This window comes from Cuculus canorus, chromosome 16 (assembly GCF_017976375.1).
Source record: "Cuculus canorus isolate bCucCan1 chromosome 16, bCucCan1.pri, whole genome shotgun sequence".
Taxonomy (NCBI): Eukaryota; Metazoa; Chordata; class Aves; order Cuculiformes; family Cuculidae; genus Cuculus; species Cuculus canorus.
The window spans coordinates 12860417-13138237 of record NC_071416.1 but is presented as its reverse complement, the minus strand read 5'-3'; the positions used below and the strand labels follow the sequence as shown (position 1 = coordinate 13138237).

The window sequence follows — 277821 nt, the reverse complement described above, 5'->3', positions numbered from 1 at the left end:
ATACATATCTTACATTTATCACCCTCCTATATCATAAGATGCTTCTAAATAAACGTATATAATCCAAAGACTAAATCCTTTGACAACTGGCAAATAATGCCCTTATTTTTCTTGATTAGACAAAGCAGAAATATCCCACGGTGTCTTGAAAGGTGGTAAAATACAGTCATACAGTATTGTACCTCAGATGGACTGGTACTGAGAGCCAAGCTGTCTGGGAAGCAGTTTAGAAGTAAAGCAAAATAAGAGAGTAAGACAACTTCCCTACCAAAGGAGGTACAGAAACCAAATGAGAATTATAGGGCAGCCACAAACATGTACACATTTATCTCTGCATAGAATCATTAAATCACTAGGTTGGAAAAGAACTCTAGGATCATTGAACATGTGAAAATATGTCGGAGTGCACATGTGTCTTTCACTTCTCAGGACTTAAACCTACTTAATATTCCTGAGAAAGTTCCCCACAATCGATCCCAACGTAAAGCAACTTGCAAGTGATAACGGGTCTTGGTCTTTTTCTATTTCCCAAGGCTCAAAGCCCATTGTGTGAGTCAGGGGTTGTGTAGCAGCCTCCATGCAGGGTCCAGGTCTGCAAAGCCTTTCTCTTAGGAATAGTTCATAACCGTGCAAGTTTCCTGGGACTGTTTTTGTATATCAGGTTTGCATACCTTAAGCTTGGGCTGTCTACAGAGCTGAGTTACGCTTGCTTCCTCCTCAGCTGACAGGGTGTGCAAGAGCCAAAGCAAAGAGGACCCACTGCTTTGATGTGTCTTACTAGAATCCAAGGAAAGTGTATGGAGAGTATTTTAATAATTAAGAGTTATGGATTTGAAAGCAAAGCTGCTAGCATTGGCAAGCACGCTCCAAGTCCTTGAGAAGAACTCTGTCAAAATGCGTTTCTAAGAAGAAATTATGTTATAAACTACTTTTATGGAATGTTCCAATGTTAAATGAATATTTGGGTAGCAGTTCATGAAAACGTCCCTTCTTTGAAAAAATGTTTTCATTTTTCAGATTTCTCTTTGTCAGCATTTCTAACAGTAAAAATGACAAACTTCCATGGGTAGGTGCCAATGGAGACAGCTGTATTTTATTATTGAATACTTCTGGTGCTTAGTTTGGCACCAGTCCTGTTTATATTGCTAGTAAGATTTCATGCAAGCCTTTGCAAGGTCTTGTGTTTAAACTTAAATGTCTGATATGGTTTGTAATTGATTCCACTCAGTTCCCTCCCTCCTCCTTCTCAGTCCAGTTTGTAAAAGAGAATTTATCACTGCATGGGGAACACAAACCTTCTAGCGTTGCAAATTCAAAGACAAAAATTCCACAGCAAGATCCTAGAAACCTCTGGTTCTATTATGATTCTCTTCAACTGCTAGAAGAATGTATTAATCCCTGCTGTTCCTGCCCTTGGATTCTTAGGTTTTTGTGTGTGTTTTGATTAATTAACTTTTCTCAGGGTTAAATCAAACCAACCCACGTGCTTCCCATCTTAGCACTAAAATCCAGCTATTGGCTGTACCTCCCAGTTCTTTATTTTTCTGCTCGTTTGTGCCATAACCTCTACGCTCTCTACGAATATACCAGGGAGTTTACTGCATGCTCACAGGAGAGTCGGGGAATATCAAAAAGCAACCGCACAATAATATCCCTTAAACAGGAAGATGAATTTGCTTTGGTGCCTTTCTGCAAAACATTGAATGGGTGAACTTCCCTTCTGTCAGGGCTCACATTACATGAACGTGAAGTCACTAAGATCTAAGGATTTGTTTCAAATGTCTGAACTTCTGAAGGCAGCAGAGGAAAAGAGTGTTTTGAAACCAACCCACTAGAGTTCCATAATGATCAACAAGGCTGATTTGTCTGCCTTGGTCTGGTCTATACAAAGCCAAATATAAACCAAGAATAAAACACCCACCGGCCAATTTAGCATGTAATGAGCTACTCCTAATGGGAGTCAGTGAACTGCAGTTGGCCTTGAGAATCACTTGTCATTGCCAAGACCTCTGTGATAGCCAGTCTGATCACACCTCTTTTATGACTGCGATGCCTTCTAGCAGATACTGCTGGGCCTGAGATGTTCTTTTTGGCATTTGCCAGGACAGCAAGTATTACAACATCCATGTCTTTGGCTGGGATCTTTAGGGTTACTGCAGTACAAGAACTGAGTGTGGGCCACATTTTGCAGCATTCTCATCTTTTCCTAATCAGATCATGCACAGTGTCTCACAATATTTAAAACGGGGGTTTGCTTTTGCCTTATATCAAAACAGCTTCCACACTTTCAAAACTCATTCTCTATGTGCTGCTGTTAAATATTATGCAGAGAGGAAAAATGGGTTATTCACAATCCACTCAGGTTTCCATGTTACTCTGTATTCTGTGGTGGGTGCCTGTTAAAACTGTAAACATACTCCCTTACCTCATTACTCTAAGTTTTGTTACAGTGAACCGCATGCGCAGCTTATCTTGCCGTAACAAATTTCTCTATAGCCATAGTTGGAATGACAATTTGTTTCTGTAGAGGAAGAAAAACTATACGGGGTTTTAAAAGTCAATATTTCTCACTCACCCACTGTAAAAAAAAAAGTGTAGAATCTTCCTGTAGCCCTAAAACTATAAAGATAGATGAACAGGGTATGATTGTCTTTCAAGGGAAATGAGAGAATTCTATAGGTTTCAATATGGAAAGAAAACTACAATTGCATGCTATACAGATATCATTCATGACAGAATTACAACAAATATCATATGCCAGTAACTCAGATGAAGAGCTGTCGTGTTTAGCTAATCCCTCTCTCATGGGGTGCACAGAAGATGGTGCCTCAGTGAATTGGCACCAGAGTCTAATTAGTGCTCTCATTCAGCCTACTAAGTAGGAAGAGATGGCAGAAGAAGTAGACCATATTCAACAGGCAGAGGAGCAGGCAGGCAGACCAGGACTGATATAGACTGCAAACCCAAAGATCTCTAGAGAGTGCAAAACACAAGCTAAAATTCTATCCAGCTTAATCACACTAGAACACAAAACAGAAGTCTCATAACTTCTTTTGCCACAATGGATATGAAGCCAAATGAACCCATGTTTCCCCTGTTTATTTGACTTTCTACTATGCAGAAACGGGGAGAAAGTAAGGCTAGGATAATAACTTATCCTGAAACACTTTTTGAACTAAAGGTCAGGTAGAGTTCCAGGAGAAGTGAATTCCAAAGGAATGTAGCTCTGAGTAAAAATCCCATGTCCAGCTCCCACTCCCATCCTGATGGGGATGATTAGCTGAAGTTTCCTGATGAATGTAGGTGTTTGTAACAAGTCAGAGAGAGAGAGAGAGAAGTGATAGATTAGATCATTTAGCCTAGCCTAGAAGTACTACGTGGATAGGTCAACATTTCGGATCTGACACAGGACACTTCGGCAGCGTGAGACACACAACACAAGCATAATGAAGTGCTCTTCCACTTAGAAGGTGGACAGCTTCATCCATTAAAGGTGCTGGGCAATATTCAAGATTCTTCCGTGGTGTAAAAGCTTCACTACAGGTCATGCCAGAAGCAGTAAGTGTTTTTGATTTTAACATCTGAGGATAAGTAAAACATGTCAATTCTTGACTAGGAGCAGATAAAACAACCATTTTGCTGGACTGGGATAGCATTTCAGACTCTTGGACTGAAGGTGCATGTGGTAGGGCCTTGAAATGATAGACATTTTGACAAGAGGCAGGTTTATTGACTGAACACTGGCCAGGTAGATAGAACTTGCTGAGAACTGACCCCAGTAAACAGAGCTAGCTCCAGTGCCAGGCAAGCCCATGCTACAATCAATTTGATTTTATGATAATAATAGTCTGCAGTAGACTTAGCATCCATTTAAGTTGAACTTTAACTATGAATTAGAATTTTCTATTCAAGGGAAAAGTTGCAATAACTGTAAAACCATACTGCAATGAGACAGAGAGCACCAGCTGGAGAAACTCAAGAAGTTGCAGTTTGTTATTTTAAAGTGAGGACAAAATTTTCAAGTTTTGCCTTGCATTTCCATAGGGGAAAGTTTTGCCTCCTGGGACGGAAACTTGTGATGTTTATATGAAAGTGCAAACGACTGTAAAAGAGAGGGCAAAGACAACTGTTGCATTGCCCTGGGCCTGGCTTAACTGCAAGCCCAGACTCATGATCAAACCCTCAGCCAGAGTTCCCACCTCACCTATCAGTCTCCAATCAATGCTACCCAGGCCCTTTCAGTTCCAGAAATTCAATAGCCAAGAGAAACAAGCCACTGATAAATTATTTAAAGAAATGCATTCTCTTTTCTCAACTGTGTTAAAGGAAATAGGTCACAAAGTTCTGGAGTGCACCCAGGGAGCTCTAATGGGCATAATAAAGTCTTAAGATGTGTGAAATACATTTAAACTCATGATTGCCAATGGCAGAGGAATCTTTTAGAAAAGAGATCCTTTCTTCTAGAAGGCATGAGCCCTCATGAAGTGCTGACACTGCTGTTTTATGATGAAGCCATAGTTTATCTGCATACACTGAACAGAATGAGCTTCACGACATCTTTCTAGTCTAGATGGTAACGAGCCACAGTATAATAGGGTGTCTTTGTAAACTCCAGATTAAACAGTTTTCAGGGGCTGCTGATGACAGAGTGGAGCAGTGTGACAATTTAGGGGTCTGAATGGCAGAGGTTTCATAGGCAATCAAACACTTTACATCAAATTATTAGGTCTGGCAGGGGTGTTTTCATTAGGTTTCATCTGAAAACATAAATTTAAAAAAAAACTATACTTCTCATAATAAAGTCAGTATCTGAAGTTCAGATTAGATAAGGAGGCTGAAAAGTCATGGTTAGAAGCAAATAAATAAATATTAGGATTAAAGGCCAGATCTGAATCCCACTGACATGTGCAAGTGGACGCAGATAAGAAAAAGCCCAAATCTGGTTCAGCCCACAAACTGAACCACAGACCGGAGAAGCTGAAGCTACCTCTTCTTCTTGTTTATTTTCTCACTTTCTTACTTTCACCTTCTTAAGCCGTTCTTCATTTGTAGAAGAAAAAGGAGAAAAATAAGGAAAAATATATTCATCTCTAAACTGACCTTCCAGATGCTCAGTTCCAGCCTCGATCCAGCTTTTCTGAGTAAGATTACAGAGCCTTGAAAAATAAGTTTTTTAACAAAAAGGCTTGTGCAACTACACCTTTAAGCCAGTCTCTGGAAAAAAAAAAAATCAGAGCTGTGCATTTCAGCAGAAATGCATCTGTTGTCACACTACAAAATGCGAGAGGTGCCATCCTTCAGCCTGATTGTTTAAGAAAGAGAATGCAAGAAAAAAAGACGCATCGACCTTAATATCTCCCAAAGGGAATAACTCAGTGTCCACTAATGTAATAGGTCCAGCCTTTTTTTAACACCGATGAGGAAAAAGCTAAAGCACTGAAAGTACCTTTCCCTTGGTCTTAAGATAAACACATAATCTTTAACAAGAATTACAGTAACATGTCTTCAGAAGCACAAGGTAAAAACTGTCTTTGACTTGCTTTGGGGCTTTAGCAGGCTGAAAAGACCCCCAAATTGTTCATTTATATTCAATTGTTTGTCACTGATACATACCAAAAACTGGATTCTTATAATTTTCATTGGGGCAAACGTGACAGCAGTCTTCCCTTCTTGTGTTATTTTCCTCACTGCCTCCTGTTGCTTTGGAGAGATTTACTGCTTTACTGACAGAAGTTTTTGAACTCCACGATACACAGCATGAAAGTTGTAAGGGCTCTTAATTCATTTGGTAAAACCCATTAAGATACTGTGAGTGTTGTAGAAGTTTAACAACCTTCCCGAGGGAGGCGTTCAGCAGGAGTGATGACTCAGAGGACAACAAAGTGCCACGCACTGGTTTGTTGTTAAAGATGAATGCTGTTCTCTGCTGCACTGAAGGGAAGCTCTTAAAAGTACGTGTCAGACTGGTTTGATCCTTGACTTTGCCACACGCTTTCTGTGTGACCTTGAGCAAGACGCGCAGCTTGCTTCCCAGATTCAATGAGACTGAGGGCGGGTGGCACTCCACAGACCACAACTATAACTGCCAATGGCCCCATCAGTCACAAATATCTATACTTTACCCACTTAAAAAAAAAAACCAAATGCAAATGCTGGTTCAGCTCTGATGCAGTAAATCTACTCTGAGAGAAAAGCTCAAATCTGAATACAAACTCTAGGCTTAGTTCAGCAACAGCTCTCCATAAAAGAAAAACTCTTGGGTCTAGGTCTAAGAAACAACCAAAAATCACCCCAGCTGCAGTATTCTCCCAACCCTGCTAAGAAGGCACCTTTATTTACATCATAGGACAGGCACAGAACAGTTTGGTTCAGCTGTTACTCAAACCAATTGATTTTGGAAACATGCAGAATTCCTATGAAGTATCCCTAATTCTTCTGTGCACTCATCAGTGGAAATTCCTGATATTTACTTCTGATAGTAAAGAAAAGGTAACTGTTCCTGAGAAATACAGGACTATTGGCTATTTCCCATCAGCTCACTTCCAAGTTTAATTTGCTTAGATGCTCTAAACTTCCTAGAAAATAAGAAACAGCACAAAATTGAACATTAATGCCATGCTTGCTGCAAGATATAAATACACTCCAATTTTCCTAGCATGCTGAAACAGAGCTCTGCATTTTAACTTCTGTTTGATGCCTAAATTAAGCCCAACAAAATATTCCTTGGTTTAGAAAACTGTATTAATTAAAAAAGCCCCTGATTTCATTTCTATGAGTAGGCTCAAAATGACAGATTTGAAGGGAAACTTTCATCAGCTTTTGGTTAACTAGACACTGAAAACTGACAACTGAAATGATATGTAACTCTCACACTGCCAACCCAGACCACGAATGTCCAGAGCACAGATACTAACATAGAAATTAAAGTGTTTTAGAAAAGTGTACTAAATGTTTACAAAAGAATCAGCAACCATCTACGGGAAAGTTCACCAGACAGAAACCTTAGTTAAACATATTATGTGGTTTCTACCTACTAAACAGAAGACCACATCACATCTCATTTTGAATAATCCTACCATTAAAATGGCAATTCTTTTTACAAAGACGGGATGGAGACGGCCAGCGAGGCTCCCTCTACCAGATGGCCTCTCAAAGTCACCTACAGAGCAGAACAGATGAGTGTACTTTGAGGCTTTGTGTCTGAGAAAGGCACTGTCAGCACTGAAAAGGAAAGCCCACGAGTCAACAGAAAAATTGGTTTCTCACCGTTGCCAGTTCTTTGGACTTTGCAAACACAAATATTCACTGCAGGAATGAAGTGCATGAAAGAAAGATACTGTGGGCTGCTTGAAGTTGCTGCTTGCATGCCACCCACTATACCAACTCTTAAAAATAGGACTGCCTTAAAGTAATCCCTACACATTTCCTTTACGTAATGTTGGTTGAACGCTGGTACCCAAAGGTCCATCCCTCATCCATGGCTTTCTGTTTTAAATTACAGTCACTTGATGTTAATTTTCAGAACTAGCAATTACTGAATAATTTCTCTGCTTTATAGAAGGTGCAGGAATATTCCTCTTGGGGTGAATCAATATCAGTTTATGCCAAGAAAGAGACTATTTTACAGTATATACCCTTCTCTTTTTTTCTGCCTCATACAAAGTCATTAATTCTGTGGGTGATTCTAATATTAATTGTACATGCATGTGGTAGGTGGGTGGCAAAGACAGACATTGATTATTATCTGGACGTATCTGCCAGAGCTCATACTAATGTAATTAGAAATCCAGTGCAATGACTATTGAACTATGCACACAGCTTTTTTTTCCCACTGTCTTTGGAATAGTTCTGTATAACAAGTTTAGCAAAAAAGATAACCATGGAGAATGACAATCTCTGCTTATGGAAGGCAGGGCTGTAGAATAACCAGTGGCGGAGCAAATCCAGTGTAGCTTGGTTGCTCTTTATAAAACACATGTACTGCTTGTTTATTTAGACAAAACCGCTACAAAACTTGTAGGGGGTGGATGCATATAATCCAAAATCTTCTCCTTGAGGAATGGTTAAAAAGATAAAGGGGCAATTTAAATGTGCGACAGTTGCTCCCTGCTTTGAATCAACAGGAATGAAGATCTACTGAACTTAGAAGAAATGGCTACAGTGCACTAGATGCTAAAGTCTGGGCCAGAGATAATTTACAGCTGTAGGCAACATCTGTTTCAAAGGTCCTTGTTTCTAAGGACAAGTTTCTAAGCCTGCCCATGTCTTTTGTTATTGGGAATTGTATATAAATTGCATTGCTGCAATAGTGAAATTAGAGAGATACCTCTCTAAAGCTCAGGAAAGAATCGTTTTGCCATTGCTACGCTACGCCAGTGTGTCTTCCCACTTGCACTTAAGGTCCATACATATTTCAGACACTGAGGTGAAAACACACATGCAGAAGAGCATGTACAAAGTCGTATGAATAGAAATATCCTTGGGCAGCAGCTTGGATTGTAGCAGCTTTGCAAATCTCTCTATTGGAGTGCAAAAATGAGTCTAAGCTGTCTGTTTTTAAAGAACCCAGAAATGTTCTGTATAAAACAGACCTTTTCTAAAGAAATTTCTCTTCCACGGAGGTTTTTTTTCTACAGAAATCCTGCAAGTTGCTAAAACCTTCTGAGAACCACTAATCAACTCCAATTCCTACTACTTTTGGCAGATGTTCAGGATGCTCTGCACCTCAAAAAGATTTTACCTTGAATCTCACTAGAAAGAAGGACCTAATTTAAGCAAAATTAATCTCATGAGAGAGCAAACCTCCAGAATAGCTATGAGTGCAGAAATTGAATATCCTCAGGACACATCAGCATGACCAAACAAGGACACAAAAAGCAAGATTCGCAAATTAAAATGCTTAAATTATTAGCAAATATACAGCTACATGCAGTAACCACAAACCTCATATTTGGCGTTCTAATTAACTCGGATCAGGAATCTAAGCAATTGCCTCAATATTGTTGATGAAAAGCTTGACAAAGCATCTAGCTGGCTATAATGAGATTTCTATAGGATAAAAGTCTGGTAAGTATGACACTGACTTCTACAATCCCACCAGGAGACAACCAGGTGAATAAATGTCTGTAGGGAGAAGTTTGAAACGAGGCACCTGCTCTGCTAAATCTGCCTTTTCAAACTTTAGCATTCATACTTTAAAATAATGAATTCTACTCGTCTCTGTCTTTTGTAAAGCAGATACTATTACTTGCCATAAAACATCCCAGTGTAGTTCTAATAGTTGGTCCACCTGTTGGCACCCGTATCTATGGATGGAAAATTGCTTTTTACCATGTTGGGTTTTGGGTAAACTTGTCCATTGGATTTCCATTTTAACGCAAATAGGGAAAGTGGCAAATGTTTCTATTTTTCACAATAGAGAACTGAATCAAAAAGGAAGAACTATAGTTTGATAGTGGAAATATATATTATAGCTTCCCTGAAGGAATATAAGTTGAAATTCTGTAAAGAAAATAAAGGAAGCAGGACTAGCTCATGTGTTTGTAAAATCTTCTGAGATCTATGGAGACAGAGCCAGATCCTGAGAGCCTTCTCCCTACCGTGATGTGTCACACACACGGCCTTGAGCATGAGCAAGGCCAAGAGTATCTTCCAGACAATTACAAATGGCTACATGTGCAATTTTAATGAACTAGTGACCTGACAATGCAGTACGCAGGAACCCAGGTGGTAAAATTCTGTACAACAAAATGAGGCTAAGCAACTGGAAAATCACTAACAACACAGTGGCTTTTTGGCATCCCGGATAAAGAAACCCAGGTACTTTAAAAAGAAACACAAAAGCAAATATTTAGCATTAGTAACAGCGTAAGGAAAATCTTCAAAGCAGTTAAAAAATCAATTAATTAAGTCTGATCAAAGTCTTTATAGAGTAGAAAAGAGAGCCTGAAAAGAGCAGAGTTGGTTCTGAATCAACGCTACCATCAAAACATAGCATTTCCTACTCTTTCATTTTTATACTTAAATACTGTTATTTCTGAATAGATCAATTTTATATGTGAGTGCAATATATTAAACTTAAAAGTGGAGCTTAAATTATTAAAATCACTTCTATTAGCTTCAAGCATCACGGCTCCATTTAAGCAAATGAATTAAGCACATGCTTAAGTACATTTCTACTGAGTTAAGCTGTTTAGCAAATGCTTTCCCTGCAGGCTTGCTGAAGCCAAAAGCATGAGAGCGTATGCAAAATTCGGGGATATACTTAACTGCACAGTTTTAGTAGAGGTGCAACACTGAATTTGAGGTTAAACTTGGACCCAGGATTCGGCTTTGTATGAACAAACAAGTGAGTGCCTGGCTGTGTTGTGGTTTTGCCCTTATCACACAGCAGAAATACAGTTGGTGAGGAAAAAAAATAATTAAAAATACTTTCGAAGTATTTATGGAAAGGTAAATTCCAGGAATGATTAATGAAGTGGTACCAGTGGCAAACAGACTCCAAAGCAGGGGAGAAAAAAAAACCCCACAAGCACTAGATCAATCCATCCTCTGTCAGTGCATAATAAACACTGTGGTCTTCCAGCCTATAATTCATCAGATTCAATATTAGGTCATTTAAGAATCCCTGTGTGACACAAATAGAAAAACAAGTTAGCAGCAGAAATATAATGATTAATTTTACATGTAGCCAAGAGATCTGCATGCCTGTTCAACTCTTCGGAAGCCCCTTGACAGCAAATTTTTTATTTTTATTTTTGTCTTTTTAGTCTACAATTGACACAGTGTTCCTGACAACTTGAAATGAAGCGGTCAGGGGGAATGAATATCACTTATGTGGTGGTTTCACTGCCAAAATTAAGCCAGCAGCAACACTGTCCTGCAAAAATGAGTGAGATTAGTAGCTTCCTTTGTACTGGTTCAGGGCAATATATAAAAATAAACAGAAAAGCTTGAAGCTAAATGATCATTTATAGCAGCACACAGACTGCTCTAGTCCCAGCATCTGCATATTTATTAGTTGTTGTGATACGGCCGAATGCTAGAACCTAAATTACAATCAGACTCAACGCATAACTGAGAGTAGGTAGAATAAACGAAACAAATGTGATGTTGGTTGTTCCCTTTCAGCTGTAAGAATGACGGTGTGGTGCACATATGTCAATCAAGTGATGCAGTGATGACACTATAAGGAATCAGAATGTTCATCGAGTCAAAGGACTGATTGGCGGCTTTATGATGGATAAGTGATAAATAACTTACCAAACTGCTCTATGTAATCACACAATCCCATTGGATATTTGCAGGGAACAGGCCCAACCCTGTACATTATCCACAATGATGGGAAAATCCCCACTGTTTTTAATAGAATTAGGAACATTTTAATACTTCGAAGTAAAAGATCGCCATATGTGTAGAAGCACATAAATATACAGAAGTCCATTTTATCCTAAGAATTACTTGCAAGAGCTGTAGTGTAAAATGACAACAATCAAGTGAGGAAATAGTTCAACATGTCTCCAGAGTCTGGATAATGTAAACTTTTTGTGTGAATCCTATATTTGTAACTTTTCCTGCTGAGTCCCTAATAAATCCTTGAACCAGTATATGTGAAAAATAATTTGAAGCAATGAAAGGCTAAAGGAAATTTCAAAATCTTAACTGTGCAGACAACACCTAGAACAACTAATATCCTGTATGTCACTGCTCAGGACAGTGGGATGGAATAGGCGCAAAGGAAACCTCAAAAAGGATCAGTCCCCAAAACTGGAGTTGTCTGATCTCAAGACATTATCACAAATGTTATGTCTTTTAGCATTGGGTCAATAGGAGTGGGGTGGAGCCTGGAAGACAGACCCTTCTCTGGAGCAGGTGGCCCTGAGTATGAACCATTCATATCTTTATACCTCCTCCTGCAGAGCTTGCTCCAGGCGTGCTGGGCTTAAGGGAGCTTTTCCCACTGATGTTGCAGGGCTTTGAGCTGTGAATTTACTCAGCATCTGCTCTCTGGCAGACAGAACAGTCTTTGGGCGAAAGTTCAGGCAAGCTCCTACGTGACTGAATTAGATCCAGTTCTTAAAAAAAGCTTTTAAAAAGAGAAGAGCAAATGTCCAGATCTAGAGGATCAAAGCTACTAAATAGGTGGATGATATCATATGGCAAACAGACGTTTTCTTTCAAGGAAGTAGTTGCGTGGTTTGGGAGACATGAGCAGCCTTCTCTGCTGAAGACAATGAATAAAGGGTCACCATGATGTGACAGCACAGAGGGCTTCGTGCAGACTTTCAGGTGGGCTACCCTCCAGCGACTGTGCCACACGGCCTTAAACCAAACTGTTAGCTTAGGCACAGAATAATAATACAATAATTTGAATTGCAACAACTGCAACATCATTGCTCAATAGAGGAGGAGTTTCTAATGATGTTCTGTAACTCAAGGGGGTGAACTGTCTGGTTCACGACAGCAGTGTTACTGTGCAGGAAAAACACGTGGAATAACCAAAAGATACACTGCACCAGGGCAAACAATTCTCCGAGTTGCTGTGTAGGCTCACCTCATGTTAAACACCAGTCTTCTTGGCTTGCTTGCTGTCATTCCAACCAGTGACAAGATATTCATTGAGCTGGGTATGTCACAACTTTTTAAAAGGCCACTTATGCTTCCTTTGGTTTGGACTCAAGCATAAGTGGTAGTTTAAAGCAGATTGCGTTTTCTGAGAGATTATCTTCTGTAAGTGGAGCACCTCAATGCCTTCAAAGACAGCTGAGATGTACAGGGCCAAGAAGAAGGAAATAGAAACAGCCACTAACATAAAAGCCAAAGAATGTGGCGGATGTGAGACCATGGAGAAAATAATGACAATAAATGGGAAGAGTTTGTGCTGGGCATCCCCAAACCCTAAATAAAAATACCCCTGGCAAGTGTGGAAGTGAAAGCTATAAAGGATTTTATCAGCAGATCCAACCCCAAATTCTTCTTAGTTAAACTCTCCTGTAGGGAAGAGTTTGTTCTCATGAGAGCATCCAGAAAAGTACTCAGTAAAGAACAGCTGTATTTCAAAGATCCTCAATTGTAAACAGTCTTGACACATTTGTATTACTTATTTCACGGAGGTGGAAGATGCCTTAACTGTTAAACAAATACAGTTTAGAGCTGGACAAAGTAACTGCGATGAACAGGCTTATGAGCAACAGAATTTATGACACTTCGTAGTAATAGATATTTTCTCCAGGACTATGTAGTATTTACAGAATTCTATCCATTTTACACTGGTTCTGTGAAGCTTTTCAGAGCTTTGCAGTGCCACTGTAGGAAGCAAATGAAAAATTTCAGCCCAGGGAAGATGGATGCTACTTGCTGTAGACACTCTACACTGAGCTGTATGGGAAGTTCATAGCAGAATAGTCTGTAAAAAGAAAAAGAAATGGGAATAGTCCCAAACAAAAAGCCTTTGTAGAATTTTGATATATTTTTCTAATAGATATTGAAAGTTTCTTGTCCTCTGCTTTCTCTTCCCTGCCTCAGCTTCCTGGCTTAATTGCAGGTTTGAGGCCAGAACTGGGATGCTGTATGGTCGTTGCGCTCTGTGCTTCCAAACATGAAACCAGCACGCAGGGGTTCAGCGTAACAGTGATTTCCTATGCTTTCTGTGCTAGGGGAGCTATTAGAGATGGATGATACCTGCAGCAGAGAACTTGGCCTTGACCTCCCAAATAAAGATGCAGTACGCCTGCGGGACCTGTACTGAAGGTCAAAAGAAAGGCAAAGCTTTGCAGGCCATGACACTTCCACAGACTCCTACTTGTAAAAACTTCTCAGTATTGAAGAGCTTTACGTTTCAGTGGCTTGATGAAGCAACAAGATACATGCAATTACTAATACTGCAATTACTAATACTACCGTCTATTGTGAGTAGGTATTATGCTTACTCACAGGCAGTGTAAGGAACATGAATGTTCTTTCTGTTTGATTTAACATTCTCCCCTCTTCTGTTCTGAACGCTTTTTCCCTGAGATGGTATCAGGCAGTTGCCCAGTCAATTTTATGGTATTTATGAAGGTGGAGTCCCCAATTCCAACTTAAATTTGAGCTCGCTTTTCCAGGGGAGCCCCACATTCCCAGAATCAGATTTGCTTTAATTTACAATCTTTCCTTGCATTAAAAAATAAATTCCAGGATGATGGAGAGCTGCCTTGCTAGGTCAAACAATTGCAGACAAGTCAGAGAGAGGCAGGAGGGGAAATGCCTCTTCAATCAAGAAAGTTCACTAATGATTTCTAAAATGCCTTAATTGCTTAGGCACAATCTACAGGCATCCCTTTCATGTCTCAGACAGGACAAATAACTCCGTCTAATATTTCAGAATTAGCAACTTGCTGAAGTAACCAGACTATAATCTTCCTAGTCATGGGTTAGAATTTTTGAGGTCTCATCAGCACACCACAGCTTCTTTCTTTAAGTGTTTTGTATAACTGCAGGCTTATCTTCAAAGAGCAGATGTATGAACTATCATTTTTGATTAAAGCCATCCAGTCGGAATTAAAAAAAAAAAAAAATCATCTGTTCACTGCAGTTAGAATCATCTATTTTAAATATATTTACATATTCCCTTAGCTGTCCAACCATTTTTTTCCCCACTTTCCCTTCTTTTTGCAGCTTGGAATCCTGCCACATTTATATTTTGTACTAACTACTCACAGTCCTAATTAGCAGAAATGGGATGTCAGCAGGGTACCAGCCAGCAAGGGAGGCTTTTTGCTTCATTGGGAAGATGTGCAGCATGTGGCATGGATCAAAATCTTTGCATGCCATGCAGAGAACAGCATGACGTGAATTGCAGAGCAAGGTAAATGGGAGAATCTGGGTATCTGGAAATTCATGAATTGGCAAAAGGTGCCCATTTACACATTTTAGGGGATTTTGCCAGCAACAAGACAAATTAATAAAAAGTTTAGTATTTGAGCATGTGAAATACTCAAAAAAAACCTGCAGTTCTGGTTTCTGAGCCCAGAGCTGCTCTGGGCAGCCCAGACCTGCTGATGTCTAGGGCTAGACAAAAATAAGAGCTTTGGATGCGACAGCAGATATCACCAAATCTCCCTTTAGCTGTCTGGCCCCCGTGACAGCTCCAGAGCACCCAGAACATAGAGATTGTCTACAGAGCACAGGAAAGCTGAATGGCTCAAGTAAGATCCAAAAGGAATAAGAATGCACAATCCCCTTCAAAGACTATGTGCCCTGCTCAGTGTTGCCTCCAACACATGGAAATCACAGCTCACAAAAAGGTGGGAGGGAAGATTGGTATCTTCTAATTTGGATGTCTGTGGAAGAGAGTTGGGTGTTAAAGGCAAGAAATAGACACAGAATGCACAACAGACAGAGTCACAGGGCTACGAACATAGTCTTTTTCACTACGACAGGGCTGTGTCCAACAAGAGTCAGAGATGACACTGCTGAAACCCAAAGAAGGGCCAAAGGAGAACTCCTTCTGTTGGTATTTAAGGACAGAAGGGACACAATTAGTGAGCCTGACTGCGTTGCTTAAGTCATAGCGTTTCACCAAGTGCTTTCTGCAGCATGTGCTGCTTAAGCCGTGCTTTCAGAGCAGCATCTGGTCTTGCAGTTGAGAGAGAGGTTATGTCAGTAGTTAATTGCCTTCATAGTGTATGAGTAGATGCTGATTTTCACAGTTGGTCATGGGCAGTAAAGAGGATTTTTTTCAGTAGTCTAAGTGGAAGATATTTGTCAAAACATCCAGACCCAGTAGAAAACTGAGTGGCTTTTACCACTGGGCAGACTGATGGTTTTGCTGCAATTTGCTCATGCGCTGTCAAACGGAAATACGATCCTTGGAATTACAAGTATGGTCCTATAAAGTTACAAATACGCTGCTGTCAATGACTTTCCAAAGGAATGTTGAGCATTGCCCACTAATGAAACATAAGTTAGAATAATGGCTAGTAATTATAAATATTAATACGGTAACTATATCTCCAGTATTAAAATCTTGTCTAAGCACTGGAAGGCACTAAAAGGTGTCAAACTGCAGGGAAGAGGTTATAATCTGTGGTGAAGTCAGTTTTTTACTGTAGAAACAAGAGGAAAAGGAAGAGAAGACAGGATTCTGCTGACAATAAGCAGTTAAAATAGAGATTTTTTTTTTTTGTTGCTTTTTGAACAGTTTTGGGTTTGCTTTAAAGTCTCTCACTTTAACTTTTCTCAAGTGCTATTCCACCTTTCCCAGCTGGACTGTCCTTTGCTTCAGAACGACACCCTGGGAGGTAGGTGTTTACCCTCTGTGCAAGGCTAACAGTGGTACAGAGTGCAGAAGAGTGGAGAATCAGTCATGTGGGTCAGAACTATGAAAGGAACAAATTAATGAACTTTCGGAAGCCACAAGCTTTTAATTAAAAATCCCAAATCACTTTAAAGCCAAGATTTATCTACCTGATACACAGACATTACTCAGTAGAAAAGATTTATTTGACTTAGTTGTACTAGGTTTGCTTCATTCACTTCTCTCTGGTGTTGTTCTAGCAAGACATTGTTATCCCCATACACAAAGCCCCACCTGATGAGCGTGATGATGAAGCAGTGCTCTGTGTCTGCCATACATACATTCAATACACCCAACCACGCTGGGCTGCAAAAATAACGATACAGGTACATAAAAAGAACAGATTCTGTGGTCTCTTTGTTACTTTCTTCATAGTGACACTGGAACACAGTAAAAAAGGGGGGTGTAAAGATTTCTCTAATTAGAGGTATGAATATTCTGATTGATTCAGAGCTCTTAGGCAGTTGTTTTTATCTGCCTAGTGGAACATAGTTCACAATACTGCATAATCTCAGCCAACCTCCCCGTTCTCTGAGCACTTTGTAGGAGGTTAGGTACTATTATGCTGTCATTACTCTGCATTACAGCAAAGCTGAAATCTCTTGTGACTTTCTTCATGGAAAAGTCAGGCTGCGGCAGGGGAAACGCTTTTTGGCACTGTGGGATAATCCTATGGATGACTAAAGAGCTAGATAAAGCAAAGAGAGACAAAGTCATACAAAGAGAGCTTGCAAGTTGTGTTGTCCTCTGAGTTAGGGACCTAAGTATTAAAGCTGACCACTAGAAAAGCAGTGTGGCCAGTGACAATAACGGCAATGCTCCACAGGTTTGGAAAGGCCATCTGTGGGCTAGATGGAGTGGAACTCCCCAGAGGAAGTGAAATATTGGCCTCAGTGCAATAGGTGTGGCTTTGACCAGAAGGCGGGCAAGAAAAATTTGCTATGGATAGCGACTCCAGCATAAACTGTCCCTCTTTGAGCAATTCCCTGGTAATGACAGCTTCTTCCAAGAAAAAAAAATGCATTGAGCTCTGCTCTGGGAAGGCACAAGGAGTCACGAGCACAAGCACTTTATTCTGGAAGACACTGCTTAATGCTCTTCCAGAACAAGTAGGGCTATTTCCATTACTGCCCCTTTGTAGGCAAACTATATAGCTTAAGAAAGAGAAAAAGAACACAATCTCACTTTTTTCCCCTTTTCATTGAAGAAGTAAAGCCCATCAGCCACAATCCTGCAAGGTGCTTTACACCACCAGCCCTGATGGAAACCAGAACAAGTTAAATGAATAACTCACAAGAAGTTTTGGTCTCTGCAGTGCTGCTCTCATCCAAGGACTTTGCCTCCTGCCCCAGGATATGAATTTCTCAGCATCAATGTATTTTTATCTTTCAGCAGGGACACAGGACCCTGCAGCATCCCAAGCACTGTTATTTGCAATTGTATGGCAAGGGCTATGGGACAAGGTGGCAAAGTAAAGGCTGAACCTGGAAGTTGTTTTCCTCCTTATCCACTGCACAAAACTGCTGTACCAATACGTCATATGCAGAATTATCTGCATATTTTAACTCTGTACCTTAACGATCTGTCTAATTAGACCAACACAATGTTAGCACATTAACTACACTGCAGCAGACTGAGAGTATTTATTACTGAGAGAACTCCTACTAGAAAGCCTGGAATTTTTACAATACATTTTTGTCCATACTTTTTGGAGCAATAATAATGTAACACCACACTCCCTCCTCAAATAGCTGCAGGGTCTCTTTTAATGAATAGGAACAAACAAACTATCCAGCTAAGCCCAGAAACATGACCCCTTTCAAAAGCAGAATCAAACAATACCCCGAAACAATCTACATATACAAAGAACAAACTTTTGTTGTTCTTCCAAAGATTAACTCAGCAGGTATTTGGCATTCAAAAAATTCTACAACAACAGAAATTATTTATTGTTTGAAGAGGTTTTCTTTAGCATTAATGTTGCAATTATTTTGTGAGGTGATAAAAAAGGAAAAGTTTCAGAAAACATCTGAAATATTAATCTAGGTAGCATTCTGTACAGCCAGTGCTCCTACGCTCTCATTCAATCACAGTTTTGCAAAGTCTGTTACAATTTTCATGTACAATTTTTTTCAAATCTCCTGGCCATCTACCACCAGCTCCTGTTCAATGTTCATTGCTCAGTCAACAATAGCTGCATTTTCCTTTTCTCCACAGAACAGTGTCTGGTGACTCCAGCACTGTACTGGGCATGCAAGAAACATACCCAGAGCTCACACAGGAAAGGACACAGTCATATATAAATGGTGAGGCCAAGTGCAGACACGGAGATGCTTGTTTGCCCCCTCTGAATAATTTAGGTTTGTGATCCTTCTATCAAGCCCAGACAGGGAATGACTCAGAAAACACCTCCACCTTCTTCAGGTTCAGGCAGGACCTTCCCACTGGACCATCTGTTTCATGGGAGTGAAGACCAGAAAGAAAACAGAGCATCTGGCAACAAGGTATTCAAGTAATGCTCTCCCTCTTCCTCCACCACCCTGGCTGCTCAACCCTGCACCCCTACAGACTGCCAAGGTCCAAGTGGCACAGACCAGCATCGGTACAGCCCTCAGATGCCCAACTTAACCCCCAGCAGCTGCGGAGAGGCAACTCTCCATGCTTTGCGCCTGTAAAACACTTCCAGCAGAAGCTTGTGAAGCAAATAATCCCTCTGGGCTGCACTTCTCAGTAAAACAGAAATTATCTACCTAGACTATCAGTTCCCTTTAGCAGGAACTGTCTGACAGTACTGCATGGCACAGGGCACCCTGATCTTCTTTGGGATATCACTACAAGTCAATAAATGCCACTTGTGCCATGTGTGTGACAGAACTTATAGATCCTACTGTTTTGGTGATTATGACCTTTAGGTTTGCAAGTGCATTGAGCTCTGAGTACTGGCTACCTCTCTGTGAAAAAGTCAGTTCTCTTTCTGGTCACCTATATTTTTAACTTCGTGTTTAAAGCATTAAACCTAGAGGAAGCAGAGGCTGACACTTCACAGCTCTGTGTTAGAAGACTGGAAGAGTACAAAGAAATCAGCACTGAACCTTGAAAGTAATACAGATTGTTTGTGCAGGCTATCTGTGACCCTGCCTCCTAAGTGCTCCTGTTGCAAAATGTAACATTCCTTTAGTCAGTATTATGGGATGAGATGGGAAGGCAATGAAAATATTGAATAACCTGGTCATCCCTGTCACAGCTAGAGTTTCAAAGCAAATATCAGGAATTTTCCAACTTTTTGCTAATGGAAAATGCAGTCTCCGCCTCAGTCATTTCCAACAGAGGGTTTGATCTTGCCCTTTTTTCTAAAAAATTATTTTCACTAGGAAACCTGAAATGATACTGTTCACCTCAGCTCAGATCCAAATGATCCCATCTCTTCCTCTCACTGAACCTTTCTTTGCATGTGGGGAGCGTCACAGCAGTCTGCCATGAAGCAATTGCTCTCATTCCCTTCACCACTTCGATCCATCGGAGCTTGGGTTTTTTAATTGTGTTGTGAAGCCTATATTGCTCATGGGTGCTCCTAAAAGAGAATGAGTAATAGTGCGAGTGTGTCTTGGGCTTCAGTCGGGGGGCTTATTCTATAGAGGGTTTACTGATTTGAATAAGGCCAAATATGAGTCAGTATGCAGAAATGTTACATGGAGATTCTTACTTGCAATCTTGCAAAGCGCTGAAGGCTCTTGAGTGTTGCAAACAAAATTGGAATAAGTTCATTGTGCACAATTTTCATGAGAAATCACTTGGGGTTTTAATAGATGTTGAGGGCCAGTGACCCAGTGACCTCTGGCTCAGCTGTAGAAGAGCGACAGCAGTGACCCAAGGCAGCGGGCAGGCTGCGGGCAGCGTGGGCAAGGGAGCGCTGCCGCCTCCCGACAGCTCTGCTCACTACAGAGGAAGCCTGGGTAAAATCCAGGCTGGCTGCGTGAAGCTGGAAGAGTGTGTGACAGAGCGATGGGAGGAAGGTCTAAGTCAAGGTCATCCTTAAACAATCTACAGCCATAACTGGAAAGTAGTAATAAGAACTAATCACTTAAACTATTTACTGCCTGCATATGTGTTAAGATAAACGCATGGTTACTGGGTTTGCAGCTGCTCTTGGGATTTCCCCAGTACAGGAGTAACATGCATACCTACACACTCCCCTCCCACCTCTACACCACTGCCTGAGGACCAGAGGCATCCTCCGTTCCTAGAGCCAACAAGGCACAGCAAGCTGGTGATGGCCATGTGTTGACAGATGTTTGGATACCGAGGTGAACAGAGCAATACAAGATTCCACATGGGCGAGACTACGTAGCCCTTCAGTCACACAGTAACTGTCCTGCTCTGACCCATAGCCACCAGCCAGGGAAACAGAGGTAGCTTAAAATTGTTTTATGTCAGTTCTGCACCCAGCTTTGCCTTCTCTACATTTTACTAGCCTGGGCAGTGCATTATTTAGTTCTGTGACTTGAGCAGATTGTCCAGACCCTCTGCTTGAATATTGCTGAAGGCAGCAGGGACAGAGCAGTATGCATTTCTCTAGCTTGAGGATGATTACTGAAACACAGGGGCCTTCAATTCCTGAAGAACGAAGATGAGAGAGTAACTAATTGTTCCTGGCTGATTTTCTTTTCCTTACCAGCATCCTAATTATTTCTCTACCTCGGTTACTGTTAGACTCTATGTGATTAGGCTGTCAGAAAGAGCAGCTCTGGCAAAGCTGAGCATGAGGTGAGATCTTGCTTTGAAATCCACAGGTGATGCATTTTCTGATTATTGTTGCAGTATCACATAGACTGATGTTACTTTACAGACAGATACAAAGACTGCTCTGGACGTTGAAAATATTCAGCATCTGCTCCAGTTCTGGAAGGAGAGTCTGGTTTGTTTTTTTTTTCTTAGCTACCAGAGCAGGCTACTAAACATGTCTTTTTTCTTATTAACATGAGGAGCTTTTACGTTAGTTCCAGTGCCCAATTGTCCAGTGTGATTAGAACTGCCAAAAACAATAACCCAGGAAATTTCATTTTCCACAACATTTTAGCACTGGCTGACTTGATGGAATCCTAGCAGTGAGCTGTGAGCAATGATATATGAAGTGAAAAATGCTTGCCTCCCTCCCAAGCCTCTCTGCACACTGCATAGACTTCCTACTCACAACCCATGCTGAGGTCATGGGTTGTGCTGTCACGACTGATCTCCAAAGTAGATGCTGTCTGCATGCTTGCCAGGTGTTTTTGATACCAGATAAATAACAAATTACCATCGCAGAAGAAGTTCTCCCTATTGCCAGTATTACTTTCAGATCAGCACTTTCCATGGGATAGTACAAAAAGCCTGGCTTGAGACCCAGGGCTCAGGATAACTCGCCTTAAGTTCGTGTTTGCTTAGTTGATGTTACAAGGAAATAGTTATGTATCTAGTCACAGCATATTATGTAGCGCAACCCTGAAAACAGTCTCAAATGCCATATTCCAAGGAAATTAGATGGACTATAACAAAGTTTGTCTGGCAGCTGGAAAGCTTGTGAGTAATGTGAAAGTGTGCTTGGAACAGGAAATAATGCAGTTTGGTGTAGGATGGATATGTACTAAGTGATCCTTCTGAAAGCCGTTCATGTGGAAAGAATAAAAAAAAATACAGCAAGGTAGGCAGGTAGAGTTCATAATAAACCATAGCAGGCTTTCATCAATGGCTTTTACAGTTTCACCCTACTCAGATGCCATTTCTGCATTCAGAGGTTGGGACATAATGGGATGTGCAGATGCATAGATATTTTCCCTTCTTTTGACTGACTGATCTGAAGAATAGGAACCCCAGGCTCTGTGCCACAAATAGGAAAGGCAATTCTTGAAATTTTCATGATAAGTTGTTTAAATTATTGGTTTCAGCAGTAAAATGTTGGCTATATTTGTGTTTACAGAAGAAAACGTTGGGTATAAACTTTCCAACAACTAGAAAGGCTCTGAAAAGTTTTTCTGCGTGTGTGTGTGTGTGTCGTCCCCCTCCCCCCCAATGTCTCTGGCACAGCTACAATATTTGCTAAATATGCAGTGGGTTTACTTTTCACTCCTAAAATCACACAAGAAGGTCACCAATTAAACTATTCTTCCCATATGGAATTAAACAGAAGCAGATTAGTAGTTAAAGTTGAGATTCCCAAGGGAGTCTTCTCCAAGTCTTTATGTTTTATTATTTTAATATTTGAAGTCTACTCTGAGTATCCAGTTTAGCTGAAAACAAGCCACAGACCTGACAGCGTTTTCAAATTTGTCTGTGCTTTTTATTTCTCTTCTTTTCGGACACCACAATCCTGTTTATTCAAAGGTCACTGCGCTGAAAGCAATATCTGCAGATAACAAGAAATACTGAAGACAATCACAGAAGGCTGAAAAATATGAGTTCCATAACCCTTCATCTCCATTCCTTTTTGGTCTGTCTATTGGTTTTACAGATGAAAACAAAGGAAATTCTATTGTCTTGAGTTTGCCTGTGTAAAATAAATCAAATTTAATTCTTAGTTCCCTCCCCCCCTCAAAAGAACACATTAGATTCTGCAGCAGCAAGAGGACTTCGGTTTTGTTAACCCTTCCATGGCTTATGCATGCTCAGTGACCTCAGTCTCCACCCTCTCGTCACATAAGAGTTTCCAATAGACGCATCAGAACTAAAAACCAGTTAACACTGTGGGTAGGAGGAAATCTCTCCCAACAGTACAGTAAAGCAGTACATTTATACCCACTCATAAGTTTTGATTAGACCATAATTAAAAATGAAATTTGAGTCTAAGAAAAACACTAACTTGTTCTAAAACTCTTCCAAGATATGTTCTTCCATGGCAAACACTGGACACTTGTATGCATGGCTGGAATGAGAAACCGGAGTCTCCAGAGTCACAGCTTCTGCTGCTTGAGGCTATTCCAGGTAGCACCTACTGTCAAATTGACAATCCTATACAAGGTTACAGGAATCAGCTGATGTGGTCAATCTGTACCAATCACTTCTTCTTCAGAGAAGTATTATCTACAGCATGATAATGACCTGATGGCTGCTAGCAGCTTACACATTGCTGTGTAAAGAGGTATCACTGAAATCAAATAGGTCAATAGTACTCAAACGACTGTCAACATCAAACTAATTTGTTCATGATTTGTCCCTTTGACTCTCAGGAGATGTTTCAGGAATAGGGTAAATACAGTGGTCCTACAAACCAAGCATGGGCTTGCTGTGAAGCTTCTTCGATCTCAGGTTCATACACCTCTCCACAGCTGTGCGTAGATAGTTATATACATGTTGTATACATATATGTGTATATATATATATTTATATTTGCAACATCTTTTCTGGGCTTGTTCTCTTTTTACAGTCTGTAAATGTTATGTAATGGTCTTGGATCAGAATCGTACTGAAAATAAACGTCCCCTGTAAAGAAAATTGTCTATCCTTTCAGAAAAACTAGAGTAGATTTACAGACTGAGCACACTGGTAAACTTTTTCCATTCATTACACCAACGAAAATGTTTCAAGAGAAGTAAAATTAGGCAAGCACTTAACTTGGAAAGCAGAACACAGGAAGCTGACATGTGCAGCCAATTCAGCATGCGGAAACTAGACATTAATATTTTAAGACTGGAATCTGGGGCCCACGGCTGATAGTGTAGAATTCAATACTCTTGGTACCCTGTAAATTTCCAATGGAAGCCAAAATCTCATGTATGGAATTTAAGCAGAACATAAGCCATTCTACTGACAAGAAACACATGCATATCGGCCATAACCAGCATCAGCCTCTTGAGTCAGCTTTTTCTTTTTGGTGTATCTGTCCCATAGCCACATCCAAGGCCTTTAGAGAAGTCAGAATTTGCTTTGAGCCACTTGATGTCAGAAACAGAACTTCAGAAAGAGTCACCCTGCTCACAAGAGTGATGGCTGCAGAGGAATGTGGCATATTTGCTCTCTAACCAAGGACCCATCTTAATCAATTCTGTTCCGAATACACTCACCAATAAATTCCTAGCACAAACTGCCTTTCTGGCATTTCAGATGAATGACAAAGGCACACACTGATTGTCAATACTGACATCAGCCTACAGGTTCATTACTACTATCTCTTGCCTCTATACCTGCAAACAGTAAAAGGCTTCCTAATCCAGCTAGCACAGGGAAGAGGAAGATCCCCGAGAAGGAACTTGCCTTCAAAAGAGGCTGATGTCTATCCCCTTGAGTGCAGGAGCAGCAGGTTGGAAATAACTGATGGCTTAGAAGTGAGTGGGCTTGAATCCTGGAATGAGAAGACCCAAGATCTTGCCAGGACTAAAGACGGACAGCAATAGCTACACAAGAACATAGGGCTGAGCCTCTCAAAAGACACTACCTTGCCTTTCAAATCCTGGGATCAGCGTAGAGGATGTAATTCTTGTTGGGGCTGCAGCTGCTGAAGGCATCACACATAACATGTTGCTGCCTTTTATTCTTAGGAAAGGAATCATTCTTCACAGAGGGATCCAGCATTGTTTTAGAAAAGAGTGAGAGCGGTACTCTCCACCTGGGCAGCACAGGCAGGTTCCTCACTGCCACTTCACAGACCACCACAGACCAAAACTCCCCGCAATGCCTCAGGGTCAAGGACCTGCTTAACAGCTCACAAGGTATACTCTCACTCGCTCTGGACCAAACTCTGAGGCCACAAGAAGTGAATTGCAAAGAAATGTGCAAATACAGTTTGGGGTGGGCTAAGCACAGAGCTGCAAAGCCAAACAGATGCTAACACTTGCCTCAGTGCTCCCCCGAGCACCCAGGCCTGCCGCTCCCGGGGATCCCCTCCTACGCCGCCTTGGGAAGGGAGGCTTGTAACAGAAGAGTTACAACAGTGCTTCAGCATTAACAGTTATTAAAAATGAAAAAAGCCTGTCTACCTAATCGCTAAAAATGCCAATTTGCAAGACCTATTAAAGTTCTTTCTTTTAATGCAAACCTCTCTCATTTTTAGCTTGAGACTTACAAGAAGCTCTCTGTAGTTCTGTAACCCTGCCAAAACCCTGCCTCTTTCTTTCATTTGCTCCCTCCCTCCCCCTTTTCTTCCCTTTCCCACCCACGTATTATTTACTCAGAATATGACCTAATTACAGTTTGTGCTTATCTGAAGGACCCGCACTCCACCGCTTCAGTGAAGAGGGTGGTTTGAATTAGGATGGACAAAGGATCTTGCTAGAGAGAGGGGGAAAGAGTGACTTGTTGGAGTAATGACTAAAATCCACTGGAAAAGTAACAGAGAAAAGGCAGTATCTCCTTGAGTCTTGGATCTGAGCAGTTGTCATTGCAGGTCTGGAGTACAGCTTATTGTTTTAGCCAAAGTCAGATTCTCCTCTTTTAAACTCAGTTGGTTTTTTTTCCTGGCCTAATGTTACTCACACTGAAGCAAGCGGTGATTTCTTTGGAAGGGATGCTGTGTCCTTTGTTGCTAACCACAATGATGGTGTTTGCTCTGCATCTAGCCAAGATCCTAAAGAGACTCCAGAGAATTTTTTTTTTCTCCTTGTAGTCTCACAGAACTAGTTTTACTTTTCTTTAAGACAAAGTGAAAGAAACAAGCAAAGTACAACAAGGAAAGTGGATGAAGAAAAAAAACCCAAACCTCTGCCTTTGAAAGAAATCTCTGTGAATCTCTGGCACGTGTGAACAAAAGAGAGGAAATGGGACGTTAAGAAGGACAGAGCATCTGCTCACATTGTGATTGCTGTCTCCTTCCAAACATGAAGCTCTAGAACGCTAGAGCTCTAGTTCTGACCGTGAATACCTTGGCTTGTGTGAGGTGCTTCCTGCACCCACTGACTTCGGCTGGATTTTTGCCATTGAGTTCTTGAAAGTGGTATCATGCATGAAACCAATGCAGATTTGGGTCTAAATATTTAAGGATTCATAAAAATGATACCTACTGGAGCAAATGAACTGAGTAAAACATGCGAGCAATGTTCTAGCTAACATCTTTTCCAGCAGTTGGCCCACAGCAAGCCAGTAAAAGTCTTACCCCTTCACTTAGAAGTCAAGGCTTCCCTTGTAGTGAGGTGTCCTGGTTATCACCTAAACCTATAGCAGTTTGGTCATCTGTCCTGTGGCATTCATGCCTTTGCACAAAAGCTTATTTGTCACATAGATCTACCAGATACACACATGAATAACAGAGGAAGGGTGTCTGTGCTGCCTTCATCTTGTTGATTGCTCCCCTCAACAGATCTCTGCACATCTGGAACAGGGTTATTGTTACGTTTGAAATATTCCTCAGTGCAAAGATCCCAAATGCTTTTCACCTTATGGAAATTTAAGGAAATTTGAACTGCCCAGAGGAATTTCAATCTGGAGTCCTACGGTGCACCAGAAAGCTGCACTGAGCTGGAAAAAGTTAAAGAACAATTGGAGAGGATACAACTGAAACCCATCCCAAGGGGAAAAAGGGCAACAGAGGCCAATGGGAATAAGTGAGGATGTGAAGATTAGCACCAGCAAGATGTAGATCTTCCAAACACAAACAATCTGGGAGGGAGGCAGACTGGGGAGAGCACAGCCCAAGACTGGAGAAAGTTAAAAGAACAGTTCGAAGAGGAAAAGAAACACAGAACAGCTAATAACAGCCCTATATTGTTCAAATGTTCTATTTTTTCGCTAGCAAAAGGGGAAAAAAGAATGGTTTGTGTGAAAAGTATAGGGGGGGAGGAATATTAGGGAAAAAAAACATTAAATATTTCCTTCGGAAACAGAGAAGATCCTTCACAGCCTAAGGGAGAGTCACATAGGGAGACTTCCAAAGACAGAAGCAGCCTCACTTTGTTTCTGTCTTTACAAAGGAGGATGACAGACAGCACTAAGGTATTTCCCCTTGGAAGGGCAGCAACACAATTATGAAACACACAGAAACATTTGCAGAAAGAAGAGATGCGGTGCACCATTAGCCCACCATGTCTCTGTGAGTTCCAAAGTGGATAAGAGCAGGCAGCTCCTCATCTGACCATCAAAAATGTTCCTAAAGAGATGGGAAACATCTGCATACTAGAGACAGTAGTTTACAGGGATATATGCTGGGATGCAATTTGAGACACATTAAATGTTGTTTGTCAGGTTTACTGCTACAGTCCAATCTATCATGTGAGTCAGTATAGCTTTACTGGTGAGGAAGAACTTGGCTGCAGAAATCTTGAGAGTTTCCATCTACACAGCTGCCATGACGAAATGAGAGAAATGCAGTAGACAGGAAATAATAAGGACTCAATTCTGCCTTCCCTTATATTTATGCAGTTGAGCTGGAATCAGCAGGCTTACTTTTGTCTCTCATAAAATGTTTTTTTTTTTGCCCAGAGTAGCCCATCACTAGGCTTAAATGGAGTTACCTCTCTTGTACCAATGGAAGTGAAAGGAGAATTTTGTTCACTGATCTGTTATGAACATATAAACAAGAGAAGAATTTGGCTGGAGGCCGTTTTGAAGGCATTTCATATTACACTTTATTGGGAGGAGTCACAAGCTAAAGAGAACAATTACACTTCAGGGAGTTAAGTATTTCAGCACACAAGTGTACTCTAAGAAACTGAAATTAGCTGCACCAGGAAGTCCTAATGGCCAAAAGAGGGTATCTCCCAGCTATCTTCTGTTCATCAGCCACAGCATTTCGCTGGTGCTTTGCAGGCTCTTGAAGTCTGTGGGAAGATCCCCACTGACTCACTGAGCTTCAGATAACTTCCAACAGATATCTTGTCTTTTACCCTTCCGGGTAGGTAAAATCATGAAAAGGTTTGAATTCCATAAATTCCCACAGATTTCATAAAGTAATATCACAAATCCTTAGATAACCTCATCTGTTACCAAAGATTATCGAGGAGAGTGCAAAGATATCCACTCCGAATGGTTTAAATAAGAATGTCAAATGTAAGATGTTTGTCTCTGCTGACAACACTAAAACTGCAAATACGGTTAAGAATGAAGACAGAGCAGAAGCAAAGCGCTAGGGAGATAGTCTGATGTTCTAAGAGAATGAGACAGAAAACAAAGTGTTGCTTTCTTGGGTCAATGACCTAAACCCTAACAAAGGGTTTATTAAATGAATTGGCTATACAATATAATGGCCAATATATGGAAGATTTAGAGGGCTAGAATATGAAACTGTCTGCCCAGTATATGGCAGTTATGAAATCAAGAAATAAGAAGGATGTGAAAAGAATGAGACAGAAAACGAATCAAGAGAATTATACTGTTGCCATATACAAGGCTCTGAATCACTTTTCTGGAGAACGCTGAGCCCAATACAGTTCCAAGTCCCACTGGCACCACTCCTTGGTTCCCAAAAGCTCTCACTATTATCACGCCACATGAAGCTAACAAGAAGACAATTTCAGGAATATTTCTTATAAGAAAACTAGTCATCAGATCTTGCAGGTAAGAATTTTTCCAATGGATCAGAGGCAGAACTAATTCTAAAGTGATTTCCTGAGACAAAAAAAATATGCTGAGGAAATAAAAATAACATACTAACATAACATACTAAACTGCAAATGCTCACAAAGCTCTTGCTTCTGTTTGTGTGAACTGCTGCAGCAAAGAAAGCCAACCAGATGATGGGCTGCATCAGCAAGGGCATCACCAGCAGAGATAAAGGATTCATTATCCCAATCTACTCAGCACTTGTCAGGCCTCACCTGGAATGCTGTTCTCAGTTTTGGCTCCTGGTATGCAAAAAAGATGTGGATAGGCTGGAAAGGATGTAGAAAAGGGCCACAAAGCTGATCAAAGGACTGGGAAGCCTGCCGTATGAGGAAAGGCTGAGAGAACTGGGTTTGTTCTGCCTTGAGAGAGAAGACCTTATCACCATGTTCCAGTATTTAAAGGGTGGATACAAAGTAAATGGAGACTCCCTTTTCACAGGAATTACATGTAATGGAAAAGGGTAAAAGGTACAAGTTATTCCTGGGAAGATTCTTATTGGACACAAGGGGACAATTTTTCACAATGAGAAAAATTAGCCATCGGAAGAATCTCCCGAGGGCAGCAGTGGATTCCCCAACATTGGACACTTATGAGAATCAGCTGGGCAGGGTGTTGGGCCAGCTCATCTAGTCTGCGCTGTTGCCAAGAAAGGTTGGGGCAGATGATCCCTGAGGTCCCTTCCAATCTGGTAATCTCTGGTTCTGTTGGCTTGTCTTAAACTGCATCCGAGAAGAGTGAAGAAATTTGCAGTAAAGTAGAAATGTGAAAATCACAGTAAGGTTTGATAAAGTTTCCAATAAGTCTGTTAGCTTATAGCACAGCAGGAATAAATATAACAACACTATGAGGAAAACTTGCAGCGCCAGGTGGCACACAGCAGCGTAAATCACAGCTGGCGCTGCCCTAGACGACGCACTCATGACCGTGTCAGCTCCATACTGCAAAAACTCTTCAGTTTCTGTCTGGCTTCTGCAAAGGCATAACAAGCTGATATATATATAGCTTTTTCAGTTCGTAATGAATAACCTGCATTGCCTATTCATTATTTATAGGCATTCAAATTGCAACAAATGATTCTGATGACAATTACAACCCTTCTTATTTACAGAAAAATGGGTACATACAGCACGTCGTTAAAAGCTCAGCTCTGCATTGATGGTTAGATATATATATAAATCTAGTAATTATCTCTAGATTTGTTAAAAAAAACACAAGCTGATCGGGAACAATAGCACTTCATTGTTTATTAAAGTAAAAGAACATCTTTCATCTTTTTGTCATAAGGCATCCATTTAGAGTCAGGGTTTCGGATCTGCTGCTCAGTATGTAAAGCCATCCTTTGTGGAGGGAAGGTATACAAAGCCACAGAGCTTTAGAGAAACCAGATGCATGAGTAAAGTAAGAAGCAGAGAAGATATGCACAAAGCCAAAAATTTGTTAAGGAATTTGCAAGGAAGGAAAAAGCACACTGTGCCAGCCACACAGAAAAAAAAAAAAAAGATAGGAGGAATAAAAGGGTGGGAATAAATCCAAACTCTTGCTGAGACTACTGGAATACAGACTTCAGTGGCAAGAGTTTCAGTCAGAACATGGATGACTCTTGACGCTATAGCATCTAGTGAGTTATATGCTGGCCTGTAAAGCCATTTCTCCATTCTTGCTCGGGTTCCACCAAAGGAAAGATGTCTTCTGACAGAGAATGCCATTTCCCTCTCTTTGCATCTCTTGTGCCCTCACATCAGCACTAAAGAGACACATAGGTTTTAGGCAGACTCTCTGCAGCCAGTCTGACTCTGCATAGTAGTCAGTGCTGACTACAAGACAAACACTCTCTTGAGTAGTAACAAGTTCTCCATAGCGGCATTATTCAAGCACCCAGCTGGATCAGAGCGTGAGTTCAGTTCAAGTTGGGATCTTCATGCTTTTTCAAAAAAAGAGGATTTGTTCTCTACATGAAAATATTCAATGGCTGGACACAGCCTCTTTGCGCAGTGAGACAATCCAGTTAGATGCTTTCCGTGCTTTGTTATGTGCCGTTTATAGAATACAGGAGATGGTGGTTAAAGTCCTAGAAATGTTAGCACATGGAATCACTTTTCATGAGCTGAATAAACAATTTTCAAAGCGACCATTGTCTTTTCTCTTTTCTGCACCTTGGCTGGCAGCGAGGAGGTGTTGTAAACAGAAAAGAAAATACAGTGAACAGTATGACTTTCCTCAGTCTCGGGAAGGAAGTAGAAGGTGTTGAATTAAATAAACATCTGCCCTGGCAAATAGCAAACAATGTGTTTGTCTAGTAAACTGAGCAAACAGGACTTGGAAGCCAGAGAGATGGGAGGAGGAGGCAGAGGAAGCCAAGATGGCCATTTTGCCAAATGACTTTTTTTCATGCTCCGGCAGTCATTGTTGTAATTATGAGGATGTCTGGGGAACTGAGGAGTCTGAATCTGTACTGCTTTAGAATACTGCCAATAAGATATAAAACTTGCTAACACAGTGAAAACTTTCATATACAATGGGGTTGTTGTTCGTTTGTTTTTTTTAACCAACAAAATGTCTATTATGAATAAATAAACTCCACTATAGGTTCTTTTATCACACAGATTCCACGCTCATCAAAAGGGCCAAACTAGCAATGGCAGGAACTGACGATTGGTGTTTATCCAAAGGTGAGGCACAGGCATTAACAGGGCACACTTCCTGCTAACTTATCTCAAGCCTGTTGTGAAACATAACTTTGAGATCAGAAGGTTAGTGCCTCTTCATGGGCCCGCAGACACTTGCAGCCAAGGTGCCAACAAGGGTAAGTGAGTGCGTGAATTAGCATGAGACCGTGAGGAGTGCGAGGACGCCTCATCGTTGCTGCAATGGGTTATGTATCATTTTTAGATTTACTGCAAGAAGCCTCCAGATCAGGAACACCTAATCACACATTTTACGCTCATGTGGGACACCCAGTTTACGAAATCATACAGACACACACACAAAAATGGAAAGGTCTACCAAGGGGTTCCTTCTCCCTTGGCCTTTGATACATAGAGCGTGAGCACATAGTTCATAATAAACCTCCATGTCCTTACACTCATCAGCCTTGTTAGACCTTTACACTGCAGCTCTTAGTAAGGGATCATGTATTCAGCAGGGCAGGCTCTTCAGCACTGCCAGAAAGAGACCTTCACAACCTTCCCCCCACCCCCCAAACCATTTATTTGCTGTGTCACAGCATTCTCCCTTCTATCATCACCTTTGTGAGATTTTTTTTTACCTTATTTTGTACTTAAAAACTCTAAATATGGATGTTTAAATTGGTTTTCAGCCCTGAAACTCAGCTCTCAATAAAAGATGGCAAGCACTGAACATATGGCTCCCACGTGCAATGTTTTCTGATCCCTGAAGAGCTCCACATAAGGTGCAGTTTGAGACAGTACATTCATTCAGGAGCAGCTAGAAGCAGCCACTGACCCCACAGACACTGAATGAAAGAAACTAAACTTGGAATTTCCTGCCTTTATTAAATTTTTTCCCACCCTCCCCCTTCTTTTTTTGCCTCAGAATTATTTTTCCATCACTTTTCTATAAAATCATTTTTCTCTATGTTAAAGGCAAGGCTGAGTCCTCAACCATTGCTCTTGTTCTTGTCCCTCTTCAACAGACAAGAATATGTGTATTTTATTGAGACAATCAAATTAGTTAACTATCAAAATGCACATAAGTCTTTTCCAAATACTGTAAATGCTAATCACCGTTGTAACCTTCAGTGGTAATTGACAATAACTCAACAACTACTTCCTTTGACTTTAATGACTACAATAGCTTTTGTAATCATTTTGTTGGTATGCTTCAATGATTTAAATTTATTACACGCAGGGTTATATATCTCAGCTCCCCTGTTTCAGGAAACCTCTGCAGGCACTTGGAGGAGAACAGGATTTGCAAATCGAGGGAAAGAGACAGCACTATATGCCGGTGGCAGATTTAAGCTATTCCAGTCACATCGCCTTTGGTGGAGCGTACCCAGTGCATTGCAACAAAAGGAGAATTTCACTTTGTTTTTGAAATGTTGTTATTACATTCAGGAAATTTGCAAAGGCACCTTGACAGAAAATGATCAAATATCTGAACTTCCAGTGCAACAACATTTACTTAGTAAATGACATTTTAATGCAGACAGTCAAATTTGCATACTAATTAAAATTTTCCTTTAAAACATTTAGACTTTTTGGCCTTCCCATCTACCCACAGTGACAGAGATTAAAAGATTTTTTTATTAAGTCCTGTCAAACAAAACACACTCTTGTAAAGTGCTACAGTACAAAGTAGCACTTTTAACCTATTTTCTAGTCATTCAGACTTTAGGCAGCAGAAGTATTTCCATGTGCTTCTTGATCTCAGAAAGGCAGTTGATGGCAGAGAGACGGGAAAGACTGGGTTTTCTCCCTCACTAAATTTGTACATAGTGGGAAAATAGCTTCCTGTACTGCGTGCTGGGTAATAAAATGAAAAGACATCACACTTGTAAAACTACTCTGGCTCTTTACTAAGAGATTTATAGAGGTGCTGCAAGTCAGAGGAACACTTCAGCTGTCTTCACCTTGTTTGACTCGCAGGCAGGGCATGAGGGTGATCTGGGTAGAGGAGGCTAAGATGGCAGAACGAGGTTGTTAACATCAGACTGGAGGGGGAAAATAGCTGAGCAGCTCCCTCAGCCTCTGTTCTTCCCAAGCAGCCGGGGGCTTCCAGACCAAGGCAGCTCTTCAGCTCTCGCTATGAGTAGACTGTGGACTGGGCAGGTTACCGCTTTGCCAGCTGCCACCTCCACACGTCTCCAGCACACACACAGCTCTATCAACACGACAGGGTGCCGCGACTAAAGGAGGAGGAGGAGGAGGAATGCAGCCACCCTGCAGCCTTGGTTTGAGGTTGCGTTTCTTTTAAAAATCAACAAGTGAGGCAAAATTCCTCATATAATAATTTCCTGGCCAAGCAGTTTCTTACTGTGAAATAACCATTTCTGTATCTTTTAACGGAAACAAAAATATTTCATGAGGATCAAGACAAACTTGTTACACCATTTTTTCCAATCTCCTCTTTGTATGTGCCCGTTACCAGCAACAACTTCCTAAGATGTGGCCTCCCCCAAAACCACTAGGATCACTACAAACAGGCGAGCAATTCTGCTAAGCTTCAGCTGTTTTTTGCTCTTTTATTAAGCCAAGAACTGAAAGCTTTGCTTCTGTTTTGCTTGACAGGACAACTTGAACACTCTTCAAAGGCTATTTTCATTGAGAGAATTTATTCATTTTACGTATGATCAGACTTGTCTGTTCTTTGCTGTACCGTGTGACTGAAAGTATGTTTACATCCAGTACTGGTATAGGAAAGGGAGAGGCTCTGAGTTAGCTGGTACCGTGTGCCAGACATGACAAGGAGAGGGTCATGCTCTGAATCTGTATTGGTTCCCTCTCTGGTATCTTCTCCACTCTGAGGACTGGATGTGTCTTAAAATGTCTCAGTCTTAAAATGCACAAAGAAGTTTTTTCTCCTCTAACCAGCAAACATCTCGGGATCACGCTTTCAGTGCTTGTGCAGTCTCACAGACTACAGCAGACACACCTACTGCCCTCATGTTTCACTCAAGTAAGAGAAAGTTTACCATCTCACAGGTTCCCTTGGTGGTAAAAAACATGCTGGTAACATTTTCCTGTACCAGTCTGGGATTTTTACAAGCTCTGCTAGAACCCTGATAGCACAATTTCAAAGGCACCTGAGAGGTCGACCCTACAAACACAGAAAGGCTGCAAACATTGAAGGCATTGAAAGTTGTCACAAATGGATTTTCACGAGGCTTTGATTTAGCAGCAATTTAGGATTTATCAACAGTTTGAGGAAGATCACAACATTAAAATATGTGACTTTAATACCACTAAACCACGAGACAATTTATCAAACTGATTCAATAGAATTTGTTACAATCAAAACAGTGACAATTAAAGATTCCCAGTCCTGTACCCAATACTCCAGTATTGTCACACTGGGAACATTCTGAGGATTGTCCATGTAACCTTGCTAGCCAGCCAGAGTAAACTACTCTGAAAAAGGCAAAACAATTTGGTCTAAACGCTGACACAATGTGCAGTGCTAGTTCCACCCTTTTTAAGGACCAGTTGGGGTTAAAGAAAACTCACAGCTGTCCTGTATTTTTAAGGGCCGGTGTCATAAATGTGAGGAGACAACTTAATAGGAGCCTGAGTTGGTGAGGGCAGTTGCTCAATATCAATTTTAAATCGAAGACTAAGCTGGAATGAAATCTGGGGTCTGGCCAAAGACACACTATAAGTGCTGAAGCAAGGTATAGTAAAATTATACCAACATTTCTATCCAAAAGGACAGATGTGTCTTATTAGGACCATCTCCATAGTCTAATCGTGAACTTGGGAATTGTTCATATTGTGAACCCTAGCGTAGTTCACAATAATGCATAATGCTATTGCACACTGTGATTTTCAGTTTGGCATCCTATCAAACTGATGTCTCCTTTTGTTCACTTTCAAGATGGAATTTGTCAATCCCCATCTTCATTCTTCATAATCCACCCTTGTCTATGAAAGGTAATGTTATTACGTAGTGCTACCACAGATAAATTTAGAGATTTGGCAGGATAAATGTCAGGTGCAAATGCATTAAAACCTATACAAGCATTAACCCATGGCCACCCCATCGTACACACATTCCATATTTTGTGTACATCAATCTTAAAATCAAACAACATCTCTACATTACAGCAACCCCAGAGGCTATATACACAAACAGGTTATGTTAAGGTCACCTTCCCTTATAATTGCAGTTACAGTAGATTGCACTTACAACTGAGAAACATGTATGGTGTGGGATGTATTATAGTTACTGCGCTGATTAGCATAAATGAAATAAATGGGGGTCTCCACCCTGTGGGTCAGGCTTGTTGATGTGTGAACTGGCAATGAGTACTCCTGCAAGAAGGATAAGCGATCCTTCAATGGTTAACCTGATTTTCAGGGGAGGCGTGCTGGTATCATTCCTGGAATGGGAAAACAAATCAAGTCTCGGCAGGGTTTTTCGATGGGTTACCCTTGGCGGCTTAACTTGTTTAACTGCTTGGACTAAATACTACAGTCCCTTTTCCCACTCATAGTATCTCTGTCCTGTCTTTTTAGATGCAGTTAGGCTGAATAATAAAGGTCTCTTTGGTCCATCAGGGATGGTTTGGAATAGATTACAGTAGGTACCACGTTCTCCAAAGGACCATTGTGGTATAATAGGCTCACAGGGTGTACTGGTCCCAGTGACTCACATGGTTTTAATGCCTTCATTAGGTGAGCAAAGATAGAAAATCCAGGTGCATGTTTTCTCCGATATCCCAAAGTTCACATTAACTGTTGTAACTCTTTCTTGGATTCGGGCATCCTACACTTGTTCTATTTTACTTAAAGTGTCTGATGGAATTGCTACACTATCTGCAATCCATCAAATAATTAAAAATTTTACTTCTTTTCTTGGTCCCTGTAATTCCTTGGGTGGTATCTCAATCTCTGCTTTGTGCAGTGCCTCCACCACAGAAATTTTACCCTAACATCAACCAGGACCCACTTAGATCAGTGTGGACTCTGGAACTGCTAGACCAGGCTTACTTTCCCTGACCTTAAGGACAAATTTATATTCCTGGTCTTTTTTCATGGACACTTTTAATCTCTGACAAATGTCTTTAAGTGAAGCTAAAATGCATTTAGCTTAAGTGCCAACCTAGAGTTTCCCCACACAAACACTATCTTGCAGTGGTACGAACAGGGCAGCTCCCATCATCTGGAAATAATTTTAACATTGAGAAGAACGGAACTACCTAGACATACCTCCATCTGTCCCAGGCAGACAGGGCCAAGTTCTGTCAGCACTTAAACTTCTTTCTCCCATGTCTCATACCTGGGCTATATGGAGAAACGAGGGCCATTCTGCCAATGAATGGACTTGGAATAGGAGTAATATCTGATACCCACTCCTAACAAAGCAGCCTGCCCTTGATGTCACCGTCCTCTGAGTGCAAAAATACCACAAACGGTTGTTCTAAGAGAAAGGAAAATTTTACACAATGTAAGGCACTTTGTATCTTGTGTAAGGACTTCCACAGAAGGAGTTTCCAGTGATGCAAATGCTTCGCTGAAAATTGTAACTATAAAGGCCAATTATACCCACAGAACGTATTCTCACAGTCTGGTCCTTAGTTCAAAACACGAACCAATTCTCCGTTGATGCTACCTTCTTCTCTGAAGTGATACCTCTTAAATAACAGACGCGGGGGCGGGGGGGGAGAGTTGCCCATAATGATGAGTACTCAATTGCTTTCTTTAAAGTCTGTTTCTGCAAAGCTCTGTATATTCAGTTTAAAGGTACCAATAATCTCCACATCCTGAAAAACTATTAAATAATTTCACTTGAAACCCCGATCGTAGTTGGTTTTCTGTATTAATATTTAGAGCTCTGAAAGGATATTTCAAACACAAGCACCTACTTTGTTTTCTTCTCATCTCACAGTGCAGTTATCTTATCCCTTTCCTACTCTCCACTCTCATCTTTATTTCCCCCTTACAAATTTAATAAAGCAATATCTTCTACTCTTTTGGGACAGATTTCTATCTGCAGGGTACTGTAACAACTTGTTTAATTTAACCCTTTGAAAACTAATGTTTTAACATGACGTTCTGACACATCTTCAGCTGAAAAGTGAGCAGACACGACAATGGAATCACACAGAAGAAAACCAAACCCTCTTATTTTCATCTTTTAGAAAGAGCCCTGTTTGTCTTTAAAATAGAGAGACAGAGGAACTTTGCAAATGCTCATAATATGTTGACACTTTATTTCCATGTAGGGTAATGTTTGTAATTTTGCTGTCTCTGAGGGGACTTGAACATCAAGATCTCAGTGTCTGATGATGTCAGTCGCAGCTCGGTATATACAACCCTCGGGCCTCAAATCTTAATTATATCTGCCACTGTTTACAGCTTATAATTATTGATGTTAATTTACTGAGTGATGTTACACTTCTAGCCTCAAGTTATGTTTTTGGTATGTTAATCCATTTGCACACAGACTATTGCATCTGATTGTACAGGCTGAAATTAAAGGGTATTTTTCACTCTAATTTCATTTGATTTTGCCATGTTCTACATGATTTTAAAAAAAAAGTAATTTGCCAATTTCTACTAATGTTATAAATATTGTTTAAATTAGACACAATACTTTAACACAAAAGCAAAAGAAAATTACTTTGCTCATCTGCACAACACAAAGCCAGTTTTATGTCACATATCAGCAGGTTGATAAAACCACCGGAGGGCAGAGAGTGGAAAGCCCAGCAGGTCCCTCTCTGCATGAAACACCTTCCCACCTAAGGCATGGAGCTGTGCGAGTGAGTTTCAGGTGGGAGATGGAGGGATGGGAAGGTTCATAAATAACCCAGGAATGTACACTTGACCAGGTTATGTTTCATTTCAGCAGACTGGGTAATGAATCCTGATCTTGCTTCATTACTCACAGCCCACAAAAAACATCACCTCACCCTTCGTCATTCCTACAGCAGACAGCGATGGCTGGAGCGGACTGTGCACATGGCATCTTAATGCCACGCGTGTGACTGGTCTGGGCAGTCATGTGTTTTAAGGACAGAACTTGCTTAAACAAATGCCAAGTGAGGATTTGCGCTGACATAGTTAAATGAGGCTTCCTAAGGAGTGCAGCCAATTGTTTCAAGCATTTTTTACATAGGGCTTTTAAAAAATCGCTTCTGAATTAAACAAAGATCATTGCTGTTACCGACTTACTCCTTCCTAATTGCTTTGAGTTCAGTGAAATCTAGATAATTATGCCTTCTTTAAGAAAAGCAATTTATTTTAGTGTTGGAGGGCCCATTTAAATGTTGGAAGACCCTGATTCTACAACATCTTTAGGTATAGGAGTATGTGTAAAGTTCAGCTCCTCATGAGCCTCACGCTGCCCCAGCGCAGCAGAATGTCAGAGACTGCAAAGAACAGCAGAGCAACCTCGAGGTTAGGACAACGTGCAGAAGAAGAGGCATCTCCAGGCTAATTTAGGGGGCCAGGTAAACATATCATGGGATGTAAGAGTGCCCGACATTGCAGCTAATTAGTTGGAGCAAGAAGGTGGTACAAACCCTCCCTTAGCCTTCCTGCTTTTGGGAAAAAAATCCTGACATCCTACACTTCTAGAAATCACCTTAAGAGGAATAAGAAGTGCGTGTTACAGCAGAAGACCTAGCTAGTTCTGAGCCTTGGCAGTGCTGTGCCAGGTGCTATCATCACTGGCAACAGTTGCTCCCACCTCTGTGTCAGGACATAAATCACTCTAAAGTGGCTCACATACCTGGTGCACAAACTCCTACGTTATAGCAGTATTTTGTGCAGGCAGTGAGCAGTCTCAGCTCTGGTGCAATTTGACTGACATTTTGGTGAAGTTACAGACACTTTCCATGGGAATTAGGTGTTACCTGCCATTATGCCTTTCAAAATCTCCAAGTGCCAAGAGATAACGTTGAATGTGAAATTACCTCCCTTTTAAAGTCAAAATAAAGGAGTAGATTTTTCACAGAAACTGACCCTGGAAAGAGAAAGTTATTCTATAGTATACAGACCAAAATCTTGATCTACCGCTTCTCCTCTCTAGGTGCCATCCACGAGCAGGTGAGAAACACAGAGCAGAGCCATCTGGACTCTCAGTTTCTTTACTGCCAATGTTTCATGGTCTTAACAGAGAAATATGAAAATATGAAACACAAATAAATACAAAATAACAAAAGAAAAAATGATAAAATCAATGGCCCACTGACATACAAATTAAATGTATTATCTAAGACATGGTAAACACTCAGCTCATTTCTGCAAACTTTATCATCGCCAAATGGCTGAAGGGCCACTGTGGTTACAGCACCCCAGATCAGAAAGCTTCTCCGGCTTGCCGGAGTCTCAGCACTGCAGGTCCTGACAGTAACTTCTACCTGTTGTCATTATTATAGATGCACCAAACTACCTTAATTTCTATTAAGATATGAATTTACTCAAGAAATAATTTCTGCATTGGTGAGTTTCATCAAAATGTGTGCTTAATTCTCTCACTTGACATACAAGCCCTGACAACATAGTTAATAATTATATGGAAAAGTCATTCAAAACAAAATTTTAGCAACAAAGTAAGCGTATTAAATTCAATCTTATTAAGGAGGACCTAAATTAAGATCATTTTTTGATTTCTATTTGGTCCCCTGTCTTAGGCAGTGATATTTAGGAGGTCAGCTCAAAGGAGATGGGGGAATCAGGCTGTCATTTCTTTCTCCCAAATGTGTTTGGCTGGAGGCTGCATGAATGTGTGCTTTGAATTCCTTCAGAAAGGAAAGTTACCAGACAGTCTAGAAAAGTTTATATCTATCAAGCTAGAAGAAGAAATATTTTCAAATTCATACACTCTTCTGCCAGGCTATAATGTAATAAAAAGAGCGCACTACACTTCTCTGAGATTTCGGTAATCCCGAATTCGGTAGCATTATGGCCATCTGACAGCAGTTAGTATCGCTGAGTTTTATTGCTCAAGAGCAGCATCCTACAAAACCACTCACTGCCACACATGGTCCTGAGCACAAGGCTTGTTTCTCTCAATGTAAACTGGAGCACTTACAGGAGTTTTAATGGGATCAATCTTTAGTGTTTGTAGGCAATAGCTTTCCAATATTATGACACATTTTTACCGCTAAGGACTCAGAAGAGGAGTGGCCACAGATATTTCTTTTCTCTCTAATTAAACCACAGTCTTAGATTTAATCTCGTACAATGAAACAAGCTCCTTGCCTCCTCTGACTCCCTGTGTTCTCCAGTCAATAATTTGCATTAATATCAATCGCTATTATTACTTTCAGAAGTAATGAACTAAAACTTAAGGTTCTCTATACATGGTTCTAATTCATGCCTTTTCTTAGACCACAACCCTAAAGAAGGCCAAAGAAGGTACAATTCAAGTACTTATTTTTTTTAAAAATAAGAAAACGGGAAGACATTCAGTAACTTAGAGAAGTATCCCTGCTCTCATTTGAATTCTGAGACTCTGAACAAGCAATCCTACCTTCTTCCACAACTGGATACGACAATTTGAGATGCACTGAAAAACTACCCTCTCTGAAATCAGTGCACTTATTTGATGATGATGCTTCATCATCCTGGGACCAAAACCTTTTCCTGTTCCTGCTTCCAGCCAGCATGACAAAGGAATTTGTGGAAGTTTCACAGCAAGATGAAATATTATTCTTCTAGAAGGAGTTCTAATTCATCAGTTTCTCTGAGAGCCCAGCAGGTGTGCGAGTTGCTCCAGCCAGTGATGCGCGTCTACCCAGGGCAAAGAATCATATTCCTAACGGCACTATGCTACCAAACACTCACCATGATAAACCCCTACATATGGATCATACCCGTATATCACAACAATTCTTCTCTGCAGTAGAACAGGCTATTAGGAAGAATGATAATGTTCATAAAGCAAGGTATTGAATACAAGTCAAAGGAAATATTCTTGCCATATAGAAGTAGTAGAGACAACACATATATTGTACACTTATCAGCTTTTTCTAAGCTAATGTGATAATAATGCAAGGTACAGGAGAAAACAGACAACGGTAGTGGACTGTTAGATTTTTTATTATCTTCCCTAAAGGATTAGAGAATCTGAGTGCTAATAGTTTTTTTTAATCTGGCAATACTTACAACCAAAGACATAAGGTATCTCTACAGTCAGCAAAAAAAACACTGTTCTTAAGGATAGGGCACCGATTATGTTCTCATAGCAGACAGATGTGTTTCACTAGGGTGCTGACTGGGAGACAAATTATGGGAAAACTCCTAACTTTGAATCATAGTTATTAGAACAGCAAACTTATTTATTCTATGCCCACTTTTTTGTCCTCATCACAAAAAAGCTAATGGCAAAGCCACATGCAAGGGTATCTCAACAATAGATTCTCATTATCAAATTTTTTTAAAGCCTGATCTTCCTTGCTAGGGAAATTCTTGGTTTTTGCAGCCAGTATCATCGAGAATAACTCTCTAACATGGAAGCACAGACAGAGATATGTGTCTAGATTTCACCAGCTTCATCGATATTACTCCTTGTAACACTACAGGAATGGTTTATTCTATAACATAGATTGGCACATGCTTAAGAAGCAATTTTGCCATTCCCAGGTGTTGGTGAACTGTCAAGCTCTCTGAGACGGGGATCTTGTGTGTCACTTAGGTGTAAACTGAGGCATAAAACAGTCCTATGATTTAACCTATAGTCATTAGGAAGGATAGGAAGTGAATCCAGGACTCAAAACTGTCATGCTTTTATCTTTCATGCTAGAAATTATTCCATCTATGGCTAAACTGTGGAAGAGGAGAAGGAAGGGGAATACGGGAAGTGCATTCTAACTGCAAAAGTGGCAACAAAGGTGGATTTCCATAACATTCAGTACCGCCGCAAGCCTGCTAAGGCGAATAGGGCTATTACCATTGATTCCAACAGAAAAGCATTTGGCTGAATGACTTTGAAAATGCTGCTTTGACATTTTAGGCCTGAAACCAGACATTTTCCTGACATTATGAAACTCAGTGAGGTAATATTACAAATAAGTGTTAAAAATAAATCCAACTTGGAAAACATAAATGACCTTTCAAAGCCTGAAATCATGTAATAATAAGTGGCCTGACCCATTGCTGAAGTTTTATTGTTTGAACTTCATCTATGTTTTTGCCTTTCTCCCTTGGAGAGAGTGAACAGCTAGGGTCTAGAATCCCAGAACAAGTGCACACCTGTTTACCAACAAAATGAAAAATGTCTTGAATAGTTCAAAATGTCTAATCTGCTGGAGAGCAATCACACAAAGGAAAAAATCCAAACCCTCTCCCCCTGCTTTCTTCAAGTTTTCCCTGTATTGTTTGCTTCAGAAAGCCCATTTCTAATGAATCCAATAATCAGCTGGAACTTGAACCTGCTCTGCCATCTCTCACTGCTCTTTCAGTTCCAGGAAAACCGAAGCAAATTATATTTTTCTTGCTCAGCATTAAAAAAGCCATAATAATACTAATGTTTACATCTGGTTCCAAAACCAGTTTTGAGCTTCAGTCAAAACAGAGACAAAATTTAATGCACACAAGGTTCAACTTTTTTGGAACCCATAATGTTTTTCTGATTGGATTTTCAAAACTTTTTTTTTTCCTTAGAGCTTTTCCACCAACCTCGTACTGCTTTACCCAAGTAGAGATTATTAGAGCGGCACCTACCCCTAATACAGTTATTTGGGTATGAAGTCAGCATAGCATTTTTATAGCACTCTAACTGCACTCAGGTGAGTAGTTGTGCTACAGAAGCCTATTGGTAGAACGACTCATGCACCACGATTTTGTTACAGCTCTGCTAAAAGCATGTGGATCAGAGCTCAGCTCTTCATGAGGAGGCAACAGCAATGTTCTTCACTGAAAGTAGCATCAATGTTATTTGTTTTGCCAGCTTCTTCCTTTTACAGGGGTTCCACTGCCAAGGGTACGCTACCACAGTAGCTGGTATCCTTTGGTGACAGGTTCCCAAGCAATATTTTTGTTCAATTATAATTTAGCCCAGAAATTGGTATTTTAGCAAGATTTTCTGTGAATAACACCCATTACTGATTTGGGTCCTGTGTTTCCTATTTTCTCCCCATCCCTCCCCATACATGTCTTCCTATATCTCCAACTTTTTATCCTCGACAGAGAGTTCCCCTAGTCTGCTCCCACATTCCCCAGCTGTTTGGATGGGCAAATGGGGTAGGTACTATCCTGGTTCAGACTGGTAAGACATTATATTCCTGCTGAGGCTAACGGGTCTGATCTGCATTCCAGTGTGGGAATGGCTGGATATTGTTCCATCTGCTTTTCCCTCCATGGCTGCACTTTAGGCTTCCTTCTGTCTCAGTTATCAAGTTTTATTAACTTGGTCAGAATTTTCTGTGTTTGAAAACTCTCTCCTCTTCAGCCATTTTTCCTTGATAATGGCAAACAGATTCATAAATTAATCGGAGAGGATAGATGCTGACAGACAGAAAGGTAGACTGGCAGACAGCCTCATTTCCTTAGGAAACAAGGATAAAAAATGAACACAGTCCCTAGAGGTTTTGACAGCAATGACTTTGGTACAGTTGCAGAGAGTTACCTTTAATTGGATACTGTTGGATTATGTTCCATTTTTCCTCTAGTCCTGACCTGCTCATTGAGTAAATACAGCCATTTGCCAAAGCAATGGCTCCCGAATTAGAGAAGCGCACCTTCCCCGGGGAGAGTAAAGTAGGCCAGCAATCCACCAGGGCTTTCTGCAGCTGAAATTATTATTCAGCTTTCCACACTGTAGGAGCAAGGGATCCATATCTGGCTGAATAATCTGGCAGGAAATGTAGCTAAGTCACAAAACCGTCCTGGCTGAGAACCATGTGTATGTTATAGAGAGAGTTTAAAGTGACATTTTCTGATAATAGTTTGTCATTCCCTTTCCCAGCCCCAAACTGCTTTTTATTCAACGAATGCACTTCTCACCTCAGAGAACAGCAAACCCTTTGCAGTGGATTCTTAGCCAAAGTCGGGATACTGAAAGTCCTTATCCACAAGGAGCAAAACTGTACACTAACTGTTGTTTGAACTGTAGATGATCAGGAAGGCAGGCTTTTATCATGTGAAAACATGAAGTGTTTTCTTTTCCCCCCTTCATTTTTGACAATAAGCCCCACAAACAGGAGAGTTCAGAGTTCTCCAACTCCGGTCTCTAATGAAGAGGGTTTGTATTTACAATGACGAGATTTCTTTTTTTTTTTCCAAAATAGGAAGCATTTTCCAAAAAAAAAAAAATAAATCTTTTTGTGGATAGAAGTTTCTTGTTAAAAAATGTTTTTTGTATAATCTCTGCTGGTAGCTGTTGTTTGGCATTTTGACAAATCTGTAGGAGGACTGAAGTCTGTGCAAAGCCTCCAGTCATTCCTCTGGCCATCTAAAGGGCTCTTAGCAAGAGGCAAAACCAGGCTTAATCCAACTGGGAGAAAAGGGGATGTTGCAAAAGCAGCCGTGTCTCATACAGGTTAGTGCCAACAAAACTTAGGAGACACAAGGCTAATGCCTCACTGCTCCATAAATCCACAACTCTTAGGAAGCACACTAGCTAGAGTGAGAGAACCAACCTCCCAATTCCATTTTTCCTCTGAGAAGAACCAACTGAAAATAATGGATTAATCAGAGATTCAGTTTTAAATAAAGATTCAGTCTCTCAACCCCTCTTGCCTTCCTTTTTTTCACTTAAATAAGTAATTCCTCAGTTAATTATGTAAAAAAAATCAAGTAAATTTTTTGCTCCGAGGAAATATTCCTTTGCCATAATGAGCACCTGGTATTCTCCTACAATTGGGTAAGACTGTGGAAAGCACTGGCAAAGGCCTGGCAGAGGAGAGCAAAGAGGAACCACCGAGCAAAAGGGTCTTTGCAAAACTCCCTGGCTTAGATGCTACCCACAGACTGGCCCATGCATGCTCAAGTCTGCCTTTCGGAACAGCGTGTCCTTGACGGATGTTATTGATGGTACCGCAGGGACTGTCTGGGCACCTTCTCCCTTCACAGTGATCTTTCCATATTATTATAGGATGCTGCGGGAGCATCTGGGAAATCATCCCAGCTCCCTTCTTGGATGGACTCTCTGCCCACATGCATGGGAGGTTCATACCCAGAACACTCAGCCAGAACTGGAGGTGCTTGCATCATTTATTATCTCTGGCTTGCACGGCGTTCTTTGAGCAGCTGGGTAAATTCACCAGCATGGACGCCTTCAGGTGGTGCAGCCTTACGGTAATGCTTGGAAAAGCTTAGTTACCCCTTTTTGGAATTCAGGATTCATAAAGACTTAAATGAAGCGTTACTACAAATCACTTCTGTTAAACCAGTACAAAGGGCTGTGAGACACCATTAAATCAATTTAAACTTAGATTATATAAATTTAAATGTAATTCGTTGGGAACAAAAAAAGTCACAGTCTTAAATAAGCCTTTGCTAAGTAAGAGTGACCTTCTCTAAACCCCTTTAATTAAATCTTTAATTAAAACTAATTTTAGGTATGGTTTTGACACTCGTAAAAAAAAAGCGTACTGTGAACATCACAAACAGCTGATGAGGACTCACACCACGACTCTAAGGACAGATACTTTCAAAAATTACATGTACGCAGACAGGCTTTACATTCTGCATTTTCTTTTCAACCCAGATGCAAACAGGACCACTTGAAGATTTCCCAGACTAACTCCACCAGTTTCCCACTGTTTCCAAGAGGTTTCTGAAAATTTTGTTCAGTGTTTTATTCCAAGACTCCAAGGGCATTTTGATTGAATTGAAACAAAACAAAAACCCCACAAAATTCACTTAGAGTGTAAAGCATCTCTTTGCAATTAGGGAGCAAAGCAATGGTAGGCCATGAAGAAATATGTCTCTAAAGAAGAGCAAGAAATAAGTCACCAAGTCACTATTTCAAATGTGAGGGAATTGCCCACCTCCACGCTCCCACCTGCCCTCAGGATGCCCGGAGAAGCATATGGAAAACTATGGCAGGAACATCAGAAAACAAACAATTTAGGCAACTAAGTCAGAAACGGTAACAAAAATAAATATTAACAGTTTCTTGAACACGAGGAGCTTTTTGTCTTTCTTGTTTGAGTTGGCTAAGTACCTAATGGTGTGTGATAAAAGCAAAGTTAGGCAATTATTTTCCTCTGTTCTGCAATCTGTGCAAAAGCATGTGGGGAAACGTCATGTCTGGTTGCAAGTATCATGCTGTAAGGTCTGGAAATCCACATCCTTAGAGCCCAGACAGACATGAACTGACAAGCGCTAGCCATTCCTAGAGCAAACGTCACATTCAGAGAGCCCTTCTCTTCAGATAAGTGCCTCAGTTTTCCATGCACATGCACAAACCGGGTCTTAATCCTTAACAAGACAATAAGCAAGCATGTATGGAATCTTAAAAGACTGATTTTTCCTCTTTTTGGCTGCCAGACTGGAAAGCCAGTTAAAAAAACACTTAAAAAACACTTCAGGAACTGGGTTCTTCGACTCACGTATCAGGATCTTAGGTTTCACGACAAGTAAACCAAAAAAAAACCAGTCTATCATAAAATTAGCCTACAATAATATTGCTAAGTCCTACAAGAACAGCATGCTAAGAGTGGCAAGAGTGACTTACGCAAGAGTGTCTATAGTTGCTCTGGATAATGTTTACTTGTTCAATTTGGTTTTAGTTTGAGCTAAATGGTCAGGTTTTGTTTCTCATCAATCTAGAATTATAGTCCAGTCCTCTAAGGTAGAAGAGACAGAAACAAAAAAGGCATTCCCCATTATACAATGAGGATTAGAAAAATACGGATTTTTCTTATTTCTATAAATTCCCTTAACCCATTCTGGTTAGGTAAGGAAGTCTAAAATATTAATTACAAAAAGGTATAATTCTAGTATTTTGAAGCGTTAGGAAAGCTGAATTTAGATGCTAGGACTTTGGAACAATAATTCTCAAATTAACTTTCCTCTCTCCTCAGGATCTCTTTCGTTGTACCCAGGGAAACCTTCTCTCTCTAACCATATTCAGTGTATATTATTTTCAACTTACCTCATACTAACCAGGTAATTGTCTTACACATTCTTGTTTCTGAGAAATAATAAAATAAAGGTTTGCTTCCTACTTCTCCACCCACTCAGAAGTAGTGACTTCTCATGTTTTGCTTGATAAAGCACATGTGGTCCTTTCAAACAGTCTGATTTGACATCTCGGATAGATTAAAAGTCATATCAGAAAGCTATCTGTTGAGTGACAACATGAGTACTTATTTAATAAGCATATTAAATACACATGCATGGCTATATACTGTACATGCAAGTTTTTAAACATATACCCTAGTTAACTGCCATATGGATATGTTGTTCTGGAAAAAAATATTTATAAAATGTTTTTTCCAAATGTTTAATCTACAGCAGATGCGCCTTGCATTCATCTGTTTGGCTTGGCATTCACTACAGGGAGATCTTATTAATCATACAGACCTCCTGTAGTAGAGGAAACAGAGGCTATTATAGGATTCATCTGTTTATGACTAAACAGAAAAAAGGATCTTCATCAAATGAGAGATCCCTTTCTGAAAGCCCTCTGAAATGTAGAAGGTTGTGAGTAAGCCACATGCTGCTTTTCATCTCCCAGCATTGTACCCTTACTCCCCTGTATATTGAAATAACAAAGCAAGATGGGCTGTGTGTATCTGGGGAAGGAGAGGGGAACAGAGGAGGAGGAATAACTACAGGCACAGACCTGGATAAATCCAGATTTCATTTGCCCTTTGTATGCTAAGATTGTGGAAGTTTTTTCTCCTGACCCATTTGTTATTCCATTATGTTTGGAAAAATACAGTGAAGGATTTATGGAAACTGCTTCAAAGTCTAATCTACTCTCAACATCTCAGTACACATTTCTCTGAGTGCTGCTTCACATGGGAAATCAGTGCCAATGTTAACAACAAAACTCTTATGACTTTATTGCTTCCCCTAATTTTATTATTCTTCAGTTTCGCTAGTCTTGTCCCGACAAGGACGAGCTGTTGCTGACCTACTGACCAGGCAGGGAAGAAGCAAGAAAGCCAGTGAAGAAAAGTTTCTACTGCACAGAGGTTCACCATCCTGAGCACATCAGCTGAGTAGAAACCAAACAGGAGGCAGCAGAACCCAGGCATTCAAAGGAGCTACTCTGAAACAACGGAAAACTTCTTAAGCCCCATTTCTACTTGTGGTACTTCATAAGCAAATTCTAGGTCCTAATTATGAAGGACACGTTCACATTTCCTTTTCCTTTCTTTGAAGCTTTACTGTTTCACAGACACGTTATTAGAATTTAATATCCAATTTGTAACAAATCGGGTATCTCACAAATTGCCCTTTGTGTTACTGTCAAAATGCACACTGATAGATCACCACTTCTGGTTGTCTGCTGGGCCACTGACGGCAAATTTATCCAGGTTCACAACCGTGTGTGTATCTGGGACAGGGAATTTCATCACAAAGACGGAATTAAAATGTATTCAGAGGAAAAACACTTAGATATTCGATTTCTAGCAACAGCCTCCATTTCACCAGATGAACTGTGGTAGTCTTTGTCTTTCCTTTTTGAGTGTGATGAACGTTATCCATTCTTAAACAAAATAACATGTTGGTTCAACATGTTCATTCAGCATGGGATTTGTAAGAATCTGACTGCAATAGAATTATTTTGAAAATTCTGTTTACTCTCTAATTTTTAATGCAAGATTTCTTGTCTTGTTTTGACAATTAACCATGAAAGTCACGTATTATGAATTTTGTTTCCTGGCTGGGTAAAAAATGTGGGAGATTGAGGATGACAGATGCTCACATTGGTTCTGCAGAGTGAAAAAGGGAAGCGGCTGCTAATGAGCTTTGTTGAACAGGAAAAGAATTAGGCTTGATTTCAAAATTAAGCACACCCTTATCTGTTCTGTTGATTTAGAAGTGAAAAGGTCAAGCTTGCAAGACCTGGGGGAGCTCTCTATGCTCCTACAGGTCATTACAGCCGAACTGCTTTATTTTTTTGCTTAAAAAGGAAAGGCTTGTACACGTGACTGAAGTAAATGTAAAATGTGACTTCTGTTTTACACAACACCTCTGCTGTCCAGTTGTCCTTAATACCTGCAGGTGGGTGTGATTAGAAGCTGCATTTGGGCTATAGCCAAATGATAACTATTCCATGTTTTTATCCCCTTGAATTAACAACACACACCAGAATCTGGACCATTTTCTTTATCACCACCTTATTAGCCCTTTAAAGATTAGTCTTTCTATACCAATAAAATGACTGTTCTCACTGTTCAGCCTAGCTATATATCCACCATCTGTTTTCTGACTTACAGTGCCTGTCTTTTGTTGCTGACTGGCTCTCATGTTTTGCCCCAGATGTTCATACAGTCTGTGACATCCACATGAACAAACTTTTCTGTCCTCAGTGTAAAATTTGGTTTTAACTTTGGCAGTTTACAAGTTTGCACTACAGCATGTCTCTAAAAAGGCCAGTCAGCAGCTGCAGCCAACCAGAATACTCTGCATCAACGTCCACTACTAAAACCCTTTTAATACAAAATAGCAGAGATATTTTTTTAATAACAACCCTTGCAACAGTAAAGAAGCACTTCAAGTAACATGCCAAGAGCAGGTAATTAGCTTTATACAGACAGTGACAGGTCAAAGTCAGTTGTACTATTTCAATGTGCACATCTCTAAGCTCTTTGTCAGAACAATTCTTTCCCAGAATCCTTGTGGATGTGAGTGAAAACTCTAATGAGGCTCTCAGAAGACGGACTCATCAACAGAAACTGTCAGGACATGCCAGCTGTCATTCCTAAGATACTCAACCTGTCAAAGATGGAAACAAGAGCTTCCATAGTACATTGGCTTTTCCAGATACTTACCTTTGCCTCAGTTTGAACTGATGTTAGAATATTTTGACAGGGACCACAAGAAGAAAGAGCCCCAGTAACTAAACACTTGGGTACTCAGGTCAGCCACAAGTCATCCCCTCTCAATCTCAGACTCACACAGTACTCACACAGGTAACAAATGTTTATATCTATTTTATAGAAAACCAACATAAATAGGCAAGTTCTTAAAAATGCTGTAGGTTCCTACAAATGCCAAGATCAGAAACAGGATTAAAACAAGGTTCTGATGCTACCTTGCACCTCCACACTTTTCTTGTGGATAGGTTTTCTTCTACATGCATCAAACACCATGAAGGCACAATAAGAAAGGTTATAAGTAGCCCTAAAACGCAGCTTTTATTTTGGACAGTTGATTATTCTTAGTAGGGAAAAAAAAAGGTTGAGGGAAATTGAGGGAGTGAAAAAGTTGTTTTTTCACTCACATTGCAGGGAGCTGGGAAGAGAATTTAATTGGCATTCTCATGATACTTTGTAATCATTGGATGCTCCACAATTTCAGTGACCAAGAGCTTAGTCCAATCTCCTGATTCCAGCCCAAGGCTCTACTCAGTTAACATTCTGCTTGCAAAGTTTTACAAAAGACCTTCTATCAATATGGATCAAAGTGCATCGGCAAAATAATGGGTGAAAAGTAGTGGTTGGATCTTATCTCAAACCATGACCGTTTTTAAGCCTGAGTGTTGTACATAAAGTCCCATAATATATAGCCATGTGTTGTGAAAATCAGAAGTGATAAAAACCATTGACTTGCAAAACATTACATTACAAAGAAATACATTTAAAACCTTTGTCATGTCCTTTGAGCAGTGAATTTCCACAGGAAGCTGACAGTATTCACTGATAGCCAGAAAGTTTTAAGCAGTACCAAACATGCAGCACCAGAGGCAAAGCATGTCCACGCTGATTTGGATATCTAATTCCAGCTGAGGATCTGTATCATTCACAAAGCTAAACTGGAAGGACCCACTAAAGCAGTCATGTGAAGGGAATGGGCATTGTACCCCCAACACCTTTACTCCTTATTTTCTGCTTAATGCACTATTGTCTAAATTCTACTTCTAGCTGTCATCTTCATTTCTGATTTATTAGGGCTTGTTTTCAGATGTATCAGATATGAGCATCTCATCAATGCAACCCAGCGCTTCAAACCGAGCTCAGTGAACTTCCAGCAATTTATATTATCTGAGCATCTGTCCCAGTGAATCCAGATTTCCTTACACAATTTTCCTGCTTTAAGCCCTAATCTGCCTCTCTCTAAATTTACATTTTATATACCCAATAGTAACTGGATTGTCAGCTTAATTAGCTGGTTAATGTTAATTCAAGTTCATGCGGCATCCTCTGTTTAAAATGGGTACAATGTTTTACAGTACCCGAAAAACGGCTTGGTTTAATTAACTGATGGAAAAAAAAAATCTTTAAAAAGAATCAAGGGACAACCCTTGAATCTAGACTGCAGCATTACCCAAAGAACATCTGCACACAAATCCTTCTTCAAGGCAAGTGCTGCAAAACAAGCAATATCTATCAAAAGTATTCCAACAGTATTTGAAAGCCTTTTCTAGCTTCTACAGTGTAAATCTATGTTCTCATCTACAAGCAAGAGAGCTGAAAAACCATATAGTTACGTTCCGCTGCGGGAGCACCAATCCTGTGGCTGTGACAGCTCTGTACTGCATACGTTGTCGCTGCTTTGCATCTCTCTTTCTACCTGCGTCTCTTTGCCTCTCTGGTACAGGCAAATGCTGTTCCCATCCACAGCACCACAGAAGGAGCCTGAAGACATTTGGAAGCATGCTACACTTTCAGGTTCATTCCTTGAAACATGTTCGTTTCTTATAGCTAATAGCTTTTCCAAAACATTTGATATCCACCTTGCACTAACGATGGCTAAATCCAACACCCATAGTTAGACCAAATGTGATTTATAATTATCATTTTCTAATTTGTCCACATTTGTGTGTTGCAACCCTATATATCATATACAGCATTTAATGCCACATTTTGAACTGTAGGAAGCAGATCAGCGTGCTTCAGCTCTGTTTTTCATGGTTCAGACATGTCTGAAATATAATGAGAGCAGGGATTTGTCTGCCCTGATTTAATTACTACAATCCAGATAACTCTGTCAATCAATTTTTCTCCTTGCGACTTCTGGCAGGGTGAAAAATGCCTTCATTATGAGGACTGATCATTAGTGGATGTGAAGTTGAGAAGATGATGAAGATGAGTTGTTGGCTCTGGCAGAGAATTGACCCATCAGTGTCATTAAGTGAACTCTGGCAAGCCCAGCAATTCCCATGGGGCAAATCATTGAATTCCTCAGGAGCAAAGGTCTGCATCTGTCTACACCAAAGCACTTTGAAAACTAGACACATGCAGTTTGCAGTAATCTGATGGATAACTAAACAATTACACAGGCAATAACTGATTTGTCCTTCCCTTCTCACAAAAGAAACCACCTTTAAGTCACCATATTTTAGATTCCTTTTTATGCAACAGTTTAAATAACACTTAGTAACATCCATTGCCCTTTCAACTCATTATTACAAAGCTCAGCTCAGAGTTGCATCCATCTCCCAAAACCCAAACGCTCTTTATTAACAATGTAAATTGCAAATCTAAGTTATTTTCCTTCTAAACACTGAAGGACAAGACTGAATCACTGCAAGCACTATATTAGGGTGGCATTCTTAATCAATGTTGTTCATCCAGCAGTAAAAACAGAAACTAAAACCAGCTTGCCATACAAGAGCCTGAGTTACAAGCAGTTTAATGACAAATGAGCATTATCTGCTCAATGTTCTTTTCTAAGTTACGCTTTAATTGCAAAAGATAATTTCATCTAATTGACTAATTAATCATAAAAAATGAAAAAGAAAATAGATGCAATGATTACAATGGCAAACAATTTCTATCAGAACTATTCAGAAGAGAAAATTCTGCTGGAATCAAAGACATACTTGAGACAGTCTGACAGTTCTGGTGACCACACTGAGAGCCAGTGTGGGTCTGAAGGCTACAGGCATAATGCTACTTTTAGAATAAGTTGTGGAGTACATTCTGTGAGGCTGCAGGGCTGACTGTGTGTTACAGACCCCCTGTGCTCCTTAGTCCTGCCTCTTCATTTGCAGCTGCAGCTTTGAGACTGCAGAGTCAGGCAGTTCTTCCAGTCCCAGTTCAGCTCCTCTGGCTGCTTTAAACAAACCAATCTCCTCCCCAGCAGCATCTGTCTGATCCTGAGAATTACCATTAACAAACTTCCCTGGATTATATTTTCTCGGGAGGACTACAACTATTAGCTGAGTTGTTATGACTGTGAGGACTTAAATTTCTAGTGGAGACTCCAAACTCTGGTTTGAAGGGAACTGAAGCATGCAAGAGGGCAAGCAGGGCAAGGTGAAACACACAACCAACCTTTGGCAGGAGTGGGTATAGAAGGGAATACACCTTTATGTATTTTTGTTATTGAAGTTATTGCATTAGGTCTTAAAACTGAGCAAGAAAGAAAGATGTTCGTTTGATGGGAAGGGTGCTGGCTGAGCTAATGGATTTAGCATTGAGACTGGAGCAGCTCTTTAGTGCTCTGAGTCAGAAGGACTCAGCATTAACTTTGCTAAATAGCTGGAACTTTTCCTACAGCTTACAAAATCTCTGAAGTATTTTTCCATCTTGATGCCTCAGATATGCTAACCACCGAGAAGGCTCTCTCAGTCACTGTTGTGACACTAGCATCAATTAAGTTCTCTTTCCTTCTTTCCTAGCTCATAGCTCTTTTTAAAAGCTGGGTACTCTTCTCAGCATTAGCTCCTTGATGGGCACTATTTAGAAGAAAGTCTCTTCTCATTACAGTGGTTCATAGGTAGAATCAGAGAGGCTGTTCATGGTCAAAGCTTATAGAAAAAGGTACCGAGGATATGCCAGCCAGCCAAATTATCAAGAGCGTTCACTGAAATAGTACTGAGGGAGCACCTGGGGCCTTAGTATCAAATCACATTTCAAGAAAGAAGCCCTTTCCTAAATATTGTCAAAGCATAAGAAAAATAAAGGAAGGCAGAGAAAAAGTATGGATGAGGAAAAATGGCAGTTAAATCTTCATTTTGACATTTCACATAAATATTTAGCGTGACTAGAACTGGGCTTTCCAGAGCAGCTCTGAATAAACAGTGTGCTCTGTAGCTTTGCTGTTGTAAACACTTCTAATGGGGAACTCTCTTTTACTCCTAACCGATCCTTCCATATAATAGGGCAGGGTGGAAAATTACATTAAAAAGTCAAATTTCTTTTTTCTTCCAGCCTCCCTTCGCTGACGTGGGTTCTTAACCAATTTTTCTTCAAAATTCCAAAGCAAGTGACATTTTGGCTGAAGATGGGCATGAAAGGCTTCAACCCAAAATATTCTTTTTTTCCAGAAAGCTAAAAAAGCATGAAAAAGCTCCTTCCTAAACTGAACCTGCTATTTGGCCTCATGGCCTATGTCATTTCCAGCTCTCTACTCCTCACCTTTCTGTAAATAAAACATTAGAGAAAAAATAACCTGACAGTGAAATGAAACACAATCTTCCCACATGGAACTGACTCTTACACCTGAACATGGATTGTTATTCTTGAGCCTACACTTAAAGAGACCGGAGTCTGCAAGCTCTTGTCAATCCCATCCTCCATAAGCAGTTCCAATGGAAAGCACTGAGCCCATCTGGTGAGGCAAGGTGCTTCAGGATTAAGGGCACCATTTAGGACCTGCACCCCAAGGGACTTACACATAAATTGGGAGAATGTTGAGAAAATTAGGAAATTAGGAGTGTACAGTAACAATACGGCAGAGGTGTTATACTTTGTGGAATATATAAAAGAAAGAAAACTGGCCAAACTGACCACTCCTTTGCTTCAGCCAAGACAGTAGGTGCCTTCCCAATTTCTGCCTTCTTAAATAGCTTGTATACGCAAATCTGTGGCTGCAATTAGAGATGGCTTGTTTGAAAGCTGTTCCCTAAATCACTCATGGACCGGAAAAATCAGAACCAAGAGGTTCTTAAAGCAAACCAGCAATCTTCAGTAATCATGAAGACTACATAGATTTCAATATATTTACATTAAAGAAGTGAACTAAGACCCAGCCGTTGCTCCCAGAGCGCATGATGATACTTGAGGAAGTGCTTGCGATGATGGGTCAGATTTACCCATGGTGTCATTCCACCAATCTCAGTGAAGTTATAGTGGCGATGAACACAGCCCGTTTCTGAAGGCACAAAGCCAGTAAGTAGTCTGCAGTGGGATTCTGATAAATGCTGCCATCTGCAAAATGTTATATCCAATGCCTGGCAGAAACAGATGGAAAAGCTTTTCAATCCAGAGTACCAACTTAAAATAAACATCCTTAAATGTATCTGTTCCTTCAACGGGTATTGAAGAACAGGCAAAAATAAATGAATGGAATGACAGAGGCTTATAAATTCTTTTTATCACAGTGACCAAAGTAAAACCTCTCGAGCTCACAGAAATCTTCCTCAAGCAGGGATCAAAAGCTTCTTGTTTTCTGGACAAAATGAGTATGTAAGTCACAATATTCCTGAAGATAAAAAACATGTGTACATCCAATCTGTATTTTTCTGATGAGAACCCCAATTTACCACCTACTTATTTTCACTGCAGCTCATTCCAAAACCCCAAGTTGTTGCAATCCTCTTTATAGCAGCCACAAAATTTCCCTCCTGAGCCCATCACTAAGATCTCAGTAGATGGCTGAGGTTGGCCATTAAACACTACAAAGGGTTTCATTCTTTCCATCAGGATGCCCTAAACATGCTGCCTCTATGAACCAGGAGTCTAGATTTTAACAGTAGAGTTTCTATTGGCTACTGCAGATATTGGCTCCTAAGCATGGGAAGTAGACAAGATATAAACCTCAGTCCAACACGCTCTTTGAAGAAGAATAGAGATGAAAAATGCTGCCAAATGGGAAATGGTTCTGCTTTTGTCCTTTACGTCAAATACTAAGGGAAGACTTTGCATGCTTGTTATACATAGATATGAGTTAGCTTTGAGACCAAGAGAGCAAGCAAGCAAGATAATACTATCCCTGGTTTCCAAAACAAACATCAAGTTTGGTTGCCCTTCACTATAAGATACCATTTTCCCATAAAGTCAGGATCACTTTGTTTAAGAGAGCTGCATGTCTCAGAATGCAAAATAAACGCTACAGTCACAATGCTGAAAGGATTGACTTGGAAAATTGCAAATTCAATGAGGAGAATTACTCTGGCTAGACACACATCATTAAGAATCATTGGCATAGGGTTTTCAACAACACTGGATGCCTGAATGAGAGAATTTCAAGCTTAGAGGAGACAGATTTAAAAGGCTTTAAGATAAAGTAAATAGGCTGCATATCGCTTTATCTGGCAAGCCAGTGTGCCATGGGAACGTGCAATACACTACGAAACATATGTGACTAAAACCTAATTATCAGAAGACATTTAGGTAGGTAGCTCAGACCTGGTTTCAAAGAGGTGAAACTGAAATGAAGAACAGAGGTGATTTTTTTTTATCCAGCAAATTGTATCCCCAGGATTCACAAGATAACAAACTGATGTTTGACATTTAAGCCAGCAAGTCCTAAACTCTCCCAAAAGAAAATGGGATGTTTTTCTCTTCAGCCCTCTCCAGCAACTTTCTCCTCGTGCCATTTGCAAAAAGAAATATCAGGGACAAATCTTCAGCCAGTGTAAAACTGGTGTCTCTCCAGTGCAGTGAACTGATCAATGCTGATTTGAACCAGCTGAGGGTTTGGCTCCTGGACTTCTGAAATAACCTTCAGGCTTTTGTTATTACAGCTGTATTTTGTAGCTATCTTTGTGTTGGTTGGTGTGCAGGCAAGGCAGTGAGACAACACAGAGAAACTGGGGTGTAATGGAGCTGCACTGAGATAAACTGGAAACTGCTTTCAAATTATGACCCACGGGCATCCAGACGTGATCCCTGAGTCAATAGACTCACACTTCCAACTCAAGAAATCAAGCAGTAACAGCCTCAGTGAGTATCTCTAGGGGTTTACACTTATACGCTGTCTCTCCATACGATCAGAGACTTTCCCTTCTCTGCCAGTTCTCAGGCCTGATTTCATTCTGGCATAAATATGAGTGACTTCACAGAAACCAATGGCAACATCTGCAACTACATGAAATCTGAATCCAAAAGGCCAGGACAAAGGAAAAGGAAGTGTGAGGTGAGAGCTAAGGGAGACAACACGTTTAGGTAAGTAGCATTCTTGGAAGCTTCTCCTTCAATTTCACTACAGACTCACATCTCAACAAGTCAGTTGATGCAGAACATCAGCCTCTCTTTTTGCAGTCACGATGGCACCAATAACAGGCTGTAACTTTCTGAGCTCTCTCAGCTCCTCTTCCTAAAATACTCAGAGCCATTCGTTTTGTTTCCTGCTTTCCTTCCCAACACATAATATACCTCTCCATGACTCTATGCCTTTTTCTGTAGGGCTAAAATTTTGATATACAGTCCTACGTTAGAGACACTCTTTAGCGCTAGCAACACTAATGGAAAAAACAGCCCCACCGGAGGAAACCAATGTGGGCCAAATTTTGCTTTCTATTACACCACCATTGCTCAATGTTTTCCATCCTGAAACTGTTCCCTTCATCATGGCATTTAATATGCCTCTTCCTTTTAAAAAATGTTAGAGGAAGGTGAGAATGGCCCCTTGGACACGTGTTCGTGAAAATCCATAGCAGCCAAGCATCTGCTCAGACTGAGAACTGTTGTGTATCTGCAATGCAAATGCAGAATAACACATTTATTCTGCTGTAACTGAAAACCGGAAGCTGGCTCTGCAGATTCCTCCCACTCCTCCTGGTACTTGTTTCCATCCATAACATTTTTTTCCAGTAAGCACCTGCCTGACTCCTATTTAATACAGCCACAGCTGCAGTTTCCATAGCTGCCTTTTGACAGCACAGTCCAAAATGAATCATTCTCTCTGTGAGGAAATTTCTCCAAAATACTTTTTCTTTCTCATCTCTTCCTTAAGCATCTCTGGATTCCCATTATTTCTAGAAGGTACATGATTAAATTCCCATTAGAAGACCACCCATCCCCTACCTCTTTCCAACCACCCACTCAGAGTCAAATAGACTGCTGCAGCACTAAGTTGTCTGGTCCTTTTTTTAATAGGCTCTTAAAATTTTTCATATTGTCATCTATCATGAGACATCACTGACAATTCTGCTAAAGCCTCTATATATTCTGTCAAAAAATGCTTAGGACAAACTGTATTTTGTCAAGTACCTTCATCTATTTAGTATAGAATATTAATCCTGCCAAGTATCTTAAAGCATTCTGCTGAAAAACCTCAATCTTTTCAACACAGGAAAGCAGTTCACAGCAAGATTTCTTGTGTTGGAATTTATTTATCTATGCCTAATCATCAGCTCATGCTCTGCACTGGTATCTCTTCCCCTGCCTATGTTTCTGAGATACTAAAAAATAAACACTGATCAGACACTCAGGTGTAGGAATTCCTCCCCGTTCACTTCAATCTTGCATTACACTGTTCCATTCTTAGCTGCTCAAATTCTCATCCAATCAGTCATGGGTCTGGAACAGACGTTGTTGTGGATTCACAGGGGCATAGAGAAGGAGAATTCAGAATTAATCCCATCCATCCGTTTATCCCAAGGCGAGAAATAACGTCCACATCATCATTGGCAAATATTCACCGAACCTCTTTAGCAAGTAGCTACCTGGTTTCGGTTTGCCAAGTGAGCAACCAGGCCTACTCACACTGCAGGAATTCCCTCAATTAACTCCAGTCTGCACTACAACACCTCTCTTAAAAACACTTCCCATCCGAAATTCAAGGCTAGATGACTGAGAATCCAAAGGTCAATCACCCTCCCGGCTAGTACTCAGCTTCCTCTGAGACTACATAGCATGGCCAGGTGCTCACAACAACCCTGCAAGCTATTTTCTAGAGGCTAGTTCCACCCAAACCCCAACAATTTGTCTCATTTGCAGGCAACTGATTCATTTTATTTAACAGCAACTACTGCCAATGCTCTGAATAATCAACACAAGCTCCCAGGTGCAAGCACAAAAGCTCTCAGAACATGGCTCAACTTGGTTCTCTCTTCCTCGTGTTAGTGGACAGTCTATGTCAAAACATGCAAGGGGCTGTGCATGACCCCAAAGGGAGAGCTTGGTAAAAATGAAGCAGTTCAAAACAAAGTGTTTAGCACAAGTGCTTCATTTTCCGAGCTGAAAAGCATTGACATAAGCTACAGAAAAGATGTTACAGTATTAATCTTGGTTTCTAAGTGCTATCACAAGTACAAATAAAGATTAAATTCTCTATCTTCCAGCTACAGTGGGTTTGATCCTGAAACCTGGAATTGAAAGGTCTCCAACCAGGGGATTAGGTTTTTTAAAAAATATTAGATAAAAAATCAGAGATCCTGGTGCAATCACCTGGAACTGAGATCACATAAAAGCAAAGAACAAGGGCCAATAGCAGGAAAACAGGAAGATGATATTTGAAATCTCAGTCACAATGCAGATTAAACAGTGCTCTTCTATTGAAACATCTGAAGCGTGGAATACAAACAAAACCATTCTAGCAAAAATATTTCACATACTTTAAATGATTGCCATGTGACTTTACAGAACTATACTTTCCAAATCATTATATTAGGTACTTTCTTCCTCCAGCTGAAATAACACCAATGAGCTATTCTCACTACTCCTTTCCTGCAGTCTTCCCATAATCAAAGCAAACCAGCAGAAGAAAAATAATAAGGAAAGGACAAGGCCACAACCATTGAGACACTCTGAGTCTTCCTCTTGCTGAGATTAAGACCTCATCTTGTTGAGAAGAGTCACGGCCCAGCTGTGCTCTGTCTCTGCTTTCTACAGTAGGAATAGCAAAAATGAGTGGGGCAGGGCAGGGAAGTGAAACACAATATTGTGAACTTTTGTTCAAACGCACAATCTGTTATCCTGCACTCAAATATGTTCCAAACTTCCCTTCTACCAGATCTTCAACACAACACAAGCCACCAGGACAGACTGCCTCCCATTGTGCTCTGTATTCTAAAAGCAAACATTGTTCATAACGTGCATGTTTTTAAAAGGGTGTGCTCTCTTAAGAGGAATGCTTTGGCACGTGGATTTGGGCCAGCATCAACAGAGCTTATTTTCCTATGAATCTTCTGCCTTGGGAATTGTCATATACATGGCAAGTACTCTGGTCAATCTGCTTTTGTGAAGATTGCCCCTTGCACTGCCCTGGAACCATGGGCTCCTACTTAATGCTGCAATTATATCTGGCACATAAAGGTGGAATCATAGAATATCTCAAGCTGGAAGGACCCTATAATGATCATTAAGTCCAACTCCCTGCTCCTTGAAGGACTTCCTAAAAGTAAACTACATGGCTAAGAGTGTCATCCAGATGCTCTTTGAACTCTGACCAGTCAATACCTGGTCACTTGGTGCTGTGACCACTTCCCTGTGGATCCCGCTGCAGTGAGCAACCACCCTTTTCCTAATGCCCAGTCTGAACTTCCCCTGATGCAGCTTCATTCCATTCCTACGTGTCCATGATTTAGGCTTCAGCATCACGCCCTATTCTAGATTTGCCCAAAGCCTGAAGGAAAGGAGTGTGTTCCATAACTGAATAGCGTATCATCGAAGAGAACCATGAAACTGAGGGCAGAAAATGAAAGCCTATTTGGAATGGACTGGAGCTACAGGAAGCTGGTTTGACAATAGCATTTTCCTATTTGATACCTTTGGGCCTAATATGAGATTAGTGCTCCCAGAACTGTAGACCTTTTGCAGTGGCTGAGGAGAGACTTCCCTACATCACACGTGGGCACACATATATACACATAGAAGTACCGTTGCGATGGGAAATCAGAAATGCAAGAATCAAATCAGGATAACAAAGAACATCTCCTCAGAAGAGAGCTTCTGGCCTGAAGAGCACATTTGCCTGCCAAAATTTAAGCACTTGTCAACGCCGACTCATTTTCCAGGTGGGACAGGCCAGGGTAAACTTGCTGACAGCTTAGTTATTTGCTCTTTTTGGAAGCAAACTGTGCCTTGCATCTTCATCAAATGAAGCCAGTGGTTACTGCAAACAGCAAGCTCTACTACAAATTGAAGCCTGTAATATTTCTTCCTTACTATAATATCAGGTGCCAGTACAGCTCCATAACAGTAACTCTGGAGATGATTAAGGCTTTTGCAGCTATGGTGAGTAAATGGTGGCAGACCAACAGCCTGTGGTATTGATTTTGAGGATAAATCTACCCTCATGCTCTTTGCTTTAGCCTGATAAAGAAGAGAGCTGTTGGCTCTTGCCAGCTCTGGATACCTATTCTTCTGGAAGCAGCCATCTCAGATGAACATCACTTTGCCAAACCACACTTAGCTAGAGGCATTGTCAGAACCCTCAGCAGATTTCTCTTAAAAGGGAGAATGTAAAAGGGAAACTGGCCAAAGAGCTGACCTCTACAATGGAAAAAATACTCCCAGGAAGAAAAGTTCCCTGTTCTCCTCTGCAAGCACATTGCTGAAATAGAATGGCTTAAGTAGCACCATGCTCTGATTCCACTCACGATAAACCCCAGTGGACCATTCTTCTAGGAAAGGCAGTACCTTATTCTGCTTTGCTGACTGCCTTACTGATGGCTGTCAAAGAAACCGAAGCAGCAAACGCTGCTTTCAAACAACTTTCCTGTAGCTGCAACCTGTTCCCAGAACTCTGTTGGGAAGCTCCTGGGATAAAATACTAGCCCTTGTCCTCTACATATTCCAGTCACTTTAAGCATTCCACACCTGCATGATGAAAATTAACTCTGCCTGTTATCAACTTCTGTGGGCTTGTGGATTATTATTTCCCTTTCCTGTTCTTGGGTTCCATAGGCGAACATTAGGCGCTGTGGAGGGGAGAAGGGAAAGCAAATGCAAATAAAGGAAGAGCTTTGTATACATCCCCAAAAGAGAAGATAGAAAAGGTCAGATAAAAGATTAAAAACAAATAGCTGGAAAAATAAACAGGATGCCTTGAAAATGAACTCGATGAGTCAATAGGGACAAGAGGAATCTATAAAAAAAAAATAAAAAGATTAAAAGTGAACATAGGAAAACATGGTTAAAGCAAGAGAATTCTTCCAGAGAACTCAGCTGCAGCAAAAAGCAGCTACATGCCTCTACAGAAGAAAAAATAGTTGCACAGAAATAATACAGGGGAAAAAATATGGCCATAAATTCACTCAGGGATCCAGGGTTCCCTCAAAGGAGAGGTGGAGAAGCATTCTAAAAACCAGAGATGCTGTTAAGAGTTTTCAAAAATCCCTGATCCAGCATGGGGTGATTTGTGTTTCTCACCATTTATATTAGTCTCTTCCATGTCCCAAGCCATCTGCATTGCTGTATTGATTTGAGAAGGTGCGTATATACAGCAACTTCTCTGGGTCACTGCATACAGGGAGAGCTGGTTTCTCATGAAACCTTTTACAAAAACCCAGAAGTTTTTGAAGAAAATATGTCAGTTTGAACAAGAAAGTTTCTTCATGTAAGATATGGAGATAGCTGAAGAAGTTGCCATTCCAAGGCTAAAATAAAAATACGTAGGGGCTAAAACTCACATTGCGCCGTGCTTGGTAAAATACGCAGACTGTTGTCTACTCGGGGGCCTATAGCTCTCTGTCTGCTCTGAGAATTTTAAAAGGCCTTGCTGTCATTTCCTATTGGAAAATAAATACACTTCAAAACCTCAAAATCTTTTGCTAAACAGAGTGGTTGTTTTTCTAGTCCAAGAGCAATACTCTTCTCTCTGGTAAATTCTGTACTGCACTGGAACCCCACGGCTTGTTCTCTGAATGTTGATTTTAAACCAACTTTCATGGGCAGCTGCGGTAAACAAACCCCTCAGATGGTTTTTCATGCAGCAGGGGGTGAGGAGGGACAGGGTCAGATCCCACACGGCAGTAATCCTGCTCCAGCAGGGTGAGACAGTCAGAAGAACTGCACGTGAACGTCTCAGATCTCAGTTTAACAGCACGCTACTGGATCAGGTCCTGAAAACTCGCATATGTCCGAACTGGATTCTTTTCCTAAATTCATGGTATGCGTTAGCCAAGGCAGACGATGAGTGTGTAATGAGGTGAAGAGGCATCGGGACAAGGGCAAGGCATCCCACACTGCCATTGAGCCATACACGACACGTAGGTATTGCAGTGAAATCAAGGGGAGAGAAGAGAGTCTGCAGATCCTATATTATTAACATAACGCTAGAGTTTAAACAGTTAAACCTGGGAGACCATAAGCATTATATGGCTATGTCAGTAATCATGCTGAGGTGTATTTTAATGTTAACATCTGTATTGTTTGCATACTATTAACATAAAACTATAGTTCAGCTAAGGTTTTATGGCAATATTGTTACTTACTGATAGTTTTATTTAGTTTCAGACTTTATTTGCAAGTTGCAAAACAATAAAACCATGAAGAAAAATATATATAGGGTAAAAAAAAAATAATGAGAATTAGCAGAAATGGCTTTGAAAACATAGTTAAAGGACTAAAAAGGCAAAACACCAAAATGCAACATACCCAAGTGGAAAGAGAAGGTTAATGCTGGATGAAAGGCAGCAGTTTTGTTCCATTTTGTGTGGCAAAACGTAACACGAAGGTCCAGTTGTGAGAATTTCTGATCTACCAATCCCACATCAAGAGGCTGAGCAGGGGAATCATCAAACTGAGGTAACAATTTTTAAGTGACCTAAAATAGATATTGTCCATACTTGATGCATGTTATAGTGGTACATGACAGAAGGAGAAACGTATTAAAGCTGAAAATCTAATCAAAATTATATGTTGGTTTTGGTAAAGAAGTGGCCTTAAGGGGACACAGAATGATCAAGGAAATAGAAAAACAGAAATACTCAGTGCTTTTCCTTTCCTATAAACTTTCACTTAACAAATTAAAAATAGCCATATTATACCATGAATCAATGGTCTGAATCATGCTCTGAAATAATTCTTTAACGCACCCTAGTGCAGAGTGGTTAGCCTGAAAGGAGAAAATCTCTACTGACTTCAAATATGTTCTCAAATAAGTTACTTGAATTAGTTGAGATATCAGTTATAAAGTGTCTGTCCTCATGCTATGCGTGCATCATATTTAAAAATTCAGATGAGAATTGGAGATGTGAGCTCCACAACTTCCTTTCTAATCTGCTTTGCTTATGGTCTTGGGGACTAACCCATATAAATATGAATATAATTAGATATTTAGAAATAGCAGAGAGAGTTCATTTGTTACAGAAATCTACAAAGAATAAGAAAGAGTTTTTATAATCCAGTTTTGGATTTTAAATTGGATTCTTCATTGTCTGAAGCCTGTTAGTCATTATTCCCTGGATACAGCACTTGAATTGACGTCTGCAAGGGCTTGTGTATGTATATGCCTCTAAGAAAACATTCTGAATAGTGAGATTTCCCAGGGAGTGCTGACACAAATAATGGACACAACATATTTTATCTATTAAAAATACTTCAAGCTTTTAAGTAATGCCAAAACCCACAATTAAATCAACAGTAGACACATAGGAAGAGATGATTCAGAAGTTCTTCACAGTAACACACAGGTGGATATTTGCATTGTGGGAACAAACCAAACTGAAATGATATTAACTCCGCACATGCAAAAAGGTTTCTGGGAGTGACAACGGTCAAGAATCAGAATTCAGAGCCCAGGTGCAGAAACTCTGAGGTTAAAGTAATTCTTTCCCAAACGAAAGTGCTTATAGTAGGGCCAAGTGCAGTGAAATCATGGTTTTGTTTTGATCACGAATGTTTTAGGTGTTACCCAGAAGAAAGGCAAATAAGCAGCTGAGCTCCTGGGAAATCTGCAATCTCGTTAGTTTTTGAAAAATCCTCTTTCTTTTACCAAAGATGTTCCTTCTTAATCACTTTTTTTGCCTTTTTTTTTCCTAACCTCCCCATTTCACCGCTCAGTTTTCCACTTTGACTTGCCTTTTGATCAGTTTTGCCAAAAATTTTCTTCATTCTGGCCATAACGGTGCCATAAGACCCCGAGTTATTTTTCAAGCTGGCGGTATCCTGCTGTGGTTAGTCTGCAGCCAGGTTTGTTAGGTACAAATCAACACACAACCCTTTACTTTTTAGCTGGTTATTTGAACACTGAAGTCAAACATGCTCAAATGTTTGCACACTGAAAGATTTGGAAATACTGGTCACTTCTAAAGCATGTATCCCTTCATCTAAATCAGGGATTCCTTCCCAAACTGTCATTTTAGTCTCTGTTCCATATGTATTTAGTAACCCTTCTTCACTTTTATTTAATTAGAGGTATTTATAATAGAAATAGGAATTCACAAGAGTCAGACACTGGAAACAGTTATTTATACAAATGTTTGACAACTGCTCTGCTCTGAAGACACCTGAAAGAAAGAGAAGGCCAAGTCCAAGATACTGCAAAAGTCATGGCAGTTGTGTGTGGATTGGTCTATCATATGTGAAAGGGTAGTTTATGTTCCATTAAAAAGAGGTGGGGATAAGTAAAAGCAAAGTAACAGAAGAACAAACGGTGGAGACAGATGGTTTCCAGACAAAAATTTTTCTTGACAAATCAGTGAAATAGTTAAACCCCTATATTGTGCTTCTCTCCACATCTCTGGATATATTTTCCCCTTATTTATATCACACATCAAAACAATGCAAATATTTCAAAAAGGCCATGTTTCCCGGCATCTTGGGAAAACCAGGCTCTATAAATACAAAAGTGCTATTAGAGAAGGTGAAATAGCTACAGCTAACATGTGGGTAGCCCCAAGGAGACTCAGAGAAGGCAAAACCACCTACCAAATGCAAACAAAGAACGGAGAAAAAAAAAATCCTATACTGCATTTACTTTTCATCCTGTCCCAACATTCCTTATGGATGAAACTCCAAAATTAAATGGACATTATAGGCACACAAACATTTTACCAATTTAAAAATAAATTTGAAAGCAATCCTTTCATTTCTATATCCCTCAAATATAAAACAGCTTCTTGTTTCTCGGCATCTGATGTTTTTTAATACGATAAAGGGTTAGACTCCATGGGTTTCATTAATTAAGTCAACTTTAAATATACATATACAAATAATACCATCTTGTCATCAGTTTGGCATTCTCAAAGGACAGACAGACAAGATTGCCTTAGAAAATTTAACTACTCCCTTGCTTTAATTTACAGAAATCCTTTGTATGGCACATTGAGATTACAGTGGAAGAGAAGTTTAGAGGCTGCAGGTGTAAGTCTGAAGTGCCAGCTTTAGCTGAACAAGTTTATTATAACATTCTTCTCCCTGTTGTTTATTTTCAGCTGGGTATGCTGGAAAATCTCATGCTTAGATTCCACTGGCATCCAGATCCCATTTTGAGTCAGTCATGATCTTAACCATTCCCTCCTGTCTTTCCTGCAGACATTCCTGAATCATTTGTCCACACAAACGCTGGAGAGGTGCTTTCATTTGGGGAAATAGCAGGCTTCACCTGTTTAGCGTGAGCGGGGAGCATATGGAGCAATGGACTGGAGAGACTACGATGGGGAAATCCATGAAATACAAACACAGAGCAAATGCTGACACAAGTCCACAAATTCCCAGTGCAAGTTTATGTTTCACATCCAGTATTATACCTCCCCCTCTTAACACTGTATGTAGGGCAGTAAAGAAGATACTGCAGAAATCTTCGTCTCCTGCTGCTGCTGCCTGTAGCCCTCTTTATTCCTTTATGCCTTCCATTCTTCAGCTGCACTTACCGTTTGTTCTAGTCTGGTTCTAACATACTCTTATGGCCAACACAGCAGTCCCTAAGGGTCCAGCAGTAGGGATGGAAATATTTCACAGGAAGAAACAATCTTTGCACAACTTCCAAAATATTATATTCACTCAAGATATACAGCTGTTCTTGATGTCGAGACAGCTTTGGTTCAAGTCTACGCTATTAGGTTTATGGAGAAACATCTCAGCCCAGTTCTGTGAGTCGCTTGGGAAGATCAATTCAATTTTTATGGTTTTAGAACCTATACGATCTCCAAACTCACAAGCTTTTGCTCTCATCTGCAGTTTACACAGATATATAAATATAAATACCATAAATGTAAGTGTATATACACCCACAAGACTGTATGTCAAAGCAATGACACTCAGTTGAGTCTGAGGGTAACTACATTAGTGTGGTCTGTGCATTTTTAATTCTCACACTTTCCAGGGACTAGAAAAAAGAAAGGAGGGTACTAAGAGCAGCAGACAGATTATAGAACTAAAGGTCTGCAACGGATACACACACAGAAGAGAGCGTAAAAGAGAAAAGTTCAGAGTGAAAGAGATGTCACCGTTTTCTAAAATATCTCAAACAAAAACTCCTGCCCTCAGTCTCTCTAACATCTTCCATTGATTTTATTGGAGATCCAAAAGTGTACCATGAAAATACAGCTTTGGGCATCATTCCCAGTCTTGGAACACAATGCAAAGCACAAAGATAGCAGTTTAAAATTAAGGCACCAAATTAGGAAAATATTCTTAATAGAAAAGAAAGAAAGGGCAGTAACATTCCCCAAGAGACAAGGAATCATCACTGCACAGACCAGAGAAAGACAGGACTTCATAAACAGAAATAATGTCAATAATCCACAAATAACAAGGTTTCAGATAAGCCTGATGTAGCACATCTTTCCACAGTGCTCCAGCTCTATCAGCTACCTTTTACACTTTGATACTAAATTCTAACATATATGTACATATAAATGCCAGAAAACAAACCATCCAAAATAGTTCTTGGTTTGCTGTGTTAAGCAAAGTAGCAAAATAACAAGAGATCTTTGAAAACCAAGCCCAACCATATGGATGTGTAAGGCTAAGTAGCAAGTAAAGGCAGGCTGGGTGCCTCAAAAGAATCATAGCTAATTGTGGTCTGTGAAATACGATGAGATGGTGAAAGGCAGGACGAACAATTAAGCCTGATACATAACATATGACAACCATAAATGGCTCTGCGTTGCGGCTAATCTAAAGCAGCAAGAAAAAGAGATGACACAAAAGACAGACAGGAAATATGAGCAATCCATGAAAACCCATGGAACCCAGCAGACCCGGTCTAGGACTCATTTTTTCAAAATGTACAAAGAAAGAATCAAGGAGGAAATAGGATACACAAACTAGAAATACAGTTGTGTTTTGTTCGGTGGTCTTGTTTATTTGTCCATTTGTTTTGCATTTGAGAGCAAATCGTGTAGCAAAAAGAGATATTTGCCTGTGGTTTGGGCAGCGGTCCAAATACAAACCAGGCACAACACAGGCATAAACAAAACCTGCAAGTTCATGAGGGTTACAGGAATCACATTCTACAATGCTGCTCTGCCAAACACATCAGGAGGAGCTTGTACTTAATTGACATCCTCCTTCTCTTCCTCAGCTTCTTGAGGCAACTTTTCTATTCAACACTGCCAAAAACCAGAGAATCTTGCATCGCTATATGGTAATCCTAGAATGCGTGTAGGGAATCTTGCAATGGGTGTGTTACATTTTAGATTTTTAGGGCTTGCTACCTCACAGCCCTACAAGATTTGCCAGCTCAAGTTCACCCATTATTCTGTCAACTGAAAATCTAAGCCATATCATCAATTTATCACACAAGTATTTCTTTAGGAATGTGCTGCCACAAATCACTAAGAGTATCAAGTTATTGCATATAACATTTTCCATAACTACTAATTTTAGAGTGTGAAGCAGTCTATATATACCCCTGTATGTGTGTGAGCGAGTGTGCACGTATGTGTAGATGAAGTTTATTAACAAACAGATTTCTGTCCGAGAGCAATGCATTTTTTCTGCATGTCTTCCATGCCTGGAACTGCCAGCAATGTCACTAGGAATTCTAGACAAAGACCAGACTCTGGTGCCAGCATTTAGTGTTACTAGAAAAGAATTAATCCTTTGATTGAGCGGCAGAGAAATTTTGCTTCATTCTTTGTTAGACTTCTTCTCCTTGTGGAAGTGATCTGGAAAAGTACAGTGGATATAGACAAGGGAGTGCCTACGCTTATATTTGTAGCTGTTCTTGGGTACATATAGCAATAAATTACTCTAATTTAAAGAGAGGCCTTCTGACAGCTTTAAAAATTACAATTTAGCTCTACAAAGGAAACATGTAAACACAATGCTGCCTATGTTAAATCAGCCAAAACTCCATCTCTTTTAGCATGAAGATCTTGCCTTACATAGCTATGTATAGGTCCTTATATGGCTCAGAAATGAAGAGGAATTTCAAACTCTATTTTTAGCTGTGCTATAGTTCTACCTCTTTTTTTTTTTTTTGTTTTAATTTTGCAGTCATGTCACTAGAGCTCAGCTACTTGCAGTGACAACCTTTCCTCCAGGATCTCAAACACTTTTCAAACATTATCTGACTAAATCTTCCAGGGAAGTACTACTCTGGTAGAGAAGAGAAATATTAGACAAAGTCTACAGAAGAGTAAAGGAAAGGCACAGAGATTTTAGCAAATGAAAGGAAAGTCAGAGAGAATCGGAGAGAATCAGTGCTCATGAACACACCCAGGCCTTAGGTTTGTTTCGAGCCAGGCTGCATTTGTTTTGAAACTCCGCATCAGCACGGATTGAAAGCCAGGATCTATATGTTCTCAGACATGCAGCTCATTGGCTCATACAAATCATTTAATAACTCTTCTCCATGTTATTATGAAGTACACACTAAATATGCAGATAAAGTGTCGCAAGCAAAGGTGAAGAAGCAGAACATGCAGAGGAAAGAGATTTTTCCTTATTGTTTTCTTTTTTCAACTGCCTTTAATAGTTGTAACAATAGCCCAAAGAGGCTACAAGCTATTGCAGCACCTCGTTGCACCACCTTAGAAATCAACCTTAGAAATACATTTCCAGAACTAAATCTGCCTTGAAAGTATTTTTGTGTTTTGCCATCAAAAGAAGGAGAAGACCTGTTAGATAGTCAACCTCCAGGCATGGAGTGCCTCAAGAGGAAACATTCAGAGAACCCTGTATTGCACCTCACCATGGATGTTTAATTCTTAATGGTGAATAGTCTCACTTGGATGCTTTCTCACAGCTTTCTCACCACAATGAAAACAGATGCTCATTAATTTACAGTGACACCCAAGATGTCTCTATACTACTCAGTGAGAAATACTTCCAAAAACACATTTGGTATAAATTTAATAATACAAATATTGTTAGATTTCAAAAACTTTCCTATAAAAATACTGAATTAAATTTTCAAGTGAGTCACAGTTTATTTCTGAGTATACAGCCTGGGGTGACTCGAGAGTCCCTTCTTTTCACAAAATGCATAGCTTCTATTTTTTTTTGAAAATCAGGCCTAGATGCAGTGTGAGAAAATGAGCATTCACAAATGGAAGGATCGCAGACCAACAGTAACTTCTGAACACGTGGGCCACTGTGAGCTCAATAGCACAGCAAACTTGAGTAGACTGATCACTGGAACATGGGTACCAAGTGTGAAGGGAAGATCTAATACTGCTCATGTACTATTCAGGCCAGGATCTTTTGGACTGCATAGGTATGTGAGCAACACGTTTGTTCGCAAGCACTGAGAACGCACAAGCAAAAGTCTTGGTGCGCAAATTAGTCTCTGGGCAAGCTATTTTGTTCCTTTTATTTTCCCACACTCTTGGCTCATCAGTTCTCCCTAGTGTCTGCCAAAATATTCTGAGCATTTCACTAGATATTTCCTTCAAACCACCTCGAAAAAACTCAAGTAGCTCAATTAGTCTCTGAGGTCTTTGGCTTAAAACAAGATTGGTTATTTAGCATCCAGGTGGTCAATACCCCCATGACAGAAAAGAAAATAATGTTACTTTACTACTGATTGTATTGTCCTCTCTGAGGGGAAATTCTCACTGAAGTATTCAAAGTGTATATTCTCACCTTGATTCCCCCTCTCCCCCCAATCTCTCTGTTTATTTACTGCTCATGCATCACTGAGTCCGGGTATGTCTACACTCAGAAGGTGAGGAAAGGATTAATACAAGTGTGGCCTTACCATTAGCACTAGGGGACAAACATGCCTCACAACGACCTTGAGTCAGAAGCTCCAGCTGTCTCTGCTAAGAAGGCTAAGAGAAGATGGAAATGACATACTTTTAAAACGGTAATTTCCTCCAGCTTTCAGAGCACATTCAGCAGTCTCATTCCTGACTTATGACAAAGGAACATCGCAGTGGAAATGATGAAGAATTCCATCTGGACATCTCATTCTGACAAGAAGAGATCTCTCACAGAAGCCAGTGCTTAAGAGTCTACTTCTCCTCTCCTAGTTCTTCTCTTGGATAACTTTGGGAGTGTCTGAGGAGTCAAGATGCAAAGAGGCCACAACCAACATCCTCTAAAACAGTGGCACATCAGCACACGGTTCTACCAGTGCTACTATGTTCTGCCCTGAACTGACTGACAGTGGCCTGTCCTAAATGTGTAAAGACAACCAGTTCTTGGATAGTACCTGATTCTTAGGACCATTCCATTGACCTTCTTCTGTTTCTCAGAATGACTGTGGATCCTGTGTCTGGAACCAGTCCTTAGTAAGACACTAGGTTCCAGATCTGACCTCCATTTCCTAATCAACATCTTTCTATACCCAGGTATTAGATTTCTTTTCTTCATTTCTTGCCCAGGCCCAATGTCATAGACCACCAATGAAGCACGCCCATTATTTGAAATCCAGTGTTCCATCAGACTAAGTGGAAGTTATCCAGCAAACAACAGCAAGTGTCTCTCAACCACAGCAAAAGCACGGCTTGCTGCACTATTCCTCCTTACCCCTGTTCCTCCTAATGTGGGATTAGTACCTTATAGCTTATTAAAACTTTTATGGAAGAAAACATTCTGTTTCTGCGTAGCCCTCAGTTTTGTCTGCATGCAGCACAGCTCGTTCTTCATAATTTTCTCACTGGAGATTAGGATGCTGGAAAAGACATGGCAATCAAATGACCTACATTTTTTAAGAAAGACACTCCTAAGGGTGAAGTGCAAAACTCCAGTTTAATTAGCAGACTTACATAGCTCTGTGATGAGGCTCCAAGGGGACAAGGGGAAAGGGAACCCTTGTTTCTTGCCTCTGTCTAGACAGTGGCATTGAATCTTTTCCAAAAACGTTATCCATAGCAGCATTTTCACCGACATTTAGTTGAACGAACTCTTTGCCTGTCGGTGTTTCCCCTGCGATATAAGAATTATAAAAAAAAGGTGTTTGCTCAACATGCTGCACAAGGCATATGCTTAGATGCAATTTAAGCTAAAACAAACACTGAAAGTTGCTCCACAGATCAGAAATCCTTGTTTCACAGTTCTACTTGCATATTAACTGTACTTAGACACACACGCAGAGCCCCAAAACATGTTCTAAATCTTAAAATTAAACACTAGTCTACTGCTCCAGGTAACATCAGCAATACAGTCTTCCACCCTTAATATTCATAAGGCCATTGGGAAATGTCAATTTCTTTCCGTATGCTTGTATGAAAGACTCAGGCATCCACCAGTGCTTGTATCTGAGCAATGCAGACAGCCATATGACACTCACAAGCACGCATTCCTACTGTGGAGTTAAGCTGAAGAATGCACTGCTGTTCTCAGCTATAATTATCACAGTTGCAGTTCTTGTTGTCACCCACATAGGTGTACAATCGGCTAATATGGAGCTATAAAGAACTTTACTAAATAATAGGAGCAGTGGGGTATAGAAGACCTAAAGCTGTTATTTCTGATAGCAGTGAATCTAGAATCCCAGATTTAAATTCTCCCTGGCGGCTGTGCTTCAAGTCTGTCCCAGGCTTTTATTCGTATAACACAGTCCCTCCTTGCTTTGGTATTTTCCTCATCTGCAAAATTCTCAATTCACATAACTCGTGCATGCAAAATATTTATCAATATTAGCTGAAGCTTCACTTGCACACAAAGAATGAGACTGAGTTTGAAAAATATTGCTCTAACACCAGTGTCAGTGAATGCTTTAATGTAAGCCAATCACATCAATTTATACATATATTAGTTACTGTTACCCTCCTGGCCATTGGATAAGATCAAACAGAGAAACTGAGATTGGATTGAAGAATTTTTCGTGTTGCGTTTTTATGCACTTTCCTCGTGTTAGCTAAACTGAAGGTTTTAGCAAAGAGACTTCAGTGTCATATTCAAAATATGCATCAAAGACTATAAAGGAGGAAAAGAAATTACATATTATTATTGCCATCTTTGTATTGCACTGGCATCCAGGGATGGGGGCCTCACTTTGGGCACAAAGCCCTAAAATGCTTGGCCAGATTTACTGCATGAAATACAATCAGGATGCTACATGAAAGAAAATTATCAGTGTTTTTCATGGATATAAGCATAAAACATTTAAATTGTGTATTTCAGTGGTTATTGTGTCTCCCAGGGTGGGCATCAGGTCTAACATTCTAGTGACAAAATTAGCCTTTGTAAGTCCATGTAGGCCTGACCTTTGAAAGAAAACATTTATGAGCCAAATCAGTTATTGCAGTGGCATTAGAAAATAGTTTTCCATGTTACTAATTACAAAAAAAGTATTGTATCCATACCAGAGCAAACAAAAAAACTCATCTGAACAGGCTGAGAATACTTATACCAATGCCTGCTCAGTTCCAATGCTCTGTAGCAGATGTAAAGCAGCTGTGCTTTTCTGCTTGTGCGCCAAGAACGTGACTAGAATGGTTTAACTAGAGAAACCCAGCTTCTCCCCTCTTCCATATTTTCTCTTCCTCTTGGCACTGCCTTTTCATTCTTTTGCTCAATTGTTCCTTTAATCCATGAAAGGAGTGCAATGAGGAAGGCTCTTTCATGTAGATTTCATCCACATTGGCAATGCCCTTGATCTCCCCTACTCCCTTCCTGAAGCACATTATAGTTTGTGGCTTTTGCTCTTTCGCTATTGATCTTAAGTGTGGTACAGGCTGTTGGGAAGTGTTTTGTGGCCTGTGGTGTGGTACGTACAAAAAAGGCAGTCTGGGGACTTTTCCAGGCTGCTTGAGACGGAGAGGGCAGATGCCTTTCTGTAACGATACCTGCAGTAAAATCTGCTTGGGAGGGGGATTTACTGAGTAGAGCCAGGAGCAGCTAAAAAGACACGAACATAGATGAGCTAGGAACTATAGTCCTTTATCCCTCTGATCCATACCAGACCTCCTCCTTGCACATTGATTCAAACTAAACTGCCCACAGACCAGCTTACACAAGATCTCTTCTGAGCCTGGTATGATGTTCTACATCAATTTCCCTCCTCTCTGTAACAAGATTCCTCTCAAGGTCAGGGATCAGGACAGGAAAGGAGGGAAGCAAGCAGAGAAGTTTGCCTGCAGGCTCTGTTACAAAAGGTAAAAGAAGACCCTGACCCACAAGATACATCTTAATGGAAAGACATGTGGAGCTCAACTTCTGTCTTGGGCAGACTTCCGGCACGATTAGGCACATCTGTGTGCACCATGGTGCTCTACTCTAAGAGCCCATTTCGTAACTATCATCCATCTCTGATGCTTCATGTCTTGTGTTGCCACTGCCTGCTTAAAACACAGCAAGCAGGTTAGGTTCATTCAGTAGATCAAAGCCTCTGGTACAAAGGCATTCTATCTATAATACGTGTACGCTTTTAATAGAGTTTAGGGAAGCGTTTCCTGTGGTGTGGGGTAACTCACATCAGCGCTGATGTCCACAGGTCCTACTATCCCTCTGCTTTTCTCCTTCACTCTTTCCTGTTCTCATTAATACAATAGCTTGCTTTGATTTTAACAAATGCAAAATAATTAATTCTTTGCATCAGCATAATCAGCAGGGCTGTTCCAAAGACTTTGATGCCCAGCCAGCATGTCAGTTCACAGTGTCAGTACTCTCTACTCCCAAATAAAACTTTGTGAGGGATGGAATGGGCTCGGCGTCCAGTGTTCTTCAGTGGCACAGTGTGTAAGGATTTTATGGCTGACCCCACTGACAATAGATATTTAAAATGACATTCTTTATTTCATCAGACTATTTGCCATAATTACCCGGTTGTTCTTATCTTCGCTAGCTACTGCTTTGATTCTGTAGTGGTTCTTTAGACTGTGGGTAGTGTACCTTGAGTCTTGTTTTGAAAGCACAAGACACTTAAATGTGCTATTTGCAAATGCAAATGTTATGTTTCCATGTACAAATGACAACAAATCCAAGAAATATTAGCATAAATGATAGTGTAAGTCAAATGATTCTCTTGTTAATCAGAGGCAAGATTTGATTCTTCATTGAAAACAAAGCTCTATGATCTTTGCCAGAAACTTGCCATTTAATATCCAGTACCACAGTTGAAAACTTTTGGCAGCTTGAAGAAAGTAATATGAGAATCAGAGGCAAATATAAATACAAATTGAAATGGGGGGGAGAAAAATAGTTAAACAAAAAACCCAAACATAATCACTTCTCTGTGCTTTGAAGTTTTCCAAGTGCCATGCTGTAAAGAGTTGTAAAAATCCCAGTATTAACTTTCTTTTTCTTGGTGGGGGCATTAGAAAAGGAACTGTGTGGAATTTAAACCTAAGAACGTCAACTTTGAAAAATATAAAGGATTTTGAAGAAAAAGTCAAGATCTCAGCGAGAAATCCATACGATTCTGTGAAAGATTAAGTCAATCACAACGGAGCTTGACAAGCTCTGAATTCCAGAATTGTTGAATTCAAATCCACATTGAGGAAACAACTGTGACTATAGCTCTTATATCTAGAGTGAAGTGAAGCAACTGTCAAACCACTGTTTTGGTAAATCTGAAATCAAAAGAGAAATCTTGTTCTGTTACGAGTCAAATTCAGTTTTGTAACTGTTTTTCAGTTATGTGGGAATCTCTGAATAAAGAGGCCACACCTTCAGTAGCTATAAATTAACTCAGCTCCACTGCCTTTCAATGGAGGAACATCAGTTAAGAATCTTGTCCATTGTATTTATACTAAACCTCTCTGCAAGGGAACTTCAAAATATCATTTATCCTTCATAATTAATATTCATATAATTTTAATAAACGCTGTTGTGTCTACCTCATTGTTTTTCCAGCTTTAGGTACACTTTTTACTCAAGCCGTTGGCCTATGAGGATTTTAAAATGACCTCAGTTTACATTTAAATGTTCGATAAACTTCCCTTCTCTGCCACCAGCCATTTCAGATGTCACAGTTGTGGCTGCTTGCTTTGGGCTCTGAACAGGAAGGACACTTAGCTGAAAATCTGCCTTCTAATATGAGGGGTTTTTCCAGCTGCCGTGAAAAGGACTAAAAGAAAGCCCAATTCAAGGCAGCAAGCAAGGCACTAAATAAACTGCTTTTGTGCTTTATGTTTTGGACACATTCAAACAATGAACCCATTTGCTGCAATTTTGCCTCTCTTTGATAATGAATGGGTATCATCATGCAAATAGAAAGATACCTGCCTAGAAATGTAGAATGGATTTCCATGACAGCACTGCTAGAAGTTGGGAAGGGAATCACTGAACACTTATTCTGGCATTTTGATACTGTTTTAGAGACAGCACCACCTGTAAAATGCTAATATAAAATACACTTTTGCAAAGCTATCAAAGGCACAAAAGTAACTACATTTGCAGAACATTCTCAGTTGCAAAGTATATTTTGCCGTGTTCATTTGCACCTAACCTCAGGAGGCACAGGGACTTCAAAACTAAAGGTGCTCAAGCTGTCATCAGATGCCAGCAGAATAAACCAAAGGTTCCAGAAACAGATATTTAAAGACCATGATAGTCAAATATGTGTATGTCCATGACTCTTCACTCCTGTTCAGACTACAGAACTAACACAGACAGTCAAATTACATGCTGCATGATGGCAGCTGATGGCTAGTGCACACAGGTCATTCCTGCATGACTTGCTAGATGCGTTAGGAGATGGTTTTGCCTCTTTCTAAAGAGTTGGGTATTGGCAGTCAGCATTGATTGCATGTTAGCTGATCTAATAGCTTAAGGCTGAATTTAAGCTGAAGTAATAGCTCAAATGCTGTAAGGAATCAGAGGTTCTTTCTGGCTGTGCTAGAGATATCCCAAAATATCTGCACAAACTCTAAATTCTGTGCCTCAGTTTGCTCCTCTGTAGTGTTCGATCAAAAGCATCAAGCTCAGAAGGAGAAAAGGAGCGCTCTTTTGTTCTATTTCTAAAACTTAGCTATTCTGTCATAAACAGTAGTGAATCTCACATTTCTCAGTATCACAGGTTTGCTGTGAGGTTTAATTCACTGTTCTTTTGCAAAGAATTTTGAGATTCTGGATAAAAGACATTACGGAAATGGAAAGCTTTAGGAGGGAGGAACACAGAAGATCTGGTTCTGAATACAATCTCGAAGCTGTTCACGCTGCTGCCTTTTTTAAAAGCTGAGCCAAAAGATAGCAAAAGACAGAACTCGGCAGGTCCAGCCAAGCGTCCTGGCTCGGTGGAACTGTAACTTCACCTCTTGTTTATGGTTCCAAACCTGTCTAGGTTATCACAACAGGAAAAGTCATAGAACCATGAGTGACTTGATTAAAACTGACTGCACCACTACAGCTTGAGAGTTGTAAGGAGAGGAATAAAAACACCTATGCAGGGAATGCCCTCTCTGAGTATCTGTGTCAGTGCAAAAGACAGACAAGCGAGGGGAAAGCCTGACAGAAACAGAACACTTCTGTAAACCTCCTTAGTACTACCTGGAAAGAGGCAATAATCAAATGCAGTACGCGGCATAAATGAGATGCAGGTTGGTCGGTGACTCGAACAATAGTTCCAGAAGAGGCCAAAATTAGGCTGCTGTGGAATTTGGATATTTTGTCTGCTAGTTTGTCACAGTTAGGGTTTTGGTTTTTTTTTTAAGTGCCGCTGTAATACAAGTGAGGTTTTCTGGATCAGCCTCTCTTTTTTTATTTTTACTCATTTAGAGCTAAAATACTTGAAAACATTTCTCTGAGGCCTCAGCTGCCTTTCTCACCAGTATCTTTACATTCACATCTGCTCAATGAATGCTATGGCTGCTCAACAGATCTAAACCCTGAAGATTGTTAAGACACTTAAGCACAGACATAAAAACCTGCAGCTACAGACATTAAATAGGTGCTTAGCTGCTTAAATAGTAATAATAATTGTGTTGATTTGGTGCTCTGGAACACCGTATAAAAGAAGAGAGGTATAAAACCAGATCTGTAGCATTCTATGAATCCTTTTTTGAGGATCTTTCACGCAGATTATGGTGTATAACTACATTGCATATCTGGAACAAAAATACTCATCAGGTGCTGGGATATTCATTTTAAACTTCACAATTGCAGAAGCCAAGTGTGAGTAGGTTCTTCATAGTATGCAACAGCACTGGCTTTCCTTAAAACTGAAGTTTTGTGCTTGAGTTTGTTCCTATATGCTTAAAAAGTGGCTCCATGGAAACACAGGCAGGGGAGTTTAAAAAGAAAGCTGTTTGAGAGTATTGATTTTACAAGTAAGTACTGTGAAAAAGAAGGTGGAAAATGCACTGGGGAAAAAAATGTGGAATTTAAATGAATCCTATAAATAACTTTTACAGCATACACATCTGTACAAAGGCAGAAGGAACAGAGAGAAATAGATCTCTCAAATTTGCTCTAGTTATCATAGTGTTGGTAGGTATGGTCGTCATTCAACTACAATGTATAGGCTTGGATTCCCTATCCTTATTTCCCAATCGTTGTGTACTTCCTAGACGATTACATGGAAGACCAGTGTAACCAAACCTCTGCAAACTTAAAAGAGCACAAAACCTAAATCTAAGTGCATTCTCTTCAGCTCCGTATTTCATGTAGTTCAGAAAACCTGAAGAAATATCTTTTAAGATACTCATAGCAAGGGAATATGTAACCAAACAAGTTCTCTGCAACTGGATAAAAAGGAACCCTCAACAGACAATACCAGCTACGCTGAGGGAAGATCAAAACAACTAGGAAAAGCTTCCTAAACAGGAAATAAACTATAACAGACCACTACTGACCCATAACATCTAACACCTAAGACTGCAAAACAGCTATCAATGGAAAAGATAAGATATGGGGATCTAAATAAAGCAAAAGGCAAAACAGTCAAAGAAAGCAAAGAGGAGATTCCAGTTTGGGATTACTCTGCACCTTTTTATCACATTCACTGTAGTTAGTAGCTATTGAGCAATACTCAACCACAGTCTGTACTGGGGTTTGACCTGACATAGAGTTTCTCCACATGGAAGTTGATGTGGGCTTTGCAAAACAAAGTATTCAGAGAAGGAATATGTTGATTTCCAACTGAAGCATTCAAATCTTTGTACACAGGAGATGACGACTGCAGTGTTTGGGGCTATTTGTGGGTTGTGTGCTCACCTTGCAATGCAGAGAACCTAGCAGCAGCAGAGTATCCCAAAACAGCAAGAACATAAAACAGGCTGGATGTCATTTCCCAGCTTACTACTCTCCTTTGAATAACATTCCTCCTTTTTTGCATGTTTCATTTTGTTTCCATCACTTTTCATCTTCTTACATCTTTCATTGTGACACAAATGCAGAAACCAACAACCACTGCACATAAACAGTGTCCATCTGATGCAGCCACATGGGTGCAGTTGTTTACAAACTGGAATGGCAAGCTCCGTACTTCTCAGCAGAATTTCTCATCAGCAAATCTGCTTCTTGCTCAGGGATTTTATTTTTCCATGCTCATTTGTTGTCATGTTGATGACAACAGTTTCAGAAGTACAGTATGTTTATCAGAAAGATGCATATTCAATTAATATTGCTTTAGGCATTTTTCACTAAAAATTAAGGCTTACACATCTCTCCACAATTCTCACAGATTATCAGCCCCCTCAGAAGGATGTTTCAGTAGTATTTCAAAGATAATGCTACCCTCCTCTACAAGACCCTCCCTTGCTCATTTGGAACTTGACTATACTTTATTCACAGTCAGTCTAAACTAGATACATCGGGAATGGAAACCTAAAATGCTGATCCTTTCATCTGTCATCACAGTTTTCTAGACATTCATTATCAAGCAGTTTGGTACCAATAAATGTTTGAGCTACCTTAAAATAGTCTGTACCAATTTATAATTGGTACATACACACAAGTGCGCACGCACAGCTCCTGCAATAGCAATACAAACCCCAAGCATTTTAAAGTTCAGCCTCTCTCCATTAAACCTTTCTACAATTTTTATTAGGAGGACAGATGAGGTTTTATTCATTAAGTTCTGCAATTATCTACATTTTTAATTTTAGTCCTAAGGAACAACATGATGGGTCATGCCAGGAGAGCAAATATAAGCAGATGTGTATCCATCTCTTCCCAGATCTTCACTAATATCTCATTTTTTGTATTATTATGTAGCAGAACAGCTTTGCTGGAACTAAATGCCATTGGGTTAATTAAGTGAGAGCACAAATATCTTTCAAATGAAGCCTACTTTCTGAAGGCTTCCTATCTATGACTGGCGTGTCCAGCTTACCACAAACGCCCTTTCAGAGGGGTGAATACTTCCAAACGTTTGTTTAATTAAGAATAATCTTTTTTGCTTCTGACTTTAAGGGTGCTCATCCTCCAGTCTCAAATATTCACAGCATCTGAAATCTTTTCATTCTTTTTCACAGCCTTAACAGCATTTCCTAAACTCAAATGGAATAACAGTGCAAATAATTTGATGATAAAGCAGAAAGAATTGCACTTTCACTGCATCACTGCTAGTTAAGAATTTCTAACGAGAAACTTGTAACATTTGCAAAACTTTCAGTAGAATGCACCACTTTCCAAAGCCAGTCAATGCTCAAAGCCTTTCACAATTAACAGATCTATTAGGCAATGCTTAACCTAAAACTTCATCAAACAAAATAAGTCTTCTGTTTGGAAACCATGGAGAACAGGAGGAGTGCTTCTTAATACAAATTGTGTTTCTCACAGGAGATTTAGTTTTACTTTGGTACTGACAGCTGAAGACAAACATCTCTACTATATATAAATATGGGTTTGGGCTAGATCAAATATGTGAAAATAGCATGTGTAAACCAAGCTGTATGACTGTTGCACTGAAATCAACAGAGTAAAACTAGATTTAGCCAGATATATAAGGTCATTCTCTCTCAGGTTTTAATGTTTGGAAGTATCACGTTGGCAGCAGAGAAACACTGCAGATCAGAATGTTCTATGTGCATGAAACACGTTGCTGCCACTGGAGACTACAAACATTTTAGCTGCAGAAGCAGCATAGAACATCCCAATCCATCCTGTAAGTGCAATGGAAAACTGAAATACAAGCTGTCTTGCCTGGGATTCCCAGAGCTTTGCAGTAAGCCCATGAATACGTAGCAAGTGAAAATTACATAACATAGCCTCTATGTTTATTAAGTGATTGACTGATGCATGAGGAAAATCTCATCTTCTCTAAAATCAGCTGGGAGTTTTGCCACTGAATTCCATGGAATGCAGTTTCAATCCCTGTGTCCCAATTCTCAGGCTAGAAAAAGATTTTAATAAAATATTATGATGCATTTGAATACCAAACCTTTGCCCTGTAATGAATCAAGGGGCCTTTCTGAGTTAAGATAAACTTCTATGTGCTATGGTTAAGCAAGCTGGCTTGCAAAGATCCTCTTGGGCCAGCAAGTCTCATCCTGTGGCAGTTAAAACTCAAGCTATCAGGTGTATCCATGCATAACAGCCCTTACATTCACACAATCCCATTTGAAAATCAGCAGGGGTTTATTAAGGCCTGATGAGTACAGAAGGCAAAACTCATGACAACTCACAAGCGCTCTTATAGCACACTGGATTACAGACTTGAGCCGAAATCACACCTGCCACTACCACAGCGGAAATGCCTTAAAATCAAGTCAGTGGATTCAAACGCAGTGAACAGGGACATATGCTCATTTTTAAATTCTGCCCCAGGTTCCCTGTGACCTGTTTTAAGTCACGCCTTTATACCTACCCCCAATTTCTTAGTCTATAAAACGGAGACTGTATAAAATTATTATAAAGACTGTTCTTGTACAATAGGTTAAATGTCAGTTTTGAACTGATGATCTGCTGGGTTTGCCAAACACGATTAGAGTCCAGAACCCCAAGGTGTTAGGTAGGGAACCAATCCTTCAGACAAACAGTCAAGCTAGTTTCATCAGTGCAGACATATCCTGATAAGGATTCTTAATTTAATGGAGCTCCTGCAAATAAACAAGCTTAATGAAGATTACTCGCTTCCTGGAATTCATTGTGCTGCTCCAATTTAATGCTATCACTTGCACAAGAGGCTATGACAAAGTCTGTGGAAAAAAATAAAATATGCAAATTCAGACACTTCAAAGGCTTTTATTTTAATTGCGTAAAATGCAGAACAGAACAAGAGCAACTCCACTAAAAATGGAAGACGCATAAGAGAGAAAACTGGTCCATTTCCATCATTTCTTTCAGGTCTATAAGATTTACTAAGAAGCACACAAGATCTCTGAATCAGTACAGTTCTAACAACGGGTTTGCAGAACTGTATGAAATGTCCACAGAAAAATATTAAGACCTCACATACATTCTCTCTCCATTTCAGTTCTGTGGCAAATGCAGAATCCTGCATAGATTTGCTGGAGTTTCTAAACATTATGATCCAACTTTGGATCTCATTCAACAGAGTCTGTGACCAGTTTTAAGCCATTTTCAAACAAACCTGGGCTGAACTGTGGCTTGGCACTCCAATCAGTGAAGCTTAGTGGTTTTAACAGAATTTCACCTATAATTTAGGGGCTCTTTTCAATCAGAGATGAGCTTAAAATGAGAAATTCTGATCTGGGCCAGGAGCTGTGGGTAGTTAGATCCACAGCTGTGGTTCTGGCCCAATTCTAAATGGAGTCAAAAGCTCAACTCAATACAAAACTGAATAAAAGTACATATATAACCAGCCAACTAGGAAAACCAAAATGTTCACAACTCCCTTACTTTAACGGTCTTACTGATTATAGTGGATGTTTTCAGCCATTTCGCATGCACTAATTTCTCTTAGTCTTTCCCAGGAACATACATTTCCCAGGAAAATTGTGCAAAGACTGTGTATGAGATGAAAATTTCTTTAATGAGTGCAAAATAAATTTTTAGGATTTTACTTTCTTTTCCTTTTACTATATCTGAATTAGTTGTGGAGAGGACTACTTCTAAGTTTACCTTATTTAGCAAGCCATTCTATCTCTGCAAATAAGTTCAACTCTAGGAATAAGATTACGAGTAAGTTATTCAATAATGCTGGAAAAACTAGGTGAGGAACTGTGATGTTAGAGATTATGGGTCTTTATAATACAATAGCAACACAGTACAATATATAGTACATAATACAACTATAGTACAATAGCAACAAAGTCTTTAACTTGGTTAAAACTTATAGAATCAACTGTGGTCAACCTGCTTAAGGATTGACAAGAACAGTCTTCAAGTTACAGGAGTGAATTAATTTTCTTAGTGCTCTCCTGGAACGTAGTTGTTATTATGTGAAAGTATAAAAGACTGCAGAACAGAATTCATAAAAAAGCAGCACAGACTAGAACATAATCCCCAGCTTTACCAAAATCTGGCTTTTTGCCCATTAGTAACAGAAAATTTAAAAATTAATTCAGGCAAAAAAGACAGCAAGTGCTTAATTAACATTACAGGTTACCCTGTCATTTAAATTCTACTGCATAAGATTTTTCCTCAACCAGCTACCAATAAACCACACAAAGTTTACTGCAGTCTGACAAGCCCTCATGTTCATTTATTCTACATTCCACAGACATGTTCTAATTTCAGGATAATTAATAGTTTTGTAATGTTGACAACATAATTCTCTCAAATAGCTAACAGCTACAGATATATTTTATAGACACAAGATTATAACCGGCACTTAATTGCTGTACAAAATATAAAACTTACTAAAATGGGGACTCTGTGCCTGCAGCAAAGGCAATACACAGCTCATAAGCTTTTTCTCTAACGCCAGCCCTATCTTAAGCACAGGCTCTGGGACTCTCAGGGTTTTCAAATGAGTTATCCCAACAGTCTGTCCACAAAGAAATTTATGTCCCAGAATATGGACGTGGACCACAAGGACGGTAAATTCTCTGATCATATGTGCATGTGGCTCATAAGACCACCTAGAATGTGCTGCCTACGAGTGCTGCTACACAGAACTTCAAATGCCACAGCATACAGCACTCTGGAAAACCATAATATTATATAGGAAGATTACAGGGGATGGGGAAGTTAAGGCGGCACTTGCATTCAAATGAAACAAGATACTCGCATCAGCAGGGCTGCCAAAAACGATTTTGTCTTCAACCAGTCATGGTCCCCAACATTATGGAAGAGGTTTTACTTCTAGAAAAGATTAGGTATAAAGTCTCTTGGGTATTTCTACAGTCATCCACCCTCCTCTACGGGTCTCCTGCCACCTGAAGCAGACAGCACTGCTGTTCTGCCATTTTTTAAAAAACACGAAATTGAAATTGGACATTAACTGGGCACTCAGGATTTTTCCTTTATTTTCCTGCATGAAAACAAAGATGTGAACTTCCACACCACAGACTAGCATTTTCATCCCTCTGGGTAAGATCTGCATAATGGTTATCCACTTGTGTTTGTTTCTCAGTAAACCAATATTGAAAAATAATGTGATTCATTTTCAATGGAAGCATCTTCTTTTGACTGTTTTCAAACTACCACTCTTTGTCCTGAAATATCTGGCCCCTGGATCCAACTGTTGACATAATAAATGTTGACAAAAGCAGGTACTGAAGGCACACAAATTGTTTGGGAAAAGGTGGATTGCAATATGGCAATAATCACAGCTATGAAAATCAAATTGGTGTTTTATTGATATGCCTGATAACGGAGTCTCATCATCAAAAAGTTATAAAACCAAAACAGACACAATGATTTGTCCTGACATGGGCCATTTTCCAGGGCAGTAGACTTCCCAGGTCACCTCCAGATCCATTCTTTAAATTTAAGAGGTACTTAAGAATTTAAGGGAGACTGGAGTGAGTGTTTGTGTAAAACTAATACCTTGCTGGCATTCAATCGTTAAGTGTAATTTTTCTAATATCTTTATAGGACCAGTATGCCAGAAACTTCTGAGACACCTGAAGGTAGTTGGAGTTTAGAGGTGAAATTCATCCTGACTATAAGCATTTCAGAAACGCAGCTGTTCTGCAGTATATTTGTCAATGCACACTTTGTTTTTACTTAAAGCTTAATTTACCTCTACATTCTAGAGGTCTAGAGTCTACTCTTAGATGCTCGGTGCAGTTTGCACTGAGTAAGATCACATCTACAAAAAGGAAACTGATATTCTTTCAGTATGCAAACACATTTCTTAGCTTTTTAACTACCTCAGTGGTTAATATTTATAAAACAACTTAGAAAAAAAAATTATCATAGGAAATGAGAGAGACTTCCCTGAAGAGCCTAAGACCCTAGGTTATCTTGATTTACAGTGCATGTTTGATTAAATATTTATTTAAAAGAAATGAAGTGGTGCTATTATTGAATAAAGAAATTATCCTGAAACCTATGTTTCCCCAAACATTATTTCATAAGATGATGATCTTGTTCTGTTTGGTATGTAAATTCAGCCACTGGCCCTAGGATGATGAAAAGCAGCTCAAAATCCCTTGCTTTTAATTTATAGATGCTTTCAGGAGGAAGAGGCCCCAATTCTTCAAGCTATTCTGCACAGTTTGTCAGGCTGAATTAGAAATAAGAAGATGAAAGGTAGTAACAGGATCCCTTAATTCTGTGCAGTTAGTTCTTACATAGTGTTTTAGCAACTCATTTGAACAGAACCATTGCAGAGTGGAAGAGATTTCAAGAAAAATCTTAAGAGCAGGTATGAAAAGGATTCTTGAGTATCTATAATTAAAGCCATATGCAAGAGAAATAGAGCACAGTGTTCTTGTGCTTCCTTTCAATAATACTTCATAACCCTAAGGATATTATCTCAGTCAGGGGTCTGTTGAGCAGCACAAAAGAACATCCATATCCCTAACCTCTTTAAAACTTGTGTTTGGCAGGATAAGACAAGGGAGTGATCTCCAACACTGTTTTGTGCTCAGGGTGTGGGCTTATAAAGACATATGGAACTAAGAGCCAAGCCTTGTGTGTTCATGAAAGAAGAATTCAGATCTGCAAAGAAGGTCACTGGAAAAAAAAAAAAAGGTAAAAAACAACAGACTACATCATAACATGAAGAATGTGGAACTCTTTTTAACAAAGACAAATTTCTGGAAAGCTTTGCTATATTTATAGTTGCTAGCTTGCCTGAGCAGTATACCTGCAAACCACACAAGATCCAACTTATACCTGTTAGCTTTCCCTGCCCTTTTGTTTTTAACTCTGTGTTAAATAGTTCAACAAATACAGTGACACTACCTATACTTCCAAGAAGTCCTCCAGTACAGGCACTCAGAATAACAAAGCAGCTCTTTCTGCAGCCTTAGTCTACAAATGCATTTGAGGAGAGAAGCTATTTCTGCTCAGGTTTCATCTTTGAACTGTAACCGGGAAGCCTTCATCTCCCTGAAAGCCAGGGAATTTTGGAGTGCAGTTTCAGAAGGTGCTGAGCACGAACCTCTGAGAAACGAGTCTTTTCAGGGTCTCTTTAATTTGGCATTTACTAATGGAAAACATGAAAACTATTCACCTTTTTTTAAAGTCTTGACCAATAGAACAAAAATACTGTTCACCATTATAGTCAACTTTCATGTTAAACGTCCCACCAGTTAAAGAATGGATTATTCTGAACATTTGGAACAAATGATATTTACATGGCCCAGTTCCAGACTACTACTTGCCTTCGACAGTTTCCCTTTATTGTTATTTCACTGTTACTGCTGCCCAAGAGAGTTTTGTTATTCAACTCAATGGGACTACCCACTAGAAAGTAGGCAAACCAGGCACTGACATCAGATAGACCACATTCTCTGCTAGCAATAACGTAAGCTCTGTTCAGAAGAGTGTTGTCCTGAATTTGCATTCTTCCCCCCCTTACTTCCCCTCTGCTTCTTTCCACACAGTTTCCTTACTGCTTTGGTGAAGCCACAGCCTCAGTAAATACAATGGCAAATGTAGCATTGACATCAGTGAAACAGAGAGAGACTCCCGTCAGAGATGATGGTACCACATGAAAAGAGCACACAGGAAGAAGCATGGGAGAGATAAATCTTTCTGAATAGTTGTTTTTGCGAATAGACACCTCTCTGTGGTGCAAAGCAGACACAAACACTGTGATTTTGCTGGAAGGTGTATGTTGAGCAAATAAAGGATACACAAAAAGGAAACAAAGACAACCCTACAGATGAGATTTCAGGTTACTTGGATATCAGAGATTAAGAGTAAAATGTCCCTTTCTTTGCGATTTACAAAGTATTTTTCAAACTGCCGGTTCACGGAGAGAGAAAAATACAGTTGAGTTAAAGACCTCATAAGCCTGATGCAGCTGTAGCAGCTCCGATACGACAAGGAAGGTTACATCCAGACAAAATGTCATTCCTCCAGATGGACCTTAGCACATTCTCAAGCTCCCTCATAAACCCCAGGATTTTGGAAGAAGCCAAGTGGAGACACTTTCTTGCAAGGGCTGGCAGTGTCAGCATTGGACTCAAGCACCTGCCAAGGGTGCCACCACGTGGACAGTGAGTAATTACTCCCCTGATTAGCCCAGGTTGTGCTTTCAGATAGAGCATTGCTCAGTCCAACTGGTAACAGACAAAAGGTTTAACAGCTGTATCTTACTATTTAGGTGTTGGAAATTATTTTAGTATAAAGCAGATTTGACGTACAATAACCACACTGAACGTTTTTCCTGTCTTTCTCAGATAATAACTCCAGGGCAGAAGCGTTGACCTGCTTGAGAGTAGGAGGGCTCTACAGAGGGATCTGGATAGGCTTGATTGATGGGTTAAAACCAACAGATTGGGTTTCAACAAGGCTCAGCGCCAGGTCCTGCACTTGGGCAACAACAATCCCATGCTACAAGTTTGGAGAAGAGTGGCTGGAAAGCTGCCTGGTGGAAGAGGACCTAAGGGTGCTGGTCAGTTGTGGTTGAATATCAGCCAGCAGTGTGACGAGGTGGCCAAGAAAGCCAACAGCATCCTGGCTTCTATCAGCCACGGTGTGGCCAGCAGGAGCAGGGAAGTAGTCGTGCCCCTGTACTTGGCACTGGTAAGGAAATTACTGGTTTGTGAGTGCAAAAAGGAAAATATACTAATGACAAAGCAAGAATTTCTTAGCCTAGGCTTCAGATTTGAGGAACAGGTGCCATATGCAGTTTCCATGCAGTGTATATACAGTCATTGCTATTTTTTCCACCAGCTCTTTGAAGAAGCTTATTCCTTCAGGCACCTCTTTAGGACAGAAAGTGCCATGGAGAAAGAGGTCAAGGTCTTAACTCAGGACAGATAGAATTAGTGCAGTGAAATTTAGCAGCTATAAAACTTCTATAAGGAAATGGTATCCCATGGTTTGCAGGTGACTTCTCAATGCTTTATATTCTGAGGATTCTATGTGCTAAGTATGGTCTTAAACTAGCATAAAACAAACCTTGGTGTTAGTCTGAAAAACATGTATCTTACCAGGCATATATGATAAAGGCTTTTTACAATGAGTGATTTGTACAGATCTTTCAAAAGAGTTTATCTCGTTTCAAACATCTACAGGGGAGCCAAATTACAAAAAAAATGGCATTTACTGACATGTACTATTTTAGAAAGCTGGACATTTATGTGAGTTCCTTAATGGAATACGAGTTCTCTATCTAATTTCTGGATCTGGAAGTCCCATATTTCTGCGGTTCAGAGATAGTGCAAACAGCACAGGTAACCACTACTTCTGCATCCTTATTCTTGCCTAAAAGCAGCATATCCTCGGTATTTTAGATGTATGTTTAAATAGATACCACAAGCCCCTTTTGAATTTCGTTTTCAAAGTGGATCATGTCGCCAAAACTCCTAACGTCATGTCTTTGAGTTAACGCAGCCCTTCTTCCATTATCAATAGAAGGGCCCAGTGAATATTTAGCTACACCAGTTTTCCATTTCTGCTCTTTCTACATATTATGGAGATATTTACTGGACAAGGACAAAGGTTCCTATTCACAAATCCGTCAAGCTCAAGAATTTGAACTAAAAACAAAGAGAAATAAACCTCTGTACATTCAAAAAAAATGAACAGGAAAAATGCCCTGGCTTTCCTTCCATTTCTTTTTGTTACATTATCTCTGCACATTTAGTGTCGGAAGTTTATGACCTATCAATCAACAAAGTATTAGGAGCAACTATTAAGGACATGTTTATGTGAGAACCATGTGCAGTTCTTGTCATCAAGTATAGCCTTAGTCTCCCTTTGAGCCCCTTCTTTTATCTCTGAGAGTTTTATTCTTGAAAGAATAGCCTACTGTCAAATAAGTCATTTAACTATTGACAGAATGCCTGCTTCTCTGATTTTAATTTTGTAATCTGTGTAGGAATAATTGTTTGATTCAGGCATTTATGTGGGCAGATGGCTTTATCCAATGAATCATTAATCAAGAGTGAAATTTAAGCACAAAAATCAGCAGAGACACACCAGAGTTTGGTCTGGTATTTATTCCTAAAAGGAGGGATATAGCTTTGGCTCTACAGCTGGTCTTGCCCACAGCATGAGGAGTTCTTGCACCCCATGGTTTCATTTAGCAACATTTTTTTCTTCTAACCAGATCCTAAGGCTACTGCTCTTCCTATAAGACAAGCAGAGTTAATTCCTGGACCTAATACAAGTTTAGCCATAAACTTCAAGAAGGGTACATTTTCAAGACTAGCATATGTTTGTAGAATCACAGAATCAGACAATGATTAAGGTTGGAAAAGACCTCTAAGATCATCAAGTCCAACCACCAGTGCAATCCCACCATGCCTACTAACCCATGTCCCGAAGTGCCACATCTACACATGTTTTTAACAAGTCCAGAGATGGTGACTCTACCACTTCCCTGGGTAGCCTGTTCCTACGCTTCACCACCCTTTCAGTAAACAAATTCTTAATTTTGCCTCTACTAAAAAGTCATGAGTATTTGGTTTTAACAAGAAACAGTAATTTTTTTTGCATTTGAATCAAACCCCAAAGCACAGAAGAGGACTTGCCAACATTTTCAGTATTTTGCTATTTTCCTCTACAAATTGAGATATAACAGGAAAAGACACAGCCAGGCATGGAACCTCTTATCTCAAGCATCTCTATGACCCCCAACCTCCAAACCAGAAATTCTGAATCTCTACTGCTGAGCTAAGAGGCTGCAAGCCAGAGCTGCAGAAATACACCCGTATGCGTAACGGGACCTGATTCATACTGACTTCAAAGCAAATTTCAAAATTCAGCTAGTTTCTTTACCTGTGTCTTTATGGACTCAGATGTGACCCTAAAGCTCTGTTTTAAAAGAACAGATATGTTTCCTGTGATAGTCAGGTGCTGATAGGGTCGCACAAGTCACACCAAGTAGTAGTTTACTAATAACGCCGCAAACTGCACCTTGGTACACAGTTCCCACCTTGGTTTCATTTAAACCTGTTCTCTTGAGAGTAGCAGATAAAAGGTTTCTGTCCATTTGATTCTTAGTGTTCCATTCCTTGTCATTCCAAAACTATCCTCCATTCCCTCTGAACCACACACAAGGCAACTTTACCCTCCTCAGGCAATTGTTGACAGCTTAGCACCCAGCAGAGTAGGTGAGTGCAGCACTCGTAACTTGCACAATCAATGTGTTAGCAGACTTTACAGATTTTACACGTTTTAAATCTGTCTTTTCAAGAATACAAACACTTCTATTCTGTGAGTAGTGCATTAAGTAATATTTAGCTTTGTTTTCTTGGTTTTTTTTCTCCCTTTGTTTTACCTGCATGACACTACCCCCCAGCTTTGTACTCTGCAGCACTGCAATTCACTCAGGCTGTAAGGTGTGGAATGCATTGGGGGGTGGAGGTGTGTGGGGGGAATTGGGAAGATGAAAGCAGCAGGAAAGGCACGTTGCCTCCTGTGATTACAAGAGGCAGAAGATGAAATATGAACTTTAATAGTAGCATACTCAGGACCAGGCTTAATAGTTGCAAATTGTGCCAAGAGCTCAGCACACCAACGTGCAGCAACACTCAGAAATTAATCTAAGCGAAAGCTGCTAAAGGTGGGGGGGAAATCCACCAGAGTGATAATGCATCATGGAGAGCTGTCACAATAAATGAAAGTACTGCAGCAATTAGCAGACACAGTACTAAGCACTGTGCCACTTTCCCCATTTTAATTGCACTTCATCTTAGTCAGAAGCTAAACTCAAACTGAACTCTGTTGGATATGGCAGAATCAACTCATTTTGAAGAACACAATGGCCTAACAGTTAATGTCTACTTCATAACAAAATAAGGAGTAGGATTTGAGAAAAGGAACGTGGGAAGGAAGAACTAGGAGCAGTAATGGCTCTGAAAAATTTGCTCAGAACAGTGTTCGTTTTCCAAGGGAAATCCCTAGAAATAGCTACAAAATATTTCTCTCTGTTGAATGTTTTATTTACATTTACCTCACCTAAGACAGTGTCGAGAACTCAGCTGTTTCTATGGACTGGGTCCAGGACCACCAGTACTTTTTATTGTTATCCTCTCCATGTTGGCTGAAAAAGCCTATATCCTTCCTGGAGAGCGAACTCTTTGGAGAGGAAGAAGGGACCTGCAATTCCACCAGCACTGGAGCCAGAGGGGAAGTCTTTGGGAGGTCCATGAGTTGACAAGGGTACCTTTCTGGTAGAAAGGTAGCAGCACAAATATATCCGTTGGAGGTCAATAGATAAGCAACTGAAGGCACTCATCTTGCATTACAGCAGGTATGTGCCTAAACCTTCCCCCATTTCTGTCCTCATCATTGTTCTTCCCAATAGGTATAATTTTGATGCAGAGATATTTTTTACTTTTGCCGTGTGACACTGATTTGTGGCTATTTTTAAATCCAAGATTAATAATTCTTCCTGACACCACATTCTACTTTTTTGGGTTTTCAGTGAGCTTTAATAACAGAGGAGCAAAGGGAAAAGAAGGGGTTTTTTGGCACACACTGATTTCTCACACTAAACAATAACCATTTTGGCATAAAGAGATGTCAGCTCCATGCTCAAAGATAATTTCATTTATTTTTGCACAAAGCTGGTGGAATTACCATTAGTTCTAGCAAGTAAAAAAAAAAAGAGTACTGACACCAGACCTTTCACCGAATAGCTATTAGATCTGTAGGTAGCATTAAATGTTTATAAACACATAATAATGTTTCTCAGGAATACATCAAATGAGAGAGTGACCAAGAATGAAGAAACAGAAATTGGCATGTCTTCTGTGAAGACCACGAGCTTACATCTTCCGAATATTAAACCCTTCTTGTGATCTTTTTATTCATATTTATTTGCCATTAACAGAGCTTATTGTGTAACTGGCCCAATGATCCCATCATACTCATCCAGCTGAGGAAATTTAAGTTGCAATATCACAGTTAACAGTATACTATATATGTTATCCAGCTCAGTATATAAAATATTCTGCTGCTACTTAGGATCAGAGATTGCCTTCCTCCTGTAAGGAGAAACTATTATAGTTTTGGAGATGTTTTTCCCACGACTCCGCATGCTTATTCTAGTAAGTCTAGAGTCTGGTATTTGTGCACCTAGACTAAGAGCAGACATCTTTAGTCTTAGTGACAACTACTCAGTTCAGCAGAAATAAAAAGTGCAACGAACACAGGAGTAGGAAAGTCGAAAGCATCTTGTGCAACACACATCTCTACAAATCATCAATAAATAGGCATGATAAGTACAATATTCCTTTCTTTCCTTTAATAGGTTGCTATTAAGCATAAGAAATGGTCTCCACTTAATTTAGATTTGGAATTTAGACTTGATGCTGCAAATTCTATTTCTTGCAAATACAAGTAATGGTTCCAGAAAAACTCCACGTGAGTTAGTCATCCAAAATTGATGCTGTACAAATGGGAGTCTCATAAACCTTAGCCTGTTACCTCTTTGTAAGGGAGGAAGCATCCTGTACAAACAGAACAGTATGCCAAAGATTTTTTTTTGTAGGGGGGATGGGGGCTGGAAATTAAAGCTAGGACTGAATAGATAGGACAGAATCTGAAATAAAATCAGTTTAAGTACCATATCACAAGAAATATAGTAATTTTTTTTTCTTGCCTTATGCCTGCTCTGTGTTGTTTGGTGTACATTTAGAAAACGATGAACAATAATGTGATTGTTATTTTGATCCTTTTAAACCTTAGTTAATATCAAGTATTACCTGTAAGGATATCAACTCCTTGTCTTGGATGAGATCAGGACAGCCACAAAGTCCTAGAATCCCTGACTAAAATAGCACCTATCAATACAGTATGAAGTATGAGCCAGGATAAACAGGAAGAATGAAGGTTAACCTTGCTCAGTAGAAAACAGAGAGACACCACCATTTATTTTAATAGGGCGCCCTTCCTTATCTCAAGTATTAAACAATGTTTCAGAGGTACAGCATTTAAATGATATTAGCGGAAAAAAAAGTGTTTCCCAGGGACTGTCAGGGAGAGGAATTGGCAGAGTTCAAAAAGAGTACAACAATAATAGGAGAAAGATCTTCCATGAAGCTCACATGGATAGACCTCTAAATGAAGGAAAGAAGTGAGGAAGCAAAGGAAATAATGGAGGAATTCAGAGACCTTGGGAGAGGGAGGTCACCTATCTGAAGCTTCGAAAGCAAGGAATGGAATTCCAAGCTTAAGATATTTTAAGGTAGAGGAATATGGGCCCACTATGACTGTTTTCTGGAGCGAGAAAGCAAGCTACCAATCATGTTTGGGGCAGATGATGCTAAGAATGTCAAAGGAACACTGCTGTTAGAAGAGGCCGAACCATATTTCTGTCGCCATGTGACAGACTGTAAAAGACAAACATGTTAAAGGAAGCAGCTTTGAGGAAAATAAATTTCTGCATCTAGGCTGTAATATACCTTCCGAAGACGTCTAAATGACAAAATTCATACAGGAAAAGGAAATCTACTATCCACAGATCAGAAGCAGTATCCTCTTTCAAGTGGGAACTACCTCAGCTTGATCTTGGCTTCATTTATATTCCCAGTAATTTAATGCGCAAGTATAGTTGTAGAGACATAGAAAAATGAGCAGAATATTACTTATTTTGATTACTTAAGGGCTAGAAGTGTTGATATTCTTTTAACTGCCTCGATCCAATAGATTGCACAAGTGGCACATGAAATAAAGCTAGCTCAATCGGATCTTATAGATACACATAATGGTACGTATGTGAATAATCCCCCTAAAGTCAATACAGTTATTCGTGTGTGTAAATTTAAGTGTAGGACTTGCCAGGATTAGAGTCAGGGCTGCAAGCAAAGAGAATTGATCAAAGCCATTTTTAGAAGTTCTGTATTTTAATCTTTTAATATAAAGATATGCTACCAGGATGTATATAATTGATGTTTGATCAAATAGTGGTCTTTACGTAGTGTCCAGTGTATTTCAAGTCTAACACCTTATCACTCCTAAAAATCACAACGGGATCATAGTTAGTGAGTTCCTAAATACAAATACTAGGCACATAAGCAACAGTATTCACTATTGCTGTCAATGCCTATTTATTTAAAACAAGTTTTGAAAATTGAACAACTTCTCTGATTTCTGTTGCCCAGAGAATGCAGAATAAGACAATACAGATCAGCCATTTGAAGTCCAGCATTCCCTCACTATCTAATTGCCCAGGACCTCACCACAAAGAAGTACTAATTCTTCCTACCAATCACTCAGAACCTAATTTGACTGACACAATGTTTTACCCTGAATCATATAATTTTGATCATCATTATTTTCATGCCAGCACAAAATACCAGATATCAACAGAGAAGCAAAGAAGGAACACTTCCAAGAAGAGAATAAAGAATGATTCAAACGGGGTAGACTGGCCGTGTTCAGAGCCTTGTGAGCAATCATTTTATGTTAGTAACACGGAAAACCGTTAAAGGTCAGATTGACTGTCAAACGTCAGTTACACTTATTCTGTTGGACCCTTTCCTGAGGTTCCCGACTCACCTGTTATTCTGGCAAAATCGAAGTCCCACAAGGGAGGAAAAACTGTGTTTGAAGCATAAATGTCAGACTGAGACTGAAGAATTGGTTTCAACTCATTCCTTCAAGAACAGAATCCCTATCTTGTTTCAGGAGAATCACTTCATCTCCCTTACCACTGACCTCCATCTAGAATCAGCAAAAATTGCAGCTCTTCTCCTGTCTGAGTTCATGCTAGGCACCTGTGAAGCTCAAGCATAGCCATGCCTGTCAATATAAAGCAATACAGAAAATATTGATGTCCATGGTGAAGTTATCCATACGGGAGGTGTACCAACAAAGCTCCATTGCCTTGGCATCTGCTACTGCCATTTGCAGAGAGCAGATACTGGGACTGATGGGCATTTGAGCTGACACAGTACAGCTGTTCGTATCTTACAGTGATTCTACAAGGTCTTAAAAACATCTCTTTCATTTGGGGGTTTAAATTCTCATCTTTGACCTGACAATGCTACAGTGAGATGAGTCACCTCCAAGCATGTTCAGAAAGACCTGAAGACTTCCACGTCCTTTACAGGTTACTTCCAAATTAACCTCTTGATTAATTAAAAACACACTAAAAAACCAGAAATGGACAAACTCTCAGGTCTTTTAAAGGTCATGGTAACTTATGGGAAATACAACATCACACGTTCAATCAGGAAAACATCTAGAAACACTGATTTTGATTCTCCTGATTTCATTAAGGCCATATTAAGTGAGACTGAAACTAGAATCAGGTCCTAATCATTAACGGAAAACCATCCAATGCATACCTTTATTGCCCCAAACTGAAGGCCACAAGTGGCCCAAATGAAATTTAGAACACTCACAGAATTTTAAATTCCACAGTAGAATTCTTCATTCAAGTTCTTTCATCCTGTCCAGTGAGCCTGGACAAGATAAGAAACGTACAGCAAAATCTGAGACACCACTACCTGAAGAAGAAAAGCATTCATTCTACAGTTCAATAGATCCAAAATAGTCCCATCATCACTAACTGGTAGATAGCCTTCTTCAGTGAAATTATTGCTATTGTGTTTCCCATGGAGAACTCAAAGTAGGCACCAGATGTCTCTTTTCTGCAAATTCAAACCTAACTGAAGTGACAGCTGAATAACAGTAAAGGAGCTATTCTGAGAACTCTGATGTACAATGTATGGAAACCAGTTCCTTTGTTCGCAGGTGTTTGGATAGCTTTCTCACATGGACTGTGACCAATAATTATGCCACTGTGAAAAAGAAAAAGACAAGCAAAAGCAGACAACCCTTACCCACCCCAAAGTACGATTTTAAAGCTAAGAAAAACTTTTTATTACAGATGTCTCTAATGAAATCACTGGAATTTTGTCTCCATTGAACAATAAAGTTAGCACAGAACTACCACCAACCCCTCTTCAACAATAAACTTTTAGCAGTTGCCAACTGTAAGAAGATTAAATATGACCACTGTATATGTCAGTACCAAGTCTCCAAATTTCATTCGACAGTGCTTTGTTTTGGCTTTTTCTTGTACTTGAGCTATAACCATAAAGCATAAACATTTCACATGGCAGTCAGGAGGGACACTGATCAATGATGTCATGGATAAATTGCTAAGCCCGAAGTGAATTTGTCATCCAAGGAAAAGATGTGTAAGGCTGGCTACCTTACTCATAAACCCCTCAACAAAATGTGCAACGGAAATAAGAATTGAGGAAGCAAAGACATTATATACCCTGTTATAACTGTCTGCCTCCTCAAAGAGTAAGCCTTTTGAAGAGAAAGAAATATGTATCCTGGGGAGCAAACATTGTGGGTTTATTCTGGGGTTTGAGATAAACTAAGCACATATGATTAAGTTTGTTGCCCCCAAAATCCTTTTCTGTGATAAAAAGCATCCAGATGTCACCAAAAATATCTGCCCTGTTCCATAGACTGTACAGTACATCACTTTCTCATATGCTGCTGAGTTTAACATTGATTCATCAACCCATCAACAGATGGTTGAGTTCTATGCTTCCAGTGTGCTAGTTTAATGCTTTTTTTAGGACTTATTGGGGCAATTCTTCTCTGTCTTTTATTTAGGCTAGAAATTAAATTAATTCATTGTAAAATGTATAAAATACAGAGGATGGAAGAGATTGGTTATGAGATTTTATTTTTTTTTAAATTCACAGAATTGTATTACAGTTTTTCTCTGTATTTAAACCTAGCAGCCAAAATTCATTGTGGCAGTATCTTTCTAGGGACTAGAATTCATTTTTGGAGTGTAAAGCAACCTGCAAATTTATGGGTGCTATATAAATAAATAATCCAGTACCTATTTTCGTAACTCCGAAGTATGTTGGCTTTTTCAAGTCTACATGATGAATCTGGAGTTGGGCCCAGGGTTTTGGAACAACAACTTACATATTGTTGCATTAGTACAAGATAATTCTATGGGTACAAAGACTTTGAAAACTCAAAGAATCCTTGAGTACGGTGGTGACTGAGGCATTTAGTATGGATGGAAATACCTCTTCCATGAACAATGTGTCCTGGGGCTAGGGTTTTAGTTTTTTTAGTTTGGGTTTTGTTTTGGTTTCTATTTCCTAGCACTTGCCAAAGGGGTGTCTTTTTAAGGGAAGTCATCCCTCCCTGCAGAAGACTGGAGCAACATAGATACCTCAGTTTTATTCTTTTGTTAAGATTTCTATGAGGCAGCAGGCTGATGGCTTTTCAAAGCCCTTCAAAAGTTCAGCATTAAGGTTCTTAACTGCAAATACTGCCAAAATCATGATCTTTTTTTTTCCTCAACTTGAAGGGAGAAACAAATTTGTTGTTTCTTTCTTAATCAGATCTTCATCCCACAGAATCTTTTTCATGCTGTTCGCACAGTGTAGCCTTTAGACAACTTAAGGTTTCTTCTGACTGAAGGCCAAATTTTCATCTAGTCTTACTTCAACAGAGTTCAGTAGATTTACTCTAGGAAACAGTTTGGGCCATGAACTTTTAATTAGCCTTCTACCAAGACTCCCCCCTTTCCCTATGCATATGTTTATCTCCAAGAGAACCCAATGAGGAATTATCTTAACATAACAGGTATTTTTCACTATGAGACACTATTTACAGTAGATTAACCACTATTAGAGAAGAATTGAGATAGAGAATGTAGTTCATGCACATCAGACATGATTAGGTGCCAAATAAAAGGCTTTTGAACAAAATAGATACAATTCAGGCAAAGCCAGGAAGAAGTGCTACCATTGCAGAAAAGAGGATGAACACTAACAGAGGAAGAATACAAGATTCCATGAGAAGTTTGAATCTCTCCAGAACCCCAAAAGAGCTTATAAGCATTTAAAATAAGAAAGGGCTAACAAAAAAAATCAGGATTTTGGAAGCCTTAGGTCTTGCAATGCCAGCTGTGACTTGTGCATCTCCATTGGTTATTCTCATTAACAACATTGCACAGAAGCCATCACATCCCTTTCTTCGTAGTGCAACTTCAGGGATTTTTCTAAGAATTGCTTAAAAACAATTTAATCATTTAAGAACAATTCTGCTGGAATGATCCATTTTGGCATCAATGGATATATACATAGGTCTGAATTTAGATTTCTTGTCTCCATTAATTTCACCATCACAATGGAAAACCTTACTTCACAGAGATGTTGAGGGGCTAAATTAATTGACACTGGTGCTACCTTTGCCAAGCAAATGCTGAGAGACCGATTCTTTCACAACTTAGGACAGCGTAAAGCAGAGATAAAGACAATAGCTTCAGTGATATAAAAGTCTCCTTGGTGTTCTTACAAGAACTAATACCTAAGCAATGAGATGTGAAGATGTAAATAAGAGATAATTACTAGCACTGTAAGAGACCTTCTGAGTACCTTTCCTCTTGTTGTAAACACCAAATGCTTTTATTTGTTTAATTATTTCCCTTCCAGAATACACAGCTGAAGGACTAAGAGTGCTTTCTGCTGAGATGTGAATTTCTCACAAATTAATTTTCTCCTTAGCAATGTTCACTGACCAAATTAGAAGACTTGCCAAGTTTTCTCTGGCAGGTAATTTTGTTAAGTACTCTAAGTCAGTATTTCTGTACAAGGTTACTGTCATAATACGCTTTTCTAAAATGTTTGCCAGTGCCTTGCTACAATTCTGTCCAGTTCTTGTAAGGAAAAAGACATATCAACATTTTTGTAACAGTAAGAATGCAGACTCAACAGAAATTCAGGGCTAAATCTTACCAATTTTACTGACATTATATTCTCATTGGCTTTAAAAAGAATGTCCATCTAAGTCCCAGTGAGCTGAGAATTAGTACGCTTTATATTTTGTCAGTTTGAGTGTTTTGGAAGACCTAGGATTCAAATCCCAATTTTGCCACAGGCTTCCTCTGTGACAGAAATACCTCCATTCAGGCCAGCTACACAAGGTATGATGGTATTTAAAAAGAGAAGAAAGGAGGGAAGCATTTTTCTTAACTAGTCCCATATAAAAGTCAGTGCCCACTGTGCAGATACCCTCTATATAAGACTAACATACATTATAATTTAGACTTAACAAAGGGCTTTGTTTCCATGAAGATTTTCAAGCAGGTTTTCAAGCAGGCTTTGTCATAAGTTCACATAGGAGCCTATCTATATTGTCTAATTTGGGGCATTACATTAAGAAGCAAAGTCAGGACTCCAGGTTTCCTAACTCGCTTTCTTCACGCTCCACTTGTTTGGTTAGAAACCCAAAAATACAAGGCTACTCTTCCCAAGTGATTGTCATCTGTGTTCATCTCTTTCCACGTCAGATACCAGAAATGAGATGGAGTGGTAGCCCAACATGCTAATAAGCCAAAAATCACCAAGGGCAACTCAACTGAATTAATTCTCTTTGCAAAAATATCTTCTCAAAGTACTACATATCCCCTGGAACTCTGGTCAAAGACTGGACATCTCCTTTACAGCTCAGTCTGTTTCTTTTCAACGTTTAAAAAGTAAATGTTGCCATTAGGTGTGTCAAAACATTATATGGCCCAAAAATCAGAGAATAATTCTGAATTGGCCGATACTAGAAATAAAATCATTCTCTACCTCCTTATCACATAAAATGGACCTACAATATTTTAAGGAAGCAAAAACAACATAACACATAGCCTGGAGACATGCAGGTAAACCACGTTTTCTAAATAATTTCAATTTCTAAATAACACTTTTCAATATATACAGTTACTCTCAAGCTGCATTCATCTGTTTTAGAAATTCTTGTAATCACTTCCAGTTTAAAGCTCAAACTCCTGTTTTTTCTATAGTCAGCGTTGCTTCTGGCTTAATGTCATACTACCTTACTCAAAAGCTGAATCAGATGTGAAAAACAACTCAGTAATTAACCAGCAATTTGTATAAGAGGAAAAATATCTTCGTAGTACGAGTATAATGGAATCATTATTGAAAGCTGTCTAAAAGCACTACATGAAAATAGAGAGAAAGATATTTGACCTCAACTATACCAATTTCGCAAATAAAGCCTTAATAATAGCTTGCAATCACACTTGGCTGGGCATTATTTCCCAGACACGCAAGGTCTGCATTACAGGGCCAGAAGCAATGACTCACTCTGCCAGCTGCCGTGATGGCACAGGGCAGCTTGTTATTCTGTCATAAGTTGTTTCGTGCATGTTGTAAAAGCTTCCACACATCTGATCGCTCAAGAAAACATTCACTGTATATAAGAAGGTAAGGCGTTTACCCCATTTCTGAAACATCATTTAAAGTTAATTTTTGAAGGTGGAAAAGAGAAATAAAATTATCTTTTGCTCAAAGAAAAAGAAGACTCAAAGGGTACTTTTTAAAAGACATGACTGAAAAGAAAGAGGGTTGAATGCTTTCCACCCAGAGGCAACATAAATGTATGCGTTCAGTGTTATGTGTGCGTCTGCATCCATCAGCACTGCAGGCTGTGTATCACTGTGCAGTTCTGAATTGTAAAACAAGCAGACAATGCTTAAAGGCAGTGCATTTTTTTTTCTACACCAGCCCTTGTCTAGATCCTCAGCCGTCCAAATTTTTACAAGCTGAAAGAAGAAACTGAAAAGCTAGCCTACCAGTTCTATAATCGAAGGCTGGCTAAGACAACCTATCATTTGTGCCAGTAAATGACTTAAAGTCAACATTACTGCTCAAAGCCCTTGATTAGTCCAACCATATGATTACTGTTGTGGTTTTGAGACCAATTTTCTTTTGTTTATGCCTTTTTGCCCTCATGTAGTATCTATATTGTACGTAGTATGCTATTTTCTCTTGTCTAACAGGTATGATATTGGTCATACTTTTAGCAAAAGGCACAACTTTATTTGCAATGACTTTCCAAAGGTTTGGAAATGAATATTCATAATTTAGCAGTTGACTACAGCTTTTCTGACCCCCCTCATTTTTGACAGTTTACTGAGTTTCTCATAGATTAGTTACCTAATAAGATTTCTAAGGTTCCTCATTCCTGAGCTTCTTGGAGATAAGCCTGTCTTTCAGCACACTGACATTGCTGAGTCTCATCCTGGATAGCACCCAGACTTTTAGAGGAGCAGTCTATATCGGACATATTTTGCAATAGCTTCCTAAACATTCAAAGGGAAATCAGCAATATTTCTTGTAGCAAAGTGATGAGGGTCTTAGTTTTTCTGATCTGGTTCTTAAGTCTGCTCCTTGCAATAAGCAAGTAAGGCAGTAGGCAAACTTCTGGAAAATGCTGCTGTTTTTACGATTTCCAGTTTCCCACTGACACTCTCTTCAGATCAAATATGGTGTTCACACTTCTTCAATACCTTCGAAAAACTGAGTGAGTGAGATCTAGTACAGTTGAAAAGCTTGTACCTTAATCTTTTTATAGAAGAGAAAATCACAGATGAAAAACTTCCTGCTCTAGGGTATAAGCTAGCGTCTACATGCCTGAGGTTAGGACAGATAGTCCCTTTTGAACATATAATTCAAGGATTGTCTGTTGTAGGGTTTCCTTGCAACTTTGTCATGTGGGAATGGCCACTGGCAGAGGTATGTATTGGACTAGGTGGCCATAGCCACAGCCATATAATAGAACACTTTTATTCTTAGCATTATAATTAATTTGCAGTTTCATCTGATATGCTGTCCTTCCACAGCATAATAAACTTCAAAACTTTTAGCTGCTACAGGAAAAGTAAGTTTGTTCTCTGGACTTAGCAACAGTATTTGTACAGTAACTGAGGCTGGGGCATCATTTAACACCAGTTTCTCCACTGCCACAGAAAACAACACATGATGGGTGAGTCATATCTGGTCTTTGAAGCTTAAGTTTCTGTTTAAATTCTTCAGAAGAAGTGAACTTGAAGCAATAGTTTTATGATTTTGGCAAAAGTAGTATGAATGTTCCACCCTGAAATCTGTAGGTAAAGAAGGAAATTCTGCCTTACATTTTTCTATTTATAGTTTTCAGACTGAAGATGCAGAGGAAGCAAGTTGAGGAGGAATGGTTCTCACATAAAAGGACTATTGAACCACTGAAAAATTGCATGTGACCCAATTCAGAGCACAAAGCATCAGGAAAGAGCAAAGACAGCTGAGATGGCAAATTCACAATCTGAACACTTCAGAGATTTTCCTGAAGGTGAAAGAAAGAATAAGACAGAAGGAATTAGAGAAAAAAACAACAAATAAATTACCCAAAATCATTTGATTGAATCCTAGTAATGAAGAATTGAGATACATCTTCAGTTAAACTAAGAATACACGTCTTAGTTGCTCACAGGAGCTGACTGCACAAACCCATAAGCACAACAAAGTTTATGTAATAATCATTCTTGTTATTTAGTCAACAGTCAGATTTGACAGCCGTATTCTGGGATGATACAGAATAGTACAAATCACTTCATTACAAATGCTGCTAGAACATGGAAATCCAGTACGAATTATGCAAGTATAAATAAATACTATGAATGGAACAATTAGAAGAGCTACATATCCCTAAGCTCCTCCACATCAAAAATATTGTAGACATCTGTTCGTATTTGAACACATACTGAAAGCAGATCCTTAAAGATACAAAGACTTTGCGAGTATTCCATTTGCAGCTATATAAACTTTCAGATTGTAATGCTCATTGTGTGTTTAAACCTGACAGAGGTTATCCTAGAAACAAAAATGAGACAAAACTGAGGCACACACTCACTGCTCACCTGTTTCTGACCTCTGTGGGTGCTTTGCTGGAGTAAAAGTGAAGTATTTCAGGATACAGGCCAGTTTGCGTCTGAAGATGACTGCATGTCACATGTGCATGGCTTTCACATGATGTTCTCTCAAATTTTAAAAGGCTTTAAAATGTTGGCCCATTGCATACCTGACAGACATGATAGATGATTGCATACCATCCTAGCATTTACTGTCTTTGAAGTGATCTGCAGAGCCTACGATAATTAAGTGAGTGGCGTAAGAAGACAATTCTAAAATTAGATTTAATTTTTTTGTGTGTCAGAGTCCTTTAGTTATAATGTAACATACGTGTACTTCTCTAACCATACTTAGTTTACACCTCCCTTTGTAGCACAATATTATTCTGCTATTTATCAAAGACATCAGGAAGGCCACACAAAGCTGAGTCATGAACACTCCTCCAAACAACACCGTAAAGGATCTTATGGTATTGGAATTACAATGTAGTGGGCAGTACTCTGTGGTCTCTGTGGCATCTGCAAAGAAAACCACAAAATTTGTAACATTCTTAGTCTCTCATTCTGAATGGATGTCAACTCCTTCATCCACAGGCTTGGTCCTTCAGCTCTCCCTCACTCAGTCATCGCTCTGATCAGCCACCAAGCAGCTATTGCCATCTGCTGAGATAGGGCCTCATAGACTGGGCAGGTTCCTGTTAAAACCCCGATGAGGACATGGGCCATTTGCACCAACACTGGCAACAGCACAAGTACAAATATATCAGGGATGCAGTTATTCATGTAAATTATAAACATAAGGACAAACCTTTGGTTAAACCTCATTCCTTCTCTTATTTTTTTGCCCTGTTTTATTGTTGTCTGCTATATCTCCTGCCAGTTTGACCCTGTAAGTGAAGTAAAATCTCCCCACTACTTATCTAACCACACACTAGCATGAAAGTAGAGGTCCTGCACTTACTCTTGGCTCTCCCCATGAGGTTGGCCCAATATCACAGTAGATTCCCAAGTTTTACAAAATGCGCAATCAAAAATCGGTTTTTATTCCAAAGCTTTAAAGAATCATCTGGATGTGGCAAAATATGCACCGCATGGCACACTGCAAGTTGCAGACCCATTCTAATACTTAGTTGCACCTACAGACCAAGACCCTCAACCAACCATAGAGTGATAAACTCTGGCTGCGCTTCAAAGTAGTCACTTTCAGCTCATAAATTCCTGCTTAATTCACACTAACACTTGTCTGAATTTCACACTGGCAACTAAAATACCAGTGCACAAAGTGGAAACACGAACTAGTATACGAGAAGTGGAAACATTTACATCTACATAAAGATCCATACATAACGCCTTTCATGAGATAAGAAGTGCTTTATTCCTCAGCCTCTGTGCTTCATTTCTAAGATTTATTGCTGCACGGGTAAAGCTTAAGTTATTGGCTTTAGCCTTTTTAAGGTCTATGGAAAGAAGGGCAGTTAGGAGCAGCTATTAACTGTCCACTTCATTTGACTAAGTCACAGTGAAATATTTCAATTTTATATATTTAAAACAGTGGAAAATATATATGATATATATGATCACAGCTTTTTGTTAGAGTTGTGCTAATTCTTCAATGAATATGTTAAAGGAATGATCATGATTTATTCTGCCTTTTAAAAGAAAAAGAACTTCAGTCAACCATTACAGTTATACTGCTCTCAGAGCTGGAAAAAACCCACTGAAATGCAAAACATGTTTGATTAGAAACATTTTAATTTTGAGAAGAATTAACAGTTGTTTCAGCTTTAGAAGAAAGGCCTGTAGCCCACGCTGAATGTAAAATACTCTAGAAGACATGGATTAGCAATGGCAGAGACATACCACTTTTACCATGATCTGAACTTTTTCTTTTCATCCCTATGTCCTATTAATCTTTCACATTCTCTGTGCATCTGTTGTTAGTGTACAGCACAAAGGATGATATCCTTCCTCAAAAGGCCACAGTCCTCTTCGGTTTCTCCAAACTGTCCGAAGAAAACATGAAATTCCTCCAGGCAGGAGCACAAACCCCTGAGAATTTTGTGTCCAGACATCTCACAGTTCTTGTTTCAGACAGACGCAGTCTCTCACTGCTAAAATTCACTAGCCTCAACATTTGCAATCTAAGATAATTCTGTTGTGCCTTAGACTAGTGGGTTTTACCATGAGAAAAATACACTCCAAACTACCTTGTACACATTTACCTACGCAGAACAGCACAGAAGGAGTAGCAGAATACATAGTTCAAATTCAGCAATCATTACATAGGACTGATTTTCTACATCACTTGTGATCAAATAAATTTAGAATAAGTAGTAAAAATTATTCTCAACTACATTGAGAAGAGTTAGTGTTGGAGGAGGAGGGGAAGTAGAGGAGAGAAGAAGAATTTAAAACTCAAAAATAAAAATGAATTCTAATCCAATCCACACTGAAGCTAAAACCCATCAATGGTTAAGGGCGGTATAATGTAGAGAAGCATCTTTATTCTAGAGATAATCCTTCTCTTCTAGATAGATCTCTTTAAGGAACTTTTTTGCTAGACAGAAATGCCTTGTATTGATAACAAAATTCAGTGACAAACCTGTGGGTTCTTCAAAGACAGATTGCACCTTTTGGTGAATTATTGTATCTCCCAAAATGCAAACACCGACTGTTTTGCTCAACAATTCAAACACATGTCAGGAACATGGTAGGCTTATGCATACCATTTCTTTTGCATAACACAGAGTTCTATAACATACAGGAGCATCTCTTTTTTATAAATGGTTTCTTTAATTAATTTTTCCACAATTCAACACCATAACTCAAGTAATATAAAAGACACAAAGCACTGAAATCCCACAAAGGACTCCAATAACATGCTATTATGCCTAGAAATTTATGAGGTTTATATAACAGTCTCTGCATTATGGAAACAGTTTTACCAAGACTGCATACAAAGTTTGAGACCTGGGTATGACTGTGCTCTATTATTCTTTGCCAGGAAGCAACATTCAGGTATTTTTCCTCAGCATTAAAATAAAATTGACAGAATTCAGTGATACATAGAATCAAACTATCATCCTTTTTCCTGCAAAGAATCTTTAATCTGACCCCTAAAGACTACATTTCTGACAAGGCAAGTGAAATGGTAGAACATATCCTAGTGGTGACAATGAAAGGAAATTGATTGTTAATATGAAATAGGTCACCTTTATGACTACATGTCAGCTGCAAGTGAGTGATAGATGTCTGGGAGAGCCGTTTTGCCCTACAGATGTACGAGTGATACGTGAAAATTACCAAGAAGAATCTGCTTGCATAAAAACCAAAGAATACAATGAAAAGGAAGTGGTATCTGACCTTTACAGGAGAGAAAAACAGAGAGAGGTTGTGTAGCTGACCATTACTTCTGCAAAAGAAGAACTAAGAGTTCAAGCTGTACCACAGTTATGCTGGGGTTTGGTTTTTTTCTTATAGAAATTACTATTTTACCTGTGCTCTCTGAGATAAGATTAGTTGAAATAAGAAGTACAGAAAGGGCAGAAAGAGTTACAGTATTACCCCTAGGACTCTAAGTACAGACATTTTGTTATTCTTCCACTTTTTTAATGAGTGGATGCATCCTATGCTGTCCGTATAAGTAATAATTCTAGTTCCTTCTTCTCACACATTGATTATCTTACCTAATTACATCCTGTGCTTTTTATGATATAAATATCTCCTACAGTCTGCATACAGTGCAACCACAATAGTTTCCTCCCCACAGGCTGTTGAAGGGAGGTGGAGTGTGTTTCTGAAGCCAGGAGATGCTCAAGGAACAAAAGGCGTGAAAGACGGTGAAGCAAATTCCTGCTTGACCAGGCTCTCTACTGGCTTCATATTTAAAAGCCTTCCAAGGACTTTATTTATGTTATTTGTCCAGAACAAAAGGATGTACAGATTTGCAGCTTATTAATACTGAGCTACTATCAGCCTCCTGTCATTCTACTCCCAGAATATTGAAAGTCCTTCCAAAGAATCGGTGCCTTGGAGTGCCTGAATAATCATTATTTAATACTTGAAACCACCACTCAGGAGGCACTTATCTATCAATATGTCACTTTACATGTAAATAAAACATTTCTTCTTCTATTCTACCCCAGCTTAAGAATCTCAAGGTGTTTCAGAAACTTAAAGCCTTAAAATTCTTATGGGATTCTTGTGATTTCCTTAGTGATTGCCTGATTTCTGGAAAGAACTAAGTTCTGACGAGTGCAAATTAGATGTCTTTAAGAGTATGTTTAGCTTAATGCTTAGAACTTGAAACACTAAAACTGATCATTCATCTTAACATTAAAGCCATAGTCTGTTAGTAGTTACTAAAGCTGTCTGCTGAATCACCTATTGGACACAGAGCCTTCAGAGAACACAAAATACATCACATGCAAACAGAATTTGTAGAAATGTTTTATGCTACTTGATCATAACCTCAAAACAAGTAATGATTAAATCTAAGATATAAAGAAAAAATGCTAATGACAGATAGCAAGGCTGCTGAGACATCAGCATTTAAAAGCACTTTGCTGAGTTGAGTATTTCTTTTTTATCTATCCAGAATGACTTTTGCGCTTTTTTATATCCTAAAAATACAGGATTAACTGCATCTGTTAGATCAATAGCATAAAGTAGCAATGCTGTCTTCCATAAACACCCAGTCAGTTTTATGAACCAGATTATTATTAGTTAAATATTTAAAGATGCTTGCCCTTTGGATCTCACTTTGATTCCTGCAGCCAGAAAATACTATCTTCCAACACCACATCCAGGCTGCACAGTGTGGGAGGAAGATTTTAAACCAGTTCAAGAGCAAAATTAATTTTCCATCCTTCTAGACATAGAAAGAGACCCAAGAAAGTATTCAAAAAACAATACTGAACATTTTGGCTCATTAGACTTTATCTTCAAGGAATGATGCAAAACGAACCACATGAAAACAGGCACAACAGATTTAGGAGGGCAGAGAGTTAGGCATAAGGTCTGGTTATCGCATATGAGAGTCCTAACAAAGTAACAGCACAGCAAAAGAGTGAATCAACCAGTCACGCTCCCTTTCTTTGTGTCATTTTCTGTTTCATGACTCTCTCCTTCCTCCGCAGGGTTTTGGTACATTCAGTCCTTCTCTGTGTTTTAAATGCATCATACCTCAAATCTTCCTCGTGATTTGTTCCCTCCTCTCTCTGTTCATTTTTGAAAGTTCAAAAATAAATTTGTGTCAGGGACCATCTACTGTAAGTAACTCCTTGAAATAATATTTCAATTAAAATAAAATGACTGGATGCCCACAAACCGGGGGACATTGGCAACAGCAGAACTAGAGCTGTTTATCAAGAGGATTCCAGGAGCTGATTCAAGAATCCCAGGTATGTCTACAGGAGAGGGGTGGTGAAGGGCAGGCAAGGGAAACGGTCAGTAAAAAAAATAAAATTAGTCAGTATTACTATTTAAATCAAGCCAGTTAAAGTAAGTTAAGATGCCTAAATAGTGCTTTGTTTCCCTGAAACTTCTCTATCAATTTATTCCAATTAAATACAGCATGTGAGTTTTCCCTAAAAAAGAGGAAAGAAAAAGAATTGATCTTTTTGTCACTCAGAATCACATTATCTCATAACTACAATTCACGTAAAACAAATTAAGAGGCTGATCAAATGCTCTGTTAACATAATTCTTTAATAATAATATCACTTAGAGCTTAAACTGCTTAATTAGATTTCAGTCATTGCAATCAACAGCCTCATTGAAACTGCTCATTTATAATTTATAGTTTTTGCATTTTACTGTTCATTTTAAAAACAGCATTAAAAATAAAAGCCAACAGTAAGGAATAAAAAAACCCCACAATAGTAACAATTAAAACCAAGGTGATTTATAGAGATGCTGCACCCTTTAGGTTTTGAAATGAACCTATTTCCTGGTTCACAAAACATCAACAGAAATATTTCAATTGGCTTGAATGGATTCATGATTTCCCCTTAGGAAAAATACATTTGGACTTTAAATACAAATCTAGATCCAGCGTTTTGCATTTGACCACAAATCTGAATGGAATAAAATAAAATAAAATAAGCTGTGCTTTTATTGAAAAGTTGACAAATTAAATAGATCTTTCAGACACACTTAAAGCCTAAACACATTCAATTCAACTTCCACTCACTAATGAGATTTTTCTAGATAACGAAGAGGTAAAGAACAGACCCAGGCTGTCCAACATTCGCTGCTGTAAAGCAGAATTCCTTATTTTAAAGAACACCTTCGCTTAGAACAATGTAGATGCATTCTGTAAAGAAGGCATTTGTGCCTCTATGCATATTTGAACACAACTATATTCACAAGTAAGATTTTTTTTCTGTCTGCAGACACAAATGTCATCCAGGGTCAGATGACTTACCGTCTCAGGATCAATTACAATTATATCTACAATTGGAAAAGTACAAACTTTGGGCCTATCCTGCAGGAAACAGAACCCGTATGTGACACTATTCACCTCACAGAGAAAACGGAATATTACAGCTGCAGGACTTTAGATAAGATTTGAGAATTGCGGTTTCTCTTTGAACAGAGAATATCTTAATGTTAGCAAGGTAGCGGTTTTGCATTTATTCCTATTATTTTAATAGCCACATCTTTCTCTTCCTATTGTTATTGCAATATTATATACTTATATTTTTATATTTATAATTATGCTCCCTTTAAATAAGCAGTGATTGGTTAATAGAGCAGTGTTTCTGCAGTAACTACTTGAGCTACTTAAACTGATCACATTTCACCAACTTCTTCCTAGCAGTGCCCACAACAGACCCCAGAAGAATTTTAACACCCATCCCTCTAAAGCATTCTGCTGATATGCTCAAAATATATGTGTAAACTAGTAGGCATCTGCTAAGCTACTAGTGAAGTATCCAGTAAGTAAATAAATGCATCTGGGTTGCAGCCACTGAGATTTACAGCACTTTTCCCCGACTTCCTTTTTCACACTACAGTAAATACAGTAATGGTGCTGGCTAATAAACAGCCATAAATCTCCCTCCCTGTTTTATGATGTTTGTTGATTGAAAAGTAATGCTGTGAAACTGCTGAAGTCAGTAACTATGAACGCAAGAAGGCTTCTTGTGCTTGGGGGGATATGTTTTTAGTATATTTAAAAGTTTATTTTGTAGGACTTTTCTACTCCCACATCAATAAGTTGGGGTTTGCTCATAACCTTCACCCCCTCTATTTTCCACATGCTGCAAGCAAGATTTTTATTCCTAATAAATTCAACAGAACCAGTGCAGATGTAGAACAGAAGAAGAGGTCTGGAGTTTTTTTTGGATGTGGCTTCTCACCAACAACTTAATTCAGCTCCTGTGAAGTCGTTGGAAAAATTCCTGTAGACTTTCACGAGAGTTGAATTGGGCTTCTGTTTCTTCCTTCCTTCCACAGTATTTCTTTTATACCTCCTCTTCCATCTTTGAAGAAGCAGGACAGTTTGGGAGCAGCGGTTTACAACACACATCTGTTCTTACAACACAGTTAATAGAGCAGTGCACGGAACTTCTAAAAGTGCAGGAAATGTTGCCTGCAGACATCCTGCAGGCAAAGCATGGCAGACACAGGCCAGAGATCACCCTTATAAGAATACCCATTCTGTTTCTGTCAACATTGCAAATTTTACTGTGCCTGATGGAACTGTCTATAAAAGTCAGACATTTATTTTCAAGTGATGACACTTTTGAGAAAGTGTGGAAAAGCGATAGTGGGTTTTTTTCTCAGACATTTCTTGGTGACAATATGAGAACTAAATCAGAAACAAACAGAAAACGTGGATTAATTGGAAGATTTTATCTTTAGCAACTCTGGAAACAATTTGTTTTATCAACTGAAGGCTTGCCACTTCAGTTAGCTGGAAGTGCTATACACTTGTGAGAGGTAGCCTAAATATTAATTAAAGCAGTTTGCAGATATCAAATCTGCAAGACATCAAGTGATAGCTACAGGGAATTAGCTGCGTTTGTATTTCAAAAGAGGTGAAATATTTTTTGCTTTCTACCAATGAGAAGACAGAGACTGTTGGCATGAGCCAACAGAAGTGAGTACTTTCTTAGCAGCTCATCTAGTCTTTACTGCGTGCATCATTACCTCCTTCCCTCCTGCCAGATCCACTAATTTCAGGAAATTTTAAAGTGAGTTCCTTCAAATAAAACAGTTAAGACAACCCTAGCTATGCTGATCTATAAAAGCTCTCCCAAGAGGAAGCTTAATTTCAATTTGACAACCCTTATTCCCTCCAGCAGTTACCAACTTTGCAGACTGATATAAAATCACTGGGGCTACAGGAACCTCAATACAAAGGAAGAGGTGAGACCTCATGACTGACTAAACAAGAAATCCCATTACTTTCCTTCCACAAGAGCGCATGCTACAGCCTTATTCATCCCCTCACAGTAGAGTCTATACTAATGCTAAAGGGGGGAAACCTCAAATCAATCACAGAAATATACAGTGAGAATGCCCTCAGGAATTGCAAAGAACTCTCTCCTTCCCAGCTATTATTATCTCCTCCGAGTTGCACAAGCCCAGCGACTGCTACAACCAAAAGACAGGTGAACTGACATGAACTCTATTGAGTTCATAGAATCAGGGGAACATTCATTTCTATATTTTTTTTAATAATTGAGGATAGCAAAATAAGCAGTTGTAAGAATGATACAAGGAGGAAAGGCCTTCCTTTTTGAACCAGAGACTATTTCACTTTCTGTAACCAAATTATATTTTGCTCAATATTATTTGAAACAGGATTTAAACTGTACACCAAGACCACCATTGGTCTGATCCATATTTGGCAGGAGGAGAAACTAAAACCATAAATATCAAGTGCAAAAGAAAAAAAAAAAACTCTGTGTAGCTCTGTAACACTGAAAGGTCACTGCTTGTCTTGCTTTATCTCTGGCATTCCCAGTTTATAATTTCTCTGCCATACATGGATCTCAAGTCCCATTTTTATTAGTGTTAGAATAGACTGTTCTCCCACTGTCACACCATCTGTCTCTTTTGCTCCTGCCTGCCAGTATACAGAACATCTAGAAGTTGTTCTAAAAAGAGAAAAAAAAGGAAAGAAAGAAAGAATGAAAGAAAACTGTATTGTTTTGGTCACACACTCTGCCGGTAGCAGCCTGTTTCCAGCAGCAACTGTCTTCACAGAGGGACACATTCAGCCTTCGCCAGCCCACAATACACTTTTAGTTAAAAAAGAACTAAACACAACTCTCACTGATTTGGAATGAGGAGGAACATGATTTCCTTTCTCCTCTCCTACTGTGTGATTTCAGAGAAGGGCAACTCCTCCCAATATCAGTGGTGCCTTGTTGACATTTCAGGTTCTGTATCAGAAATTTCTCCTGACAGATTTCTGATTCAGCCTGAGCCTGAATCAGCAACAACAAGACCTGTTCATAGCACACACCAAGAATGGGATTTTCAGAAAGTGACAGAAAACACAGTATGGGCTGTTGCTGCCTTTTTAAAATTTACTTTGACTTTTAAAATTTACTTTAAGTGTACAAACGCTTTTTGGGGGCTTTTTAATACAGGCATCAAATTCTCCCCCCCCCCCCCATATAACGGCCCTCCTCCTTATCAGTAGCAATCTAGGAGATTGCAAATTCAACTAAAGACAAGATATAAAGTACTGAGTGGCCTAACTGGGGCAACAGGCTGTTATTACAAGGAGTGTCCTCACGTATAACTTTATACCTGCCTAACACAGAAACCAGCAGTTACAGTCTCATGAAATGAGTTGGATCACTTTGCATTATGTGTTAGGAATAGCTGTAGACATTCATCTAAGGGGAACAGACTAAATGGGAGATCTGCAAGCAGGTAAAGGTGGTAAGAATGCATCATTCAGAAAGAATTATTAGGCTGAACATTACCCATGTCCTGTGAGTAATTACTAGAATAGTGAAAAGGACTGTCAGTAAAGATGGTCTCCACCTACTATATTTAATACATAAAAGTTGTATCTCCAGAGAATACTAACATTCATTTAGTTCCTGAGTTGGTGAATGAACACTGAAGATGAATCCAGTAACTCCTCCTGCTTTGACTACGGGATGTTGCAAAAGCAATAAAAGCATGACATGTGACAAAAAAGGATGGGTAAACATAGACTATCTGGATAGATCCAGAAACATACACAGACTTGGAGTGTTGTGGAAGACATATTTTCCACTTCTTGCATGTGTGAACCCTTAATAAAACAACTTACTTTCATAGAAATAAATCTCAGCACTACATGAAACATGACAGCGTTGCATGGCCCAGATTGAGAGGATTGGGCAAAACTCAGCAGGACAGATTTGAGGAGCATCCATTTGATTTTCATCTACTCCCAGAGAAATATGGCCTCATATTCTGTTTAATAGTCATTGCAACACCCTGGGGTTTTCTTTTCTTTTTTTTTAATTTGAGTTAAAAATTAATTTGCATTGAAGTCATTTGACTTTTCAAACTTCTAAGATTTTTTATGGGAAAACAGCACCATCTGTAGGAGAAAATGGACCAAATTTCATTAAAGTGTGTTTCTATTTTCAAGTCTTTAAGCAAAAGTCCCTACTTTAGAAAGAGTGTAAATACACTCATTTTCATAGTAGGCTCACATTTTATCCACAGAGTAAGATAAATGGACTTTCATTGATCTCAAGAAGGAAGATCAATGTCTTCCCCATCCCACAATAAGAGAGAAGGTACCAAGACAAAAAGCTTGCTACTCTAATCACCTCTAACACAGTTCAGAGGGGCAGTAGTTTGTGGCCTACAAACCCCAAGTTCTCCCTTGGCAGCAGCAACTGAGTCTTTACATAGCTCAGAGTGCATCCTGACCGTTTTCGTCCCAACAGTCATCCTCTAATGACAACTGCCTGTATATCTGTGTCCAGAACTAGGTGTACAGACATTCTGGCCTCCGTAAATTACAGTCTTTGTTCTCCAAAGAACTTTGTGTGACGTTATGTGATAGATGCTATAGTGCCAGATTCTCTGCTGGGAACATTCTCGTGTTCCTAAGGAACTATATAGACTGGCAGCAGCCAGGCTTAATACTTATTTGAATAAGCATGTGTACGAAAAAGGCGGGGGTAAAAAAGCACAGAGACAAAAGAAATCGATTCAAAGACGATCCAATGTTCACTGAAACAGTGAGTTGAGCCTTTCAGATCCTGTACTACCATGAGAGCAAACTTATATCAGGCTGTTGTTAGAAATATTTTTCAGTTATTGCTAGGAAAAAAAGACTCATTGCCTTCAGTGAAGTTCCTCAACTGTTGGCCAAATTTATTTCCAACATACGCATCCACTATCCTCCAGTAAAGCATACATATGCACTTGAGAATTTAGCTGTGTGGTGAGAACGAGTAAAAAGTTCAACAAGAAAAGAAGCTGCATAAAGACCTGAAATATTATTAGTTCCATGTTCTTATTCAATCAGATGATGAAACATTATCTCAACTGACAAAAATACACTAGCAATGATAGTCATTATTCTGTGAGCCATTTGCTCTCTAAAGAGAAGAAAAGAATTTCCATTGCTAAATACTGCCTAGAAAAGAAGTCACTACTCTAGGACAAGTCCTACTTCTACCCTTGTCTTGCTGGGCAACGTTGTAAAATCATTAAAGTATTCTGTTTACAATATAAAAATACTCTGTTGGCTTTGGAAACATTTATAGTTTATTTCATACTGACTGAAATGTTTATATATACTGTACCTTATTTCCTAGCAAGAATGTTATGCAATTGTTTGAAAGGCTTTAAGGATGTATCATGGTATTTGTTGCTTTTAAAAGTACAAGCAGCATTTCAATTAGCCTAATAATGGTTTCCTAGGAGGATTGAAGATTCAATTAGAAACACTGCACAGATCAGAAAAGCAAGTCTTCAAGCAAATGTGTGCGTGTAGGCATGCTTCAATCTTCCTTCATCAGATAATCAAAACAGAGTTGTTACTTGCCCATGGACCTTTCTCAATTTAGCCTTTACATTTCACTCCAGTTTCTACACTGACCTTTATTCCTTAGTGGCAGTTGGACTACGCCTGAAGGGAAAAAAAAAAAAGTAAGACCCACCTTTGTTCACATTGCTTGCATAAAATATTTTTGGTTTTTTCATACTAGCTGCAACACAGCTGCACAAATTGGTAATTCAAGAGATATTCTGCTTGGTATTCAACTGTTATGTTGCATCAGATAACATTACTAATGCCATTTTATTTGTCCATCCTTCAGGTGAGATGTGGAAGAATAAGGCTATTATCAAAACATCATCAGCCAGTGGCATAGCTGTTAGACATGATAATGTGAAAAAGATGACCGAGATGAACAAGTTAGCTTGGGTCCCCAGCAAAGGAAGCAGTCATACAGTAAAAGCACTCACAGGAAAAATCATCTGAGACAACAAAAAGACAAAATAGCACAATTTGAAGAACTATGTGCAATGTTTTCCCACTAGTCCTAGCTGCTACCTTGGGGAAAGATAAATTTTATAGAATAAGCCAATCTTGTAATTCAAAAGTAACCACAATTCTCTTCAGAAATGCACCAACTCCTTCCTGGGAAGTCAGAGGGGCAGGTAAAATCATTCTCTCCCAAATGATGGGTTTGAAACTTCAGAACAAGGTGTGATGAGTCAAAGAGAAACCTATAGGTTCGGCTCCTTCCAAGATCCTACTGAGGGCTAATCTCACATGAAATTCCATCGTATTCCTTTTGGAAGCATTGCTTTCTGCAGCTCATAACAGAAGTTTACAGCATCAGTTTGCAGACAGGGAAGAGGGTGGGCACTTAAAGCAGCAGCAGCTGCAAAGTCAAGTCTTAAATGAACTGAAGAAGAAAAGTTTCAAGATTGCATCTAAAGACTGCTTCTATGCCAGGTGGCATTAGCTTTCAGTGAGATCTGGACACAGAAGATACAGATGATCAATGAAGCACAGGGAGTTTGTTTAGCAAAAATTGTAAAATTGTTTGAACATCGCAGCAGATATAAATCAAAGATGGATTTGTAGCAATCTAATTCCCTCATCTGGCTTATACAACTGGCTTTGAAGATAGAGTGACTTTCACGCTCTGAACTTACTTTCCATTTTATGACATATCACCAGCAGCTGTTGCTGCCGCCTGGGACAACACAGAGACTAGGTAAAATCCCCCCGTGTGGAGACAGCCAGGGAAACGGAGCCTCCACTCCATTTACATGCTCGTTCAAATACACATACTGGTACATATACATTCAACATCCGCTCCAGGGTGAATTTCATTCAACAAGCTCTTTCTGAATCTGAAGACCTTCTTATACAAAAGAGTGATATTTTCTTAAGCTCCTTCACGGATTCAGTAGTCATGATGCTTAGGAATCATTAGCCTGAATTTCCAACTTCTCAACAGCAATAAAAGGTTAGAGAAGTAGTTTAAGAGGCAAACTAAAACTACCACCACAGGAATTCAAGAAGCCAAGATCTGAGCAAAACATCAAGTTTACAAAAAAATAATGACATCAACACAGGATGTTAATTTCATCTCTATATCAAAGTAGAAAATACATAGTTGAAACTTTCCCATACCACAACTTCTACCAAGTTTGAATCCAGAAACTGGCACAGTCAGTTACACTTCATCTGCTGAAATGGTTCCACAGAATACAGCCAAATATAACCAGTTTTGCGTGCCTATGGCCAACGTAAATTATTTAGAACAAGAGCTGGAACTTTTATTCACAAGGCATCTAGAACAACACAATCCTGATCCACTGGCTAGGGATTCCCAGACTTTACTACAATATAAGAAAAAGTTAATTTTAAAAATGCCCATGAAATATGAGGGTGCAGACAATACACTTGTTTAAATAAAGAGCTTATGTTTATTCATTAAGATTGCACATATAGAACAGTTCAGATTTAACAACTAAATAGAAAGCAGCACCAACAAGACGAGGGGGAACTGAAAGAGTTTGAAAACTCAAGAAGATTTTAGGACCTGATTTTAATTTGTATTAAAACCTTTCTGCTTTACTCCAGCAACCCAGGGCAGATTTTCTAAGAGTGAGATTTTTTTGTTCACAGTTTTCTCTCACATTTTTCTCATTCTTACCATTTGTAGTACCCTCAGATTTGAACAAACTGTGCTCTATCATAAAGATTTCCCGTTTGCAGGGCAGCTTTTCCGCTCAGTGAAAATTCATGAAAGTTGTGTTTTCCTCTAGCTTTTTCCTGTGCAGACTACAGTTAGATGTGAACCTAGCCTCCTCATCAAAATGTGATGAGTAGGAGTGGAATAAATGGGTCAGGTTTCAAGAGATGTCTAGCTTGGAGAGATATTTGAAGCTCACGAATGTAAACCGGCAGACAAGCTGTCATGGGAGGAATGCAGGAAGATCTTTTAGTGTATTAAGAAGTCACCTCCCTACCACAATTCCTTTTTGCCATCTTCCCATGTCTCACCTCCAGCTAAGGAAACATGGTGAATTATAATAAACTCAGCAGTTTCATCAGTGTAATTAAATTTCCAAATTAGGTGACAACCTTAAGAGTAAAAAGACCTCATTAAATTCTACAGAGCTTTGCATAAATATGTGACTTGGGCCTACTTAAGTAAATGTCAAGGCCCTAAGTGCTGAGTCTGTAAAACTCATGTGTACACACATCTTTCAAGCAGAATCAGACTGAGACTTTTCCCATTGCAGTTTACTTTCTATGTGGGTCCACTGGAAATTACAAATGATAGTAAAAATTTGGTGGAAAAGAAGTGACACAAAAGGAATAAATTTACATAACAGAAACTGAAGGTAACGTTTCACAAGCTTCTCTGAAGCCCAAATCCCAAGCATCACAGAGCAATCGTCAGCACGTGCCGAGAAACACAAAATATTAACGACACTATGACAAAGCTTATATATTTCATCTTAGGAATGGGATTCCCGCTGTTTATATTGGATTTGTAAAAAGTAAGAGCACACATCACAGATGTTGGGAGTTCTGCTGCTCTGATTTGACTTGGAAAGGCACAATATAAACCGATAGATGAATATCCTGAGAGTAATTGTCCCACAGAGACATTTCATCTTTCAAGACCTATCGCACTTCATGGTATTGCATTGCGTATCATAAAATTGTGATGTGTCTGCATAACAAATCACTGGCTTCCTGCTCAATACGTAAAGAAATAACAAACACACTTTGCCTTCCTTTTTCTTTGGTACACATTCTTCAGAGTGAAAATTATATGACAGTGTCTGAAGTCAGAGGACTGACAAACAAGGCTGCTTTGCCAGCATCCAAATTATTAGGGATGCAAATGGTTCATTTGTCTCTCTGTTCGAACAAGGTGGGCTGTTTTTAGTTTTTAATGCCAACATAAACCTATTTCCCTGCAACTCTCTTGCATGGCTCATCAGATGCATGCTCTGCGCAGAAAACTGTCTTCTGAGGTTTAATAGCGATATCTCTGCAGACTGCTTGCATTGCAGCAATTAGAAAAGGAAAAACAAAGGAACTCTCCAAATACAGCATAAGGAGCGTTAAAGTACATGTTAAGGTAGTCTGTGAAATAAGCTAGTGTAAACGTAAATGGAGTACTCAGAATATCTGAAAATAGTAGACTGTAAGGACAGTACAGACAAATATGTGCCATAGAATTGGACAAATCCAGAAATTACCAACCATGACCCATGCCAGTATGCCCAGAGAAAGCAGAACCGGAAGGGTGTCCCAGCAGACAATGTAGTCTCAGCACTGCAATCCCAAGTATTTCTTGTTGCAGTTGCACAAAAACTACCTTAACCATCTCTGAAAACTGAACGTCATCTTGCCTTAGAACTGTTACTCTTGAATATTTAGCCTGTGATTTAACTTTTACTGTTCGTTATCATCTTCTTGACAGTAGTGGGCAATTCTCTGCTCTTTTTTTTTTAAAAAAAAAAAAAGAAAAAAACCACTATGTCAGTTGAAAACACATACTTTCAACTTTTACAGAGGAGAGGGCAAAGGTCTACACCTCCAACTAATCTTGCAAACTAAAAATTTTAACATAATTTTGATATATTGTATTTTCTTCAGTCCAGAATACTCTTGTAAGCAATCACTCCCTACAGGATTTAGTTATACCAGTGAATTATTTCATACAGTGGGAACAGGATTAAAGACATTTGAACAAAAGTCTAAAAACAATCAATTTTTTTTTTTTTTACACCAGCTACTGCCTTAAAGAACCATCAGCCTTCACCATCTGACACCACATAGTAACAGAATCCTAATGTACTATTACTGTGCTAAAGTATTATCTTGCAAAGAAAAAGATACTGGTTGCAAAGAATATTTTTGGAAAAGACCCTAATCAGTAGGAACATCTAAGAGGCAAGAATGTGCCACTTGCACTAGCATCTATGCTATTTTTCCAGTCGTACGACCTTCATTAAAAATTTTTCTGCCCAGTCAAGTGACTAAAGTGATGAAAGGTCATTTAGCACTTTCTGTTCCTTAAAGGCATTCAGTCACACTTTGTGCTGCAGAGAGTATTTGTCTTCTCTGAGTGTTTAGCACTACAGAGATGGCAACCACCACTGTCATGATGAAAGAGCTGTTCATTTCTCTTACATCAATTACACTTTATTACTAAAAGCTTCTATTAGCTGGCTTTCTTCTTTTGCTTGCTGATTATAGTGAAAGACACATCTTATTCAAATTACTGATGAAAGCTGTCTTCATAGATTGGGTCAGTTTAGCCCTTTTACATTCTTCCTCTAGCATCTTACGTAAGCTGCATTTCCAGTCAGAGCCTGTGATTTAACATACTTTAACAGATATTGATGCAAATTTGTACCTTGCATTGGTGTCGATGCTCAAAGCTATCACTAACAATAGTTTTTTTACTGTAACTACCAAGCTATTTAAAAGAAAATATCATTTCCTATGACAGAAGAACATTGAAAACACAGAGGATTAGCAAGCATTTTCCTTATTACCTGGTCCACTCTGCCAAATCATCCAACAAAAATCTCTGAACCAGAGTAAGATGCTGTGGCTCACTATAACCTGGCTATTAAAACAAGAAACTACGAACACACCAGCTATAGGGACTTTGAGCACTGGGAAACCGAGTGCCTGGTTTATTTGTTACTGATTATCAGTGCTGTATGGTGACACCCAAATGTCTCCTCTGAAATGAAATTCCTTCAAACATAGACTGAGACAAAGCTCCTGTCCTGAATACCTAGGAAGGTACCAGATCAACAACGTGGAAGTAAGGAAGTATTGTAACACCTCCTCCCTTCAAGAGAGAGAACAAAAACTTAAATAATCATGATTTCCAACATAAAAATATTCTCATTATTTTTGGTTCATGATGCAGTCAATATTAGTCATTTATTTTCTAGGAATTAATGGCATTTAGCATAACAGCTTGCAGGCATTTACATGTCATACTTGTCAGTTCCAAGTATGAACATTTAGAGTTTAGAGAAGCAGCCACCAGCATTCTATGCAGATTTTTTATTCCATCTTTCTCAGACTGGACATTAAATGCATACATTCTATATTTTGCTTGCACAATGTGATTAATATTTTTAAACGAGAACATCCCTCAATAAAGGAGAAATTCTTTTCTCTGAAGGATGGAGTCCACCTCAGTTACAGTAGCAGAAAGCTACAGTTGATCTACTACATAAGATGCAGAAGATACTTATGGATTTATTGATCAAAAGTCTCATTGACTTCTATGGATGATGAAATTAGTTAACAGACAAATTCCAAGCTCTGTATTATATTCACTGTGTCATTTGTTTGGAAGTTTGGAAGTTCATCAAAAAATTCTCACATTTCTGTCCGTTCTTTCATTCTGCTCTATAAATTCAGCGTTTCTGGTATACTGAGCCTTCCAAATGGAGTCTTGACAATAAGAAAAACAGAATGCTCAGCAAGTCAGTTATATTCACGTGCATTTTATTTCCTTAATACCATAATGGAGGCAGTACTAGAGCAGATCAAAATGCCTATGAAGATGCCCTGCTCAGTAACCAGCACTGCAGCTGTTACTGTAACAGAGTTTGAGTGCTCACAGCTAGCTTGGTAGGGAACAGACATTTAAGTGAGCATTATCTTAAGAAGAAGCCACATTTTTTCCTCTTTCTACTGCTAATGTAAATGAATAAAGTAAGCTACCTATCAGCGTCCAGAAAAAAAAATAAATGGAAGAAGGAATTGAAAGCTTATAAAAACTACTGAACTTGCAACACACTTGCAGCTTGGAATTTGTTGGAGAGGTAAAATGTAAGTCATTAGCACAGATTTTAGCATAGAGTGTTTCACAGCACTAACTTATCAAAAAAAAAACAAACCACTTTTTTTTTTTTATAAATGAAAAATACCTACTAGAAAACTTGAAATGAAAACACAAACGAAGAAGAGAGCTCATTGCATTTAGGGTATTTTCATATTTGCAGGTATTTCCATCCTTTTTTAAATTTGTTGGCTTACTTGAACTGCAACATTAAAAACTTTGGCAGCACAAGAGAAATGTCACCTTTGTCATTATTGCTAGTACCCCATGGACTGCACCTCACAAGCACGAAGAATCTCATCCAGATGAAATACTGTCACCATAGTCAATGACAAAAAAGCCACATCACTCTTCCAAATGAAATTTGACTGGAATAGTAGCAAAGAAGAACAGAGTGCTAAACATATTTTTGTTTTGCTGAATTAAAGGACGTTCTATCATTTCAGCTAGAACCCATATGTCACTCATACCAAGCGATATGAAGTAGCACATTTTCCTCTGAAGAAAGAACACAATGAACCGATTAATCAAACTTTAGGACTGTGAAGAAAATTATTACAGCCATTTGTTAAAATACAAAAGGGCATTAAGAAAACAAACAGTCCTAGAGATATATGCTACGGTTAATGCAATGATATTTTCAGTGTCCTAGGTTAACTGAAAATTGGCACCTCTTTTCCATGATTCAAGCGCTTCTGAAGAAAGAATTTTCTTAGCACTCTTCTCTGATTCACTAAAAATGAAGAGACTCATTCTGTTTCTGTTTACAACTACGTGAATCAGGATAAGACCACTGAAATAAGGGTTTGATTCTGCATTAGCTCGAGTCTTTTTCATAACTGTGTGAAGGCATTTTGAAACTCTCCTATTTATGTATTTACTTTCCACAACAGATAGCAAAAGTAGTGTTAAGCACACCTAATTTCAAACAGAAGCTATGAATTTATAAGACTGGTGAATCCTATGATGTTTGATGGCTTGGAGCAAGTGGAATGTACTGACAGTTCATTTCATCTACATTTCACTTTTAGACATGTAAAACGAGGCAATGTAAACCATACAAAATACCTGGAAATGGGAAAGCAGTCTCAAGTTTACTTAAATATGTCTCAAAAATTTAACAGTCTCAAACAGGTCTGTGGCATCAAGACTGGAATACCAGAGATAGAAGAAAGCAGACAATACAGCTGTAGAACCATAAGGTTCTATTTTAACTTTTTCTTTCAGTATGTCAGACAAAAAATCTGTGCTAATTTCTCTTGCTGTCTTCCAGCTCAGCAGTAGCAAGGTAAAGCTGGAGAGAACTGACACGTATAGTGCTGTTAAATCAAGTACTGGGCAGTTTACAGCCCACTACAGATTTATTTCATTTTATCACAACATTTTTGCTTAGAAACACAATGAGGAGCCTCCATATCTTAGCAAGCTCCTATCTATAGTGTTAGCACAACCAGCTGGATAGCTTATGTGAACAAGTGCCAAACTCACCCTTGGATGATGCTTCCTTTAGACAGGGACTTTCCTATACAGGTATGCGCAAAAGCAGATAGAAATACCGTGAGCCTGTAACTTAGTCCACTCCTATGCACTGCTGAGGCATTTAACCAGTAACCTTTAGGATCACTGCACAGGTAGTCATTTCATTGGTTTCAACAGAAAGTCCAGGTGAGAGCTAAGGATTCCACTCTAAAATAAACAGACTGAAATTAGGGCACTAATTCCAAACAGTTAAGCATCTGCATACCTGCTTGAATGAACCGTACAAGTGACTAAATAAGACTCCTAAATCTGAAGTTATATACGAGCAGAACCTTTGCAAGAACTAATAAAAAAAAAGTAGAATTATCAAATCGGAAATGCAACACTCAGTCATTTAAATTACAAAGGACAAAACATGAATGGTTATTGGTCTCCTTATGTAAGTGGCGTTTATTTAGAGCAAGTAATTAACAGAACCCTGAAATCAGAGATAACACTGCCTGGATAGAATTTCCATTTCCACACCATACACACATGAAATTCAAAGTGAAAGGCTTAAAAGCCTAATGCAGGGAAGACAGAAAACATTAAACTTTTCAAATCCTCATTTCTCTGGCCTTTTCCTCACCCCAGTCTCCTATCACTTTTTTTTTTTCCTTAAAAGACATTATGTGTTAGGAGAGCAAAGCAGCCTGGGGAGGTGATATTTTACCATCGTCTGTGCCATTAATGCAGTTAAAAAATCCTCAGACTGGAAAAATCAGACAGATGCATCTTCCAGGTTCACATGTGCCAACTCCATCTGTTCAATCATTAAAACACAGGCTTGGCAGATTCTAGAGAAAAACACATTTGTTTTCACTATAAAGAGGAAGAGTAAACTTTCTTTCTGTTCTTATAATTCCCTCCTCACCCATATTACTTTAATGTGAAAGCCTGCATCAGTGGGTACTATTTCACATGCTACCAAAACAGGTTTTCATTGCATTGGTATACATATGTGTTAAATTATATGTCATAACCTAGGTTAGTCAAAGATATATTAAACCAAAGTTTATAGCTACATTAAGATGCTTCATAATTTGCCTTTTTATTGCATATATCTTGTTACAGCACCTAGTTAAATACTCATTTTCCTTACAGGAAAGGACCTATTCAGTTTATGTTTAAAGCTGTATTTTAAATTAGGAGCAGCAAATCTGAACAAAGAAAGCTGCTAAATCTTAAGTAATTGATAAGAATAAACCTTTTCCCAAATTTGTAAAGAAAAAAATACTTTTTACTTTCAAGATAAACAAAAGCAGTAAAATCCTAACCTAAATTCAATACAAACATCCTATATTTTCCAATATTAATACTAAACCAATTTACACATTATGTTTTCTACTACAGTCACTGTACAACCATTCTTCACTATAGCAAATATCACCTATAGAGTATATGTCTAAATATTGAGCCTTTTGAATGCATCTAAGTATGTCTGGGTTCATCGTGTTTCTTAAGTATGACAATGTAAATATTTTAAATCCCATGACCCCTCACAGCTACTATTAAAAAAACCTCATTGCTGCTGAATGCATTTCTTTCTCTTTGTATTCTACAGAGGAACCGAATTTCATTCTCCAGGCAGAGGCTTATCCTAAGAACCTTCCAGACATTAATATTGAGACTATTTTTTGAAGAGAAGCATCTTTCACAACGTATCATTCCACAGATGATCACAGACGAGTCTATCGTTTTTATCAGCAGAAAGGTACAGAGATAATAATTGCTAAAACCACCTTACATTCGCTCAATGCAGAAACACAGCAGCATTTTTTCAAGCAGAGTACAGTCAAGTCCTCCTCCTGTATTACACATCCGCTGATTCATTTGGTTCCATGGTCTCTTTTTACTAGTTCAGAGGCTCTCTGTAGGTTACAGTTAAAATTTAGCCAACAGATTACAATATATTAATTCCATAAAATGAATTATCTATCACAGGTGGTTCCACAGACAGCAATCTACAGTGTTAAAATTTGTCTTAGGTCCTTAATTTGCTGTGTTAAAAGGTTAGCTCAAGGCCAAAAGGCTGCTTAGTCATACATAAATCAAGCTCTACTCTGGCAGTATGGGGGTCCCAGGATAAATATTCCCTTGTTACTGACTAGAGTGGTTTACATGCTGCAGGTGTTTATGTTTGATCTTTCTGTATCAGACTGAACCTATATGAGGCTTTTTATGTGCGTAACGTAAAAATGCAGCAGAAGACTATCTACACAAATTCTGTTAAAACAATTAGATGGTCACTTTAAAAAAATGCTCTACAGATTTAAAGACTAGAACAAAAGTGGTTTAAGTTCATAAAATAGGTTGAATGACATCTTGGTAGAGGAATTACTCTCAATTAGTCTTTAAAATCAATAGGATTTTTAGCTCCCATCGTAAGTTGGGGTGCATTTTTTAAAGGAAAAGTCAGTGTATGGAGCTATGACATTCCCAAAAGTTTAAACAGGATAGATTGAGAAGTGGCTTTTTTGTGGCAGATGAGCACGGATCAACATAAGAAAGGGACTGAGCCCAAGTCTATAGCCTAATCCCATTACAATGCTAAAATGAGACCTTTCCTGTTTAGGGCCCACCTTTCAGCGGGGGAACGATTTTATAATTTGCCCCAGAAATCAAGATGTTTCAGCATAGTTCTGTAGGTACCAAAACCTCTGTCCTTCAGACAGCTTTCTGAGCTGCTGAGAGTGCAAATGAATCTTGCAGACATGACGCAAATATAAAGGTTATGAGGGCAGCAAAATATGTTTCAGCATCACTAGAGTTCCAGGAAGCAGGGAAAACATCAGACCTGTTCACTGATTATGAACGCCAGCAGAAAAAAAAGAAGATGAGAGGTCCATATCCTAAATATGACCTTGTGTTCTGGTAGCACCAGTGGTATTTGCAAAAATAAACTGTGCTGTTGCTCTTCCACTACAGTCAAAAAGCCAGAAAACCCATTTTCATTGTTTAAATCCAGTCAGTAACTAAGCACCACCCAGCAGCTCGCTCACTTCAACCCCCAGTGGGATGGAGGAGAGATTTGGAAGAGTAAAGGTGAGAAAACTCACAGGTTGCGATAAAGACAGTTTAATTGGCAAAGCACATTTAAAACACATGGAGAACGACACGCATGATCAGGAGGCCTCAAGAGCTTGAGCTCTTCTCAAAGTCACAAAGTTTATGTAAGATTATGATCTGACTACAGAAATAAAGACATAAAGCAAACTTTGCATGTTAAAATTATTTCAGTGCTTACTGATATAATTTTGTCACTTACAAAGTAACTGAAAGTTTTAAGTTAACACTATCAAAAGTCACTCTAATCACGCATGAAGACCTGTTGAAGTCATTCTGGAACACCATTTGAATGGAACTGGTAATTCTCCTTCTGCTTTGGGTAACAGATGACCTGCAGCAGCATCTTTCACCCCGCTCCTCCTCTAAAAGACTTCTAAAAAAAATCTGATGGGATTCACAGCAACCAGCTATCTTAGCACAGAACTGATGATGCACTGCGTACTTCACTATCAACAACTGTGTATTATTCTTGTATTTATGCCATTCTAAAAGACTTCTTAGAACCTGGGAACACTGCAGAACCATTGCTTTAAATCATCTAACACTTTCCTAAATATGCTCTTTCACATTACCTATGCACCACTTACATGTGGCTGGGGTCTCTCCAGGGCACTAGTTACAGCTTCTCCACAGCAGATCACCCTTGGTTAAGGTTAAGTGGAACAAAGGGTCCCTCCAATACTGAGCAACATGATATTTACAATGTATTTACAACCTTTTGCACTTTCATAGCATCCACATAACTTCACTGTCAGAGCCGTACTCTGTTACGATTAAGCAAGCAGCCCATAACATGACTACACCAAGCAGAAAAAACAAAACACAGGCATACCACAGAACACAAAACAAAGAGTACTTTAAGTATTTTTCCAACAAAAACCCGTTACTGTAAGCATGTATTTTCTTTCTAGCAAGTATTTTAATGGGTTGCTAAGAGAATGCACAGGGAAATGTATCTGCAAGAGACAATAACTACATCACGTTACAGCTGCAAAAAGAGATATCTGAACTAATAACAAATACTCCCTTAAATTAGAATACAATTAGACGCTGATATCCATCATTGCCCACAATCACCCTCAAGGGAAGCAAAATTGCATGGGACTAATGAAATGTTCACTTGTTTTAAAATTTACAGGAGGCTGAAAAGTTTCACATGCATTTTACCTCAAAAACAATGTGCTACTTATTCTTCCTAGCAATGATATCTTACATAGCATTCTGGGATCAAAATGCAATTTCAACAATAACATATTTTCTGATGTTCTCCAAGGAAAAATTACTAGTTTCTTCCCTCTAAAAGGATTTAGATGGAATAACATCTGTGTTGAGATTATTGTGAATATGTTAAACTGACAGCAAGTCTCTGAGGGGCACTGCTCATTAATGTTCTGTGCATAAAATTAAAACTTGAAATATATTTTTCAATCCATTTTGAATCATTTAAGCAATTCTCACGCAAAGAAACTATTGTGCTGCAATAACATATTTGCAGAGTAGGATATGAAAGCTATTAAAATGTCCTAGACCCCCTGCCTTTCATGCAAAAGGAAAAAAACTGACTCTCTCTGATTTGAAACATGCACTGTATTGAAACAAAAAAATATTTTCGAAGACCATGAAGAGTTTGATTTCAGTTTATATGATGTAACAAAATTCAAAATTAGATCTTTTTCTTTCCTTTTTAATTCATGTTGTGCCTAGGTACGCCAGCATCTTTCTGCAGGAGAACTCTGCAAGTTCTCTGCAACCAAACCTGTGGAGTCACACTCGGAGATCATGCCTATTAACGAAGAATTTTAATGCCAACGTCTCCTCCAGTCTGAAAGTGACAAAGTCCTCCACGTCATTAGCAGAAATTTTATTTGGAGGGCGTGTATACTTATTCCACCAGGTACAACACAAAAGTGTATCCATAGAGTGTAACATAAAGAAGTAACTCATGTAAATCTTAATTTGATGAAAAAGCAACGAATCTGTTGAAACACAAATAAAACTCCAGAAATTATTGAATAGTATCTAAATTCAATTAAGATTGTTTATGCCTTTCGAGCGTAGAAATCTGCATAAAACTGTAGCTGTAAGTGCCATTTTGTGGAGAGAAAACAAAACATATTATTGTTGGGAAAACAGACACACCACTTACTGTTCAAAAGTCACTGGATAATTACAGCCACAATAAGATGACAGTTCTAATTTTTGCTACAGCTTCTAATAGTGCTAACCAGGCCACTGGGTCCCTCTCATAAATGGAAATTCAGGAACTCCAATTAACATATTCTTGATAGGCTTTAGCAGGTTTTTTTTGGAATGAAGCCAGTCTATAGTGTCAATAGACTTTTGTTTACTTAAATCACCGTAATCATAACAAAGCAGTCTACCACTCAGTCTGCTTACACCCAAAATATTATCTAGAAACATCAGCAAAAGATACCGAAGTTATGCTTACAGTCTCCTCTATTAGACTTCCATATCTAATACTGCAAATGAGGGAGAAGGAAGAACAAAGCTGCCAGTACTAATTAATATTTTTTGTTAAACATTTTCAATGCAAGAGCCTAAGCACAGGTACATCTTCATTTTCAGAGGTTCTGATATTGCTGACAGCGGAGGGGAAGACTTATAAGCAGAATAGTTGATTTAAAGTACTGTAAAACAAAGTACTTTATATGTGTATCTTGACCATCTGAGCACAAGTATCATCTAGAATCAAACCTCAGTATATTCAGTGGGAGCAGAGATGCTCATAAACAACGCTTGCAAATACCTACATACAGCCCAAGACAGAACAGGTTTATTCTTTCAAATAATTTCAAAGATTACCGTACAGAAAGCTATCGTGTGCTAATTTAGACACTTTTCTCCATGAACAAGCAATAGGAAAAGTATTATAAATTTCATATCAGGGCAGAGGCGCAAGATTTCCAGAAACCAAAAATTAACTCAAATCGTGAAGACTGTGAATTACATTAACAAAGCCATCATTGCATTATATAAAGTCTTTTGCAGCAGTAGAGGTTTAAGATATCCACCTACCCTGAGTTGTTCATTTCAGCTCACGCATCACCTTTTCCTGTCTCCAGTCTGTCTGCTGCCTTGATTGCAGAAGCACAACTGCTTGCGGAGCTGTTCTGTGAAACAGATTAAAACTGATTTTACTTTCTTTCTGCAGAGTCTATTTAAGTCAGTTTGGTTCCCTGACCTATTTTGCAGAGCAGAAACACCTGTATTTACGTCAACACAACATCCTAAGACCATAGCTTTGTAAATACTCAGACCAAGTGCCATCTTCCAGCCCTGCTTCCACCAACCCTTGTGCATTGTCCCATCACATGCTGGTGGAAGCGTTTGTACAGCTATACAGAAAACTGTATTTCAGTTAAAGAATGTTGTTTCCCCCTTGGTTAATTTTAATAAATATCAGCACCCCAGCCTGTATCAGAACATAGCACCACAATCACTTTTATTATCTGCTGGGAGAAAGGACGATAGGGTCTCTAAAAACAAGATTGAAACTACTTCCGCGGTGGTAGGGTAACACCTTACACAAGTGAAAGGATATCTGAAACTCAAGATACTATTCTGAAACTCTCAAGTTATATGTTATGGTTGGATCCGATGATCCAGTGGGTCCTTTCCAACCTAGTGATTCTATGATATATACAGGTTGTAAATTCTTGAAGAACAGTTGTGAGTTCTCCGAGAATGGCTACTTGAGCAACAGCAGCACTACTGAGCACCTGAATCGGAAGAGGATGGGAAGCATTAGGATTTCAGCATTTATGGCCATATCCAGCTTAGAATTTACCCATCTTAGAAGAGCTGAACGTTGCTTGGAAGCATCAAGTATTCAGACATGATTCTATCTAGGCACGGATCTTCAGTGATGTAGTACCTGCTTCAACATCTGTCATGTGATGACAAATGCTTCTGCATAGAGCTACAAGATCCAGATTTTTACTAAATGACTTTTGAATCTCAGTGGACCTGTATGCCTGTCATTCAGTATAGTTATTAGCTCATTAAAATCCTGTTTCCCTTCTCTCACAGTCCAACTGCAATTCTAATACTGTCCTGTACTCATAAGAACCTATTAAGACCCAAAACTAACTACACATTTACCGCATTCCCTCATCTGAAAAATAATTCAGTTAAGCACAAAAAAGAGAAATACTTAAAGTTATAAAGTCCTATTTTAACCACGTTAGTCTAACATTCTCTCCTGACAAATGCTACTGCTTTTTAAATCCTGATACAGTGAACTATGAATTTGATTGTGTTCATTAACTTTTTTCACATAAAGCATCAAGGCTGTAATAAGAGGGCTCCCGAGATGAATGTGACTAAGCAGCAGGAGTTAATTAAGTAGGACAATGAGTAAGCATTTATGGGTGATTATAGGAGACCCAGCTGACTTAATTGCCATTCTAATTATCAATTAGAGAATCAAGAAATGGCATGTAAGTGAAATATTCTATGTTGATAGTTTAATGACTGTTAGACACCCAGAAGAACAGTATTAATTGCTATTTTAAGACTACAGGAGGAGTTTTTTCTTCCTCTTACTCAAATAGAGGTTCTTAGTACTTTTAAAATGACTAATAAACGTATATACAGTCTTGTCAGACTCAAATATTTAAGGCTTTTAGATCCTTTGCTCTATAAAAAAAACCAAACAAATAAAAAGCTAGCAATTAAGCATTCAAACACACTACCTATAAACCACTCAGCTTAGGTCAAAACCTTTCTGTATTTATTTTATAATAAGCATAATAACTGTGCAATGGTGTGAAAAAGTCACATTAACTATTTACAGTGTGTTTGCACAAGCCAGTTTCCAGACAAAAAGAAAGGGGTCAGGAACTACTTAAACCCATAAGGGCAAAGAGCCAATTGGCTACATTTGTTGTTGAAATGTTTTATAAAGCAATTGCAAGAAAATAAAATTACCAAAAAAAATCGATGGGGAGCCAAAAATAGTAATATATTGGAACACTGTGAACTTTTTACAAGCTGTAAATATTTTTTGGGCTTTTACATATAACCCATGAAGTATGTTGAGGTCTTTCTCAGAACTTCTAACATTAGCATGCAGTTTGCAAAGAACAGCATCTACCAGAAAAAGTGTATCAGAAAGACTATGGATGTTACAAGACCAATGTTATTTCCCATAAGCTAATCTTGGGGCATACGGAGAGCACCTGGGAACTGGAGCAAACGCCCATCACAGCGCACACAGGCTGAGCTCTGGCTGTGTTCATAGGCTCATACTTATCAGAATAAAAAAAACTCACATCCTTCAATCATTTTTCATGCCCATCACAAACAGCTGAAATCCTGCATGGTATCTCCCTTGTCCAGGCTTAAAACTGACTCATAGCAGCTCTGTATCCAGAAAGGTGTCCACCTATTTCTTTCCTGCTAATGGGATTCTTGTTGATCTAAACTCTTAGAAGTTTAGACAAACGCCTCTTCCTCTGAAATATGGCTAATTCCTCAAGCGAGGCCACAGCTTTTGATTAGCTTAATCCAAACATTCTTTTCTACTGTGATACTGAAAATACCAGCAGATGAACTCTCTAAGACTCATTCTGGAGTTTTAAAAAACAAGCATCCTTTATCAGGCCTGGGCAACGTGAGGGAGTGATCCCCATCAACTGTGTCCAGTGAGACAAGAGCTGGTTGCAGAATATATTTCCCACATACATGTATATGTATAAATTTTCCCAAAATTCTTATGCATATTCTATTACTTTCCAAGGTCTAATTTTAATGTTATTATGAAATTTCACTACAGTCAAAACTCTTGCTAATTTGGAGCTGGCTCCAGCTCTTTGCCTGACCTTGCCTTTAAGACAGGAAATACTGCAAACAGAGGCGATTACAGAAGAAGATACATCTGTTCAGCACAGAAAATACAGTACACAAAACGTTATCAACTTCAAAGAGTAAACGGTGTCTGGAAAAACACTATCTAAAAGAAAACACGCTATCAGAGAAACAAAACACAAGACCAGAAGGATGTTCTATCTAACTTTCAAAAACCACGATCACTTAGATAAAACTTCGCTTTAGCCTAAATCAAAATATTCCACTTTTTGTAACCATAACTCCTTTTTGTATCAACTAAATAATATTTTAAAGAAACCTAAAACCACTCAAAGACACCCCCCCCAAAAAAAAAATAAATCACTGATAGCATCAGGTGTGCATCCCTTGGTTTCCCGAGGGACCTAAAGAAAGCACAGAATCATAGAATAGTTTGAGTTGGAAGGGACTTTAAAGATCATCCAGTTCCACCCCCTGCCATGGGCAGGGACATCCCACTGGATCAGGGTGATCCAAGCCCCATCCAACCTGGCCTGGAACCCCTCCAGGGATGGGGCAGCCACAGCTTCCCTGGGCAACCTGGGCCAGTGTCTCACCACCCTCATGGTGAAGAAATTCCTCCTTAAATCTACTCTAAATCTGCCCCTCTCCAGTTTACACCCGTTGGCCTTTGTCCTATCACTACAAGTCTTTGTAAACAGCCCCTCCTCAGCTTTCCTGTAGCCCCTTCAGACACTGGAAGGTCGCTCTAAGGTCTCCTCGGAGCCTTCTTTTCTTCAGGCTGAACAACCCCAACTCTCTCAGCCTGTCCTCGTGCGGGAGAGATGCTCCAGCCCTCTGATCATCCTCAGAGCCCTCTTTGGACCCATTCCAACAGCTCCATCTCCTTCTCATGTTGAGGATTCCCGAACTGGACACAACCCTCCAGGCGGGGTCTCACAGGAGAGGAGCAGAGGGGCAGAATCCCCTCCCTCCCTGCTGCCGCTCCGCTTTCGCTGCAGCCCAGGACGCCTCTGGGCTCACTGCGGGCTCGTGTCGAGCTCCTCCCCAGCGCCCCGAGCCCTCCTCCATCACCCCAACCCCAGCCCGGGGGTGACCCCGCAGCAAGAGGCGACGCGCGCACCGAGCGCCCCCCGGCGGTGGGGCCATGGCGCTGCAGCGCACCTACCCGCCCAAGCCCCGCAACTTCGTGGCGCTCGACAACTGCTGGTAACGACCCCTCCTTGGGACCCCTCAGCTCTTCCCGGGCAGCTCCGCTTCCGCGGGGGCGGGAATTTGGCCCCTAAATTGATTGCAGCTCTGCCCATTAATTGAGTGCAGCTGTGCCCGTGGAGGGCGGGGCTCGGGCTCCACCTGCACCGCGGCTCAGGTGCCCTCGAGGGGGAGGTGAGGCCGGCAGTGACACAGCCCCCCTGTTTCGCACCCGCCGTGAGAGGTGGCAGCAGCAGGAGGAGGTGATTCTGCCCCTCTGCTCAGCACTGGTGGCACCTTGAAAGCTGGGTTCAGGTTTGGGGCACTCGTTGCAAGGACATTGAGGTCTTGTGGCGCGTCCAGAGAAGGGCAAGAAGATGGGAAAGGGGCTGGAGAACAACGGGGAGCAGCTGAGGGAACTGGGGTTGTTCAGCCTGGAGAAAAGGAGGCTGAGGGGAGACCTTATCACTGTCTGCAACTGCCTGAAAGGAGGTTGTAGAGAGGTGGGTGTTGGTCTCCTCACCCAAGTGATGGGACGAGAGGGAATGGCCTCAAGCTGCACCAGGGCAGGTTCACATTGGACATTAGGAAACATTTCTTCCCCAAAAGGGTTCTCAGGCACTGGAACAGCTGCCCAGGGAGGTGTGGAGTCCCCATCCCTGGAGGGGTTTAACAGACGGGCAGATGAGGTGCTCAGGGATCTGGTTTAGTAGTGGACAGAGACAGTTGGACTCGATGATCTCAAAGGTCTTTTCCAACCAAGTGATTCTATGATTCTATGTTCAATAGCAAAGAAAAGTATATATTAAAAGTCAGTGTGCACTTTTCAAGTGTTTCAAAAGCTGTATCATAACAAATTTGACCTCCAGTTCCTGACACAACTGAATTTGCAGGGAAGTCCATTCACTTGTACATTCACAAGGAAGTGTTTCCTTTCCAACCTATGGAAAATATTTCCCTGTTACCTCTGAGTCAGATCATTGTTAACTCATACATAAACTTGCTGTTTCGAGGCAAAGATCTAAAGATTCATGCTGAAGCACTGTGCTTTGCGACACAGTAGTTGGGTTTGCAGGGGTTGTTCTTTTTCAATGACAGCTTTCAAAGTAAGCTGAAACATTTCTCTGTTTGTTTCAGGAGAGAATACATTGAAAAGGAACTAGAAGCTGCACGTAGTGTGTCTCACAAGTGGGGATTCTTGAAAAAACCTCTGGAGGAGGAGGTAAAATTGAATGGCGTATAAGCAATGTTTGAAATTTACTTGTACAGAAATGTATCTGGACACAAAATTATGAGAGCACAGAAGACTGGAAAAGTATTGAATATTCTTACTAAGCTAGGTTGCAGGGTAGCAAGGGCACTACTTTTAGAATGGGTTCAAAGTTTCAGTTTTCCTTTGAATAGAACACAGCAAGTGGCAATTTACATGCTATGCATATTCTGATATATTTCTCTTGAGAAACATGACTCCTAGTAGTGTGAACAAGTACTAGATGCACACTGACAGGAAAATATTTCCCCTTTGTCTACCCATATGGTAGTTTAAAAATCTAGGGGAAAAGGTTCTAACTAATTACATTTTCATGGGAGGAATTTGCAACAAATGAAAATATTTGGAGAGATATCTATTCTCAGTTAGATATTAGAATATAGTAGCACATACTGTTACATTTGGAATCACCACAGTTCATTGCTTAAGAATAGGATTGATGCAAGATTGCGCATCACTTGTTTTGTATAGTCCTATTGTTGTTATTATTTGTCTCTCTCCCTTTTGCTGTCCTATTAAACTGCCCTTATCACAACCCGTAAGTTTTACCGCTTTTTTCATTGTCCTCCCTATCCCACTGGCGGCGGTGGGAGGTGAGTGAGTGGCTGCGTGGTGCTCAGTTACCAGCTGGGGTTAAACCACAACAGCTCTACAATAAATGGTCTTGGTTTAGACGCAGGTTTAGGTGGATTAAGGAGTGCAGATGCAACAATGAAGGGAATGGTGTAGATATCATATATTACAGCATATTTTAAAAGATTGAGAGTCCAGCTTTTAATGTTGATGTTTTGGTTTTAGTTGATTGAAGACAAAAAGAAAGAAAATGCAAAGCCCAAGATACAACTTCCAGAACATCTGCAGGTTCGACCTGTGACACCTATAGAAAAATACATTAAGGTTAGAAAATTAGATTTTAAAAATGCAGTAGAGCAATATCTGTCTTAAGAAACCACACAAGCTCTAAAAATCAGTTGTCTTTTAGAGGTGGGCCTTTAACTAAAGGTCAAAGTAAATTGTATTTTCAACCCGAGCAATGCTTTAAAAGCATTCGAGACAAGGAATTGCCCTTTGGATGTGGTTGTTAGTTCACAGAGCTTTCACTGTACACAATCATCCTTCTGTAAAGCACCTCCCCCATGTGCTCCTCTGCAGCATCGAGTAACGGAGCAGTCAACCGTACAGCTCAGTACAGCAGGGTGCTTATGGAGCTATTGGTGATTGCTGACCATTCTTTGCTCAAATATACATACACACATCTTACTTCAAGGCTTATCAATAGCCTTAACTCTCAGTTCCAACTGGTGGTTAAGATACAGTCATTTTGCTAGCTTTATTTAAGACAGTCTTCTTTTTGGCAGAGACAACACCACTGATCTCTTTAGTGGCACCAACTAGTAAGAAGCCAGTTCTAATGAGCAGATTCATAACTATCTGATGTTAGATTATATTATTTATAATCATATATTCAGTCTAAAAGTTGTCAAACTGCTGGAAATAGGAGTGAAATGTGACTTGATTTATAAATATACAGTGTCAGAATCACCAATTGATAGGATAACTATATGGGCAGCTAAATCAGTGACATTGGGACAGGAACATTCATAAAAGGGAAAGCAAAATGTGCTAACAAAAAGGAATGCTAGTCCACTTAGAGAAGATTAAGGAAACAAAAGAGATTGGAAATTCCTACTTGCTGAACTAGCTTTTTTTCAAAGGATTCCAAGGGCAGAGAGATAAGGTGAGGAAGTGGTAAAAGCTTTTATTGAGATTAAATTGAAACAAAAATTAAGAGCTTGTGCTGAGTGTGGTGGAGAAATTAAGTGGCAGCATTTCTGCCATTAGTGCCACTTGTGCTTCAGTTTTGTCTCAAGCCTCCAATTTCAGCCAAGTTTACCTCTTCTTCAGCACAGTGAGGGTGTTCGTTTGTTAACAAATCGTGCAGACAGTCATTAGCATACGTAGCCTGGCACACACCGAAACAGAGATCCTAGTTTCAATTTCACCTCAGTATATTTGCTAAGGAAGATACGGGTTAGCTATGATTTAGCCTACCCTTTGCATATTCAGAGTGAAATTTCTTAAGTCCTTATTCAGAACTGTGTCTTTCTGCACATTTCCCTTCATGATAATTTGTTCTATCAATCTACCAACTGATATGATTCTATCAATCATATCTGTTCTTCTCTCTAGGTTAGATCAATAATTGCTTCTTCATAGTCCTTTCCCCCAGATCAAGTGGGACATTATTTCCCTCATTATCCTGCTCAGTGGGTGGCACTTTTGGCCATAAAAATTATCTTTTCAGAGGAACAGCTCCACCTAAATATCATAAACATTTTCTAATCTTGGCCAAAGAACAAAGTGAAGCAACTCTGGCACGAGAACTGAAACATTGTTCTCTTGCTGTGTATTTCTCTACTAAGTCCCCAGATGCTAAAATGATATAACGTGCCCAAGTGAGATGATTCAGCCAAAGTAAGCACAGCAGTCAGTGAACAATGACTGTTGGCTTTTGTTTTGTTTCCTTTTTACCTAGATTAGTTGCAGACTAACTTGATGCTTACCCATCTTTTAAGAAAGAAGGTGGAACAAATAAGTAGTTCTTGATGCAAAAGCCAGCTTGGTCAGTAATGTTTTGAGCATTTGGCCACAAAACTATTACCATATACGTTACAGCAAGTATAAAATGTTATTTCTCCTGTTTAGAGAAGTTAACTAGTTTTAGAGATTATGATGATGATGATGTAAGGAAGAAGGCTAAAATTGAAGATAAAATTCTTCTAATTATGTAAAGCCAGTAAAGCCCCTAGAAAGGGAGCAAAACTTAGTTTTACTAACATACTAACATATGCTACTAAACAATAATTTTGCTTTTTTTTGTTTCCTGTTATACATACCAATTCAGACACTGAAAGGGTTTTGTTTATTTGTTTGATTGATTAGAAGGCTGGCAAATTAAGTTAGTTACATCATTGGAATGTGACCGTTTTACTTCTCTCTTTCCCTGTGCCTTGGGACCTAAATTATTATAATGACTTTTTAAAGTATAAACTACCCTGCATTATAAATCAAACTTGTATGCAACTAGGTTATCTCTTGAAGTTCTTATTTCCTTCCATTAATGTCAGTGTGTGTTCTGGATATTAATTCAGCAGATTGCATTTAAACCCACTATTTTTTAAGTTCTCGTTTCAACTCCCATTGCAGCACAGAGGAGGATGTTGCATGACAGAAATTACCATCAAAAACCTTTCAGTCATTGAATTCTACATGTTACTTTTATTCTAGGTTATGCCATCTCCTCCAGTACCCAAGACTACCCAGGGATTTATTGGCTGGAGATCAGGTGTTCCAGGGTTGGAACTTGAACGTGGTTTTCAAATCCAAAGCTGCAAAGGTACCTTTTTTAGGGATCTGAAGTGGCCATGTGAGCCCTCTGACTGATGTTAAGAAATAGCAGGTTGGCACGTAGATCTGTTTGCACCCCTAAATAAACATTCCATAGTGGACCATCGGATTGTTAAACAGTTATGCTTTAAAAATTATTTATGCAAACATCCACAATTGTTTTGGTAAGGTGTGAACATTTTAATATAACATTTTTTTTGTTACTGATTTTTTTGAGATCTACGACACCCATGCTGTTAGCAATGCTTCAGGTTTACGTAGATGTAACCATGAATAAACTTTCTAATTGTTTCTCCATTAAAGCCTCCATTCAGACTCAGTCTCACAGCAGCTTTTGCAAACATAAATACACACTGCCCTGTTCCTGACAATCCTACCCTGCTGCTCATTCCCAATTCATCACTTACCTGTGCTACCACAAAAACATCTCCGGTACAGAAAGAGAATGAAAAGAGGCAGAGAAGAGTAGCAGGTGTGACTTAAACTGGCTGAAGCTGCCAAGGAACTGCATCCTGGCATTTTGGAAAAAGCTTTCCTCATTAAAAAGTGCAACAAAGAAACAAATGAAAAACACCTGCAAAAAAGATAATTATCGGGCTTCATCATAGTGTGTCCACTGCAGCTTGAAAAAAAAGCAGGCAAATCGTAAGTACAGTTAAGTCATAATTATTAAATGCATTGTCTTTTGTGTTGTGCATGCTCTACAGGTAGTTTGTGTAGTTACGCACCTAAGTAAATGAGTAGTTCCCTGTGTAGCTGCTTGATTGGTATAAATAAAGCATACACGGGCCACAGTGACACAAAGTCACTCTCAAAAATTAGTTTTGATGTCAAACTAGGTTTTTATCAATTAATTGAACAGAATTCAAATGTATTACAAAGTATGTATGTTGCTTCAGTTTTGTTTATAATAATATTTATACCACCAGGACTGATGAAAGTAGGGGATTGCACTGGGAGTCGCTGGTGTAGCTGCTTCAGTGCTACGGAGTTACCTTCCTGAAGATTTGCCAGGGCTTTTGCAAACTCAGGAGATTCTTTTAGTCAAAGCAACTATTTGCAGGATATATTTTTAATTGGCTGATGTTTTTAAACCAAAAGATTGTTTAAACAAATAACAGCCTCCAAGAAATAAACACAGGCAGCTCCTTATAACTCCTTATTCCTTAAAGAGGAAACACTTTTCTCTTTAATCCAGCTGCAAGATCTCCTTTGTATTCTGTATCTTCTTATTTAGTCAGCAGTAAATCCTTGGCTTTCATAGCAGTAGGTCAGCAGCTAGTGTTTGTTCTTTCCTTCTTCCCAAGAAATGACTCACAATGATCAACATCCCACCTTTTTTTTTTTTTTCACATCGAGTTCCAAATGCCCACAAAATAATAATATTTTACTTTTTCCATATTCGTTGCAAAAAATGGAGAAGTGACTCATATCCTTTGGAAAGATCACCAAGAACGAGAATACATAGCAGAAGTAACTTCAGACACATTACTTAAAAACCAGAATAAAGAATAACTTGGAATCAGACTCTGGAAATTTAGGCTAAATTGCAGTTTAGCTACTAACTGTAACGTGTGTGAGCTGTTCTTTGAACAAGCAAGATAATTGTAAGAACAATATTTTAAATCAGTGGGCATTCTTGTCATTGCTGGGTTTGTATCTCTATTTTAATCACATGGTTCTTCAGTTTATTTTAAGGTCACGTAAAGATCCTCATATTCTTGTATGGTTTAAATAAACAGGTATAGTAAAGATTTTGTTGCGATTTAATAGCAACAAAATTACATGAATTCAGGCCAAAAGAAAGGGGAGCTTCAAGACCACTGTTTGTTTTTTAAAAAACAATGTTTTATGAAAGAACAAAAGCTGGCACCTAGTATCCAGTAGATGTTTGTATGATATGAAATCCAAATCCATGAGTCATAGTTTCTGAAAACCAAAATAAATTATTTGTCCAGCATCTCCAGTTTGACATTTCTGAATCTTAATCCCAGTGGCTGGCTGTTAATTCTGTACTAACAGTAAAGGGGGGTATGTGTTATTATACTTCTCACCATTTAAGGCACCTTTGCTTCAGGAGATACTTAGATATAGCCTAATTTGGGAAGTGTAGGGGGTATTGTCTAAAATTCGAACTCATTCCTCTAGCATAAATCTGTCAGTTGTTAATTGATCCATGTATATGGAATTTTGGTGTTCAAGAATATGTGAAACTATAAACCTGGGTATTTCTTTTCCCAACACTTTCAGTTGGACCCTTTATACCTGAAAAAAAAAAGTGTAGAAGTTGTGGATTTGCAGCTGACAAAGGACTGCCCACTCAGCTGCCCCAACCGTGATTCCAAAAGGCTGATACAGAATTATTAAATTGCCTTGTAATGTTTCAAACTTGGCATTTAATTTGCAGAAATTAACCTATTTATTGGAGCCAAGTTGGGCACATAAATGTCACTGCACACCATAAAATGTCACACCATCTCCAAGGTCAAGACAGTGTGAGTAAACTCAGTGCACACACTGTGGAAATGCTTCAAAACAAAAGTAAATCACTTTAAAAACGCAGCAAAAGTCAAGACAATTTTAACCCTATATAAAGGCCTTAGACCTGTGCTTCTGTGCAAGTCAGAGCAGAATGGGATGTTTCTAAACATATATTAAAAGTTATGCAGTTCATTTTTAACCAAAATTTGAAAATGAAATGCAAGTATATTTAGATGTCTTCTATGCTTCAATCTAAATTTCATTGGGTGTAATCTTTTGTAAAGCTGTTGGTGGTCTAAGGTTCACATCAGCAAACTTGTACGCATATCAAGTCTTCCCTAGCTGGGTACAATTTTTCAGAAAACTGAAGCCTTCTTGTCTTCTGACTGTTGCTTTCAGAAAAAAACAGATCTTTGATAATAGATTCATTTTAAACAAGAACTATGGATGATGCTTTCAGAATTGCCTGTGCAAAAAAAATACTGTATTTGATACACAGTCACCACAGCAAGACATGAAAATAGGTCAGCCATACAGCTTTTGCCACCATGGATGTGTGCTTGCATATACTTTCCTGGGTGTGTGATGAAATCATAGTAGAGGCTGAAACAACAATTGTATATAAGTTGAAGAACTAGGAAATCAGAATTTTCTTTCTCAAAAGCACTTGCTTTATAAACAACAAAATTGGGTGACAAAAACCTGATGCATTGTCCTTTACAATGTGTTATCCGTGCTATTAGAACTGGCATAGACTGGCACTTATCATTTCGTTAATATAAAATGTCTTACCAGGAGCTCAGAGTTGAAAGATTATTATTGATTTTAAATACATTTTGCATCACAGAGTAAAGATTTTTGATTAGATGATAGTGCAATGATGATTCTGTATAAGTAGCACTACTCAAATCGCAGTCACCATACAAGTGTGGCTGCACATTTTGAAAGAAGCAAAATGGAAAGCAGCCACAGCGTGTGCCGAGCCGATCGATCCAGCTGCTGTAAAAGGCAGCCGCTTAGAGAATAAATCTAATCAGTGTTCTGCATGAGACATTTCTACAAACTTACATGCTGTGACTATTCCAATGGATACCAACTGCAGCCCCAAGTCTGGGCAAAACCAGCTGTCTCCAGTTCCTGCTGTTGGCTACTCTGTCAGCCTAAAGTAACTTTAATTCTGAGATCGTCTGCCTGACAAAACAGAGGAGGTAGATTTTTTTTTCTTTTCAGAGACCTGAGGTTCCCCATTCACACACATCATTTCCCTTTTTTTAGTGAAGGATTCTTTGTGGTTTCTGCCACATTTCTACAAAGTACCAAAGCGACAGACAGTAGTCTAACATCGTCATTGGCAACCAGACCAGAAATCTCTGCTCCCATGTGAAGCCCAACCCACGTCACTTCTTGCATTGAGTTCCTAAATGCGTCCTATTTAGTTCCCCTTAAAACCTTTGTCAGCTTAGCAAGACAGATAAGGCCCACTCACAGACTACTACTTTCTTCCTGACTCCTGTGGTTTTCACATCCCATCAAATTATTATTTAACTAGTTGAAAGCATGTCAAACCATTTCAAAGGACCATAGCGTAATAAATTTAACTGTACTGGAAAACGATATTGATGTGCTGTGAAACTGATAAGAGTTGCCAGTGAACAAAACATTGTCCCTTCAGTCTGCTCTACCATAGGTGCAAAAGACAGGCAGTACTGAGAAATAAATCCAAAACAAAACCAGAGACTTTGTGAAAACAACAAATCTGATTCATGCTGCACCAGTGAAACAAAACATTGGAAAGGGTTGTTATTTTTGTCAGATTAATTGGAGATAATTTTGACCTTAGGGTTTCAGGCTGCTTACACACATCTCAAGACTTGCTCTATTTCATGGAGAACAGTTCAAAGAGATTAAAAGAATGCTCTTTCCTGTATGCCTCAGTGGTGGATTTATTTCCATAATGGTTCTCAACTGGAAGTTCTCTGATACAACCTGAAGAGCACTGCTTGGCAGCTTTTCATCCCAGTGTAGGAAGATGTAGGGTTGCCACCTCTGAAGTAAGACACACCAATCTAAGCACTGGATTTATAGCCCAGGCACTGAAATGTCCAAACTATTCCAGCTTGGTGGGAAGCCACTGAACATCCTGCACAAGGCTTGCGTTCATGAAGAGTGTTCTGAAAAATCTGCATTTTCCTCTGCAGTATCCCCAAACTGCCACGGCTTCCTCTGGCCATGGGGCAGCGCTGGAGCTTATGCACCGCATCTCAGCATTCAGGGAGGCAGTTCAGTAGATGTTAAAAGAAGAAGGATGAGATGGAGTCAGACCATCTGATAAGAGTAAAAGTAAACATAGCAGGTTAATTTAATTCGTTATCGCTTAAGCAAATGCAGCTGGATTTACTATACATGCAAAGTTCTAGCTGGACATCATTATGTCTGATCGCCAGCGTAAGATTTTTCCAGCCTTTAATGTTTTAATTTTTCATAAAACAATACATTGATCTCAGAAGTGACATTGCACTGCCGTAGAAAACCTAAAAGTACAAAAAATTCAATGTGTTTAGCAACAGCCCAGGAAATCACAGATCAAAGGCTGGTTGTTACTGCTTGGTCCTTTTTTTTTCCCTTTTCTTTAAAGACAAGAGCATAGGAGAAATCTGAGCTTAGAATAAGCACACTTCCTACTCTTTGGAAATGCATAATAGAGGTTACATTTTATGTGCTAGGTACATTATAGTACAATACATTAAAGTATTCTTTTAGAGAGTATCTTGGAGGATAATTGCCTGTCATATCTTTTATATCAGTTAAGTTTATTACTCCTGACTTGTGTCAGTAACAAAAAGCTTAGGATTTTAATGATAGCTAAGAAAAGGGCAATCATATTTCATGCAAGAGTGGTATATATATTTTTTTTTAATTTCAGTAAATATTAAGTTCTTAATAGCCTGGTAGCAAACCAAGAAAACTCTGACCAAGTTTTTGCTTCATTTCTCAATAGTTTGAAATGATCCATAATAAATTATAATTCATAATAAATAAATAATCATAAATAATAAAGAAATTAATGGCTTCAAGTTGCACCAGTGGGGGGTTTAGATTGGATATTAGAAAAAAATTTCTTTACCAATAGAGTGGTCAAACAGGTTGCCCAGGGAAGCGGTGGAGTTTCCTTTCCTGGAGGTGTCCAAAAAACGTGTAGAAGTGGCACTTTGAGGCATGGTTTAGTTGACACCTGGTTTAGGTGAGGTGCACACTGCAGTATAGTACATAGCTATATAGAAATCTGGCTGAAATATTGAAGCGATTAGTCAGTACAATGTGTTTTTATCACTGTAAATTACACCTTGCAGTCCCAGGTTCCATACTGCCCAAATCTGACTCACCTTTGAATTTGGCCTTTTCTCTCATATTTCCCCCCTCCACGCTTTATCTGCTTCACTAAAGAAGCGAAATAAAGAGTCGCGAAAGTTTGAAATAAACCTCAGAACGTCACAGCACAAACCCAAATGCAACTATGAAGACATAAACAGAACAGAAAGAATCTTCACTCCTCCCTCTGCCCTTTTCCGTGATGTGGCTGTGCTGACAGCAGCTGCACTGGGGGCAGTTTGACTGCAGAATCAGCCCTCGCAGCTCCAGGTGGGCATCACCGGCTGGGCAGGACTCTTGCTAAGCAATGTTTTTATAAGCTCCTCTAACAGCATTATTTTGAGTTCTAATATAGGGAGCGTAGAAATGGCCGTTTTCTCTTTCTGCATCTTTGATAAAGGCTTTTTATTCTATTTTTCTGAGTCTGCTTTCCAGAAAGATCATTGTTGTAAAGCACAGCCTTGCACCAAAACAAGACGTGGCAGCCTTTGCCCCCCCCACCCGACACCCTGCAGACACACACACATACACACACTTCTGTCTGTTGCTTTTTTTCCCAGAGATGCCTGCAGGCTGCCGTGTGACACCCACTAATCCATCCTGCTGAGAGCCCCACGCAGCCCCCTGCTCCAGCCTGACCTAAACCTGGCAATGCCTTCTCACTTCTCGCAGGCTGAAAACAGGGCCCCCCCTTCTCCTCCTGAAGTGAGAGACGGGTAATGCTTTTATTCCTCACTGGGGAGCAAAATGAACCCAGCAATGCTAGTGAATCTCCTTTGCTTGCTGACATGCGTCAGACACAACAGTCTCATCCTTAAAAGCTGGAGCGAAAACAAAAACAAAGCAAGAGCCCAAAAAAACCCCCAGTGAGCTACAGACCCTGTCTGGAAAAAATTAAGCAGCCATGATGCTCTCATTGCCAGAGCGCAGTTGTGTCCTTTGTTTAAACAAAAGCTGTAGTAATTTCTTGTGCTCCCCATCATGTGCATTACAGCCTCCATCTATAGCATTATATTTGCTCAATGAACAAACCTCACGTATTTACAATCTCTTAGTGCAAGCCAAAATACAGCTCAGAGACTGGAGAAGAAGCAGGAAGGGACACTGTGTATTGGTTGACTTGGGCAAAGAGATGTTGTCCCCTACGCCATTTCTTTCCCAGCTGCAGTCACAGGCAAAGTTGGGAGCAATCTGCGGCAACACAGGGGCAAGAAAATTGCCCTTCTGGCTGAAGCCCGTGCCCTGAGAAGTCGGGCTGGCTGGGCTGCTTCTGTCACAGGAAAAAAGAGGGTGTATGAGCAGTGGTGCTGCTGGGTCAGGGACTGGGAGGAGACAGACCTCTGACAGCCCCTGCTCCTTCCCTGCAGCACAGAGCAGCAGGAGATGAGCCAAGAATCCGTAGGGCAGGAAAATTCCCTCCTCGCTTCTGGGGAGTCTTGATCCAGCTCTGAAAAGGACACAGTGCCAGGAGAAAGGGAGCACATTGCAGTGCTAACTAGACAATAACTTGGCTCTCAAGGAGCACTGCTGATGTTTTTGTTCTCGTAGAAGCTGTGTGCTTAATAATTTGAGTTACTTGTATGTGAGTGAGATAAGTTTCACCAGCTCTCAACATAGTTCTGACCAAAACAGACCATGTTTATTTGTCCTTCTATTTGTTTGATGTAGAAGAGCTGAGGGGAAAAAAAAGCATTTTAATGGGATAGCCACTAGCAACGGACAGCTCGAGGCTCTTTCACCTTGGGTCAGTGCCATTTAACTTGAGAGGGAACAATCTTCTTAATACTCAGCAAATCACAGCTGAAATTTTCCTCATGTGCTTGTGCAGTGCTTTACACTTATAGGACTCAAGAAGGAGAAAAGATTGCCTAAATCTGCTTTTAATCCTCCCTTCATTTACAAGTTCGGAGTCATTGGTAATCAGTCATTAACTGACAATAGTGACAGGCCCTCCCAGGCTAGTTCTCTAGTTCTGCTCATGCTGTTTCCTGCTGGGTAGCCGGGCTCCATACTGCTGTGCGCACCTATTGGCTTACTGCCTCTGCTGGGGTTAACAATCCGTTGAGGTTTTGTGGAACACAGAAGACACCAAATTACATAAAATACTACAATTATTTGGAATTTATTTTAGATTCATTTCATGCGTGTGTTTTGCAGTGCTGCTAGAGTTGTTTTGGAGCTGAGCAGTGCTCATGCAGAGAGCACTGAGGAACGTGATAAAAGCACCTGAATATGAGAAAGGGGCCTCAAACCTAGAGAGCCAAATCTCTTTCGGTTTTGAGGAAGGGCTCTCCTACTGGTGATTTTCACATTTTTTTTAATCTAAAGAAGAAGATAAGTACGCACTGTTGCCTCATAAGCCTGTGCCTACTGAATGGACCACATAAGTGCACGTAACAGCCAGTTTACACAGTTTGTCCCTTACCTCAGGTTTCAAAAGGTTGTTTTGCTCACCTAGTCTCACCTGAACCCAATGGGCTTTGGACACCTGATGTAAAATACATCAGACCTAGTATCTAGCAGTGCTGGACTAGATCATGAACCTTCCAGGGTCTGTGCTTCTAAGAAACAGTTCTGAATTTAGACTTTATATTCCAGATCCTCTAACCAAGTTACCACTGAAGGCAGGCTAGTATCTGTCCAAAACATAGGGAGTATATTTACAGTCATATTTAATCACAAATGCTCCTTAAGTTAATCCTAGACAATAGTTGACCCACGGCCTGCAGAACTGGGATGGCATAAAGGGATAGGAAGCAAGTAAGATATGAGTGCAAGTAAGATATGAGTGCAAGTAAGATATGAGTGCAAGTAAGATATGAGTGCAGGGCAGGACATGCAGCTTTAGGAAAGACCCACAAATAGTCGACATAAAGAGTTAGAAAATAAGTTCTTTGTAATACAATAAGACATCATAAAATATTAAAGCTTATAAGACTGTAGTTCCAGCTCAGGTCTCTCACAGCACTAATAAAACAAGCCAAGTTCACTTTCTCTCCTGATGACTACAGACTTCTCTATAAAATTACAGCTTTATTATGCATGATTCAATTTTATCAACTGCTTTTCTTTATTGTCCTTTCTAATTACACATACATATACTTGTCATTTATTAAAATGTATAAATCATGCCCAAAGAACTGCACAAAAGTCCCTACACATTTCCTATGTAAGGAGAATGGAAAAAGTCAGGCCAGTCTCTCTATTTACTCCCGTCCCATTCTGAATTTGGAACTGTTCATCCCGATTTAGAAACAACTTCTGAATTCTGTCTGAGTCTGTCGTCGATTACTACAAGGAAAGTAATTACCTGTATTCCATAATGTATGATAGCACCTTTAAAGGATTTTTATTTCTGAAAAGCAAGGGGCCAGATGCACAAAAGTTTTCTTACTTCTAACAGTCTATTGATGACCATACAGTAACTCAATTTGTTGCTTGGTTCTGGCTTAGAGAGACTGATAATTCACATGGATTCATTTTAGACTTCTTTGATAATGATGCAGGAATGGGCTCCAAATTCAGACCTTTAAATGATACACGACGCAATCCTTGCTTTCTCCACAAAGCTACAAGGGGGAGCTTGGGCAAGAAGGTCTTACCTTAACCTTAAATGTAGTTGTCTGAAATTAATCCATGTGGATAACCCTTTCAATGCAAGATGCCAGGCCTGTGCAGGAAAACAGAGTATTGAACTTGTTCCTCCTGTGCCCACGGTTACTGTGCTGACCGCTGACCACTCGCCCTTCCCTTCAAGAACATCTATGTAGAACAAAACAAAGCAAAAAATTTCAGATGTTTTCTTCAGCACAAAGACTTGACAGATGCTCTAATGGGTGGTTTATTCATTTGTGCTATTAATTTGTGGTTTATTAATTTGTTACATGCTAATCAATCAGTATCGGGTGTGCAGACAATATAAGAGGTCATACAATCAGCCATGCACGGTTACCCACTGGCCTGCTGTCTCTTCTCTAGAACTCATGGAGAAGCTCAGATTTGTCCAAACACCAGATGGGCAGATGAATTGAACTTCAGTCCTGGGACGGGGATGTTTCATAAAATAAATGCCAGGACTAGTTTGCGCTCCTTTGGTAGAGCCCAGCCATGAAAGCACTCCTAACTAGATCAGGGAGAGCTTGCTTCGTGTCCCTAAGGTCAGAATTTGGCTAAACATATGCAGAACATGTTTGGCTCATTATACACATGCATATTAAATCTACAAGGAGTAGCAAAGGAATAGAAAGACAATAAATGGTAAAGATACTGGAATTGGACTTCAAAGATCAGGATGCAATTCCACAGACTCCCAGGGTGGCTTTGGCCACAACAGTCACTCTGCCCTGCTTCAGTTCCCATCTGTAAAAAGCAAAATAGCCATCCCTCATTTTTACTTCATCCTTCTTTGCAGTTTAGACTCGGAGTGCTTTGTAGTGGTGTCTCTTTCTCAAAATACATCCAGCTCCCAGCACACAACATCCTCCTCAGAAAAACCTTATGGAAATATTTTATTTAAAAGAAAAGAATCTTATAAAATATCCACTGATGAGATAAGACCACCAGCACAACAATGCAGGGAACAGCTGTAATCCGTGGGAGGATTATTTCTCTTTGCCACAAATGCCATCTATTTTTCCAGACACAAGTAATTCCCTTTCATAGAACAGGGAACTCAATGTCTGCAGACAACTTGCCTCCCAACCAGTACATTTTTGAAAAGCTCCCAGTAGTTTTTGACATTAAGTAGAAGGTGTCACATCTTAATGACAAATATTAGTACTAGGCTGCTTGATTAACATAATTTGTTTCTTCATTGGATATTTTATTCCAGATGAGCTGCTTTTCATCTCTGTTTTCTAGTGGGGAAAAAATGCATTCTGACATGCAATGCTAATGAGCCCTCTGCAATAACCTCTTATCTCTAACTTTTCATTCTCACCTCTTTTTCTCTTCAGTGCATGAAATGAGCTCTAGCAGCAGCTATTGGTCAAGAGTCTCATACGTTGGATATCCGCCAAGGCTTTGGAGGTGTTTAGCACAGACCAAAGGTCTATTCCTATGACACGCACATTTAAATTTAGCACTAAACTGGTGGAAAAAAAAGAGAAAAATATGTAAAATGTCACTTTCTGACAAGCAGAAAATTAGAATTCATTCCCCTGAGAATTAAATGGACTTTTCTGCTTCGAGTCACCAACAATGACAAGGTTAACATTTTTCAGTCTAATGACTAAGGACGTTAAGTGTGCATGTAAGTAAGAAATAAAATTACTAGAGGGTATTAGCTAAGTATGTGACAACAGCCCAAACTGATAACAGAACCGACAGGATGCAGATCCTAACTAACACTGACCATTTGCCAGAATGGCAAACCAATGGAAAACGGGAACATGGGGTACACGAACACAGATGTCATTTCTCTTTCATTATTATTACTACAACAACGTAAGCAATCACAGGAAGATAAAAGTCTCTGAATGGGGGTAGAACGCATCTCAGAGTGCATCCAGCACGCTCCCAGTATCCCAGGCAGGGACACGGAACTGTTTATTAGAGGCCAAAAAAGCCTGAAGAGACTCAGAAAAGGCATAATTCCAAGTGCATCTCTTATTTCCCCAAGGATTCTTTCATCTCTCCCCACTCATAGCTCAGTTCTGATACGACATAAGGATTAGGGTATGAGATCAAGTTATTGTTTGTGACTTGCCTTAGCTTCTGTCATTCCCATTTTAGTTTTCCCTGTAGTTCAACTATGGGATAAATAACACACGTAGCTATGGCTTCTAGACTATAATGCAGCACCGAGAAAGGAGGAGTCAAAGAAAAAGAGAAGTCTAAGTGTTATTGATGTGCTTTAGATATTAAGATAGTGGAAATTGAGAATCTTTCTGGATATAAATTAAATGAGGGCACTAAAATATAAGACAGGAGGATTATATTTTCAAATATATAATTTGTTCTGTGAAAAATAAGTATAAAAATTATGTTTAGAGATGGGTCAGGCTTGAGAAAGTGCTTCGAAACAGAGTGGATAATACGTTATCTGACAATGCAAAAAGCTGGGAAGACATCAACAGACTTCAATGCTGAAAGCGCTCCTCTTATTATTTCTGCCTTTGATTGGGTTTCAAAAGCTACTTGGCCACAACTGAGGAAAATCTAAAGCTTACAATTTAGGGGATAAATCAAACATTTTAAAAATGAAAATAGATGTTAGAACTAAAAAGAAGGAAAGAAAACCAGAAGAAAACAAGTACTGTCAAACCCATGGAATCTCCAGATTAGCCAGCTGGAAAGATTCACCAGTTTCTCTTTGCTTTACTGCAGCCCAGGAGGGTGCTCATTAGTCCAAAACGACACATTTTTTATATTTTTCTAGTCTAAAGTCAGTATGATGGGCTATTAGGCAGCTCAGTTACAGTTCTTGTTTCCTGTAACATCAAAAGCTGGATTCTCCTCTACTCACTGCAACTAACAGATATGCATCTTGTAGCCCCTGAAGGATTTTTGCCTCACCAAACCAGCATGAAAGGGTTCCTGCATGTTTTTATACCAATAGACAAAGCATGACTCTGTCCCTCTAATTCACGCTGGCATGGCTGTATTCCCTCCATCTTCCTCTTTGCTTTGCTTGGTTTGGTCCCAGAAAGTGGTACAACTGTATTTGGAGATCTTCAATGAGAAAGATCATTCTAAACCCAGCTCTTATTTACAAGCCAATCCACAGAATGACAGGCTGAACAGGAACCTCGTTAGCAGGACCGGCCACTTCTCAGCCACGCAGTGGCTCAGCTGTAGAGCTGAGCTCTGTAAGAAGAGGAGCATCTAGACATTCCCCTGTGCTGCATGTGCCCTTTTCACCATGCTCTGATCTGTATTCCACGCTGCTCTCACTCTGACTGGAGTCTGATTACTTTTGGTCCCTGGCCTCATTACCTCACAGTTCCCTACAATAAACTGCATAAGCCACTTATCTGCCTGTAATCCTGATAAATCCAAATCATTTTGAATGAGTTTGTTTTGTTCCTCTGTCCCCAACCCTCCTGCCCCTCTAACTTCCTCAGCCTTATTTTATGTTATCAGCATATTTAAGGCACTTTTGAAATTACATTCTGCTCAAGGTCACTGCACTGAATTTAATTCCCCTTCCCCATCAAGCACATCAGTGCTTTAACTCCCATCTGATTTATTTATACTGTTTATTATCAGAGGCAAATTCAATCAATACAAGCTGAAATTCACACACACATTTGAATTATGCATACAACTACTCACCGAGAGATACAAGACAACAGCTATAGTGCAGACCATTCCTCTAACATGTGGCCGGCTTATAGGTAAGGAGCCTCATAGTGATGAATTTTTATACCTTGACTTCTGGTTGACCTCAGTGGTTATTTGGTTACTGAAAACCAAAGGAATTGAAATAGCATCGCAAATTCCACAGAGGAGGCTTGGACAAGGAATCTCTGTGTTTCTTATCCCAAGCCAGTAGGACCATATTTTAAGACGGGCTTTCTGAGTTGATAGTTCCTTTATTAGCTCCTGTACACACAGGAATCCTAGCAAAATGCCATCAAACCATACTAGACAGTCATGTCAAGCAAATATTGCAAATAGAACAGCATACGAAGAACTGGAACTTGAAGGAAAAACCAAAGCACTAACCTCAATTGCAGCCTAGGTTAGGCATTAAACCAACCTAAACGGGATGCTGGAAGCATACTAGAAAGTTAATAGCTTTTGGCTTCCCTCTGCAAACCGCTATCCTTTCTAAATGCTAATGGTCAGCATGATCCTCAAACACAGTTCCCAACCGACTTCTGGTTGTCTTTGAACGCAATTATTGGGTACAACTTAAGGACCACTGAAAATTCAAAAAAGGAAGGCAGAGAAAGCATTCCCACACAGGTACTGCTATAGGCAGGGATAGACTGGAGCCTTCAGGGAGTCAAGGCACAAAGACTGATTAGTCAGAAAGTGAGGTGCACAAAGTCTGGGAAAGAAAAGCGCAAATTCTTCCATGCAAAAATATTTCATGTCTGCTTAGTTAACTTTAATGCTAACAGGAGCCTGTCATGCCAAGTAAGATACAAATCAGGACATCAATGCCCACCATCATCAGCTGGGGGACTAGAAAGCAGACCTCTGCATAGCTGGCACCATCATAATTACATTCCCCAGCTGATCTGCATTACTTTCTTTTTCTCTCTGTCCTTCGGTACACTCCTTATTGCTCACCCTTCTCCATCCTTTCCCCAGCGTAGACCCTTTGCAACCATCTTCTATAAGCAATCACCTTTTCTTCTAACCACTTATTGTAAAAAGAAAGTTGTTTCTGTTTTTCTTTACTGATACAAGGTCTTCTATCACCCCACAGCTGCACTGGCTTGTACCGTATAAACATGGCTAAGATGCCAGGGATTCAATCCTGCCTCTCAAAGCTCGTCTTAACTCTAGTAGTGCCAAACATTGCCTTTGCTTCTCCTCTGGCCTATAGCTACATAAGTCTCGGGAGCCTCAGAGATTGTTTTATTATTTCACCGTTTAAGCACAGAGAATATTTTGGCTTCTCTATCAATACATTTCTGCCTGGTAACTCCCAGTTTGAATGCTGATTGTGTTTTACATAAAATTAACTAAATTGCAGCCCTTCTGTTTCATTGGTTCTTTTTGTTTGCTTCCTTCATGAACAATGTCAGGGAGATTGCAAGCTGACTACAATTCTCTTTCCTAAAGCAAGAGGAAAACAACATCTAAGAGCCCAATCAGTACAAGTTTCCTGATGTCTGTTGGGTTTTATAAGCTATATTGTATATTCTGGCATTTAACAGTTTCTGTTCCTTTGATTTGTTTCAAGAAATGAATGTAACGATTGCTACAGTGTTCTGCACTACTATTTATAAATATGGAACAGGTATAACAACAAGCTTGCTCTTTTTTCTATTTAAAAATTCACTGAGCTAACAAGTTATTTGTGCACTGCCAAAGTAATCACAAGTCTTTGCTCTCGAGTTCCAATATTTAGTTTCCAGAGGGGTGTCTGCTGCAAGCTGTGTTTCACAGGTAAGACAAGATCAGTGCTGTCAGGCTTCCAAAAGTGTGGATAAAACACAGAAGCACAAAACTCTGCTCAGACGTTGCCCAAGTCTGGAGGGACCCCTATCCACACAGGTACACAAGTTCCATCAGCAAGCAGCACATGTTAAAATTACCTCTCTATCTTCATTGAAAAGGACTTCAATACCAAAGAAGTTTCAGGGCTATAAACTGGGAGCAGAGGGAAAGGCGTGTCTGCTGCCTAAAGCGAAGCACAGCTCCTGGTCCAGTGGGTGGGAGCCACACATCGTACAGGGGAGTTGTTGTTCACCTGCGAGCCTTGACACGAAGCAGCAGGATACCTGAACAGGAATGCTGCAGCCTGGGCACTGCCGTACTTCTACTCCTTTATAGACAGATCCGTTCACCATGAGGCATATCCTCATAGCATCTCACTTTTGGCAACAGCACCAAACTTCTCTCTTCTGCAGCATCCATAGGGGACGAGCTCGGAGGGACAAAGTAAACATAAGCAAGTTTGAGGTGTAACTCAGGTGAAACGAGAAATATTTCCAGAGAAAGGGGAAATGTTTGGCAAACATTTCAGTAATGTTTGAAAGTATCAAAGGTGACAGTTCTGAGACATCCAAGGCACTCCCTGGCTACAGTGACTGTTTCAGGCTTGCTGAGCCTCGGCTTTCTCAAGGCTCTAGGGGAACAGCAGTCAGCGTGATGGCTGTGAGCAATACTGGGACTCTGCCCAGGCAAGGAAAGGGGGCGAGCTGATAATGATAAGAAAGCGTGATGAATTATTCCTGCACTTGTCATCATTATTTAAGTTACTGCCTTTTGCATCCAGGGGAACCACAGTCCTTCCAAAAGAGTTGCTTTGGATTTCTTAATAATAGGAGACAGTTGGGATGCTTATTGTGCCCTGAGAATAATTAAACTCAAGGCATTTTTAGTGCATTTTCTTCTCCATAATGATCTCCTCAGTTCTTTATCTGAGGATCCCAAAGTTCATTAACAAGCCTTCATCAAAGTCTGCTGGAGACTGGTCCTTTCCCTGTGCTGCAGCACAGACAAAAGTAATGGTTGCAATGCAAAATGCAAAAATCTTTTACTTGCTGAGTTTCCTTTCTTTAAAAGGGTTATTACAGTTTCCCTTCTAGAAAGAGGCTTTTGCACACCATTGTGGTAGAGCAAAAACACTCAGAGACTCATGATCCTATAAATGACAGAAATCAAGCTCTCAAGATCACATATGAAGCCTGGCAGAGCTGAGCGTGGATTTCAGTAATCCAGAGCCTCAGCCTCTGTCTCAGCTCTGTGTTTCATTGTGCTGTCTCCCCTGATGTTTATTCCTGGTACACATTACAATAGAGCTGGTTACCTTAAGACAGGTAATAGTGTCTGCTTTGTCTACATCTAATGTTTATTCATAGGAATAGAAACTTTAAGCAACGAATATAATATTGCAACAAATAAAACCAGCATCCAGCAATGCTGCCATCCAATCCAGTTTTCCAGACTGTTATACTCTTAAAAGGCACACATTTTTGGTTAGGTCTCTGCGCTGCTGCTCCTCCCCAGCAAGACCTGCAAAACATATTCTGATTTCTAGTCATCTTATCCCAGCAGTTTCCTTCAGTGTAAACAGTTTATTTGCTTCCCTGCCATCTATCATCTTAGATAAATAGCAATACTATCCTTGCATGGTCCTTCCTATCAGCTATGCCCTTCTCTCCTTTCCTCTGGTTAATTTAGGGGTCTCTTCTAGCTTGAATTCACCTTTCTTACCTAACCAGGACACAGGGCTCGTCTCACCCAGACCTTAGTTCTCCTCAAATTTGTCCCGATACAATTTTGGATCGATGCACAACGATCCATTTCCTAGTTACAACACATTGGTGACTTCTGCTCTGTTCTATCCAACGGATAAGTCTCCAGCTGCCAACAAAAAATAATTGGTATTTGTCTCTAACTACATAATCACGTAGGACATAATTTTCTGCCATTCTGGCATCCTTGTCCTGAGGTCACCCATTTCTCTCCATGACATTTGCTGTTCTTTCCCAGAGCTACGCAGCGTGCTGTCTAAAAGCAACTACAAATCCTCTCCTCATTTCCAGAAGCCTGCGTACAGATTAGACAGTCTAGACAGATAATAGGAAGAAAGAATAAAGGGTTTCTGTAAAGGACTTTTCTGTATAATCCTACTTGCAATATTCAACTGCTCAGCAAAATGCCAGGAGCACCATCCTTTATATCTTGTCTACTGATCACTTTGATAAAATTTGTGATCTTATCGTCCTAAGTTATTTAACAACTATATATTTAATTCACACAGAACTAATAATCAGCCTAAAACCTGTTTGAGAAAACTTTCTTTAGATGACAGCATGAATGCATCCCCTCAAACAAAAAGAATTCTGTGCTCATTTGTTCAGACCGAGGTTGGCATGCGTAATCATTGCTACTTGTCCAACAGAATCACAGTCACTGGCTTCAGAAGTGGTACCTCCCGTAGTTCTGGACCTTGCTTTATTACTTGATTAAAATAAGGAATTGAATGATAAGGAGTACTTATAGTCTCAGATGTGAAAGACTTTAAGTACAAGTATCAATTCCAAAGGAATCCGGGGCTGCTGCCTTTGAAAGGCTGGGTAGATTATCTTCACAACCGGCTGCAGCTGGGAAGATGTGGCTCAGGAAAAGCAAGGAGGGATTTTTCATACCAGAATGGTGAACATGTGTCCCACAGGGCGCCCCGCCGGGTGCAGGCTGGGTAACTTCAGGCAATTCCAAACAGCAACGAAGGAATTTCCTTTCAGGTTGTGACCTCTTAAACTCAAGGAAAGGAAAGGAGCAGCAAGAAAGGATTAGAACAATCATCCCAAAGACCTTTCCATTTACAAAGAAGCTAAAGTAAGGGGATATTTTTTAGATCTCTCTAGAGTTTGTGTTTTTATTTCTTAGTGTCCATTCCCGGTTCACTCATGCTGCTCTCAGAACAGAGCATCATCCAGTGGCAGGGAGCATCCAAGGAAGGCACAAAGCCCTGCTTTATGACTGAGGCATCCATCCAACCCACCATCCACCCTGAACAAGGCAGGCAAGTTTAGGGGATACAGCAGCATTTTTCAAGCATTCCATGTTAGTATTTTAACTTTACTAACATGGAAGCTAGGCTTAGGGACTTACATGCAGGAAGTTGCGGATTGTGAGCACACGGAAACAATTCCCTGAACAGACTAAACTATCTGTCTCGGAGCTATGCAGCCACATGCCTGGATCCCTGCCATGTCACGCTTACTCTGCTTACCCTGAGCAACACTCCACATTTCTGTCTGGGACTATCTGACAAGAAACATACATGGAAACATTATTCAGATCCCCCCCCCTTTTTTTTTTTCCCCTGGAATATAGGGCGCCTTTGGTTAGGAATGTGCTGTCCTGCTTTGCAGCCTCTCCTACAGGACCAGGTCTTTATAACTTGCCTTCGTTCACCCCGTGTGCACAAAGGAAAGCTGGGAGCAGAGCATGCAAGTCAATTCTTAGTCCACATCATTAGCTGCAATCTCTCCCCTAAGGGATGTAAACTGAAATGCATCCAAGTTCAAAGCCAACACCTTTCTGATCTGCATTTCACCTATACAGAAAAGACAATGCTGCACCACAGGACGCCGATTTTGATCACATTCTGGATTTGGCTACTCCAGGCACTGGTGTGGAACACAAACTGAAGTATTGAGGGCAAAGTTCACTAATTACCTGGATATGCTCTGATACGAGACAAGAACAACTCCTGTTAGTTATTTGTAGTCTTCTGACTATGCATGGGTCTTCACAAGAAAAAAGGCAGTGGGCCAAGTTCTCAGGAGCATTCAGTTCCCACTGAGAACCACCACTTCTGAGTTTAATTGGAAGTGTTGAGCTCTTTGGAAAAAATTCTCTAATCAAAGCAAAGGAAACTGGTCAAGATTGAGCACCGAGTCCTTAATAAACCTTCAGGAAACAGACCAGAAGCTCAGCTTCCTTCTCCTGATCATAGAGGCATAACGAAACCATAAGTTGTATTCTCAGTTTTAAAGCTTCTGAGGAATCTGGGAATGCTAAGAAACTTTGGAAACAGATGGGCAAGTCCCTTCATCCCATCGCTGGCTTCAGGAACCCTGAACTTTCAAAGCTTAAAATGTTGGATACGCTAAGCAAGCACTGGGCAATCATAATTAGCCACTTAGATGCACATCAACTTTGCCCGCACCCTCCCACGGCAGAGAAGCTGTCCTACATGTAAAATAACCCTTAACTGATCTGCCAGAGGCAATAAAGCCAGTCAGGGCCAGAACTGGATTAAAGATCTAGGGATTTCCAGTCCCCTGAAATACCCATTAAACTATATCACCCTGGTCTGTTGCCAACTATTAGGAAATTACCCTAGCAAGGAGCACTCCAAAGAGAACTTGCAGACAGGCTCGAGTTCTCCTACAAGTCATATTAACCAAATGGCCAGTTTGGCAAGGGAACAACGCTATAAATACTTAAGCTATAAATTAAAGAGTGTGTTTGAGAGCTGTGCTGTCAAGTTAGTTGTCATCTTAGCTGCAGCATCACCAGTACATGAACTTATTTCATAGCTAAAACCTGCAAATCCCACCCAGTGACCTATATTTGAAGTGTGGGTCTCTGGGAAAGTTTCTTGCTGTCCCTTGAAATTTGCCAGAACCAAATTAGTCCATGTGTATTTTAGGCCACGGGAGCAGACGTCTGCCGCAAGGCCCAGTTCATAGCACCGGAGGGTGGCCCAGTGCCAGGGGACCTCTTCCTCCTCTGGAAGCAAGCTTTGCTTCTGGCCCTACAGGCAGGCGAGTCCCTCACTGGCTGTGCCCCATAGCTCCAGAGCAGCTCCACGCAACAGCAGCAGCCGAAGAGCAGTCCACGGTTTCAGGAAGCAAATCTGCAACTGCAAAAAAAAAAAATCATAGTCTGAGGGTGACAAGGCACAGGAAAGGAGGCAATGACACCTGCGGGCCACAAGGCACCGTGCTCTCCGAAAGCAGACGCAGTGTGTTTTAGCGTGGTCACTTCTACTCAGCGGAATAAACAAACTTGCCCAGTGAACAACTGCTCCTGCCCTCAGCTCACACATGTGCAACTGGGTATTCTCTGCTCCATTCAGGGGAACATCGCCAGCTTTGCTGCAGCCAGGCACTGTGCTGCTGCTGTACCGGGAGCTCTCATTACCGGGAAAGGACAATGTCCTTTAACGGTAACAAGCTTTAAGGAGGCCAGGCTGAAGACAAGGTAGGATTTCCTCATCATCACCCATTTTCAATGATAAAAAAAGTGATTCATAAACATTCTTTCATTCAGGACAATTGAGCGACCTCAGCCACCCAGAGGCCTGTCCATTGTGCAAACAAGATTTCTGCGGAAAGAAGGCTTATTTAGCTTCAAAACAACAAAAAGGCCCAAATGTCAGAGCCACAGAACCAGTGGTTACAACTGGCTGATAGCACAGGACTGAAACACTACGCATTTCTAGATAATAAAGTAGGAATAAATAATTGAGACTCAAAGAGGGAAGGAAAACATCAGAAACCCTGTCTTGCAACATGAATGCCTCTAACACAGAAAGTCCTTACACTCAGGAGGAACAGCAAGTCTACCTTAGAACTTAAGCGCTGAATACATTACATTCTCCACCTCAGACAAAATACGCAAGGCTATTTGGGCAAAATCCTACTGCCTAGGTGAGCAGGAGGGAGGGATGGTGTGCACTCACAGTAGAGAAGAACTGTCTGTCTGTGACTATCACCATCTCTCAGGAGAAACTTGGAAATTTCAACATGACCCCTGTGGCTGCCAACGAACAGTGCCACAAAAGCTGAGGGTGCTGCCCACTCCTTTGCTTTGGTCCAAGTAACCGCACGGGGCCTGGTGCCCGCAGTCTTCTGTAACACAAACCTTCCAGTCTCTTTCAAAAGAGCAGCCTGATGCTTTTTAGTATCAACAAAGTCTCTTATCCATACTTAGGATGACTGTATGCTGCATAAATCACTCCAAGACCAGCTAAATAAATCTGCTTGCTTATTCTTCTACCTCCACCTTGATTCTCTGCTAATGATGTTTACTCATAGCCATCCCTCAGTGGGAACATTAGTTTTCCTTTCATATGTATTTATTAAGCACCACGTAATCTTATGGAAATCATTTCTCTTTGCAGTCCTTGTCCCTCTCTTAAACATGTTGGGAACCGGCCAATGGTTGGAGTTTTTGAGGGAAGGGGACAAATGGCGTTGGGCCACATAAGCCCAAGTTCCACAGGAGGCAGGCGAGACTTCAGGCCTTAATTCCAGCAGACAACTCATAAACCTAAGCTGCTGCAGGAAACCGTCCTGTATCCCATTCTTTTCCAGAAGAAGCTTTTCTTTTGGTAATAAAGCCAAACACATTAGTTCTAAAGTGTTGCCAAGAGGCCTCTGAGGAACAATTTTAAGTTGCCTCATGCTGCTGTTCTTCCTGAGAAACCATTTCTGTGTCAGGCTAAGTCTTCCACAGTGCTCCATGGTTTTCTCATCTTGTAAGTGGAAGCACATTATTAGAATTGCTGTGCAGTTATGTCCTGAAAAGAAGTTCTTTTTCATTTGGAAATTGGTGCCAACAATATTTCTGTAGGGCTGTTATGCCAATGCACCTTTCATTTGTCTTCGTGGCACATCCTTCTGGTTCCTGCTCTACACTGAGTAAGAAGAATCCTTAACACACAAAGAACAAAACATGAAGGAAAACAAAAAAAAATCCTAGTTTGCCCAATAGTCAAATGCAAGACATTTGTGGCATGAGACAGAACAGCTGTTTGCCAGTGAAATGCAACACGACACAACGGTTAACAAAAGGAAGTGAAGAACCCTGTGGTATTCTCTTGCAGTGGCTGGGGAAATGCAGAGGAACAGAATGCGATTAGCCAGCCTGGAATTTGGCCAGGGCGATGGAGATGATGGGTCTTTATAAAAGGTGCCAAAGGATATTTCATGACCACATCTGTTCAGGCCTGGAGATTTACAGTACAAATCAGCTAGAGCACCTTGTGCTTCTGCTGAGACATTCCAGTCCTAAATCAAGCAAGCTGCATGCCCTCTATCAACGCATCACAGGAACGATTTGTTCTAATCAAATCGAAGCTTTCTTAATAATCAGACACAACACGATCACAAGCTCAAAATAATCTGTGAGATAGAATCAGATAAAGTGAACGAACCAGGGAATATCTTCCAATTCTTGATTTCAGTACCATGTATCAAGTCTCATTCTTACTCATCATAAGCCAAGTCACTCAGCCTCACCAGAACACCCAAGAACTGATATCAATCTTCCAGTTATGTTTTAAGATAACTAAGAAAAAGGCCTTGTTTACATCCTGTGTATTGCTTCTCCTACCTGCGTGAAAAACACAAACACTGGGATTACGTATCTTTTCTTAAGAGCACATCAAAAGGCTAAAATGGTAACCAGGTGAACAAAATACGCAAACGTTTTTCAGACATCAGGAGAGGCAGGGACAAGAAAACTCACCTGAAGGTATACTCACATAAGGGCTACACAGTTATAAACCAGTAAAAACAATTTGCACTTCAAGTGTACGGGCTGTTTAATAATAACAGTAAAAAAAAAAAAGTCTTACTTCTAAACTAAACAGACCAGATTAGGACTGACTCCTCAGTTTTGGATTACCAGCCTCCTTGAAATTATCACTGTGAACTGCTGCAAGTACAGCTCACCCACTCAATCCCTATGGCCAGTCTCCTCTGTTAAAGACTTCCTAATGTCCCAATCACTCCAGAATGGCCTTCCAGGATGAAGTTTGGAGACTGAAAGGTTTAAGATCTACATGCCAGTCTCACCCAGCACACAGGAGTTCTCTTCATTTAACATACACCTTGTTAAGAGTTTCAGTTCTGACAGAACGATTTTAGTTGCACACTCACTTCAGGGAACAAGTGCAGGAAGAGCTACTTCAAACCTGCAGATGTGATGGATTTTGTACTACACAATACAACGAATTCCACACTCACGCTGGTTTGGAGGATGACCAGTGATGCTGGGGAGGTGTCTCATTAGCCAAAGGATGCACTCATATCCCACACGACAAAAGTCAGTTACCACAAGTTGGTTTATAAAACAGTCACAGGATTTATTGAGATAAATACAAACTTACATAGATTCTCTATATTCTGACAAACAAGTGACACTTCCAGAGTGTCCCCACTTAGTCTGGTTCTGAATACCACTGCATACTGCACAACCTCCACTAGAGCAGCATCCTGACCCATGCCAAGTGTGCATCATACACAAGATTCCAACAAGTCCCGTTCTAAGCAACATGACAAACACTCCTTGGATTACAAGTGCTTGTCCATTTCCTACTGCATCCCCGCAATATTGCACCCACTAAGGTCATTTTCCTGTTCCTTATCTAGAAATATTTATAAGTGATATTCTCAATGCTTCTGTGAAAGTGGATCAACTACTTAACCTGTCTCTGCCTGCCTTTTAAAATATGAATTTGTGCATTATTTAAACAACCCAGAGAACTGTACATGAGCACACTGCTTCACTTCACATTGCATACATGTCTAGTACAAGATGTGAAGTGCGGTCTTTAGTCATGCTGGAGTCACTTCTAGTTTAAAACTAAAACAAAGACAAACATTGTTGAGGGTAAATCTGTTGAAGCGACCTGCACATTGTCTACAAAAAAAAACAACCCAGTACTACAATGTCCCCCATTACTACATGCAACTGGAGAATTTTAACAGGAGTTTTAAATGCTCAATTGAAATCGTATCATCTAAACAGACGTGATTTCTGGACCCAGAGAGGTACCAAAATATTGTTAAAACCAAAAAACTTGGTTTAGCCTTTTAGTGGCCTTCTGTAGCTGGTGGCTTACTGCTTACATGTATCCTAATCAAAAACTCTTAGTGAACACTAATCAAACATGCTAAAACATACAGAAGCTCATGTTTTCCAGTGGATTATTGCAATAAAGGTAACTATTTAAGATTATCTAACAAACAGAAACCTGGATTAATGTTCAAAGTATTTAATTTATATACAGTACATTTCAAACATACTTACATATACACATACAGAATTTGTTCAGTGCTGAGAGATTTAATGAACTGCTAATAAAAAAACAGAAGTAAAACCTTGTCAGAAAGGCCTTAGAAAACCTGAACCATTAGAAAATACCAGTATAATGCCAGCATTAGAAAAAGATATTAGAACTAGAAAAAAATTAACTTGAGAGGTCTCTTTGTTAAGAAATTGCAATCATAAAAAGTCTGTACTGAAGAAGTATTTGTTTTAAATTATAGAAAAAAATTTGTACAAAATTAATGTAGAATGTTGCAGAGGTTACAGAGTTCATGCTGTGACAGCAGTGCTATATGTCTGCCCGCAACTTCCAAGACACATTTTGTGATCTCACAAGAAAGCAAACTGCTACAAATACTGTACATATAATACAAGACTCGTTAAACTTATAGAAAACAAAGCCCTCCAAAAATATAGAACCCAGGTGAGGAACCTACTCGCTTTACTGCGGAGAGGCCAGATTTAAAACGAAACAAAAAAGAAACAAGTAATTTCTATAAAGACCTTCACTCATGTGAGCTACTTACTAGTAGAGCAGTGAAATAGCAGGAAATATTTACACAGGTCTATTTACGACAAATTGTTGTGTACAGAGAAAGTAACTTATTGCATGAAACCATTTCTGTAGTATTTAAGCATTAGTTTTTGAACAGGGGAAGGTTCCAATCCACATTCCAAAACAGAGACTGCTTATTTCCAAGGCCCCACAGTATCTGCCGATTTATGACACACAGAACAGGATGCACCAAAACACATTTACCTTCCATTTTTCAAACTTATCAGAAGCTCTCCAATTTTATTAACAGAACCATGTTTGACCTGTATATTCTTCTTTCTTTCTTCCAAAAGACCCTTTTAAATACACAGAAAATGCGCTACTTAAGCTTCAGGATCTCTGTAACTTTCGTTTGTTGTTTGCCCTAAACCTTACCACACAATCAATACAAGTTGTAGAGCCAACTGTGTCTCTGCCTTTCCTCAAAACATCTGTTATTTGGTGTTTTTCAGAATTTAGAGGACCTTCATTTCTCAGCAGCAAATTAGCAGGCTGTTTGGGATAAGGTTAAAAAGTGTTTTTGAAGGACGTGTAGGTAAAACAAACTTAAGCTTGTAAGTTTACATAATGCCCTTCTACAGATAGAGGCCTGTTGCAGGAACTCAATCCCTAAAATGAAGGGAACTTTGCTAGGGCAGAACATGTCATTTTCCATTTGGGAAATTTACTGTCTACACCTACCATTACCCAAGCCAGCAGTAAAAAGCAGAGGCATTAACACCTGTTAAGAGTTTAGCTCAGAAATAACAAATTAATAGAAAAGCAACAATACACAAAGAGTCTTAAGGTCTCTGTGCTGTGAAAAATATTACATTACAGTAAGTAAAAATGAACCATGCCTCAACTCTAGCAGAGGAACAAGTTTATAAAACGAAGTAATTTTTGAGTATTTTTCCGCTGATGCACAATTAAGTTCTTAATTGTCTTTTGTTAGAGCTATTCACATATATACACTGTTTTCAGTTAAAATGTAATACTGGAAACAATACAAAAACTCCAATAAAAGATAGGAAAGAATATCTTCATGTAAGTTTGCTATAATAAAGTTCTAAGGTTTAGAAACCATTTTAAACTTATAGCAGACTGCTTTACTACTGAAAATGTTGTTACAAACTGAAACATCAATTCCAATTAGACTGAAACACTGAGTAACTCTGTAAGACTTTACATACAATACTTGAATGCAGGTGAGAGCAGAGTTACCACCCACATTTACAAAGAAAAAACCAGAAGGAATTACTCATCTGTATCAGATAAACACAGCTGCAGATGAATGGACATCATGAAATGAGGACCATAACATTTCGCAATAGACCCTTTCCAGCTCATATAGGTAACAAAACCCTTATTTATCCACATTATTCATACTAACCATGAACCATTCTGATATTCAGTGTTTACTGCAGAAAAACATTAGCTTTGTTTTTCAATGGCTGTACTGTCCATGTTACCCTGTTTTAGTTTTATGGTGGCAAAGAAAGAGACGTCTTGATCTCTGTCAGACTGCAGGGCTAGAATGGTCTGTTCTGCAGCTTCAAGATGAGGATTGCCAACACTTTTAAAGTAAGCTAGAAAAAGGGGAAAAAAGGCAATTTTAATCAAAGCTCGAAGAATAAACCCTAGGGCACAAGTAGTGCAAAGTCAAAACATCTGGGCCAGCTCATCCAGCTGATAGCCTCCTCAGAAAAACTACAGCAAGATAAGGAAGCCAACAAAGAAAGAAATACACAGTTTCTAACTCATCTTATTAGGTAATTTAGTATTTCTAAAATAAACTCTTTTCGCTGAGCCCTAAACAAACATATCAACAAGTAAATGAAAGCTCAGGAAGCTGCCACTGTACGATGCTTTACAAAATGTTCTCGATACTTTCTCCTGAAAAACATAGGAGAGGAGATTCCTGCACACCTTCCTTAAAATATTCAGAGATCGGCCGATTGTTTTATTTTTAAGGAAATGCAACACAGCAAACTGTAGCAGCACACAGAATTACATTATTTCCCAGTACAACTGTCAGCCTAAGACACAAATGACAAAGCAAACCATCCTATGAAAGGGTGTAACACTTCACCTGAAGGAACCCAAAGACAATTACTTCATTAACATAGAGGTTTAAAATACAAAGTAATGTAACGTGTTGTTCAAACAAAGCTGTTGTGCCATACAGAGCAGAAATGCCAAACCCACAGGCGGCAGAACATCTCACTGCTGAGAGCTTGCTGCCCTCAAGCGGCAGCTCCTGGCAGCGCCCCAGTGCCGGGCCCTTCCGGGAGGAGGATCAAACCCTCACAGACAGGAAAACCACTGCAATACCCATTTGTAAATCTGAACTTAAATGCAGTATCCCAGACTACAGTGTATAGCTCTGTTTTCAGTATAAAAAGAATCAAAGAGCCTTGTACAAGTTGAGTCAATTTAGAAAGACCTGCACTGGCAAAGACAGCAGTCATGAGACCTTCATTCTTTCAAAGGAAAGTAAGGACCAGACCTTTCTCCAGCAATGTCTGCCTCAGGGCCTTGGCAAGTAGAACCCTCACATTTGGCACAGGATCTGAAGCAAGACTTAAAAGACTGGGGAGCAAGTGTTCAACAAACTGGTCGACAGGCATACATTCTTCTTCTACTACAGCCTATAAGATAAACACAGAACACGAGTAAGTTTTATGTTAAAAATACACTATTTGCCATTCCTTTCCATGCTGCCTTGAATTTGGCCTATTAAAAAAAAGTTACTTTTTAACTCTGAAAAACACCCTATGTTGGTGAAATAAGTACAACCTTTGATATACTGCTATGAAAACATGTCTTACCATTCTGATGTTCACCTGAAGATGACCCAACAAAAGTAGAGTTTCAACTGTATTTTAAGAAATACATCTCTCTTGCCTGTCATCACTCTTTTGTCTCTAAACATTTAACCCTTGTTCCTCATCACCAGTGAGGCAAGCATTTTTGCTTTGGAGGGGGTAGGTAAATGGAAATAAAGATGGAAATAGATAGTGGCATCTGACTTCTACGGGGATACTGGGAAGCAGAAGTATCACCTACTGCAGCGGGAGCCACAGAACAAAACAAGGACCACAGCTTCAAGACTGGATAGCCACATGCTGCTACTGAAATCAGACCAACTCAGCCACCGTCTTTTGTCAACTCACAGAATCACGGAACTCAAAGAATGACACAAAAATTCTGGAGTCCAAATTTCACTTTTGTCCACACTGCTGAGAAGCATCAAGCTGGCTCCAAATTAAATGTACACAGAAACATAGAGAGAACACATTCCAACCTGACAAATGAAGGCAAAAGCTTGTCTTCCAACCCATTTGGAGCAGTGACGAAATCGCACTATGAGTTCATTAATGAAATTTAATCCCAGCGTACTTGCATTGTTCGCATAGAACTTCTGTAGTATTGCTACAACCTGTAAAGCAAAGGAAGAGGGAAGGGGAAACAGAAGAGAAAAGAGAAGAGATAAGACTTCACTTCCAGCCCTTAGACGGTCAAGAACATCATTCCATTTGAACCCTACAGAGTAACTTTTTTTTCCTCTCCCAGAACTGGAGGAAGGTCTCCCAAGTCTTCTGTATCCTGGTTTTCATCCAGTTGAAAACACACTTATTCACATAGAACCAACAGAGGAAGATTCTAATATCTGTGCAAGTCTGACAACTCAAAATATTTTATAAAGTTCATTACATTTTTTTTCTCCTATATTTATCAAAACACATCTGTATGTACTCTACTTGTCTGACAGAACGCACGGTAATTTCAGGTATCCTTCCCTAGGCTTTTTTTTCCTCCTTTCCTACCAGGAAGCGAACTAAATCCCTACCAGTTTGAAGGAGATCCACCGAACTTCTGAAACTTTATCGGAGCAGAGAGTCAGTGCAATATGTCTTAAGTAGTCATAGACATCATTGGGGTTGTAGAGTTCCAGTATCAGGATCAACTGCCTGAAACACAAAGAAAGAGATTAATTCTAGAAAGTGCAGCACTAACATGCTCCAATTATACCATCTGTCAAATAGAGGGAAGGATCATTTGCAGCCTCAAATACACAAGGTTATTACAAAAAACCAGAACAGTTTGTTCTTCTCTAAAGATGCATGCATTTTAGAGAGGTACATAACAATCCATCAAGGAGTCCAAAAGGAACTTTTATCCAAACTAGATTTACTAATGAACCAAAATTACCCTAAACAATAACAAAAGCTACAAACAGAAGTAATACATAGAGAAGTTTCTTTGCAATTTCAGACTAATATCCTGTACATTTTTGCAAAGTAAAAAAGAAAGATTTACTTCAGTGTAGAAATCTACACTGCAGAAAATAGTTGGTATCTCAGAACTGCACCAAACTCCTTCCAGCCACACCACTGCCTATGTGTGACCGGCTGCCAAACACAAGCCAACCACTAACACGACAGCTCTCCACTAGGTGTCAGGGAGCTCCTGCATAGCCTGTGCTAGAGAGAGATCCAGCTTGTGGCAAACTACAACGAGAGAGTAAACCCTCAATAGCCCAAACAATGTGATGAGATAAACATGAAGGTCAAATCTTAGTTGCTGTTAACTCTGCCTGCAAACATTCTTTGCATGCTTCAAATATCAACAAGACTTGTTGAATAACATCCCACAATTCTTTTTCTATCTCCATTACACGCCCAGTCATAAGGAAATACCAAACGAAAAAACTAATTTAAGAACTGTTTTTATTTTTTAACTCATTAGAAAAATGACTGGGCACATCCATTTCACCAATTTTTACAAGGCAGCCTGGAAGTGAATAAAATCTGAAACATCTCTAAGCAATATCTATCAGACTGTCAGATTGCATGAACTGCAAGCAAACCAGGTTTTGGTCTAATCAGTCATTTAAGTACAGAACTTGCCAAAAACCCCACCCCAAACCTCCTAAGAAACCTCAACAGCCAATGGCTATTAAGTTCAGTTCCTTAATAAAGAATCTTTTAGTTCCCAGTTAGGGTGTGCTAACTTCTGAAAGTAATTATCTATTTCCAAGTTAATGTAGATTAAGATCAGAAGTTAACAAAAATTACATACTCTGCCAGCTCGTAACGAAACCTCCAGTTCCTGCTGTTATCAGTCACCACAAATTCTTGAAGTTGGTAAAGATACTCCCGCCTTTTGTCTGCATGAAGTAACTAAAGGAAAAACATTACCAGTACAAAGCTGATAAAATTCAGCACTCGCAGTTCTCTGCTGTATTACTCTATTCTCGTCTGTGCGGGTTTTCCAGCTCAAAAGCAAGGGATTATTCACCAGATGCTCACTAAGTATTGTACACAGTCAGCTGAGTGCCTAGACACACAAAAATGACATCTCTGGGCATAAGACCAAGCAACCCAAACCTGAAGATATGTGTTCATCACACAGCAGCCCACCAGGATCTGTTCTTTCTCTCCCAGCCCCACACACAAATTGCTAATGGTCAAACTTCCTAACTAGACTGCACAAAATACTAACTCTTTTACAACAGCTAGGAGCATTTACAACCACATTTACAAAGGGTATCCGTTTTAGTACTTTGTTGGGAAATCAGGCAGAGGCAAGGGACCTTACAAAAGGAGCAACAGACATACGAGATGGCAGTAACAGACAAAACTCAACGTGTCATTAGATCTTGATACCTGCACTTCCCTAAAAAGCTCTTACTATAATGGAGTTAAAAAAACCCTTATCTTGAGAAATTAAATTACACTTTCCTACCTTCAGGAAGTCATACAGATGTTTAAGGACACCAATACGCACTTCATCTAGATCTTTCAAGAATCCATTGAAAATTGGCACCAGATCAGCAGCTGTTAGCTGATCCCCCAGAATAACCGCTAGTTCGTGTATGGAGAAAGCCAGCGTCCGACGTACCTTCCACTGCAAACAGTTTAAGAAATGATCCAAGTTAGGCATCATAACTGAAACAGAGAAGCTTTTGAACTACACCTGTGTGAGGACCAAGAGCAATAGAAACAGGGCTCATTACACAACAGAAAATCTCAATTATATTTATGAAGTCTGATGATTTAAATCCTGACTTTTGTAATTTAGTGCATGTGTTTACAAAAGAACTATTCAAAATTCTGATTCATTATTAAAAAAAACATTTTTTTTCCCTTACCTGTACATCTGAGGCCAGCGTCTCATACGTATCTTTCAGGCAGTGCCAGTTCTGCCTGCCTAGCGTTAAGGCCACCCCAGGAAGACTATAGGCACAGTGTTTGGCTATTTCTGTATCAACAGTCTGGGCTCGTGCTGGGTCAGTCATTGACAAGTACTGGTCTAACAAAGGCTGCGGTATAATATCCTACAGAGACAGACAGTACATCAGCCACACACACTTTAGTATCAGAAAGAAAACATATTTGCTGTGCTACAGTATTCTCTGGCTACCAAACAGCTGGCAGCAAAACACGAACAGTGGCACGATGCCCCTTTTGTGGGACAGCTTTAAAGTGTAAACAACCCCTACAGTTATTTGTCCTTTCAGTAGGACAGAGCAGTCAGCAATGAATAGTATTTAACACTTTATCAACAAAAGCCAAATCAAGAAGTTATTCTTTGCTTAAGACAAACAGTATATCCAGTGACAAAACTCTCTAGTCAGTGTCTACCTTGGTTGTACAGATCACCTCTAAGGTGCCAAAAAGGCAACAGAACTTTCTAGCTCTCCAATTTAAGATAGGGTTTTCCTCAAATGCCCAGAGCATTTCTTCACATTCTGCAACTGACCAATTGCAGAAGCTGTCATTGTGCTAAAGATAAGATGAACTGTATCCAGTACTCCGCTACAGCAGTTGGACGCTATTTTAAATCACCTGTAATTTTGATTTGTCATCTTCAAACGGTGGATTATTTTCTTGCTCTTTCTTTAAGAATACACTCGTTTCTCTGTGTTGTTCCTCTGAGGCCTGCAAAAGGATGTACTAGATAGTGAAGTGAATTAGACTTGCTGCTGTTTGAGGTATTTCAAAGCATCACACTCCAGAACACATTTCAGATACACAATAGCCTTACACAGACAAAGCCTTATTCAGTGTGTTTATGCAAGTACAAAAAGGCAGAGTTATACACTAAGGCAAATACTATTAAAACTGAAGCAGCAAAGGGAATGATAGTTAGGTTTACTACTAAAAAAGGCAATCTAATTTAGCGCAATAAACGCAGCATTCAGATTCCAGGAGGTTACTTCTTGCTATAGTCTTAAGTTTTTATTCTTGGCATGAATTAAAATTATATTAAACAAGACAGCTTAGCAGTTGCTCCAAGTCAGTCAATACCATGATAAAAGCTTTCCTTATTTTAGAACAGATTGCTTGAAGCTCCCAAGCCTACCACGTTATGAAGCATACACCAATTCACAAACAATAAGAAGAATAGAAAGGTTTAAGAGACCATAGAAAGTTCAAAAGCTCACATAGTATTTTCCATTTTTCTTCATACAGCTTTTATGTCCAACTTTCGTTGATAGAGAAGAGTTTTACTTTAGATTTCACAGTTAGTACCAGCACCATTAACTACTGTGCAAACAATTCTTTTTACTCCTATTTGTACATTATAATCAAGAAATAGTAATGAGGAACTGTGTATGTGTCACCATCAGATTCAGCCTCCTGTCTAGAGATAAAAGACTAATTTTAGATTCATTACAGGAAGAGGTGAAACCGTAATTGGTACATTTCATCAGAAAATAACCCTACAATATTACTGCAAAACTTTAACTCTTAGCTAATTTGTGTACAAACAAAAATAATAGCCCTCAGCAGCTTCTCTTTTTCTTGTTTAATTAAAATATGTAGCGTACAATAGTTACAGTGTAGTAATGTTCATAGGCTTTAGATCAGAAGTGGGTCAATTATACCAAGGACTGCAAGAACACACAAAGTACTTCAGCTGGTAAGATTTCATTTCAGGCATGGAACATCACGCATACCTACCGTGCTTTTCAGTTCACTGGTGGTGGACTGGTCATTGATGTTATCCTGGCAGGCAGGGGATAAAAGAGCGTCTTCCTCCATCTGACTACAGGTAGCACACGAAACAGTTGTTTCATCGGAAATAGTTTTGCTCTTAAGTTTGCTCCTGCCTTCTTCCATTTTTTTGGTCTCACAGTCACCCACAGAATCAAACTGAGCAGCTCTAAGAGCCGCAGACAACACTTGGACCTGAGCTGTATAAAGTAAAAGACAACTATTTAGTCTCCCTTCTACACTTAGTAGCATTAAACTTGTACTTAACCTGAAAAAAAGATGCCCAGTCTTGCACACAGAAATGCTATATTAGCAAAACATCTACTCTTCAAAAACAAAAGCCCATTACTCTTCAACAAAACCATCACTAATCAAGAGCAATGATTTGGACGCATTAACACTTCCAGCAGAAGCCTTACACCAGTTTCTACTACTGAAAGGTGTTTTTAATAATGCCCAGCACACTGGCTCACATCCCGTTCTTCATACTCTCATACTTATCAATACAAATCTTGTTGTTATATTCTTTAATTGATTTAACTGCTTGGAAAAGGCACCTGGGTGCATTTAAAACGTTTCTGAGAACAACTTTATTCAGAGGATGGAATCAGCCCAACCACCTCTGAGCCATTTTGCAGAAGTGGATAGAAAACAAACAGAAAAGCAAATTTGAGAGGCGAAGAACACTAAAATACTTTGAAAATAAGGGGGACAACTGAAATGTTATCTGTGTTACGCAGATATGTTATCCTTATTCTGTGCCAGCTAAAGTAATAATAAAAAAGGTGGGGAGTATGGAAGTAGTCTTCCTTGTCTTCTCCCATGTCTCTATACACCATTCATTTCACACTGTACAGCTGTTAAGCTAATGCCTCTCCATCTGTTGTAGTCCTATATAACTTCTTTCTCTTTTCGACTGGACTCTGCCTTTTCTTTCTGAAAACCATTCACGCTTTTCCCTTCATTTGTTCCATTTCCACTTTTCCTTTACTGCTTAAATTTTTATCTTTTCAACCTCTTCTTCTTTTAAATCTTTCCCTTTCTTTCTGATCCTTTGCCTGGCACATGTAAATTTTTTTTTATTTTCCTGGTACCTTTCCAAATGGCCATGGGAAGCCACCTTACCATGCCACACTGCCAGCTGGCTTCCTACTCGCTATTACTACAGCAAGGAATCCACATAATACTGCAGCTCCTGCAGATATGACTTGGCATGCACAGAAGGGATAAACAAACAGACAGATAAAAGCTCTAGAGTTCTCAAGAGTCTTAGTGCAACAACAAACTGAATTGACTACGGATGACAGGCTTGTCATGAGGGATTTGGCCCAGGGGAAATGTTCATCTCACTATCAGGCTATCCTCACTTCAGTAGTTCATCAATCGGATGGTACATGGAGGCTAAGGAAAGAAGACTTCAAACTAGGGCCATTCTCACTCAACCAAATATTAGATGAATTCAGCTTATAAAAGAGAGCTCCGTCCCTAGAACCACAGTGCTTCGTTACAGTATTTAAGACAGTTCTAACAAATTCAAACAAGTCCTTCTCTCTCTTGTAGTTAGATCAAATTCATTTCTCCAGCAAATATGAGCTAGGAACACTTCCCCACCTGTTCTAGAAATAACTAATGTCTTGTGAAAAAGGCTGTCGTGTAGCCTTCTACAATTCACTGCTCAAGGAAGTCTCACTACCTTATGAATAACTAAGCCAATTAAACGCAGTCAATGAGTTTGTAAAGGCTAGGAGAAAATCTGCTCAGAGAAAACATGACATTACTCCTAAGAGTCTCACCTTGAACATCTGGATCATCCATGTGCTCCTGTAAGCTTTCTAGAACCTTTTTTATTTCACTACTAGCAACACAGTTATTACATGGCACAGAGCAGCTGTCTTTGTGCTTTTCAGTCTTGAACTGAAGCAACTCCAGCTCCTGACTTATATCAGGCAGAGGAGGGCGCCAGTATAGAAAAGTATTAAATACATCTTCAGACTGTAGTCTTGAGTTCATTCCAGGAAAACCACGGTCCTTCGTGACTTCTGCGACACCAGCAGCAATTCTGTCACCCTGAGGTAATCGAGACATATCATCTTCAGGGCTGGTGCAACAACCTAAACTTTCTTGTCGTGCATCTTTGCTTAGGTTCTCAACAGAGAGCTTTCTATTGACTTCAGCTGAAGTCTCTTCAATTGACGATTCCAGTTTGATTTCCATTGGCTGTTCTGAACTGGTAACAGATACACACACAGAGTTATCCAAATAAAAACATTTTTACAGAGTACTTCAGAGTTTTCAGTGAAATACTTCATAAAAGGTGATATCAACTCCAAAAGTTTATTTTCACTGCAGAAAGACAGAATTTGTTACCACTATGCTTTACTTCACCAGTTTTGCTTTTACTCTCCTGTGAAGCCATCAAAATGATTTTTTCAACAACATGGCTACACTCAAATAGACACAAATGACCTCACTCTTCAGACCTTTTCTGGAACTATACTCCAAGTTGACATATTTAGCCCTGAAGAGCAAGTAGGAAGATTCAACTTCTTTCCTCCCCCTTCAACTGCCCCACATCGTTCCCATATTCTTACCTGTATGATATAGTATTTATATTGGAGGACATTAAAGTTACATTGTTGCTTGGCTGACAGGGGTTGGAATTCACATCTTGTGTTAATGGTCGGATGCTCAGTGTCCCATCTTCTCGAATGTAGAGACCAGCGCTTGAAGGGTTTGCAAAGGTAGAAATAAACGGGCCAAGAGACTGAAAAGCAGCCTGGCGAACCTGTGATAGTATGTGAAGACAGTATTCATGCAACTTCCACAGAGTTAATGCTGAATAATAACAATTTGGTTCCATTTTTTACTAAGAACCAACTGATTCTTGCTGCAACATCTTCATTTAATACCAAATATAACCAATTATCAATTACCAAGTAAGTGACACCTAAGCAAAGGATTTTAGGTTAGTAAACGTGTCTGCAATCACAATATGGAATATTTTTAGGAGTTAAACATCTGAAGGATGTCACTGTCTACTTCAAGGAACACTCTCAACACAAGCAACCTATTCTCAGAAGAGCGTTTACAGTTAAAACTGTCGACAGAAATTTTAAGTAGTAAAAAAAGGAAAAATAAGATACTACCTTATCAGAGAAGATTAACTTTTAGTAGAGTAGACTAATCTCAGCAAATTCAGTCTAGAGAACTGTGACTATGCATTAATTACTGAGTTACTTACCCATCTGCAAGTGTCACTAATAAGACTGATAAACAGCGGGGAGAGTTTGCTTCTGCGAACTTCTGGAGACGTGGTGTAAGACACTGCCATAAAGCATTCAGCACAAGCTTTTCTCATTCCCCAAACACTATCAGAACAGAGTTCAAAGAACTTGGGAATCTGCCAAAAATAAGCAAAACCAAGACTCAGAGACCAAAAGACTGCAGCAACTCATTATCGAGGTATTTGTTTGGAAACTGGAGACAATAATAACTCAAGAGAATAAAGTAAGAGAAGAATAGTGGAACAGGGACAGGTCATAAAAACATGTATTAGTTAAGAAACTGGAAAAACTGTCTCCCATTGACTTCACTAGAATTTTATGTATAACTATATGCATTAGGAAAGAATAGGAAGAATTTTTAATGGCCTATTTTTCCTGAAATTGTAATTTGACTGATCATCGAGTTCAAGGAAAAGAAGCCAGTAATCCTAAAACATGTGTATATATTTTTATATATATGCTGTCAACTACATTTTTACAAGTGATTAATTTACAGAGAAAATAAAAAAGTACTCATTATTAAACCTTCTGAAATGAGAAATACAGGTCTTGTAAACTGATTTTGCTTTTTACATACCAGCAGTCTTTCTGTGGCTTCTTGCCCAACTGCATTACAAATGTCACCAAAATTAGCTGCACAAATCTAAGAAATAAAAAAAAGTCAAGAAAAACAGAATTCTGGCTCTTTCAAGTGCTTTAGTTTTATTAGCAGCTTCACTATGCATTATTTATCCCACATAACAACTGCACATTTGACTATTCAAGTTTCAGCCATGTAACTGCATCCTGTAATATTAACCCATCCCTAAAAGGGAGTCATCAGAGCAGGCCTCCATAAGCCACATGCCTTTGTAATCAATAGCTTAAATAATACGGGTTTCTACATGAGGAGCATCATCTACTTCATTAATCACTAAAAGGGACAATAAGCCTACTTGAAAGTTTAACCTACTTTGAACAGCAGCTGTCAAAACTGAAGTAGACCAAAACATGATCCTGAGGGTCAGGATTTAGCTGTCCTGACAGAACTATCTTTGCTATGGCTGAGACTGGCTTAAGGACTTTGCTGAAGCTAAGTTTAATCAGGGTCTCGGGTTAATGCCATTTACAGTACATTAAAGTAAAAGAGACACTCCCTCACATTGGAAAAAGAAGTTGAAAAAAGCTGAAATCAATGAAGACAGAATTGTATTAACATACAATTTATTAATTTATTCATTCTATATGCTTAAGTAGAAGGCAATAATGCAACTCAAATTCCAACGAGTGCACCTTACATATGAAGGACCAAGCTGAAGCTCTGCATCACCCTTAAGTCTACTCAAATATTTTGAGGCTTCTTATGCTCAACCTTACTTTTGTACTTGACTCTGAATTAAAACAAACCTTACATTTTGGGGATTTCTCCTTTAAAGAATACCATATTTTTAAATTTACTTTTCTAAAAGGAAGGATGTCTCAAATATCTTTTGAATTTCTCATTTTGAAATAAGATGGTGGAGATCAGGTAAATTGTTTGCATCCTATAACCAAGCACAGTGGCTCAAAAAATACCTGTTGTGCAAAACTACTAAGTGCACAAGATCAAGTTTAATTGCTACAAAGCTATTTACCACTGTTACCCATTTTTTTACTGAACTACAGAAATTATAACAATGTCAGTAAATCAATACTGTGCTTACTGAGTCTTTCAAAGTCCATCAGTCAAAGCTATGACAAATTATTCAGGAAGACATATGAACAGCAACATAGAAATTCATTTTTAAGTGGTTTAGATTTGAAAACACACCAACCTTTCGGACTTGAAACAACTTCCCATCACTGCACAGCTCACAGAAACGAGGAAGCAGCATGTGCTCAACTGTTGTTCTGCTCAACATAGAGGCCATTTTACAGATTATCTAAAACTCAAGAAGAGAATATGTGTAAGAAAAAGGAAATTATAAAGCTCTTAAGCACAACCAAATACTCCTACAAATTACTCCAAGAGCAAATACCAAATAGATTTAACTGCTACATATTATTCCTATTTACAAACACTTGTTTCACATGAAGCACAAGTATAGTTTTTATTTAAAAATCATTCTACACCACTGTGCCTGAACGTTAATATTTCTGCACATAATTCATTACCTTTTTTATTCAATTAAATAGACTTCAATAAAAACATTATCAAGGTTTTACAATTAGGCCTACACTCATACTTTGTACAGAGAAAAAAAAAGTTTCACTGCAGTACCCAGCACGCAACATCACAATCTCTAAGCCCGTTAGAAATATCTCGGGCTTAAGCATGCAAACACACCCCCTGGGCTTTAACAGGACTGCTCAAATATTTCAAAATAAGCACAGCCCCAGCTCTCTATAGGCTCAGACAAAATGATAAAATGTTTGCCAAATGACAGGAGAGAAGAGGGAGTAAGACAAGCCAGCTATTTATGGGAGCTAATGTGCACTTCACAGCTATCGTTGTCCAAATGTCAGAAGTTCGCACTGAGTATAAAGAAGTTACTAACATACTCATTTACCTTTCTGAGGAACTGCGGATTTCAACTACCACTACAAACCATATCTCTATTGTGAAAATCAGGTGCTTTGAGTTGGGCAGTTCCTTCCAGGTCCCGCTTTCCGGGATGACTTGCCATAATTCTTATATTCGCATCAGGAAAAAGGAAGGGGTTCCCATGCACCTTTCTATACAGCTGTTTGGCCCACAGCAGCAGGATTTGAACACTTGTCTAAGCATTGTCAGATTAACAGTACTGCTATTTCTATTTTTGTGTTTCCAAAATTATTGAAGCTTTCTACCTCCGCAAAAACTAGCTTCATTCCTAGAAATGTTTGCCTTTGCAACAGAATACTAAGTAAGAACTAAGGAAGACACCATTCCAAGACTTTCCTACAAATTTTTGAACTCCTAAAGGCATCTGATGCTCAGATGTCACCTTGGAAAACTGCTTAAGCAACACCTAACTCCCAAATAAGGAAGATGAAAATCTAGCTGGTAAAACTATTTTGGAGCTCAAGCATCATGTAATCACACACCAGTGCTTTTCTGTGGAGTCAACTAATTTCTTGAAAGCGAACAGGGAATGTTTTTTTCCCCAAGATGCTTAAGAATTAAGATCAGGTCATCCTTCATAGTTTCACAGCATTACTGTAAAAACTTGGTAGAGCAAATTAAAAGAAGCTGTTGAGGAACATAATCTTAACAAGAATTCAAACAAGATTGCCAAGAACTAGCTGCATTTTGAAGTTATTTGGCTACCATTTTGACAAACATTTAGCATCCCAAAGTACAAAAACGGTCTCTTTAACCCCATCTTTAAAAAATTCAGAATAAAAATTAAAGATCTGTTGTGTTAAACTGAAAAAATAATCTAATAAGTTAATGAATAAACACAAAAGGTTTGATTGCTAATTTTTATGTCAGCACTCTTCCTGGATCTCATCTTAATTACAATTAAGAGCTTAACTTCAACTACTTCAAAACAGTGGTTTCTTGATCCACAACAGAGAGACTCGCAAACAGAGAAGGAACAAAACAAACTGAAATAGTAATGGTATAAAAAGTTTAAGTTCAGTGATTAACATAAAGCTCTCGGGACACTGAGAACGCAAGTATAAATTTTATTTTCTGAGGTTTATGCTCACGAAAATCTCACCCAAAGTTGTTATATTTTACAAGAGCTTTAGAGTAGCACTGCTAAATGATAAAGAACAAAATCAACTGAAAATGAAAAAAAGATAAGATTTATTCCAAATTCACTTACATTGACAGCTTCCACCTTGTACTCATCATCACTGTCAGGAGCAGAGAGGTCCAACAGAATTGGACACACCTTATTCTCAATGTCACTCTGAGTAACAAGATCTTGTTCCAGCAGTATAAGCAGTGCTTCTTGACCTGCCTTTCTAACCTATTAATATGAACAAACAAAAGGTACATCACTAAAACCAAAATTTACTGATACAAGAACCCCAAAAGCATTATTTTCAATGAATACCCAGGTACCAGTTGAAAAAAAAAACAAAACTCACAAAACAGGAAAAATCTCTCAGTGTAACAACATAAAAAATTAATAACAAACACTTAAGTTTAATGTAATCATTAGATGCCTTTTCATCAAATTATGATAAGAAGCCAAAAGATGAAGCAGAAGACAGGACTTGTTAATTCATGTCTCCTGTAGTAAGACCCTGCCAATATACTGCTAGGCAAATCCTGCAAGTTTCTCATTACCTGCTAAGGAGAGTATTTAAACACACATATATATATTTTCAGACCTCCCTAGAAAAGTGTGTTGAAACCAATAAACACAAAGCACTACATAAAAGCCAGGTAACAATCAATATGGAGCTTCCTATTATGTGTTCTTCATGCCTTAAATTTACTGAGCCACGCAGAATTTCCCAATGATTCAATTAACGTGGTCTGTTTTTCCTACCTGATTGTTAACATCTGTGAGGTATCTCACTACTATGGGCATAAGGTATTCAACAAATGCTGTTGGGAATTTTGGTCGACTTTCTTGCAGAAAAATGGCAATGGGAGGTATTTGTTCCATCAGCTCTGTACGTACAGTTGGCTCTAGTAATAAAGTCAAAACTACATCAGTAAATATGAAATTAAGCTCAAGTACCTTAAAAAAGTAGCTTTTTCATTTAATGTTTGACAACAGAAGAAAATGAAAGGACTCAAAACATAAGAAATATTTTCACTGAGATTGCCTGTTCTTAAAGCAACGCTGAATAAAATAGAACAGTCCAGAGACCTGGAGTCAGTTCCCAAATAAATCAGATAAAATGAGAGCGCTAGCTAGAAAATCCAACCACCATCAATACATGCACATGAAATAAAGTGTGCAACTGTTCCGTGCCACATACGCCAGACATTCATATGTAATTAACTTCTTGAAAGAATTACTTCGGGCCTCATGCTAAGGAACGTGTTTCATTCAAACACCTACCACACACAATAGTCCAGAAATGGAGAAAAGTTGACAGATATTGCTCACAGATCACTGACAGATATTGCTTTTCAGCAATTTTGTTTCTTTAGCTCACTCATTACCTTCTCAAAATCAAAATTTATTGCCTTCTACATTGAGGCTTATGTAAAATAAGCTACAAACATTTTTATAAAAAAACAAACCCCAACAACACAAAACCCCCAAAAACCTTCAAACCTGCATCTTCAGAGAGCCTGACCACCATTTCCATCACTGTCAGGAAGTCTTCTTCATTATTACTGAAATCTCGAAATACATCCAGAAGACCTCTGGCAATAATTTGCCTGTGGAGTGAAAAACATTAACTGCCTTACCAGCCTGCCAAGGATATGCAGATGGAATGCAAGAGGAACTCATCTTGCATAAACAGGCGCCTTAAAACATATCAAGCTCTTCTCTGAACATTTAGATCCAAATATTACTCAGCTTCTCCACATCCCAACGCAACAAAGATGGAGCTCAGAAATCTTATTCAGATGACCAAGAATGAAAACCTCTTTTTATGGAAATGTTATATATAAGTTACTCAAATAGAAATAACATTAGGCATGCACTTAGGAGAATGACAAAAGAAGTTATAACACTTTAACATCTACAATGATAAAGTGAGTGATAGCATCGAGTGTAGCTGTTGTACCCTTACCTGTTAAATATGTTATCACTGAAGGCATATTTTTCTAGACGAGCTAGTGGAGCTAAATTATCCTGTCCAGGAATATCCAAGAATGCCGTTATCCTCATGCTATCACAGTCTGGTCCGTAATCTTCAAACCCAACTTGAAAGACAAGAAGAGTAGCCAAAAAAAAAATAATAATCCAAGGGTCAACAAGATATATTACACTATAAAATACTCTGTACCAATAACTCTCAATTATTTTTACAGTTGTTCTTCATAGGAAAACTATCTGTACATCATTGGACATGGCTTACAAAAACATCTTAAGTTGCCCCTAATGAAGTGAAGAGCAGCACTTGCATAGAGATCTGTAAAGCCAAGTTTTGAAATTTAATTATTTCAACTGCTATAAAACCCTTGGCCTCCTTCACAATACGAGTAGACAAATCCCATGCTCTATGAGTTAAGAGGGCTCAGCTGACAAAGTTACGTCACAAACTGACAAATTCAAAACGAAAATCAGTCCCATTAAAAACTGAATTTAACAATGACAGAAACCTGTATTGCTTTGAAACAGCAAACTCGCTGCCAAATTCTTTTTAGTCCTTCATCCTTAAAAATAAAAGCAGTGAAATAACCTGCCTGCAAGATAAATTCTCTCATTTCAGCAACAGATATAGGAACACATACAGCAACCAAATCCAAAGAAAGAGCTGCACTAGAGTAGCTGATATACCTGCTCTTTAAATATTTTTAAGTCCTGTCAGGTTCAAAACATCTATGTACACAAGCACACATGATATACATTGCACAAATCTGTCTGGGATTGATCTGCCCACATGCTTTAAAGCTGGCTTTCTCACCAAGCACAGTACATGAAGATGCAGCACCCAGTATTTGCAGCTCAAAATTAAAAAAAACCACAGTATCACTGAAAGCTCACAGGAAGTTATACAGCATATGTGGGATTGCAGGTTGAATTTCTGAGGTTGCAACAAACTCCATATTCAAACCCACCTCTGACCATCCCTCTACCTATGCAATTATTATAAATATAACTATTAAAATCCACACAGATCAGACACACTTTCATTGGCTAAGTTTCGAGGCAAGCCACACAAACAAAGGTTTATTAGGGCTAAAAAAAGTTCTGTTATTCATTTCAATTAGCTAAGCACAGAGCAGTGCTTCTAGGACCAGAGGCAAAACAGAGCAAACTACTTATGCTCAGGATCAAGAGAGCTAAATACCTGAGATTTTTTCCACATACTCATAAGGAATAGTCATGGCAAATAATTTCCTCCTCTCTCAGGAATTTTAGTTTTCTTTTTCCATAAAATAAGAAGCCATAAGTACTTACAAATTTCAGAAAACAGCGGAGTACTAGAAAGTAAATTACATAAAAATAATGAACTATTATTTCTTAACTTATCTAAGGCTCTTTCCTGGATGAATCAAACATTCAGTGGTATTCCATCTAAGGATGTTGAACAAGCAAGCTTGAGATCCGTCCACCTACAAACCTGAATAAATGTTACAGTATACACAGCTGAGCTGGAGTTCACCATGCTTTAGTTTGACCCAGACTCCAAAGCTGCTTAGAGCCTACAAGGAACACCTACAGGGTCACAGGATTTAATTATGGAATTCAACATCATTAGCTAGTATCACTACCGACTATTGCCAATACAAACCAGGAAATACTAGTGCAGAGTGCAATGATTACATGAGCTGAAAGTCATTCTCTCCTGCTGTTTTTAAAAAAGAAAAGCCACTCTTAAAACACGTTTTCTTTACTGTACAGAGGACATAACTAAGCTAATTATTTTTCCAGATGATCCAATATCTCACCCTACAAAACTCAAGTTTTAAATTGTACTCAAATTCAAGTTTACCATAGCTTTTCCCAAAATTCACAGTCTCTCCATTTGTTTCAATGGAATTGGTCTTCCATGTACATAGCACTATTTTATGGATTTAGCCAAGAAAATAGGACTTCAGTGCCAGTGATTTATTTCAGCGAGATTTTCCTGAAAAACCTCCTGAACTCCTAGACTGGATTAGCACAACAGTAGCTTAGTCTAGATGGGACATCTGAACTCTGCTGTAACAGAGGACAGCCTTCAATGCCGTAATTCTAACTGCACTGCCAAATTAATGAACTTAATCAAAGTATTTTTATATCATAAAGTAAGATTTCTATAATGCACCAAAATGCACAGCCCTTTGACAGTTATCCCTGGTTCAAGACCAAGACCCAGAACAGAACAGTACAGGAAGTTCAGTTATTTCCACTGCTTGCACTTTACACACTCAGCAAACAGAACTCAAATGACACCCAGTTTTGTTTGGGGTTTTTTTCTTACTACAGAGAGAAAAAAATTGGAAAGGGAACTGGGAGCAATTAAAAGAGACCCAATCAATTCAAACAGCTAAGCATTCATTAGCACTATCAAGGCTTTCCTTTGTTTTCTTCTTAAATAGGGCAGAGAGAAAAAGATATTTTCAACTCTTAAATAAGGTACTAAAATAACAACTATTAAAGCTTTTCTTCTCCAGGAAGACTAACTGTAAAATGGTCTTTAAATCGGCATAAGCACATTAAAGGCATCAGCAAGTGTCCTTCTCACTGGAATGCTGTTCAATACGTGCAAGCTTTTTGCCATTTAAGGTGATGGCTTCTTACCTTTACTTACTACAGCAAGCAATCACCTTTAGTACCTCTTTTTAAGCAACTTCTTACAGTGTCAAAGTTTTAAATCCCTCCTTATTAAAAACATGCATTTCAAGTAATATATTCCAAACATGACTTTTTTTAATATTTCTAGGTTTTCAAATAGATAACTGTACTGAAGAGGGATGCTTTTTAACTACAGTTTGAAATTCATTAAGACTGAGTTACAATTTATCTCTATGAGAAGGGTTAAAAATATTTTCAAGAACATAGAAATACAAACACCAACTATTCCAAGTACTCATCCATGCACATTCTCATCATTTATACCTCACTTTTGTCACAAAAGATCACAAACTTTTCTTTCTAAAACTTATTCAAAACACAAGCAACACATTTTTTTCTGCTACATACTAGTAAAATGTGGGACCTCCAAAAACTGAAAGCAACACAACTTAGGAGCAGCAACTACCAAAATCTCACAGAAGGACCTGCTTCTCACTAAGGCTGTGTCCCTCCACATCTTCCCAATGTATTAGATCTCACTTGTGTTCTAACATTTCCCCTGACGTTCCCAAAGACCACCTTCTCCCTCTATTAGCTCATTCATGCCAATTGAGAGGGAATCCCTCTGTTACACATTTCCAAGTAGTAGTAAACAGTAACGGTCTTGTGGTAAACAAATAGAGTCTTCTCAGCAGAGACAAATTCAAGTCCCGGTTTTCATTTTTTTAATAGACAGGTCAACCCAGCATCCAGCGTCACTGAAACCACCCTGCATACAAAGCTGCTTCCTACAGCAACACAAGTTCACCTCACCATCAAAGATATTCGCACCAGCCAAGCCGGTTGACAGCCCTTCATCTCCGGGCTGCTCGCTCCGGTACCTCCCCCAATCTCACCCCACCTGCGAGCCACCCACAGGACACGGCACCGGTTCATTCATTCCGGGATGCAGGAACAGCGAACCGACGGTGGCCGCAGCACCGGTCTCGCTGCCTCAACAACCCCGGGGCTCCTCCAGTTTGTGTCCACCGGCCCCGGCAGCGGGCTGACCCCGCGCCAGCCGCCTTCCTCTCCTAAGAGCTCACCTCGGGGTGCCGTTTGAGATGCTGTTTACACAGCAACCAGCGCTTCAGCGGCCACGGAGACAGCGAGTGGAGGGTCTCCCATCCACCGCTCCGGCATTCTCCAGCCCCGCTGCTAAAGCCAGCCCAGGACCCTCCTTAGAATCATGGAATGGTTTGGCTTGGAAGGGACCTTAAAGATCACTCAGTTCCAATCCCCTGCCATGGGCAGGAGGTACTCCCACCGGACCAGGCTACTCAAACCACCATCCAACCCGGCCTTGAACACCTCCAGGGACGGGGCAGCCACGACTTCTCAGGGCAACCTCCGCCAGTGCTTCACAACCCTCATCTTGAATAATTTTTTCCTAATACTTAATCTAAATCTTCCCCCTCACAGTTTAAAACCATTCCCCCTCATCCTATCACTCCATACCCTCGTAAAACCACCTCCTCATCTTTCCTACCGCTCCTTTCAGTACTGGAAGCTGCTCTAAGGTCCCCCCAGAGCCTTCTCTTCTCGAGGCTGAACAGCCCAAACTCTCTCAGCCTATCCTTGTACAGAAGGTGCTCCAGCCCTCGCATCATCTCCGTGGCCTCCTCTGGACCCACTCCAACAGTTCCACATCCTTCCTACGTTGGGGATTCCAGAAACAGACACAGGGCTCCAAGCGGGGTCTGACAAGAGCAGAGGGGTAGAGCCCCCCCGTCGCCCCGCTGCTCTCGGTGCAGCTGCCACGGCGCCGGGCTCGGTCCCCAGCCTCAAGGGGCCCGTGAGGCTCACAAATACGCTCTGAACTGCTGAGCCCAAACGCCCCACAGGCCGCCTTAAACTCCTCCCTTCGCCCCAAGCGGGGCAGCAGCGCAGAGAGAGAAGGGGCGGCAAAGGGCCCGGGGACAGCGAGCGCGGAGGGCCCGGGCAGGGAGCGGAAAAACAAAAAACAGTTACTCACAATCATCTAAGTCATCCTGCAAATCCACAAAATACAAAGGGATCCCTATAAACAAAAACAGAAGAGAGACACCGGGGCGTTGGTTTCGGAGCAGCCGCGGGGGGTGAAGAAGGAGGAGGAGGCGCCCCCCGCCCGCCCCACTCACCGGCCATCTTGGAATAAAGGCGGAGGGAGCGCCCAGGAAGGAGCCGCCGCTGCTTCCTACGCGCGGCTCAGCCCGGACGCCGCCGTTTTAACGCGAAGCGGCGGCCGGGGGGGGTGGGGACAAGTCCCCCGCTCAGCCGGAGGAAGCACCGGCGGGCGGTGGGGGGGCGGTCATGTGACCCCGCCCAAGATGGCGGCGTGAGGGGTGCGGCCACCTGGTGACCGCGGGCGGGGCGGGAGGGCGCGCGCGCGAGTCTGTGGTGGCAACCGCGGCACGCGCGGGGCGCGAGGCTGTGGGAGTAACTGAGGCGCAGGGATACGGGGCGGGAGAGGGGGGCGGTCACGTGGCTCCGCCCAAGATGGCGGCACGTTGAGTTCAGGGGGCGAGGTGGGGGTGGTAACTGCGGCGCTAGCTGGTAACCGCGGGGGGTGCGAGGCTTGTAGCTGGTCACTACGGGGCGGGAAGCCGTCCAGTAACCGTGAGGCGTGCAAGATTGTAGCTGGCAACCGCGGGCAGCGAGGCTGCAGCCAGGAACAGCGGCGCGGGGGACGGAGCCGGCAGTGAGGGGGAGAGTGGGGGGGCGGTCACGTGACTCCGCCCAAGATGGCGGCGCGTCCGCGGCGCGCTGGGGGCGAGGCCGGCTGGTAACGGCGGGGCGGGTGCCCCGCAGGCCCCGGCGCTGTGCGCTCCCCGGCGCGGGCTATGAGCCTTCCGCGCTGCGTCTCAGGCGCTCGTTAAAAGCCGCAGCCTTGCCCGGCGATGGCGCTGAGGGAGCTGAAAGTTTGCCTGTTGGGGGTGAGTGTTGTGCGGCCGAGGCGCGGCGGAGGGTGGTGGAGGGACGCTCCGAGGCCCGCGCGGGGCTCCGAGCGCTTAGGCCCTGGCCCCGGGGGTAGCGGGGGCCTCTCCCCGTCGGGGCTGCCGGCTGCAGCAGAGCGAGGCTGAGGGATCTTCCCTCCCTACGGGGGGCGGCTTCCCGAGGCAGATCTCGCCCCTTTTTCCCTTTAAAAACGAAAAAAAAACGAAAAAAAAAAATCTAGTGGGTGTTGCCTTCTCTGGCGTAGGCTGTTCGGGTTTGGAGTTCGCAAAATAAATAAATAAAAGTACCCTAAAGCAACTTGTGGGAAAGGAGGAGGGACCTGAGCTTTATTTCAACAACACATGTGGGCTCTGGAAGTGCCCCAAGTGTTGGAGGTGCGGGCAGGAGACACCGAGCAGACCGCAGAGCAGGCATGTCAAAAAATCAAGGTTATAAAGCTGTGTGTTGGCGTGGATTGGTCTGAGGGCTTCGCTGGAGGACCTCAGGTGGAACAGGTGGAGTTGTCTCCGTCTGCTTCCTGTGCTGTGCAGTGGATGACAGGCAGAGCAGCCTGAACGCTGAATGCCCACGCTGTCCTTCAGAGGAGAGTTTATGTGTTTCTGTGCTCTTCGTGTTATGGAGGTATTTGGGGTAACTGCTAGGTACTCTTTGTGTTCACCCAACCTGAGAAACCTTGTGGTCTAAGAACAGGAAACTTAGCACCCAGGAAAACTGGTCCTTGAACTCCCAGAGCCAGGAACTGTGTTTCTGTTTTTAATATTTGCTCTGTGTATTGAGACTCCAAACATAAAATACAGAACTGAGATAATACATTTTTCTTTAAGAGGAATCCAGCTTGAAGTGCTAAACACAAGTATACGTACTGTACCCACATTTACAACAATATTCATATGATTCAGGAAAATGCATGAATAGCATAAAGCTTCATTTTCAATGCTGTGATTCCTTAGAATTTTTTTTTCTTTATAATTTTAATGACTCTTGAGATGTAAAGCAAAACATGTCTTCACCTGGCTTAATTAAATGACTGTTTAGAATGTTCAGCTGCTGTGGAGGACGTTTTTACTGTTGATAGTTAAAGTTATTTCACTCCTAAATATGCCTCGTTTATATCTTTTAACTGTGGAGACAGTAGTGCAAATGCACACGACCCCGAATTTTACTGTCATGTTTCCTCTTTTACCATTTATAGCTTTGTAAAGTTGCATTAGAAACATGTTTCAGGTGTGTCACAGAAGAAGTTTCAAGTCTTTCATTAAGCAGGGTGGGACGCATTAGTCAGAGGTTGAAATGCATGTGTCACACTTGTATAATTCAACGTGCTCCATTGTCTTCCAGTGATGGAGTAGTATACTCAATTGCTGTCTACTTTACTAAAAGCAGTAGACATCTTTCCCTACTCCAGTTCAAATGCAATTTGTTCATAGCTTTGACAAGAAAAAAGTTTGAGTAACTGATAGCAAACATGAATGCAGATTTTTACGGTCCTTCATAAAAGCATTTGACAATTTTGTTTAGAAAATTGTAACCTATCTCAAAGACTTTTTATTTTCTACTAACTGATTATAATACCTGAAGTATTTAAAAATCTAATTTCTCTGAGATTCTCTGCAGGAACATTTTATTCGTGCACAGTGTATTGCAAGATTTGAGGACAAAGAATCATTTGTTTATAGTAACTAACATCTTTCAACCATTTCTGGGTTTTTTTTAGGACACTGGTGTGGGCAAATCAAGTATCGTGTGGAGATTTGTAGAAGATAGCTTTGATCCCAACATCAACCCAACAATAGGGTAAGAAACTAAATAAAGTAAATGTGATTTATTTAAGAATAAAACCAAATTGTATGGATATAAATCTGTACCTCCTGAATGGATCCCTTGAGGATTTTCCATGCGTGGCAGCTAAATGTGGTAATAATGTGACTGCAGCATTAATTAGCTCATGAACCTTAGAAAATGTAGGAATGTGTTCGGCACTCCTGCAGCTTCCATTGTAAGATCTCGGCCCGTTTTGTGTTCTTAAGCTGAGATAACAAAATTCTGCTAGAGTCCTGGGTTATGAATAAATTACAGCGTAGATGCTTCTGTTGAAGGAACAACTTTTTTTTCTTATGCATTACTCTGTAAGAGTCAAGTATAATAAGAGGTCTATGTTTTTGAAGGTACATAACACGTGAATTCAGGTTGTAGTTCTCTTCATTAATTAGTTCTAGTGTTACACAGCCATGTGCAATACAACTAACTTCTGAAATTGTTCATGCAGTTGATCTCACAGGTTGGAATATTAGAAAGTTGAGCCTCAGTAGCAATGTTACAGAGTTCAGATCTTAAAACACATAGAAGGAAGAGCGAGCATCAGGAATTCTTGGAGTTACTGGATCTTTTGATTTCTTTTGCTGCAATTTCTTGTGGGCTGTTTTGCTCAGAAGCAGTTCTTTATTGACAGGAGGACGAGGCTTTACTTGATGCTCAGAAGTGTGGGGGGTTGTCAGTGCAACTTCCTGTCTCAGGTGTCACACTGTCTCTGCTACAGCTTTGACCAGAAAAGATCCTGCTGATAAAAATTAGCTGTGTCTCATCCTGTCCTTTTGAAAAAATGTGCTTTCCATGCGATAGCTCTCTCTACCCCCTCCATGTCCCACTGCTTTTTTTGAGTGTAAATACTGATATCAAATTGCAAGATATTCTGTAGGAAGTACGCTTTTGTTTAAATTTCTCTGTTAACAAATGTAGCCTTTGAGAGATTGAAGATCTGCGAAAACTACTTAGCAAGGGTTGGACTTTCTTAGTTACTGTTAAATTAGCTATGTTAGAGGTTCTTTTTTGGAGGATCACGAAACTGATGTGTGGATAGTGGTCATAGTGCTCTTGGCTTAAGTAGGGGAGCAGACTGTCTGAAACTCTTACATCCGAGTTGTATAGAAAGTTCAGATCTTTCACCCATAGTGATATCGACTGCAAGCAAAAATCCTTCCTCAGGTAGACGCTATTGAACGATCCAGTTATTGGTTATCCATCTTCATTACTATTCATCCAGATACTTTTAAAAACATAAATAATAATGATAAATAGTTGTCTGATATGGCTAGTATCCACAGCGGCCCAAAGTGTTCATGAACACAATGACAAGAGCCATTGTGCCTATGCATGCACTTCGGGGAGGGGGAGAGGTTAGAGTCTGTTAACTAGTAGATGAGGAGGTATGGTAGCACAGACTTAGGTTTTGCAAACATGAGAGGAGTGTATTTGTTCCGTCGAGATACTTTGTTTTATAACATGCCACAACTCATTTGGACTAGACAAATTAAACATTCCAGTAACCCAGTATGAAACTTGCATTCTGTCTCCAGTCACACGTGAACTCTGCTTTCAGATTCTAAATTCTGAAGTACTGCAGTTGCTGGCTGTAGGCTCTGCAAGGCTATCAAAAGCTGCAGAGCAAAGATAGTGATCTGTGATGTTTCTGTCCTGATGAAGTAGTATTTTGTATAATCTGGGTTTTGTGGTGTGTTTTTTTTTCTTTTTCTCTTCTGTCCTGTGGAAGGGCTAATACTGGAATGAATTTCATAAAATCTTGTCTTCCCTCCTAAATCAGTTTATTTTAATCTGATAGTTTTCTGACTTTGTGGTGTGTGAGTTGATTTTTCTTTTTCTTTTTGTCCCCCCTCCAATGTAGCACTGGTCTATTTGAAGGCAGGAACCCAAAGAGATCACACGTGTGTGTCTTCCCTGGGGGAATGTCTGTAACAGATACAGTGTCATCACTTAAGGTGTTGTTAAAAGATGTTAGACATGGTGGTACTGAGGCTTATGTGTAGGACAGAATTTGTCTTCATGAATTTAATGACAGTACTGTGATTAGTATACTTTCTTGAAGTAACAGACTAAAAATCTCTATCTTTCATCAGTCTTAACAAAATCATTCATTGGTCTGAGGACTCGGTCATTTGCAGTAGTGGTGTAAATAGATCAGAACTTGCCCAAGTGCAGAGGTTGTGTGAAGCTCCAGTAAGATAGTGTCCCCAAATTTTAAGCAAATTAATTTTGAAACTTTTTCTAGACCTTGTTTTTATTTTTCTGTTGAGACTAGGAGGTAGAAAGAATGAAGTAAGGATTAGAGAGGAATTTTGTGCATCTTACAGAACTAAAGCTGAGAACATTTATACACCTGGGTTCTTGAGTTCATGAGATACAATCTTGTGTTTCCTGTCCTGTTTCTATTCCTCGTAGGATTATCTGAGCAATTGCACTTTGTCATCCGTGTTCCTCATTCAGGTTCAAATAGGGGCAGCTGTAGAAACCCTGTCAGAACTCTGCAACTCCTGTCCTTATGATGACGGGGATACGTTCTGCTTTGCCTGCCCAACATACGTCTCTAGGTACCACGGAATATCTAGGCTTTCCTTATAGCATCAAAAAGAAACTATCAATGAATATAAAACTACATTCAGGTGCATCTTGTTGATGTAGTTCTAGCAGTTACTTGGCTGGGAGAAGCAGCTAGGAAACTTCATAGGGATAATTGCCTGTTTTCTTACTAGAGTCCTCAAGGATAGCTCTCCTTGTTTTGTTGACCCAAAAGTGGTTTGACTTTGTTGTTTGTTCCCTTTCAGGTTTGTTTTTATTTTTTTATTGACATCTGTCACAATGAAAGCTTCCACTTGTCAAAGAATTTCAAGTAGCATTTAACCTCTATTGTCAGCTGCTGTCTGGTATGTTTACTCTTGAAGTGAATTAGAGCAACACAGCTGTTCCATTGAAATTGGCTGTAGGGGAATGTTTTTGTTTGTAGAACCAAGTAAGGTAAATTTTCAGTGAGAATCTATGGTTTAGGGAGTTGTTTCCATAGTGGCCAGAGAATTCAAAATTTATGTTAGTTTGCAGAAGGCTCAAAAAATTGGAAGTTTTTGTTGTGCTATAAAACTGATACTCCTATTGCTTTTTTTTTTTTTTTTTTCTGTTACTTTTTGCTAAAATACATCGTCTGGTTTACTGTTTTGAAATGCATTGCAGTTAGACTCTTTCTGTTTAAGGATGCTGCAATCTTGTGTTTGGCTTCTTAAAAGAGTAATCAACTTTGGAGATGAATGTATTATTTGGCAAACCATCTGAGCTTAAGGAATGGAGAGAAGCTTATCTTTTACCAGTGGAAAATGTTGTGTAATTGCTCTGTTTCTTTATTTTAAGTGTAGATAGCTGTTTTATCTTTTGCACAGGAAAGCGTGCAAAGACACCAGTTGTATTAGCTACAGAAGTGTCATGGACATCATTAAAATCTATGCTCTGGTGGTACTTATGATCTGAGAAAAACTGACGTTCAGAGGCTTGGACTCTGGTATTTAATGCTGTTGAAAATACTGAATTTTGTTCTCTGACTTGGAATCTACTGCAAGCTTAGTGTACTGTGACCAGTGGCAGTGCAGGCCACCTCCAGGATCCTATCCTGCATCCTGTCCAAAACTGACAGTAGAACAAGTTCGGAAGTCTGCAGTATGTTCAAGTGACAGGAGTTAAGCATACAAAAGGTGTTTGAGATCATAATGTAGGATCTCATATGTTTAAAGTAGTTATGGCATCTATAGTTCCTTTCTACAAGGATTTCAATTCAGTATGTGGCTTTTCTGGTAAAAACTGTACCTACAGGTAATAGATGTAGCAAAGAACTCCCTCTTGTAAAAGATTAGATCTCTGAATTCCTGTTCTTGTGGGAAATAAACTGATTCATGTAAAGCAGAACAAGTAAATCTCAAAAATACTTATTATATTTTGCAGTATCTTCCTCTAAAGGATTCAGGATTTGGAGGGGTGGGAGCAGCTGGAGCACAGGAAGAGATGTTGTTTTGTTTTGTTTCATTTGTCTTCTGGAAGTGCAAGAGCCGCTGCAGACTGAACTGTGTAATGGATTTGGGAGCTGTACAGAGTGTAGACAATAAGCAAGTTACTTGTTATTGATTTCTCTGTCCTCTTAACACCTACCAATAGTGATACGAATCTCCCATATTTTATTCTTGAGTATGGACTTACCAGTGTTTACCTGAATGTTAGTACACAGATAGAAAAAGCTGATACAAAGGGGAGGAATTTGATGTCTTTCCCTCCAGAAGTTTCCACTATGGACTTGAGTGATTTGCTGTGATAATTCCTCCATTTATTAGGAAGAACATTGTTAAAAAGACTGACCTTCCTGATTTTTTTCTTTGAACATACATCCTTTATTTTTATTAAAAGCTTATGAACAATAAAAGCTTATCTGCATTTGGCGTCTTCTGTTTTGTTAGCTGAATGTCATCCACTGAAATGTTATTCTCTGAGGCCCTTTGCCTCATTAATTTCAGCCTTTATGTATTAAAATCTTCATCAGTTTTATGTGTGTGAAGGAAAGGAAAGCACTTTTATTGGAATGTAAACCTTTTTAAAATTTCATGGTGCTAATGTTCTAAGAATCTATTTATATTCTGAGAAGCATAAGCTGTAACTTTCTTCCAGAGCCTCATTTATGACCAAGACTGTACAGTATCAAAATGAGCTGCATAAATTCCTAATTTGGGATACAGCCGGACAGGAGCGGGTAAGTAGAATCAATATCTTCAGTGATAATTCTGGCTAGGGTTTGTGTTGCTTTTCAGCCCTGCCCCTGAAAGTCACAATGCAATCTCGTTTTATGCACATCTTGTTTCTGTGCAGGTTTCTATCAAGCTGTAAGTGCTGTAAATATGTTTTTGTTTTTCTTTGTTATCATGATTCAAGTACAAAGTTAATCTTGCAAAGACTCAGTCATCTCTATCAGGGAGTGCAGGGATAGAACAAGGGCTAATGGTTTTAAGCTGAAAGGGGAAATTTTGTTTAGATATTGTGAAGAAATTTTCTACTTTGAGGGTGGTGAGGCACTGGCACAGCTTGTCCAGTGAAGTCATGGATGTCCTATCTCTGGAGGTGTTCAAGGCCAGGATGGATGAGGCTTTGGGCAGCCTGATCCAGTGGAACTGGATGATCTCTAAGGTCCCTTTCCAACCCAAACCATTCTGTGATTCTGTGATGTGATCCTTGTTCAGAGATGCTTGACCTTTTGAAATCCTAGTGGAGCTGACTTGCTGGCTTTTTAGCTTTATTTCAGCCTTGATGGCTAGAGAGTAACTCAAGTAGATTTATATTGCATTTCAGTGCTCTAGATTTTGAATGACAATTTATTTCCTTCCAGCAGTACCATATAAACCAAGCTTGTGTTGTCAGGGATGTGTCCCAGGGATATGTCCAAATGTATCCATGCTATCAGAAATACCCAGGTCTTTCCATTGCTTGTAGTCAGTCAGCATTTACTGTAAATAGTTTGTCTTAAGTGAACATCCAGCCCATTCTGAAATGTTAATGCTGGAATGTGAGTCTTCTGAGAGGTAGAGTATAAATTTAGAGAGGCTGGTACTCTTAAATAGAAAGCTTTATAAACATGCCTGCCACAACTTGGCAGAAAACATCCATTACATATTAGCACTTTAACTGTGATTGCAAGCAATAGGAGAACAATGTAATTTGGATTCAGCACACTACAATTTGAGGAGGCATGTCTGTGCCCGACTGGCATTTTCCTTGTCTGAGTGGTACCTCTTTAATTTTCTTCCATACAAGTTGGAGGATATCTTTATTGAAATCAGAAAAGGAAGGATATCTTACCTGGGCTTTGACCCAAGAGCAGTGGTATCTGTGAAGCTTGTGTTCTAAACCTGAGAGAAGTTGCTATGAGGCCCCAGTACATCCAAGCAAACCAGTGAAATGGAGGCAAGGATATTTACTTTGAAATAATGCCACTATCTTCATAGATGTTTTTTTATCCAAAACAGAACAGCACTATCACTTACTGCTGGTCACAAATGGTCTGTATACCTGCCTCGCCTTGAAATTCATAGCACAGATTTCTGGTTGTGCAACACAGCGGACAATGAATTATGGAAGGAATCCCTTCCACGGTGATCTGGAATACCAAAAATGTCCACACCGTTCTTGGAACCATAACGTCTTTGCTGAGCTCTGATGCATAATGCACAGAAGCTGTAGTCCCGGCCTCTTGAGAAGCATGTGCTATTTTCTACTTCAAAGGCCCAGCAGTGAATTGTTCTACGTTACACTGGGCAAGCCCTCCTTCTGAGTGGCTTCAGATGGTGGCTCCTAACTTCACTCCAAAGGTGGAAGTGCACACAAATTCACCTCACACAACTCATTTCCCTATGCACACACTCCTTATTTCTTCTCTCATTTCTTCTACACTGAGTAAAGTTGATAGGAGATTACTTACAGCAATTAGAATTTTTGCATTCTTACCTAACAATTTAAAATTAACAGTTTCTCTGGATAATTACATTATATCTCCTTTATAATTCTGTCAAAACACAAAGTGGAGGCTGAAGGGCAAGCTGAAGTCTTTGAAAAAATAGCAAAAGGAAAATTCAGTGTTCCTGGTAACATCTGTTTTGTTAATGTATTTTGTCTGCTGACTGCTCTTAGGTGGAAAAAAGTATCTAAGTGTTAGCAGGCAGGAAATGAGAGTAATACAAAATCAGCAAGTGAAAGTTGGTTTATTCCCAATGTAAATAGTCAAATATCAAAAAGCCAGGTTGCAACCAGTCCAAGTGGTGGTTTACCAAATTGTGTTTCCCTTTACATTTTAGTACTTAGGAGGAAGAGAGGGATTATGTCCCAACATGAACTGAATGCCTGCCCATTTCAAAATCCTGTTTTCAAAACAGAATTTGAGAGCCAAGTGTAAATGGTCTGGAATTCTGCTTTATAGCAAGATTTTTATGATTTATAACATTGCTCTCAGTAGAACTGTACTAAGCAAAAGGAGATTAGTATTTTATTAGAACTAAATAAGCCGCTATGAAAAACTATATTCGTTATTTTTGCCCTGACTAATAAGATGCACAAAAGCTCTAAATCACATATGCTTTCATTGGAGCAGTACATGCAGTGTGACTGAGAGTTTTGGTTGCTAGGTTGGTTGTCTGATTCTTTTTAAATTGGCAGAGCATCACACTTTTAAACAATGCTTGATGTATATTTTTGATGCAACTTAATTGTGTGCTCTATCACTTTTTTCAGTCCTGGATTCGTAATGCTCCCCATGCTGAGGGACAGGCCTGGTTTATACCCTGTGAATGCACTACTAACCAAATGTGCCTGCTGTTGATTTAAAACTGTAAATTACAATAAACTTACTGTAGCCTTTACTATCTAGCATGTTCTTTAAAGCTGCGTTTGCAATGAGTCATGTAGTTCTTGGCTTTTGCAGTTTTTAGTTCTAAATATGCTCCGAATTTTTGAATTCTGAAGAAAAACTTAAGCAAAATCCATAAAGCCATAAGTTAGATTGTGACGAAAACAACATTTCTAGCATTTAAGAGAACCATGACTGATCCATGGGGCCAGAGGTTGGCACCAACTTCTGAACATTTCAGATCAGCAGTAATATATGCAAGTTTTCTTGAAATTGCTTTTGTCCAAAAGGATGAGTATCTTAAAGAGAAAGAAGTGATTTCCAGTTTTAGTGCTTTTCCCCTTGCTCCATGTTTGAAGTTGAGCATGTATTCTGTGGGTTTGTGTATAAGCTACAGTCCTTTAAATGAGAGATTCTAATCTAGTCAAAATAAGGTCAAGTTTGGCTTCCTGCTTTTTGCAGTAGGTGAGCTGCTGATGGCTAAACTATTTATAGCTTGGCCTTTGTAAAACAGTACTTTCATGGAAATGTATGTACTCTATTGCACAGACTCTGTAATTGTAAAGCAAAATTTTCCACAAATGTGAACTCTAAAGCTAGTTTTCACTTTCTTTAATAATAATGAAATCAGTCAATGGAAGATCAGATTCATAATGCATGGTGTCTTTCCTTCAGTTCCGTGCTTTAGCTCCGATGTATTACCGAGGGTCAGCAGCAGCCATTATAGTATATGACATCACAAAAGAGGTAAGAAATTTGATCCTGACCCAACATTAGAATTTAAGTTTTTTGTCATGGGTCAGTTCTGACTATTTTTTTGCCCTTTTTTTTCCACATCAGGAGACTTTCTCAACATTAAAGAACTGGGTTAAAGAGCTTCGACAGCATGGACCACCAAACATTGTTGTAGCTATTGCAGGAAATAAATGTGATCTTAATGATGTAAGGTAAATATCCATTGACAATTTGTAGCTTTTCTCTTAAAATATGCAGCACTATAAGATTAAGATTTCAGAGCAGGTGAGAGGTACAGAGCAATGTAAGCTGGCTTGCACTAGCACTGTAGTTTCACAAGGGGTCTAAGCTGCTTTCTACTGTCAGAAGATTTGGTTAGCCTGCCCTTGGACAGTCTTGCTCGCTTCCTCCCCTGTGTTGGTGTGAGTACATGTGTGATTGGGCAATAAATCAGGCTGTAAAATGGATCCAGATAAAAACTAACCATTTAAAAAAGGAAAACTGATCCAAGTGTATTTATCTTTCTCACATCATGAACGCTTGCTGGCATAACAGTTTGGATAGCAGGGTTAAGAATGAGCAGTTTACAGGGAGACAGGATTACCTTTTCTAGTGGTGATGCCAAGTTACACAAGCCTAAACTGCCTGTGAAACTGCAGCGTAATACAAGCTGTTTACCTCACTTTATAAGAAATACCCCTGTCAGTCTGTAGCACCTCATTTTGTTAGGAAAAACATCAAGCGTGTTGGAAAGCATTGTGTAGGTTTTTCTGACTTGCTTGTTCAGGTGCCCTTCTTGCCTCCTTAAATATTGGGGTGGAATTGGTTGTGACTGAAATAGTTGCAGAGAGTGGGAAGAGTTCTTGAGAAGCTTTATGAACAGCCAGACTTCCAAGAAGGCATGTACTAAAAACAAAAGAAGCCCTTTTTTACTGAACTCCTAGTTAAATAAGCCAAAATTCAGAAAGAATGTGTCTGCAAACTTCTTGTTTTTCAGATTTCATTGGAAAAGCTACCACAGCTGGTGTCTCAAAGGAGACAGATGGTTATGTCTTTAAAGAACCGCTGCAAAGTTGCTTCTTAGTACGGTTTTGCAAATTGTTAATGTATATATGTAACTAGCAGTTTTCTAGTGATCTGTAATAGCTTTTGTTAGAAGTGATGTCTCTTGAAGGAAATATGGCATAAAATTACTTAGGAGACAAATAGAAGGCATGCCGTGTTAAGTCTCACGCTTATTTCTTGGTGCTTAGGTGGCATCATAAATTATGTAAATATTGCTTTTCAGGCTAGTGAGCAAGATGCCTTGTTAATCAGAAGTAATATTTGAGTTGCTGATACAAAGTCTGTGCTTTTGATATTCTGAGTCCCTTGTTACTGAAAGGGGCCTACATTTTCTGGAAAAAACGATGTAAAGTGGTAGAATGTATAGGCCAGTCCTGTCTTCACTTACTGGGGTTTGTTTATTTCATGTTTGAGGAAATATATGTCATTATCAACTTGCCTGCTTAGAGGCAGAATATCTTTTTCAGTTTTTGGTTCTGTTATTATGTGCTCTGTCTAAATATGTTTCACTTTATAGCTACATCTTTGTGTTTCATGTGAAGTAAATGCTATACTAATGATATTTTCAGTTTTGTGAGCTACCTGGGTTGGTAAACAGCTGTAGGAAATCCACTGGACTAGTGACCTAATGCTTTAGGACCTCTTCAGTGCATCTAAAACTGATCAGTATGTGAAGAGTAAAGCACCCTTAATTGATTGCAGACCTCCATGTAGAGCACTCAAGAAACAAACTCCACTGTAATGTTATCAGATGGATTCAGGCCTTGTTTAGTTTATGATTGTGCTTCAGTGATGCTTGTACTTAAGGCAGGGAGGCAGCATAAAGAATGAGCATCAGCTTCAGGATGAGGGTGCACTGTGATGCCAAAAAGGTAAATGCAAAATACTCATAATGACACTTAAAAGCTTAATGTGTCCCTTAAGATTTTTGAATAGTGTGGGGGTTTTTTGCATTCACAATTTTTCTTTGCTTTGTTTTTCCAGAGAAGTCATGGAAAAAGATGCTAAAGACTATGCAGATTCCATTCATGCAATATTTGTAGAAACAAGTGCGAAAAATGCAATAAACATTAATGAACTCTTTATAGAAATTAGTAAGTATTTAAACAATTAAAGTGCTTTCTTCTGAAAGAAGTTGAAGTAAAAATTTGATTACTGTATTAGAGTTTGTGCTGTTTAGGTGAGAGTATACTGACTTAAATTTGTTACAAACAGACATGAATATAAACTGCAAAATGAGCCGTATGAATTTCTGGTCATCTAATGAGCTCTAACTATTCCTGCTACGGATTTTAAGCCTACTGTGATGCTGCTGGATAAATAGCAAGCAGGGCACTCATGTCAATCAGTGTCATCTTACTATATCTGTTATTGAATGTTTTAATTAGTACTTCCAAGGTTATGGAAGGGAAAGGAAAAGGCATGAGCAAGATCAGCCTGTTTGTGAAAAGAAGACCAACAGAGATCCATTTTTGTGTGTGTGCAGTGCAGTTTAGCTTTGAATAACTGCAGAAACACTAGGCTGAAGGAAAGAAAATAGGGTCCTTATAAGCAGTTGAGTATATTGAAGTTAATGTAAAAAGTGCATGCTGTAGATTAGCTTCTTGATTTACTGTCTTAATAGTTGCTCTCTAAAATTGATCTTGAATAATCTATGGGAAAAAAAATCATAAATCTTCCTCAGAAAAGAATACTCAATCCAGAAGAGTTGATTTTAAAGACTGAGTAGAGGACTAAAGCAGCTATCTTTACGAGCACTTCTGTGCTAAGCCTAATGGAGGTGATCAGCTGTTGAAATACAGGTCAAGATGGCAGTTCTCATTTAAGATACTCAAGATGGTATTGGGTCCTGAAGAAATATATTTTCTGTCTGCTTTTGTAGCTTAGCTCTCCAAGTCTAGATAAGCCTGAAATGTAAACACTGCAAAATTAGGTTAAAAATGCCTCTACACTTTTATGGACCCATACCTATTGCAGATGTAGTATAGACTGCTAGCTGCTATCCTTCTGTTATGCAGGAATGTTGTCATTAATGATGTATAACTAGTTTAAGACACGTTTTTAGATATGAAACATACACTGAATGCTTAGAATTAGTTTCAAGTACAATGTTTGCTATAAATTTCTTTTTTCTGCCTCCTTGTAGGTCGCAGAATTCCATCAACTGACACCAACCCCCCATCTAGTGGTAAGGGCTTCAAACTTAGAAGACAGCCCTCGGTGACAAAGCGCAGCTGCTGTTGACTGATCCCTTAGAAAATAAGACTTGTTATACAGTAGGTGGTCTTGGAAGTTAATAGTTCACGTTGGGTTTATATTATAAGTCTTAGATCATTATCTGCTGGTGTTCATACACCCGAGGTCCCACAAAAATGGACCAGTTGATCTGACATCTGTACACTCGCAGAGAAGACTGCAATCGTAATGTCAGCCTGTTTACTTACAAAAAGTGTAGTATGTCTTGCGTTCAAAGGGAATCCATCATCACTTTTTTGGCCTTGCTTGAAAGGGAGGTGACTATATGGATGGTAGAACTGAAATGTCTAATAGTTTTGTAATCAAGATTTTGGGAGAGGTTTTTTTGTATAAAGGGAAATGAGCACTTTTGTGGGACTTAGGGTTGGGAGGAATCTGGAAGTTGGATGTCATTTCTTCCTTTTCTTCAGTGAGCCTTATTTTAAATGTAATTGTAGCTAATCCAAAGTACAATGAGACAGTTGATATGAGGTGGCTACAGAATAAGCCACTGAAGACAAATAATAGGCAAATCAGTCCATCCAGTCCCCAAATCCCACTTGCACTTTTTATTTAAAGATGATATGCGCCAGGGGTGGGGACACACACAACGTATCTTAAACAACAGACAATCTCTTATTCATGCTGACTTTAATCACTTTAAGGCAAACTGATACATTTAGAGGCATCTTCTTGTTCCTACAAGTTTTTAAATTTTAAGTTGTTGGTTGAAGAAAACCTAGTTGTAGTTCTGACTAAAGTGGTTACTGACTAAAAACAGATGCTGTAAACAGATGCTGCCAATATTTCTGATAAGACTTTAAAGGTTTTGGGGAAAGCTTTTAATTGCTTGGCATGTGTAAAGTGTTCATATTATATTTATGAGACCAGTGTTTAAAGTATTATAAATTACGTAAAAATGGTAAAAAATAATACAATCTTTTACGCTCCTTCCATTCCACACCTACGGATAAACTCCTGGGGAATCGCCATCAGGGTTTTTTTTCCCTGTATTTTAGGTATTGTCACTGTGAGTTCATTCAGAGGCAGACTGAAATTCTTTCTCTTTCAATCACATTTGAAAGAACCAACAGAGAATGCTGTTGGTGCAGCTTGAGGTCTGCCTGTTGAACAACTTTTCATCTGTGGTGCACCCAGTCTTTCCTGTTTTGGGCACAAAAATACAACTAGGAAGTAACATTAAGACGTGGTAATGTAGATCGTTACCTCTTGGTTCCTGGGCTTTTTCATCTGTGAGGGTTTTTAGCACATCAGTGTTTAGCTTATACTGTGTTGGTTTTAGTATGCTTTTAATTAAACTATAGGTTGACCATACCCATTTGTGCTATTTTATTTATTTTTACTTTGTTTCTTACCAGCACTAGTGAGAAACTATACTTTTGAAGAAAAAGAGCTTAATAGACTTGAGTATATACTGAAATACGCTGTTTAGCTTTAGTATCAAAATGAGGTCATGTTGATGATGCTTATTCTTTGCTCGTTATCTGGTTTTCCATCATCTCAACTATTGTCTCTGAAGGAAATGTGGAAAAGTTTGTAAGAAATGAGAATTCTCGTATTTCAGATTAGTTTGTAGAGCTATTTAGAGCAGAACAGGTGATCTCTTACAGTGAGATTTTGAATGGGTTAGTATGTGTTAATGAAATTTTGGTGACTACATTTTTATCATGCCCCTTACTTACCCCGGTTGTCAGTTAGGCTGTCTTAGCCACAGCTGTACAGGCTACATGCTTCTAGAGAGCCCAAGAAATTTATCTTCATCAAACAGGCTGTTTGAAGCCCCTTTGAAACATTGGTCCTTAACAAAGCACCTCTGTAGAGACAGATCTGTGTTTGCTGTTTAGCCTCATGTATGATACATTTTTCTGTCACTCAAAGCACATTATGAACAGAAAACTTCAGTACACCTGCAAATTCGTGATGGAATTTTAATGAAGAAAGAAACAACAGATTAAGCTTGTTCTTAGACATAGTTTTAATTGTAAAAAGCAGGTTAGAAATTAAATGTAGAACTTTCACACTGGCAGTCATGGAAATCCCGAATTTCTGTGAAATATCTCAGTTCTTACTCCTGGCTTATTTTCTGGTTGTCTAATTCAGCTAGGTTTCTAAAACATTTTGTGTTCACAGTGCTTCAGAAGTCTCTTCTATACCAAGTTATCAGGTGCTTTAGTATCTTAACCGTGATACAGAAAATACTGCTTTTATTAAAGTTGCTTAGTAATAAGTCTGGAAATTTTTGAACTTGGCAAGATCATAGTAGGAGAAGGAAAGTCTCAGATATTGGGAGTATCTTTCATATGCATGAGTAGAAAAGGAATATCAGACCTAAATTACTGTTATTTCCTGTTAGCACGTAGTAAAAATGGGATTTAAATCCATTTTTCAGTGAGAAAAGAAAAATTATTTAATAGTATTTATCCAAGATTTACTGGCTTGAGAAGAAAATACTGGACTTCAGGCAAGATGGAAAGGGAGGCTAGCATTGAGATTATTGTAGTTCTTTCTCTCCAGTGAGAGGAGAGATCCGTATATTTTATCAACTCTTTATGAACTACTTTCTCATCTGTCCTCAATTATTTGCTATACACCAAAATTAGACTTTAAAAACACAAAAAAAGTCCACCTCAAAACACTAAAGAAGCAGCAACAACAACAATCTGACCCTTCTCAAATATCACCACGTCTTAATGTCTTGAGACTCCTGTTTTGTTACCAGAGTAGAATGCCAGTGTACTTCATATCCTTTTCACGGTTCTGATCTTAAATGCTGCAGTTAATGAAAACATGTGAATAGAGAGTGCTTCAGATTGTCCAAACTACAAACAGTGAAGTGAGGCTGCTTTTTAACACATGGCTATTTCAAATGACAGACTGTTGATGCAGGTTCTTTTGAGCCAAGATAACTGTTTATTGATCAGTTGGCTCTAGCTGAAAGCCAGAATGCAATCTTCCCTGGATGAGATGCACATGTTCATTGTTTCATTCTTGTTTGAGAAAAATGTCTTCTTCTGTATTAATGATTTGCTAGGCCATCTGCTTTGATCTCATACTAGGCTTGCTGGAATTGATTATACTTTGTCCTAACATAGCTTGGAGATGCAGTAGCCTCTGAGTGTTTGGAGTCATCATATCAACCATCCCAGCTAAATTTTTAATAACTTTTTTTCCCATTAAGAAGTTCTTAAAAAAGCTCAGGACTGGTTTTATTCCCCTTTGCCTTTCTGTTTAATGATGGAGCTTGTCATAGAGACTAGACATGCAGATTCTCACCCAGGGAATTAATTGCTGCAGAGCAAGTTTGGAAGTATCATATATGTAAAGATGTAATAATTATGTCGTATCAGTGATCGAGAGCATTTTTTAGCTGACAAAATATGACTGTTTCAACTTCTTCTGTTGCTTCTTTTCCATGAAAGTTATAGATTTGTACAAAAATATGATTTGATAAATGTTTAGTTCTTAAGCTTTAGAGCAATTTGAATGTCCTCCCACAAGTTTTGGAGGTTGGTGGCTTTATCCAACCCTCTGAATTACAGCAGTCTCGTAGCTGACTTCCCAGGCTCTTGATCTACGCTGTAGGTGGTTTTGTAGTATATTTTATATACTGGAAGCTGGCATTCTAAATGTCTAAAGAGTTGAAGTCTGGAAGGTTATGTTTAATGACAGAAGCATCTGGTGGTCAAACTACTGCAAGGTATAAAAGGTGATTTGAAAAGTTCTAAGACAATTCTGACAACTTTTGCTGTTGCCAAGAAGGTAAAGATTTCCTTTATATTACTGGGTCCATGTTGAAACAAAACAAATCATTGCACTTCGAATCCTTACTGACATCAGTAAGTCCCTTCCTCTAAGTGCTACAGGATCAGACAGTTAATAGTGTAGAGAGGTGTTTTATGCAGACTTGGGTCTATGTGTTGATGTACTTAACATTAATTTAATGCTACCAGCCTGCTTCAGAAAGATTATTTATGTGCTTAGGAAGAGAGTAAGAGAAGAGGAGACAATGCCTACATACTGATTGAGAAGTCTAATCCTTTAAACTGGTCGAGAGATGTGGGATTGATGGGGAGCAGTCTATGTTTGTGGTTAAAGCTTCATTTTAATTATCAAAAAATAATTCAGGCTGAATATCTTGAATGGTTTAAAAACTGGCCTCAAGATTTTTGTTACAATGTTAATCCTCAATTATTCCTTAATGTTAGTGTTAATTTCCAGTGTAACATATCAAATATTAGTTGGAAAAGGAGGCTTTATTGGTGATATTTGAATGACTTTCTTGTGAAACAGACTTCAGTGTTCATTCAGGATGGTGTAGTCTATTTGTGGTGTGCTATGTCAGCGATCTGCAAAGACTATCTTGGGAATTGATGATTTACAGGACAGAAGCTGGCTGAGCTGTGTAGCTCGTCACCCTGTAGCAAACCTTGCTTGTAAGCAGCAATAGCTACACAGAAGTAGTAAAAATAATTTCAAACATGATGAGAATCTGAATAATTCACTGACTTAAACTTCTATGCTGCCTATTAATTTACTTAAAAGCTTCATCTATCTCTCTCAAACACTTAAATCTTTAAAATAAAGAGGCTCTTCTGTTCATGGAAAAAAGGAGGACAAACTTAATTTTTTTTATTAGGAAGTTCTACAGTGACCTGAGAGTGTTTGTATGCCAGGAGTCATTTACTTGAAGCAGGAGAATCGTGTGCTTGGAACTAAGCTTCTAAAAAATCTGCACAAAATTCTCTAAAGAAAGCTGTTAAAATTTTATGTTCAGATCACATTCCTAGTAATAGATCACAGCCTTAGCGTTGGTAGCTGATAGAAGATATATAGAAATAAGATGTTGATGTGAATTACTGAACTAAGATAGAAATATAGGTTTTAGAATAAAAAAAGTCATGTCAGCTGTCCTTTTCAGGGTCAGTGGCTCCAGCTTGCCAAAAGAAATATGCTTCACATAATATCTTTGTTTCTGATACAAGAATTCATGTGCCAAAACGTATTTCCCTAAAATTACTTAGGTCTTCTGACACTAATGCTTGTTTCTGAAAAATCCCTTCCCATATTTTGGAGATCGCAAAAGCTTGGAAGCAAACCTCTTCTTGGTCAGCTAGGATCAAAAATGCATGACTTGGAAAAATCAAACAAGCGTTACCAAACTTGATCCATAAAGTGTCACAGACAACAAATCTTTTGAGGGATATAAAACTATCCTGAAACACAAGAGTACTGATGGGCTTAGTCTCTGACATGTCCAAATGATTCTAGGGTCAGCTTTTTCCTCCTCCTCGCTCCCACTTCCCCCCCCAACTCTGAATTTTTAACATAGTGTCATCAGAGTGTACATGCTAGAAACTGCAATTTAAAAGTACTCAGAAAAGTTCTGGTGGCTTACAGTTATTTGGTGCTTCTTATTTTACATGGAAAATCAAGGTAGTAGGATGACTTGCTTCCCTAAAATCTGGGACAGCATTTGCTGAAACTTCATTCTAGAATAAAGACTTCTTAGAAGAAACAATTTTACTTTCCCCATCGCATCATCCTGTAAGTTAGGGTTCTTAAGTTGTTTCTTAAACACTAACAGTGAATTCTATTCAAGGAGCTAAGGTACTGTTCTTTTAAGAAGGCTGGGGTTTTCTTTGCTTCTTTCCTGTTAATGTTTTCACGTGTGTATTACTGAACAAACCACCTGCTACTACTTTTTCCAATGTTGAAGGATACGGACCACTCTTTGCCAGTATCCCACTCTTTGTGAGTGTGATACTCCATCCAGTTGTTGCCCTTGGATATGCTGTAACTCTGACACCTAGGAAGATTCACTGCTACTTCCTTGTCTCACTTCTACTCATGTTACAGAATGTATTTCCTATTAAATCCATTATGTTTTCTTGACAATTTTGTTCTTTGTTTCCTTAGGGGACTTAACCAAGAATAGGTGGCGAGTATCTTTTTTTTTTTTTCTTCTCAAAGATTCCAGAAGTATCTGTCACAGCAGCAAATATTTGTAAACAAAAAGGCAATTCCTTAGTACTGCCTTATGAAACTCTTATGAAAACATAGCAGCTGAGGCAAGTATCACTTCTGTATTATACTAGATGATGAAGGCTAAAAGCACACTCGCCTCGGGGAGCAGTTTGATGTAAGGCACTAGTAACGTGACTTAAATTCTGTATTTTAACTTCCTTTTTGTACTTCCTATTTACGAACATTATGTATCCAACATTGCAATTGTGACACAGTGAATTGATTTAAGACACAGAAACGGATCACACTTCTGTAGCTGTAAAACACCTAAGACTTCCAGGCAATCTCCCCTGTTGTATCCCCCACCCCCAGTGCAATGACAAAAAAAATTCATTCTGAAGGTTTTTTCTAAAGAAGAAACTTTGCATTTGCATTTGTGTATTCAGGACACAAAAATAACCTGATATACATATAGCTCTTGCAGTGTAATAAATGTTTGCCTGTAAAATTAAGCGTGAAGGTTAACCTTTGTATCAGCAATTTTTGTCCCTCTTAGGAACGTTCTGCCTTTTCATTGTAGGATTGGATTAACCTGTTACAAAGGTTGAAAGGTCTGTGCCTTCTTATTACAGTATCTCTTATTAAAACAAACTTAAGCCGCTCAAAGTTACAGAGCATTTGCAGCACTGTAAACTGCACAAATTCACAACCATTGCTTCACTGCATGAAATGTAGTCAGATTGCTAGTGATGAAATATTGTAGTGATGAGTTCCCAAGCTTATGAATGTTTTGAGACTTTTTTTAGTCTTCTCTTGGGCTGGTCCCGAGAGCGTGTACAGGTTTGTCTGTATTGTTGGTTTGTAGATGCTAATGAGGAAAACCAGGCTTTTGTTCTCTTCTTTTTGTTTGAGTTGTTACAGTCCCATATAGTGCATAGAATGAACAAAAAAAACCAACAAATGTTGATTTGGCATAATGTAAACAGCCTTTTCAGCTTAAGCATTCATAATAAACTTTTATAGTGTAATAACAAGCTAAATCACTACCAGTTGGATGTATTGTGCAAAAAAAAAAAAAAAAAAGGTGTAAACATTTTATTAATAAAAAGCTTTGTTTATAAATGTGCTGGCCTCATTTATAAATGCTTCCAAAATTCTCAACATCTTAAAAAGTAGTTTCTATAGCAATAGAATTATAGAAGAAGAATGTAAGCAATACCATGGCAGAAGTGAATCTAAGTGATGATTCGAATATCTGTTTTCCAAAAGTGCTGACAGTTGGTCATTGAGAAACTGAAGCTTTTCCCTGGTTGATGTATACACAGACAAAGGCAGAAGACAAACTTGTATAAAGAAGGGATGGGGAGAAACAGCAGAGAGAATGCAGCTTTTGTGTAATGCTTCCTTTCTTTGCAGCGTGATGTCTGACAAATTGCAGGCCACACACAGTCCTGTCAACCGGTGCAAGGCCTGACAAATTTTACCAGGGTCAGGTTATTTAATACATTGCTTTTAGCTTAAACTGCATGAAATGTAAAATTCTTGACTGCTTAGGCCAGGTTTCTGTCAATCAGAACTGTAAAGTTTTGCATAGTGTTGCATATCCTGCATAGTGTTGTGAGGGTCTGTCATGCTGGGAAGGGATCCTTTCTTGTTTGTTAACACAGCCAGCTGGTTGGTAGCTTGCTTTTTTTAAACCGCTGCTGTGGTGGTGAGGTAGAGCACAAAAATATGGAGTTGGCTGCAGTCACCTTACTTGTCTTATGTGACCCTTGAAAAATGCAGTTTTCTCGTTTCAACGTGTGATACAAGTCTAAGATGCTCAGTTAATAGCAGCCTTAAAGAGTGCAAATAAGCAAAAAGTCATGTTTCTGATACTGCTATTTCACCTAAAAATGTTGGATACAAGTTTCTACTGAGCAACTGGCTGCAGTTCGTATGCAGGAAATGCATACTGGCATTTTTTTTTTAGCTTACATTTATTGTTCAGTACCTGCTATTTTTAAGTTATCCTCTCAGATGTATGTGAACTGCTTTTGAAAAGTTTATGTTTACATAACGGAGTATGAATGTGCAGCAAAGAGGGCATAAGAAGGATAAATACATGGAATGTGCTAGAACACAGAGAAAAACATTTACAGTTGTTTGCCTTGGGAATCTAGCTAACTAAATGCAAACCAGCTAATCTGCACACAAAGTATAAGACAATGTTTTACTTGGATCAATTCTTTTGTAGCTTTTAAGGTAAAAGTTTTATAACAGCTGAAACTCTTCTTCAGAATTGTTCTGGTAAAAAGCTTCCACATGCTTTTCAGATATTCCCTGCAGTGTTGATCCCTGTTTCTCCTCTTAATCAAAAACCCACCTTGGCCACAAGTTGCCTTCTGGTCTTGTCATGGCTGAATCATTAATAAAGTGAGGGTTATTTTGTGTAATTGATGAGGATTAAGTATTGCAGGTGCCCTTCATGCCCATTTCAATGAATTGGATCTGCACAATATTATAAGTGCACACATTATTTATGCGTAACAAAACCCTGATACAACCTACATTCATTAGCCTTCATAATTTTTCAACTTGGAGTAAAACAATGCCGTGTGTTATAAAGACTTCAGCCTGGGTGAAGTTGTGGGCAAGTCCTTGAAATATAAGCAGGTAAGTTCAGAGTCGACAGTTGCTGTAAGATGACACAACTTGGCAAACCCTTTAAGATGTGGATTGTCAAATGCTTTGTACTTCTTTCAAGAAAAGCACACCTTGGAAATGTCTGGGCAGCAACACTGAGCAGTTTAGGGTCTTGCTTAGGTATCACTGTTGTATGAAGTTTCCTCTGTCTTATTCGTCACTGTTAGTTTCCAGTTTACTTGCAGGCAACTATAAAGTTTGTCTCTTCTACTAATTACTGGACTGAGAATGCCTAGCTCAGTGAGAGAATCTGTTTATAAAAATGCAACCAAAGAGATTACATGCAAGAAGATGACCTTTCGGGAGTATCAGCCAAAGAAAGCTCTGCTCCAGTGCATGAGGGAACTCAGTTCTCTCCTAATTTGAGATCTAGAAAAATGTTAAAATGTAATCCATAGTTTATGCTATAAATTAGAATCCCCCGAAGTAGCAAAAATAATATGCAAAGAACATTCTACGTTCCAAATCTAATTAACTGAGCAAAGTGGAATAGCAGGATCCTAGGAAAAAAAAAACCAAAACACACCCTTTTATGACATTCCATGACCAACTTTTCTCCAACAGAGGAGGAATTTAAGGAAGAACATTGTTGTCATACATTGCTGAAGCCTCTAAACATCAGTCCTAAGGTATTGGCTAGAAGGAGTTGGCAGATTTCACTCAATTATGCAAAACTAAGTGTTACATTAAACATGGTTGGGTTGGGTTGGGTTGGGTTTGGTTTGGCATTAAATGAAAGAGAACCAAAACAAAAGACAAAACAGGATTGTAGGTGGTTAAGCAGATGAACTGAAAAATGCAGATTACCATGGATGAGAGCAGCTTGAGAAGTGTTGAGATGTGGTATAAATACTGCAGATGTGCTTACAACACAGAATGTCATCATCCATTTAGCGGGGTTAATTTTAACATTGACATCAGTCATTTGCCATTGCCTTTATTGCCAGAAATGGCTACAACCCTGTTGATAAAAATCCCAGATCTTTTTAGCTACTTTACACATTTTGACAATGACTGAGTAAAAACATTCATTGTACAAAGAACCTGCGTTGAGGGCAAGGTGCGCTGCACCACTCGCATTGTATTGGTGTGACAAAATGAATTTTCATAATGTTTTACTATCGTCATGTTTTCATTCACCTCTTACATGTTTGCTAATCAGCCCCAGTGAGGACTTAGGATACTTGTAATCTGAGAGCTGCTATTCTTTGAGAGTTAATTGATGCCAGTCCACTTGCTTTTTACCTCTGCAAACAGTATCTCCTCCTGAACTCCCACATGGCTGCATTAATAAATAAGTTTTTATGTATATAAATTGAATTATAGAATGCCAGGTTGGAAGGGACCTCAAGAATTATGTGGTGGTGATATATATTTTAAATGAGATGGCCCGGTACCCTGTCCAGCTGAGTCTTGCAAGTGTCTATTGTAGAGGAATCCACCGCTTCCCTGGGCAGATTATTGCAATGTTTAACTGTTCTCATGGTGAAAAATTGCCAGTTTTTAAGACCGGCATCTTTCTACTGGTAAGGTGGGTGTCTCAAATTCGTGCTTCATTGTTAAACCCGACTGAACTTTGACAGTTACAACCGTGCTTTATAAATTCTTATGAACTTTCAGAATGTTTAAAATAAGCTGAGGGGAGGGGAAGGGAAAAAAAATGCAGTGCTATTGTAACTACATTGGCCTAAGGCCATCAATAAAGCAGTGCTTTGTGTTAGGCTAACTGTATGTTATAAAAATATTTTAAATCATGCTACTTGGAGTTTACAAAACCCCAAACCATCCCAAAACAAAAACCCAACCACACAGTGCAAAACTTCGGTTAGTTTACTTAAGGAAAGGGAGGGACATCTTGCAATCACCAAAACGACCTGAAAGTGGTTTTATTTTTTAAAGTTTGTTATTCCTGCAGCTTGCTGGCACTCACTGGGATTTTCTGGCCCAGCAGCACCCCGTCCCTTGCCCTGCTGCTGCTTCTGGATCCCCATGCCCAGCTGGGCAGGCCTCTGTGTGCGGAACTTGGGTCTGATATAACAGGCTGCTGGGCATACAAAGAATCGGAGTGCTTTGGGTTGGAAGGGACCTTAAAGCCCATCCAGTCCCACCCCCTGCCATGGGCAGGGACACCTCCCACTGGATCAGGGGCTCCAAGACCCATTCAACCTGGCCTTGAACACCTCCCGGGATGGGGCAGCCTGGGCCAGGGCCTCCCCACTCTCACGGTAAAAGATTTCTTCCCAGTATCTCATCTAAATCTCCCCTCTTTTGGCTTAAAGCCGTTACCCCCTTGACCTACCCCTTCAATCCCTGATAAAGAATCCCTCCCAGCTTTCCAGAAGCCCCTTTCAGCTCTGGAAGCTGCTTTAAGGTCTCCTCAGAGCCTTCTCTTCTCCAGGCTGAACAACCCCAACTCTCTCAGCCTGTCCTCATGCAGGAGGTGCTCCAGCCCTCGGATCATCTCCATGGCCTTGTCTGGACTCCTCCAAGAGCTCTATGTCCCTCCTGTTCTGAGGACTCCAGAACTGAACGCAGGGCTCCAGGTGGGGCCTCACCAGAGGGGCAGAATCCTGTCCCTGTCCTCCTGTCCACGCTTCTTTGGATGCAGCCCACGACACGGTTGGTTTCTGGGCTGCGAGCGCACATCGTTGGCTAGTGTCCAGCTTCTCCTCTCCCAGGACCCCAGAATCCTCCCCAGGGCCTCTCCCACTCCATTCTCCCCGAGCCCGTGTTGGCGCTCGCCACTCTCCACGGGCAGGCCCTTGTCCTTGGCCCCGCTGAACTCCACGAGGTTCGCACAGGCCCTCCTGGAACTCGCACACGGTGACTTCCCGTGACAATCGACCGTCACTCCCCCACCCGCAGCTGTTCCCCGCACGGGAGCGCGCGCCCCGCCCCGGTTCCCGCGCGCGCGCCGCCCCGCCCCATTTCCCGCGTCCCCGCGCGCGCGCCGCCCGCCCCGCCCCTTCCCCGCACGGGCCGCGCGCGCCGCCCCGCGCCCTCCGCCCCAGTCGCCCGCAGTGCCGCCGCCTCCCGCCGCTCCGGGGCCGCTCAGCGGGACCGCCCGAACCGGCCGCGACCCCCGCAACCCCCCCAGCCCCGCCTGCCTCCCCTCCCGCCTCCCCCTCCCTCCCCTCCCTCCCCCTCTCCGCCCGCTGCCGCCGAGGAGGAGGAGGAACATGGCGAAAGCGGAGCAGGTCCTCAGCCTCGAACCGCAGCACGAGCTCAAATTCAAAGGTAACGGGGCCGCCGCCGCCTCCCCGCGCCGCCATTTTCCGCGGGCACCACCCGCTAAAATGTCCTTCAGCGCCGCCGCGGGGCCGGACCCCCCCCGCTGCAGCCCCGGGGCCGCGGGGGCCTGCACGCACCCCCCCCCCCCCCAACCCGCCCCGCACCGCCACCGCTGCAGGGACCGGGGCGGAGGGGAGAGAGAGGAGGTGATGCGGGTGGTGCGGGCGGTGAGACCCCCGGCTCCGAGACCCCCGAGGTGGGGGCAGCCGGGGAGGGGGGTGCAGGTAAGGCAGGCACCGAGACCCCCAAGGAGGGGTTGTTCGGATGATGCAGGCACCAAAATCCCGGGCTCCGAGACCCCCGAGATGGGGGCAGCCGGGAAGGGGGGGATTGAAGTGATGGGAGCACCGAGAGCCCAAAGGAGGAGGGATTGTTCGAGTGATGCAGGCACTGAGACTCCCGGCTCCGAGACCCCCCGGGGTGTCAGGCAGCCGGGGAGGGGGGGGGGGTTTCAGGTGATGCGGGGTCCAAGACCCCCACGGAGGGGGTTGTTCAAGTGATGCGGGCATCAAAATCCCCAGCTCCGAGACCCCCGGGGTGTCAGGCAGCCGGGGAGGGGGTGCAAGTGCTGCAGGCACTGAGACCTTCGGCCTGTCAGGAGCTGAAGGGCTGAGAGGTTTCAGGTGATGCAGGCGTCAAAACCCCCAGGTGTCAAGGCAGCCAGGAGGGGGGGAACTGAGGTGATGCAGACGCTGAGACCCCCAAGCTGGGGTTGTTCAGGTGATGCAGGCACTAGAATCCCCGGCTCCGAGCCCCCCGGGGTGGGGGCAGTTGGGGCAGGGCGGTGCAAGTGGTGCAGGCATCGAGACCCCCAAGCAGGGGTTATTCGCGTGATGGAGGCACCAAAGGTGTCAGGCAGCCAGGGAGGGTGGGGGGTTCAGCTGATGCAAGCACTGAGACCCCCGGCCCCGAGGTGTTGGGCGGCCGAATGGGTGAGAGGTTTCAGGTGACGCAGGCATGGAACCCCGCGGGGTGTCAAGGCAGCTGGGAAGGGGGAGTTCCAGGAGATGCAGGTGCCAATACCCCCTGCCTTGACGGCTCCGATGTGTCAGGCAGCCGGGGTAGGGGAGGGTCAGGTTGGGCAGGGCCCAGGACCCCCAAGGAGGGGTTGTTCAAGTGGTGCGGGCGCCAGAATCCCCGGCTCCGAAACTCTCGAGGTGTCAGGCAGCCGGGGAGGGTGCAGGGGTTCGGCTGATGCAGGCTCTGAGCCCCCCAAGGTGTTCTGCAGGTGAGGGAGGGTGGAGGTGTTCGTTTGATCCAGGCTCTGAGCCCCCCCCAAGGAGGGGTTGTTTGGGTGATGCAGGCACCAAAGCCCCCGAGGTGTCAGGCAGCCGGGAAGGGGGTTCAGCTGGTGCAGCACTGACAGTTGACACCCCCTTGACACCCCTGGTCCTGAGGTGTTTGCAGCTGGGGCAGGGGCTCAGCCCGGGGCCTCTGGGCAGCCCTTCCTGGCTCTTCCCTTTTATTGTTCTAATATGACAAGCCGTTTGGATAAATTAATTGTCAGTGCTTGCCTGCATGAAAATCCATCCTTTAAAGAACAGTCTTGAATGGCTTTGGATTTTTCCTCGTGTTGAAATTCCCGTCTTGTAGCCTGACAGATAGCACTGCTGTAATACAATATTCTGGGATTACAAATAAGCATTCAGCAAGTTTATTTATGCTACTGGAGTCAGAGGTGCTTTATAGCTTCGTTTAACTATCTGGCAAATAGGCTTTTTTAAAATACAGTGATTTATTGGCTTCTGGTAATAATGATACTCCTTCAAAAAGCTTACATGTACATTTTCAAAGGTAGGGGAAGTCTTTACCTGTTTTTATTAGGGAATATATTAGAAGTAATAATAAAAAGTGGGTTTATCAAAAAGCGTGGTAAAAAACACTGGCTGGAATGAATGTATCTTTGTTGCAAGCTGAAGTATTTGCATGTTGTTATGGCAGCAGTATCAAATGTGCTTAAGAGGGAAACTACTGTTGTTTTAACATTCTTTATATTAAGTATGATTAGATGAAAATCAGCTCTTGTTTTGAATAATACTGCTTTCACCAAGGAAGCCAGTCTAAACTCTGGTGGACAAAAAGTGGGGCCTTAATTGGTGCTGAAGAGACAGAATTGTCATTGGGGGTTGGTTTTTTTCCCTACTTCATTGCAGGTGGGTACAGACCCAGCCAAACTCTGTTTTTTGTTGAAATAAATATACCTTGTCAGGCTGCCTGTCCTTCAGTTGAAGTTCTCAGCTAGATAACGAGTAACCGTTGAAGTTAAATCAACTAACCGTATAGATTTTGGTTGCCAGACCTTTAGCCAATAACGTTTGCTCCTTACAACACAAAATGCTGCTTGACTAACTGCAGCTAACAAATGGCTTAGTTTAAACGTATGCTTAAATATTAATGTTCAAACAGTCTTAATGCTATGGCTGGCATACATGTGCCTTGGCAATAAATCCTGTCTTACAGTCCTTCCTAACACGCAGTGCTGACTGCTGTCCTTCATTCAGGAAGGGCCAATTTGAAGCATTCATGAATTCTGCTCTCAGCATTTCTTGTCCTGCTGGTTTTGTGATGGCATGTTGCCTGGTAATACGACAGTAATGATTTTCTCACCTTTGCAAATAAGTTTCATTTATTTCCAGAGCGTTGCTCTGCAGCGTAAGAGTAGATGTGAACTGGCAGAGGTCAGTGGTGCTGCTGACTGGTACCGTTGTTCTTCCTCGCTGGTGTGCACTGAAAGATCTGATGCTTAACGTAGGGCAGCAGTGTCAGTGAGGTAGGACTGTAAACCAAGTTCCACAAAGGCTGGAAATGGGTAAAGGTCTTGGTCAAAACGCAGGCGGGTAGAAAAAGAAAATAGCTCTGGTGCTGTGAAAGTGCTCTCTATAGCTCTTAATTATAAAATCTAGAAGGATGTATGATGTTTTAAAAAAGATGTGGGGAGTAAGATACTGAAGTGAGGATTTCTATAATGTGTTCCAGTCGCTGCGGGGTTGCAGGCATCTCTCTGTTAGGCAGCACTTTCACTTGTAATGGGAACACCTCTTTTAAAAAGCTTCTGCAGCCTCTTGGTTTGCAGTGCATCTTAGAAATTCATTTGGCTCTCTGTTTCAAAATACCGTGTTTGTGACTTGTTTGCAAAAATATCAAAGGAGTTTTTCGTGCTAGAATTTTTTTTCACAGCATGTGAACATGAGCAAGGGTTGTCTTTCCTCCTTGCTGCACATCTCCTACACCATAGCACACACGCTCCAAAATAGCATCAGCGTGTGCTGGGCTGAAATGCAGCTGTGAATAGTGGGAGGCACGACGCGCTCCTCTGCCCACCCCTACGGGGTTGGAGGTGCCTGTTTCTGTGCCCTGGTCTTTGATGCTGTCTGAAATAAGAGCTTTACTGTCTTGCCAGTGACTTCTTTTTCTTCTTGGTTGGTGTTAGACTACGTGAGAAAGCATTGAACCAATGCTGTATTGTTCAGACTTCATCTGTAATAAATGGTGAAAAGACAGTTGTTATACATGACAACCTTTATGTTTGTTTCCTTTTTCCTGGTAGGAGATAACATCCAACAGTCTGCCAAGGATTAGTTAGATTGAAATGTTCAAGAGCCCAACATTAGGAAGTATGAAACTTAAATTTACATGCGGATATGGAATTCTGGCCCCTTTTGGTGTGTTTTGATCCTGTTGTAGATTGTGCCACAGTGGTGCTACAGGGCTCTGCCTCGTGCCCCACACGGGGTGGCTCCCCAGGGGGATGAATGTGCCTATCTGGAATAGAGATCATTTGCTTGGGTTTAGTTCGAATAGAAGTTATTTCAGAGCTTGGCTGGGTTTGAGGATGTTTGAAGCACTAGTGCGTTCCTTGCAATGCAGGGTGTCAGGGGAGTGGTGTTTCGTAGGGGGGGACACAGCCAGAGGTGGCATAGGCTGGGGTACATTTCAGCAGAGGGTTTGGAGGTTTGCTACAGGTTAGGCTGGACTTATGACTCAGCACTCTGGCAGTGCTCCCCAAGTGGCAAACAACCGTACTGCCCAGCACAGGAGGAATTCCTCCCCAAACCCTGCAAGTTCCTGCCAGTGGGAAATGCTGTTTCCTGTTCCCGCTGTGTGATTTTGCACCTGCACGTATGCAATGTCAACGTGGAGCTTTGCTTTCTGCAAAACGTACGGTGCTAAAACAGCAAAGCCAACACTCTCCAGCCCTGATAGTTCTGATTCAGCCCTGAGGCTGAGACCTGAGGTCTCACAGTGTTGTTCCCAAGCTGTCGCCTGCCTCTGGCTCTAGCGAGTCCCCTGGGTGCATCAGAGCTGCGGTCCAAGGCGTGGCTCTGCTCCTATGTATGTGTTTAGTCCAACAATATCTGCAGCGCTGCAAGAGAAGTGTTTCGTTATTTAGCCACGGTCCCGTGCAGCTTGTATAACCTGCGTTACTGTGGTTAAGTGGCTGCCGCTCCCAAATAAGATGGTTTGAGCTCCGCCAGGTCAGTCTGTTTAAACTATGGTCAGATCTGTGCATTGCAGTGTAGATGTGCAAAAAAATGCCTCTATCGAGGTGAACATCTCGTTCTGATCAGACATCAGGCTGAGCCTCTTCAGTCCAACAGTTCGGTAATGTCAGGGACATGGGATCAGTCTCTACTGAACCTGCAGTTGTCGAGTCTCGGAAGAAAGGTTAAAGGACTTAGTTGGACATTGGCACTAAACTATGTAATTCCATCTCCATCCCTGTCGTGATCTGTCTGTAATGACTGAAGCACTCTTGCAGTGAGAGTATTCGGAGGGATTTGACTCTGCTTATTCTGTTCTGTATTGAATAAATAGGGATTTCTAGTCATTGCCACTGGAAAAGGCTGTGTTTAGGAATGTAAAATACTGACAGTGTTGTGAGAAGTTGCCGATTTAGTATAATTAATCTGCATCTTTTAAGCTGAAAATTTACATGCTGTTTTCTTCACACTATTAGAGTCCTCCTGGTATTCACAGCATAATGGCAGTCAGTACTAGGATTTCTTTACTGTTTGAAGTATCTACTTTTCTGCAGGAAAATGTACCAGTCCATGCCTCCCTTTGTCTAGCGTGTTTCCTAGTAAAATTGCTGCATTAGATACAAGTAAACCTTCACAACTCTCTACATGTTTGAATTAGATTATCAAGTTATACACTTAAAAGGAGGACATAGTATTTAAATAACAGGCTTCCTAAATCTGCACAAACCTAAGCATGTAGCCCAACTATCCAACAAAATTACTTATTTTTTGGTGACACTTAAATATTTGCAGTTCATGTTGTTCTCTCTGTTGTTGCAACTTGTCTAAAGTCAAAGCTTATTCTAATTATTAAGTGTTCATTATAGACTTGCTGCATCTTACTGAATTATTGTAATTTCACGTGCACCATTAGTTTTATAATTCATCCCTTTCTGTAGACTTTTAAATTCACTTTAGAAGAACGGGATTTGGAGGAGGAGAACTGGAGACAAAAGCAAGATGCATTGTGTGTGTCTTGTGACACATCTCATTTTTTGAAAGGTGGAATAAATTGAAGATAGTGCTTCTGTGACGTGATGCGAATGGCTCCGCTGGGAGAGGAGAGAGGAATTGCATGTGTAGAGGCTAACAGAAATTTGTAACTCTGACTAGGATGGTTACAAAGCCAAATAACAATTAGTTGAGATGTATAAAGCAGTCGAGGAGGTCTAGCTGCATTTTCTGTTAAATTTAATCAATGTATTTATGTCTCCCAAGACTATTCCCAAAAATCTTACAGTCTGCTTCAAGGCATTGGTCAGTGGGATTTATGGGTTAAGTGCTTTTGAGTAATTTTGTACTGCCTAGATTTTAAGAATTGCAGTTGAAGTAATAAGCATTAATGGGATCAAAGTGTTACTATTTCAAGGGAGGTCCTGATGCAGTGATGAAATCAGCATGAACAACTGCTGTTTGCAGTTACTTCTCTTCTGTGGAGTCTTACGGCTTTAATGTGATCAACAGCTTGCTTTTATTGCGAGGGATAGGACACATACATTCGTTTCTTTATGTTCCTTGAGAATCTCTTGTTTGTGCACCGTTTTCAGCGCACTTCAAGCTATGAACCATTGCAAAGAGAGGTGAAAAACTAAGTTTGTTACTTAAGACTCATGAGAGTGGTGGACTGGCACCTGTCTGATTTGGTTGAAGGGATGTCTCTGCTATTCATCACTTCAGAAAAAGTCTGATAAATTATATTGAAAATACACTCGTAAACATAAGGTAAGGGGGGATATCCTCAGTCCTAGGAGCACGGCTGTCACGCCAAAATGAAGACAGATAGTGTATCATAGTGGGTGCAGGTTCACACAGGTGCTTAACAGTAAATTGTATTTACCAGCTGCTGCCCTGCCTGCCATGTGCTGGATCTTACCACCCGTGAAAGAGGGATATGGAGTAGAAATTTGCACAGGAGTTTTGGATAGTCTCTTCTTAGAAATGGAATTACTGCCTTTTTTCCCTCACCTCACAGGTTTTATAAATTAAAAACTTATCAGTAGTCATGCAGTGTTCTGTTTTACAATAGATTAGCTACCTTTGAATACAAGGCTGTATTTTGTTTAATTGGTCTCTAATTTGGAATGAAGATTGTAAAACTTAGAGTACAAACCTTTAAATAGATTACCTGATCTGTTTTGAAACTCGACTGGAAAAAAGGCATCACCACCATAGTGGATGATCAAACTTTATGAGCTAAGGTCAGCTTACATCTATGAACCAACAGTTTTAAAAGAAGCTTAATTTGTTGTATGCACCCAGCTCTGGAAGCTATCCATCACATCAAAGGAGTTTTGAATCAAATAAGAAACTTCTACATGTGCTGTAATGCTATTTTTTTTTAAGTTTTTTTTTTTTTTTAGGAAACTGAGTGACTGAGGGTTTGTCTTGTTTCTTGCTTTTTGAGTGCCTCTAAACATAGCATTCTGCCGAGCTAGAGACAATGCAGGAGTCAAATGACCCTTGCTAATTCTGCCCACATCTTGCAGTCACACTCATTTTCTACTATCTTGTTACCATATTGGACTTATGTTTGTTCCCTGCAGGGAACAACTAATAACTACTGAATGCATTTCATAGTTGGTACAACAACAGCCTTTTCACTTCTTCTGTCAGTGTAGTTGGTTGGCTTTGAAAGCTTTGTTCATGATATTTGCAACAGTTTTGTTTATGGTAACAGCTGTTGTTTCAGACTTAAATTTAATATTTGTATTTGTAGTGATTGTGATCTTTAACATTTCCACTGTGCTCCTGCAAGCCGTTTTTTTTTCCTCCAATTAAATGCCTGCTAATTTCAGTGAGAATCTGGTTAGGTGAGGAACTGTTTCCCAGTTAGACCCCTTTCCTGTCAGAATTGAGGACTGACACTGGTGTGACAGTTCTGCCACAAGTAACATGGAAGCTTCCTTTCATTGTCTTCCCATCTGATGACCCTAGGCAGAAAGAAAGCCTATTTTACATATGTGTATCAATATTTAAATACCAGTTTATGTAAATGAGGGGCCACTCCTGCCAAGTCTCCTCCTCTGGTGTTTGACCCAGTATTTATTTAATACATAAATCTGTTCATAACATGCTTTGTAGACTGATGTGGCTGTAGAGACGTATAGGATGTTTCTCAATGTGTCTGGGATGTTGTTGACTGTAAAACTTGGCCTGCTAGGCAACCTTTCCTGCAGAGGGATTTGTGTCCTCAGCCTGGAACAGCTGTTACAATCTTGCTGTCATTGAAGATGTACGCAAAGTGAATCACCATTGCCATGTTTAATTCAGTGTGGGACTAAAATGCACACGGATTGAAGTGATTGAGCGTTTACACTAGCAAGACAATCCAGACTGAGAGTTGGCTAAGTCTGTCCTTTCTGAAATGTGGCTGTTCTGAAAATTGCTCACTTCAACTGTAATTCTTCTGGCCCCAAAAACATCTGTACACACTGGGTACTGCTGCTGCTTGCAGTGCTTTATCCCACCTTATTAAAAATACTTTATGAAAATAATCTCTTTACTAAACTACTTTAGCGTCTGGTTCTCTGAGCTGAAAACGAAGTCACTCATACCGTGGTGTTATGGATTAAAGATTTTATCGTTCTAAATTTAATCCTGTTTTCTTGGTTGGTTACCATGAGAGGTGGAAAAAATAGAGAAGGGGGAGGTTTGCCTGGTGATCCAGTTACAATGCAAATTATAAAATCCTGTAGGTGTGCTGCTGACTATGGAGCCAAATCTTATGTTTTCACGAACAGTTTTAAAGACCTAATTCAAGTTAGTTGTGCTTGTAGAAGGCATGGCAAATGACTGTAATTCTTCAATAAAAAAAAAAATTGCACTGCTTTGTTTTTCCCATGACTGCTCCTTTTCATCTAACCAGTTATTTCATCCTCACTAGTGCTTCTAATGTTTCTCACAAGCGGGAGTCCAGCCCTCCTGGTGCAGGTTCACATTTGGCTGCTGTTGCCTGTTTACGTTTGCAACTGCTGCTTCTTGTGATATGTGAATTAACGATATATTTTGCATCTTCGCAAAATATTTGTGTGCATAATTTCCTCTGGTTTACAGTGTCTTCTTTTGTCACATTCCTACATTTATGCCTAACTAGGAGAAAGGGAGTAATGGCAGTAGGATTTTTTTATTCATTTTTTTTTAATGGCTGGTTTTACCCTGTGCTTACTGCATCATACGGTGTTGCAGATAATGCTTAGAGGAGCTTAAGTTTGGAGAATGCAACTTCACATTTCTACCTGATTCTATACCTGATGGTATAAGCTGTCAGGTTTTTATTTCCTTATTAAATCGTCTCACTGCCTCTGACTAAATTTCTGATTTGGTTTTGGATTGGTGGGTTGGGTTTGTTTTTTTTCTTTGATTCCGAAAGCATAGTTAAAAGGCTAGTTTTCAAGTGGTTCCAAGGATTGTATCTTGCTAAATTCAGTATTCCTTCCTTATTTGTAGCTATAATTAGCTTCTTACTGCCGATTTAACTTTTTTTTTTAACGTACTGGAAAAGCAGCTACTGATTGTGCATCGCAGAATCTCTAATTTTGCTCATTTCTTCTGGTATTTGCATTTTATGCATAGTTTTGTACTTAAAATGTTTGCTCAGTTGCTATTTAAGTTACACATCAAATTTGTCTATTTGAGGGATATATATATGAGCATAAAATTAGAGTAGTTAGGTTGCTCCTTCCCTACTATTTTAGTGTGTTTCTGAAATGGAAATTAGTGGTGAAATTAGACCATGAAAAATTACTTTACAAGACTACAAGAAAAAGCATAGTTTGGGGTGATGATTAAAATCACAGTGCTTCTTTTAGGGAGATGCTTTACACTGGCTTCAGTCTTTAGCCCTGTTTTTGCCAGGGAAGCTTGCCCATCAGGCCATCATCACGCTGCGCTCTGCTCTCTGCTGCTGCATCGTCGCTTCTCCCTGTCAATGCCCACCCAGCGACCCGCATGAATGAGGCTCTGGCCACATGGAATAAGTAGGTGTCTTATTATGAGTAGGTCTTGCTATGTCGTGCTTATTGAAGGAGATGTAGCAACTATTCCACTATGAAAAGAGAGTATGCCACTATGAGCTGTTTTCATACCTGGAAAGAGTTGGTACATGTGATATTTGGGAGTGGAACGAACAAAGAAATAGGATATACTTGGCATTTGGTTCTAAAAGGATGTGAAAACACAGTTGAAATAGAGATACACCTCTAAAAGCTAGCCAGCTCTACTATCAGTCTCTTGTTTATGCAATTGTCTGTAGAAAACTGCTTTAAGTTTAGGATGTAGAGAAAACGTTTCATATTGTGCAATTTTGTGGCTGAATATTGCTTTAAGTAATGTTTGGGTCTAATAAAACTCTGAAGTGCTCAGTTGGAAAAAGCAAATCTCACTGGTACCAAAATTACTTGAAGGACATGTTCTTACATTCCTCTCGGCAATCTTACGTGTGGCCTAACAGTTCCTACAACTGTGAAGTCAAACTGTTAATGATCCTCTGAGGAATCAAAGGTGACAAAAATGGCATGCTAATGGATACCCTGAAATAGATACCTTCAGTCTCCTGTTTGTTTTTTCTTATTTTTTCCCCCCCATTAGGTGTGAGGCATACTGTGGCTAAAATAGTTTGTGCCAAGATAGGCCAGAGAAGGACACTGATTAATCCGTCCAAATGGGATAATTTACTGCCAACCTTGTTTTAACTTTGGCATCTGGATCATGTAGTTTCGCTGGGTTCTTAACATTGTCTTTTTTTAAAATATTACTCCACTGTGTCAGCTATTGCATGGGATGATTTGGATGGCACTTCTATTTTTGTAATAGGTTTTTCATCAAGGCTTCTACTGCTTGACACAGCAGGAGTGGAAATGACCACTTCCCTCCTGTCACTTTGCTTCAGGGGCTCTTTCAGGTGAGGACAGTCAGTAAGAGTAAAGAAATTGATTCCACAGAGTGGGGTTTTCTAACTATCTGTATTTTTAGTCAGAGATGACTTTGAAAGGTGTGTGGCTGGTTTACATGAGGACTAAGAGAAACCTAATCTTTTCTTAAAAATAATTGCCTAATTTGAGGTTGTTGGGTCCTCTGTGTGAGTTACTTGTGAAATCAGATGTTTATGCAACACACGCACTTCTTGCTTCTCATTCTTCAACTTCTTTGATTTCTAAAGTTGAGGATGCTCCCTTAATTATGAATGTCTCCAGAGCCAGATGATGATGATGATTAAAACTTGGCTTACAGTACTTTTAAAAACACTAATCCTCACAAGATGCTCTGTAATTAGATAAGTATTCTCATGACTTCACGGCGAGGAGAACTGTAAGGGTCCAAACCTGCTTCTGTTTTGGAGTTGCTATTGACTCTTAAGGCTCTTAATAGCAGAACATCAAGCCCTGAAGTGATTTGTCTGAAGACAAGTAAGATGGTGGGAGAGTTTGATTGGATCTTGGGTGTTCTTGATTCACTGGCACCTGGCTGATAGCTCAAGATACCTTGCTTGACATTTCAGCATTTTTCATTTTGGTATTTATCTTCAAAGGTCATCATCTTAATCTATAACATTAAAAAGAAGTGTGTAGTAAGTCAAGTTCTACACCTGTTATTGAGCCCTCTTGCTCATTGCTAGTGTTTTCATGTTGTCTCTCTCTCTAATGCTGATAGACTCCCTGCCCAAAAGTGACATGGGAGAAGTTGTAGAACTAAAATGAAATCACTTGTTACTGTCAGAGGCATAGTAAAGGAGCTGAGACACCACTCGGATATGATGATAAGAGAAGCTGTAAGTAGAAAGGTTGAAATGGTCAGATGGAGATGTAGCTTTGTTCTTGGGGGTGGTTTTTTTTTTTTTTGTCAGTGATGCTCACACTTAAGACTCTGTGTGTAGGTTCATGTGTGCCAGAGCAGGACAAGGAACATCCCCCATGTGAGAGGCTGACCAAGCTGATGGGGAAATGCTTCATGCCTTGGGAGCAGGAGCCAGCGTGTAGTGTTTGATGGGGAAGGGAGCCTTAAGTGTCACATTTAGCCCCCAACGGTCTCTGCTCACACGTTCAGGGTCAATGTGGCTCTTTCACCAGGTGAGTTAAGTGTTTGTGTGACATCTGCTAGTCAGGGCACATCGCTGTGTAGGATTTGGGCTCTTGAGAACAGCCACAAAACAATTCTTTTCCTTTCTGCTGCTTTCCACCATCTCCCTTATTAAAGATTCCTTGGTTACCTTTCTGTGGCTGATTAATATGTCAGGTGATTAATGACTTTCATCTGACACATCGATGGGATTAAACCATGGTGAAATATGTCCTTCCCCTCCCATTGTTGCATTTTGCTGTTTTCCACAAGGGACGTACAAGAGGCGCTGTCTCCCTAGAACTTCTGCTTGTATTTCTGCCTGTTTCTAATTACCTTGCCTTCAGATATGTGTCTGTGGTGCCAAGCTGGAGTGGCGAAAGTTGTTTATTTAAAGCTGATGAAAGTGCATCTCAGACGTTCTAGATATAACACAGGCAACTTGATGAGAATTTATTCTTAGTCTTGTCGATCAGCGGTTACCAGTTTAAGATAACTATGGTTGTATCAATTGCTCCTGCAGTGCTTTTGCTCTGAAAAGCACCAGTTGACTAAATTTTTTTTTTTTTTTAATAGGGGATGCCTGGCTTTAAACAGACAAGAATTTGCATTAGGTTTAAGAACAAAAAAGTTAGGCATGTGCTGTAATTACTTCCAACTATGCCAACACTATGGGTTTGATTACAACGTGTATGCCTAGCTGGGCTAGCTTTAACCTACTAAATATGGGACCTTGTTGCCTTGATTTGGGAGAATGCTGTGCAGAAAGATGCAGCTTCCCTGATGCCAGTGTCTGAGGGCTGCTTGATCTGGCTGGAAACTGATTGTCCTTTTTCCTCATCCCCACTGCCCCCTCCCTCACTCCCTGTCTCATAAGTGGATTAATTTTCAGCCCTGGTAGCTCTCTTGCTCGGCTCTCAGTGCAGCCAGATCCTACCTCCCCTTTCAGCAGTGAGACAGACTGGTGCAGGAATAAAGCAGCCCAGGGACTGTGGCCCACCTAACGTGTTAGGTGTAGTTAATTATAAAGCTATAGTAGTATTTGCACTTAAGAATCTGCAGAGGACTGCACCCATATGGTTTGGGTGTTTCCTGCCCAAACCTGTGCCATTGAAGCACAAGTATCAGCAGAGGTACAGCTACCTTCTTTCAGATGCAAACTGTGCTACAGCAGTAGTCTTGCTGCTCTGAATATACACCTGTATGAGGATTGTTTGTTTTGGTTAAGGTGAGAATAATTGCATTAAGATTCGTTAAAAATGATGTAGCTGTATAACGTTGTTACTGTGAGTAGGGAGCAGCAAGAATCTTAAAGCAAGTGATGTGCTGATCAAAAAGTTATCAGCCTGGATTTGCTAGTACAATTATGGGCAATTTTTATTGCAATGAGAGTTATTTAAAATTTAAATGGAGTTGACATAATGTTCTTTTGACCTAATTCTCAAGCTTTTGTATTATTACTAAAATGATCTGGGATATTGTAATGCAGGGCCCTGCAGAATGGCATGCTTAGGAAAGATTGATACAGCACTGGTGTTTGAATAGGAAATGGAGCGTGGCAAATTCTGAGATAATGCAGTGATCTTCAGATGGGAAGGGTTGTGTGTGTAGCTCCTGGGTGGAAAGGCACAGCTGTAGTTTGAAACTAATCCCACTGAAAAGTGACCCTGCAAAAAACCATGATACCTCTTGCTGTTTGTTGTTGCATGAGTATAGGTGGCGATCTTTTCTGTTCTTTGAGTAGTACTGGTAGTTTACATATCACTAGATGCCGAGTTTGCATTAATATGAGTAAACTTTATTCTAATTGGTAGGAAAAAGTCATCAAGCTCTTGTGGAATATTCCAAACTTTCGCCGCCAAATTTGGTTTACTACATTCTTCCTTCTAGACAGCTCACTCCCATGACAACCCCATGTCAGATTGCATGTACAGACCCTGAGTTTCCCATAACTTTGTCCTTGGCAAATTAGTGGCATTTTTCTCCTGATCTTTAAAAACATAGGAGGAAAAATAGTTCCTTTTTGGCTTCTTTAATAAGTGTGAATTGTGATTAACCCTGCCTTAATATGTTTCACTTACCGAGAAATATGAAGAGCAATCAAAAATACATTAGTTTGTTTTGAATGTTATGAAATAAGTGTTGTGGTTTTTAAGAGTGTGGTTTCTGTTTAGGCACACAGTAAGTCTGTCTTCACTGCTGACTCTGCTTGTTTTTAACCCAAGTACCATCAAGGCACACCAGTAGTTGTGCTTACAGCCCAGCTTAGGAGTGTAGGCATTATCCAAGTGTCGCATATACTTGTATCGCCACTTGCAGTAAGGGCTAAAGAAATGTAGAGCATTTTATCTTTCTGTTGGTGTGATTCCAGAAGTCGTAATGCCTTGTGTTGAAAAATGAAGCTCCAGGGTAGATGTGTCTCATACAACTGTTCACAGCCAAGCCAACCTTACCTGCTTTGCACAAATATGGACATTAGAAAGCAAAGGTGTGTCTCCAATACAGAATTAGCTTGTGTTTTTCCTGGGATGAGTTCCCACACGTACCACAGCCTCCCTCAAAAATGTCTAACCTGAGCTGTAGTAATCACAACACGCTGTCACGGTTTCATGGCAGCCTGCATTGGCAGCCCATGGGCCTTGCTTTTAAAAGGCAGGCCAACCGAGCTGATAATATTTCACTGTCATGCCCTAATTACTCCCGAGTAATACTCAATTGTTTATTTCTTCTTTTATAGACTTCAAAACACTTATACTGACACTTTAACCCTGCATTTGTCTGTGTTTTGTTTTGCTGTGGGATCTTAACAGCAATGCCATAAGGGGAATGCTTGCACACAAGTTTGCTGAAGGCAGACATCAACCTTCTAGTACAGTTGTGCTGGCTGATGTACAAAACCTGTAATTTGGGGAAAATGCATCAAAATAAACTGTTTCGTGTTTAGCGGGCAGAAAAGAAGAGGAAATGTCAAGCAGACAAGAAGAAATGAATTTGGTCTGCTGACAGGTTTCATTGCCAAATAGTTTGGTATGATCTATGTTAGCACTAAATAACTCCATTTGGAAATTATTGTACACACAGAATTGTTGTCGTATTACTGTTACAAACAGCAGCTCTGTGCTGGGGCACACAAATCCGCATGCATTCATGGGTCAGCCAAGTAAAAACATGGTATTTCCCACAGGAAATCTGTCCCAGCGTGCAGACAAGTAAAACACTATTGAGGATACAGCTGCAGCTGTAGGGCTTTGTACAGACAACCCTCCCCCGATGCAGGAATCGCTCAAGCTGGGATTTTTTAGTAAAGACACATCCTTCATGCTTCGGCATCAAGTAATTTCTTCTGAAATGTTAGACTTCTCCCAGTTAGAGCTTTCTTGAAGATGTGCTACTGTCTTTATGCATCTAAATGTCTGCTGGATTTTTCTGATGGTTCAGCTTGTTTAACTTCTTTAACGACTCATGGATGCTTCTGTACAGTTGTTTTCTGTTAGACTCAGTCTCTGCATGCAGAAGAGAGAGAAAACTTGACAGCTGTGTTTCATTCTGTTTCACATCTCAGTGTTTCACCAGGCATCAGTTTAGAGAAATGTTGGTTGTGGGATCTGAAAATTCTATTGCTTCAATTTTTTTTGCTCTCAGGTTGTGTTGTAAATGGAAGCTGGCTTGTTCCAAGTGCAAGCAGGGGTGATGCTGCATTGTTGTCTTCTTGGGGGCAGGGTTGTGTGCATGATTGGTTTGGGGTTTTTTTTTTTCCTCTTCTAATTACATAAAACAAATTGGATGAAGGATAAAGGTTGCCAGACTGTGATACTTTTAAAATTGTATTAAATATCATCTTTGGAGACAAATTTGTGTGGTGAATTTGTAGAAAAGTAAGCAAACTTAAATTATTTTAAGCCAGCCATGATGCAGGAGGAGGGTAGTGGAATGTTATCTGCTAGTATTTTTATCATCATCATCAACCTGTTACAAATTTTAGGGCTGTCTGCAGGTAAATGTTGAATAGCTTTTGTTTAGTTGATTTGAAGACAGATGAAGATATTTAGGTATCAAATTAATTACTTTTATGCAAAAGACAGTTGATCAATGCGTGGTTATATTTCTTTTAATTTTACTTGTTTACTATCTGAGCAAGCACTGCAATTGTGTGCTACCTGTTTGATTTATCAGCTCTTTTAGAAAATCAGTAACTGCCTTTCCTCTGACCTAAGGGGTCAATGAGGTAGCAAGCCTGTGAGAAACTGATTTGGCTGGACTTGGTGTTGCTTTGCTAATATTTGCTCTCAGTGTCCAAGAATTTTCTTATTTCCATATGGTTATTTCCTGTCTTGGGCGCGGTTGGCTATTTTATGGAGATTTCTGCTGGTTTATCATTTCTAGTAGCCAAAATTATTTAGGAAACTAAAAAGTCTTGGTAGGAAAAGGGGATGCACCCTGAATGCTTATCTTGCTGGTTCTGGCATGGGATTTCTGAATGCCTGGTGGGATCCTCCCTGTGTGGAGGCACAGCTTGCGTATGCAGCTGGATCTGTAGCCACTTTGATATCATCCCCGTTCTAATTAATGTGCTGGATTCCCCTATTTATCATCTATAACACAGGTGCATATGGTATCTCTCCATAAGGCTGGGGTTACTGGGGTTCAGTAGTTAGAATGGAGTAGCTATCATACAGCAGAGAGTTTGGCACCACTTGAATGCCATGTTGTGTTGTTGGCACAATATATAAATTATTTCCCCCTCTTTGTTTTGCTATTAATGATCAACTTCAGCTGTTGCACTGGGAGTGTTGGAGCATGCTGGATGTCAGAATGCACAGAGGCCTCGCAGCATCCTCAGCTTTGTGTGCACCATTATCTGCACATGCCATAGATGGGGATTGAACATCCAATTACTTTATAAGATTTATGAACAGAGATTTAGAGCCTGCGTAGCCTCTGCTTGAAAGTATTTTCTGTGTGATTTTAAACTGCTTTTGCTTTCCTCCTCAGGTCCTTTCACAGATGTGGTCACTACAAACCTGAAACTCGGCAATCCTACAGACAGAAATGTGTGCTTCAAAGTTAAGACCACAGCACCACGTAGATACTGTGTAAGGCCTAACAGTGGAATTATCGATGCAGGAACATCAATTAATGTTTCTGGTAAGTCATTCAAGTGTTTTTTGGTGATTGAAAATAGCTTCTTCTAATCAATTATTTCTTGGAATGCTTTGCAATCTGGAAGTATTTTGTTGAGTGTTTGTAAAAGGCAGAGGTTATGATTTCATAGAGAAGTAGCCATTTTATATATTTTTTTACTTCGCTTGTTCCTCGTCTAGCAGTAAGAGATTTGGCTTTACTTCTTGTTTGGAGAGGGAGGGGAATGCATAAATTATTTATATAGTTTGAAAGCAGTCTCCGCCAGCCTGTCCAAACCAGCCCTGCCCTCCCTGTGGGATTATTTTTGTATGGTTAGTTTTTTGCCTGCTTAACGCCCTGAACCAGCTCACCACAGGGTCAAGCAAGTGCTTGGACAGGCACGTTGAGGTAACAATAAAACAGAGTGGACTGCAGTCACACTGGTTTAGGCTGTTGCTGAACTTCTTGATATAACCAGTAATGAAAACATTTACTTTCAAGCCACGCTTGTTTTGTGTTGAAGGTGCAATGTTTTGGTCTTAAAAATGTCCAGTGACTAAATCTTTGCTGTTCCATGGGAAGAATAAGTGATTTTCTCTAATCAGTCAGTAGCTCTTAACTTTCCTAAATTTGGTAATTGACGAGCAAAGAAGTGGCTTACTTGGAAAGCGTAAAGACCTGGGTATTTCCCGTAAACAGCGTGTCTGTATATGATTAACTTGCTAGTGATACATGATTGCAAGTAATGTATTTTCTCAATGACTTCTCCAGTCTGTGCTTTTAATAAAGAATTCTATCAAATTGGAAGACTGCATGAATAAAATCTAACTTTTTAGTTAAGAAAATCAGTTCTATAAACAAGCAGATTTGTTTTACTTCTTTTAATACATTTTAATATTGGCATAAGAAAAATTAATTACCAGTAGGTTATATGATTTGCCACTTGCCTTTTCTGGCCTGGTACAAAAAAAATTGGAAGCTAAACCCTACTGCTTTTTACTTGAAAAAAAAAAAATCAAAATGTAAAAATCAAGACTTGAGGTTTTTATTTAATAAAATGTAAAATATTTAAACACCTTGCCATTGGAGAGCTTCAACAAAGTAAAAATTGATCCCCAAAATACTTTGAACTGCAACATGAACAGACTCTAATCCTGTAAGTCGTCTTCTACATGCCTACATTGGCACACTCATTGATCTGTTGTCTTTGGGATTTCTATTGTGTCAAATTGAGCATGAACGTGATTGCAGAATCGTGCCTTGGCTGCAGTTAATCTCTGGGGAATGTCACAGTGAGGAGATAACCAGGGCAGTGCGGTCGCTACAGGTGGGGCAGGCAGAGCACTGTGCTTCAGGAGAAGGCTTGCACGTATCCAGTAAGCTCTGCAGTGACTAATATGTAAATGAGAGCACTCTAGAGAGAAATTGAGATTTTTAAACTCAGGACAATTCTGAAGTAAAGCTGTCTGTCATCTATACTAGCTGCAGGCAAGCATATTAAATGCATACAAATCAATGAAGTGATAATGAAAATTAGCATGGTTTCTAACTACAAATTATCTTCATGCTATAAAGATGTGGATTCTTTTCATCTTTCAGATGAACTTTTAAAATTAAAAGCCTGTTTCCTTTACTGGCACATACCATGTTTTTTTTAAATGTTGTCTTGATCTCAACGTGGAGCGTTTTCCTGAACTTCAGTTTTCAGCGACCCTTTGCTCTACCTTGAGCAGGATATGGTATAGGCGAGTGTTGTATGAACTATCGTGTGTTTTGCCGCCGGCATGCCTGTGTCTTTACTTCTATTTCCAACCTGACTCTTCCCAGCAGCATACCAGATAGAGTATGAATCCAGTCCAAGACTTAACTAAAAGTATCCCATTATGAGATTGCTGTGCTAACCCTAAGCTATGCTTTGCTCTTGCTTACATCAAAGAATTTCCCTTTTCTGATCACTTTATTTATAGTGATTTGTGATTCAGTTACGTTTGCGAATGGCTGTGGTATATTTATTCACAGGCTAACGTTTGTGTTGTATGTATTTTCATGCAGATGACAATTTAGTAATAAATAACGATTCTAAATTGCCAGTCTTTTTATAAACATATTTTAAGATGCAAGTAGGACACATTCATTGTTCTTCGAGTAATATTGAGGTAAATTTATAGGTAGATGTGTTACAGAATTTTGGGGTTATAAGCATTAATTCTTTTGTTTCCTAAAGCACTCTAAAGCAAAGCTGTCTTTATCGTCTGCTGAGATTGAATTTCTCTTTAATAGAGCTGTATATATTGCACTCCTGGTAGCTCCTTTAAACTGTGCGTGGGACCTAATTCTGAAATTAAAGATGACAGTGGTTTTGGTTCTGATAAGCTGAAGGATCTCTTGGGCAAGGGTACTTCTGTTCAGAACAAAATTGGTTTTGCATTCACAGAAAGCGAGAAGAAGCGTTTTAAATCTTTGCTTTGGAGTAATGTTGCTTAAGAACAGCGGAATCTGTTCTCTTGAGAATTGCTGACTGGCCTTAACACAGGCGCTGGGTACCACGGCATTGGTACTGCACTTTGTCTCTCCAGAAATCAGTGCCTGAGTGCAGTGGCATGAAACTCTGGAACAATTTATAAGTTTCTCAGAATTTTACAGACCAAGGCTAAATTTGGGGCAGCCTTGCCTTCCTCAGGCTGTAGTAACCGAATGCCTTCCTGAAACTCCTGTGAAACAGCCTGCTGTTTTGATGTAAGATTTTGAGAAGATGTTCTGCCCTAAGACAGAGACAGCACATTATTCCAGTTTATTTCGTTCTGGTATAATGGCTCATTTAAAACATATAAAATGCTAGAAAAGTAAAGCTTTAATTCTAGTGGAGTGTCAGATACTGGCTTCTTATGCCATATTATAGCTTTTCCTAAATATCTGCATTTAAGGCCCTGTCAGCATGTGCTGCCTGCTGTGCTGTCAGGTTTGTAGCCCCTGTTTTCACCTGTTATATAATGACATGTAATTTTAACAGCCGGGTTTATGTAACTGTGTGTGCTGTCATCCGATTTCATTGCACTGGGTCTGAAATACTGGGAAAAAAAGCGTATTTGCACACAGTCTGTTTTTGTGAAATGTGTCATATTTCAACAAAGACATCAGATTTTCTGGTTTCTGAGGGGTTGAAATCTAAATAAAAGGCATGAATGGATTACAGAGGAAAAGTGAAAAATCATAAGCACTTGCTGATGAGTCTGCAGATAGGTGTGTAACGGCGGGAGAGGAAGTACAGATGGTACCATCTGTGCACAATGTCCTGCTGAAGAGAGCAGTCAGAATATGCTTCCTAAAAATGGGGAGAAGCTGACGTTATCCTTAGATTCCTATCAAATATCTTTGGAGGAGATTTTTAGTCTTTTTTGAACTTGCCTGACTTTGAAAGGTCAGTTTGCTTTGCCTTCAGAAGGGTGCTTCTGCCACTGCTGTTCTCTTCAGTCGCAGTGGGTCTGTCCCTTTTGCTAAGACACGGACTGTTTCCCATCCACTGCTGCAGCCCACAACTCTTCCCAAGGCAGCATCGCTGCTACGTGCTGTCCCCCCGGCATCCCAGGACTGTGGAGCAACTGCTGCCTTTGGGGTGTTGGTTTTGGTCCGCTTGCTTTACAAGAGTTTGTCTTAATCTTCAGAAATTCAAGATTTTTCGGTCTTATTGAACTACTTACAGAAAGAACTACATAAATGTAGAACAGATGTGAAGTGGTGCAGTGGCTTCTGCCTCTTTTTGTAGTAGAGTGTCCTTCCCTCACCTCTAGGAGAGCTGATGGAGTTGCACAGTGATGCTGAGAATCGCCCCTGTAGCTGGTTGGTGTGTTTTATGTAAAACTGACACCACTGTGGTAGATCTGATCTATCCAGACAGTGAAGAATTTCATCCAGTGCTATTTGGAAAAATTATCAATAAAGCTAGAAAAGAAAAATAGATTGGTGGACTATTGAATGGGCTGCATAAGAGTAAACAGTCATGTGGTAGGTGGAGATGTAATAGCAGGAAGTTACTAGTGACATTTCTTGAGAAAGATTCTTGGTACTAATCTTGTTTAATGCTTTTATCAGCAATTCTGGCACGAATAGTACACTAAAAACCCTGATGATGATGTAAAGTTGGGAGACTGAAGATAGGCAGGAGAACTGGGTGTCCTTGAAGGTTACAGTAAGAGAAACAGAGGGTGAGTTTCATCAGGAAAACTGCAAAATCATGTACTTGGAGAATAAAATACTCCTGCTATAATTGCATGCTTGTTAAATGAAGGGGGCTGGATAGGGTGACTGGGGACTGACATAATGTGGCTCTGAATAAGGCAAGTGTGTTATGTGCAAGAAGGCTGGGTAACGCCGGAGGGAAGAGAGTGTTGATGCTGTTGTCCAAGGCATAGTACGATTTCCTAGATGGATCAGTAGGGTGGCTCACACAGACGAGTTGAAGCCTGGACAGGTGCAGAGAGTGAATGGGGAGCCTGGCCCGGAGAGGACCCTCCAAACCTGGCTTATTTTGTTTACCAAAGGCCAAGAGTTACTGTGATTGATGTCTTGGAGTGCACCAGAAGTAAATGACTCTTCCCCTGCTTTGGTATTTAAGCATAAGGGCAGTATTGGTCCAGCACCAAGTACATAGGCCATCAATAAATTTAGATGGAAACTAGAGGAAGATTGCTATCTGAGCAGGAAGACCTTTCTGTGCTTTCTGCTCTTGGAATGGAGTGCTAGATCCTAGCAGGCATTATGAGTAAAGTTTTGCCTCCTTCCTTGTTCCTTGCTTCAAATTCCCGGTGTTCCTTGAGAAAGCAGGCTTACTCTAGTGAAAACCAGAAGATTTTAATGCTTCATATATTATTATTAACTTTACCAGTGAACTGTTTTAGGAAAAAGAAAGCGCATGTTAGGTGTTCACCGCCTCTCCTGCACTATCTGCATAGGACCTTGGGTAACAGGCAAGTAGAGCCAGGAGTGTGTGAGAAAATTGGTATCCGTTCTTTAGAAGCATTTCAGGATGTGCTTAAGGTCTGTCCTTCATGTTTCAGTTTTGAGACAGACGAGTGGGATAATAAATATAAATTGTGTTGCTGCTTATTCCGTTGATCTCTCTATGACTTTGCAGTTTTTGCTTGTGGAAGAATACTTCTGTAGAGTGATCCTTTTTTTGAAGTACAGATACCTGCCCAATGGATGCTGGTGCCAGTAAACTTGAAGCTGACATTAACCGTTTAGTTTCTTACAACTCTAGGTTCTGATGAAAGCTGATCAGAAACTTCTGACCAGATAAGACAAGTGACTTGATAAGGCATTTTGTAGGAACATGTGCCTTTCACATAGTTGTTGCATAAGGTGTGGAATTTGTAGTCAAAACAGAGGAGCCACATTCACAGTAGCAAATTCTCCAGCAATTAGGGCAGTTACAGGAACTGATCTTTCACAGAAACCTCTGATAGTATGTGAATAAATGTTGAAATGGTTTGGTTTCCTCTTGAACAAAGTACGTATTTTTAAGCTTGCCATCTGGCTTACAAGACGTTTGCTGAATAATTTGTGTCAATGTGACTTTCATGTATTGATCTAAAAATACAAGTGTTAACAACGTTTGTACTGTCGAGCCCTCTCTAGCTGCTTGCTCTTATGATTCAGTGAATGGAATTCAGAGCAGCAACCGTTTGGTGTTCAAGAATGGCTTCAGTACTATCTCTTGGGTAATAATGATTTTCAAGTGAGCTGCTGGTTGCACTCAGCAAACCAAACTGGTGAAACTGCAGATCTGGAGAAGTTCTGGTAACAGTGGATGGTTTTGACTACCCACTTGGATCTTGCAGATTTTGTGGATTTGGAATAAGTTAGGTGACTGCTACAGTGGGAGAAAAATTACCCTGTGGCCTTTCAGTGATGTGCCCTGCAATCATGACATGTATGTGCTTTCACAGTGCAGTCACTTCTGTTTGGAAAAAATTAAGTTTTAAAAGTAGCCTGTTAATTTGCAAACATTTATTTTTAATTAGTATTTGATTACTGCAAGATGAGTAAAAATGTGTTATAACTTACCAAGTACCTCATCTGAGAGAATTTGCTGTCTTCTGGCGTTAACACATGGTTGTTGATAGCCACAGGTTGTATGTGTAACAAAAATGGCACAGCCATATTATTCTGCTCATTGAAGGAGGCAGATTTGTTCAACTTGTCTTCATTTGCAGTAAATGGGATCTTTGTATATCACTTCTATACAGCAAACCCCTGCAATTAATGTCTATGAATCTAGGCACGTAGTGTTAATAGCCCTAGTACTTGAAAGTAATCCTAATTCTTGAGCAGCGTCTCTTTGTAGTGATTGAATTGAGGGACTGAAGTAGCCTCATAGGTCATAAAATGTGAATTTTTAAACCTTGCATCGTTTTTTATGTTAGCAGTAATTGCAGTACATGCAAGCTTCCTTTTAAATTTGAAGGAGTCGTAGCTTTTTACAGTATCTAATAACAAGTTTGTATAAAGTACTTTGCTTATTTTCACATCTATTCTGTCTCGTGTTGAAGCTGAACCAGTGTTTTTTAGCGTCACAGTAGCTGAACTTCCACGTGTCATTTGCAAATTGTAGGGTTTCTAGGTGACCACTATGATTAAAGAGTATTCCATGTAAATGAAATGTAACGCTCCCTCTCCAAGATACTGTAACAGGTTAGTTGTTTCCCCAGAAAGAAAAGACGTTTTTCCCCAGCACTGTTGTTTCTTGCTCTGTGCCCCTGCACACAGCGATTTTCTGCATTAGTAAATTCTGGAATGCTTGTGATTTTTGAATGGAGAGAAATACATTTCTTGTTTACCTTTCAGAGGTGGGGTTTACATAGCATGTATTTATAAACTTCCAGCTATAAATTGGTAACAAACTTACAGCAACTTATTTTTGGAAGAGAAATGTTTGTACTTGATAAAACGAATACCACAAGATTCTTAAACTTTGTAGAGGAAATTTTCGTCCTGAGACTTGAACCCCAGGGTTTAAAATGTTTGATTTTTCCTGAGAAAAGCTACAGAGGCACCATCAGCAGCACTGTGTGTACAACTCATCAAAATGCCAGCTTGTTACTTCTGCCCCAAGATGGAGGAAGAAAAAAAGATGCTTTATCTGAGAAATTTTCCTTCTGTCCCAGAAGATTTGTAAATTATTATTGTCTTGCCATAGATGTGTGTGGAATATTGTACAGACAGCTGCGTTTCCAGAATTCTCAGATAAAATTCTAGCCAGACTGAAGATGTCTGATCTCTTATCTTTATTTCAATTTTGTTTTAAAGTGAGGTTCCTGATCTCAGCTGTTGCTTTCGTCGTAACAGACATGCAACATCATTTTAGTGTTTGTGTTTCTCAGCTCTGGTAGCTGTATCATCAGTGCATGACTGTGCGTCAGAGCAATGCTGACATAATGTGGTTTGGGCTTTTTCTTGCAGTGATGCTGCAGCCTTTTGACTATGACCCCAACGAGAAAAGTAAACACAAGTTTATGGTTCAGTCTATGTTCGCTCCAGCCGATACTTCAGATATGGAAGCAGTAGTAAGTATTGAAATTAATTAAAATGGATTTATTTCTGATTGTATAATTTTATAAGACTTTTTGCTCCATTGCTTGAGGGCTGTTGTCAAACCACACTGGAATGATCCTTGAAAGCTTTCCCAGATTTCCATCTCTGTGCATGGCAAGATGTTTTCTGCTTCTTTTGAGCCTCAGGAATCTTGCACTGGAAGATACGGTGTGTGTAGTTGCTTCTTTAGTGGCGCTGCTGTCAGTAATGGGATACCAAGTCATGAATCAAATGTTAAGTAGTTGATATTTTTTTAATATGGTGGTTTTTAGAAAGGCCAACTTGCACTCTCTATTGTAAGACTATGTACTATATATTCTAAGTCTGTGCCATCTTCTATGGTTTATGCCTCTGCTCTGCCTTGAGTCTTCCCTTGAGCAGCTCCTTTTCCCAGCAAGAACCAGGAGGATGAGTTAAAAGTATTGTATTTTTCTTTATCCCTGCCTGTGTCTGTTGTGGCTCAGGTAAATGAAGGCCCTCATAGACTTTGCCCTGTGGATTACAAATGAGAATAACACAAGCGTGTAGGTGCTGAAGCAAAGAAGGACAAAAGATGTAGAAATAAGATGTCAGGCTACATTAAGGCAACTTGGAAAGGAACAAACCAGTATATCAAGTAGTAGCTGTCCTGTAACAGCAAGACTTGCTACTGCAAGAAGGCACAGGAAAGCTTTCTCTAGTCTACCTTTTGTTAGCTTGAGAGACGACTCGGCTGTTGAGGACACAAAAATGAAGAAAAAAAGGCCATCGCTCTAAAGTGTGAGGCACACGTGTGTCTGTATGCGTGTTACTTAAACTCAAAAAAGCCAACCCTCAAAAACCTCGGAGCACACGTTATGGCTTTTTTACAGTAGTCTTAGCAACATGCAGCTTCTGAGTAGCCTTTTAAAGCTGTGGCAGGGTTAAGAATTTCCCTTCTGAAAGGGATTTATGAAATTACATTTGTTTAATGGCCTCAAAATAAGATCCAGTGGGAGAAACAGCAGTAGTAATAACAAGTCTGCATCACTAGAAAGATAAGCCAGTCTGCCTTTCTTTCTAACTCTTTAATCTTTATGAGTTACTTTATACCATGAAAAATGTTACTCTGCCAGCAAAGAATGTTTCTCAGACCTAGATGGCCATTTCAGTTTTCCAGAGCTCTCCAGACCAATACAATTTCTTTTCCTGTAACACTTGATCAGTTCTCAGTTTCTGTTACCACTCTCCAAATCTCTTCCCGTTCTGGATAAACAGGTGAGACAAATTACTGGAGAACTATAAAGCTTTCAACACTTCAGAGGCACGCAGTGAGCTCAAAATAGAATTCTGACTTCAGCCACGGAAGAGCCAAAGTACAATTCAGCTATTTAGGATGAGTCAAATACTGCTTCAGGTTGCAGAGGGGTTAGCCATAATTTGACACATACTTGAGGTATGCTGAGCAATACTACGCTACCAGAAGTATGGGCAAAGTGGAGAGAAGCGTGTGAGAACTCGAGGACATAAATGCAGACAGTTCTTGCTGTATATCATGCCACAAATCCATCTTTTCAGTTCAGGGTTGCAGCTGATACTGAGCAAAGATTTATAGCTGTTAATCCCTGTTAAAAATATTGGAAGGAAACTTGATTATGGTAGACTCCCTAGTTGAAAGGGTAAGAAGGATGAGAAGGGAAGCCATCCCTTTGTACATGTAGCACATCTGTTATTGTTCAGACATCGATGCTGAAAAATAAGAAAGTGGAAAACAAGGAAGGGAAGAACAGTCCTGTAGTCCATGCCATTTAGGAAGAAAACCTCCCCGGACATTTGAAAAGCTTGAATAGGAACTCTCAATAAAGACGTCAGAAGTAATGTTGTTACAGGTTTGGGGTTTTGTTATCTTTCCCTTCCTTTGGATGCACACTTGCTGTCTCTTTTTTGTTTGTTTCAATCAGGACCGTAGCTCCCCGTGTCTATGCCAATCACTCTTACACAGTTCCCAGTTCTCTCATGAATTACCTGTGTAGGTTTCAGGCTATTTAGAATGATTTCTTTCATAGCATCTGGTCTGTCTTTCCCATAGCACTCAGTTACGTATTTGAGTTTCATTTTTTATCATGTATGTGGTTAAAGGCAACTTGATAAACACCTCTGGAGTTTTTCTTGAGCAAGATGATGTGATTTGTTTGCATAATACACTGCATTGTCCATCTGCATTACTGTATGAATATGTTTAATAGTAAATTAATATTAAATTATTCCAGTGGAAAGAAGCGAAACCGGAAGAACTCATGGATTCGAAACTTAGGTGTGTGTTTGAGCTACCAGCGGAAAATGATAAGCCTGTGAGTATTTTCAGATGTATATTGAGTGATTTGACTTAATACCACAGTAAATTATGTAAAATGGGATGTTTATACAGACAGCTATATAAGCGTAAGACAGAAGCCTTGTTCCACTGCCTGGAAGGCATCACCTTGTGAAAACACAATATAAACTATTTTAAATGGTAGTGATGCGTAAGGTAAACTACAGCTAATTTGAACAATATAAATTCAACACAAGCACAAAGAAGTCTTTGAGTTGATCTGTTCTCATTTAGTGAAAGATCACAGGATAAAGAATATTTAAAAAAAAATTGAGGTGTCACGAGAGGAAGGAAAAAATCCAAATTAAATGAAACTTAATTGCTATTTTGTTTAGTTGTAATTTTCTTCTATAATCCCTGAAATTATTTATGGCAAAACAAAGCACTAATAGTAACAAGAACCTATTACTTTATTCGTGTAAATAAACTTTTCATGTTAAAACTCTGGCAGCTTGGGTGAGGAATGAGTGGTTTGGTTTTAGTGAGAGCCAGGCCTTTTGCATTCTGAAGTGCAGAACATGAAAAGGATCCAAAGGCAGCAGGGGGAGGAGGTTTTGGAGGTCTGCAGCTTGTTTGCTAACTCAAGTTGCAACTTCCTCCGTCCCCACAGAAATGCAGAAGGATGGAGAGGTGGTAGCCAGGGGTGGGGAGTGGCGAGAGGGAGCTGCAGCAGAGCAGGTGCGTAGTTCCTAACAAAACCCTGGTTCCTGGAGTACCTGCTTGTGTTGTGCCTGGGGAGGAAGAGGTGAGGAAAGCGCTAACACTCCATAAGCAGACTGTGCAGATAACTCGAGGTTCCACTCATGCTGTGGGACATGGTCTAAGGATGTTTCCTTTTCCATACGAGCAGGGACTGAAAACTTGAGGTCGTTCTGTCTACGCTTATTGCTGCTGATCTGATGTTCCTGTCAAACAGAAAGGGGAGTGAAGGTTATGGGAAAAAAAAATTGTTGTTTATTTCTTTTACTACAGGCATGCTTCAGGTGTGCACAAATGATTTTACCTGATTCTCCACCTAAGTATCAGGTGTGCGGTGTTAATAACTAACCAAAAAATCACTCTATCCTTTTTTAACAGCATGACATAGAAATAAATAAAATTGTATCCACAACTGCAACAAAGACAGATTCCTCTGTAATGTCTAAATCAATAAGTTCTTCTTTGGATGACACTGAAGTTAAGAAAGTAATGGAAGACTATAAGAGGCTTCAAGTAGAAGTTCAGAGGTTACGGGAGGAGAATAAACAGTTTAAGGTAAAGACGCTTTTGGAGGTTTTTTTCAGATTTAATCCTTTTCTGAAAAAGAAGCTCCCGAATTACAGATTTGTTTACCTGACCTTGGCACAATATTTTAATATTGTCTATAAATTAACAGATAATTTAGGTTTCTCTCTATAAACTGATAAAAAGCGTTGAAATCAATGCTTCCTTTGCAAGGAGCGTACGAGTCATGCAGTCAGAGAAACTGATTGAAGAGCAACCCAAAGTAATGAGTTCCCTCTCTCTTTTTCTTTTTTACCTCCTAATTTTCTCATACTGAATTAAGCTTTCGGTGTTGGATTTGGCCCTGTTCTCTGCAACTGATGGGAGCTTGAGGGCAGTGTTGTACAAATACTGAGTGGTTTAGTAATTGCACCTATAAATGCAGTCGAAATGACCAAAGTAAGGCAAAGTAATAGGAAATACAGCTCCTGTCATATCCAGCACATTGCTGTGAAATCAAGTAATTGAGAAGCCTTTATCACCGTGCTGACAAACGCTTTTTACAGTAGTTTCATTTCTTGTAAATGTATAGTTTCATAGATAACAGCACCAGTGAAAATGTGGAGTTTGTGACTATTAGAGCCAAATGAAAGGAACTCTGTTCTGTCAGCTCCGATGCTGTTTGGCTGGCTGATACGTGAAGAAATTCTTTAAACATCTGTAAATCAGTTTTGTTTTGCACATGGAAATATAGAATTATATAGCTGAGACACAGCCATAGCTTGTGTTCTTTTTTTCCTCAGCACCTCACAGTAGTAATAGCACTGTATGATTTTATGGGGATTTTTGCAGATCAGTCTTGAATAAACACTCTACAGGAGATATGTGGAATTGAGCTGATGTCTTACAGCAAGGTCTTAAAACAATGAGCTATTTTGTTTCCTTTGTAAAGTATTAGAAACAGCTGTAAAACATCAGAAAACAATGTTAAAATACTACCAGCCACCAGGTGCTGTGAGTATCAGGCTAGAGTCACCATCAAAAGGAAGTTAAAATACTTAAAATGACAATATGTTGTTTCTAGCTGTAAAATTACTGTGTAGTTAAAGAGCATTTCATGCTTACATAAGTCAGTTGCCCCATCCAGGCACTCATAGCTGTAGTGAGGTGACTTCTAATCAATAAATAATAATAATACTAAAAATTTTTCCTCTAGAACAGTAAATGCCCCTTTAAATTCAAAAGTGAGAAATGCTGACGTACACTGAGCCTTTTGAATTTCACTTACCTGACAGTTTTTAAGGCTGCTGTAACTTTTATTATGATTTCATTTTTTGAGTATTTTTTCTATATAGACTGGAGGCTTTTGCTTCAGTATCTTATCCTCTTGCACTATAGTACTGTATCATATAAAGTCTGACACTGTTGCTTCAGCTTTATACAAGTTAGGTTGCACAATGCTTACTTTGGCATCTCCTGGCATGCTCTGTGTGTGTGGAATGGAGTGGCTAACACAGAGCTGTGCTGCACAAAAGTTTAGATCAAGACATGGGGAACATCATTTCCACTGGAAATGATAATACCTGGTGTTACGAGGTTGTTTTATCTGTTGTCTCGTACATCATTGAATCAAGAGAGCTGTCACCTCACACTGAGAAAATATCCTAATTATTGCCTTTAGTTTCACGTCAAAGTGTCAGCATTAATATGATGGGGGAAATAGATTTACTTTCAAAGGCTGGTAAAATTTGCTTGTGACATCTAACTAGGGGAATGATGAGTGTAATTGCATTTAAGATGCATATTTTTCACAACCTATCTTTGTATCTGGAAAAGTATTTTCCTTGACAGCACTGTATTTGCCTACAGAGCAAGAAAAACTTATTCATGCCAATCCCTCCATCACTGTAAGTTCTGGAGCTGTCTCCAGACTTTGGAAAAGTGTTCTTTCAGACTTCCTCATTGCTTCCTCCATTACCTTCATCAGAAGGAGAACACTTTCAAGAGCTTGTGGTTGTTGCTCTGCTAGTCAAGTAGATACAGAATTCCTCTTCTACCTCACTACTCCTTCCTTCTCAGGATGATCTGGGAAATACAGCTCTAAATCAGCTGTAAATTAGCTTTCACTTATTTTACTATGCCCACTTAAAATAAATATGATAACAGTTAATATTTAAAGCATTGTTTTTCATTAGAAATAATGAATATATCTTCCTGTAGGAAGAAGATGGACTGCGGATGAGGAAGGCACCCCAAACAAACAACCCAATATCTGCTCCTGCAGCTGCTCTCAAGGATGAAGGGCTCAACTCCAGACTACTTGCTTTGGTGGTTTTGTTCTTTGTCTTTGGTGTAATTATAGGAAAAATAGCCTTGTAGAGGCAGCATGCTGGAAATTGTAAATTGGTTTGATGGTTCTGCCATATCATTGGATTAAATTTATTCATAACAATGTTTAAAAAAAATTAATGTATGACATCTCACAGGTCTTGCCTTTAAATTACCCCTGCACAAATACTATGTAACATAATCTAGAAAGTTTAAAATGTACAATGAGTGAATGAATGAAAGAGAATATGCTTCAGTGATGAAGGAGGGGAGAAAATCATGATGTAACACTACAATGGAATATTGTATATGTCATTTTAAACATTCTTAGACCCTGGTACATGTTGCTGGATTACTTCTTTTTAAAAAAGAAAAAAAAAAAAAAGAAAAAATCGGAAAACATTCTATTCCTCCACTGCTGGAGCTGGCCCGATTGGATGTTTGGAGCTGGGTTAGGCAGGAGGTGTTGATAACTTCTGTAAAATACGTCAATCCACCATTCTGCTCATAAATTTAACAGTTTCTGTCAGTGTCTTCAACTCTGTGCAAGTTACCAATTTCTTGGCACTTAAATGAATAGTGAGAAGCTGAAAAGAATTGTATGTGGCAATGCTGAATGTGCTAGGCATCATTAAGAGGCATATACTGACTGGTATGACGCTCATTTGGAATAAAGGTCAATGCCTTGTTCTCATAAAGGGACCAAGCTACATTGCTGGTGGTTCATTTAGTTGAATTGAGATGTTATTCAGAGATGTTTAATGCATATTTAACTTATTTAATGTATTTCATCTCATGTTTCCTTCTTGTCACAAAATTGACTAATACTATATGGTATGAAAAGGCACCTGTTTAAAGCCAGTGACTAGAACTAAAAATTTGCTGCTGTAGTGATGCAAGATTCTTCGGCCTCCTGGTGTTTTGGGCACTACACAATTGTTGGGAGTTTTGATCATCTGAGCGTTGGAGAAACAGTGGTGAGGAAACTGTTTTTGTATGTAAATAAGTCTATCTAGGGGAAAAAATATTAGTAGTAAACTAGTCCTATGCCGTAAAAGACCAATCCTGTTTGACTATGTAGCATCTTAAAAAAGGAAAAAAAAAAAAAAAAGAAAAGAAAAATTAAATAAAGCCCCCAAATTAACGTTTCCTTTGTTACTTTTGTCATGTTCTCACAGTTTTAGAGGGGGGAAGAACCAGTATTCTCTGTCAGCTTGGTTTGTTTATCGCATAAGGAGGCTTGCAGCCTTGTTTCAGGATGATTCTTTTTTTTCTAGCCTAACTTTAAAATCAAACAACCCTGTCATGAGCATGACGTATGCAAGTGTTGTTCAGAGTCACCGCGCTGACTGCTGAGCTGCAAGGTAAATTCCCTTTTTTCAGTTTAATTGCATTCAGTAGTTAAGATGCTTGAGAGCATCTTGAGAGTTAGATTAAGGTAATTTTGTTTCTAAGCATACTTTTAGTACAAAACACATAAATTTGGTGGAGTTTAACATGTTGAACTTCAGTAGATGAAATAGGTTTGAGCAGATAAATTCCCACAGACTTTTAGATGGTAGGTCCAAAAACTGTTGGAGACAAAAGGTTTTTGAACACCTTTCTGGGTTAAGATACATCTTTTAAAAGCAACTTCTTTCATTCCTTTTATTGTTATTGAGAAAGCTGTTGGGGCTGCAGCCTCTCTACTAAACTCATCAACCTTTGTAATTGTTCTACTTAAGTCTCAAGAGTTTCCTGCTTTACAAGTGCAAATACGTGAAATTTTATGTGAGGTTTAATAAGAAAATAGGAGGAAAAAAGTTTTAACTAGCGTGTTCAGCTTATGAACACAATTCTGGAAGTGCTTCTAGAAGGCTCGACAGAAATTAGAGGTTTCTCTCCAGCATTTTAAAATGCTAGTGCCTTGTCTGCTCAGGGTGGAAGTGACACAGCTATTGAAGTGTGCCTGGAAAGGGCAGAGAAGGTGGCAAATGAGCTGAAAATAATGAAGCAGTGAGTTTGGTGTGACAAACTGGGCAGAACTGACCAAGAAAAAAAATACTTCCCAGGCAGCAGAAGCTGATGGAAACTTCTACGTGAAACATTTTAAAGGAACCTTTTCAGAAAGACAGGTTTGTAAGTGTGGTTGCAAAATTAGTTTTCATGGCTTTGAAGAATGTATTTGAGAAAACCTGTACTGGCGGGAGACTGGGCTATGCAGTGAGTTTTTTTAAGAGGCTGTAAATATCTTGATTGCACTAAAAGGTTGTCAGAAGAGCTGAATTCCTAATTCGCTTTTAAAAAAAAAAAAATATTAACTTCTTTGAGCCCTCTGTTTTGCTGAAAAAAAGGCCTAAAATATTGTTTAAAAAAGAAAATTGCTGTCTTTGCAGGATAAAGCTTTAAACTGGTCTCTCGTGAGTATATCTGTAATGATGTTCTGGGCAAATTTGACACATGCTATTAGGCACCACATTTGACTTTGCTGGCACAGGCAGCTCCCAAATGAAGGGAAAGCCAGCAGAATGTCTGTCCTTCCAGCGTTCGGTAGTCACTGCTTAGGGATCTGTGACAACTTGGAACTTTGAATTGCTTGTGAGTAAAGTTGTTGCTGCTGTTTGCACTCCAGGATTACAAAGAGGTCCCAGAAAACACCCTCCTGCTTTGCTAGGTGCTTTACAAATGCCTGATCGAGGAGAGCTACCAGCAGAAGACCTTAGTTAAGGATCTGTTAGTAATGACCGTAACCTGCAGTTGGGGCTGACCCACACCATCAGTCCTAAATGAGACTGTTAAACTAACTGCTTACGTTTTGAAACTTAACAAAACGGTGAGGTCTTCCCTAACCATTTCTGACAGCAGCCTGAACAGACAGCAGCACCAAACTCTCTGGGTAATGCTTTGCTTTTGCTGAGCTTCAAATAAAATGACTAATCAGTGGAATCCTTATTACCTGTATGTCTGACCAGACCCTGCTTTCACGTGAGGTAGAAAGAAAAACAAGGGTGCTTTTTCTTCCAAGGTTCCTAGAAGGCAAATCAGTAGATACATTGCAAAAATATATTGGATGGGTGCTGTTAAGCCAGCTGGATCTTTCGTAAGTTGTTCCTTACATGATGACACCAGAGCAAAGATTTTCATGAAGTATGCATAGAAAGTGCATTATTCTGGAGGGCCTTGTGTATCTTGGGAAGTTATGTGTGAAGCAGTTTCTAAATGAGGTGTCCTCCCACACCAGATATTAGAAAACTGTAATTGATAGATGATAATAGAAACCAAATTACTACTTATTCTAATTATTGTCCTTATTGTCATTTTAGGATGCCCACTTGCAGATATAGTTGCTGTTAATTTTCATAAGAGCCAGTCGAGGCTGCTCAGGTAGTCTTTGTTTTGTGGAGCTTTGCACTGCTGGCTGCACTCTGGACAGATTTGGTATAAATAGATATCTAAAATGTCTTGAAGCCTAGTACTGGGAAATGAATAGAAAATGGTTTCTACTATTTTCATGTAGTTATTCGCAACCTAAAGCAAATATTCCATGCATGAATGACCATAACTATTGCTCTGCATTGGCAGTTGTCAGCTGTGAATGCACAACTGGAACAATCGCATGTGCAAGCTGGGCACCCAGTTTCAAGTTACTGTTGAGTAGCTTTAGAGATTGAAGGGCAAGGTGACACCACATGTGTCACATTGAGAGGGACTGATGTACCATAATGTAATTTTCTAAAAACACTGCATTGTAATAGCTTGGTGGTGGTATTCCATGTTACCTTTTTGTCCTGAAATGCTATTAGTGGGATAAAGTTGGAACCTCACTTTGCAAATTGTTAGAGTTTCTTCTCACCAATACACTATAAAGGGTTTCTATTATCTGCACATGTCAACTTGCAATTTTTATTATAATCTTGATTTAGCAGTCTGCATATCTACATAGCAGCATGCATGCAGAAATGGATTTTTGATATCTTGGGATAATTAATGTTGCAGTTGCCTCATGCAAGAAAACCATATCATCCCTTTACTTTAAAATGTGTATGATCCTTCCATCTCTCAGTTGGAAAACTTCCTGAATTCTTGGGCAAAATAGTGACTTAATGGTCATATTCTCAGTTCTTGAAACAATACTTTCCTTGCTCTACATGATGTTCTGAAATGTCGTATCCTGATATATATATCCTTTATAAAGTAACTGAGAAAAGGCCACAACCAAAAATCCCTCTGTTTGAAATTAAAGAACACATGAAAGAAGCACTCTGAACTTTGTGTTTGTTGTGGCTGTGCTACAGCTGCAGAACTGCTTCCCGCAGCACTAGAGCAGCCTGGAGGTGGAGAGCTGCTTTTTCATTGTTTGAAAACCGGCTGGCGTCCGTTACTCAAATCCTGAGTGAGCAAGTTGAGAAGAGGCAGGTGGTGGAGGGATCCCAGTGGAAGAAGAAAGTGATCTCTACAGGAGTGAGATGAGTTCAGTACCCCACGTGGAAGTCCCTATTCTTTGTAAGCAGATAAGTGTCTACAAATTTTATTTATTGGTTAGAAAGTATTTGTATAAACCAGCATTTGGGCATTAGAAAGAAAAGCTACTACTAAGCAAGGCTGCTTGCTCATAGAGTGAAACATAGGTCTTCTCTAGATACACTCGATTAGAAGATACCATGGGATGCGCTGGCAGTGTAAATCACCTGCTGCAGTCAGAGAAATAGTGGGATTTATTGTTGAAGCAGGACAGCGCAGATGCTTTGACCATGTCCAATAAAGATTTCCTTATGTTAAGCAGACAGCTTCATGTGTACTGAATTGCTTCGTTTAATGGGTGGCAGTGCAGAAGGGACGTTGCTCGTTGTGCTGTTACTGAATTCTATTTTTATTAGCATCAAGAACAAAGTAATTGTGTGTTTTCACTACTTCAATCTGCTGGACTATAAAATCTGTTTGTTTTATTAATGGGCTGATTTTTTTCTACTGGATAAATGTAGATTATATTTTAAAATAACATAAGAGCCAGCCAGAAATCTCTTCCATGTAATACTCTAATAGCCGTGCACTTGCACGCTTCCAGAATGACTGACTGTGTGCCTGTCATTTACTCCCGTTTTCTGTAGCTCCATTTCCTTGTACAGAACTGCTTTCACATTTGTACTTTGAGGAGTAAAACTTTTGAAACCGTCACCAAACTGCCATGTAGATCTTTTTTGCCTCCCAGTCCAGGCCTCCGTTTGTCCTGAAGCTTCTGTGTGACTGCAGACTACAAAAAGGAACTCTCGGTGTATGAGTACAGAAACAAAGCCACTTTTCCTTGAAGCAAATTTCATTTCTTTTCTCCTATATTCTGTCTTTAGAAAATGGCCTTTTCCAGATGGCAAAACAAAAGAAACTAAGAAAACAAATGAATTAATAAGTATTACTTGAAGCTGCATATTACAAGTTGACATTATACATCTGGCATTTCTGTTTATGTTTCTGCACTGGCATATTTCATTCTTATTTAATAAGGTCCTAATTTTGTGGGGTTTTTCCTCAAGATTTCGAAGTGCCTATGAAGAGCTGAAGAACAGCCCCCAGTAATGTATTGTTCCCAGTTCAGCTGTACTTCATTTTTTTAATCAAATCTTTTTCTTCAGTGGATAAACTCACAAGATTAGAAAAGCCTCTTGAACTCCCTCATGTTTGATTTGGCAGAATTCCCACACACGATTATCCACACACAATGACTTTTAAAAGACCTTTATTAAGGCCGTATAAAGTCGGGCACTGAGGAGTTAGGAAATGGCAAAGCCAAGTTTGTGCGCTGTTAGTTTGATCACTTGTGAGCTCATCGCAGCCTCTGATCCACCCCCAGGACCTGGTCAGAAAGTGACCCAGGGAGGGGTGAGGCGGCCGGGCGTTGTGAGCCTGGCCTTACAGGATCTTAACTTCCATGTAATGTGGTTTTTAAAAGTTGAACTTCACAGATGGCATCACAGTACGGCATGTGAGCCACGTGTCCGTCAGGATTGAATCCAGGATGTTCTGCGGAGGGACCCCGGTTCCTGCCCCGAGCATCAGCGCAGGGGTGAGCAACTGTGCTGAGACAGCAGGGAGTGCGTTCACGTTTCTCTGGCAGGCCACACGCGGCGTGATCGGAGCCAGGAATGTTTCCTTCAGTTCTGAACCCAGAAGAGCGTTTCTGTGAAGGCTGCAGTCTCTCCGGCCCAGTTCCTTTCCTAATCTGCTCTCCCTGAGCTGTCACATCTCACTCCATTTCCCCCCTCAGCCCTTTGGTTCAATTTAAGTCATCCTTGTTCCTTCACTGCTCCTTGGCAAAGAAACCAGCGTTCAGCCTGGCATCTTTAAATGGCGTTCCTCTTTTGCTGTCTATATATTTTCCATCTCAGCCTCTTTCTTCCCTTCGCCCTTCCCTCCTCGCTCTTCCCTGCCCGCCCATGGGAGCGCTTTGGGGCTGCCGGGCAGGGCACTCCCTGGACGTGTCCAACTCTGGGCCCAGAGCCTTTTTCCCATCCTGGGAAACCACTCACCTTTCTGCTTCCTCCTTGAACAAATCTGTTTCTTCTCCCTCTTGGTTCTGTGTAGAGTTTGGAGCAGTGAGTCTTGTCAACCATTTTTCTCTCCGGCTTTTTTGTGCTGTTTCAGTGCAGCTCATTTATTTATAGTGAATTGCATTCTTTTCTATTCAGTGTGGATTGTTTAGCAAATTAAGCACGAGCTCGATGCTGTTAATATAGCCAAAGGTGGTGTAAAACTTCTGTTTGTGTGTTTTGTTTCACTCTAAGAATTGCTTGGGAAGTCTAATACATTCTAAAGTATTTTAAACAGAAGGGCATCAAGGTGGCTAATTGGAAAAATAGGTTACTGTTAACTGAGGTGTGAAGAGATCGGACCCATCACTTATGTTTGACCTGCAAACTCAGCTCATGCTTTAAATTTTAGTTCCTATTGGAGAAGAAAAATATTGCAAAGGCAACTTTTCTGAGCAGCTTATGATATTAAAGAAGATGGAAAGACTTTCATGCTCAAACTTAATACAGGAAGGAAGTAATGTATGCAGGGTGCTTGAAAACTAATTTTTTCTGCTTTTTTGGAGTGGGTAAAAAAATTATTAAACTTTTTAAATACAAGAAGTGAGAGGGGAAAAGTTTTCCAGCACACATGTGCCTGTTCCCATTGACTTTCAGCTGGCGCTAACCTGCCAGGGCATCTGTTGGCCTGTTTTTAATTGCCAACAAAATTTTAATTACCAACAAAACGGTATTTATTTCTTTTACAGCTGAAAGGAACCCAGTAGACAGGACTACTGTTTGTTGTCTATGTCCTAGACCCGTTTTTCTCATGCAGCGTTAGACATGAAACATTAAGTTATTCGGGTTTGTCGTGTGTATGTCAGATAAAGATAAATGAATCACGGGACTGGAAGCTGGTACTTACTATGGAATCCTGATTACATTCAGGGTAGGCGTACAGCTATGCAAACTGCTAATAAATCTAATTGGTGCTTCAAAAGGGCGTAGCTGAGCACATTTCATCTTAAATCTGGGAGCAAAGAAGAAATTAAATGGAAAACTGAATTAGAATTGGCAGGTTTCTAAGTGAAAGCTATAAAATGGCCAAAACTCCAACAATTTTGCAATCAAGTGGGACAACTTTGGCTACCGGCCCATCCTGTTTCAGTGATGAAATGAAGGGAAAAATTATATGTAAAGTAATATAAAACAAATAAGAAAAAGGGAAGCAGACAGCAATCAACTCAAAATGAGAGTTATGGAGTGTAGAAAATTAATAAGGAAACCAACAGCCAAAGGAAAAGAAAAATGTATGGGTTGGAGTGCTTGGCGAGGGCGATAAAGAGTGGAAGTTCAGAGGAAATCTTTGTGGTAGGATAAGGACCATTATGAGATGCAGGTGGTAAAACTGCTCATGATGATGTAAGAGCTGGAAAGGTGAGGTCGTTCATCAGCAATGCTTAGTATTAAAAATAGAGATTTTTAAATTCAGGAGGTGTCAAACCCTTGTATCGGCACTTCCAGGGGCGATGCCTGGGGCAGTCTCTGAGCTGCGGATGAGAGGGATGGCAACCAAGCCAGGACAGGCGGGGTGAAGTGCGTAGCTAGCATGACACCCCCAGGGAAGAGAGGGAAAAGGAGATGAATGCTAATGAGGGAACATGATGTCAGTCCCTTCATTCTGTCTCTGGCTTTCAGGTTTTTTTTGGATTAGAGTGAGCTGATCTGTCTGGGCCCGGGCACAACTTGCTGTGGTCTGACAATTCACCTTTGAGAGCGTCATTCAGAGAGAACCATAATGGAATTGAGATGCTCATAGGAGGGTTCTGCTGGGACCCGATAGCATTCAGTGGTTCCAGACCACTGGTGAAAATAGATATGAAATCTCTACTGATAAAATGTTAATGTGACAATAATATCAACAGTCAGGACCAGAGTAAGAGCTTCACGTGTGTTCCCAGGGTGAAGGACTAATGAAGTAAGACTGTTCTTAATAACCGTTAGCACTAAGTGATTATTCTTCTGGATGTCTCAGCTGTGAGAGAGGTAGGGATTTTGGATGCAATTTGGATATTTACATTTTAAAAGAGAAGCTGAGTAACTGGAAGGGAGGCAAAAGAGAAAAAAAGATTCAAAAATTACTGGTGGAGCATGAAAATGCCTTAGAAAGTGTGAGAGAGAAAACTCCGCTGGCTAAAATTGAGAATGTCTTGATTACAGTGCACGAGTACCTTCGCAGGGAGAAAATACTGAACACTGCAGCACTCTGATCTTAAAAAGAGCAACACAATCACTGACTGGCAATCAGAGCCAGGCAAATTCAAATTGGAAAAAGGCACAAATTCTTAAGAGAAAACAACTGTATAATTTAGGAATGTTTCTCCGAAAACTGTGAACAGAACAATAAAAGTTATGATATTTATGCAAATAGCTTTTTCATGGCTTTTCTTTCAGAAATATACTTGAAGGGAGGGAAACAAGAGGACAAAGAGGCTCCTGATGAGGCTTTCATAGGGAAGGGCAGAGTCTTGGAGCTGTGTCTGAGCATTCAAGGCTGCTGGAGCTGAGTGGTGGCTGACGTGTGACAGGAAGCAGTGGGAGCTTCCTCAAGCATTTGTTGCCTATGTGATGTTGTCTTTAACTTCTTACACCATGTTCATCCCATCACCACCTTGAAAGAGTCTGCGGTCTGGGAGTTTTTACCCTATGCAATATCTGAACACTTGCAAGGTTTAATAGATTTCATACTATTTCCATACTATAAATGAAAAAAAGAAAAGTATCTGCAGACAAATCTTATTCTTGGGGGGTAAGTGTAGGGCAGGAATTGTCTTCTCCCTCCTCCACCCGCCCTCCAAAGACTGTTCCCTGTTCTTGCCATGGACATCTTTGGGACCTGCAGGAACACGTAGCTTTGATGATTTGATTGAGTTATGAGAGCCTGTCCTCCAGGCTGCAGTTTTGTGACCGCTCCAGCGTGGTGATGGAGAACCGGTCTGCTGAAGAAAACATTCTGCCACGTGTGTGGTTTATGGGAGATGCAGCTGTGCAACCCCAGACTTGCCCCGAATCACAGCATCTCAATGGGGATATCCCAGAGGAGACGCCACATTCTCCAAGTTGCACTTCCACTTCTTCAAAGGCTGCCCATGGATCTCCACAAAGCAGCAGGCAGCAAAACACAACTCTTGGAAAGAAGGAGGTGTATTGCCTGCTGCACTAACCCTGGAGAAGTCATCTTCTCCACTGACTGCAGAGGGAACTGAAAGCAGGGTAGCCAAGCTTGGCCTTTTTGTGTATAGTCTTAGAAGTATAAATGTTTGTGCCTGACTAATATAGGATCATGCCAACATGCTGACAATATTTATGTCACAATTGTATGCATTTAATAAGCATCTCATTTGAATTATTAATGTACAGATCCCCCAAAAGTATTTTTATGTTATAAACCCCATAATTTATCTAAATACAAGCTGCAAGTTCGTAAATACAGCGTTAAGAAGGGAGCTACTGCATAGCTGGTTTAACAAAATATCCTTTGTGAGTAAGATATATAGGCTTATTTGGAGAGGATTTAGCTACTGGGAGGAGGTCTTCTCCAAGTAAGTTATATGCTTCTTTGCTGCAGCAGACAGGGAATATAATTCCATGTTTGTCCTTCTTGTCAGTAGAAATCAGTCTGACCTGACTGTGCTGTCTGATACGAGTATCTCCTCATCTCATCAGTCACCAGAGGCAGATTTATAAAACATCTTTAGAGAATGAGGCTGGAAGTGACATTTCAATTGAAAGGAGAGCTGGATTAACAACTGGTACGCCAGTACACTTACTAAAGAGTGAAAATACATGGTCTGGGAAGACTTGTAAGCAATCTTTTGCTTCGCATGGCACGTGGGGGGTGGTGGTGATGATTGCCTGGCAGTGCCTTTGCCCACTGGACATGGGGCCACTGCTGATGAACTGAAGCGCAGGCCAGCACTGAACTGGAAAAGCCAGAATAATGCAGCGAGGATGCAGTGTCTGCAGCTAGGAAACGCTGAAGGTTGGAGCGGTTGTGCACAGAAACCTTTTCCCTTTACTGTATCTTCTTTGATGACCAGCGTCAGGCAGAACAGTCTGTCGAGGTAATGCTCTGTGAGGGCTGTTTTTCTGTGTCCGTAAGTGGAAGACTGTGTGTTGCATCTTTGTGTGCATACGTACACACAAAAGCTGCAGAAACTGTCTGTAAACTGAGAAAGGCATGAGTACCCGTGCCCTTCTCAAGAGCACTTGCTGACTGTTTAGCTATTGCTGACTGTCTGCAGATTAAATTTGCAAGAACAGCAATAAGGAGTGTGATGAGAGGGAACTTAACCTCAAAGAAACTCAGCAGCCGACACTTTGGATGTTTGAATTACATCTGAATCAAGCTCTTGATTAAATCTTAGCAATGTCAAAAGCTCAAAGCAGCAATTGTAACTGATGTTGCTTTTTCCCCCCTCATATTGCTGGATTATCTATTGCAATGTGCAGCACATCCATGTCACTACATTAAATTTGTACACAAAGAAGAGAGGAGATTAGGCAGTAAAGCCACAGGACAAACAGTGTGTAGCCAGGCACATCTTCTTGGCTTCGTTCACTGTTGTTGGGTGTTCTTAAAAAGAGTTTCCAAAACTGAGTAAAACTGATTCCAGATGTGCTCATTTGAAGGCTATAAAATCACGTTAGCACCAAGACTATCTGAATTCTGTGCTGTACCCGAATAGATCACTAGTCCCATCTTAAAAACAGAAGTGCTATAAACAATAAAAAGGCCACAGGCAGAGGTTTTAGTGCTTCATTCCCATTAGCATCCTTTTTTCCCAAGTATTTTAGACTAACATAATTAGAGAATTCTTCCGACGCTCCAGCGCACTGAATCAGAGGTGCCTGATACGATGTGGGTCGCTTGTCTGGGCTGTCGGGACTGGATCCGTCCGTGGGCCTTTCACCAACGTACAGCAGGCTGCGGTCTCTCGTGTCTTGGTCCATTTTGAAAAGTTCATACTCCGTGTGCGGCAGCTTAATGCCCAGAGCCAAACATCCATTAGTGGGTGTTATATCCTGCTCCACCCCAGCGCTCCAGGAGCTCGTCAGCCCACAGCTTCCAGGTTCTGAGGAGTTCAGCATCATCACTGTCACCTGGTCCATTGGTGTCACCCGAGCTTGTGTGACTTTAAAAGCCAGCTCTGTCCCACCTCTCACTTTGGAGGAGGGGATGCCTTGGGTGTAATGCCCAGACGCGTAGATGGTGAAAGTCGGCTGTTTGCAGAGCGGGTCGGAATAGTGATAGTAATAACCTTCCCAGGTGTGGTTGTTGCCGTGGAATATGAAGTACCTGGTAAGGAAAAGCACCGCAGGGCGGACCTCGCAGTGGGTGCTCACCCAGCTGCCACGGAGCTGAACTGGCAGCTGAGCTCTGACGGGCAGGATGGGTGGGTGGTGTTCGTCAGCTCGGTATATAATCCCGCAGGCCGGGCAAGGATGCACGTGGTGCTGCAGAAAACAAACAAACAAAAAAAAAAACCAAACAGCTTTTGTAAACCGATGAGCAAAATAAACCCTTTGAGAATATTTAAAAAGCTCCAACTCTCCTCTCCTGCACCAGGCTGTTCAACTGCAATGAACTTGGCCCAAGACATCCAAGCAGATTAAGGGAGATAAAGCGCTGCCCTGGCTCTTTGCTATTCTGGTAGCAGGGAAGGACAGAGAGAGGTCTGTGCCCCGAGGCTGCGCTCTGCCCTGCGCCAGGGCCGCTAAGGACAGGGCGCGCAGAGCTGCTGCGAGGGCAGGGAACGCTCCCGAGGGCCATCCAGGCTGTTCCCAACAACTTTTCCACTGCAAGCCAAGACCTTATTACTCTCTACAACTACCTGACAGGAGGTTGTGGAGAGGAGGGAGCTGGGTTCTTCTCCCAAGTGACTGAGGACAGGACAAGGGGAATGGCCTGAAGCTCCGCCAGGGGAGGTTCAGGCTGGATATCAGAAAAAAATTATTCACAGAAAGAGTCATTGGGTACTGGAACAGCTGCCCAGGGAGGGGGTCGAGTCACCTTCCCTGGAGGTGTTTAAGGAACGGGTGGATGAAGTGCTTAGGGACATGGTTTAGGGAGTGTTAGGAATGGTTGGACTCGATGATCCAGTGGGTCCTTTCCAACCTTGTGATTCTGTGATTCTGCGCGTACCCACGGGCGAGGATGAGGATGCCGGGAGACATCAGCTACACCAGCGCATTTCTGCAGAGATTCAGGAAAACCACTGTATTCTTTTCAGCCATGGAATAGGCTGCGACACCTTCCCGTGGGGAAGTTTCCGTGGCTGCTGGCAGCCAACCAGGACAGCCCCAAGCTCTTGTCCCCTTCGGAGGTGGCCGTACAGAGCCCGGCACCTGCAGCTGTTTGCCATCCACCGGGCACAGGCAGCTCAGGGGGAGCAGGGCTTTGCACCAAGCTGCCCCGATGGACCGAGAAGAACGGCACCTACTGCAAAATGAGGACCTGACCTTCATGCAGAGCTCTGAGCCAAACCAGTCCTGCAGCTGAGCCAGTGCCAGATTTTTTTTTTCCTTCAGCTTGGAACTTTTTCTTATACTTCATATATCACAACTGATTTATTTTTAAATAACCAGGGTTTGAACATTATATCGTTTTCTAGAACACGAGCTAATCTTTACTGAACTGTCATATGCAACAAGGTTAAATAACTCAGTAGTTAACTGCAGGGAGGGTAATTTACATGCGAGTTGATTGGAGTCTACTGTAATTTAGTCATTTTCAGCTTGCTTTACTGCTACTGTCACCTTAATGAGTGCTGACAGTACACACAGTACATTATGGCTAAATAATCCCAGAAGTTGGCAAATATATATGCTCTCCTTAGACAGGAAATTCTTTGATAATGAAAGGTAATTTGGGGTTTCTTTAAAACAGATATAAATTTAAGGGGAAAAAGAGTGATATTTTCATAAAGAGGGTTAAAAAATAATTCCTAACATAGCTGTGTGAGTCTCACCAGTGCAAGCAAATGGATGGTAGTTCAGGGGGAGGGGGGAAAAAAATCCTGTGCCCAATAAAATTATCACTATAGACATGGAGCCAAAAATCTTACTTGCTTAAACCAGTCACGTGAAGTTATTTCTAATGTATGGCAGCTTCTAATTATCGCCAAGTGGTGACATCATGCGCCGGTCCATTGGAGAGCTGTTAGCTGATTAATTACAGTGCTATATTCAGAGAGTGCATTTCAGTATCTTTAGGTTTGGTTTTAAATTAACTTTTAAAAGTGTTTATGTTTACCATCTGGTTTTGCTCATATATATACTTTTTGCCCCAAGATAACACGAGTTTAACCAATTTGAGAATGTTTCTTTTGAGGGGGAGAGGGCTGTTGCTCTGCATTTTTCAGAGTTCAGTTGGTGGAGTTTGGGGTGTGGGGAAATACTGCCTCCAAAATCATTCTTTTCAGTTAATTCAATTCCATCTGTTAAAGTTCAGGGACGTTTTTTCACGTCATCTCACTGCTCGATCATTTCTGAACTGATTAGCTATGATTCGGACAGAAGTGTGCTTTCTTGGAAAACTAACTTGCTGTAAAATAAAATCAAATAAATAAATGAAATAAAACGCAATGAAGTCTCCTGCTGAGTCTTATTCATATCAAAGTGAAAGTTTGATTTCTGTGTAATAAGATAATTGTATTCAGGGTGACTTCCTTGTCTAATGGCATTACACCGAGGAGCAACGATTTAATGGTAGATGTTGCTTCCTCGCTCCTCTCTCAGCCTGGAGGGCACGACAAAGAGTGAAAGAGAGGGGAGGAAGATAAATGACAGAGCAGGCGGCCTCTAATGATGTGCAGCCCGAAGCTTTCACTGCCTTTGGTGCGGGAAACGGCATTTCCTAGGAAAACACAGAGCCAAAGAAAAGCCACTCACTCCAGGCCCATGCCAACACAGGCTTGTTTCTGAGGTTGGTTTTGCTGGGCTTTCACCCACCCCAGCCCTGCTCGCCTGGGGAGGGAAAGAGAGCCCCACGTGCCACCGAGCACCCAGGCAGCACCTGGGAACCCACACCTATGGCTCCACTGTGTCCTTACAAAAAAATCATAGAATCATTGGCTTGGAAAAGACCTTTGAGATCATCAAGCCCAACCGTATCTGTCCACTACTAAATCACATCGCTAAGCGCTTCCCCTCCCCGTCATTTAAACCCCTCCAGGGATGGGGATTCAACCACCTCCCTGGGCAGCCGTTCCCGTGCCCGACAACCCTTTCAGCGAAGAAATCTTTCCTCATGGCCTCAGAAGGAGGCTAAGTGCAGGCAGGAGGTATTTTAACATTAAGGAAATAGCACCTGCTTCAGAAGTCCCATGAAGGCATCACACAAAGACACCGTCCTTACCACAGCGCTCTGCATCGGTTGCTGATAACCGGTCGGTCGGTAGTGGAGCCTCTCGCCCCACTCCGTGTGAATGTCCCCCAGGTACAGCTCCTCCACCAGCCGGCTCCCGCTCTGCTGTGGCTGCAGCAAGGGCTGGTAATGCTTCTCCACCCGCACCAGGCTGAGCTCGTGCATGGCAAAACCCAAGGCAGCGGTGCAGTCACGCTCGGTCTTGGCGCTCAGCAGTTCATAGAGGGCTCCAGGAGCCCAGGTGCGCCCCGGGGGCAGGAACCCACTGCAGCCCTCCACGGAGCTCTGGTTGATCCAGGCGGCCACCTCCCGCATGGCTTTCTGGCTGTGGAAAACGATGCCGACTTTGTGGAGATGGTAGTCGGCCTCGGTGGCCCCGCGGGTGATCCAGGAGGCCTGGCGCAACCGGAGCTTGCCCTTGATGACCAGGGAGTAGGAGGGGTCGCGGCAGGAGGGATCCCAGTAGTAGAACTGGTAAGCCTTGAAGAGGCGGTTGGAGTAGAAGAGGTAGGATCGGGTCAGGAACTCAGGTCCAGGCCGCACCTCGCACCTGGAAGGAAGGCAATCCTGAGCCACGGCTGGGGGTTCGCAGGGAGGAATCCCTTCCCAGGGGCACCCGGGATGCCAGAGGAGAGGGGGAAGCGTGGCTGGGTGGGCAGAAGCCTCCCACGCTTGGTGGCCACCCCTGGTGGATGGTAAGATCTGGGCATCTGCTAACAAACCGTGACAGCGCTGGGCAGAGCATCCCGTACGTGGTGCCACATCCACACGGAAGAGTGCCGGGGGCAGCGGATCAGGGCTGCTCTGCCCGTTTCAGCCGGGGGGGCTCATCGGCTGCACCCCAGTGCGGAAGAGAGCCAGGAGGCTCCGAGGGTGCTGGGGTGTCCGGCTGGGGCAGCGGCTCACCCCGGGTTGGGGGGTGCTCCCGAGGGCAGGGGTGCATACCCGGGGTTTGGAGTACGTACCTGGAATCTGGAGGACATTCCCAGGCGCTGGGGTGCATTCCTGGGATTTGGAGTGTGTTCTGGGGCTTGGGGTGCGTCTGCTGGGGTCTGGGGTGTGCTTTGGGGGTTGGGGTGCTTTGGGGTGTGTTCCTGAGGTGGGTGTGCATTCCCGGGGCTTAGGCTGCGTTCCTGGGATTCAGGGTGCATGCCTGGGGGATGGAGTTCGTTCCTGGGTTTTGGGGTGTATTCTTGAGGTTTGGGGCACACTCCTGGGGTTTGGGGTGCATTCCCAGGGTTGGGGCACGTTCCAGGTGTTGGGGTGTGTTCCCAGGATTGAGGTGCACTTCAGGGATTTGGGATACACTCCCAGGCTTGGGGTACGTTCCAGAGCTTTGGGTACATTCCTGGGATTGGGGTGCGTTCCCAGGGTTGGAGTGTGCTCCAGGGATTTGGGGTGTGCTCCCGGGATTGGGGTGCACTCCCAGGGTTGGGGTATGTTCCGTGGATTGGTGGGCGCTCCTGTGATTTGGGGTGCACCCCCGGGTTTGGGGTGCATTCCCGGGGTCGGGGGGCACCCCCGGGTTTGGGGTGCATTCCCAGGTTTGGGGTGCACTCCCGGGGCTGGGGGCGCGCTCCTTACCCGCTGGACACCCATCTCCCCTCCAGGCGGGGCGGCAGCCGCGCGGCGATACCCGCTCCGTCCTGCAGGTGGCGCAGCTGCTGCCGGCACCGCGGCTCCCAGCGCAGAGGCTCCGCGGCCGCGCAGGCTGCGGGCAGAGAGCGCGGGTCAGCGCGGGGGGCGCCTCCTCCATCCCCACCTCCACCTCCTCCTCCTCCACCCCCGCCCCTGGGTCCTGCCCCGCCGAGGCTTCCGCGCCCTGCGCATCCCGGGATGCGCTTCTTGACCTCCCCGCTCGCATCCCAACGTTTCCAACGCCTCTGCCCAAATAAATCCCTTTGACCCTCCCCGAGGGGTCAGCTCTGACTCAAAGACACCGGTTTTTCATGTTACTGGTTTCCAAGCTTCATCTGAATCCAATTTTTTCTTTTTTTTATTTTAGATGAAATCTTCAAATAAAACTCAGCGCTCTTTGTCTGCGTTCTCTCTCCCTCTCTCGCTATTGTTGAAGCAGTAACTGAAGCGGGGAATTACGGCATGGGAACGTTAGCCTCGCCTGTCGCCCGCCATAAGGACAGTAATTCTGTCACTTACCTCATTTCCCATAACAACGGATGTTATTGGCTTAGGGAATGTGTGAACACTCAGCTAAATCCTGAAGACCTTTGCACGCACGCATACAGATGTACATATATATTTCTATACGTTACTCACTCTTAAGCAAAGTTCTGTTGCACTCATCCTGACTTTGCTTCAGCTAGAAACGTGGGATTTCACTCTTTATAACACCACAAAATGAGTTCTTAGCGAAGCTCCTCCTGAAACCCCACTAATCTCCTGCTCTGGTGCGAGAACCCTGCCTGGCAGAGCCCCGTCCCAGCCCAGCCCAGGGCTGCCTGGGGTTTATGAGCCCAGCCGGGGTTCCTCACTCTGCCTGTATTCTGCAGTTCACTTCCCAGTGTGCTGGAAATTTTCAAGCCAACTTTTATTCACAACGTAGCAATGGTTAGGACACAGGTTGCTTTCCAACCCGCCTTTCAGCTGGAAAGAAAGATCTTAACATACATCTATAACATTCCCATAGAGTGAGGATGCTAAATATTTGCACACCCAGCACCCCAGTCTAGGAGATCAAGACCCTCTCTAGGAGATCAAGACTCCCTCCATCATCAAGGAGTCACCACTGCTGCTCTTAGTCCCCGTATGCCACACACGTACTTCTCTACAACCTGAACCATCCTGTGATCTTTATAGGCAGATCCTTCATTGGGAAGAGAAGTCCAAACCATCTTCCTGCAGATGAGAGAAGTGACAGCCGAGCTTGTGAAGGGCCCAAGCCAGACCTGGAGAGCGCTATCACCTTCCCAACAAGAAGTGTTTGCATGAGAAGTTGACGTACACACATCTCCTGCTAATCTCAGTCAAGACTATAAGCTGCTGAGCACCACCAGCAGAATTCCGGGGCTCACAAGCTCAGGATATAACACAAATATAAACAGCCCGCGTCACCCCCACAGCTGGGGTCTAAGAGGGAAGTTCCCTTGATTCCCACAGCCAACAGTCAACTGATTCGGGGTCAGGAGCCTCTCATCCCTGGCAGCAACACATCCTAGACACACAGGGTTAAATTCCTGTTCAAAATCTTCAGTATCCAAGTTTGCCACAAATATAAGCCCTAGATCAAGTCAAATGGGAACTCAGTAATTAAACATCTGCTGTGCAAGCCAGAGGGTCCTGAACACATGGGAAAACAGAGAGATTTCCACTCAAATCGTATCTAATTACTGACCTAGGAATGTGCATCTTAGGATGTACATCGATGGACAAATTCAGAGTCACTCCACTATAGCGCTGACATTTGCAAAGGTTTTACAGGTCACAGTAACGCGGTCCTTGAAATGAGTTTGTGTAGATTTAAGCACACAAACCCCGAAACTACTACGAAGGGAATAAACACATGGAAAGCGAAGCCCACAGCGAAGCAGGAGAGCTGTAACAGACGCAGCCTACCTACCCAAAGGCCAGTGAAACCGGCCTTGGATTTTCTGTTACCTCACTATGCACTCGAGTGCATAAACTTGCTGGAAAGAAGCATTATTAGCATTAAGGGCTCTTTTTTTGGAGCAGACCCATAATTGTACTGGTTTTATCATCTTTAAGGGCTGGACATGGTGAGCATGCATTGCTTGCACTAGCCCTTCCTAAAACTAGTTCTTGCGAGCCTTCATATGAAAATGGGAAACTATTGGATGACAAAACCCACTGCTCTTATTTAATCTGTTAATTAGGCAGCTGCAGGGTCCATGCAGGCTGCCCCATAGCTGCCCATCTAGTAGAGCCCATTAAGAGTCAGGGTTCTTCATCCTCATGCCAGTTCTCCCATGATTTTGCTCTATGGCCTCAGGCAAATTTAGTCCTGTATGCTCCTTACTCCCGTTTTTATTCTTTACTCCCCTGCAGAATACGCCAAGTGTCATCTGGCTGCCCTATCGAAAGGCCTAATTACTGGCAATGCTGCTGGAGAGCCTTCGGTACGACAATCCAAACTGAATTACGCTTAAAATAAACATTAAATCATTATCCTAGAGCATACAGTAAACTAAAAAAATAACTGTATTTGTATTAGAAGTAATGCACTACGAGGGTCAGATTTGCTTTTGCTCATAACCACAGACTCCAGAGGTATCGATGTAGTATTCTATAGCCATACCAAAACACGGGCACAGAATATACCCCCATTCTCAACTCCCTAACTGCACTCTGTGTGTGTGCACTGCAGCAGAAGCCTCAATATTTGACTGAACCCTTATTGCTGCTCTTGGCAGAAACACTAAAAGTCTACACCGTTTGAGAGCACAGACACTTTGGCAACGCAATCACTACATTTTGACACATTCAATAGGAAAGGCAATTTTTATAATCGGGATCAAACTCCACAGGGGAAAAAAAATACAAAAAATGAAAAAAAAGTCTCCAGAATATAAATATTTGACATGATGGGAATTCCTAGGGATTTTGTCTTACTTAACTGTACACAAGACCCAAGCTGGACGCATCCTCAAACCAAAAGCTATGGGCTTGTGTCCAAATGTTGTGGCTGCTTTTCTCTCTCAAATACTCCAGCCCAACCCCGCCACCTCTGAACATCCTTTCAAGCTGGAACAGTTCAGTTCCAGACCTAAAATCTGTAGTTAGGGCACATCTCTACTCCAAGAGCAGCATAAAGTGGCTGTCACTCATATGCCTGTTAGTCAGCCCCTGGTGAAGCACATCAGAGTAGCTTCTCTCTCCATCTTAAAAGAGACACAAATTAACTGCTTTATAGAGTTCTTGGGTACAAGGAAGGAATTATTCACAATTCATCTTCGAGACAAAAATAATCATTCCTAGGAAAATATAGAAAAAGTCAACTAGGATCCCTTCCCTCGTTATCCCGGCTGTCTGTATCAATTAACCACAAGCATTTGCAGAGAGCTCCTCAGTACCACAGCTAGACAAAACAATATCTTTTTTCCAGCTTCCCAGTGCGTGCTGCACCCCAAGTACTGACCCAAAGTCTCCAAGCAACGGGGCTGCACAAGCACTCAGGCAATTAGGAATGCCTGTAACCAGGAGCAGTGGCTGCTCACTGCCATCAGCAGTAACTGCATCAAGTCTGAGACAAAAGCAGCAGCAAATCCTACCCAGCGATTCCCTACACTTCAGTGTATGAGCAACTTGTAGAAAAATCGGACCCACAGCATCAAATGATAGAAAGGCAGAACTGGAAATTCTTTGCAAAGTAAACTTCTGTTAAAATTAAGATGAAAGATTCCTAGGCAATGGCCAAGCCTGAAAATAAGAGCTACATAACTGCTGTATGCTCCACATTCCGAACCATTTCTCACTTTTAAAGGAAAAAAATACCGTCCAGGACAGAAATATTGTAATATGCCTTGTTGGAAACAAATCTTGTTTGTGTTCCTCCAAACAGATTGACTTTGGAAAAAAGCAAAGTTGAGTCACACATCTGTTTCTTTATAAATGGATGACAAAATGCATACATTATAGTTTGCACCAAATTAGTTACTGTAAATCAACTCTTCTCCGGAACTAGATTGCTTAATCTGCTACATGTTATTGCCTCCTATGGCCACAATTTATTATTCCCATTTATAAGTCTAATGTTTCAGTTAGTCACCCATTCACAGGGATAAGATCAGTGCCTGAAGTCATGGAGCATTACACATTTCTTCATTTGGAGATGACATAAAACCTTTGATATTTTCTGAGGAATGTTCAGACTGGAATGAAATGGATGATAAGGAACATATCAATATATTCTGCACAAGCAAATTATACTTATCCATACAGACTTCATTAACAGAGCAAAAAGCAGTGTTTCTTTAGCATTTTTCTCTCCTGAGAGCACACAGAATGGATCTGGGGTTGGCCACTAAAGGAATAAGCATTCTTTTAAAAGCAAAGAAACTGTTTGTATTTAGCAAATCAATTTTTCTTGCATTTGTGTAGAGATTAAGTTAGTGGTACTTTTAATTCATTCAGAATAAGGCATTCCCAAGACAACAATTCTGTGGGAAGAGATACATTTTATATTATAATATTATAAAATTATAAAACTTAACTGTAACCCACTGGGTGGAAAACTCTCCCACAGCAGAACTTCACATTTTGCCTATCTGCAAACTGAACCCAATTCAGGACAAGACCTAAGCACATGCTGAAGTCTAATTGGTTTCAGTGAAACTTAAGCATGTGCTTGAAATTAAGCCAGTGCATAAGCATTTTTCCTGATTAGTAATGCCTCCCTGAACCGAAGCCAGAATGTGGTCAAGTGGTTGAGGGAGGATGCCAGTGGAGTCCTGGATTCACTGGAGTACTGTTTGGCTTCTGGAAAAGTATTTCTATTATTCATCCCTTCTCTTATTTGTCTGTAAAATGCATATAATTACACAGAGCTGTTTCACCACTCTGATATTCAGTACATGCTATCTGTAAAATGCTTTGAATTCACTAGATGTTTTTCAGTTGTTCCTTCAAGGACAGCACAGTAAATGTACTGCATGTCAGCCATCGTTGTAGAGCATCATCTTGAGTTTCCTGTGCATAACGTGGCATAATCATATATGAAATTCCGCAGATCCTAAGAGGGAACTCAGCCAACTCAATATTCCCAAGCAGCTCAGGATTTTAGGAGAAATTTTCAAAACATATTTTCACCACATACTTTCAACGCATTGACAAACAAGTTCAGGCACCACCTTCTATGGGTTTTAACCTATTTTTTTTCTGAGGCTGTGATCATTGCCTAATTTGTTTCATGTCCATAATTCCAATAATGAAGCACTTGTAGTGAATTGACTGTGGGTTTTAAGACACTAAAGAAGTGAATATTTTGCTCTTGGAATCATAGAGTCATTTATTTCTCCTTTAAGTCTCACATCCAGTGACAGACGACAAGATAGATGGGATCTGTGGCAGAGAAGGAAGGAATGGAGTAGGTATTCTATCCTGCAACTCAAAGATCTTCTTAGATATAAAACACATTTAAATAAAATGGCTTCTTAAAATTGCCCCCTCTCGCCATTTACCTCTAAAAAGAAACCAAGCCTGACAGTGTAAATGGGATTGCAGGGCTTGAGCCCAGTTTCATTGGAGTACATAAGTATGAAAGGTCCCATGACCGCACCAACACAGCATCAGCACCTTATTCAGAAAATGCACATCCCAATAAACACCCATCCAATTTTAGCAATTCCCTTGAACCCCTGCACAGACACTTTATTTGTGGCTATCGTGGCCGTTTTTAATAGTGATGGCTAAGCATACTTTTTTCCCGGGAGCGCTTTGAAGAGCAGAACCCGTAATCAGGCCATGGCTTGGCTATGAAATGCCAACCTCATTTTGAACATCTAAATCACTCACATGGACCATGAACACAGAGAGGACCACCCACCACATAATATTAACATAAAGACAGCATTTACCCGAAACAAAATGAGCAACTGGAATTGGCGGGAGTTGAGTAGAGCAACAAAAAGTGATTAGGGGGTGGGAGAGATTGAGTTATGAAGCAAGATGAAGAGAGCAGAGTCCATGTAGCCTGGCTGAGTGACTGCTGGGGCAAGATGGACATGATAACAGCTTGTAAATATTCAGAAAGCATAAACACTAAGGAAGGGAAGGAATTCCTTGCAGTGAATAAAGAGGTTCTGTTGGGAGTGAATAAAGAGAGGAAAAATATGCCGCTTGTATATCAGGGTGAACTTTTTGAGGCATGATCTAGTAGGCAGCGCAAGTCCACTTGCTTGGCAGGATTTTGAGAGATGGAACAAAGCATTAGTACAGCAGGGAACAACCCGCTCTTGGCAGGGAGTTGGCGGGATGCTCTGAGTGGCCTTTCAGTCTCCCACTGCCGTGGAGCCGTCCCAGTTCCCCGCTCCCACGGGAGGCAGCTGCTGTCCTGTGTAACACATTGTTCACCATCCTGCTCATCGAAATCACTGCCTGGCCTCCACGGGACTGGAAATACGGGCTGGATGCACAAAGGCATATAGGTACATAGAGACATAAGCAACCGCAGTGGGTACTAAACAGCTGGACACAACTGGGAATCCCAGCAGGTCCTTGCAATGTCAAGTACTCACCACTGGAAATCTAAGTCCAGGAAATCAGATTATAAACCCACTAAAGTAAGAACAATCCTTTTGTTCTCCCCTTATTTAGCACCTAACACAACACGATTCTTGGCGCTGCTGCAAGGATACTGTTTATAGTAATAAAAATAGGATCTAATAGGATCTAACAGTCCGAGGCTACTCGGCTCCTGCAAAGCCAAGGATGAGAAGGGCATTCAAAAGCAGTCATAGCAGAAGGTATCCTCAGAAAAAGCACTCTGCAGAAAGGTGGTAAACTGATACATAGCCCACACCAGAAATACACACATCTTTAACTTAGAATCACAAGTGACCACAGAAAAAGGTTACTTGTCTGGCTGAAGCACAGAATTAAAGTTACTTCTAACATGTGTTTTGGGGTCTGGGTGTGGTTTCTAGATAGCCTGAAATTTCAGTCTACTGTTTTGCCTGTCAACATTAGCAAAGTTTTGATGTGTTCCAGTTCCCTTAAACACTGCCGACAGACGCTAAAATCAAAGTTGACATTCAACCTATGCACTGCATAATCTAATAACGGGACTCACGCTACTCAAAACTAACAGAACTTAGGAGCTTTTCTGCAGCAAAACTTTGCTGTCATTTATATTTTCATCCGTCTTTTCCAGGGAGTCTAACTAGGAAAAATGGTATTTCTCTGAAAAGATTTAAAGATAAGACATTGTGGTTCTGTATCAAGAAGGGAAAAGAGACGCTTAAAAGCCGTAACCTGCCAGCGTCCAGCACTTGTGGATTTGGTAAGAGTGTGAACAGGGTGAATCGAATTGTCTTAGTGGGGAGCTTGGTTGATCTCAGAGCGCAGGGTGAAAGCCCGCTTCCAAGGATCTCTATCTTCTACATAGACAAGGCCAGAATGTCACACGTTTGTCAGTGTTTCTTATTAACCCAGTGGAAAGCATAGAGAACTTTTTCAATGATCAGCCGAAGGGATACACTCAAGTTTAAAGCATTATTTTAAAAACTAAACTCAAGCAAATCTCTTCAAACACTCCGTGGTGAGACTTCCATTGATTTATGCGCCACCACACCAGTTGTAAGCCAAGAGTAGTTGTTGCACGATCCAAATGTCTATCTAACAGTGCCATGGGAGCAGAGCTTCATTGCAGCGTTCTCATTTTCAGATGAATTCAAACTGTGATGATTTAATAAGCTATTCACTGAAAATAAGAAAACATCACTATGAAAGACATGATTATCACACCATCACTCTGCTAAAACTCAGAGTAATGATGGTTTTCAACCCTCTTATCACTTAACACTCCGGGGATTTGGCATTTCAAATAAGACATCACAGTTTCTTTCCTAACACACAGAAACAGAACTTTCCTAATTTTGCATTTTAGAGCATGAGACCTTTTAACTCCTTAAAGAAAAACCCCCACAGAGTGCAGATTACTAACCCCTCAGATCTCACACGATTTAAACTAGGTAGAGGTGGAGCTGTTCTATGAATCATATTTTCAGTTCCTGGCAGCACTCTTAGCCTACAGAAGTAGGGTTGCACAGTAAAATTCTCACATTTCGCTGTCAGTTTCTTGGTATTATTATATCTGAGATGCACCATCTTAAAATCACGAAGTTAGGAATTCTTTTCTTTTCATAGCTTTGTCTTCCTCAGCAAATAATAATAAAACCAAAGGAACTGCAGTGTTGTATAGGTGCTTCCTAATTTTCAGGTTGGTTTGTATCTTGTGCATGAAAGCGTTGTCTTTATAGATGACATATGCTATGTTGCAGGGAAACACGGGATCCTATTGAAAGCAAAAATCTTTTTCCAAACTTTGTTCTGCCAGATGCAGCCTCCCCAGCATTGGATTCCAGCTTTGGTTTTCTTCATAGCAATTTTTGGCTTTTGAAAATCTCCTTACTCAACAATTTGTGCTTGTGGGGAAAATATAGAAACCACACGATACATTTTTCCCTTGTGTTTTTTTTTTACATCTCAGTCCTGTTTTTATCTATATCCATATACTTTGAAACATGGCTAACCTATAATTATGGAAAGAACAAATAGAGTCGTATCACACAATCCAGGATAATACATTAGTTGTTGATTTTTTTGGCCAGTTTGAGAAATGAAGAATAAAACCCACCAACTTGGTAAAAATAAATTAGCTAAGTAAACATTGATTCAAATACGTGCTTGGGCAAAGACAATAATGTTCATTTAATAGTAAGTACACATTTATGTATGTGTAAATACATACACATATATCTATATTGAACATAGCACTATCATTTATGGGATTCTCTATCTCATCTCATAATTGAATGCAACTGCTGATCTTATCTTACCCCACACTGTAATTTTCACAGTTAAAAAATAAACACTGAAAGCTAGAATAGATCTTTTATATTAAGCCATGTAGGAGAAGCTACACATGAAAAATATCAGCGTGGTGGTATTAGAATGTAAAAATTTTAATGAAAGTGTAGGTAAAACTCAGCAAGTCTCTGGGGACGTTCCTAGGAATGAGTGAGTCTTTGCTGGAGGAGACTCCAAAATCAGATTTGGTTACCTAACTAAAGTGCTTTTCAACTAATTATGCACTGGTGTCATGCTCTGCTGACGTTCAGTTTTATGCAAAATACAGAATTGCTTACAGTGAATTCACTGGCAAACCTAGCTCTGATTTTAATGAGTTCTGGAACTCACTTCGCTATTTAAATGTATGTTTTACGGTCCACCTTCTGTTCTTACTGAAATCAATGGAAATTCACTGATATCAGATGGATGAAACACAGTTTAAATACAATCAAGTAAAAGAAACTGTATGAAGACGTAAGAAAGAAGTATTCTAACTACACTTAAGTGAGTAATCTTACATAATGCAGAACTGAGCAAAGCAACCTGAGTTAATAAAATACATAGAGAAGGAAAATATGTATTTCTTAACCTATTAAACCTTGTCTTTGGGAAACACCCTATGACAAAGACCTCACATAAAGAGAGCAGAAAAGTAACCCTGAAGAAGCACCTCGCTTAGAGATTTCTTTCTGTAACCTGGTCCTTTACACTTAATGCAAATAATCCCCAATAGCTGCCACTACACAATTCTTTTGCAGCAATCACTAAACTCATCCTGGAGAGGAGGGTCACCGTGATGATGTGCTGCACCAAAACCTCAGAGGAGTAAACTAAGCGGTAGCAAGGAAGCCGGAGGCAGGAGGACCCCCAGGTGTCTGGAGGTGCAGCATCCAGGCTGCAGGGGGGCTCAGGGCACCCACCCACCCTGCCTTCCACCTGCCCTTCTGCTCAGGGCTGCAGAGGCTCAACCAAGGGTCTGCCTTGCACTTCCTATCAAAATAATCTGTCCAAGGATGGAGGAGCTTCCTTCAGGCTCTGCTCCTTGTTGTAAACAGAAATCATTTTGCCTCTTTTTTTTTTTTGCAGCACAGTTGTCTTTGTTCTCCCATATGGTCTTTTTAAGCCAGAACTTTTTCTTCTGAAACCGCTCCAAGAACTGTGGGGTTGAAAGATGCCTTTCTGAGAGTGGAAGATACAGCCTGCGCTGCTCCGAGGGCACATCCCTGCAGCCTTGGAAGCCGTGCCTTGCTGGGACAGGTGCTGGATCCTCCCAGGGATAATCCCCAATTCCCAGTAAAACACCCCTGAGCATCACCGTTCCCGACTCGAGCGCTCCCCGCGCCCCGGGCAGGAGAGCAAAGCTGCAAAAGGGCAAAGCCCGACAGGGTTTTAGGGAGGGGGGCAGCGACCCCCGGCACTTCGGGAGCCTCAGGTGGGAGCCAGAGGCTGAGCCCCAGCCCGGCCCCGCACCTCCAGCCCCCCCCGCACCTCCAGCCCCCCCCGCACCTCCAGCCCCCCCCGCAGCTCCAGCGGCCGCTGAGCAGGGCGGACCCGCCGAGCGGCACGGAGGGCTCTGCCCGTGCCCGGGGCTCTGCTCGCCCGTCCCTGCCCCGAGCGGATGGAGCAGGCTGCCCCGAGGCTCCGGCCGGACCCGCCCGGCACCGAGACACAGAGAGAGAGAGAGAGAGGGAGAGGAGCCCCCGGGGCTGCTGGGGTCCCACCCGGGACACCCGCCCTCAAACCCCCTCGCGCCCTCCTTGCCATCTGCTCGCAGCCTCTTCGCAACTCCTTGCAGCCCCCCTTTGCCATTTCTTTGCTCCGCGCCTTTCCCACACAGCTGCTTTGCAACCCTCCTTGCCAGTTCCTTGCACCCTCTCTGCAAACTCCTTCTCCTCCACTTGCAGCCCCCTTGCACCCTCCTTGCCGTTTCTTTGCATCCTCTCTGCAAGCTCCTTCTTCGCCCCTCACAGCTGCTTTGCACTCTCCTTGCCATTTACTTGCACCCTCCTTACCATTTCGTTGCACCCTCTCTGCCAGCTCCCCTCCCTCCCCTCACAGCTGCTTTGCACCCTCCTTGCCATTTCTTTGCGCTCTCCCTGCACACTCTTTGCTCGCTCTTTGCCCTCTCCATGCAGTCCCCTCGCTCCCCAAGTCCTTGCCCCCTCCCAGCCCCCTCCTGCCCCTCCAGCCCCTTGGCAGCTCCGGGGGGGGGCCGCAGAAGGAGGTGGCGAGGACCCCCCGTACGACACGACCCCGACCCCACCTACCTAGGAGCATCCCCGCGAGCCACCAGCCCCGCACCATGGTGCCCGCTGTGCTCGCTCGGCGGCGGCGCGATCGCCCGGTGCCCGCGGGGCTCAGCGGGGCGGGGCGGCCATCGGCGGGACGGGCTCCGGAGCAGCCCCTCTGCTCAGCCCCGAGCCTGGCGAAGGGGGAAAAAAAAAAACCCGCTAAAATAGAGAGATGTATTTAAAAAGGCACCGCGAGCTTCGCGGCGGAGCGCTTCCCCCCCCGCGGCTGCTGATAGCTTTAATGGAGCCGGGCGGCCACGGGCTCCAGTTGCCAGAAGAGGTGGAGACTCCGCTGCCTGCGCCCCACATGCGGCCGCACACGCGGGGGAGGAAGAGAAGGAGGGGGAGGAGGAGGAGAAGGAGGAGGAAGGCTGTCCCGACGGGCCAGCACCCCCGATCAGAACCAGCGTCTCGGGGACCGGCACTTTCCCCGTGGGGACCAGCATCTTGGGGACCAGCATCCCCAACTGGGACCAGCATCTTGGGGACCGGCACTTTCCCCTTGGGGACGAGCATCCCCAGCTGGGACCAGCATCTTGGGGACTGGCACTTTCCCCTTGGGGACCATCATCCCCTTGGGGACCGGCATCTTGGGGACCAGCATCCCTGACCAGGACCGCAATCATGGGGATCAGTACTTTCCCCTCAAGGACCAGCATCTTGGGGACCAGCATCCCCAACCAGGACCAGCATCTTGGAAACCACACTTTCCCGTTGGGGACCATCATCCCCAACCAGACCAGCATCCGTGACCAGACTGGCACCCCTGCCTCAGGGATCAGCCCTTTTTTCCCCCCAAGACCAGCCCCGAAGGCCGCCCTGGCCTTGGGGCACCACAGCTCCTCAGTAGAGCGCTGTGAGGGGCTCACCCCTGCATCCCCACAGCCTGGTCCCCGTGCCCGCTGCAGGAGCTGGCTGGCGGGGTCATCAAGAGAATGGGGCCTAAAGCCCTTAGAAACAGTCTCAAGATCCCACAATGAAAAAATAGAGGACCCTTTGCAGGCAACTCCGAAGCACCTACCTCAGGTGCGTTCGCCCCCGGCTCTTGCGCTCGTGCCAGCCAACTGCCTTTCCTTTCTGTTACCCAAACAAGGCCCGCGGGACAGAGCCACGCTTGATAAAGGGCTCGTAGCCAGCTCTTGGCACAAAGCTAAGCACAAACCTGAACTTAAGACGTCTGTATGATACAACAACACTTCTCCTTGTCTGTATTATGATTAGCGATGAACTGGAAGCAGGGGGTTGACTGAACATGAAGCTGCTCTGTTCATGGAACTTCAAAGAGAGTAAAATGACATGTGTCCGATAAAGCCGGGAGTGGGTTGCCGTTGGAAGTGGGGAGGGGAAGAGCCTTTGTCGTGGTGGCTTTAGTAGTCTAACACTCATGCCGGCATCGGCACTAAGAGATGAGGTTTAGTGTCTTTTTCCGAACTGAAAAACTAGGTGAGAGTTTTGCAAATACATACAAATGAATGCAAATGAATAAAAATACCCGTATGCCCCCCCAGCAGAACCCCAGGACCCTCACACTCACTTTTGCTGGTGAAACTTTGTCTTCAGTAATCCCATTGGAGATTGGTGAGAAGAAGTTGAACCCGAATCTGCAGCCACGTAGTTGCTGAGTGAAAGGTCCAACATGCTGGGGTGAGGTCTCAGTGCACTGAGTTTATCTCTTCGTCAAAAATAACGCATAGCATCTTTAATGCGAAGTGGGACAAACTTATCTGTAATGAGTGGGTAAAGAATTAAAGTTTAACGATACTTGCCAAGATAAAAATAACAAAATCCATTTGTAATGCAGGCACTCCTTTTTCTAGCTGGTGTTTTTATCTCTTTTTGTTTCTCAAATTCCCCAAACCAATCATTCTCGGTAAATGGCCAAACTGCTGTGGTTTTATTGTATTTACAAATACATAAATTATCAAATGCATAGGCAAAAGAGCTGTCCATTATAGTGATGCTAGAGAGAAAGGAATCATTTTCTAAGAAGTTACCTTTAAAAAGCCGGGCATATTCATTTCAGATATAGTCAACTGAAACCCAGAAAAATGATGGTATGGATAATCTTCTATCGGTTACAAACTTCGATTTTGGCCATGCACTTCTCAAATGACATTTCCAACCTCTAATGCTAATCTTCTTCATTTCTTTTGGAGTATTTTAAGACCATTTGTTTGAGGGATAGAATACAATCAAAGCAGAGCAGTTTTTATGCAGATGTTTGAAAATTTTAGTAGTTGTATGTAAACTATCCTGAGCTTTGATCATGTATCAAACTAACAGGATAGAGTGATAGATTTCATTCATATGGCTTCTTTCATCCCTGCAGCTCTCAAGGGACCTTATCAAAGTAACCAAGTCATAAGCACTTTTTCTTTGGAAGAATTCCTCCAGCTATCGTTGTGTTGCAGAGCTGCCTGAGCACAGCAATGCAGCTGTTTCACAGCGCACCACCCTGGGAGGATGAGAAGAGTGCCACAGCCTGTTAGAAATACCAGGAGGATTTAGACAGGCCATCGAGTCTTCCAACCTGGAAGTCTGCCAGGACATCAGGCTTAAATTCTCAGCTTGTGTAAAAATTGCTGGGTAATCTTCAGCTCCTGCAGAGGACCAGCAATGTAAAAATGCCTATAATTTTTATTATCAAATAATTACAGACTACCTGCTGGGCAAAGCACGTGGAGGGAGACAAATGATTGCAAATAGCCTGTAATTCCGGCAGAACTGTGTGGCTTGATTTATGTGAAATAGAAAAGTGAATAGAAGTTGTTCCTATTCTGATTCAGGAGCACTTTACTCACGGTGCTGTAAATACTAACACAGCTGCAGGGTAACTGGGAACCAGACCAAGGTGTTTTTACATTAGCTATGCTTCACTTGCCTGGCACCTGGTGTAATATTCATTCCTGTGCAAAACAGGTACAGAATATTTGAACTCGGAATCATGCACTCTTGTCAGCAATACAGGGCAACGAGTTGCTTAGCCCCTGAAGGCCAAATATTTTCTCTTCCCCTTGCCAGACGGGCAAGGATAGGCAACCACACGTGAAGGCAGCAGGCCAGGAAAGCAAAGATTAATAAGCCAACAGCTCTGAAAATACTCTTTGTCTGAAGAAAGGAATCCTCTGACTAGATCCTTGGATCCCCAAAAAGCCAAATTCATAGCAACTCTGCTTCTGAAGTTCTGTCACCAGGAGGTAATACCAAGGAATATAATGTTTGCAGAGCTGAAAATACTGGGTGACCTGAAAGTGCTGAGTATGTGCATTTACAACTAATGTTTATGCTGTAGAACTACTTGCACTCAATTTCAGGAGTGTATTTTATGGATCTGTGGAAATTAATATGCCCTAACAGCTTTCTAGGGTAGCCTGTATGTTTAGACACAAGACTACTGCAAAAACATTAGTGAAAGTAAGGTATTAAAAGAAAATCTCTTAACATTCAGATTCTGTTCTCATCCTGGTAGTTTCAACTGCTGCGGATGGTCACCTGTAAAATGTTGTTCCGCATCAAGATATAGAATTTAAAGGAACAGCGCTCATTCTTCTCAATGCCTGTGAATGACTTCCCGTCTAGAGCTTCTTTGATCAGGTCTCAGCCGAGTGCAGATGAAATTGAGTAATAAATGTCTGCTTTGAGGGGCTTGAGGGAGAAGAGTTAGGCATCCCTCATGGCCAAACCTTCATTGAATCTCACTGGGAAACTCTGGAGGGAGCTATATACATTTAACACTCTTTGACTCACCAACAGATGGACCATGCTGCAGAGCTGGCGGGTGGGGACAGAAAAAAGATGTTAAAAAGCTATAAAAAGTAAACAAACCTGGAAAGGATTCTTGAATTTCTCAGAAAAAAAATTAAAATGATAAAGGTGCAGATTCTATTTGTTTCATTCTTAAATAAAACCAGTTAATAAGCACAGAGGATTCTTCATCAGAAGTACAATATACAGAGGCTGTATTCGTTAACTTTTATAACGTGGCCAAAGGAAGATAACATTACCTTCCCCACAGGGACATCAAGGCCAGGGATGATATGTTTCACTCAGACAAGTAAATGGTGTCATCAGTGCCTGTCTCGAGATGCCTCCCTGCTTTAACCTGCAATAGCGAGTACTGCATTTCTCTCAGTTCAGCACAAAACAATACTTCCCTGCTGTGGAACCTACTGTATTATTGCCATTTTCTTAACCATTAGTAAAGAAATCATAACGTTGTCCTCCGTGATGATGCCTAATTTCTTAGCAGCCTGATCTCAAGCAGGCAATTTTCTCTTACTTGACCAAGATGGACAACATCTGCCAAGATGGACAACGCCTGGACTCTGCCATTTGAGGCTGCTGGTGGGTGTAGACAGACATCAGTAGCTTTTGGGTTGTCTTTATCAGCCACCTGAGATGAGCACCTTCAGACAGTGGAGCAGGGGAGGATATATCACCCTGCTTTCGCTTGGCACTTTGAGCTATTCACTGAGAGGGAGCTTTTTAAAAGAATATTGCAGAGTCATACGGTGCAAATCCAGAGCTCTTTCCAGAGCAACAATAGGAAAATGTGAGTAAACCTTCCAGGGTACCTGGCTCAGTGTATGTATTTATATGCTAAAAAGCACTGGAGTATTATTTACATGCTTAGCTGGGGTTTATCCTTTCTAGAGAAGTCTGGACTGCTACCTGTTATACTTGGCTCATGATGATTTAAATAAGAATTTATAGACCCTAAACCATCTGCAAAATGTCCCAGTTCTTCAAGGCCAATGTAAATGCAATGAGGCAGGGGGGAAACCGCAGAAAGAAAAGGTTAACAAGGTTCCTCCTTGCCTCCCCTTTGGCACGCTTTACAATTAACTTTCTAATGTCTGGGAGCAAAGGTTTGAAGCAGCTAAAGGTCCCACAGCCTTGGAGATAATTGCAACGGTTTGTGTAGGACATTATACCAGAAGAAACTTTGTTTGGTTTCATAGCACTGCAAGTTGTTGAGAATATGTGCTCTGCAGGGCACCGTGGAGTGCTGCCTTCACATCTCAACATGAAAGCAGCTTGCTGTGATTTATATCATCATGCTAATCAGGAATGCGCATTAATTCAAGGTCCCTTTTGGGGTTAAGGGAAGAAGAAAGAATCAGAAATGAGCCAGCTTTCTATCTTGTGCGATGTGCCACCGTTTTCCAAAGTGTGAAGGATTTAATTGTGTCATTAGTTTTTACATATGCTTTAAAAGGCAGCTAAGGAGAGGAGAGATGTCACTGCGTGCTGCAGTGAGAGCCACAAGCAATGGGACCTTCTTCTGCCCTCAGCCTCTATCAGCATTAAGGAAATTTAAAATTTAAATAGATCTTGAAACTCTAGCCCACATTTTCTTATGAATGACAGATCCTTCCTGCCCTCAGTCCACCACATTTCTCCAAGCCTGAAAACTGACGCTTCCTTCTTAACAGCAAAAAGTGGGAAAGACGTTTGTGGTCTGGTGGTTACACCATGGGGTTGGAAAGCAGAAGAAGTGTTGTTTCACGTCTGGGCCAAGTTTCTTGTTCACCATGGACTTGATCCTGCCAGATACTGAGCACCCATTGATTTCTCAGGGCCAAGCCCTCACACAATTCATGTGAGTCCAAGTTCTTGTTCCAAAGCAAAAACTGGGCCTGTATTCAAAAAAATTGGTGCTGAGTCTGTGGTTATGCTGCTTCCTTCACAATCCCAGCAGCCCGGCGTTTATTTCCATTCTCCCTCCTAGTGGCATGAGAGCTGGGACAGTCATACTCCAACACCTGACACCTCCAAAGCTCTGATTCCTCATTAAAATTTCAATTTCATTTTACTCCTCTCTAGGGTTTAGCTTTTTCAAAGCAGTGGGGCATCCTGTTCTCTTCTGTCTCTGCCCATAGCCATGAAGGGAGAAGAATAATAATCCGGAAAGAAATTGCTTTTATTCATATGAATTGCAAAATCAGCACTAACTCTGACTTTCACTAGAGGAGAAACTACAATAGCTACAGACGTAATCGGTACCGAGACTGGTTTCTTTAGGGCAGCTTGTGGCTCAGAAACAACAAGCAAGCATAATCATATATCTAGGCTGATTGCTGGGCAAGTAATAAACCCTCTTCAAGGTTTATTAGTGTTCACCCACTAGGATTGTAGGAATCTAGGTGCTGGCGTCTTATAAATACCTTAGATACGTGATTTTATGTGTGTTTTCCATGGACCTTGTGGTGGCTGTGAACTCATTCTAAGGTTCTGCAAAAAATAACCAAGAAAAGCAGCTATATTGTCAGTGGCTCCGTGGGGGATCCATGAATCCTAGAAGACTGGAAACTACCACGGAGATCAATGGATGGATTATTTAGATTGGATATGGTCCCTTTTTTGCATCCTTATATGTAATCCAATTTTCAGTGTAGGATTTCAATGTAAGAAGTGCCAATTGCAGCACTGCATGCAGAAAACTGCATAGATCTGGCTGACTCCGAAAGTCTGTGGCTCCAAGCATGGCCTCTGCCATTCTGCAGAGACAGAGAAAATAAGAGGGAACTCAGGCCATCAATAAAGAAAGGTAAAATAACTGTATCTTTGTTCAGTGACTATAGTAACCATAAGCAGCTGTTAAAACAGATCGGAGCGTGTTAAAAATCCAAGCCTTTCTGTGGTCCCTAGTCCAGGGCTGTTTTAATAAGGCTTGTTTTCTCCTCGTTAAAACAATCATTTACTCTTTACGTTTAGGAAGATAGATGTTCTCGAGGCACATAGTGATATCAGCAAAGATAAATTACGAAGGCCACCAGGCGATTTCATGCTACTGTGAGGAATGTATCATAAATCGTTGCAGCAGACACATGTCTGCTCCAGAAGCGATGTTCGTATGCACCTGCTCACGGCTTGAGAGCAGTCCCTTGCATGTTATATTCCTGCAAAGCGCGAGAATAATCTTTACAGGAGCCTGCCAGCAGCAGCTGAGACTGGTGCCCTCACCAGGAGAGCACTAATCACTTATTTAATTCTTGCTCTACCCAAAAGGTGTACATGGATATCAGCTTTAGTTCAAGGCTTACATGCGTATTGTCCTTATATGCGCGAAAGATTATTACACCACATGCATTTTTTCTGGTGTATATACATGTACTTTCTCTGCTGCTGTTCAAATCTGTCGCAAAATGTCATCAAAGCTTTTTGTTAAAGGTAGAAGGAAACAATGGAATAAGTGATGTCTTTTGAGTGCCTTGGATTATATAGCACTCTTTCATCTGGAACTGGCCATGGGCACCCGGCTCTGGCTTATACTTTCCAGTACATCTCATTGCACTCCCAGTACTCTCCTTGCTGCCCCATAACAACCACCAACTGTCCCAAACTGCTGACCTATTAACCAAACAAACTGTGTTAAATATTGCCATGTGTAAGTGCACTACTATTTTTCTAATTGCTAAGAACATGTCCTTCCTGCATTCAATAGCCTTTAGAAGAGATTGTTAACATCTGGGTATTTAGCACAATAGAGGCTTTAAACTTAAAGGAACATTGTCCAGGTTAGCCAGTGAATTTGGCCATATGTATTTTTGTATAGATGATTCTTTTCATGTTATCCATGTTACATTTGAAACCGTGAATCAATGGCTCTCCTGAGGATTGTGTCAGCAGAGAGCATAGTTCATTCTAAAAAGAATAGACTTGGGAGAAAATGGATGTAACCCCAGACAGATGATGATGGATTGGGACTGCTTTTCAACTGGATGTACAGCTTTCTACTGGGGGAATGAGGTTTGGGGGACACAAAACCTCTCTTGGTATTTTCTGATGTGGTTGTATGGGATAGTTGTAAGCCTTATGACCCAAAAAGTCACAATCACTCCCAGCTATTTAGAGATTGTACTCCAGACTGTGTTTTGCCTGTGGCTTCAGTGGGGAGAGAGTCCATTTTACATATGGCTGTAATAGTTTTGAAAACCTAATTTTATTTTCCACCACTAATTGCAAGAGGGTTTTTTTCCTCCTGCCTTTTGCTTGCCATGGAGGACAAGTAATTTTTCTTGTTTCTAGATAGCTTCAATTCCTGCAGTTGTGAACTGGTTTGCTGTTACAGCATTTGTATTTTAAGCATGAAAAACAGATGTCTAGACCCAGTAGTGCTGGGCAGAGAGATTTCTTGGTATTTGAACTATAAATACAGCAATTTTCCCTTCATCTTAGAGTTTGCAAAGCTTTGTTTTACAGAAGTATCTAATCTTAAATCAAACTATACCAGTCCTTTAGAGTCTATCTCATTAGCAACAGTTTAGATATTCAAAAAATAAGATGACAAATCTGAGCTCTGTACCTGTACATCCCAAACCCTTAGGGATAAAGCAGAGAGACTTTGCATTTACAGAAGTAAGATTTAAACCTCAGTACCTCAGTGAATTGTGCCTGTGCTGTCAACAATGATACTGTTGGGCTCAAGAATCAAACTTTCATAGAAAGAGATGACTTTCCCTTTTTCTGCAGCGTTGTGGTGCACGGCTGCGTGATGCTCGGGTGCTAAGAAGTCGCAGCCACACAAACGCTGGAACCACCTCGCGATGCCAGCGCTGCTGTGGACGTGCTGCAGGATGGAGAGGAGACAGAGATCAGCAGCAAGACCCCAGCTCTGCGAATTACTGCCCAGCCTGAAATGCAGAGCTGACAGGGGACCTTTGATCCTCTGAAAACAGAAAGTGTAATTGATTTTTTCATTTAGAAGCATGACTGGTGTTACATTTCCTGAGCTGGACAAGGGTGGTCCAGATGTCCGTGACAGATTTTTGCATAAGCACTTTACATTTTGTTTTTCTAGCTGTTTGCTCTTCTTCCCTAGTTTTTTTTTTTTTAAAAAAAAAAAAAACCCCAAACCTCTTCACATACAGTTACTCTTGTTGAAGTCACTGCCCTAAAAAAGAAATTACATCAGCCTTTAGCCTTCAATAGTTTATTAGATCTCTGGTTGCTAGTGGGGAAAATAGACAAAATTAGGCAGACAGGAAAAACTGTGGGACAGTTATTTATGTGAATTTTGGGTCATTTTTTCTTTCAAACCAATTAGTAGTACAACCATGTGCTGG

At 40.5% G+C, this 277821-nt stretch overlaps 5 protein-coding genes across 11 annotated transcripts; 3 read left to right on the top strand and 2 right to left on the bottom strand.

The window, feature by feature from the left end:
- Positions 1-133697: 133697 nt before the first annotated feature.
- C16H20orf85 (chromosome 16 C20orf85 homolog) lies at positions 133698-143968 on the top strand. The gene is made up of 4 exons (XM_009570389.2): positions 133698-133832; positions 134952-135036; positions 135883-135981; positions 138373-143968. The coding sequence occupies exons 1-4, from the start codon at positions 133771-133773 to the stop codon at positions 138526-138528; spliced, it is 402 nt and encodes a 133-aa protein (XP_009568684.1). The 5' UTR covers positions 133698-133770; the 3' UTR covers positions 138529-143968.
- Positions 143969-144120: 152 nt separating this feature from the next.
- LOC104067462 (serine/threonine-protein phosphatase 4 regulatory subunit 1) lies at positions 144121-185010 on the bottom strand. Of its 6 annotated transcripts, XR_008452556.1 has the most exons (24): positions 184837-185010; positions 184692-184736; positions 180024-180156; positions 179558-179664; positions 178817-178959; positions 178142-178288; positions 176162-176269; positions 174946-175011; positions 174326-174484; positions 173676-173869; positions 172878-173311; positions 171052-171284; positions 169933-170025; positions 169236-169421; positions 168830-168991; positions 168164-168264; positions 166932-167052; positions 166386-166520; positions 165588-165729; positions 164472-164667; positions 156120-158347; positions 149282-149430; positions 147945-148104; positions 144121-144260 (listed from the first exon to the last, which is right to left on the bottom strand). XR_008452556.1 is itself a non-coding variant. In XM_009570212.2 (20 exons), the coding sequence occupies exons 1-20, from the start codon at positions 184841-184843 to the stop codon at positions 164513-164515; spliced, it is 2871 nt and encodes a 956-aa protein (XP_009568507.2). In that variant the 5' UTR covers positions 184844-185009; the 3' UTR covers positions 161554-164512. The 6 variants fall into 6 exon arrangements, 4 of the variants coding, with proteins under 4 accessions (XP_009568507.2, XP_053937203.1, XP_053937204.1 ...); XR_008452557.1 differs by lacking the exon at positions 156120-158347; XM_009570212.2 differs by lacking the exons at positions 144121-144260; positions 147945-148104; positions 149282-149430; positions 156120-158347 and having other exon boundaries at positions 161554-164667; positions 184837-185009.
- Positions 185011-185272: 262 nt separating this feature from the next.
- On the top strand, positions 185273-205682 carry RAB22A (RAB22A, member RAS oncogene family). Its single transcript, XM_054081569.1, has 7 exons — positions 185273-185631; positions 187368-187447; positions 192143-192224; positions 195540-195611; positions 195705-195811; positions 197649-197758; positions 198811-205682. Exons 1-7 carry the CDS (start codon positions 185596-185598, stop codon positions 198906-198908), a joined length of 585 nt encoding a protein of 194 aa, XP_053937544.1. The 5' UTR covers positions 185273-185595; the 3' UTR covers positions 198909-205682.
- Positions 205683-210659: 4977 nt separating this feature from the next.
- On the top strand, positions 210660-244867 carry VAPB (VAMP associated protein B and C). 2 transcript variants are annotated; one of them, XM_054081567.1, is made up of 6 exons: positions 210660-210806; positions 227426-227578; positions 235013-235116; positions 237373-237453; positions 238554-238730; positions 240900-244867. In XM_054081567.1, the coding sequence occupies exons 1-6, from the start codon at positions 210749-210751 to the stop codon at positions 241056-241058; spliced, it is 732 nt and encodes a 243-aa protein (XP_053937542.1). In that variant the 5' UTR covers positions 210660-210748; the 3' UTR covers positions 241059-244867. The 2 variants fall into 2 exon arrangements, with proteins under 2 accessions (XP_053937542.1, XP_053937543.1); XM_054081568.1 differs by lacking the exon at positions 238554-238730.
- A 144-nt stretch (positions 244868-245011) lies between these two features.
- APCDD1L (APC down-regulated 1 like) lies at positions 245012-269029 on the bottom strand. The gene is made up of 4 exons (XM_054081566.1): positions 268730-269029; positions 257502-257628; positions 255909-256467; positions 245012-253006 (listed from the first exon to the last, which is right to left on the bottom strand). Exons 1-4 carry the CDS (start codon positions 268764-268766, stop codon positions 252242-252244), a joined length of 1488 nt encoding a protein of 495 aa, XP_053937541.1. The 5' UTR covers positions 268767-269029; the 3' UTR covers positions 245012-252241.
- Between the last annotated feature and the right edge of the window lie 8792 nt (positions 269030-277821).

What these genes read in the sequence shown, in the direction of transcription:
- APCDD1L (XM_054081566.1), bottom strand. Translation starts at nt 268,766, where the DNA reads ATGGTGCGGGGCTGGTGGCTCGCGGGGATGCTCCTAG. An exon ending in GCTCGCGGGGATGCTCCTAG is followed by an intron (nt 257,629 to 268,729) that starts GTAGGTGGGGTC and finishes CTCTGCCCGCAG; the next exon opens with CCTGCGCGGCCGCGGAGCCT. An exon ending in AACCGATGCAGAGCGCTGTG is followed by an intron (nt 253,007 to 255,908) that starts GTAAGGACGGTG and finishes TGTTTTCTGCAG; the next exon opens with CACCACGTGCATCCTTGCCC.
- VAPB (XM_054081567.1), top strand. Translation starts at nt 210,749, where the DNA reads ATGGCGAAAGCGGAGCAGGTCCTCAGCCTCGAACCGCAGCACGAGCTC. An exon ending in GCACGAGCTCAAATTCAAAG is followed by an intron (nt 210,807 to 227,425) that starts GTAACGGGGCCG and finishes TTTCCTCCTCAG; the next exon opens with GTCCTTTCACAGATGTGGTC. An exon ending in CTTCAGATATGGAAGCAGTA is followed by an intron (nt 235,117 to 237,372) that starts GTAAGTATTGAA and finishes AAATTATTCCAG; the next exon opens with TGGAAAGAAGCGAAACCGGA.
- LOC104067462 (XM_009570212.2), bottom strand. An exon ending in TCACAGATGTTAACAATCAG is followed by an intron (nt 178,289 to 178,816) that starts GTAGGAAAAACA and finishes TCATATTAATAG; the next exon opens with GTTAGAAAGGCAGGTCAAGA. An exon ending in CCAGTGAACTGAAAAGCACG is followed by an intron (nt 170,026 to 171,051) that starts GTAGGTATGCGT and finishes ATCCTTTTGCAG; the next exon opens with GCCTCAGAGGAACAACACAG.
- C16H20orf85 (XM_009570389.2), top strand. Translation starts at nt 133,771, where the DNA reads ATGGCGCTGCAGCGCACCTACCCGCCCAAGCCCCGCAACTTCGTGGCG. An exon ending in GTGGCGCTCGACAACTGCTG is followed by an intron (nt 133,833 to 134,951) that starts GTAACGACCCCT and finishes TGTTTGTTTCAG; the next exon opens with GAGAGAATACATTGAAAAGG. An exon ending in AAAAACCTCTGGAGGAGGAG is followed by an intron (nt 135,037 to 135,882) that starts GTAAAATTGAAT and finishes TTTTGGTTTTAG; the next exon opens with TTGATTGAAGACAAAAAGAA.
- RAB22A (XM_054081569.1), top strand. Translation starts at nt 185,596, where the DNA reads ATGGCGCTGAGGGAGCTGAAAGTTTGCCTGTTGGGG. An exon ending in TGTGATCTTAATGATGTAAG is followed by an intron (nt 195,812 to 197,648) that starts GTAAATATCCAT and finishes TTGTTTTTCCAG; the next exon opens with AGAAGTCATGGAAAAAGATG. An exon ending in TGAACTCTTTATAGAAATTA is followed by an intron (nt 197,759 to 198,810) that starts GTAAGTATTTAA and finishes GCCTCCTTGTAG; the next exon opens with GTCGCAGAATTCCATCAACT.